The 246,885-nt window shown below is 39.8% G+C and overlaps 11 protein-coding genes and 3 long non-coding RNA genes across 25 annotated transcripts in view; 3 read left to right on the top strand and 11 right to left on the bottom strand.

The window, feature by feature from the left end:
• Positions 1 to 18,089: 18,089 nt before the first annotated feature.
• On the bottom strand, positions 18,090 to 19,395 carry LOC144002661 (uncharacterized). Its single transcript, XR_013278783.1, has 2 exons — positions 19,259 to 19,395; positions 18,090 to 18,630 (listed from the first exon to the last, which is right to left on the bottom strand). It is a non-coding gene; the product is annotated as an uncharacterized LOC144002661 (long non-coding RNA).
• A 1,468-nt stretch (positions 19,396 to 20,863) lies between these two features.
• Positions 20,864 to 30,719, bottom strand: tmem38b (transmembrane protein 38B). 2 transcript variants are annotated; one of them, XM_077498078.1, is made up of 6 exons: positions 30,268 to 30,719; positions 25,205 to 25,361; positions 23,690 to 23,874; positions 23,482 to 23,569; positions 22,439 to 22,556; positions 20,864 to 21,502 (listed from the first exon to the last, which is right to left on the bottom strand). In XM_077498078.1, the coding sequence occupies exons 1-6, from the start codon at positions 30,377 to 30,379 to the stop codon at positions 21,320 to 21,322; spliced, it is 843 nt and encodes a 280-aa protein (XP_077354204.1). In that variant the 5' UTR covers positions 30,380 to 30,719; the 3' UTR covers positions 20,864 to 21,319. The 2 variants fall into 2 exon arrangements, with proteins under 2 accessions (XP_077354204.1, XP_077354205.1); XM_077498079.1 differs by having other exon boundaries at positions 30,634 to 30,656.
• A 6,061-nt stretch (positions 30,720 to 36,780) lies between these two features.
• On the top strand, positions 36,781 to 39,073 carry LOC144002400 (uncharacterized). Its single transcript, XR_013278731.1, has 3 exons — positions 36,781 to 37,042; positions 37,484 to 37,714; positions 37,985 to 39,073. It is a non-coding gene; the product is annotated as an uncharacterized LOC144002400 (long non-coding RNA).
• Positions 38,402 to 39,772, bottom strand: LOC144002401 (uncharacterized). Its single transcript, XR_013278732.1, has 3 exons — positions 39,358 to 39,772; positions 38,904 to 38,990; positions 38,402 to 38,822 (listed from the first exon to the last, which is right to left on the bottom strand). It is a non-coding gene; the product is annotated as an uncharacterized LOC144002401 (long non-coding RNA).
• Positions 39,773 to 57,859: 18,087 nt separating this feature from the next.
• On the top strand, positions 57,860 to 78,291 carry prag1 (PEAK1 related, kinase-activating pseudokinase 1). Its single transcript, XM_077497575.1, has 7 exons — positions 57,860 to 58,108; positions 63,158 to 63,507; positions 64,502 to 66,171; positions 70,306 to 70,451; positions 72,367 to 73,133; positions 73,739 to 74,434; positions 75,948 to 78,291. Exons 2-7 carry the CDS (start codon positions 63,244 to 63,246, stop codon positions 76,368 to 76,370), a joined length of 3,966 nt encoding a protein of 1,321 aa, XP_077353701.1. The 5' UTR covers positions 57,860 to 58,108; positions 63,158 to 63,243; the 3' UTR covers positions 76,371 to 78,291.
• A 1,174-nt stretch (positions 78,292 to 79,465) lies between these two features.
• edf1 (endothelial differentiation-related factor 1) lies at positions 79,466 to 84,379 on the bottom strand. Its single transcript, XM_077497829.1, has 5 exons — positions 84,149 to 84,379; positions 81,655 to 81,706; positions 81,404 to 81,564; positions 81,233 to 81,326; positions 79,466 to 79,927 (listed from the first exon to the last, which is right to left on the bottom strand). The coding sequence occupies exons 1-5, from the start codon at positions 84,224 to 84,226 to the stop codon at positions 79,866 to 79,868; spliced, it is 447 nt and encodes a 148-aa protein (XP_077353955.1). The 5' UTR covers positions 84,227 to 84,379; the 3' UTR covers positions 79,466 to 79,865.
• An 88-nt stretch (positions 84,380 to 84,467) lies between these two features.
• Positions 84,468 to 87,785, bottom strand: LOC144002525 (uncharacterized). 3 transcript variants are annotated; one of them, XM_077497830.1, is made up of 5 exons: positions 87,637 to 87,785; positions 86,737 to 86,876; positions 86,550 to 86,654; positions 85,649 to 85,829; positions 84,468 to 84,491 (listed from the first exon to the last, which is right to left on the bottom strand). In XM_077497830.1, the coding sequence occupies exons 2-4, from the start codon at positions 86,869 to 86,871 to the stop codon at positions 85,665 to 85,667; spliced, it is 405 nt and encodes a 134-aa protein (XP_077353956.1). In that variant the 5' UTR covers positions 86,872 to 86,876; positions 87,637 to 87,785; the 3' UTR covers positions 84,468 to 84,491; positions 85,649 to 85,664. The 3 variants fall into 3 exon arrangements, with proteins under 3 accessions (XP_077353956.1, XP_077353957.1, XP_077353958.1); XM_077497831.1 differs by having other exon boundaries at positions 86,737 to 86,921; positions 87,637 to 87,758; XM_077497832.1 differs by lacking the exon at positions 84,468 to 84,491 and having other exon boundaries at positions 85,420 to 85,829.
• Positions 87,786 to 89,529: 1,744 nt separating this feature from the next.
• On the bottom strand, positions 89,530 to 107,744 carry prrc2b (proline-rich coiled-coil 2B). Of its 2 annotated transcripts, none has more exons than XM_077496928.1 (31): positions 107,550 to 107,744; positions 105,006 to 105,184; positions 104,036 to 104,210; positions 103,852 to 103,954; positions 103,162 to 103,225; positions 102,940 to 103,083; positions 102,456 to 102,784; positions 102,256 to 102,380; positions 102,015 to 102,178; positions 101,660 to 101,747; positions 101,378 to 101,516; positions 100,391 to 100,730; positions 100,132 to 100,316; positions 99,443 to 99,644; positions 99,148 to 99,349; positions 97,014 to 99,011; positions 96,763 to 96,917; positions 96,562 to 96,677; positions 95,730 to 95,871; positions 95,576 to 95,652; positions 95,218 to 95,505; positions 95,056 to 95,142; positions 93,889 to 94,081; positions 92,785 to 92,882; positions 92,579 to 92,703; positions 92,266 to 92,506; positions 92,002 to 92,169; positions 90,938 to 91,017; positions 90,777 to 90,852; positions 90,424 to 90,633; positions 89,530 to 90,128 (listed from the first exon to the last, which is right to left on the bottom strand). In XM_077496928.1, the coding sequence occupies exons 2-31, from the start codon at positions 105,118 to 105,120 to the stop codon at positions 89,961 to 89,963; spliced, it is 6,597 nt and encodes a 2,198-aa protein (XP_077353054.1). In that variant the 5' UTR covers positions 105,121 to 105,184; positions 107,550 to 107,744; the 3' UTR covers positions 89,530 to 89,960. The 2 variants fall into 2 exon arrangements, with proteins under 2 accessions (XP_077353054.1, XP_077353055.1); XM_077496929.1 differs by having other exon boundaries at positions 89,982 to 90,128; positions 90,400 to 90,633.
• A 1,070-nt stretch (positions 107,745 to 108,814) lies between these two features.
• Positions 108,815 to 116,201, bottom strand: LOC144001956 (inactive phospholipid phosphatase 7-like). Its single transcript, XM_077496654.1, has 2 exons — positions 115,510 to 116,201; positions 108,815 to 111,710 (listed from the first exon to the last, which is right to left on the bottom strand). The coding sequence occupies exons 1-2, from the start codon at positions 115,979 to 115,981 to the stop codon at positions 111,322 to 111,324; spliced, it is 861 nt and encodes a 286-aa protein (XP_077352780.1). The 5' UTR covers positions 115,982 to 116,201; the 3' UTR covers positions 108,815 to 111,321.
• On the top strand, positions 115,515 to 122,910 carry fam78ab (family with sequence similarity 78 member Ab). 2 transcript variants are annotated; one of them, XM_077496653.1, is made up of 3 exons: positions 115,515 to 117,396; positions 117,672 to 117,994; positions 121,541 to 122,910. In XM_077496653.1, exons 2-3 carry the CDS (start codon positions 117,732 to 117,734, stop codon positions 122,064 to 122,066), a joined length of 789 nt encoding a protein of 262 aa, XP_077352779.1. In that variant the 5' UTR covers positions 115,515 to 117,396; positions 117,672 to 117,731; the 3' UTR covers positions 122,067 to 122,910. The 2 variants fall into 2 exon arrangements, with proteins under 2 accessions (XP_077352779.1, XP_077352778.1); XM_077496652.1 differs by having other exon boundaries at positions 115,516 to 117,994.
• A 4,852-nt stretch (positions 122,911 to 127,762) lies between these two features.
• nup214 (nucleoporin 214) lies at positions 127,763 to 150,229 on the bottom strand. 3 transcript variants are annotated; one of them, XM_077496649.1, is made up of 36 exons: positions 150,025 to 150,229; positions 148,832 to 149,027; positions 148,385 to 148,539; positions 147,880 to 148,078; positions 147,724 to 147,794; positions 147,589 to 147,652; positions 146,652 to 146,755; positions 144,396 to 144,502; positions 144,249 to 144,315; positions 144,032 to 144,155; positions 142,032 to 142,190; positions 141,560 to 141,953; positions 141,224 to 141,357; positions 141,057 to 141,145; positions 139,944 to 140,033; positions 139,721 to 139,870; positions 139,493 to 139,651; positions 138,975 to 139,078; positions 138,723 to 138,896; positions 138,125 to 138,213; positions 137,965 to 138,048; positions 137,565 to 137,876; positions 136,699 to 136,866; positions 136,020 to 136,131; positions 135,568 to 135,640; positions 135,263 to 135,335; positions 135,068 to 135,143; positions 134,826 to 134,878; positions 132,903 to 134,348; positions 132,359 to 132,423; positions 132,123 to 132,285; positions 131,899 to 132,051; positions 129,283 to 129,454; positions 128,312 to 128,460; positions 128,152 to 128,185; positions 127,763 to 127,906 (listed from the first exon to the last, which is right to left on the bottom strand). In XM_077496649.1, the coding sequence occupies exons 1-36, from the start codon at positions 150,064 to 150,066 to the stop codon at positions 127,870 to 127,872; spliced, it is 5,841 nt and encodes a 1,946-aa protein (XP_077352775.1). In that variant the 5' UTR covers positions 150,067 to 150,229; the 3' UTR covers positions 127,763 to 127,869. The 3 variants fall into 3 exon arrangements, with proteins under 3 accessions (XP_077352775.1, XP_077352776.1, XP_077352777.1); XM_077496650.1 differs by having other exon boundaries at positions 135,263 to 135,332; XM_077496651.1 differs by lacking the exons at positions 146,652 to 146,755; positions 147,589 to 147,652; positions 147,724 to 147,794; ... (2 more) ...; positions 148,832 to 149,027; positions 150,025 to 150,229 and adding an exon at positions 145,750 to 145,896.
• Positions 150,230 to 154,014: 3,785 nt separating this feature from the next.
• On the bottom strand, positions 154,015 to 199,022 carry nacc2 (NACC family member 2). 4 transcript variants are annotated; one of them, XM_077497584.1, is made up of 8 exons: positions 199,008 to 199,022; positions 198,402 to 198,593; positions 166,574 to 166,742; positions 164,978 to 165,742; positions 163,255 to 163,431; positions 161,514 to 161,619; positions 161,255 to 161,352; positions 154,015 to 159,553 (listed from the first exon to the last, which is right to left on the bottom strand). In XM_077497584.1, the coding sequence occupies exons 3-8, from the start codon at positions 166,683 to 166,685 to the stop codon at positions 159,027 to 159,029; spliced, it is 1,785 nt and encodes a 594-aa protein (XP_077353710.1). In that variant the 5' UTR covers positions 166,686 to 166,742; positions 198,402 to 198,593; positions 199,008 to 199,022; the 3' UTR covers positions 154,015 to 159,026. The 4 variants fall into 4 exon arrangements, with proteins under 4 accessions (XP_077353710.1, XP_077353709.1, XP_077353711.1 ...); XM_077497583.1 differs by lacking the exon at positions 199,008 to 199,022 and having other exon boundaries at positions 198,402 to 198,994; XM_077497585.1 differs by lacking the exons at positions 198,402 to 198,593; positions 199,008 to 199,022 and adding an exon at positions 168,794 to 169,280.
• Positions 199,023 to 204,052: 5,030 nt separating this feature from the next.
• tmem250 (transmembrane protein 250) lies at positions 204,053 to 206,232 on the bottom strand. 2 transcript variants are annotated; one of them, XM_077497977.1, is made up of 2 exons: positions 206,000 to 206,232; positions 204,053 to 204,895 (listed from the first exon to the last, which is right to left on the bottom strand). In XM_077497977.1, exon 2 carries the CDS (start codon positions 204,784 to 204,786, stop codon positions 204,367 to 204,369), a length of 420 nt encoding a protein of 139 aa, XP_077354103.1. In that variant the 5' UTR covers positions 204,787 to 204,895; positions 206,000 to 206,232; the 3' UTR covers positions 204,053 to 204,366. The 2 variants fall into 2 exon arrangements, with proteins under 2 accessions (XP_077354103.1, XP_077354104.1); XM_077497978.1 differs by lacking the exon at positions 206,000 to 206,232 and adding an exon at positions 205,746 to 205,951.
• A 29,450-nt stretch (positions 206,233 to 235,682) lies between these two features.
• The window catches only part of lhx3 (LIM homeobox 3), an 11,357-nt gene continuing 154 nt past the window's right edge, over positions 235,683 to 246,885 (bottom strand). The window contains exons 1-6 of the mRNA XM_077497976.1: positions 246,774 to 246,885; positions 242,086 to 242,257; positions 240,339 to 240,541; positions 238,513 to 238,664; positions 236,449 to 236,620; positions 235,683 to 236,366 (exon numbers count right to left, since the gene is read on the bottom strand). The exon at positions 246,774 to 246,885 is cut by the window's right edge and continues 154 nt beyond it. Of these exons, the coding sequence (XP_077354102.1) occupies positions 235,960 to 236,366; positions 236,449 to 236,620; positions 238,513 to 238,664; positions 240,339 to 240,541; positions 242,086 to 242,257; positions 246,774 to 246,843 (1,176 nt within the window). The 5' untranslated portion in view covers positions 246,844 to 246,885 and the 3' untranslated portion in view covers positions 235,683 to 235,959. The remainder of the gene's footprint in view (positions 236,367 to 236,448; positions 236,621 to 238,512; positions 238,665 to 240,338; positions 240,542 to 242,085; positions 242,258 to 246,773) is intronic.

Raw genomic sequence — 246,885 nt, 5'->3', positions numbered from 1 at the left:
AGCGTGGTTAGCACACGACATGTAGCTGGCCTAGCAGAGTAAATTGTCCAGGTTAGGGACCGTCCACAAATTACTTTTCCAGAGTGAACAATGTCAATGGTGACTTGACTGGTAATGTGAGCCTCTCTTGCAGCCATTCCCCAACTTTGACTCGGCCTGAATGAGTCCTCCTTATCGGCCAGTCTCATCACCTCTTTTGGCTTGACACAAATCTTTGATGAGTCCTCCATGGCTGTACTGCTTTTGAAGAAGTTCTTCTTTGCTATAGGGCGTAATTCCACATTTGATGTCCGCCGTTGGATGCGATAATTCTTCGTGAATCTCTGTCATCACTGGCAGTGATGTCATTAAATGTGTATTTTACGCACGCGATATGTCACTGTGATCATGTGACTGTCCAAAATGGCCGATACTGTACTCAATGTAAAGATATTCATAAAAAAAATAAAAAAAAAATAAAAAAAAAGTGCAATAAAATCACAATTGCTCATCATAAATTGACAATTTTTTTTCAGGGAAGAGTTGAAATTAGCCATTTCATAGAATAGCTGGTTAGTTTTTCATAAGTCTTGTATACCTTTTATATCTAAAAGATGTTTGACTTGCGAGAGCAAACTTCAGATCATGTGATCATAGGTCATTTCACAATGTTGCAGCACGAGTAGAGAAAGTAATTCTTCTTTGTTTGTTTCTGCATGACTGTATAGTATTATCCTGCCACCTGGTGGTCCAGACAAGCACGCCAGAAGGAACCACACAATGAATTGGGTTGCATCATCACAAAGACTTTATTTTATTTTTGGCATAGTACAATATTATACAATACATACTTACCTACCTACCTAATCTGCCCAGAGGCTTAAGAGTCAATAGTGATGTCCAATGTAATTGCAATTATAGGTCTAGTCACTAGTGGGACTGTTTTGTTTTTAACCAATTCTGAACAGCCCAAAATAACATTAACATTTTTCTGTGCTCTGACTTGAAAGACAGAGCGAGGCAACTCCCGAGCATTAGCAAAACAATGGGGTATATGCCAGGGAAGAGGCGGGATGTCCGACTTCCGTGATTTTGCACATGAATTTGGATCCGGTCCGGGTTGCAAACGCGCAACCGAGGGGCACAAAATCGGAAGCACAAGTATTTTGACGCAGCCCACACGTCGCAAACCGAACCGGAACCAAAGCTGATGTGCAAAAACAGTCCCACCTCTTCCGTGGCATATACCCCATTATCTGTTGCAATGGGCATGAGCTGTAATGTGCCGAAAGTCTCCACAGCAGCAGCGGGCGCTACTCTGTCTTTATTCACAGGTCAAAACAGGGAATTGAGCAATACTGAATTATGCTGATGAAGTGATGTCAAGACGAAGCAATCAGTCTTGCTGATAGCCTTCGACGCTGATAGCACAAGCTCATCTGAAGGGTCAAGGTAGCGATCATAGCACACACACAGCCTTTCGTCCTTTTGACGTCTGGTGGAGACGACATGAAAAATGTTGCAAAGTCATGAACTATTAAAGTGACTGCAAGGTGCAAGTGAATGTTGGCCGTTAATAATTTGACTTCTTTGTTGAGATTTGTGCCAGAGACAAGTCTCGGTGGCATCAGCAGATTCACCCCGTTGGCATGAAATTCTAGAGATGAGCTTCCATGTCAGCACTTTCTGGCCTCTCATCTCAGCCTCAGTGTGTGTGTGTGTGTGTGTGTGTGTGCGTGCGTGCGTGTGTGTGTATTACTTATAAAATATTTTTTATTTAAACTAAAATATGATGGCAAAATAACAATGAAAAATACATGGATAATGCAAGAAATATAAAATTATTTAAAAAGGTGAATGAAGTAAAATAAAATAACATTACACAAAATATATATGCAAGTTCATATTTACAGTAAAATTTTATGAATTGTATGAAGACGCTTATTTTTCTGAGTGATCCAATGAACTAGCAACTCCCCCCCAAAAAAATAGCAATGAAATCTGGGCATCATTGGTAGACAAAAACCAACCCCAAGTCTGGATCCATCTTGAGTCAGTCGGGTCAGAATTAAGTGAGGAGGTGTGGATTAAGGTTTGGTCTTCATTAGACTGAAGAAAGTAGCCGATCTGTAATCCGTGGCCTCCCCGCGACCCAACAAACCTCACCTCCACGCATTCAATAGTGTTCATCACCCTCGCTCAATCCATGTCAGGCAGTATATGAAGATGTTTTTTTGGACGAGTAAGAACTGAAAATGGGTGCGACATCGGGTGTTCCAAACACTGCGACCCTGGTTAGGATAAGTGGTTCAGAAAATGGATGGATGGATGGATGGATGGCCGGATGGATTTTGCTCCCTTGTCAAGTCAAGTCATCTTTATTTATATAGCGCTTTCAAAGAACTGATCATTTGAATTTCTTTGAGGTCAGTCCAACAATCCCGGGTGTTGCCAGGATAAAGATGCAGCATAATAAAGCCACTAGACACAGCTTTCTTTGATTGGTTCATTTTTATCTCCGTCACAAGCTTGTGTCAGAGGAAAATCCCAAATGGTGTGCACCCAAACCTTTTCTGCTTGGCTAGAAGAATGAATAGCTAATGTTACTTATTACAGGAATGAATATAAAGTGTCCGCTTGTCCTGTTGTCTGCTGAATGATCCAACAACAAACTTTAAATCACCCAACCCAATGAGTATCTGGTTGCCCTTTCTATCTACCCAAGTTAGAAGCAGTTCAGTAAACGAAGCGAAACGCCAAATGACTCGCTGATTAACTCTTAATTTACTTCATATTTAAATAAAGAAACCTAATAAAATGTCAAGTCTATACAAATTGTAATACACAACACTGACAAAAACACAGCTACTGTGACTCAGTAATGAAATGATTAGAGCAGCCAATAATTAGCAGCGACCTTTGCAGGAGCAGCAATGAAGTTTCCTCTCTTGTGCTGTTGTTCCTCAGCTCACTTCGCATGCGCCTCATCACGCACACGCAGCGCGGCAACAGCCACAGCAAAAAAACGAGATGGGGACAGACGCCACTGGAGACGGCCTGTCAGGGCATCTCCTGCTTTGTATTGGGAGGCTAATATGTGGATGCTGATGAACACGGGCACCCAGGTGTACAAGGCCTGTGTGTGCGCGCGCAATTCAATCAAAGCCAAGTCACATCTGCCTTCCTGCTTGCTCTATTCTTCTTAATTTCACTCCAATTCACCGAGCTGTCGCCATGAATGATGGATGAGAAGAGTTGTTGCAGCAGCACCAGCCGACTATAAACATTTTTTTGTGCATATAAGGAATATCAAAACACCTCATTCTATTTTCAGATCACAGATGGCATCCCAGTTGGAGATTTACACTCACTGGATACTTCATCAGGTGCACTGTACAAAGCTGAAGCAACAATTCTAAGAATAAAGTCCTATTTTGAAAGGATAAAGTCGTAATACAACATGAATGAAATCATAATCTTGTTTTAGTGTTAAATGGTCATATAACAAAATGGTGGCTCCGTTATAAAAATAAGTGTTAAAATAAAACTGCATTATTACAAAAAAAACAGACATTAATTTGAAGAAAATGGCAGTTTGATGACAAAAAAAAGTTATCTTACAGGGTTAAAATAATTCCTTGAGATTGAAGCAGTCATTTTAAAGGAATAAAGTCATGATTTGACAAAGTCAAAATCTCAAGAAACTACAGTCACAATTTTACGAGATTTCCATGTGAGTAAAGATGCAACTTTTTATGAATGATTTTGCTGAGGTAAGTCAACGTTTTTTTTTTTTGTTTTTTTTTCTTGCAAAATAATATTACACTTTTCACAGAATTTTCACAGAAATTTCTTGAAAAAAAAAAAGGCAGAAAAGGTCAGGGTTTTTTCCCTAGTGAATCCATATATTAATCTTATCAAAAGTTACACCTTTTCTTCTAAAAAACCTTTGTTGCGAAAAGAGAAAAGGGGGGGTGGGTGGCATGTATTTGGTGGTCAGTTTTTTTGCCCAATTGGTTTGGCATTTTTTACAGAATTCTTTCCCAGGGATAACATGAACATTTTTGATACATTTCAGAAGTCAGAAATTTCTCAGGGAATTGGATGAGAGCAAAGGTGTAATGTAAAATTAAGTCATAATTTTATGACAATTTTTCACAAGTAAAATAATAGATTTTAAGTAAAAAAAAAAAAAAAAGTGGTAACTTGAGAAAAAGTCGCAATTTTTTTTAAAGAAAATTGTTTCATTAAAAAATGTCATCCTTCAGTAAAAAAGTCGCAGTTTTTCTGATGAAAATTAAATTTTCATAGAGAAAAATTATAGAAATTCATAATTTTATGTGTTGAAGAAAAGGTTGGTGGTAAAGGTGGTAACTGTTTAGCACGTTCGCCTCCCAGTAGTGAAGACTCGGGTTCGAGTCCAGGCTTCGGCCTTGATGAGATTTGGGCCAGCGGTGATTAGATGAGTCCATGTCTGACTTTAATCCGTGTAGGAAGGCGCATCAAGTTGCATGCGGCGAGCACGCACACACGTTGACACGCTCGCATACTTGGCATCCAGATGTATGCTGATCCCCCTCCAAACGTACGAGATGCTGCATCTGCGACTGTAACACCGGCCATGGTGGCGCTCTCCCAAGCTGCTTATTGACGTTCAGATTTAACCTGCATTCAGTTCACTCACAAACATTCCTTTGTCAGAACCAGAACACACATACATGCATGCACACACAAGTAAAGAACTATGTGCCAATGATGATGCCAGCGAGGGTCGGAGACTTTGTGAAATCAATCTGCATAAAGTAGCAGTCAAGCCAGTATCGTTCCCTCCCACTCCATATAAACTATTTTTGACAAATATAAATATTCAGAGAATACACTCATAGAAAATGGCATTGAACCATTATGTGAAATCATCACTTTATGAGGTTGAAGTCATTTTTATGAGAGTACAAGGTCCCAATATTATGGCCTAAAAGTTGTCATAGGTTTTAACTTTACAAGGACAAGTTTTCATAAAATAAAGTTTTCATTTTATGAGGAATATTAAAGGAGCCAGAAAATCTAATATAAGAATAAAAGTTTGTTTCCAAAATTTTTCTTGCATTTATGAGGACTATTACAGAAAAAAAAAAAAAAAAAAAAAAAAAAAAGTCATGAATTTCCATAATATTATTAGCATGCTATCTTAAAAATTAGAATAAATTCATATGATTAAAAATGTTGTTTTTCTGTACAATGTATAAGGTCTATTGCAGGGGAAAACTCATATTTCATGAAAATACAGTCATAATACTATTAAGAAAAAAATATTAATTTTATGATATACTATTATTGAAAATAATAAAGTTCTGGTTTTATGGGAATAAGGTAATAACATTATGAGAAAGGAAGCGTATATGAGAATAAAGCCAGATTATTATGACCAAAATGTAATTTATTGTAATTGTAGGAGATGGCGAAAAATAAATAAATAAATAAATAAAGTCAGGATTACATGAGAAAAAATGTTTTGTGGAGAAATTTGTTGTACAAAAAGAAGTAGACGACAAGTAAAAAAGAAGAAAATAAGAATACGAAGAAAAACAAAATGGAGGAGGAGGAGAAGAAGAAGAAAAAGAAGGATGGAGGAAAAGAAGAAGAAAAAGAAGAAGGAGGAGAAGAAGAAGAATTAGAAGAATTAGAAGAAGAAGAAGAAGAATTAGAAGAAGAAGAAGAAGAATTAGAAGAAGAAGAAGAATTAGAAGAATTAGAAGAAGAATTAGAAGAATTAGAAGAAGAAGAATTTGAAGAAGAATTAGAAAAAGAAGAATTAGAAGAAGAAGAAGAAGAAGAAGAAGAAGAAGAAGAAGAAGAATTAGAAGAAGAAGAAGAAGAAGAAGAATTAGAAGAAGAATTAGAAAAAGAAGAATTAGAAGAAGAATTAGAAGAAGAAGAATTAGAAGAAGAAGAAGAAGAAGAAGAATTTGAAGAATTAGAAGAAGAATTTGAAGAATTAGAAGAAGAAGAAGAAGAAGGGCCTTCATGGAAGTTGTGAAAAAAATTGTATATTTATGAGAAAATGTTGCAAAGGACATGAATGCAGTCTCATGACATGAAGATGCCGCACAGCTTTGTCTTCCCCTAACGTATTGCATTAGTGCTCTTTGATATTCTGTAGCCTGTCTCGAGTGACACGTCTTGAAATAAATCGCTTTCCGAAGAGGTGACCATTAGTATGCCACCACCAGCGCCGCGTGGCTGTGATGGAGAAGGTACAAGAAATGAGGAAAAGATGATGTGCTCGGCGAGCCCTGGGAAAGGGGGCACTAATATGCGTGTCAGTCAAAAGATAAAAACCCCACAGAATAGAAAACACACTGACCGAATGCTGCAGCCGCGAAGTGATGCACAGCGACTCGTTTATCCTGAATATCATTCCAATATGGAACAGTGGTATTTCAATTAAATAGCTCTCCTCAACGCAACGCAGTGCACCAGTGGTAACGCCGACTCAAGCTTGAGTGTAAAATGAACCATCCTTGTGTCGTATCGAGATATGTATCTAATCATCTTTTGTTAGAGAGATATGCACACCCTCTTCTGAAACATCAAAGAACATCAAAGATGATCCATGTTTTTTGTCAAACTGTAAGACAAATTAGGATCTTGAACATATCTAAAGTAGACATTTTTTGTAAACATGCCAAAGACTTTAAACTTACGCCAGATTGCTGAATTGTGCAAAAATCAACCCCCTGGAATGTTTTTTGGTTTGTTTTCCATTTCTGAGTCTGGCAAGTTTTCCTGAACATGTTGGCCCAAAAAGGTGTCACAGCAGCAACTTCGAGCAGGAAAAGAAAAAAAAAAAAAGTTTCCGGTTAAGCTGGTTTGTCAAATCCAGAAGACACACTTGGTAGTGTTCCACTTCTTGACTGTGTCTCCGCAAGGGTTATTTTGTCCACAATGTTGGCAGTAACATTTGTCGCGCTTAGTCAGGGTTTGTGAGTGATGCTGACATTGTTCATGCATTGGCCTGCTTGGCTCGTCTCCATTCCTGGAAAAGTGCACTGGCGAAGGAATGCGAGCATGTGTTTGGAATTATGAATGATGATGATGCTTATGTTGCACTAAGAGAGAACGTTTCGAATTTCCAGAAAGAACTGCAAGATCTTCGTTCTACATTTAAAGTGGTGCCTTTAAATACGAGCTATATTTGTTTAGTGTTTGTAACTCAAAACACACATCGCAAATCATCTTTGCCTATTGAAATAAATGGAAGAGCCATTAATCCGTTCCAGCCCCCCCCCAAAAAAAAACAACTTTTGTAAATCATAAAGTAATGACATATTATATTATATTATATTATATTATTTTATATATCAATATTATATTTCTTCTTCTATATTCTTGGAGGCTTTAACTGATCAGTATTTTACTTTATTTTTTTTCATCCCTTGTTGGTTCAAAATCTTGACCAATGTGCTGGGTCCAATTCTCAACCCAATGCACTGCGTAGTCTATAGTATATAACCCAGCATTGACTTGCTCCCTTTTGGAGCCAGCTCCAGGTTAGCTAGTTAACCCAATTTTCTTTAGTCTTACCCAGCAGTTTTAAGAGTGCTATCTATTCATATTCATTCACATTCCTCAAAACTAACATGAATCCCTCTTTAGACTCGCCCGGTAACACTTGGCTGAAACGCACAACCGCGCATGTCAATTCATTGCGGCGTGAAGACACACAACTCCTCCGTATAATCATATTCACACTGCACAGCAACCAAGCACTGAGTGAATGAATGTGATTTAGGAAGCCGATGTAGTTACCTTGCAGTGTGGTATAGTAGCTAAAACTAACAGTAGTTTAAATGCCGCCTTCGTAGCAAGAAGCTCCGTGTGATGTTTCTGCTCGTCTTTACGTTGCTGTGTGATCGCTCTTCATCAGTAATCATGTTGTACGATGATGATGATGGATATAATAGCGCCAAGGTAAAAGAGCCATTATGGAGTTCCTTGTTGTTGATATGGTGTCCCTGACGGGTGATGCCAAGGCTCATTAGCAGGGAAAAGGTCAGCAGTGTTAAACCTGTGCACTTAAACTGCATGATGATTGATAGTCAGACAAAATGCGAATAACGTTATTTCCTCAAACGGCCAGCTGCTTCCGGGTGAAATTGAAGGATGAACCTGAAATTCACAACCACGGTGTTCTTAATTTGACCTTCTCTAGATTTTTGACTACATGTTCAACTGTTCAGTATTTCAGTACTTTTCGTACTAATAAGGACGAGGATTGCCACATATTGATATTATGAGGCCAAGACGTCAAACAACTGACTAAAAGTACCTCACGATTGCGAGGCTTCAAACAGGATGTTTTGAGGAGAAGCCTTTGAGCTGCAGCAGGTTGCAGCAGAGATACAGAGAGACTGAAAGGCATAGAAGATTAGTTTTTTGTTTTGTTCTTACTGACAGTTTGGACACAACAGTTTGCTGCGACGTGACTTTAAGAAAAGTTTCCAAATCTGTTTGATGGCTTGCAATAATGAAATAAGAATAAAGCAACCATGTAAATTTACAGTCAGATGAGTGCAGACGGAGGAGGCAGATTAGTTAAAGGAGATTGTGGTGAAGGATTTGGGGATGTTTTCAATAATTGATTTACAAGATTGGAAGGTGGGTGGGGGTCGGGGGGCATGTTGTTGGGCTTTCTCTAATACCCTGTCAAGATTTCTTTTCTTTTTCCAATCTTTTTCAAAGCTACCAATGTAAGATTGATTTCACAATATGTGTTCATTTAGCAAAACTAGACCTACAAAATTACTATATACAATATTTAAACTGCTGTCAAAAATTCGACCGACCCACTACTTGTACAGTGGGGAAAAAAATCTGACCCAAATTGGGTTATTTTTGACCCAGTAGTTGCATGCATGCATGGCAGGTTAATTGGGCGCTCCGAATTGTCCCTCTGTGTGCTTGTGCGTGGGGATGGTTGTTCGTCTCTGTGTGCCCTGCGACTGGCGGGCGACCAGTTCAGAGTGTACCCCGCCTGCTGCCCAAAGCCAGCTGAGATAGGCTCCAGCACCCCCCGTGACCCTTGTGAGGAGCAAGCGGTTCAGAAAATGGATGGATGGATGCATAGTTTCAAGAGTGTAGCTTCAAACTGCTGGGTCAAAAATTGTACAGACCCACTAACTTGGGTCAATCTGACAACTTTCTGGGTTAAAGTGAGTCTAATTGACCAAACTTTCTTGCTTAGGTTGGGTCAAATTAACCCAGTAGGGGTTGTTTTGTCAGAAACAACCCAGTAGGTTGGGTCAATCTGACCCAACTTTCTGGGTTAGTTTGGATCAAATTGACACAATTTTCTGGATTAGGTTGGGTCAAATTGACCCAACTTGCTGGGTCAGCCCATAGTTGGGTCAGATTGACCAAAGTAAGTCGGTCAGTCCAGCTTTTGACCCAAATTGGGTTGCTTTTGACACAATTTTATTAGCGTGTATATACACCCTTAAAACTGCTGAGCCCAATTTAGACCCAATTTTCCGGGTTTTCTACAAAACAAACCAAGGTTGGGTCAAATGGACCCAATTTGCCTTGTTTTTGATCCAGCAGTTTTAAGAGTGTATGACAAGAATGTCACAAAATAAAGTGCAGACCTCCATGTCTGAATTGTTAGTGCAATGCTTACTGGTTGATGGACGATAATGAGCAAAGCAACCATTAAATTACGGCCATTGGGCAGTGGTCTGACTGTGGTCTCATTGGTCATGTGTTTTTCAGTCGTCAGGTCGTTATTATGTCAATCATCACAGCGGTGATGTCACTTTTATTACTTCAGCTGGAGTGAAAGGTACAACAACACCCTGTCTTGTCCTCTCCATTTGCTTCCTTTGCCTCAAGTGTGTATTTCCTGTTCTTCTACTTGGATCCTCCGTTTTCATCCATTTCCTTGCTCTGCAAGTTCTGCGGTCTTGCTTGCTTTCTAATGTATTCTCCCCCACCCCTTGGTGGCCTCCAGCCTGCCTTGCTCTTATCCTCAACAACAATGGAGAGGGAGGAGGTCACTGTATGCCTCATCCAAGCTCCACTCTCCTCGTGTGCCCTTTCTCTCTCTCGCTCTGCATTTTCGGTCTTTCTGCCTCCTCAGCCCTCTGGGTGAGGTCGTCCTAGCAGGCTGCCGCTGTATCTATCACTCTGACTGTCGGGAAAAGAGCTGAGACAAGGCACATTGAAGCAGGCGAGCACTGCAGAGGGGGGGATATTGTTGTTCAACATAACAGGAAGAGGAAAACCAATCATATCTTGGTCTGAGATATGATTTTGTTTATGTCGAGCCTCAGTGGCATTGGCCAACAACGCTTTGCTTGAAGAATGTTCCCGTGTTTTTTTTTCTTCTTGGTCCTTGGTTGGTCGAGGGACAGCAGCAAGTAGCAGAACATCTTCCATCTTGGCTTCCATATTGAGTAAAATTTGGTTCATTTAAAAAAAAAAAAAAAAAAAAAAAAAAAAAAAAAAAGGGGGTGGACTGCTTTTAAGTTGGCAGCATTGAGCATGCATCAATCTGCCTTAAAAAAAAAAAATAAAAAAAGAAAAAAAAAAGCCAATTGTCAATCATCTGCTCAAAGAAGTACGTTTACTATTGTAGCGATTATTGGCCGGTTGTTTTACGTCATCAAGGACAAACCTTCATGTCACGTGAGGTGCGGAAGAAGGACCCCAACGCAGACAAGACATGAGAGTTGGGAAACAAAGAGTTCTTATGTACAAAAGTACAAAGTATCAACAAAGCAGGGCTGGATTCAGATTGCCTTGAAGAAAACACTTGACAGAGACACTTTGACTGAGAAACCTTGATTTTCGAGAGCATGTTTGGTTGCACGAAAGCAACTTCGAAAAGCTTACATTGAAGAGTAGGACACCGCAATGTGTTGAAACCTCAATATACTGACAAAAGTGTCATTCAGTAACTCTCACTAGGGCAATGCACAAATCCAACAGATTAAGAGCATATTTGACAAAATATGAGTCACAAATATGAGTCACAAAGAGTGACAATTACAAGGGACATAGCAACTTTATAGCAACGGCAAATATCAAGTCAAGTCATCTTGATTTACACGGAAAATATAGCCACATAGCAACTACAATATCATAATGGATATAAAAACTGAATAACAACTCCAGATATCACAAAAGACAGCAACTGATCACAATGGACATAGCAACCACATAGCAACTATAAATATCATCACAAGGGACATAGCAACTGCATAGGAATGACAAATATCAAGGGAAAATACAACTGCATAGCAACTACAGATATCATCACAAGGGACATAGAAAGTGAATAACAACTCCAAATATCATCTCAAAAGACAGCAACTGAATAACGACAAATCACCACAAGGGACACAGCAACCATATTGCAACTACAAATATCATCACAAGGGATATAGCAACTGCATAGCAACTACAAATATCAACGCGAGAGACATATATGAATAACAACTCCAAATATAATCACTGTTGTAGCCTTAATTTCCTTTCCAACAATCCAATGTTCAATTAAGGCCAACAAGATCCACATTTTTATTCTTTGTAAGCAGACATAAAACATTTGCTTAACTTACTTCATTCTGATGACTTCAGTTTCCGGCCATTGTCCTCCTTTGGCTCTTCTTTGTTCAGATGTGTATGTGTGTGATATGTAATGGTGTTGATTGCATATGTATGTGATGTACGCATGTGTGTACATAAAGTCATTAAATCCAAAACACTATCATCAAAATAAACTGTAGCCTCTAAATTAAAAGAAAAGCAGCCTGTAGGTGCGGTTGACAAAGTTGCTGCACTTCAGCTCCTAATCAGCACACCTGATTCAATCAACTCGGGGCCTGTTCATGAGGCTGCAATGTGGCTTTAAGGGGTGCTGTTTTAAACACACCTGGCCACTAGGTGTCATGATTCACATTTCAAAAGGCCAAACCATATTCAATATATATATTGGCTCCAACAATCACAAAAGACAGCAACTGAATAACGACAAATCACCACAAGGGACACAGCAACCATATTGCAACTACAAATATCATCACAAGAGACATATATGAATAACAACTCCAAATGTCATCACAAGGGACATAGCAACTACAAATTTAATTGCAAGGGACATAGCAACTGGCAACATCAACATCATAACATCAACGTCATAACACCACAATGTCCTCATGATCCAAACCCAAAACACAGTCATAGTACTTCATTTTCCGTTATTTGCAGCATTACGGCATTACTTTCACCAGCCAAAGTGTATACACTTGTTTTGTTTTTTTTGTTTGTTTTTTCCCAGTTCCTTCAGGTTTTGTCAACACAGACATCTTCAAAAAAAAACATATTGTAAGACGTTTTTGATGCAAGTAGTTTTGTAGGATTCCTAGCAGTGAGTAAGCCTTTGAAGGACACGTGGGTGGAATCGGGAGGTGTGCTTGTTTTGAATGCCGATGACCTTCAGCGATTCATCTGCTGCTACTCTGCCGCTCAAACGTCCTTGAGCAAGCTACTGAAGCTTGCAGGAGCAGCGGCGGCATCATCGTCATCATCAGTGTGTCATCGCTGTGTGAGATGGAGCCGCTCGCTATGGCGACACCTTCCATTGAAGCATAACAGCACAAAGCACTGGGTTCTCAGACAGCAGGAGAAAAAAAAAAATCTGCAGCAATATACTATACAGTTTCATCAATTACCATTTTAATTTTTCAGAAGCATTGAAAAAAAAAAGTTTTTTTTATTTATTAAAACCCACCCAAAATGATTGTTAGTAGATGTATTACGCACCAGAAATGTAAATCTATCTTTTTAAAAGCCATCACTGTAGGTTAAAGGTCATAAAATGTTTAAGCAGACTATTAAGTAACCACAGGCATTTTTTTCCCCTGCTCGTATGGTCTATATCAATCTGTTGAGTGACCTTTGATGGTCACTACTTTTTATTGCGTAATTTTGAGCGTGCCACATTTTTTTTCTCCTTGGATATTCGGACCCCCTTACAACATGGCGTGACCCCTATATAATGCACTATATAAGGTATAATGTTGACTGTTTCCCTGGTCAACACTCATTCTATTAAAATAAAATTACAGCAGCCAGCTGAGGTGGCTCGGGCATCTGGTTCGGATGCCTCCTGGACGCCTCCCTCGGGAGGTGTTCCGGGCATGTCCCTCTGGCGGGAGGCCCCGGGGACGACCCAGGACACGCTGGAGAGACTATGTCTCTCGGCTGGCCTGGGAACGCCTTGGGATCCCGCCGGAGGAGCTGGTTGAAGTGGCTGGGGAGAGGGAAGTCTTGGTTTCCCTCCTGAAGCTGCTGCCCCCGCGACCCGACCCCGGATAAGCGGAAGAAGATGGATGGATGTTAAAAACATGTTTGTCGTTGCTTTGTTTGAACACACTCAAAAGTAAATTCAAGAGAACGCAGATAATGTCATGATGTAAACTCCACTCTTCACCTCAAGCTCATTCACTTTATTGCTGCATCAGCAGAGGAAGTCTTCATTAGGCCTTCCACCTCCGTCGCCGTTATTGGACCCTGTTGAATGATTCATCCCGATAAACGCTGACTCGTGGATTTGTCGAGGCCTCATATTTCCAAAGCTATGGCGCCTACAACTGATCTTGCACTTTCAATATTATTATCTTCCGCTTGATTTTCAACGAAAACCACCCAGGGGCCCAAAATGTTTGCGTTTTCTACCCATCCATCCATTTTCTATTGTGCTTCAAGGTCACGGGTGAGCCGGAGCATATTCCAGGTGACTGCAAAAGAGGCGGAGTACACACAACCATTCACACTCACATTCACACCAATGGACAATTTTGATTCTTGGGGAAGAAAATATGGGAGGAAACATGAAGGCCCATATTCGATCCATTAACCTCAGAATTGTGAGGCAGACGTGCTAAACATCGGTCTACCGTGCTCTAGTCTCTAACCGTTTTCTAGTAGTTCTAATTTAAATCGTCACTCCTTTCCATTTACATCAGATGAGTTGAACTACAGTAAACATCATACCAAATGTGTATTTTAAAAAAAGGTCATAAAGGAAGCTGTTTATTTCACCAAATCGATTTTCCCCATTGAAATGACTTGAAATGTCATTAATCCATTCCAATACATGAGAAAACACTTTTTTTTTTTCTGGCTTCATATTTTTTAACAATGAAATCTACAGTCATTGTTTGTTTTAGGTTCAAGTAAAAGTACAAAAGTACTGAATTTAAGAAGTAAAAATTCAGTTTTACCATCACTTATTTACGCTAACTCTAATAACTTGGCACAATAACAATAAGAAATAAAAAAAAAACTTCACACAAACTTGTTTCCTTCAGGGTTTTAAATTATATATTACTTGTACTGAGAAAGGGGGGGGGAAAGCTAACTAGCTAGGTAGCTAGCGTTATCTCAAGCTTTTATGCCATCTCCACGTTTCTATAGCTTTGCTCAACATTGTTGAACTAAAAATACTAAATTAGCTCATGATGACAACTAAAAAATGTACACCATGTATGTTTAAAAAAAAAAAAAAAAAAGAACATTCTTGGTCTTGGACATCAAACATTTTTCTGGTATAGGGCAATGGAGGGTTAATATCTGTTGTGCCGTACTCCTTATTGCTCCCTGGATCATATTCTTCCGTTTCACTGCTGTTTTTTTTTTTTTTTTTTTGCTTTATAGGATGTCAAGGTCTCAGTCAATCAAGACCGACTTCACCTCCCTCTATTAAAAAAGCAGAAAGCCTATTTTGACAAAATAAGGAGTACACAAATATCTTTTTCAAATGTGGGGCGGGTACAAAGGTGATCTGGCAATATCTCTTCTTTGGAGGTAGTAAAAGGGGCATGACAGCGCCTGTGTGAACGGCATCAACACAGAGTGCAACGGTTATTCCACAATTTTAGAGCTTTGGAGGTCATGTCTGAGTGTAACAGGTTCGTCTGGCCTTATATGTAAAGCGCCTTTTATATTGTGTTGTTACCTTGTCAATGTTCTATGTGAATGGTGCCGTCACTGAATGGAGGGTAACCTGGTAATTTGCCAGCTTCAGAGTTGTTTCTGTGTTTTACACTGCCTGTAAAATCCACCATTTCCTTCTTTTTCAAATATCAACAGACGGTTTGTGGCATTTCCCCGTCCCATCCTTGCAATTCTTTCTCTCCTTCTCTCTTCACAATGACCTCTGTGGCGTTCTCATGGCAACACAATCTGCCACATCTGAAGGATTGGATTCTTGCAGGACACCGGGAGCTCAGCCGCGCTCCATCTTTCCCCCTCGTCCATCTCGTATTCTCCGCAGCCTTTGCTTTATTTATTTCTTCCGTAGCCTCATTTGTCACCGCTGCTGGGTTGCATCAACAGCATCTTCTCCTCATTTCATCATCCGGATGAATACCAATCATGACCGCTTTTTATCACTTAGTCAATCAAAATGCTATTTCATCTGCTGCATTTCATGATTGATATTTAGCCTTCCCTGCGGTTTTCGCTGTCTGTTGTAGTAGCAAGTAGTCAACAGTCAAAATACAGTTGTAGGATTTGTATGCTAGTTTTGGTTAGCCTGTCGAATATGTTTCATGTGATGTGTGAAATAGTTTAACCATTTCCTTTTTAATTGATTTATCGTATGAATTGTTACGTGTGATTGACATACACATGGCCCAAACAATCAGTCTGATGGCTGGAGAGAGAGAGAAAAAAACAGGACCAGTGTCTGATGCAACTTTGACATCTTGCATGGAGGTGAAATTTGACATCAAAACAGCTTTTGGCTTTCTGCCACTGTAAGACTGATGTGCAACCAAGACAGCAAGTGAAATGCACGAAGGTGTGTCTGCATATTGGGTCACAGGAAGGACACGCAGCTGTTCCTTGGCTTTCTGAAGCCATCTGCGACACCAATTCCCCCAAATCTCCAAATCAAATCCGAGCTGGCTCTTTGTGTGTGCTGCTGCCATCTTTGCATCCACAAGGTGAGCTCGCACTACCCCTCCCTCTTCCTCCTCTGGTTTTCCCTCTGACGCCATTGTAAACGGGACGAGTGCGGTTGCATCGCAGTATTACGGCGGGATAAAGTATCAGTGCTGGTAATCTTCCGTGGATTAATGGCTTCTTCTTTATCTGCGGCGGCGGCTGCTCCGCTCAGATGTCTGGGCCGGGCCAGGAGCCTCCTGCTGGAATACTAATGATGGACAGCTCCTCGCACCCCCTCCTCCTTGTGTGCGTGCGTTATCGCAACCCCTTCCAAGACCCCCGTCGCCTCCTTTGTGAGGAAGTCGCAGCCTTCGGCTGACACCTGCTTTGCATACAGGAGGCGAATTGGAGAGGTGGACCAGAGGAAGAGAAAGATTGAGTGGTTTGGTTGAATAAAATGAAGCAGACTGATGGAAGGTTGAAGTGAATGAAAAGGAGGCACGGTGGAAAATAAACACTTTCCAATCCGCCCGGTTCGCAAGGTCACGTTAACCCACATACGTGGACCCTCTCGCCTCGGAATTTCTAGATCCTTTATGAAACGCGAAAACACCATCTGCCTCCTTGGTGGAGGAAGAAAGGAGGAGGAGGGAGGGAGAGTGACAGAAGCACGGCATGTACCAACCGCTGGACATGCTGATGTGAACAAAAGAACATTGAGTACACCTTGGTGGGAAGGTAGAACGTTCAAGAAGGTCCACTGCTTGGAAGGATGTGCAGTATTTCTGCAATCGCTGATAGCAATTTACTAGATATTGGAGACAAAGAGACCAGAACTCATTAGTCCAGTTCTAAAGGCTTTACCTGAGCTCCTATATTCAGTAGAATATAATTTAAACTTCTGTCGATAAATCATTAAAATTTAATGACGTATTCAGGCCCTGACCTAAACCATTTAATGATTAAATGGTTTAGGTCAGGGCCTGAATACGTTCAAGAAATGTAATAAAACATCCAACAAATATCTGAGGTCTGCAGACTCAGGTCAATTAATGGAGCCCAGAGTTCAAAGCAAACATGCTGAAGCAGCATTTAGCTGTTATGCCGCACACAACCCCGGAATCTGCTGCTTCAAGTGTGAATACTTAAAAAAAAAAAAAACTTTTATCCCACCAATGCCTTTGAACACATTTTTTAAAGCCTTTTTCTAATTATTTATTTTTTTAATCCTCTTCTTGTAGTTCTTTTAGCAATATTAGTCTGCTTTTGTGTGGCACATGGAGTTACTTTGCATATGAAATGTGTTATATAATAAAGCTGCTTTGTATCATTCTGGAAGGGGATTACCACATTTAAAAAAAAAATTACCCTAATTTTTTATTTATTTATTTTTTTTAAAGTTTTTTCCTTGCCCTCTTGTGGTTCAATCAGGGGATGTTAATATTTGTCAACTGTGGGAATGTGAATCCCTTTGAGACTCTTTTGTGATTAAGACCGAAGTAAACTTGACTCCATTGCCTGATACAAGAGAATTGCTTGATGGCCAAGACCAAGAATGATTAAAATAAAAAACAAAAACATAAAAAAAAAAAAAATTAAAAAAAATAAAATAAAAAACATACATGGTGTACATTTTGGGTACTAAACTGGCCCCAGGGCTTGTAGAATTATTAAAAACTGGAATACAGTTAAACAAGTCAAGTCAACATTTTCTTCACAATATGTTTTATGTGACTCCACTGTGCTGCTGTTTTGGCTAGCAACAGAGTTGAAAAGGTCAAAACGCCCATAGAACATAAACGTGGAAACACACATGATTGTGTATGTGGAGCAACCACATCACAGACTAATGGGAGAGTTATTTTTGTTAAAAATGCTAAAAACTAAAACAAAATTGTGCTACTGTTTTGGTTAGCAACCAAGTTCAAAAGGGTGTTGCCTCCCCTGGAACATGAAGACGGATGCACACAGCTTTGTGGACTGGAGCGACCATGTTTTAGAGTCAACTGGAGTGCAAACTTTTGTGGAAAAAAAAAAAAATCTGAGAGAATGCGCTCTCTATTTATTTTTTTTATTTTAAGCATTGGGTTCAAAAGACGTCAGCAGCCCCAAAACATCAACATGGACGTGCATAACATTAAGTGGTTACAGCATGTCAATGTCAATTTGAGTATGACTTTTTATTCAAAACTTTTTAAAATTAAGATTTCACCTGTGACTCATTTGTCATTTCATGTAGGTGCTGCCGTTTTGGTTTGCAGTATAATTAAAAATGGCCCCTCAGAACATAAACACTGCAGAGCGCCCCCATGTGTCAGAATCTACTATAATGTTTGTAAAAAAAAAAAAAAAAACTACTTTCTATTTCCATCTGAGAGACTACGCCTTTCTGATGGTGCTGCTGTTTTGGCGATCCAGAGTTCAAAGTAATCCACGCTAAGCAAGTTTTAGTACAGTAATTCTTTTGTTCTGTTTTGCTGTCGCTCTTTTCAAGTGTAACACTCACATTTGTGTACAGTATCCGAAGGTGTGCGACACCACGTCCTTACTGTCCCTTGTATCCATCACATTTTCCTCTTCTTTTTGTCATGTCTTCCACTCCTTTTTTCCCCTCTTCCTGTCTGGTAGAATCTTTTCCTGTGTGGTCCCAATCTTGCCTTTTATCTCCCACTTGAAGTAATGACATCGATTGCATCACCACTGAAAAAAGAAAAAAAAAATACACTGGATTAAGACAAGCGTTGATCGTCAGAAACATTGTGTAAAATAAAACAAAAATTGCACATCATGTTTTCTTTTATTAATCACAAAACTTGTCTTTTGTACAGAAAAGTAGATTTTTATCACATTTGAATTGCCTGGACTGATACTTAACTCTCAGGTCCCACCATTAAGAGGCATGTAAGTGTCCATATGTTCGAAAGCATTGGTTGTCAAATTCAAAATTTTATGTCCGGTATACAGTACGTGTTTCAAAAGTACACAAGATGACATCTTGGTGCCAAGGAACTATGTTGAAGTGAGAGGAGGAGCTTTACCACCATCTTGTGGTATCTGTTGACAATAATAAACCTTGTGTCACGGGCGAACAAATGAACTACGGACCCCAATAGGCAGACAAGGCACAACAGGCGTTTGACCAGTTTATTTACACAAAGAAAAGAGCACCAAAAAGGTGAAATAGCACAAATGGGATAATGTACAAACAAAAGAGCACGTAACACGTGAGACTAGTGAGGAACCAAAAACGCCTAAAAGGGCAAGGCCTCCAACTGAGGGGCTACAAAAAATAGTAAACAAAACCAGAACGGCGACAGAAGGTACTCACAAAAAACAGGAAGGCTCGAAAAGGTACTCGGAATGTACGGCGCGAAGAAATAGAGTTTGGCTGCAGCAGTGAGCAATTGGCTAACAATAACCCAACGCAGGCCTTCGGTAACAGTGAGATTAAATAGCCTGCTGATCATGATGACCCACAGGTGTGAGTCCAGAAGCCCCACCTATCAGTCAGCCCCTGTTAACTGAAAGAAAGAAAAAAAAGGAAAACACACAGGCCACGGAACATGACACCTTTTGAGGGCATATCAATTACTCGTGTATTTTCACTAATCACAATAGGGTTTAGGACTCCCTATAGGGGACACAATAATGTAAAATATAGAAAGAAAGCATGCATGAGGATGTAGTTGCGAATGTGCAGGTTGCATTGGTCAACAAAAGCTCAGCCTTGCTGGTGAGCCTCGCATCTTTCTTGATGACCAACATACCCCCCATCACATCTTAGTTTCTTTAAAATAAATACATCTTTTTTTTTTTTTTTTTTTTTTAACTTCTTAAGGTCTTTCGTTTTATGTCCAAATGTCCCAGCATCCCAGAGATGTATCAACATGCCCCCTCGAGCACAGAAAAACAGCGCGCAAGCATACCCTTGTACACATGCGTGCAACTACCGTTGGCTCCACAAAGGGGATATGACCCCCCCTCTCCCCCCCCAACATCTCTCCCAACTCTCCCGGCTTGCAGCTGCTCGCCAGCCTGTCAGTTCCCAGGCATCAAGACAGAGGCATCAGCGTGTCTTGATGACACCAAGTGGTCATCTTCTTCACTGCAACTTACACAGTGTTTTGAAAAACATAAAATTACCCCCCCCCCACCCCCCACCCCCCACCCCCCCCCAAAAAAAGTCAAATGTTTCACAATTTAGCGTTGCCCATCAGATAAAGCCAGCCGTCCATCTTGGACGGGTGCAAACTAAAATGGTAGACTTCCTGTCATGTTCTATGTCAAGTTATCACACACAATGAAAAGAACCCACAAAGACACGCGTAGTTTGAAAAGTAAGGCAGGTGCATCATTTCTAGCGTTTCATCATCTTTGCTTGTCTTCTTCTTTTCTTCATTTGGATTCACTGCAGGGATCCCACCGCAGAAGGTGCTGATGTTACACTGATGCAACGCTTTATACTATAGTGGAGTTCATATGTGAGCACTATCATGCTGTATGCGCTCCAGAAGCTTTTTTTTTTTTTCCTTCTTCATGAGGTCCCCATGTTGCATGATTATAATGTTTCAGTCAATAGTTGAGTTGCGTAATACTGTATGCACTCGAGTCCCTACACACAATCAGGTACAAGCTAATGATACACTTGAATATACATTTCCATATTGTGTTGTTTTATACTTTACTGTGATTATTTCCCCATGTGTTATCAACATAATTATAATAAATCGATATGGATGTGCTTAACCATGTTTATTATTGTAGCATACCCATACTGAGATGTTTATTTACACATATTTTGTGATTTTAATGAATAAACCATTAGTAAATAACATTTTTTTAAAACATTGAGGTTTAAGAGCTTTGATTAAAATACAAATATTTACATTTAAATGTTGCGTAATCTTGATGCCAGCAATCAATCAGTCAAATGTTTCAATTGAAATTTTATTTTAATTTCAGGTGTTCACTTACAATTCATTCATCAATAGCTTTCCATTGTCAAAAGTGCAGTGATTTTTTTTTAAAATAAATTAAATACAACATAGAATATAATAATCATAGAATTAAAAAAAAGATCATACCTGCTTACATTATAGAAAAAAAAATTGCATTTGCAAGAAACAGCAGAATATTTTACACACCAAAAAAAGCCATTCAGGTGCTCAGTATTGATCCCACAACCGAGAGATAAAGCTTTCATTTCTGAATAGAATAAATATATATTTCAAATTAAGACAAATGTTGCAAGCGTGCAATGGGCTGAAACAATCACAGTACTTGAACTCCAAAATAAGGTGCTGGCTTGATTGGAATCAGCTTAAGACACATGTCACCAAGGCAACCATGTTCACCAACATGTCATGAAGGCTCAACGGCGAAGGCGACGTCAGTCGCTCTTCTTCGCCGACTCGTCTTTGGTCTGGAGGCTCGTCCCGTTGGCGGGAGGCTCGCATGGCTCTGTGGCCGTGAGGGCGGCGTACGGGGAGAAGCCGGCGAAGAGCGTCTTGTGGAGCACCGACTCGATGGGGGCGAAGGGTGACGCCGCCGAGCCCGTCAGCATCATCCTCGTCTGGAAGATGCATAAAAACATAAACAAACGTGGCAACATAAAGTCATCGAAGTGGATAGTGAATACGTCTCGTTAATGGCTAGTTCTAAAACGAAAAAAGAAAATTAAGGTTTGTCTCAATTTTCCCAGAAGACATCTTGATGTTCTCCAAGACTTTTCGGAAATATTTTGTGGTCTGACGAGACAAAAAATAAACTAATTGGACTATATGTGTCCCATTAGGATAAGTGTAAAAGTGTTTACTGTTTTGTTGCTTTTTGGGGCCTGGAAGAACCATGAATTCTGCTGTCAACCAAAAGAATCCTCAACATGTCGCATTTGCTTCTCGTTAGTGAAAAGTGAGACAACGTCTTAATATGAAGCGAAAAAGTAAATAAACAGCGGGAAGGGCAGGAGATTGAATCTGACGAAACGCTTCGTTGTGAATTTGTGACGGATCAGAGGTGAGAGACGCTGTCGGGTTTGCCAGGCAAGGGTCGGATGACGCAAGGCTATGAAAAATGATGCAAAAGCCGCCGCCCTGAGGGTAACAGCAAGCTAACGGCGCCAGCCGAGGCGAATAAGGTTGCAAACGTTGAAGGTGAGACGACCGCTGCAGTTTGGTGTTCCAATACTTTTGTCCCCAAGTAGTATGGGTTGCCAACCTACGACCCGTGGGCCATTTTTGGTGCAGCCTGAAATTTGTAGGAATTTTTCTTTTGGATTTCTATTTAATCAACCAAAGAAAATGCAAAAACACCTTTGCTACAAGTTCCATTTTCCAGTTATGTGATTATCATAATTTTCCTCTTTTAACCTGCATTGCCATTCGGTACTCTCTTTTTTGGTGGGATCAAAAACAGAACAAATGTGTCAACTTAAAAGCAAAACTATGAAAAATAAACAAACAAATAAGTTAAATGTCCTGTTCCCAGGTTATCTTTAGTTGTGACTGACCTTGTTGACCACAGTGAATGTGGTGTAGATGAGCATCAGGTGGTGCGTGTGGAGAGGCAGGTAGTCAGTCTGCTGCAGAGCGAACAGCACCGCCCCAATTAGGGTCACCTTGGTTGGACTTCAACACACACAATAATAATTGATCTTTAAGAATTTGGTTGATTTTTGATTAATCACGTCTTAAAGCAATCATGGCAAAACAGAATGCAAAAAATGCTTTGAGCAGTTCATGTTCGTACCGCAACTTCCACACTGTTACAACTCAAGAGGGCTGCATTATTTTTGCATAATATGGAAATAGCAGTTCAGAACATTCAACGCTTCTCTCATTTTATTAAAATAAAAATATTTGGAAATAATGACAAATGTAAACAGCAATAGATTAAATAGAAAAAAATAATGCAGTTTTCTTTAAATAACATTAAAAAATATAACAAGCAAAATTCAATTGTAAACAAAGTAAAATCGACTAACTGGCTAATGGTTAAACCATAAAAATCTGTTATAAATAATTTAAATAAAATGATCATATTTAAAACGTGATATAAAGAATATTAAAAAAACAAAAAACAAAAAAAAAGCTAGGAAGAATTCAGAAAAAAGAAAAAAATACAAGGAAAATATTTTAAATAATGCTTATATTTTAAACAAATAATTACAAAACTAATTCATTGAAATAAAAGTGAAGCTGAAATCAGATCAAAATAAATAAATAAATCTTCCATGTAATACAGGCCTGGCCAATGAATAGCGAAGATCTGAAAATAAAACCCAATGAAATGCACTAGGGTGATTATTTATTATTATTATTTTTTTAATTCTACAAAAAAAAAAAAAACCTCAAAATCAAATCTTTTAAAATGCTGAAAATCTGAGAATCTGCGGGTGCTGAAGCACAAGCATGCAGGCATCCACTTTAATGGTAAATTTTCCCAAGTGTGCCATAATGAGAAATTCAGCAAAATTTGCATCCTAATATGAACCAACACGTGTTTAACTTTGCGCTACACAAAAAGTGAAATTTTTTTTTCCAATAGACTCACTAGGACATTTTGAGAAGCTCGTTGGTTTCTGGTTTCCACACGCCGCGGACAAGCTGCTCAAAGTTACTAATCAGACCTCCTCCAGCTCCTAGCGGGCACAAAAGTCAGGCCCGGTTAAATGTGATCCGATATCCCTCGTTATTACAAAATGTTTCACGACACTTCACAGTGATTAATCACGATAGATGGTTACGAGTTTGTTGCGTACCTCTGGCCCAGCCGATGGCGATCATGACAAGCAGTCCGTCCTTGTACTTGCTGTGCGCCTGTGTCACGCCGCCCAGCACCTTCCACGTGCGCGTCACTTCTTTCATTCCTGACAGAACGAAGCGCAAAGGGGGCCGCGCCGCACAGCCGTACACCAGATCCAGGGGGCAGTAGAACACCAGGTACCTGCGGGGACCCAAAAGCAAACTCGTCAGCCAGTGGTGGTAGTAGCGACTTTATCCACATGAGGGCGATGTTTATTCTTAAATGTGAATTTTCAGTCGTCATCAGGGAACTATTTTGACTAGTTTACACCTGTTCTCATTTTTTGGGGGGTTATCAAATATGCTGTGGTTTCTTTTAAATCTGTGTATGTTTTACGAACATATTGTGTTGTTTTATACTTTACTGTGATTATTTCCCCATGTGTTATCAACATAATTATAATAAATCGATATGGATGTGCTTAACCATGTTTATTATTGTAGCATACCCATACTGAGATGTTTATTTACACATATTTTGTGATTTTAATGAATAAACCATTAGTAAATAACATTTTTTTTAAACATTGAGGTTTAAGAGCTTTGATTAAAATACAAATATTTACATTTAAATGTTGAGTAATCTTGATGCCAGCAATCAATCAGTTTTCAATCAATTACCTTTGGCTATATCCCTAATTGTGGGATTTTCTTAAAAACACACAAAAATATATTTAAAAAAAATATATACATTTAAAGATGCTATATTAAGTGTCATTTTCATTGTTTGGACTTTGGATAAACAATAAAATTATAATATATTTATATTTATATACAAATAATTGGATTTCTGAATGGTCTGTCATCCACAAATATGAATAGCCTTTGAATTTATTTATTTAGAAATATGGAGAGAAAAAAAAACAATTTTTAAAAATTCTCTTCCTGGGTTTTTCAGATAAAAATTCTGATCAATTTTAAAACCGTAGTTATTTTTTTTTCTTTATTTTTCATACAGTATATCTTAAATAAAAAAAAAAAACATGATATGAAGTGTGACAAACAAGTGGGGAAAATAAGAATTATTAATACATACATAGCAAAGCAAATGTGGGGAACTTAATTACCTGCCCCCTTGACCAAACTCATTCATGAAAGTTATCAAATTAATTCTGGACAAAATATTAACTCTTTACTGCTGAAAATGGCTCAATGAGTCAAGTATCGCTTTAAATGTTTTCCTAATTGCAATTCCGTGTTGTACCAGCAGAGAGAGACAAAGTCTTCAAAGTTTGAAGATGGAAGCCACTCCATGAAAACAGCTGCAGGAAGTTTTAGTAAGCGTTAACAAGTCATGCATGATTCCTTCACAAGAAATTAGACAATTATAAATACGTGTAAAAGCAGACAACACGATCACTGTTGATTATTTGAAATGGCTCTCAGGCAGATTTTCCTTACTTTTCCGATTTATGAAAGGTTTATTCATATTTGATCTGTATTTGTGACCTGTTTGTTTTGTGCGAGTTTACCAGAGGAGCGAGGCGAGCAGGATGCCGGTGCCGTTGGACAGCGGCGCCACGGGCGGTTCGGCCAGCATGATGCCGGACAGCACGGCACCGCCAAAGCAGTACAGCATGGAGCTAAACCAGCAGGCCAACGGGCTCGCGCGGGAAACCTCCAGAGCTCCTGTAAGGTCGAGTCGGACAGGACATGTTAACTAGACACGAGACAACAAATGCAGCATACAGTAACAGTGTGGTGAAGTGGATTAGTCGTCAAAGTGCTCGGCTGGTTGCTTCCAGCTAATCGGCACACAATGGCGCCTGCTGATTCAAACACGAGACTCCACTTTTTACAGTTTAAAACCATTTACACGCCATTTAACCTCACGTCTTGTGACACTGAATAATATTCATTACAACAGTAGCTTTTTATTTACTATATCCCATCATTATCTCAGGATTATAATGCCAAGTTATTAATATAGGTCAGTTACCTGACATACTGTAAATCAGATTTTGCCCCCCTTTGTTTATTTAAGGTAAAAATTCTAAACAAAATAATAAAGAAAAAACAAAGTGGCTTTCGGTCTCAGATTAAAAACAAACAAACAAACGATGAAATAGAATTAATTTGTTTAAGATTAAAATGTACTGATTTAAAAATACTTTTATACTATACAATTTTAGGTCAGTATGTTTTTATAGAAATATAAACTTGGGATAAATCGATTATTGCACCCATTATTTGGTGAAGCATACAGGCTTTTTTTTTTTTTTTTTTTTTTGTAAATTTTATAACCGGGTTAATTTGGTACTGCCTTTGACCACTCCAGTTATATTGAAATTTTGGAAAACTTTATTTAACTATAGGGAGCTATTTATCTGTCGAGGTATTTATTTAAGAAATGTTGCTGAACCTGGGAGCTCCCCACTATTTTTGTTTGATTATTTTAAAGTCAATTGTCAAAAAAAAACAAAAACAAAAAAACAATATTTTCCCTTTTATTGCAAATAAGTAAACAGCTCCAGATATCGGTTATCGGTGCCCTAATAATTGGTATCTGCGTTGAAACACCATATTGGTCTCTCTCTGATATAAACAAAAAAGGAAAACTAAATAAATAAAACAAAAGCAAAGTTACCTGAAAAAAAAAATCTATTTCAAGATAATCCTTGTACTGTGAACCTAAAAGTGATTTGTAGACTGGTAGCAACACTTTCAAATCTGTATCATATCTAAAACTGTGATCCTTAACTTTAGGGCCTTGAGCTGTGAGCACCACCTTGAGGCCTGTGAAAAATTGTCAGTTTTACACATGTGGGCCACAAGGGCTGCAGAAGTTACAAGCAAACCTTCTACAAAGAGTAAATTCTTGCAAAAGCACAATCCTCACTTCGTGGACTTTTCAATCAATTATTTTACTTGAGACTTTAAATTCTTCTTATAGTTTTTTTTTTTTTGTTCCAATAAGATCTATCTTGTGCTGTGTGTAAATTCATGTTTATATATAGTACATGAGGTAAATGTTATTGTGACAATCACACTGTGGATTTGTGAAATAAATGGCCACTTCGGACTGGAAAAGTTGGGCTTCGAGGTCAAAAGGTTAACGAACACCTGCTCTAGACACCTGTGGGACCATTCCGTCCCAACTCCACCTGGCTGGTGCACTTGGCTAGACGTTCAAGTAATCTGGATTAAACCACAGATTAGACCGCCAGAGAACTGGTGATAAATTTGGAAGAACTAAACCTTGTGTCATTCGTTTCAGATGTCTTTGAGTTTTAAAACGTGATTTTATTGCATGATCTACTACGTAGTCTCGGGTGGGTCTCTCCTATCTGGACTTTGCAACGACTTCACCACACCCTTGTGTCCCATGGCATAGAAAAGAAGAAGCCTTATCTCTGCCCATTTCTAGCCTGAAGAAAATCTTCACATGCAGCCTGCTTCCTCTCAAATCCAAAATCCTCAAAGTCGTTGCAAAGTAAACTCCAGTGAGAGCGCTTTGGCAGGAAAAGAGATAGCTAACTAAATCATGGCAGAGGGCCTTTATTTACTTAACAGCAGACAGGGAGGTCGGGGGACGCTTTCACACTTACTGGTATATTCAAATCTAAAATCTATGTCAAGTAAAAGTGGAGTTGGAAAGAACATTTACCATGCAGAAAAGCATTGAAATGACAAGAACGGGCTAATTTAATAGCAAGAACATTGTGGACTAGTCAAGCGTCTGAATTGTAATCATTCCTAAAGAAGAATCAGCTGCAATCCTGCGCAAGGAATTCACTTAATTCATTTACTCCACACATACTTAAAGGGAAGTGTTTATTTGAGAGTTGTTTTAAGTTTATGATAGGATCATGTAAATAGATGCACACAACACAACATTGGGGAGCGACCGACACACCCCAGAATCTACTGGAACGAAGGGTGTGGTAGGCCATCAGAAATTTTTGGAGTTTCCAGAAGAGCCGGTTCGGTCAACAAGAAGAAGAATTTTTTTTAAAACACAGTATGTGATGGAAGCCTTGTTAAAGTTGTGGTTTGGTGCACAATGTGCAAAAAATCAGTTTGCATCCCAACGAAGCACTTCAAACATTTGGTTTCATCGACAAAAAATAGGGCTGCTTGATTAAAGGAACATTTATTTTGGCAATAATTGAAATCACGATTATTCAATCAATTATTTATTTTTTGGTACAAAACAAGAAAATAGAATAGAATAGAAATAGAAACGGTATAATTATACAAGTTCCTTTTGGACCAAACATTATTTATTTGTTTATTTATTTATGGATTTATTTATTGATTTATTCATGTAAGCAAAAACCTGAAGTTGAAGTGCAGCTTGTGCACTGTGCAGTAGAACGATCATTTATTTTTTGGTACAAAACAAGATTTTTTTTTTTTTACACATTTAAAAATATTAAGACCAATTTAAAAAAAAATAGAAACACTATAATTATGCAAGTTCCTTCTGGACCAAACCAAATTTATAAAAATATATATTTATTTATTTATGTTGGCAAAAACTTGAAGTTGGAGTGCAGCATGTGCAACTGTGCAGTCGGACGATCATTTATTTTTTGGTACAGAACAAAAACAAATAAAAAATGCGAAGAAAAATAAAATTCTTTGAAACATTATAATTATGCAAGTTCCTTTATGATGAAACAAAATTCAATAAATTAGTTACAGTATTATTATTATTTTTTAAAGGTGCAAATGTATAAATGTAAACAACTCAAAAATTAGTATTGCAATCTTTTTTTTTCTTTTTTTTTTTTACAATTATACTGATTTTGTAATTATGGAGTGTAATAATTGACATTGCAATTGAATTTCGATTAATTGCACAGCAACGTGTCAGCACATTTTATGCGTGTAATTGTCGTGAAAACTAAAATAATAAGGATGACTTGTTTACACATAGTGTTGAATACTATGACACATTTGGAGTATGTGCATTGAAAACGAGGCAGGATTAAACACGGGAAAGAAAGAGGAAGTGAGGAATGTCCAAAGGCATTCCTTTCCTTTTTGGGAATAAAAAAAAAAAAGTTTGAGTGTTGACAGGGCAAATATATGACACTGCTATGTCAACACACACATTTCTCCCACAACAACCCGTCGTCACGTGTGCACGGAGATGGTCGTAGCGGCGTGTCAAGAACAAGGGGTGAAAAGGTCGCAGGCGCCGGGATGCTTTGTGAGGCAAGTTCCAAAATAGCCCACGCTACCTTGACGACAATGGATGCTATTTGAGCGTCCACCTGTTCTCTGCGCCATTATCACTGTGATATAATGTCAACAGGGAGGCACATGCTTGCATTTTGACGCAATTACACACTCCCGATATGTCTTCCTGTTGCCCTTCAGACGCCGTCCAATGAAAACGTGTCGCTAACAGATGCTTTTTTTTTTTTGGTTGCTGTTTTTTGGGATAAAAAAAAAAATAGCGATAACAAGTTTAAGAACAAACTGTGTCCTAACTACGTCTGTCATAATTAAATGCAGATTTAAATGCTTGAGTAAATAATCCAAAACATACTGTCCATAACTGGACTAACTTGTTCTCAAGTTGGAAACACATGTATGTTTATATTCATCAGGATTTCAGAACAGTCTTATGGCAGCCAGTGTTTACTTGCTAAACATGTTCATAGCCATGTTTTATTTGTACATGTTAAACCAAGGAAACTTTGCTGCATGGAAAGTGAACCACCGGAATATTTGCAGCTCGACATTTGCAAATTCAAACATTCAAACATTTTTTGGGACTCTATTTCCTCTGTGCTCAGACCAAAGCAATCAATATTTTGCTCTGCATGCCATTTTGTGGCAGCAGACAATTGAAATCTTTTTTTTGGTGCGTTAGTTATTGCTGGATTTTCACTATTTCACTATTTCCTTCCCGAGCGTGGCCCCTGCTGCTGCTCACCGCTCCTTCAGGGGATGGCTCGAACAAATTTCACCCCACTTTGGTGGATGTGACAATTAGTGGTAATTTAATTTATTTGCAGCAGGGTTTGGCCACTATCCTCCATAACTGACTTTTGTTTTTGCTTTTTTTTTTTTTTAAATAAACAAACTTAAGTGCTCAACAAATTAATAAAATATCTAGTTTTGCCAAATCAAATCGTGTTTGTCCAAAACAGAAGTCTATCTATCTACAATTTTTAGTTTCATTTGAAGACTGCAGATGCTTTGTGCTACTTTTAGTACATACAACTGGGCCTAATTTGTGCAATGTTTTTGTTCGTAATCAGGTACTGAAATGTTCTAAAATGACTGGCAGTGAATCAGTTAAGAGTCTCGAAAGTGCTCAAAAGTTTATCTTTAGATCAACATCACATAGTATCACTATTTATCATATTTATGACTACTAGTAATTTAATTTTAATGACTTTGGAGACTGGAATGTGCATGAAAAATCCACACAGAGTACTTTTCCCTTTGATGGCACCATTTGAATAACATGCTTCAGGCTCAAATTAATCAAACTGGTCCAATGGGTGACTGTTTGTTTGTTTTGGGACGTTTGAGAGACTGTCAGAGGTTAAAGGGCAAGCACACCTGATCTTACCTGGCTGCTCCCTCAGAGCCATGACGGACACGACGTAGTGCGCCATGTCAAAGAAGGGAAACATGGACAAGTTGGCCAGTCCGTGCGACAGCTCGTCCAAGGAATCCATCATTTGGCAATAAAGTTCGACAACTTATATGTGTTTTAGAAAAAAGACGAGGCACCAGTCCAACTCGAAGCATCTGAGCAAGCGCCTTTAGCTTGAACACAAATGTACTTCCGCCATGGCGGGAATACAAAAACAAAAAGGCAAAGTTACTCTAAGACAACAGTAAGTTTTAAGCATCGAGGTCGCCGTTCGTCACCGGGCAACAGGTCGCCTGTGAACCCACTGTATTCATCCCTCGGCGGCGGCCGTTTACCGACGCTGTCATGGTCACATAGGCGGAATTCCTGCTCTGTTCTCCGCCATAGTAGCGATGCTGCAGGAGGAGCTAGAGTCGCGTTGCGATTGGCTCAGAGGGAGCGGGTTGAGCCAATCAGGTGTCAGGAAGTGGCACAGGGCCGACCCCCGCCACGCAGTACACTTCACTGCAGTGTTTACATGGAGTAGCGCGAACGTCACTAACGATTGCCATATCAAGAGAACGAAACCGACGTAGCTTAGCAATTAAACAAACAAACAAATAAATCTATATTCTCATTTTATAACCATAGAGAACGTGGAAAATTTGGTAAAACTCAGCACTTGACTCAATATTTTCTGATTTATTTTATTCTTTTTATAAGAAGGAAATTATTTTGAGTTTTTTTTTTAGGGTTACAAACAGAAATACATGCTTTTTTTCCCATCCATATCGCTTTATTACTTTTTATGTAATAGGGTTTTATCCTCATAATCGTTGCAGATGAGATGAAGCAAATGCAAGTGGGGTACCAGAGGCGATACTAAACTTGGGGCGCTAGGGGATGCCCCATTCAAAATCTCTGCATATACGTTTACATCACAAGTCATTAATGGCGGTCAAATGAGTGAAAGCAAGCTTCTTCGCTCATTGAAAACCATCGGACTTTGGATCATTGTAATTTGATTTGTGAGGATTATTTGATTCCATAAATGTGATGAAATGTTGACTCCTATAACAAGCTGCCTGGTTTGTACGGTAGTCACAGGCAAAAGCAATACAAAACGCTGAAAGTATTTGCATTGCATTGCATTGCATTGCATTGCGGAAATATCAGAAATGCCCGGATGTTCGTAATTGTCAAATGTCAATAACCTGAGTTAAGACCCTGAAGCATTTTATTTGATATTTTAAAATATATTTTCACAGCCCGAGCTCCAGTATGTCATTAAAATGTTTAAATTGTTGTATTTAAACGCCAAAATGCACCGAAATTTATAAATTAACACATTAATATGCGTATACAATTTTATCCTTTTAAATGTTGGACACCCAACAAGATCTCTTTTAAATATGAATTTCTAACATCATTTGTAAACCTAAGAGCACCTGAAGGCAGTTGTAATGTGACCAAATGGCCACTAGATGGCAGCAAACAACCATCCACTGCTTCATTTCTCCATCAAGCGACTTGACACCTTTACAGCTTTATCAGTTAATCAGCAGTCCATTCAGTGTTTGTTTATGGAATACATAAACGATTCGATCGAGAATTCTCAGGAAAAACTACTGGCTCGTGATGCTGGCGATAGCTGCTGGATAAAACAGAAGCCTTAAAAGAGCTGACTGACGTTTCTGGCTAAACCTCCTTATGGGCAAAAACTGCTGTCATCAGCATCTGGTTAAAACAGCTGGCTAAAGCTTCAGGCTAAAACAGTTGTCTAAATCATATGACTAAAACTTCTGGTGAGGCATCATTTAAAGTTGCATTGCTGATTAAACTCTAAAACTGCTTATGAAACCGCTAGTTAAAAATGCTGAAGTCAAAAGTCTTCTGACTAAAAATTGCTGTCAGTTTCTTTCCAAGACAGAAACCGTAACCACCACATGTCCCGAAAAATGCCAAAGAGTATTTTTGTGGCTTTGTAAATATGTCATATGAAAGCCGTCATAACGTTACATCTGTTTCAACAGTAAAGGCGACATTGAACCTATCTTGCTTTATTGCTATCATTAAAAAAATATAATAAAATAAATAAATAAATAAATATATAAATACACCTTCAGTTGTGCTCTCAAAATTGATTGAGTGATGTTTGTCAAAGCAAGATTTTGCTACATACTCAAATTGGTATCATAATAACAAAAAACTGACTAAAATAAATGTAACTATGGGATGACAAACACAATTTTGAAAATGCATCAAATAAATATATGATGTAAAATACAAAATAAAGTAATACATGTAAAACCCGAAAATAACAGAAAAATAACGAATACAAAACAAAATCAACAATCTAAAATACAAACAGCGTAAATGAAAATACAATACAAAATCAAATACAGTATATAGAATCTAATCTATAGAATACAAAATACAACATAAAACACAAGAAAATACTTTAGAAAAGAAATATTAACTATACAAAATGCAACACAAAATAAATTAAATATATCAACAACAACAACAACAATTTGAACCAGTGTTAATATTCATAAATTTACATAACGCCAGAAATCCAGGTTCTTTAAGGCCTCACTATCACCTCTTCAGGCAAAACATGACATTACAGGACAATAATAATACGCATCAATGTTAAAAGGTAGCATTATATTGTATTTTAGTACACACATCTTGAACTGGCGCGTCACATCAAATGCACATGGAAGGTCAGCGCAGTGAGTCAGCTTGTTGTTTTCGGCCTCAGGGACACGACATACAGTATATGTGGGACATGGGCCGCCTCCGGGTCTGGCCGGAATAAAATGGCATCCCCAGGACTACACACACAAGCATGTGCTGTCCCACCGCACGCTCTGCGGCACGTTATTATCGTGTTCCATCCGCATTATTTTGGGCCCTGGTTACGTCCTTAACCAAATAATAACCTAACAACATGCACTCTTTCCAGAGTTTGATATCATGCTGGCGACGTGAACCATCAATTTGCACTGAATAATTACAAGAAGGGAGGATTCTTGATTTTGTAATGATGCACGTTATGGAAAACAGGTGGGGCAGCTGCAGCAACCTCGTATGTAAGCTTCGTAACAGGACAATCCTCACATTTGCATTTATATTCCTTTTTATTCCTATTTATGTAATATACTGCTTACAAAAGAATAGTACATAATTATTTGTGGGGTAATTGTTTTGTCAGTTAAACACGAATGTAAATTAAGCAGCAAAATCCACCTGTTTTTTTTTTTTTTTTATCCATCTCAGGGGGCGGCCATTTTGCCACTTGTCGACTGAACATGACATCACAGTCGCTCAGGGCTCAGCTAAAAACCAATGATGGCACAGCTTCAGAAAACAGGTGAGGGGGTGGGGCTTAGGGCACCCAAACGGCCCTGATCATCACTGATGATGCATTTAATGTTCCTAAATGGATTTCCATGTCATTCTTTATCTTTATCGTTGGCTTCCCTCCAGTAATGAAATACATCAGCCATCTTGCCGCAGTGTACACACACCGTGCTGTGTAAACCATCATTAAGGCTTATGACGGCCGGATATATGAGAAGAAAACTCGCAACGTTGATTGCGCTCATTGCGGAGGAGAGCAGCATCGGCCTTGACATGTTGACCCTTGACTTGCTGACTAAGACGAGCCACAGAGGACATGTTGTTCCTGCAAGAGGGCCCAAACAGGGTCGCCACTCCAAACAGGTTCTAATGTGGCCATAAATTCATACTGTAGCTGTCATTTCAACGTGTAATAGTGTTTTGTTTTTTTTCCTTTCGGTCATATTATTCAACAGTTTTCACTGATCACATTATTTGCCCGTATTCTGAAGAATGTTTACTTTACCCCGTTGCAAAATAGAGATTGTCTGTCCCGTGGGTCAAATGCTCACATTAGAAAACATTAACGGTCATACAATTGTAAAAAGGATGAGTAAATATGTCAGTAGTTGACTTCAAATAATGAAATGCAAACATGGAATGCTAAGTTTTAGCTTTAATGACAAAAGCCAGACCTGTCTCTTGTATGTTTGTTTTTTTTGTTTTTTTTTCATGTCATGTATGTTTTTGTTATTAGTTCTCGCATGGCTTTTTACATTTTATGATAGACATGCATTACTAACAAATAAATAAATATAGCTCACTGCCTCAAAAGTTTTGCTTTAATTTAATGGAATTAATTTAATTATGACTAGAATTATTATGTTCAATATTTTTTTTTAATTAAATGAACACATCTTATTTTTCACAAGATTTTGTTTTAGTCCAAGCTATTTAATTTAAATGGATTTAATGTATTAATGTGACCATTTTCCAATGTATATAAATAATAAATAAGTAGCAATATAGATGTCATTAAAGGACTACTCGGCTCATTTAGCCATTATCAGTAGTAACAAGTTAATATTTTGAGTAAAATTATTTGGCTAATTTCATCATTTTTCACATTCAATTAATTCCTTTAAAAACACATTTTGCCACTTGCTGTGGAATGAAAATGAAATTACGTGTGCTCAGGGTTCAGGTCATGACCAATCTTGACTCAGTTTGCTAACGTAACATGACCAAACCCAGAAAACAGGTCAGCCTTGATTGTTGATCGTTACTTCAGTTCTGAGCACCTGTGATGTCATTTTCAGTCGACAGCAAGCGGCAAAGTGTTTTTTTGAAAGTATTAATTGTACATGAAAAATAATGAAGTTATCAAGTTCATTCTAGACAAAATATTTACTTTCTATTGCAGAAAATGGCTCAATGAGTCACGTATGCCTTTAGAAGTGTAACTACTATTTGAGTGTTGCTCTTTTGCTCTAATTATCTGGCTTCGGACTTTGCTACAAAAAAAAAAAAAAAAAACTAGAAGATGCCAAGAAGCGTTGCCAGTGGGGATGCAAGGGGAAGTTTGTGTGCCAGAATCAAACATATTTGCACTTGAGAGCAGGCAAATTTCGCCGTCGTGCTGGAGACGGTCGTCGCTATTAATCAAGGCTGACTTGAGCACTTGTCGTGCTGAGGAGGAATGCTGCTCTTGACTCTCTTCGCCTTTGAGCATAATTGCTACTGATTGGCGCCCCTCACTGTGTGTACTCACTGATGGGGAAAGACACACGCACACACATACTGTTATCTCCCAGTGGAAGACAAGGGCCCGTGCACTCAAAACGCTCATTACTTGCTCCAGTACCTGTGGAGAAGGAGGCTTGTTTATTTGGGTGTCTCTTTAAGAAGACATTCCACAGTGTGTTTTTTTTTTTTTTTTTCCCCACATTGATGCGGTGGTGCATGGGAGGATAAGCTCGGGGGGGCAATGACCTTCGGGATATTGGGCAGATAAATCGGCATGTGGGAAAAAAATTCCCGACACAATGCATAACAGGCATTCCGAGGAGACATGCCGGGGCATGTTTGAGGAGAGTGGGCCACGCACGCTCGCGCACACACCACCAGTTAATTTGGGACCATGTGGTTGTGCATGAGGATTTTCAGTTTATAGACACTGTTTCAATAAAGCCACTCCCAACTGAAAACGGTTCATTTTTGGCTTTTGCTATCATTTTGAATGAGAGCGATTAAAAAGACTCATGTCTGCATGTCTGTTGCTAACCAAAACAGCAGCACATGTAGAGTCACAAAATGTGGAATCTTACCGGATGGTGTCAATTATCTTCCTCTACATTATTAACACATTCACTGCCAGCCCAGCAAAAATGCATTATTTGACGTCTTTTTCCGTCAATGGCAGTCAATGACTTAAGATGAGATGTAACCAAAATTTAAAAAAAAAAATTCTTAAAAAAAAAAAAAAAAAAAGGAAAAAAGGAGGCTGCAATATAATCACAAAATATATTGGCACATTGTGTTTAACACATTCACTGCCAGCCCAGCAAAAATGCGTCTTTTTCCGTCAATGGCAGTCAATGAGTTAAAGATACTCAGCAATTTAAATGTACATACTGTATTTGAAATTTTAAACCCATCCCTGTATATATTGAGAAAAAAAATACCTCCCTCCAATAAACATGTCCCTACTGCCATATACAAGGGGGAAAAAATGAAGAACCTGAAATACACTGTTGTGTACGCAACATTAAATGTCCAATTGCCGAGCTCATTTGCGATCTGTTGCTGACCAAAACTGCAGCGCCTAATGGGGAAGATAAAGTGTGTAGTCTTATTGTAAGGTGTAAAAAAGAAGGAACAGTAATGACCTCAGTTTATAGATTCAGATATTAAAATAGTTAAAGCGGAAGTCAGCACAGAAATTTTCTTTACACTAATATTTTCCATGCGCCCACTCTAGTCTAAACAGGGCATTCAGATTAATAATAGGGGGCATCTTGCTGTCAACTGAAAATGACGTCACAGTTGCTCAGGTAGCAACCAATCATGTCTTAGCTGGTGAACATCACATGACCAAACTCAAAAAACAGGTGAGCTGTGATAGGTCGCTTGCACATGTCGTCACTTCCGCCTCGGATTTCTCGTAGTCGCCATGCTGGGTGGCCTCCATTTACGTAGCGATTCGGTCTAACACGTATCTATCACGTTTGTTTTCTGCGTTTAAAATGGTACATTGTTGCTGCATCGTTGGCTGTTCGAACAAAGCCAAGGGGGAAAATGGTCGGTCTTTTTTCCGAATTCCGAAAATAATTAGGAACCAGGGCCTGGAGACAGAGGAGTGCGGACTCCGGAGGGAAGTCGTTACTTTGGGCTCGTGTGTGCAGCGATCACTTTGTGAGCGGTAAGCTTGTTTACCTTTATTTAATGCATGAGGATTAATAACGTTTCGACCGCCCATATATGGGCAAGTTGCTTATGTTTTGGATTCATGAGCAAGCAAGTTCGGTAGTACAAGCTGGCTAGCGGACGTTAGCCGAAAGCTAACATCGAACATTTTCACCCAAGTAGTGCCAGTGCAAAGTGTTTACTGCTGAAATTGGATTGATTAGTCTTGGGCTTTTAATGCCGATAACATGTTTTTTGGTGGCAAAATGTAAACTTGGAAAAAAAAAGAGACAGAAGGGGCTGATGCAAGAAAACAGACCCCCGGGGGTGATGCAAGAAAACAGACCCCCGGTAGCCTACACATCATGCTAAATAACTTATTCACGGCCACCCTACTGCGGTAAAATTACCAGTCTTTCCATATTTTATTTGTTTATATATTTGTTTATTTTAACAGGTCGCCCTGCGCCCGTTTTTCTGTCCAATCATCCCGACTGGGCTCCAACATTAAAGTTGGGTCCCAAGTTACAACATCTATGTCTCAGCCCAGTCGGTGCCAAGATATGAACGTGCACAGGAGAGACAAGCAAAGAAAAGACGACTCGAAGTGGCAGAGATTGTTGCAGTTATGCAGCCAGATGGCTCCAGTAACCTGTACCCTCAAGTACTGCTGACATCATTGACTCTGGTATGCCACTCAGAATTCATTACATGATATATTGTATGCATGAGTGAATGTATGTGTTTGTTTGTGTGTGTACACGCACCTTATATTTTAGAGACATTTGGAAGTGTTTATAGAAATAAGTATTTGCCTGTAGCAATGTTCATACATTAAAAAATGCAACAAAATGTGTACATTTCTTTTACACTGACAAAAAACTATACTACTTTACTATATTAAACCTATTACTCGTACCGTATTTTTTTTTGATTTTTTCTTTATTTTTTTCTTTAGGGATCTCATGCCACACCGACTTGATTGCCAATGACATGATGGAAACGAAGGCGAGCATCAAAGCATTGGAGGAGGACAACATGCGACTGTTTGTTTGGCGCTAATAAAGGCAGCGTTTATACAAATTCTATTGTTGGGTTTGTTTACAAAGCTATACATAATACAAATGACAGGATTTGACTCAATGTGCAATATGGTCCCTCTTAAAGTAATGGCATAAATCTCTATTATTTCTAAAAGCACAAAAAATGAAGTGAATAATGATTAGATGTAGTAATTTCAGGGTTAAAAATTGAACTGTTAATTAATGTAGTTTATTTTAGCACAGGTGCCTACCATCCTGAGATGACGGTATGATGTAATGTTGATGGGGTACGCAATGACTTTCATTATGCTATGTACAGAGGAAAAAGTTGCTCTCTTTTAAATTTGTTTAATGTAAGACAAGTACCAGTACTGTGTTACAGTTTTCCCAATAATCCTTGTTTCACACTTGTCACAAAACCACTGTCCTTTTGGCAGTCTAGATTGGCACACTTCAAGTGATATCATTTGATTTTACAATCTGCTGCAGCACAAAAAACTACTTTATTCCGCATCTTTGAAGTACATGAGCAAGTGGTAGGTGACAGCGGCTGAGCAGGAACACTGGAAGTCCACTGCTGATCTAGTAAATGCTCTCCCGAGCAGTTCAGGTAAGGAGGGGATTTTGGGAAAAAAAAACTCTGGCTTTTCCAGCTGGCCAAAACGAGCGATCTGGGTGGACTCGCTCAATCACACTTTGTCCACACCACAAAGTCGCAGAAGTCCGTCCAGTTAAACTCATCTGTGCCTGAATCTGAAAATATTACAAACATTGTAATGAAAATATGAAACATAGAATTAAATAATAAACTACAAAAAGTAAAGCCATACATACCTGGTAATACTATTGGTGTTGTCGTGACAAGTGATGGGAATTGTTGCCATCCGGCACCAGACAGAAATTGGGTGTTGTGACAGCCTCCTTAACCGTGAGATCATAAGAAAAGCTGTCAGTATGCTCAGTAGTTACCATGAACACGTTTTATTGTACTGGAAACTGAAACTAAAAATACGTCCTCTGAGAGTGGTTAATCTTAACCATTTAGAATAAGTTGATTAAGTAACATGTAACTAGTGAAAGGGTAGCATTAAATTTAATTAAGCCACGGGGAGGCTGTGCAGTTACTTTTTATTCTTATACGCTCTGCCATATTTGCCTGTTATAAAATTATTAGAAAAACCACATCAGGTAAACCTAGCTGTGCATGTAAACACAATGATAACAGGAAGCCTGAGAACAAATCAACATTTTTGTGTGCAGAATTACCAACACCATGTGGTTTACTTACGTGCAACAGCAACCGTTTCTTCTGATGCGATGTTAAAGTTTACACTCTGTATCCACCCGCTTACAAAATAATTGTAAGCCTCCAGGGATTTGTTGGCGTGTTATGGAGCATGTTGTCAACACGAGGTAGGGAAAGATGTCCAGAGATGTCACATTTGGCCAGCAAGCTTTCTCCGTCAAAAAAAAAAAAATCACCCTTGGTCAGGACGTAATTAGGATCAATCCCGCCACACAGAGACACCTTCTGCCTGTATCGTTGTTTTTGATCTTCCGGTAAATCGTGAAAATACTGCGAAAATTACATCAGGTTGATAAGCTCTACCGTGTAACTCGCGAGTGTACCTTGTGAACCGGCGGACACCCAATATGGCGCCCGAAGGAAAAACTCCCATGATGCATTACGATGTGCAAGCGACCTATTGGTTGTAACCTAACCGACTGTGATGTCACTTTCAGTCAACAGCAAGTGACAAAATGGCCGCCTCAAGATGGATAAAAACGGGCTGTTTTTGCTGCTCATTTCGTATTCCACAAACACAATGGTAATCAGAATGCTGTGTTCAGACTAGTGGGGGGGCTCGACTTCCCCGTTAACTGCTGTGCTCATTTGAACTTTGTTGCTAACCAAAACAGCAGAAGAATTATGACGCCAATTTTTTTTTCCCCTCATTTTTTTGTAGAGCTGTGTGAACGGTGATAGGTTTGACAAATGTACACACGGGACCCAAAAAACCTATGGAACATCATCCCTGTTTTCACAAGGTTGTTGTCATGTAAACAAACCCTTCAGTCAACCTCTAAAAACGGATGCTACACAGATAGCAGCTATAGAAAAGAGGGCAGCAACCGGTAGGGGCTTGATCTGGCTATCAATAGAGGTGACGTAGAAGTCAAAGCAAGGAGAAAGTTGGGGTGGGCCGGATGTGGGAGGGTGTTTAAAATAGATTTTATCGCTCAGGCTCCTGTTCCCACACGAGAGGTCTGATAAAAGACAATTGACAGTTTTGTCAGTTCTTCTGCAGCTCTCCTTGATCAGTCACCTAATCAATTCATTCATCAATCTGACGATGGCGTCGAGCCTTTGATTATATACTTTCTTCTTTCTTCTTCTTAGTTCCGGCCCGTATGCTTTTGTCCACTTTGAAACCATGTCAAAAAGACTCGACATGAAACTCAATTCAACCAAAATTTTACTCTCCAGCTGCGTGTGTCTTATATGTATCGCATTTTCTATCAGATCGACAGCCACCATTTTTTTTTTTACTATGGTTCTACCTTTTCCACGTCACATCTTGATTAATTGCAGTAGGTATACCTCCAAGTTAATGTGTAAAAATGCTTTGACCTATTTTTGCTTCCTGGTGTTGCCGTCCCAACAGCAAACAGCCTTCTTTGTTCTCGAAACTATTTCCAGTGAATTGCTATGAAAAGCTGGAACGCTCACTGCCAAGATGGATGGAAAAGAAATGCAGCGATAAGAGAGTTTGGGAGTGTGTTTGCAGGAAGAGAAGGGAGGGAGGGAAGGGTTGAGAGGAAAGGGACAGCGCAGAATGCTGAATCAGCTCCCACCGCACGATCTATTCCAGAGTATCCCACAGGGAATGCTCTCAAGGCTCCATGCACACTTTTTGCGCCGAGGGGTTGGGGGCATCAAGTGACAGGAGATGGCTGGGTCAAGTTACCAGGGTGTGGCCGTTTGACTGTTCATGGATGAAACCATGAAGAAAAACACAGCTCGTTAGAAAATTAAAAACAAAGGCACGTGAAATGTCACCTACTTGGGTAATAACACTCATGTTAATATAAACAATATTATAAAGAATCATACTACGAATAAAAATATTGGTTGTCTATTGGGGTTTTCTACTTTGTAGTTTTAGAAGGAACGACAAATATTGTGGGAAAAAAATAAAATGTCCTATTTGTTTAGTGTATAATGAAATAAATTTAAATACAATCAAATTATTTATTGCTTGTTTTTTCTGTCGTCACTTGTTACTAGGTAGAATTCAGAGCAGAGGGCTCAACCTTAATAAACTGCTCCATTGTGACGACTTGAGAAAATTGGTATATATCTCACTTGTTGCTAGGCAGAGTTGATAAGGCCCAATCGTAAACACCATATTTGCTTATTAAAGTGATTGGTATTTAGGTCAATCATAATGCACGTACCTCATTGGCCAAATAAATAAATGGACTTGTTCCTAGGCAGAATTCATGTCCATCAGACTCAAATTTCCTCCTTAAACATATATCATATCATATCATATCATATCATATCGTATCATATCATATCATATCATATCATATCATATCATATCATATCATATCATATCATACTTGTTGCTAAGAAGAGTTGATAGGGCACAATCGCAAATGCCCTCACAAGCCAATTAAAAAATATATGTATAACAGCTGTTGCCGGGTAGAATTCAAACGTCTCAAACTGACGACTGGCTAAATAGAGAGACGGAATTGCAGTTGCCAATGTCATGGACTGGGTTGGGTTTTGGTTCGTTCTTTATTTTACTTTTGTCATGGTTCAGGTTTAGTTTGGGTTTCGTCTTTATCCTCATGTTTCATGAAGTTTCAGCCATGATCTACGTTTTGCGTTGTTGTCCTTGTGTTCCTCCCTAGTCTTGTCAAGCATTGTCATGTCCACCTGTGTATGCCTGCCCTTCCTCACGTTTCAACCAATCATCATCCTCTGCCACTTGTGTCTTGTTCAGCTGTGTCTAATTGTGTCAAAAGTGCGTGTGAATTTAGTATCTTGTCTCCCCTCTGTCCGTGTCGATTCATTGTTGTTTTCCCTCACGTCATGCTGCCCGTTTTTGCCCTGAAGTTCCCCCCACATTTTGCCTTGCTTGTTTTTTGGATGTTGTTGTTTTTCTCAGCGAGATCCTTGTTTACCTCCTTGTTTTCTTTCATTAAATCCCTTTTTGATAGCACCTCTGCCTCCTCGCCCTGTTTCCCTGCACCTGGGTCACATGATCACATCATAACATCTACTAGGCATAATTGATAGAGCTCAATCATAACTATGAAATTAAATGTCATGATTCACGACGAGGAAGGTTTATGCATACAAGTAAACATAACCATTCCTCTGTATTGAATATAAACGTTTTTTTTTTAACATTCATAAATCTGGAGCGTTGCCATGTTGCTCCATGCAACTGAACGTACGTATTTCCAAATCAGCGAAACTGATCAAACTTGATGCCTCTGGCATTTCCGCCCTGTCAGCCCGTGTCAAAACAATGGGGGCGCCGCATGGAAGGTCGAGACTTTCACACGTGTGACGGAGTGATACTGGCATGACTCAGAAGAGCCTTTTCTTAATCGCTGCAGGAAGGAAGTGGATGAATGCAAGGAAGTGAGGTTCGCTCAAAGAAACCAACGGCTGAAAGGTCCTTGAAAATCCATGTAAGGCTAATATACACTCACTTGCCAAAACATTAAGCACACTTGCGAATGCCGGTAATTGTACGAGGGAATGTGCCCAAATGGCCCCAACCGAAAGCAGCTTTCCTAGACAGATTGGTTTGCTAAATTGAAAACATTTTTTTGCCTACACCATCAAAGTGGGCAGTGCCAATCATTTTGAGGATCGGACATGAAAAGGCACTGCTTTTGACTTGATTGTATTTATTTTTTGTCAGTCATTCCCACAGATAAAAATAATAGATTCCAAGGTCCAATTTAAAACATTGGAATTCCACTGTGAGGGAATACTGCCCGCTTTTTTTTTTTTTTCCCATGCATGCGCCGAAGATAAGCCTCCAAAATTAGTATTCCGTCTCCCCTCCGGCATGCATTCATCTACACCACAATCACACAATCATTTCTAAACACTCCCCGTCTCAGTCTATCTCCTTTTCCATCTGCTTCGTCCTTCATTGCTCCTCTGTGTGCTTCTGCACACTTTCTCTCCTCCTCAACATCTCTCAATAGGAAAAAAAAAAATCACATTCATTTCAAGGTTTTCTGCTTCTTTGTTGCACTGTTTTCCGTTGACAATGTGGAGCAACATAACTTTACAAAAAAGGAGCAAGTAACAAAAATGTATTACTTAAAACTATACTTACATTTAGTAGCCAGTCACACATATACTAAAAGGCTAATAAACATGCTATCTATGGGAGAGAAATTGGGCTAAAGCATTTTTATCATTTGGTACAGCATTTTTGTGCAACAAGCTTGTTTATTATTAACTGTCAATGGTTAATGTTAGCATGATAGAAACATAATGTAAATTCAACTTTTTTACTTTTTACTGCCTTTACATTTAGTTCGCACCACCAGTGGTACCGGAAACTCATTTCGGGGCAGAGTGGGCAGTGCCCCAACAGATGGAATTGTTTTACTTTATAATATTGTCTCTTATATAATCAGAATCTTAATATCTTTTTGCGATTTAAAATATTCCTTTGATGCGTTGGCTTTAAAGACACTTTATTGTAAAATATGTAGCTACAGTATTTTAAAAAAAAAAAATATATATATATATTTTTTGTTTTTAGTTTGGACAAAACATCCTAATTTCCATGAGTTGCAAATAAATATTGAATATGCACACATAGCTAAAAAAACAAAAAAAACAAAACAAAAAAAGGATTGTTTTGATATCAAAATGTGACGAAATGGCATCTTACTACTATAATAATGTTCCTGGTTTGTGTTCTAGTCACAGGCAATACAATATGCCGTTTGTTTAAGCATTTGCATTACATGCGTTGCGAAAATAGTCATGATTATTATTACATTTAATAATGATCCAAATTCTAATGTTTAAATAAACATAATCGTTGTTGTGCTAGTAGCCTACTGGGTTATGATCTGCATCTGCATCATTTTTTTCCTCCTCGTTGGAAAATGGGGCAGTTGTGATTTAGCCCCAAGATATCTGCCTAACAGCAAATGATATGGCCAGTAAAATTCTAGCTAAAGATGTGTCGTACTGTATTTTCATTGATAAGTTTTAGGACTGATGGAAATTCATTTTGTTGTTGTTTTTACTCTATAACACGACGAGACAAAACTAAAGACAGCTAACAAAAAGCCAGACATTATGAATCAAATTGATGCAAGCAGACAGGTGGCAGGACGCTAAAGCCAGCTGTTTATGGCCGCTTTGACGTGCTACCTCCCCAGGTGTTATCTCTCTCAGGACGGCACGGCTGCTGTTGCATTCTTCCTGCGTTTGCGTGTCTGTCTGGAGGGCAAAGCAACACTTTCAAGTCAGGTTTCGGTGCCGGCATGTGCGTGCATTGTCACGCCCTCGTCGAGGTGGGCTCGTCGTGGTGATAGGCTTTGAGGCAAAATGCTCTCACGTGTGAAAAACAATTCATATTAAAGACCTGAGTCAGCAGAGGAAATGTATCTTGGCGTTTTTCCTGCTTTTAATCCATGATTACATAGCTTACATTGATAGAAGTCTCCACTTTTGAGTGTCAGCATTAGCATGCTCATGCTAGTACCTTTTTATGGAACATGCTAAAATGACTCAGAACTTTCTTCTTTTTTTTTTTGGTGTGAAGATTAAAATACCGTATATACAGCAATTGGCTCTACGAGAATGCTTCGTGTATATCACATATATTGAGTGCATGCTAAAAGGCTAATACATGGCAAATGAGCTGAAAGCTAACAATATTGTACAGTGTTTATCTAGTGCTACTGCACTGCTAAGCTATATACAAATTTTACTCGTATGTCATATCACAACCTTTAACCATTGATACTAGTCACTTGAGTGTTTTTATGTAACAATAAAGTACATAAATATGTATAGAAATGTGTGCTACCATCCAGTTGGGCTCCAACAAGCTAACTGTACTCGTTTTTGTACTTGACCACCTTACTTGATCATCCATCTCTTCCTATTAGTGTCCTAATACTACATACTAAGCTTCTAAGCGGTAATACGTGCGAAAGAAAAGTTTTTGTGTGAAACAATCCCAACATTAAAGCAATATGCATTGTATTTTGTGCTTTGAGCAACCTAAGTGTCACGTTAATTTGCTCGTATTTGTACTTCAAAACCCAACTTTCAACAAGTCATTAGAATTGAATACATAATGTGTGTGTTATAAGAATTTTGCGTGTACTATTATTATTGTAAGTATTTTTGGCCAGTTGATGGCGGACCAAACTGCATTCTATATGTGTGGCCTAGACGGTTGCCCAGAACAATGAGGGGAGTGTGCTAGAATGGCGTGTATGGCATATGTTCCTGTGGGCATGATCTAAGCGGACCTCTGAACACAGTAACCTACACCTGCTGGTATCTAGCAAACAGGAAGCAGTGTACTTGTGGCTCTCGTTTCACTTCCTCTGCCAGCTAAAAAGCAGGAAGGGTATGCTGATAAGACCTCTCTGATGATGGCCTAAAATGCCAGCGGAGAAGACCACATTACATATAGAGACTAACTGTTTGCAAATGTGACAAAAGAGTTTCAAATGTGACCTTAATTTGCCATCATTCACGCTCATTGGGCAAAACAGATCATGTGACCTGACCGTGGCGTGATTAAGGATGTCCTGCTGACAGCTGCACTTCCTGCAGGGAAATCAGATGAAAGGTTAGCATGCGTCCGTATTTTTGGCATCAGCGATGGGAAGAACACACAGAATCATGTGTGTTGGTAATTTGGGATTAAGCAATTTGGCAAATTAGCCATTTTTGGACTGGATACTTAACAGACAACGCAGGAAGTCAATTACGAGGATGTCAATAATTCATCCCCCATTAGCAGCGTTTATGGTCATTAAAACAATATATATATATATATATATATATATATATATATATATATATATATATATATATATATATATATATATATATATATATATATATATATATATATATATATTATTATTTTTTTTTATTTACAATATTTTTTTAGCAACCTAGCAAATGTGTAATGAACATCCATCCATCCATCCATTTTCTTGACCGCTTATTCCTCACAAGGGTCGCGGGGGCTGCTGGCGCCTATCTCAGCTGGCTCTGGGCAGTAGGCGGGGGACACCCTGGACTGGTTGCCAGCCAATCGCAGGGCAGTGTAATGAACAGAATTGCTTAAATAAGTTTATTTCTGCTTATGCACTTGTTGCTAGGCAGACTTCACAGGGTGCCATCATAACTGCTCCAAAGGCTAATGACAAATTATGGACAAAAAGTTTTAACTTGAAACAATCTCTCTCTCTCTCTCTGTAATTTTAATACCGTACTAATGTGATTTCGCAATATTTTTGCTCACAGTATATCGTACAATCAGAATCTCAATCTAATATTGGTCCTTTCCTATTTCACAGCTCAGAAAAAAAACGTCTTGTTTTTTAACCACGGTAAACATCTATTGACTAATCATGTGGTCATTCATCCAGCTTTGCCTGCTTTTTTCTCTTTCACACAATTGTCCACTTACTCATTGACAACCCCCCCACTTTGTTTGGATAGCAATGCTTGTTGGACCTTACTGGAAGTGCACAAAAGGCTTTTGTGGCCCTTATACATTGCGCCTGAACGTATGCAAAAAGATTAATGCATATATTATACCACCACTACTATTAAAAGCACAGTATCGGTGTGGTATCCTGGGAGGCGACTTCACTCGCATGAGAATTCTGCCATAGTTCATAGTTGAGGGAAATTCCACCTGCCAGTTCGCCTCAGAAAGTGAGGATTTGTCATCGGAAATGGGGAACATGGAAGAGTGGTGGATGGTGAGGAGTGGTCTACAAAAAGAATCCCCCCTCCTTTTTAATGACACAAAGAAGAGGAAAAGAGAAAAGTGTGAGAAGGGAGCTCAATGCTCTATTATGTCACCACTCTGAAGGAACACTTTGTATGTCGTACAGTAGTTTAGTTATATACTGTGTTTGTTATTTATTTAGTCTTGCCTAACAATGTTTAAGACACATAGTCAGATATTTGGGGGTTTAAGTGATTTTTCTATATACTCCTGACTACCAGCAATTCAAAATTGTCCTCTGTAGTGGACCTTTTTAAACCTTAGTATCTCCCACCCAGTGCATACGATTGAATTAACTCCTTTTGTGCTCTATAGAGGACATTCAGAGCTTTCCAATGATACCAAATGTGTAGGGGTGGGGCTTTGCTACCTTTGATTGCATCATAAAAGAAAAAGTGCAAGCACTTTTTAGGGAAGAGGAAGTGTATAACACTTTTTATTGAACAAATTTAGGCTTTAAATGTTGTTAGCATGTGTTCTATAAGACTCTTAAGAACACATTAAAGTATTGTTTGAATTATTTTAACTGTAGTTGAGCCTAGCATTTACATTTTAAAAAATGTCCCCTGTAGTGGACACATCATAGCTTAAAAATAAAAACTTTTTTTTTTTCAAAAATTTCTTTTGCAGTATTCCACTTACTTCATGAAGATTGGGGAATATAAAAATAAGCATGATTGGACAATATTTTTTTTCTCCTGTCAGTTTTCTATTTTTCTATAGTTGTATAAATATTGTATTTTATGGTTTACATATTTAAGTATTTGTTATATTGTATTTAAACTTGAAGGAAGATATTCAGGAATGTAATTTTTATTATTGATTTAAATAGTTTTATTTATTTTATATGACATTTAATTATTTGTAAATTTTATATTATTTATAAATTTATGTTAATATTGTATATGTTTTTTTTTTTTTTAGGAATAAATTATTTCATATTCATTGTCAATCCATGGGCGTTATTATACAAGAAGGCTTAAACGGACTTGCTATTTTGGTTCCACCGATTCGAGCACATACAAATACATACTCCCCCACGTGAGCAGAAAGACCCGACGTGTGCTCGCAAGTATGCAAACATAAACAGATGCTAACATGCATACCAGTCGTTGTTTGATGATCATGCTCCCATCTGCATAATTCAACAGTAGAGAGAGACACAAAACCTGCAAGATTGCACAATTACGCTTGCATTTTTTTTTTTAATTCACACGCATACATACACATCATACATGCAGCACACCAACTGCACAATACCTTCTCCCAGCCTCAGTGCGAACGGTAAATCACCAATCGAAAAGCAATTACCACTGCAGGACATGCGAGATTACACAATGCACACACGCCAGAGAAGACGACATCATTGCACGTTTTGCTGACACGCCGCCAATGAAAAGACGTGTTAAGGGTCATGAAAACACACGTTCATTTCCCACCCTCTGTGATTTATATGTCGTTTATGGGGCAGATGGGCCATTACCAACATTTCCCCCCCCCTCCTTTTTCTTCCCTGGTCCGAGCAGGAAAGATAGGATGTGTCGTCATATTTTCCACTTCCTGGTGCATCAGTTATTATGTGCATGTCTGAGTGTGAATAAATTAAAAAAAAGGCCAGTGGGGCAGAACCATGTGAAAGGCCTGCGTCCAAGGCATATAAAAGGAAGGATCCATTAATATGGTCCAAGAAACTCCCCCATGAGCAAAGTCCAAGAGAAAAGCCCACGAAATGTACCTCCAGACTCTCATACAGTTCATCCAGCATATTAACGCGAGCCTATTACTGCCAAAAACCATTACAATCTCCCAATGGAGTATGTCAGCAATTCCAGTAATTAAGAATGCATACAGTCATGGTTGACTGGGGCTGCTAATTCTTGAAGAGGAACCCCCACCCGTGCCCACCCCTTCTCTTTTTGAGTGTGAGGACAAAGCGTCCAGTGTAAGCAAACATTTGAATGAATGAAACCCCAAACTGACCATTTTTCTGCCAGAGTACTAGAGCAAGGAGAAAAAAAAAGAAAAAAAAAGCTGCACCTGTGGCTTTTCTGTCAACACATGACAGGCAATACTAAGAACCAGACTGGAATTTCTGGTTAAAACAACCCTCCACAACCCCCACCCCACCAAAACGGGTGCTTGTTAGGACAACAAACTTGTTGGTCAAGAGAGTAGAAAACCAGAAAAACACAGATGAATATCTCTTCCAGACCACTGACTGACTGACTGATTTTTTGTGAAGATTTTGCCAAATGTTGACACAACTGCTCCGCTCTGGAGAGAAAAACAAAATAGATATCTTTGTTGACACTAAAAGACTTTAAAAGGAACGCCTGATAAAAAATTCTGTTGTCCGGTAATATAATCTCCTGTGCAGACGGGCAAGTGAGGCGAGTTAACGTTTCTACCACAATCCCATGGGGCAAAATCTCACTCATTTGACTGATTATAGTGAACAGTGCATCTCGCCTAATGCCTCCTGCACTCTGCATGATGCGGCAAAAAAAAACAAAAAAACACTTGTGGTTTTGTGTGTGTGTGTTGGACCGTCAGTGCTTTAATGGCTTTTTGTGCCAGATGTGTCCCTGTTGCATTATAAATGACATCGATTTTGACATCTTAGTGGCTCATTGTTAATTCACAAAGCAAACTATGCTTATTAATAAAGGATTTAGCCGAATATAATTCTCAATTTGTAGAAAATGACTTTAAACAAGCCACAAAATCATGAAGGGAATGACCTCCGCCTGTCTACAAATGCGAACCGCTTCTTGCATCAGAGAAATCACAAAACTTGAAATAAGTCAGGAAAGTTGTAGTCACGCAATGTCCTATCATGAAGCGCATGATGTCCCATTTCTAAGGTTTAGCAATAACTAACTGGTCCTTACGTAAGAGAAAATGAAACAAAATTACTTTAATATAAGCCACAAAGTCAGGAGAGTTGCAGTCATGCAGTGTTGAAGCGCGTGACGTCCCAACAGTCCATCTGACATATGACAAATACTCATTTGTCCTTGAAAAAGAGCAAACAAAACACAATGAAAGTCAGGAAAGTTGCCAAATTGCAGTGTTGAATCATGAAGTGCATAAAGCACCTGATATTTGCTAACCAATATTAACCGGTCTTCAGCCCCAATTTCATGCAATTAAAAAGTAATTGCGATCATAAAGCCCACACTCAATAGACCGTCCACTTCATTAAAGTCATATGATGAAATATACTGCGTATTCCAAATAAATATATGCACTTCAAGCAGGGCATGCATGACGTGGATGATTGCAATGATACCGATAGTGAGGGTCATTAAAGCAGTGGCTTGTATGAATGTGTGATGAAACTGATTTGAATGCAGATGAGGAGATGAGGTGCATGTAAAGCACGTCCAGGCACGACGCTGGCTGCGATTACAAGCTGGGAAAGACAAAAGAAAAAAAGAAAAAAGAAAAAAAAAAGCCTCATTAAGAGTCTGCTCGGGTATACAGTATGCAGGCAACATGTTTTGTGTTGGCTTTGATGCTGCCTCACAGATCCAAATGCAAAACCAACACAACACGTCGGGCACGCTACTTTTCTTTTGACATATTTCATCATTTTGCATCGCAGTTTTCTACCTTGGTGGCCTCAACATTTGTGTTAGCTCGCTCGCTAACACACGATTTTGACGACCCGCTGTGGAATTTCAAGGTTTCGTGGTCAACTTGCAGACATGACAAATGTTTGACTGAAGATAAAGAGAACTTGACTGCAAAAAACAGAAGTGAGGAGACGATAATTTGGTTAAAATAATAGATAGATAGATAGATGTTGATGAAAGGATTGTTACTTTTTGACAATGAAGTGTAATCAGAACTTTAAAAAAAAAAAGACATTAAAAATCTATTCAATTACAAGTAAGATAGTAGGGGTGTGAATTGCCTAGTACCTGACGATTCGATTCGTATCACGATTCACAGGTCACGATTCGATTCGATACCGATTAATCCCGATACGAATTTATAAGTCGATTGTTGCGATTTTTTTTCATTCAAATTTAGAAAATACTCATCAGTAAGCAAGGTGTGAATCCTAAAAAAAAACAAAAAAAAAAAAAAAAAACAAAAAAAAAAAAAAAAACGATTCTGCCGATTATTGAATCGATTCGAGAATCGCGCGATGTAGTATCGCGATATATCGCCGAATCGATTTGTTTTTAACACCCCTATAAGATAGGAAGCAATAATGTCAGTTTGCAACGCTACACAATATAACAATTTTTTTTTTTTTGTGCCACATCATACAGACAATTTAAAACAATGAACAGTCCTTCATACCACGTTTTATAAGTATTGGAGTTTTGAGTCGCCCAAATTCTGTTATCATGTTAACAAACATTCAAAGCAACTATGTTTTTAAACTGTAAAAACTGTTGTGTATAAACACTCGTTCAGTTTTTCTTGTCGCTAAGAGACTTTTTTTTTGTGCTTAAATTGCGGTGAAAATTGTGGTGATCTGATTTCAGTTCAAATGCTTTTAGATAAACAGCTCCGCCCTTTTTCTCATACTTCAGGTGCAGACATACTATTAAAAAGACACTATTTTGATGCACCAAAAACAATGTTGTATGAAGAAAGTCAATGTCTGTATAAGCAAGAACTGGAGAGTCAATATCACATGTTCATTTTGTTTTTGTTTTTTTACACAAACAGTCAACGTGACGTGTTTATGAAGTTCACTTTAGCGTGACTTGACCTGCGTGAGGTCATCTGAGTGATGTGGAGGAGATAAAAGCAAGCCGGGTGGAGTAGGAGCGTCTGGGAAACAAGTATGATTCACACATTGCTCATCCTCGTATGTTCTATACAGCCTCAGGCAGCACATGGGAGGGGGCTTTGTCTGGCATCCCGTGATACCCCCCCCCCCCCCCCCCCCCCACACACACACACCTCCTTCCTGATTGAACAACTTGTCCGCTTATGACTAATTAAGGCTTCACACGTCGATCACTTGTTCTCATCACCTAAGTACACTTGAGACAGGTTGGACACGCGTTTCACTCACACAATAACACTACTTGTGGTAGTGAGTCCTCGTTATTCACTAAAAGGCCTATTAGAGCCTTTGAACCGATTGCTACAGTGGAAGTGAAAGCCGAAGAAGGTCACAACACTAAGCTGTATTAACTTCTTCATTTGAAATCATCACGCATGTGTAGCAATGGTTGTTAAGTAACTGTCATGCACGAGATGTTTGTCATTAATTAAGTAATTAATTAATTACATCCCCTGTGCATTCTTAAAATAAACGCCTAATAATTTGTTCAGAATTTTAAGGAAACACAAAAAAATTGAATGATTTGCAACATGAGGAGATGATTTAGGAAAAAAAAAAATAATTTTTGCAAAAAAATTACTTGGGCAATTATTTTAAGAGTGTGACAATATAGTGTTATGGTTAAATAGATTTTTTTTTCCTCAGGGTTCACATTACATTGATAATTAATTTCTAGTGTAAATTTGCAAATTTTGAATTTTGGTAGGAAAAAATAAATAAGTACAGTACATTGTTTCAGACATAGAAATAGAAATTAAAGAAAAAAAATATAATATTAAAACAACAAAAAGAGAAAAAATACATACATTGAAAATCAGCAAGAAAAGGGGAAAACGATATTAAAACAATACTGTGTGAAAAATATTTTAAAATGTAGATTTAAAAGCCAAAATAAAAGAACAAAAATATAATATTAAACCAGCATATTGAAAGAAAAAAAACAAAACGGCTCAGCTGGTTAATAAAAAATCTCTGCTAAAAAGAAATACTTTCAAAAATGACTACACTCATATATAATGCACATAACAGTAAAAGTATGATTCTAAAAAGGGGTGTTCAGTGCAAACTAAAATGAATCTCAACCATTTAATCATTATTTATTATGTGTTTTAATGTTGTAGTTTATGTGTTAAATATAAACAAGACACTCACTTCCACACTCCCTCTTGCTTTGAAAGCTGAGAGCCGTTCTGACCCGGACATGTGTAGACTGCTAATGCAGCTGGCAGATGGCCGCCAGCGTGCGCGTGCGCGTGCGTGCACGTGTGAATGAATACTCGTGTTTGTGTTTGTGTGCGTCAAGTAGTTAGGCAGAGCAGCAAGTGGCTGGTTGGACTAACGGGTCGGTGAGGTCATCAGTGGCCGCCAAAAACATGCAGCCAATCACAAAGTGAGCAGCTGGTTTGGCTTCACGGCACTTTGTTGCCTTCACTGGAATGACACATCAAGCACTGTAGAAGCGTTGAACTGAATTGGCCCTATTTTGGTTCCCCGCGCAAGTCAAACTGCGCATTGGTGGAGTTCTCTTTCTTTTGGTATTTTGGTAGATGGACGGAAGGACGTAGGAAGTAGCCTGGCAAATCGGAGAACCCAAGTGGCCAAACGCTATTGATAAAATTGTAATTATTGTCTACAATTAGTGAATTAAACAATGGAAGTGGCCCACACAATGTTGTAATGCATTCTTTGGTGTGTCTCTCATAATCTGAGCTTGTCCGGGCAGCTACGGGAATGCGACAATGGAGGCTGAGAGAAATATCGTCATCCGACACCGGGTGGGCGATAAAGCAAAAATAATTGGGTGGGTTTGGGTGCGTATTGTTTGTGCATGCAAGGCGCGGCCATGGCAACCCTGGAACGACAGGGAGGGACTGTGAAGGTGGCTTTAAGGTGGGTCGAGCTGCTGTCAGGCTCTCAGAGGGCTACGGTTACATGGGGAGGGGGGCTGGCTGGTTTAAGGGGGCGGTGGTGGGTCACCTTCACATGCTTTGTAAGAAAGTCCCGAGGGAGGCGAGCTGTGTACTCTTTGTAGCAATAAATACTGAAAAGTGAAAACACAACTTTGTACGTGCTTTAATATCTGCAACGTGGTTACACATAAATAATGTATACATTCTTCCACAACAAAAAAAAGTAATCACATTATCAGAATAAAGTTGTACTTTTTACAACGAAAATGTCTTTGATATTATGATACGAGAATGAAGTCAATTACCAGGAAAAACTTGTAGATTTGGGTATAATGTCAGAAAAAAATAAATAAAAAATATTCCAAAAAAAAAAAACATTAATAACTGGAAAAAACAAAAAAACAATCGTGTGTGTTTCGGACCCAAACTACAAAACTGAAAAGTGAAAGTCAAGTGTGACGTCACCAACTAGGAGCCTGACATGCATATTACAGCGCTTTAAACCATAAATTTTGCTAATCCAACTTGGCCTGTGGCTAACTCACATAGCCGTTTTTGGCGCCTGCCTAGGGCCCCCAAGTCGCCAGGGGGCCCCCCACTCTCTATGTGTAGTCTTACCAGAGAGGATGATTAAAATGTCCTGTCTTTATTCTGTCTCTAATATTTGTTTATTACATCCCATTTTTGATTAAAAAACAAACATAGGACATAAATAAAATAAACTGTGATGTTAAACAGTCGCTGGTGTTTTTGTGTCAGTTTGTGACGCTACGTCAGTAACGTCACCGTGTGAGAATGATTGGCAGCGGCCCATCCGCCCTTCCCGTTAGCGAGAGTACTACTAAATAAAACAGACACCGCAACGTCATCGAAAAGAAGCTACCTCAGCGGCGAGGAAAAAACGGGAGAAGAAGATAACCGAAGATGAAAAACGGTCAAAGGAGAAAGGTCTAAAGGGTTAGAAATGTCTTCATTGGAGTTTGGCAAACGAGGGGCCCTCAAACAGAATCTCGCCCCCGTGAAGCTAGAAACGGCCGTGCTAACTCAACTGATTGGTTAAACCGTCACAAGTCAAGAGTTCAAGCGAGTGCTGAGCGTTCACATGCAGGCCAAACAAACAAAATACCTTTTGGTTTCAGATTAGATACTTCTGGCTTGTTGTTGTTTTTCTACGGGTGCTTGTGTGCTTGATGACAAGTGACACGGTGAAGTGGACTGAAAAGGGAGCACAATACCTGCTTTGTTAATTAACCCCGACCAAAAACGCTGTGACCTTCCTCGCTTGGCCCTTGGGGTGAGAGGTCACCACGCCGCGTGACGAGGCTCGATGAAGCTGCACTTCGAAATGATTGGAGGACATCGTAACAACAATGTGAAGTTTAAAAACAAATAAGAAAGAATAATGTTGACAGGCGTTTCAATGTATCGAGATTTGGGATCTCGTGAGTGAAAATTTCACATTTGATGTCTATGATTTTATCTGCTCATAGCACGTTTACCGCGAAATATGAAATCCGAAATGCAAATGAGACCTTCCCTGGAGAATCGAGGCGCTCAAGGTTGCAACGGCTCGGACAAAAGGATAACCAGGAACGCAGAGATGGAGGACGCAGCATTTTTCTGCGCTCTCAATTTCCGAGATAAACACACACTACAGTCGAGGACGGACACACGGTGTTAAAATAATCTGCCTGTTGCCAGCTATTAATCAAATTATAATCGCCTTGATTAAGTCGCTCCAGTGGGAATTCTCTGGGGCCGTCCTCTGAAGTGGAGATAGGGCGAGGGTTTATGTAATCTCCATAATGGCTGCCATCATTACAAGTCAATTAGGTGCTGCTTGCATTAAAACCCTCTACCTGCTCCTCGCCAGATTGAATTTGAGATTAATGAGTTTTTAATCATTCATTCTGTAAAAAAAAAGAGACAAGTGCAGGGAAAAAAAACCCTTGGAAATTGCTCGTAAAAAAAATCTGTCTTTCTTCGCAATCCGAAACTGTACCGAGCTGACTTATTGCTGCAGGCTAGGAAACGGGGATGCGGAAAACCTCACACACGTCACGGAGATGTTTCATGATGCTGGCTCGACTCCAGCCGAGCGTGTTGGCTTCATTCAAGTAAAGTGTTGTAAAAGATGAGCGGCTACGCGTGATTTATTGATAGGCTGCACGTCACGTGACAGCAGCAAAGACTGTGCGCTGTGTTTTAAAGAGCAGCTACTTTTGTGCACTATGAAGGAGTCCAGCCAGGCTGAGGATATTCAAAGCGAAACAAGTCCAAGGGAGAGCGAAGGGGGGCGGAAAGAGGCTTCAAAAACCTTTCTGAAAACCTCCAGCGAACTCCCCACATCAAAAGACTTTTTTTTTTTTTAACTGCTCGTCATGTGTGGTATTATTGATGCACTCATTAAAAGCATCCACATGGTAGCTATTAGGACAACAGTTTTGGCAAAAACACTAGAGGAGTGCATGCCCTTATCTGATTGGTTTTTATAATCTGGAATCAGACCAGGATTTAAAAAATTTAAAAAAGTAAAAAAGTTGAAAAAAATGGTCAAACTGAAGCTTCAAGCAGATTAGAGCAAAAGAATCAGATTCTAGATTATTATCATGAATTAATCGAGAGCTTTGAACCAAAGCAACACATTATTTGATCCAGATCCATAGCCAAGTCGTGTATTTTATTATTATTGTGGGAATGCTGAAAGCATTCCCAGATGTTATTCGGCTTTTTATTCTCCACACTTTTTTTTGCCGTGTAATAACTCCCACATAATACTTCCGATTTACACCGTTCAAATTTCAACTTGCTTCACAAATTCACACCATCTTGGGAATATATCGTCTGATTTCACACTACTTACAGTATTCGCACAATTTAATGTTAAATATCAACTTTTCCCCATTCATTTTCAATGGGACTAACATTGAACGGGTCCTTTCACGCCCACTTCCATACATACAACTTCTCATCTTTATGAGCTTTTGATACTGCGCTCAGTGGCGCACTCGGTAAACTCTTTTGTCCAGTAACGAGAGGGTCACGGGTTCAAATCCCACCTCTGACTGTAGATTGCAAGTGTACCCATGGCAATTATGCTACGTGATTACATGTAAACCAACTATCTTTTCCATTTTTTCCATCTAAATGAATGGCGGGTACTGCATGCCTAGGTGGTGCTATTGCATGAATTTACTGATGTAAAATGTATTTACTTGTAAAAAAAACAAAAACAAAAAACAAAACTGTATTCGCGCTTCAAAATGTTTGCTTTGTTCTTGTTTACTGCAAAACTGATGTTTGTTTATGTACAGCACTTTGTATACAGCAACGCCTGTTCTTAAAGCGCTTTATAAATAAAGTTGAGTTGAGAGTTGAGTTATTTCCTTTTTTTGTTGTTGTTGCATTTTTCCATTGGATATCATTAGTTCAATTTTTCCATCTAAATGAACGGGTACTTTCAGATAACACTTTTACATATAAATAGACCATTCGCCATGACTTTCAACAAGCCAAGTTTGCTCACATGTTAAATACTTGCCTGGCGTTATGGAGACATGCACGTCTGTTGGTTCAAATCTCGCTTGGGAAATAGTTTATTAGCTTTCAGCATTCCCATGGAATTTCTGCAGGAATTTCCCTTTGTCTAGTTACATACTGAATCTGATCAAGATCATGATCAAACCTTGCTGAATATTTTCATTATATCAGATTAAATGTGATTCTACTCACAGTTTTATTTGTTTATATTACAAAACGGATCTAGAGCTGACCGAGATCACAATCAATTCCACACTAAATCCCAAGTGAACCTTTCAAAAATGTGTCACCAAATAAACACGCAAAAGGGCAGCCAAACCCAAAACCATAACCTCCTCCTTGGTGGAGGTAATAAAAAGCCACCAGTGGTCAGACAGCATGGCTGCTGTGGGCTCCTCCCACCTCTCCCCCTCCCCTCGTCGGAGCTGCCTGCTGCAGAGGATCCGTGCTGCACCTCTGCACAGCGCACCGCGCATTCATTCAGCCAAACAGCAGCAACGTGCACGTCTGCAAACTGCAAACACAAGAACAAGCAGCCCACCGTCTTGAGAACCTGTTACCACCTTCGGGGAAAAACAACAACTAGACAGAAGACGGATTTACTGCAGCAGTGCTCCAGCACCGGGAGGCATTCGAACCCGCGACTTTTATTCCGTTGTTCCGATTTGGGGGCGTTTGGAGTGGTTGATTTCTTGTTGCCAGGCAAAAACAAAGTCCGAACTGCAGGTAAGCTTTTGGTCATTTCGATCTGATGTAGCTCATAATTTGTAAATAAACACACAATGTAGGCCTACCTCGTTTAACTGCTCAAGTGTCAACTTGAAAACACGTCTAAATATTTGGTGTTTTTATTTTTTACATGGGACAAATGTAATACACGTTTAATAGTTAAAGTTCGTCAACACTTTACAAGTCCGCTTTTTTTTTTTTGTCATTTATTGATGATGTCACCCAGGTATGCTGGTGAATTTTTGTAAAAACAAAACAACTTCATTGATTTATGTGAGTACTGAGCATTTTAAAGCAGGTGGTGGCCAACTGACGGCTCGTGGGCTACATTTGGCAAATTCTCATAAACCATCGATAATGGTAAACATTTGTTTCATCCTATTTTCCACCCATATGAATTTAATATGGCCTCCAATCTGATTATTTTCGGAACAGTAGGTGACTACACAACTAGTCGAAGTGCAGTTTGAGCAGCTGCTGTGTGTCGATAAGCCCCCTTGAGCTCCTTCGACCTTTTTATTGCGCCCCACCAGCCAGCATGTTTGTAGTAATTAATTGTTAGCTATTGAGGACAATAAGTCTGTCTGAAGTGATATATGACAACTTTTTCCCCCATCTTAAGATCACGATTATAATGGTGGTTCCTTTCCGGGAATGTTTTTTGAGTCATGGTGTGTCAATGGTCATTTTGTGAGGAATCATGAGGCAAGTCTTTGATACAAGAAGAAATCTGAGACAAGCATTCCTGCAAATGATAACATGCATCCTTGCTGATTTTTATTGAGGTACTCAGAGGATGTTTGCCAGCAACAAGATTGGGAAGTTTAAAATGTTATTTTATTTCTTACTTTTTTTTCATGTTCAAGCACTATTGTCAAAGAATTGCTGTTCAGAAATGCTGTGATATGCACGTCAGACCACTAGTTGCTCACGCTGTATTGTACAGAAGCTCATTGAGCAAAAAAAAAAAAAATGTTCTATGCAGTCATAATAATGGATTTGTGGAATATGAGTTGAGCAGCAAAATCCACCTGTTTTGTTTTTTTTAAATCAATCTCAAGGGCTGTCCATTTTGCCACCTGTTGTTCACGAAAATGACATCACAGTTGCTCAGGTAATGACCAATCACGGCTCCCCTGTTTTCTAAAGCCGTGATTGGTTGTTACCTGAGCCCTAAGAAACTGTAGTGTCATTCTCAATTGACAGCAAGTGACAATTTGCCGCTGCCTGAGCTTGATAAAAATGTTAGTTTTTTTGGGTTGTTGCCTTATTCTTACAACTATTATTACATGGGACATATGTACTATTACTATTAACTATTAACCAGGCCACTAGGTTGGTGAGCGGTCTTGTTTTGCCAGAAAAGTGTTAGATTAGAAGCACTACTATAGTGCTGTATTGTGACAGAAATTTTGGGACCGCGTACATATGTTAATAGGGTAATTATTAATAAGCTATTATTTTGAAGAACTTTCAGAGGTGTTATGGAATGTTCATATTTTTTTTTAGCATTTTTTTTTATATATTACATTTTTTTCCTCCAAGATAAAACAATGTCATGCTGTGTGGAAATTGCTTCAGTTCGAAATATTGTGCTATATCAATTAGTGTCCTTGTAATACATTTGTTTCTTTATTTGACATTTTAGCTAAGTGACAGCATCTCTCAACATTTTCTGGTTAGCAGACTTGTCTCCTGGTGACGTCTTAACACATTCATGTTTCTGTTATTTTGGACGTTGTCATGTGTTTGAACTTCTGCAGCTTTTTTTCTTTTCGTAAGAGGAAGTGAGAAATATTGGACCTTGAGCTTGAGGAGGCGTGGGGAATGTCGACAGTGGGGTCTAACCGTCGCCTAACAAACATCCCTGAACATGTCGGCGGACGTCGGATTGACCCAAATAGAGACGAAGCGGGAGATTTTGTTTGAAGGGAAAAGGGCAGACGGAGGACAACAATGTACTCAGACGATTCTCCCATGTCTTGCACCCCTCTGTTATTCTTTGATTGTTTGCTGGGATAGTGAAACAACAGAACCTTACAGTGTGACAGAACTCATAGTCGAGCAAAGAGCTCCACCAGGGTTCAACAATTCTTATTTGGATCAACAACAAATTATGCATCTTCAAGGAAATCTTTGTCCTATATCATTTCTTAACGTAGTTTTTCAAGTTTTTGCAAAACCTTGTTCACTAACAAACAACTTGATAAAAACCAAACTAATAGAAAAAAAATGGAAGGTAGGTATAATACAAACGAATGAATGAAGTTTTGTATGTAATTCTGCTAGCTAAAAAACAAAACAAAAACATAATAGTTTTTTATTTTGGCTCTTGCACAAAATGGGATCTAACCGATTAAAGGGAAACTTCACTTATTTAGCCCATTATAGCAATAAAAAGTTAATATTTTGTCTATAATTAATTTGACACTTTAATTATTTTTCACATACAATTAGTACCTTTAAAAATACATTTTGCAACTTGCTGTCAACTGAAAATGACATCATCAGGGCTCAGGTAACCAATCACAGCTCACCTGTTTTCTAGGTTTGGCCATGTGACATTCACGAGCCGAGCTGTGATTGGTTACCTGGGCCCTTGTGATGTCATTTTCAGTCGACAGCACGTTGCAAACTGTTTTTGCAAAATTTATTATAGGCAAAATATTCATGTTTGAGTGCCAAAAATGGCCAAATAAGTAAAGTATCCCTTTAAATATTTATGACTAACACCATTCGCGACCAACTAAACAGTAATATGTAACCAATTGAATCAAACTAATAGAATAACTACCCAAACTTCCTCAAAGTTGTAATGAGAGCGTATTAAATATATGTGTATAACCCCGCTAGTGAACAAATAAACAAAGATACTGAAGTTGGCGACTTCCAAAATGGAGGTTATAATTAAATTGTCTTTTCTTGCAAGTCATATTATTGAGTTGTTTCAGCGACATTAGGTTTACAAAAGATGTTGTTGGGAACTCTGGTTTGCACACACTTTTAATCCTTTTGTGACAATATGGAAACTTCAATGGCGCAAAGGTAAAAGATGTTATTTTGGTGTTGCCATGTAAACAAACGCTTTTATAGCGGAAAGCCAAAGACAGTGAAACCACTTTTAAAGCCACAACCAAAGGAATGCCAAAACCAAATGTGAGCGCCTTCTGATCTGTCATCATTTGGTTTGGACTGGATAAGGCGAGGTTGATAGGCGAGGCTCTCACTGTCGTCACAAACACAACCGAACAAGCATCGAGCGAACTTCAAGTGAGTCAGACGGAAAAAACAAGTCAAATGTAAACATGAATGAATTATTTTGTACTCTTTAAACCAAAAGGAAGTCGCTTACTTCCTAAGTACACACAATTGTGTTTTTCCTCAGGAGGCTTTGGGAAATCCTTCCTACATTCTAAAACATGTTTGTAGTGTTTTTGAGAGCTGCTCAAATGGGCTCGGGTGTCATTGCTGCACCTTGTTGAGAGGTAATTAAAGCAGGGTAAGGAAAAATAAAGAGGGATGGCGGGCAACAAATGATCCTTGTGAAGTGGTGTTGATCCTGTCGCTGTTGCTCCTGTTCAACAGGAGGAAGGCGGCAGCCTTTGTTTGTGCAAGGACGCTCACACATGTGCTGTGGCTCTTGAGTGTGTTTAGAAGAGGAGGAGTTTTTTTTTTTTTTTCTCTTCAGGGTGTGAGATTCACCCTGGTGAGACTTGCGCCATTTAGACATTCCACACATTCCGACCTCCGGGATGTTTGAGGCTCGTCCGTCTTCTTGCAGCATGCCGGGGGGCTGCCGAGGACTCGGGAGGGCTTTTGTGTCACCAGAGTTCACAACAGGCGGCCTCTCTTTTACTTTTTTTTTTTTTTTTTTTTTTTTTTTTTTTGCTTCAACAGACAGCGCATGGCCTCTAATTTAGAAGGCCATGGGAACAAGAAACGCAGGCACTTCTTATGTTACATCCGCATATGACATTTATATCCTAATGATTGTCGGGCTCCCTTGTTGCTGTTTTTACATTGGAAGTTAGACCTTAGTCAAGGGAAGGCAGACATGATGGATTGTTTTCATCTCCAGTAGCAGATTCCAGCTACAGTGGCACTCAGTACCAAATTGTACACCATCATAAATACCCTTCTTATGCATTGCTGATTTTTTATTTATTTATTTATTTTTGTCATGAGGATGAATGCATTATCTACTGAGTTCTCTTGGATCCTCATCAAATTTAATGGGGCCTTATGTGTCACACTGTACCAACCCTCCACAAAATTGAGTTGTTGGCATAATCCTAGGAACCAAAACAACCAAACCTGGGGATCTACACATAATATCCTCCTGACTACCAGGAAAAAAAAATATTGTCCAACCATGTTTATTTTGATATTCCCCAATCTTTGTGAAGTAACTGGAATACTGCAAAAGAAATTTTGGAAAAAAAAAATAAAGTTTTTATTTTTAAGCTATGATGTGTCCACTACAGAGGACATTTTTTTTTAAAACTTAAATGCTAGGCTCAAATACAGTTAAGATAATTCAAACAATACTTTAATGTGTTCTTAAGAGTCTTATAGAACACATGCTAACAACATTTAAAGCCTAAATTTGTTCAATAAAAATTGTTATACACTTTCTTTTCCTCTTCCCTAAAAAGTGCTTGCACTGAGGGAAGCCATTTTCTGTTATGATGCAATCAAAGGTAGAAAATAAACCCTTTTTTTGTCGCCACATGCTTATGGTGCTAGCAAGCGTCACACATTATTTGCAATGACGACAATGTCAGGACGAAGATGTACTTATCATGGCAACTATAGTTGCTAGCGCCGTAAATATAGACTAAATACATTTTGTAAGATTAAATGACTGACTTTGATGTGACACATCATTCCTATATGATCATCGTAAAGCAAAAATTAGCACCTTGAAAATAGCCGTGTTGCTCGGAAGAAGTACAGGGCATGATTCTACTTGTAGCTTGAGTAAAATATACCGACTTATTTTAAACTCATGATCTTTATTTCCCTGTCCTCGCTAATCCACCACAGCCTTGGCAACCATGAGAGCATGTCCCGCCTGTGCCGCAACGCCCCACTGCCACTTCTGACCTTCCGCTGATCGAGCGAAGCCGAAGATGTCAGTGTGCAGCGACTTTGCAGAACACGTGTGGAAACCCGGCTCCTGCAAGAACTGCTTCCACCAGCTCGGCGCTCACAAGACCGCAGGCCACCCGGCAGGCGCCGCGCCCGCCGCCGCGTGCCCGAAGAGCGGAGGCGATGACGACGACGCAGTGACGGCGCCCTCACCCTACAGCAAGCCCACCATCGCCGTCAAACCCACTATGATGAGCCTGGACACTGGCGATTCGATGGCTGACGTCAACATGAATGTAGAGCAGGTGATTTTCTTGAACTGTTTGTTAATGTGTGTCATACTATATGTTTGTGTTCTTTAGGGGTGTGTCAAAAAAATCAATTCTCATTTACTACGATTCGGATCGATTTAAAATGTCCCAAATCAATTTGATTTAAATTATTTTCTACTGTAGCCCTTGTTTGTGTGTGCCTTTATTGTACATGATTTGGCCACTTAGGGGCAGTGTGGTTCTGATACATTGTTAAATTGCAGCCACATTAGTGAGTAGAAGAAAAAAGTCCAGATCAAGTTATGCCAATAAAAGTTGTTTTTTTTTGTAGCGTAGGAAGAGCATATGCCGGTGAGTAATGTTAACATGCTTCTAAGTTACATTCCTGAAGCATTTTTGCATGAACATAGTCATTCTTTTGAGTGACAAAAGTGCCGTGAGTAGCACGCTAATTAGCGTTAGCGTGTCAACGGCGCTTTCCATTGTACATTAACCTTGAGCTAGCTACGTTCGGGAAACAAGCATTTAAGTGTGCCTATGTGTAATTTTCTTTGTTTTGTGTGTTTAGGTTTACAGTTAACAGTGTAATAAATGGCTTGATACTGTATTAATAGTATCATTAGTTTGAGTTCATGTTTCTTGGGGGACTGATTAGAGTGAGGGAACACACAACAGGAAGTGAGGTAGAGTGTCTATGAGCTAAGAATAAAGGCACGTTCATTATAATTCAAAATTTAATAAATGTAAAAATTAATTTAAAAAACAAAACAACAACAAAACATTTTAATGTGTCCATTTTTCATTCTGTCGTACAAACCAGACTGGAGTAGATTATGATGATTTGTATTTTGCACATCTATAGATTGGAGCAGAACTCATTGTCAGTCAAATCATTTTGCATCAAATATCATTTTGAGTCAAAAATCGATTCTGAATCGAATCACAGACCCAAAAATCTGAATCGAATCGTGAGATATTCAAAGATTCCAACCCCTAGTGTGCTTTATTATTTGTTTTTGTGTGACAGAGGAACACGAAAAGCCCAGTGGAGCATTTGGGCTTGAAGAAGATTCTGGATTTAAAGGGCTATATTGATAGTAAAAACTGTAATAAGAGCCTTAGAGATTCAACTCTTCCGGACACCAAGGCTGACTTTTGCTTTTCTTCCTTGTCCAAAGACTCCATGATCATTAGCAACATGCTGGTCACCCAAAATGAAGGTAAATGTCCGCACAATGTCAATGAAGACACCTGTAGGCAACAGAATAGTACCACCTGCCCTAAAACCACGAGCACTTATAACCCCTGTAGTGCGGCGAAAAGCGCTAATTTTTTGCGTCAGAATTCCATGGACAAAACTTTCCCTTTGGACATTGGTCCGACCAGTCCTGCCAAATCGTACACCAATGGCATCAGCTATAAGAGCACGACTGTGCTAACCGCCAAGACATCCAGCACTTGCGCCAGTTCCTTAACATCAGCTTTATCCCTGGACACTCTAAATAACGGCCAGCCATCCATCCACGATCCTCCGGTCTTGTCCAAACAAAACAGCCCATTAGACTCCTCCTCCTCATCCTTCGGTAGCAGCACAGATTCACTGCCTGTGACCGAGAGTTCTGTTGGGAGCCCCCGAAGCCCACAAACCACTGGTAACTCTGTGCCCAGTTCCCCCATTGGTCCGAACTCCGAGCCCATTTACGCAGAAAGCACCAAGAAAAAGCGCAGGCCGCAGGGAAACGGATCACTGGGTTCGCCAGACCAGACTACCAACTGTGAACTTTCAGGAGAAGGCCAGCGGGCAACCATCTCTGTGATGGGTGCTCACGCGGGGGGCAACAAGAGGACGTTCTACCTGAGCAGCCCCGATTCAGCCGTCAGCACCCAGTGCCACTTTAGCCCCAAAGCGCACAAGGACCCCAGCATCACAGCCTTCCGCTGGCCCAGCCCCAGCCGCAGCGCCCCCTCCTTGGTAACCGGACCCAGCCTCACTCCCTCGCTACACCCCAGACCTCAATCCAGCCCGCCCATTCCACCAAAAAGGACCACCCGCTCCCCCAAACTGGGCACCTCCAGCCTGTCACCATCCATCTCTTCACCGGGTTCACTCCCGGACCTTCCCAGACTGGGCGCGTCAAGCCTCTCTCCGTCATTATCGTCTCCCGTTCCTCTCCCCGAACTCTCCATGCTTTTCCTGGTGTCCGCCAAAGACGGACTCTTCAAGGTCCAACCGGAAAACCACAGCCCGGCAGCATCCGAGCGCTGGCCCAAGCACCACCAACACCAAAGCTCCGCCTGGAACTGTCGTATTGATGAGGAAGAAGAGGAGGAGGAGAGAGAGCGGAAAGAGGCCGAAAAGAAGACGCTGACTACTAATCCCCGGACAACATCTCGTGTGACAGAGCCGGTCAATGGCGCTGCTGTTTGGAAGGAGTCCAGAGTCTGCCACAAGGCCCCGAGCAGCCCCCCTCTGATGACAGAGCCAGGCACGGCCCCCCCGCCCCTGCCCAACAATGGTGCCTGTCAGGGGGACAGCGAGGGTACCGTCGCAGTGGAGGAGGCCAAGCAGAGCGGGAGCATGCCGGCCAAGCAGCACGACGGCTCGACAGACGCTCTGGCAGCAGCAGGGAGGCAAGGAGCAGGCAGCCATGAGGCCAATCAACCTCCGCCACCGCCTCCGCCCAAGAAACAGCACAGGTAAGGATTCCATTGCACTACGGTCGCTGTTTGTGCAGCAGGGGTCAATTCCCTTGAAGTAAAATCTATAACTTTGTCCAAGGTATAAAATGTCCAAAAAGGAAGAGGAAAAGCAGAAAATTACCATAAAATGTCCAAGGAAATGTCAGAGAATTTTTAAAGGGTATTGCCAGGCATTATTTGTCACTATAACTTATTTAAAAAAAAATATTTGGGCTGTGTAATAATCAAAATGAAATTACAATTTTATTTATTGCACTACACAATTACAAAATCAGCATAATTGAAAAAAAAAAAAGATTATTAATACAAATTTTTAGTTGTTTAAATGTATACATTTGCACCTTTTATTTTAAAATAAATGTAATGCATTTTGTTTCATCCAAAAGGAACTTGCACAATTATAGTGTTTCAAAGAATTTGTCTTAATATTTTTTACATTAAAACATTTTCATGTTTTGTACCTAAAAATAAATGATCGTCATAACTGTGATTTCAATTCAATTCAATTCAATTCAATTCAATTCAATTCAGAATTCTTATTTCATACTATAAAAAAAGAAATGAAAGGGGACAGAAAGAAGTGAAACTTCTGCCCCTGATCCCCCCCCCCAAAAAAAAAAAAAAAAAAAAATAACATAATAATAATCATAATAATAATAATAATAAACACACAAAAAATGACAGTGAGCAGTCAAGATGCTATCACCAATACAAGTTATTACCAATATAATCGTGATTAATATTTTCTTCATAATCCAGCAGCCCTGTGTCCTATTAATAACGCAAGTTGACATTGCCGTCCTTCACTGTTCCTACCTGTGACTGTGCATTAGCATTAATTGCACTGTAATTCATTTGTGACACCGCTCTGCTTCGCGCATACTACATAATTTAGTGCTGCCGATGGGTACTTACTCCTGACAGAGTAAATGTATTTTGCTCTTTGATAGGACGTGAATTACGTTTGTTGCCACATATATACAGTACCTGACTGCTGTCAACTGTGCGACACTCACTGTGCAGCTTTATCTGGGCTCCATTCAAACAGAGCATCCCTCCTCAATACACGCCTTGTTCTATTCACGCTCGTAATGTGAGTTTTTTAAATTCTAATGAACGCACTGTTAAATAGTGACCTTTGTTTTGACTGCAGCTTGATAGGGTGAGTGAGCTATTAAAAAGAGGGGACAAAGATTAGTTGTGACTTTTGCAGTGGAATACAGTTGCACTTCCAACTTGGAATGCTTCTAAAGTCGGAGGGAATTTAGAGCATGATAGGGGATAAGCGGTTCGATAAATGGAATGATGGAGGAACTTATTTGAAATTTGCATAATTTTTGTTGCTAATTAATTCTACACAAGGCTGCCTGCAAAACAAGAAATGTCGAAAATTACCATAAAATGTTGACAAAATTGCTAACAATGTCAGAAAATTGATAGGAAAAAGGTAGAAAAAAAATAAAAAATAGCCATAAAATGTCCAAAAAAGGAAGAAGACGAGCAGAATATTACCATATGTCCATAAAATTGCCAAAAATTTGACAGAAAGGCAGAAAAGTCTAAAACTATGTGAAAAGAAAGTACGGAAAATTACAAAAAGGTAGAAGAAAAATAATTGGATGCAGCATATTTTTGTGTTCTGGTGAAACCCGAATTTGCTCTTGGGCCCTCAGTACATTCGAATAACACTGTTTCATTCACCACAATCTTCAAATATTTTGTGCCCCCAGACAGATTGTTTTATTTATTTGTCCTCAAGTGGCTCTTTTGACGGAAAAAGGTTGCTGACACCTGATCGAGCCTCGACTGCTTGTGACTCTTCAGTTTTTCTGTCTTTCTGTAATGACTTTAAGTGTCAGTTTTCATGTGCCCCGTGACGCATGATGATGCCTTGAATCATTTAAAAGCCACAGATGGCTCCCAAAGATTGGGATTTGTTTACACCGTTAAAATCCACTTTTTTTTGGTTATTTCGGATTTGCACTTGCTTCACACTGCAAGTCGTCTGCAGGTGTGTGTACATGCGCTGTGCGCGTATGTGCGCGAGGCTGTATAAGTCGGTAAAAGGCTTCAAGTACGAGTCAGCTGGAGATAGCCAAAGGGGAGGGGGGTCTGCTGAACAGATTGTTGCCCGGGGCAACACCCAAACTGTCCCACTCTGTCCATCAATAGAAGGAGAATTAATAGATCAGGCATTCATCACTCGTCATGTGAGCGCTCACCATACAGGATCGCTCGATTTGGGAGCTTTAAATACGCCGATGATACGGGACGCGCCAAGGTTAGGTTACTTCTTATGTGAGTCACCAGGATCATCCTGAAACTTGTTTGTTTTTTTGGGGGCGGGTGCAGCCTGCCAGTCCGGACTCTTCATTATGAGGTAGGATGCTTGTCTCCTGGTTTTTGGGAAGATGCTTGATTTGTGTTTACCGGTTCGAACATTAGCTACCAATCTTCATGCTTTAGTGAAATCCAATATGAGAGAGGTAATGAGAGTTTGAAGTCACATCATGCAAAGAACACTCGCAACCTAGCAAAACTGAAGGAACTCTTTTTTAAGCTGCACAGAGATGCAAAATACAAAAACACAACGCTCTCTGCTTATCATTGTGTTGCATCACATTGTGGCCCTCCTCCGAAATTCTGAGTCAGTCAGCCCGGAATCTTTCCAAGCTCCACCTTGCTCAAATGTTATAAAAATTTCTTTATTTAATGTGTCAGGCACGATAAGCTCACACACACCTTTCTTTAATCACAATTCAGCGCAGTTTCACATAATCGTACAGTATTCCGTTCATATCTCGTTACTGTTCCGCAGTAATGTGTCATTTACTGCTCGACGCTTACAAGTACGCTGTAAAACCGGGTCGGGCGGTCATAGAATTGTAAATGACAAGCTTGTGTGGCGTCTTTTTATAGTAAAGGAAGTGTTGGTATCTGTTGGGAGGAAATGTGCAATTAGGATGTTGATTAAGTGCTGTTTGGGCTAAGAGCGGCCATCCCAAAAATAAGCGCAACAAACATCCTGTGAGTTGTTTTGTGTTATGACGACATGCCTTTTAGTTTGTGGGCTTGGGAATGGGAATTTCTAAATATGGTTTATTTGAACACGAACGAGCCTCTGTCATTATTTTCCAAAAGCAGCCTTTTTCAAACTTCTGTATCGTTACATACAGTATAATATATCTAAAATATATAGTATATAAAAATATTTATTTGTACAGATGTATTTTTAGAATATTTAACAATATCTAATTTTATGACTACATGTATTTAAAATATTTTATACAATGGAAAATTAAAACAGTATGTTATAATGATTTTTTCAGTATAATTTTCTTAATTATTGGAAAATAAAGGCAAAAAAAAATCACTATAATTTGACATGGTAAAAAATGCGTCTACACAATTATTTTTTGTAATTTTAAAAATGTTTCTAATACATTAATACACTAATTGCAAATAACAAAATAATAACCCAATATAATTCAGTAACATATTTATTTATTACGAGTAAATATTTTTTTTATCCTTATAAACACCAAATACTCTGCTAAGGAACAAAAACACCCGCAGTTACTGTAATACAAATATGTGTTTTCACCATCTTCCGACATTTTATATTAAAACTTCAAAGCTTTCACAAAACAAAACCTTGTAGCAGGCTTGCAGGGCCTTGCTCGTCCTCCCACGATTAACGGGTGGCGTTCGACATTCTTTCCGCATAGAAATCTTCATGTTTTGGAAACACACTGTCCACAGACGTGCTCAGACACGTCTCCGTGTTATACGCCTTTCACGCCGGTTCCTTACATGACAGCAGAAACCTTTTGAGAAACGTGCGCTGTATCTTCTTTTCGTTGTCCTATGATTTAAGGTAGAATTGAAGGCAAAGGCCGTGAGATGAATGGAGGCAAGGGAGGGGAGTGGGATGGGCCGACCCATTAGCGCCACTTATTAGACAAGCGAGTGTCTGTCACTTGCCTTAATTGGTCGCCTTGACTGGAAAGTCGGCACATGCGCTGTTTTCAGAAGCGACAGTGGGAAGTCGGAGGAGGTTGGTTGCATTGTGTGAAATCAGGAAGTGAATATGCAACAATTAAGTGTGATTAGCCTGTGTCTTTACCACAGAGTGTCTGGCCACTTGAGCGGCAGCAACATGGAGCTGAACCGCTGCGTCCAGCTCGGCTCACTGGACGGTGCCGCCACGTCCCCTCGAGACCTGGGCAGCGCCGGCCTGCCGACTGCCTCCACCGACAGTCTGACTGCTGACACGGGTGAGTCGCTTCGACGGGGTATAACCAGAGGTCTTATTTTAGTTCCGAGTGTTGAGCTTAACCTGTTGCTTTACTTTGCTGCAATTTTTGTTGTCTCCTCGCCAATAAGAAATGATCAACAAGTAAATACAGAACGGTGACTCATTACAACCGATGCGTTTCAATGGTTTCCGCAGATATACTAGCAGTAGGAGTAGAGACAATGCAGTTGTCAAAAGTGGCTCTTAAACTGAAACTTGGTGGTCATCTTCCGTGGTTCGAAAACAGACAGAGAAGAAGTGGACTGTCTGGAGTCGTAATGAGGAACAAGAAGGTCACACAAGTACACGTGTGTTCTGGTGAAGTGGAAGCCTTTTGTAGTTTGAGATTGGAAGGCAATGTGAAAAATACATTCTCATTTGCTTCGAAAAACGTATAAATACGTTCTATTTTAAATGTTTTAAGTGTCCCAAAGACGTATTTAGCCGTTATTCATGTTTTTGTTTTTTTTTATGCTAGAGCGTACAGAAGGCTTTGATGCAGTCTCTTAACTGCAAAAAATGCTTGAAGAAATGGTAGTTACTACACAGATGGCCAGCTGGTGGCAGCAGAGCAAAGGAGATCAACCAGGGCCATGTTGAATAAATAAAAGCTTATTTACTCACAATTCTAAATAGATTCGTGAATAATGATGAAACATAGCTATATTCTAATGCTAATTGCTGCAAAACGGAAACAGATAGAAACATACTTTTTTTTCCTGATGAAAGAAGAGACTTTAATCTTTCTTTTGGTAGGTTCCATATTTTTGTAGTCCCTTGCAAAATCCAGTCAAACATCTGGGAGTGAAGGGGATTGCTTCTGTGAAAATGTCTGGGAGTCAAAGGGAAAATTCTTGACAATACTGTAATTTGTTCCACTAGTCAAATTACAGTATTCTGGTTATTATTGCGTTAGTGGAATATGAGTTAAGCAGCAAAATCCAGCAGTTTTTTTTTATCAATATCAGAAGGCAGCCATCTTGCTACTTGCTGTTGAGTGAAAATGGCATCACATTTGTTCAGGTCTCAGGTAACAACCAATCACAGCTCAGGTTCAGAAAACAGGTGAGCTGTGATTGGTCGTTGCCTGACCCCTGAGCAACTGTGATGTCATCTTCAGTCGACAGCAAGTGGCAAAATGGCCGCCGCCCGAGATGGCTAAAAACGGCTGAATTTTGCTGCTTAACTCACATTCCATAATTGTAATATTAATCAGAATGTCATATTTAGACTAGTGAGGTCACATATAACATGGCTGACTTCCCCTTTAACTTGGATGGGCTGACACGATATATGTGAAATAGTTAGCTAGGCGTTAATACAGAAATGGGGAAGTGTCTGATGCACTTTGTCCAGAGTAAAACTGTACACAGACGAGCAGAGGAACACCCAAGGTTTTATTGCGGCTGTCTGTCATCTTATCTCTTCCTCTTTCGCACCATGTTGTGACTGAGCCCTGCCACCAGAAACCATTTTTTATTACCTCGCCAAAGACCTGAGACGGGGAACAAGCAGCATGTGGCTGATTGTATGTCTTGTGGATGAAAAAAAGGTCTCTTGCAATTGCTGCGACTTCCTGGCTTCCAGCGTCGTTTGAAGAGATAATTATGGAGTCCGATAACGAGGGGGAAAAAGGGATTGGCTACATCCTCCTCGCAGTCACTGGAGGCCGCACCACAATTATCTCAGCATCTGACTCCTCCGGCGCTTAAAGTCACCACATAGTCTTGATTTGCGGATGGAAGACGCCGTTTGGAATGTCAGTATGAGTCCCGTACTGTGGACGTTTCGGTCTCTGTTACAGGCGAGAGGTAATCTGAAGTGAGAGAAGTCGCAAGAAATCTGTCAAAAGTGGATGTCGGAATCCTGAAACCGTAATCTTCCAATCTCCGCAGGTTCTCGGGATGGATCGCGGTTGTCCTGCTCCTCTCCGTTCCTGAGAAGTCCGGCGGCGTCAGCGCCGGGTTCCCCGCGCCCTCCCGCTTTCAGCATCACGGCCGCCCAGCCGCCGCCGCTGCCGGAGAAGAAGATGGTCAACCGCACCGTGTCCGCCCCCGACAGCGCCACTTCCAAAGCCTTCGCCCGGGCCTATCCGCGCCTGCCGTTCACCGGCTCGGAAAACAACGTGTGCAGACCCAACGACTCCAGCTGCCGGGCCAGTTTTCCGTCCAGTCCTGTCGACCCGAGAGCTATTTTCTCCTCCAATGAGTCTCTGGAGCGCTGTCACGCCCCTGTGGGCCGACCCTCCAGATCCCGGACTTTGGACGAGCCTTTTAAGAATAACGGACGTTTAGGTGTCCACTGCCGAAGTAGCATCACCTGCTCGTCCTCCCCTCAGCTCAGCGCCCCCTTGTCGGCCTCGGAAGCGGGTCCCACGCCCAACCGGGGCTCCAGTTTGCAGCTGCAGACCCTCCTGAGCAACATGGACAGCCGTGAGGGCGTGTACTCCAAGCTGGGCGGCCTGTACGCCGAGTCCCTGCGCCGCTTGGCTCTCAAATGCGAGGAGCACTTCACGGGCTCACAGAGGAAGCGGATGAGGTTCGAGGAGAGCAACTGGTCCTTGTTCAGGCTCACGTCCAATAAGCCCAGCTGCAACGCGGGTGACGCCGTCTACTATTCCGCCGCCTGTGCTTCCGACCCCAGCAACTCCTACGCCGTGAAGGTAAGGCACAAGTACTCCGTTTGGATTTTGTCATAGTAGTAAGGACAGTTTAGGGCTTTTCAGGGTGCTGGATTTGTTTGTTCTGGGACTTGAGATGGGTTGGTCCCACTAGGGCCCACAACAAAATAAACACAACTGGAGGAGGGTGTGTACTCAGTTGTTACTGCTCTTTGAAACTGCAGCCTGGATGCCCGCAGGCTCATTCATTCGTATTCTGGGGGAATTTACTGTGGAGGACCAAAAATGCCAACATAAAAAATAAATAAATAAAAGTGAAAATATATATATATTTTTATATCTATTTTTATTCACATTTATTTAGTTATTTTTAATTTGGGCATTTTTCTTCCTCTGTAATTTGCAATCAGATAAATCTTGGAAAACCTCAAACCACAGTCCGTTTACGCAATCACTGCCAGCCCAGTATAAATGGCTCGTTTGACGTCTATAGACGTCAATGGCAGTGAATGCATTGATTTCACTTGAACAAGAACTAAATCAGCATTGACCTTCAGGAATTCCTTTCTTGTGTCTTGACTCCCCTCCCTCCTCTCTCCCGTTCCTTTCTCCTTCCTCCCCCATGCCCCCTCCTCGTGCCTCGTCAGATTTGCAAGAGTCCGTCGACGGAGGCCAAGCAGGGCCACTTGTACGGCCTGTCAGTGCAGCAGAGTATGCCCGCCCACTTCAACCTCCAGCAGGACTGCGGCCACTTCCTGGCGTGCGTCCCCGTGAGCATGCTGCCCTCCGACCCGGGGTCAGGGTCGTCTTCGAGGTCGCCCGCGTCCTCACCCCAGCCGCGCGGCCAGCAGGCGGAGCGTGAACAAGTGGTGGTCATCGCGCCCGAGATCCCCCGGCAGACGGCGGCCGACTTCGCTCGCGAGTTTGAGGCCTTCCACAAAAGCCAGCCGGAGGTTTACGAGCGCCGCGTCTGCTTTCTGCTGCTCCAACTGTGCCATGGTCTGGAGCACCTGAAGGAGCACGGGGTGACGCACCGCCACCTGTGCCTGGAGAACCTCCTCCTGGTTCCTCACCCTCCCGCCCAGTCTCCGCCCCCCCAGCAGACCGAGCCGAGCGGCGCTTTTAGTCAGCGTCACCTCCCTCGCCTCCTCATCAGCAACTTCGCAAAGGCCAAGCGGCGCTCGGCCGAGGACGCCGCGTCCGCCAGCGTGGACCCGCGCGTCAAGCGGGACCACGCTCGCCTGGCGCCCGAGATTGTGTCCGCCGCCCAGTACCGCAAATTCGACGAGTTCCAGACGGGCATCCTCATTTATGAGCTCCTCCACCAGCCCAACCCCTTTGAGGTGCACTATGAAGGAACATAACTACTGACATGACTTTTGTTTGGAAAATATACCAACTTTTGTTATGGAAATAGACAATGTTATTCTCAAACTATGTTTTTTTGTTTTTTTTTTATCAAAAACAAGAGAGAAAAAAAACCTGTTTCCAAAATATATACTGACATTTTTTTCCATCAAAAAATACATTTTTTTTTTTGTCAAAAATGACTTGTTTTTCCTCAATAATGTACGACTTATTTCTGAAATACCGTTTCTTTAATCTTGCAAATGTGCAGACTTTTCCCGCAGAAATAATAGAATTTATACTTGAAAATGGATGCCCTTTTTCTTGAAAAATTGCGCCTTTAGTTAAGAAATAATAAGACTTCAATCTAGACAACGTGCTGCTCTTTTACTTGAAGGTGTATGGCTTTAATTTTGAAAATGATAAACTCAAAAAAAAATTCAATCTTTTTTTCCCCCTTCTAAAATTACCCTTTTAATTTTGAAAATATAGGGAAAAAAATATTTTTATTTAAACTTTTTTTTTCTTCATAAAATTATTATTATTAATGGACGTTTCTTTCTAGAATATACACAACTGTAGTAAAATTACTTTTTTTCTCAAATGTATATAGCAATCTTGAAATGATATGCAAACTAATTATTTTTTGAAATGACAGACTTTTTTTTTTTCTTATTTTCTCATAAAATTCCACCTTTTTTTTTTTTTTTTTTAATCCGGAGAATGATTTTTTTTCTTTTTTCTCATAGAATTCAACTGCAATCACAAAAATAGCATTTTTTTCCCCCACAAAATAAGAACTTCTTGTGAACTTCTTTTAAAATTAAGTTCCACTATAATCTTGAAAATGTGTCTTAAGAAAAAGATGTTTTTATCGAGAATACGTAACTTTTTTTAACTTTTAACTTCTTGTAGATTACAACTTTAACCTTGGAAATGTATGTAATGTAATGTAATGTAATTCATTCCCCGAAAATGATTATTTCCCCCCACATGTAGAACTTGTTTTTCTTGTAAAATTCCCTTTTTTTTTTTCATTTCAAAATATTATTTTATTATGTATTGTTTTGTATTGTAAATAATTTTTTGTAAATTAAGTTAAAAAATAGGAAAAATAAACTTTTTTCCCCTCATAATTATAAAACTAACATCTTAATTTTCAAAAATCCACTTTTTCTCGTTCAATTCCTACTTTTTTTTTTTATCTCAAAATATTGTTTTTTTTATAAATTATTTCTTGTAAATTAAGTTAAAAAATAGGAAAATAAACTTTTTCCCCAAAATTATAAAACTAAAACCCCATTTACAAAAATCCACTTTTTTTCGTACAATTCAATTTTTTTGACAGTATCTCTCAAATATGCAACCTTTATTATTGCCATTAGTCTGTAAGACACTTTTTTTTTTTTTTATTACACAGCGTTAGCACAGCATCATTTTATGGATTTTTTCTTTGCGGTAATCCAATTCTGATTTGAATCTAAACATGTCTTTGTTTTCCCCTTGGAGGTGAGTCCAGCCCTGAAGGAGCAGGACTACCGCTGCGAGGACCTGCCCGCCATCCCGGCCGTGTCGCTGTACTCAGCTGGCCTCCAGAGGCTGGCTCGGCTCCTGCTCCAGCCGGACCCTATCAAGCGCATCCACATCCAGGACGCTAAGCGTGTCCTGCAGAGCCTCCTGTGGGGGCCCAGGAAGGACCTGATGGACCAGCAGTGGGAGAGGCGCGGCCCGGGGGCGGACGGTGCCCGGCACGAGGGCCTCCTCAACTGGCTGGATGTGAAGCGGGCGCTGCTTATGATGAAGTTCGCCGAGCGCTCGCTAGAACCCGAGCGCAACGCCGAGCTGGAGGACTGGCTGTGCTGCCAGTACTTCTCCTCTGCGCACCCGCTGGCGCTTTGTCACACTGCCGAGCTGCTCTATTCGCTAAAGTGACGGAGCGCCGCACTGATGATGTCTTACACTGTTCGGACAAAAGTATTGGGACGTATAGCCTCAAAATGTCCCAAACTGGTGTCCCCCAAGGTTCTGTCCTAGATCCCCGCTTGTTGTTCATTAACTGTTTGTTTTTTTGTCCAGAATGTGTGGTGCTTTTCTACTTCAAAAGAAGACACTGTGAATGCAAATTCCTCGTTAGTGTTACCGTCCATTTTGGAACTTTTATCCTGCCACTCTCTTTCAAATTCATATGGTTGAAATTACTAAGGAGTGTTAGGGTCAAACTAAAAAGAAAAGAAAATAACACTTCCATACTAGAGTTGGAATCTTATGAGATTAAAGGTGCTAATAGCAAAAATCTGACAGTAAACGACTCCCACCTACGACTATTATTGCCTACAGATACTACAAGATTTATACGGTGCTATAACCCGACTAGATGGAGCTCCTCCTCCCCACTTCAACATAGTTCGCGGACGCTACAGTATACAAGACCACACTACATTATTTTGACCTTGTAAAATTACACCTTTAATATCAGAAATGCATGTCTTTATATTTCAATTTTTTCTCTCTCAAACACTTTCTAAAAAAAAAATAAAATCCAATTTCTTTCTTAAAATGTCTGAGTCATCTCTAAAGAAATCAGTATGATGTCTTGAAAAAATATATAACATTGAAAATACGCAGCATCGCAGGTATAAAATATACGACTGTTTCAAATATTGTATACAAATATACAACTCAAATATACAACTCTTAACAAATACACGATTGTTACAACTGTTAATATAAAATTAAATTTAAAAAAAATTATCTGGAAAATATTTTTTAAAACTTATCTAGAAATTATTTTTTCATTTTTTTTTTTTTACTTTAAAACCATGACTTTTGGTCCAAAATGTTCACTATTTTATCTAAAAAAATTCAAATTCACTAACTCAAATATACATTTATTCTCACAGAATCTAAGAAATACACAACTTTTCAAGTAAAACATGCCATCAAATGTATACCTTTTTATACTAATACTCAAAAAATGTGACTTCAATCTAAAAAACAAACTTTTCTTTAAGATATAAAACTAATATCAATCAAATTATTTTTTTTTTTATCTTGACAAATTTCCCTGTAGAACGACTTCAGTAGAAAAAACTTTGTAAAATTGATTCAGTCTATTTTTAAATACACAATTTTTCTTAAATATCCAACTCCTCAAAAATATCATGACTAATATAGACAATATACACTTTTTTCTCTTTTTCAGTGTGGCCCTAAGACCTCTTAACATGAAATGTAATGGGTATTGTCATTAGCTACTATTCTTAATGTTTGATGCTGTGTATTCTGTGCTGTATTTCAAGTATTACTTGGCACATCTTTTTCAAGGCCTGCTGTCTCATCTATAAAAAAAAAAAGAAGTAATCTTTTAGAATGGAAAACAAAAAGCATCCTTATCATATTAGTTTAAATGATCTGCTGTACTGTCCCGACCCGACGACATGATGTGCAACGGCTGCTCACTTGTTCTTCCTTATTGTGTTGATGCTGTGCCTTCTGTTCCTCATGTGCGTGTGAGAAGCCAACGTGTAAATATGGCTGGTGTTTTTGTGGAACTGGATTTTCACAAGAATGCACCCATTTTGTTTTGTACAGTAGATCGCGAAAGAACCCAAGCAGGTCTTAAAAAAAAAAAAAAAAAAAAGCCATGAGAATGAGCAACATTTCAAAGTAATATTTATGGTGTAGTTTGTTATCATCACTGGAAGTTTTTATTCACGGAAGCCTTGTTTTGATTTCAAGTAGCAACCATTTGATTCTTAATAAAGTTGCTGGTGAGCGAGCGTTAACAGGACTGCATGTACTAATCATTTGATTTATTGTGTGTCTACCAATAAACTGCATTTATTTTCTCACATTTTTTTGGTATTATTTCTACATGACAAATGTTTTCAGTGTGAGGCAACTCAAGGACAACAGGTGTCCATGTTGGTTGTTTGGAACCTGGGGCCAAAGTAAACAAAACGGTTCTGTTTGGAGCCCCTCCGTGTCCACAGTGTATCCTCCTCACCCGCAACTGTGTATTGTTGCCATGGAGACACATATGACCAATCGGAGAGTCGTTGTAACTGATTGAAAATGCTGCCGCCAGAATCCTTAAAAACACCAGGAAAATGGATAATGTCACACCTGTCCTCATTCACGACACCGGCTTCCTGTGACAAATCTCTAAATGGTCATGGAGCAAAATACGAATATGAGTTGTCAGTGGCAACGTCAACCATGACAAGGGAAACTTAGTTCACACGTTGCCTGACGCTTGACTGCTGCTCATTTTCCGTACAATGCAGTACTGTATTATGTTTAACGCTGTACTGCCCTCTTGTGGCTAAATGTGGATTCCATCCAATCTCATTTAAGGCGAAATTGCCAATTTTCAGTAAAGAGCAGTTACATTGTTTTTTTGTTTTTTTTTTTGTTTGGGGGGGTGCAAAAAAGAACCAAACCTAAATTAGTTACCCCCCCCATCCCCCATTTTGTTTATTTTTTTTTAGGGGGAGGGGCGTATGGCGATTGTCTATATAAACATTTTAAATCCCCCAAAACTATGCAAAGAAAATCATGCACTTCCCCACATTTGGAAATTTGAGTTGAGAAAAATTTAATTCTTCAAAGGTGAAAAAAAACAACTCGATTTTACACACAAAAAAATACTGATCAAAGCTTTTTTTTTATTCTTTTTTTTTACTTGGTCTGAAGAAATATTCTAATATTTTGAGATAGGATATTTGAGTTTTCTTAAGCTTTAGGCCATAATCAGCAACATTAAAATAATAAAAGACTTGCAATATTTCAGTTGATTTGTAATGAATCCAGAATGTATGGCATTTTTGCTTATTTAATTGCATTACAGAAAATAATGGACTTTATCACAATATTCAAAATTTTCTGAGACAGTCCTGTATGTTCCATTTGGACAGTGTAGCTTTGAAAGTAAAACTGTAATAAAAATCTTGTTATATTTATAGTAGAATACATTGTGTTTTTAAAAATAATAATAATAATACAATAAAAAATAAAAAGAGGACACCTTGGAGTGTGAATTGTCAGTTTATTTGCAATGAAAACTAAGCAGAGCATTAAAAGGCTTCTCAACTGTTAATGACATCCATGTTGACTGTCACTAAGTGAGTGAAAAAAAAAGATGCCATATTTAAGAACGTTTGGCCGTTAACATGCTGGCAACTGTTTTATCTCAAAGAGCATCATCAACATCACCACGCCGAGAAGGGTGGAAGCAAAAGAACCGAAAACCAAAAAGCTCTCACGCATTTTGTCGCAACCGCGAGCAGCCCGTGATGCGGAACGTCCAGTCGCTTCCTCAGTTTGGGAACGCTGGACTCATCAGCCCGGGGAGGGGAAACCAGATGGGGGAAAAGGGGGTTGGAGGAGGGTCTGGGGAGGGGTTGGGCTGATTTCGAGGCTTTATCTTCATTTCGTCTTGGACTTGGGCTCCAGCGGTTGACCAATGTCCTTCCCGCGCAGCTTCAAGCCTGTTGCACAAACGGCACAAAGTGAAACCTCACATCAAGTCAACACGTCGCAAGACACGCTTAAAATAATGTCATGAACAAAAAAATTTGCAAATGACCCAACAATAAATATGTAAGTTACTTTAGAAAAAGTAGCAAAAAAAAAATTGTTTAAGATTTATAATTGAAAAAAAAAGAAAAAAAAAAAGAAAAACGTTTTAAATTACAAAAATAAATAAATAAATATATAAATAAATACTATCTTGCCTTTGCTGTGGTTGCTCTCTTTTGAAAACCTGTTGCTTGATCATCTGGGCCACGTTTGAAAAAGGAATCTTGTGTACCAGTCCTGGAACCTTTCTGACACACCTTTATGACCTTTATCTACGTGTATCAAAGGTCGCCAACGTTGTGTGCCCCAAATGTCCGTGAGTAGCCCGCAGGCCTGTTCTAAAAAATAGCTCACCAGTGAGAGGACATTGTGATTTTCTTGGAATGCTGTAGAAGCGTAAACACTGGCAGAGATTTATAAAGTGTTGCATATTGATATTTATGCCTCCCAACCAGCGTTGTCAGGTGGGAAATATAGGATTATCGTACCATAGACTCAAAATGATCATACACCCGTCATAACCAAAATACACTGATTCACGACCGTCAAATAAGTCGTTCTTTGTGTTTAAAAGCGCTCACAGACATTCAAGGCCTCGTTGCGGGTTAACGTCACTGATCTGTATATATTACTGGATAGGTGGTTTGAGTCTTGCGCCATTTCCTGTTTGGGAGCGTCTACTGGGGGCGGGCACTTACTATTCAGCCAATCAATGCATGGACGTCACTCGTTCGTCATGCTCAGCAAAACGCGATTGGCTGGTATTATGTCACATGAGAACAGATACATTCAGGGTTTGCAAAAAAATAAAAAATAAAAATGGCAGTTTCAGTTTTACCGGCAATAATACAAAATGGTCTAATTATCGTACATTGGCCATTTTTTAGGATTATTGATCGTACATCGTACAGATGGTCAAATTATCGTACAAATACGATAATTATCATACACCTGGCACACTGCTCCCAACTGAAACATGATAAATGTCTACACATTAATGAATGTGGCTCATTATTAATAATGGCACACAATAATATTATTGAGGGTAATTTGGGCCAATTTGTCATTTCATTAGTGTATCAAACTGGAAGACCTTTGCATGAATTAGCATTTCCAGCTTGAGCGCTGGTTTATATTATTTTGTAAAAAATGAATAACCACAGTAGGAGTGATGATGACCCCTTTTGAAATTGTCAAGCCCGAGCAGTCGTTACCGATGGCTCTCTCGATCTTGCCCATGACCTGGTTGCTGGGGATGGCTCTCCCACTCTCGTAGTCGGCGATCACTTGTGGCTTCTCGTTGATTTTCTGGGCAAACAAACAAGCGTGGACGGGTTATTCAAACCAACTCAAGCGAGTGCATTTGTGTGGCGTGGCGTGCTCACAGTGGCGAGGTCCTTCTGGGTGAGCCCTTTCTCCTGGCGGCCTTTCTGGATGACCTTGCCGACCTCCAAGGAGACCCTGTCGTGGTGCAGCTCCTCCGTCTCACGGTCCAGTTTGGCCGTGTTCTTGCTGACCAGGTGCTGTTTGTTTTGCCCCGCGGCCCCTTGGGAGTTGGAGCAGAGCAAACGGTGGCTATGGTTGTCGCGGCAACGCCTTTCTGGCATACTGCATTTTCATCGGCGAAGTTAGTTACATTTCTTGGTGGTCTCCACGTCCTCGCCACGTCTCTGAGCAGAGGTGATCGCCTGCAGGAAAGGAATGTTTAAAATACATGGTCAGATAATAACTTAATAAATATTTGATTGCATCCTGTTTTTTTTGTTTTTTTTCCCCCTGATGGTTTCATGTTCAGTGAGACAAAATATGCCCTTTGGACTCAAAACACACCCTAATAGCAAATCATTAGCCAAGTAGGACAGATAAATACACACAAGAACAATTTATTTTTTTTTCATTGAAATTAATTGTTTTGCAATGTAATAAAATGAATAAAAATTAAAACAAACATAATTACCAATGCTTTATTCATAAGTAATTGTGAAATTGGGATAAAAACACATTTTTAAATGGTCATTATTATTTTATTTTTTTTTACATAATAAAAGTGAAAAAATCATGCTAAAGAAATACAATTAAAAACAATCGTTTTTTTTTCTGCAATGTAATAAAATTATTAAAAAGTAAAAGAAAAATAATTACCAATAGTGTATTCATAAGTAATTCTGAAATTTGGATTAAAAAAGAAAAAGCCTATTTTTAAACTGGCCAACTTTTTTTTTTTTTTACATAATTAAAAGTAAAAAAATCATAATAAAGAAATACAATTTAGAACAACTGCAAAAAAAGGTTAATGAATTGGAAGAGAGAATAATAGTTTCAAAATAAATAAATACGTTTAAAAAAATCTAAAGAATTATAATTAGAAGACTGAATATTTTTTTTCAATAAGATACGAAATAATAAAACTGATCTTTTAATGTACTGTATCCATTGAACAAAAAATAGCAATATAAATATTAATGCAAAGGAAATCTGAAAAATATTCAACGATAAAGGACTTGATAAATATGAATAAGGAAATAGTCAATTGTAACAAAATGCAGTAAATAATCAAATTATGGTTAACTCATTCACTGCCGGCGGCACGGTAGTCGAGTGGTTAGCACGTCCGCTTCCCAGTTCTGAGGTCTCCGGTTTGAGTCCAGGCTCGGACCTTCCTGGGTGGAGTTTGCATGTTCTCCCCGTGCCCGCGTGGGTCTTCTCCGGGTACTCCGGTCTCCTCCCACATTCCAAAGACATGCATGGCAGGTTAATTGGGCGCTCCGAATTGTCCCTAGGTGTGCGTGTGCGTGTGAGTGTGGATGGTTGTTCGTCTCCGTGTGCCCTGCGATTGGTTGGCAACCAGTCCAGGGTGTCCCCCGCCTACTGCCCAGAGCCAGCTGAGATAGGCGCCAGCAGCCCCCGCGACCCTTGTGAGGAATAAGCGGTCAAGAAAATGGATGGATGGATGGATCATTCACTGCCAGTCATTATAGAAAATTTTTACATTTCCAATACTCACGTGATATTCCATTCAATAATTATATATAAACCGAATCTACCAAATAACAGAACAGACTCCCTACTTTTTGTCCCGTCCCGTTCTTTTATAATTGACAGCAGAAAAATGTAGGTTTGCCAAAATACAGCCATTTCTCCCATGGACTCTGAAACTGTGTTTATTTCCTATAAAATGGGGCAATGATGTCATCTACCGGTGGTTGGGCATCAGTAAAGTTGTTTCCAAGTTTGATATTTACAGTGGAGCATGCTCAGATTCGCCCCCATTTAGCACCGCTCTAAAAAATACAATTGACAAGTATACTTGTCAAAGGCAGTGAATTAAAAACGGAATAATAATAATAATAATAATAATAATTGTAATAAGCGAAATCCACGGTAGAGAAATATCTTATTTAAAAGCTCTATAGGCATGTTTTTGTATCATTCATTCAGGAAAACTAAATAAGCGTGTCGCAATTTCCTGGTCGAACATTGAATTTCAGTGCATCTAATACAGGAGGAGAGTTAGCAAGATAGATTAACTGTACAAAAACAGTCAGCAAATATGAAGGGGGTATTTAGTATTAACTGTATACTTAGGATCTACTGGTAGCTAAAAGTAACTAGTTACAGTCTGATAATGAATTCACAAACGATCATTTTAGATAACAGGTCCCCCATACACAAACGCCAAGCTCGTTTCTAATATACTATTAAATAACTACAAGTCAATTTTCCAAGTACTGTAAAATAGTAAGAAAATGAAAAGTATCTTCTTGGTTTGGTGCCATGCTAGTTAGTTCGTGTCAGCTTGCATGGTAGCTGGTCTGTGTTTGTTCGCAAATGTAAAGCTTCAAAAGCGGCGTAACCAGTTGCACTGGCCCATCTTAAACAAATTATTACACCTACACATTTCACACAAGTCACATATTCAACAGTTTGTATCATTTCCAACGCAGACATAAGACTATCGTTGTATTTGTTATGATTGTCACATCCTACGAAGCACTAGCATTGCTAGCTAGGCGACTGACGAAATCGCTGTGGATGACGCGTGTCGATTTAAAGGACTCTTTCGATTTATTTTATGGTTTCGGTGTGACTGTGCTCAAAATAACTAACCAAAAAAGGAGCCGAAATGATACCTGCTTGGATTTTGACTGAGCACCACTCGGCCCCTTCTTCCTCAAAACAGTCACGGTGTCCCAATCGCTTTCGGCCATTTTCTTCGTTATGTGTAATATTAATGCCGCAAATAGAAAAAACAACGTTGGTAAACGTCGACTTTTCGGTGCTATTTGTGGCCACCACAAGCACGCGTCGTCTTCTCCAACAACTATCAAGAACCACGCGTTTTCCCAAAGCTTTATTGACAAACACGAGTTGAACAACTGTGACGTCGGGCTGTATACCACGTCAGAACGTCCGTCATCTTGGATGTGGCAGGCGCATCCATAAACCAGTCTTGTGTGATATGGAGGACCAAAACTGCCAAAATTAAAAATAAATAAATGACTAAATAAATAAATAAATGACTAAAAGTGAAAATAAAAGTGGATATAAAATATAATTTAAAAGTTATATCTAAAAAATATATATACATGGAAATAAAAAGAGCAGAATATATATATATATATATATATATCCATCCATTTTCTTGACCGCTTATTCCTCACAAGGGTCGCGGGGGCTGCTGGCGCCTATCTCAGCTGGCTCTGGGCAGTAGTTTTTGTTTTCTTTGAACTGATGTAATAAGCATGCAATCAGCAACTAGGTGATGTCAGGAATCTTTGCTCTCTTTTAATTGGTTAGTATCCTATCAGTTTCACCTGCATGTCAGTCAGCAGCTAATCAGATTCATCCATGTCAGTCCTGTTTCAGCAACCTATCAGATTTACCAACAAGTCTGGCCGCAGCCTATCAGATTCAGTCGCAGACTATAAGAGATTCAAACCAGAGAAGTGTGTTTTTGCCAAATTATTCCTCTGCTCACCTCCGCAGCCCATGTTAGTTCCACGCCTCTTGATCTATGATACCTTCTCGTTGGTTCTGGTCTAAGTCGTGAGTACGTTCCGCGTAAACAAGATTTGTTATGCAAATAAAGTGTTAAAACTCTATTTGTGTCTGCGTTTTTGGGATCCAACTCCAGGACATAGCAATAGGCTCCAGCACATCCGTGACTAGTGAGGATAAGCAGTACAGAAAGAGAATGGAGGAATGTTTTATGTACTGTATATGTCAAAATTAGGCTGTGACATGTTATTATACTAAGCTAACCGCTTAGTAAATGGCAACGCAAGATGGCCGCCAGTGGCTTCATTTCTTGCTTTGGCGAGTAGGCGGCATTAGCGTTAGTGTACTGAACAGGATAAGCGGATGGATGGATGGATGTTTACAAAGCCAGAATGTTTGACACTTGGACTTGTATTGTTATTTTATTATTCAATTATTTATTATTAATACTCATTTGGACACAAAAACATACAAATTGAAATCTGCTATTCAAAGTGTATTTAAATTGATATTTTCTTACTGTACAACTAATCTAACTAATAGGAATGTAAAGTCATGCGCCAAATATAAAATGTATATAACGATGGCTCCATTCCAATCATTTGAATGAGCGATTAAGTGATAAGTGATACCCTCCTCTGCGGAAGGTCACCAGTTGCAAGACATCTCCGAGGCGGCGTCGCTGTTCCTTCGCGTGCGTATGGGCGACCAACATATCTCGGACTGCGCGTCGTCATCCTGGTGAGCACGCCCCCGGCGGTAGCCATGTTTGGAAGCCTGCCTCCCTGACCACGCCCGAGGCTTCGGGTTCATCTGACCAAAAACAAAACAAAACAAAAAAACAAAACAAACGTTCTAAGTGGATGAGACACTACAATGTTTACATCCTTATTGTTACCTCCGCCAAGCACACATTGTTTGTCAGCCACAAAAGTTAGTTGCTTCACCAGCTAGTCTGTTCATTTCAAGTTAGAAGCTTAGTCAGTAATTTGGTTCGTGGTTACATATTAAGTCGGCTGGTGAGTCGGTCTGTTGTAATGTCATTCAGCCAGTCAGTTAGTTCACTAGCTCATCATTTTTCATTTAGTTAAATCAGTGGGTTAGTCAGTCAGTCGGTTAGTTAGCTGTTTAGGTTACCATTTTCATAGTTTCAAGTTTCTTAGAAAAAATAGTTAGTGAGTTACCAGTGTTTAGTTAGTGAGTTATCTCATTGTTAGGTTGTGTGATAGCTGGTTGGTTGGTTAGTTAGTTACAACCAGTCAGCCAGCCAACTGGTCATTTAGTCAGTCAGTCAGTCTATCAGTTGATTAGACAGCCATTTGTTTGTTTACTTAGTCTGACATTTGTAGCTATCACTGGAAAGTCAGTCACTCAGTAAGTTAGTTAACTGAACAGTTACTTATTAGCCCAGTCAGCTAGTTGGGTGGTTAACTGGTCTGTTGTAGTGCTAGTCAGTTGGTTACTTAGTCGGTTAATTGGTCAGTTTGTTATTTAGTTGTAGCAGGTTGGTTTGACTAGTGCTTACCAACCTACCTGAACAAAAACCGACATGTTCATGTGAAGACTCTCCACACGCGCTGACAAGTGATTCAACCAATCCACATGATCACTCAGTGACTGAGAAAGATCACCGTCGCCCTGCACACAAAACAATATCACATGTAGGCTACAATAGAATATTGACACCGAGTACTAGTGCTGTAGGGTCCACCTCGCTCACCGCAGACAGGTTGTCCTTGAGTTCAATGGCGGCCAGGCGGATGTGCTCCAGTTTGTCAATCTGCTCTTTGAGACGGTCTTCGAGCTCCTGCATCATCATCAGACCTTCGTTGGATCTCAAGGCCACCTTAGCCATGCTGCCTTGGATATGAACACAGTGATTCTTAAAACGTGGTATGGGTCCCTCTAGTGGTACAAGAATTAATTACTGAATTACTTTTTCAAACTTTCACTAATTCAGTGTAGTACAATTCTTAGGTACACTTCAATTGTATTTAACATTTTATACTTTTTCTTTTTTTCCCTTTAACCTACGTCCAACACATTTTAATTGAATTCACTCAATCTTAATATAAATAGTAACTGCACCATTTGTAAGTACGTGTGTGCTGTACTAGCAAATTAACTTTTGAACTACTTATTCTACAAAAAAATAAATGGTACTAAACTTCACTGGGTCACATAGGCACACTGAGCTGTTCCTAATATTTTGTCCTTCACATAAGCATTCGACGGTAACTAGTCCAGTGAGGAAAGATTATTTTCTCTGTACTGCCACGCTTTCAAAAGTTGTTAGAAAACTGCATTTGTTGTAAACGTATTGTTGATGTTTGGTGACAAACCCTAGCGTTTCATTACGACTTACGATTAAGTTTGCATTGTATTCGCATAATTGCATTCGACGTTTGTATGTGTGCTTTTGTTAAATTAGTAGTAAAAAGCGCACATGGCTCTGTTGAGTCGGTTGTTAATTTCAATATACGCAAATTCCAGAGATGATTTGAGAGTAAACCGCGGATAAAACGTAGAGTTCGCTTCAAAGTGATGCTATCGACAATGCTAGCTTAAACACTGAGTATTCAAGTTAAAACGAAAAAGAAAACAACAAAAAAACACTTACTTTTTAATCGGAATTACAATAAATGTAGTCACGACGTCCTCTTACAGTCACGGAGGAAAGGTGAGTCTTCGTCCAGACAAGTTTTTTTTTACGGCAAAAAAATGCAAAGAATTTGATACTTGTGACGTCACACCCAAAACTGTTGGTGCGTTTTCGGGCATGATAGTAACAAACAAAATAGGCCCTTTATCTTAAAGTTGATCTCTATCACTTTAAAAAAAAAAAAAAACACTAAACATGTATAAACAAATTTTTTTGAGAAAAAGTGCATACTCATATTTGTTTTTTTTTTTCTAAATGTAATTTCCTGTGGTTTCGCACCACATGGTTTAGCATGACAATGAACTCAAAAATATAATAGAATCAACAACAGTAGTTTTAAGAAATCACAACTGCTTTATTTCTTTTTCTTTCGATAAGCTCTTTTTTTTTTTTTTAAACAAGGGCGCATAATGAACAAATATCTGAAAAGGATAAGGTATCGTCGGGTAGGATAAATAGAATACTGGGATCAGCTGTGTAGAAAGCACTGGTCCTCTTGACACAAAAAAACAAAACAAAACAAAAAAACTTAAAAAAATTTAAGAAAAAGAAATATGCATCTTTAAAAGAAAAGAAAAAGGAAAACCTCTTTTTTTGGTGCGGATGAGTAAGCACGGAGCACTTTATGCAGAAAATAAAAAGTAGTAACACTTCCCAAAATTGGACAATCGTATTGTAACAAAGTCCATTCTGCGACTAAAGCAAGGGTGGGTAACTTTAAAACAAAACTAATTCCTGGGAAAAAAAAAAAAAAAAAAAAAAAAAAAAGAAGCTTGGAGTCTTTTTTTTTTTCTTTTCTTTTTCTCTTCTTTGTCATTTTTCTTTTTTAACACGGGATTTTATTTTTAGAATTGCACAAATGGCTGGCTGCAGGTTCCCCACCCTTGCTTTTTAATCCGTGGTATCTCAAATGAAATGAAATGAAATGAAATATGGATTTTATGCCATCTCCTCACTGTGTAGACAAACTGATTTATATATTTATATAATCCATCCATCAGAACCGTCCAATATAAATCAGTTTGTAGTGTCATGGAGGGTTACAGTATACAGTTATCAAACTAATTGAATTAACCATATGTAACTACACACGCCTACTAAAAACAAAAATGATTTCACTTTTTCTCCAAAATAGTATATAAAGAAAAAGTCTTTCGTAATTCATTACAGAAAAAACAAGCAATGCTCCCCTTTTGTAACGGTTGTGATGGAAAGAACTCATAATTGGACCCTGATTGCTGCATTTATTGCTTGTGCCACATAGATAAGACGCTGGCTAAACTGAATGGGGTAACTGAAAAGTCTTGAAAAACAAGAGGGAACCTTTCGCCAATTTAAATCCTCCGAGGCCCATCAGGGAATATTTTTATTCCTCCGAGGACCATTCAAGTCCTACTGAAGGCCTTCGATGTACTTCACATGATATTCTGAGGAACTTCAATTGGTGCTTTTGGGGGTTGGGAGTTGGTGGCATCAAAGGGCCTTTTTATGGTTTATGAAATATTTTAGTATTAAATGCCAGTCGCAGTTTGCCCACCCCTGCTTTAAATGAAGTGTCACATGTAACACCCGCAGGCAACTGGATTTGTGACAAGCTTACCGTGGAAGCAACATGAATTTGGGGAAAAGGGGGGAACAAAACAAAACAATCTCACCATTTTGTACAGCAGAGACAACAGTGTAAAAGCAAACTTTTTCTTTTTCTTTTTTTAGAAATAACGTCTAGAAATCTACACAAGTGTAGCCACAAATTTGTGGCAATTTGACGTCGACATGCAATGTTTTGCTTTTTTTGTTCCTGTAATTATATATATATTTAAAAAAAAAAATCAGATGACAAGAGCTTGAAACTTATCAACAAAGGGAAAACAAGTGCCCCAACTGTATTTGTATTGGTTTTAAAAATGTCCAAATGACTGTCCATTAACAGGCAGCTGATACAGTTTGGCAAAACAGTGTGCACAAATGAACCATAAAGCAGCCATTTACAGGGAAACAAAAAATTAATAAATTAAAGAGGACCATGTGGAGATCTGCTTTTAAAAGGCTGTGTCTATGTATATATTTATATATACAGTATATATATCTCTCTCTAGAAGACTGACATTGTGGTGTGACGTCGTAAGTGTCCGGGGTCAACAGGAGGAATTGTTGATGGTGCTTGTTGGAAGGCTCAGACATTGTGCAAGGAGCTTGTGTGTTTGTAGGCTGGGTGGTGATGACCATTCTTATATTTCTTTCTTTTTTTTAAATCTATTTTGTTTGAGGTCCACTCTTGACGACTACGCCTTGCCCTCCTCCGCTTTCAGCGCCTGGGGTTTGATGGCGCCCGTGCGTGGCAGCTTGGTGTGCCCGGCGGAGGCGAGGGGCTCCTGGAGCTTGCTGGTCAACCCCCCCGACGGCGCCTGGCTCTCTCCCACGGCTATGCGCACCTCGCGCACGGTTTTACACTGCGCCGAGAAGAAGGCAGAGTGAGTCACAAAGCTACTATGTGCGTCACTGTTCACTTGCATTCATTTCATTGCAAATAGGTCACAAAGACAATCTTCTGTTAATACAACAACACAGTTCAACCTAAAAACTCAAGGAAAATATGGTCATACATTCAAAACCACTACATACATGTTTCAATCAATAAACTATCAATATTACCATCAACAGCAGCTTTGAGACACAATCAAAAGCATCTAAAGATAAAAAAAGAAGATGAAATGAAATTACCTATATTTACAGTGGGTGGCTCACCTTCATGCCATCCTCGGGCCCCTTGATGGGGGGCTCGGGGGCCGAGGGAGGGGTGGAGTGGGAGAGGTCTCGGCCGGGATTGGGGTAAGGGGGTGAGCGGATGATGACGGGTTTGTTGACCTGCATGACTGGTCTCTGGATGGGGCTGGGGAAGGGGCCACTGGTGGGGGGACGCATGTGCATCACCAAGCCGCCCTGAGCAGGTGAGACCTGGTGGTTGGTGACGGGGTCAGGGGTCGAAAAGGGGAGGAATACAAAGAGATGATCATCTATCTTGATGTCAAAATCGCTACAACCACACATAGGCAATTCTCGTTCATTTCCACTCGGGAATTCTAAATTGGAAGTTGTACCTGTTGTGTGTAATGATGGGTGGGTAATGGTCCAACGGGGCCAGAAGGCTTTCCACTTGGACTAGCGGATCCAGGCCTGATGAGGAGTGGGAGGGAACAAATTATCAACCAAATCATCATTAATATTTTTATTATTATTTACACGGTTCATTCGCAGTCACCTGTAGGAGCCTCCAGGCATCCCCGGCGAATGATTAGGCTTCTCGGAAAACTGGAAACCTTTCATTTCCATCTGGGAGCCCTAAGGATTGACCCAATAATTAGGACAAAACACATCACAAGAGAATGGGGGGTTAATCTATTGGAATTAGGGCTGGGTATTGATTCAAATTTCCTCAATCAATTCCATTTCGAGTCACAAGAGTTCAGTTCCATTCAATTTAGATTTCCGATTCGATTCACTTCAGTTCAATCCGATATTGATCATTTATGGAACATCTATTCTTAAATATCAAGGACATGATTTAAAAAAAGAAAAAGAAAAAAACTCCTCAAACAAATTCCAAATTAAAATTTGCAGCGACAGTAACTGGTTAAATGATTTATTAAAGAAAATAACATGCATCATAATCACTTGTTCTATTTCAATAATTGTAAATATAAATTAAAAAGACTCCGTAATTGTCAGAAAGTGCAATAAGTCAGGTCTTTCATAAATGTAAGAAAATAAAAATAAGAATAATAATAATAGAATAAAATAATAGATTCATGGTTTTATGAATCAATATCTCGCTCGAAAAGGAAAATGGAATCGATATAGATTATTCGATTTCTTAAACCCAGCTCTAATTGAAATGCAGCAGAACCTCCAAAGGCTAACGCTCACAAACTTCAGTTTTCTGGAAACATCTGCCTCAAAAGTAAAAAATCATTTTGAACTTCTAACACTTATCATATCGTATGACGCCAGCTTACTGAGCATCTTCAAGCAGCCATCCCCAACCTTTTTTTGAGCAACGGACTGGTTTCACTGAAATATTTTGACGGACAGCCAAAGAAAGACAAACACAAATGATTAAATATACAATTCAAAAATTAGGTTGAATGTCCTCATCTTAAATCACATTATTATTATTATTTTTTTTTTTAAAGAAAACCAACCTCACAACCCTCAAAACTCATTTGTTTTACACCATTTACCCTGAAAACGTTTGTTAAAACTGTTTTCAGCTTTGGAGGTTCGCTGATAGTTTTGTGAGTGCGTGCGTTGTAATGAGCGACGCACCTCTCTGCTACCAGGCATGACGGGCGCTTGCGAGCCAGGTGGCATCATGCGGCGTGGCCCTCCCACTGACAGATTCTGGCCTTGCTGCAGCTGGATGGACTGAGGGAGGATGAGGTGTTGCTGGGCGGAGCCGTAGCGCACCTGAGATCCAGGCAAGGGCATGGCCACCTGGCGAAAAGAAGAAGAAACGATTAAAAAAATGAAACTTCAATTGTTGATAAACTTCTGTCATTTAAAAAAAATAAAAAAATAAAAAAATCAGACCTGGATGAGCTGCGAGTCCATCAGCTGTGACGATCCCATGCTGGGCCCCTGGTTGAGCTGGCTGTCGTAGACGAGCTGCTGGCTGCCGGTCATGGGCTGATAGTGCGAGCCTGATGAGGACTTGACTATGTCCGATGGCTGCATGCCGGGGAACGGCGAGTAGGGGCCCTTCAGCGGGGCTCCGCCTGACAGCACCATGGGGCTGGGCTGCGACAGGTTGGGGTGCATGTAAACCTGCGACCTAAACGAAGCAAGGCCGCATCATGAGCGACATGTCGCACACAAAGTGTGTGGATAAGGTAGTGCGCAACACCTGAAGGGGGGAATGGAGTTGAACATCTCCTGGGACTGAGACACGGGCAGACCACCTCGCAGACCCAACTGCGCCTGGGCTTGCAGAGATGTGTGCAACGAGATGGGAATCTGTTGGGCTGCCGCCTGATGTGTGCACACGTCAAACAGGACATTTCAGAGACGACACATACACACGCACGTCAGTGATTATGTGTATGTACGTACTTGTTGGTAGGTGTGCTGCTGAGTCATGGTGGGTGGAACCAAGCGAGGCTGGCTGGGAAAGACGTGACCATCCAAATACAATGGGGGAATATGACTACCTAAAGAAAAGGAAACGAGGTTAACATTTTTTCAAGAGACTTTGCAGCTTGTAACTCTTTCCACGCCAAAAACGTCAACTGACGTTAAGGACACGCCCACTGAGAACCGCCAATAACGGCAATTAACTACTTTGATTTGTTCTAAATTCTAACAAAACGTTAATGTAGCTTATCTCAACAGCACGTCTTAAAAAGTTAATGAAAACCTAAATAGCTGCAGTGTTTCCTCGACATTCATTTAGGAGTGGCGGTCCATCCATCAGCTCATAGTTAACTTGTTTACTGCCAAATGTTATCCAAAAAAAAAAACCCCTACAGTGCCAGCCGATTTCAAGCATTTTCACTCATCGTTCAAGGCAAACAGAATATTCTGTGCTAGGACGACATAAACATGGTTGATAACATATGAAAGATTGGATTCCATTATTTCATTCGGGGGGAAAAAAAAGAAAAAAAAAGTATGATTCTACCTTATTCCCTTCTTTAGTAATCACCATTTGAAAATAGGTCATTTGAGTGACACCGAACGAAATTGGAAAAAATAAGGAGAAAACAAGCTTTTTGTGAAGATACATTGAAAACATTTGATTGCCTAATATCCGCCATGTTTTCATGTAATTCCATATAGGGAGCCCATTGAAAGAGATACAATGCTGCCATCTGCTGGCCATAGTTAGTGGGTATTTTTTTTTTCCACCCCATGAACAAACCACAGCTCTACACAAGACGTAATTCTGCCCACTGAGAAAAGAAAAAAGAGAAAAGAAAAAACAAAAAACAAAAACGCAGATTAAAAAAAAATTAAAACCTTCAACTTTTTGCTACTCTAAAAAGCTGTTCAATAAACATGCTGAAAGACATTTCAAAATTTTGACACCAATATTTTAGCTTTTACTGAAAATGACTCAACTCCAAATATCGGTTACTAGCCTCATTCACGACTAATAATCGATCTTAGCCCTGAAGAAAAAACAAAACAACAACACCTGTCTATCTTTAGTCGTACCTTGCAAGGACATGGAAGGTGCTACGGAGGCCACAGGCATAGGAGGCATGGAGACTCCTCCAAAAGAGCTGTAGCTGACGCCGCTGGACGAGCCCACGCTGCACGGAGGAGGCACCCCCGAGGACCCTCCACTGGGAGAACCCTGGTCAGGAAGGGATTGGGAGTTCTCCCATGCTTTACGCGCCGACTCCATCTGAAAACAGAAAAGCATTGCCCCTGATAAAAAAAAATTGGGCTGCATTTCTAAAACATTGACAACTACATCTAAACAAAAATCTAACACAATTTTCCAGTTCTAAGGCGCATTGCTGCAACCACTGTTAAGTGCACATTACAATTTACTTCATATACAGTGTTCCTATATACTGTTGCATAAGTAAATTAAAAAACAACAACATACTTTTCATGGGAAAAAAATAATGTAAATGAAAAAAGAATATATATGATGAATGCAAAAGCATTTAATAAAGTAAAAATCATACCAAAACGAAAAAAACAATCAACGAAAAAATATATATAATTAACGGAAAAACAAAAAACTAAAATAAAAAACGCAAATTCCATTATCGCAGGTAGTTTTTAACACCGCGATAAACGAGGGAACACTATACAATAAAATCTATATGCATATTAGTGTGTAACTAACAATATAGCGGACCCTGAGACAGAGTGGTGATGTGGCTCAGTTGGGAGAGTCAGTCGTCCAATGACTCTTCACATCCCAGATCCAAATGCCCGCTATCCATGTCCTTAGGAAGACACTGATCCCTAAATTTTGCCTATAGGTCAGCAATGCAAATAATAACAGCTCTTGTTTTCTCTACCAAGTTCAACAAAGAATAAATATTTGCGATTTAGCATTCGCCTGTGATGTGGCAAAAAAGTCTGAATTTATTTTGAATGGCAAAATACTATTGTATTGTGGTTCCTCTAAATTGAAACAATGAATGGTTGGATGAAAAATCTTCCTTCCTCAGGTAGGACAGTGAAGATGCGATGTGGATGGGTCTACTAGAAATAAAATGACGCAAAACAAGGGTGCCTCAAGAACCAGCATTTTCATAAAGCCATTGATCTGTCAATCTTCAGATATCAAAACTCTGTAGAAATCCCAACTTTCAAACTGACCTGACCTGTAATGTGTGTACAGCATTTGAATTGTCATACCTTAAGGGTGAGGTCAGTACTTGGAAAGGAAAGCGGGTTGAGGTTGATGCCGGGCTGCAGGTGATTGGAGCGCAGCATGGGGATAGTCTGAAAGAGTGGGATGTTGCCAATCAGCTGGAAAGTCACTGGTTTATTATTATGAACAACAAGTTCACCACTCACATTGGCGGCGAGGGGATCTTGAAGTTTGTTGACAGGGTTGGACACAGGCACTGGCGTGGAACCTGGCGGCAGGCTAAAGTCAGAGTCCTTGGCGCTGACGCCAAACTCGATGGGGGGCACAGGGAGCACGGTGTCCACGTGGAGGTCCACGCCGTTGACCGGGGTTATGGGACCACCCTCCAGGCGATCCACTGCCTCAGACCCCTTACGGTGCTTCAGGGAGCGCTCGTTTCCGATGGGCCCCGGCTTGTGCTGCTCTTTGTTCTGCTCTGGACCTGCATCTGAGTCCTTGGACACAAAAAATGAGGTTTAGAAATTCTCTGAGTCATTTTTGACGATTTAATACATTTTGTGGTACCTCAGAGTTGGGCTCACTGCCCGTATAAGACACCTGTTTAGTCCACGAGTCTCCCCCTGAGGACTGCACTGAAAGAGCTGGGACATAAACAGCCATGTAAGATTTCATTCCAAGCATTATTCCAGAGCGGTGCAGCCTGCATCACACTATTTACCGGAGCTGTTTGTCTCCCAGATTTCCGTTCCCAAATTGCTAGAGGAAAGAGTCTCTTCTGGCTGTTCGATGCTCATGCCGCCCTGCTTCTTGGCAAAGCGCGGCGGCATCTTGGATGCAACTGACCTGTTCTTCACTGGAACCTAAACAGAAAATGGTTCAAAAATCTTTTCAGTATCGTTGCTGTCCTGTGAAGAATACGTGTCCATTTTTTTCTTACATTTTTACATTTGTGGGATGAAACTTAATGCAGACGTCGCAAAAACATTAAACTAAATAAATAAATGGACAAGTTTTTTTTCACATGCAAGGTTATTTTAGTGAACTAAAACTAAAATAAAAAAAATAAAAAAACAAACAAACAAAAAAACAAAAAAAACAAAACAAAACATTTTGTTCAGCAGCCAATAGAAAAGCACCTTCAGATGACGTTGCTCCTCGTTGACAAGTTTGCGTGTTTTGACTTTTGGTTCCTTGCCTGCTTTTTCATTTAATTCAGCCGAAATGCAACGCTAGGTAAGAAGTGTGTTACTGGTACCGTTTTCATTTTACCATGATATTTATAAATCTTGCACACAAAACATGTTTTTTTTTAAACAAAAAAATAATACAATTAAAATTAAACTAAAACTAAGCATTTTTTAAATAACTAAAACAAAAACAAAAAAACTACCAGAGCCGCTATGAAAACTAAAACAAACTAAATTTAAAAAACAAAACTTAAAACAAAATAAAAAACTAACTATAATGAAATGTCCAAAACTATAATAAGCCTGTTCATATGACAGCGACGGTATGCTTTTCATGAAAAGAAGGTTTGACTTTGAACTTACGCCAACTCCTTGATCCTTCCGCCGTCTGTCGTCATCTTGTGGACGTCTTTGTTTTTTGGACAAGGCATCCTGGTAAGTGTCTAGATTCGAAACGGGTCCCCCAGCGTCATCGTCAACTAAAACACGGGAATATATTAACTCTCACTTCACTTCAATCTGGGAGGCGTTGTGATATTATCCATTTCAGAGTTCAAGACTCACTTGGGTAGGCAGTGAGCTTGTACTGGGAAAGTGGCTCCACTATGTCAGGTTTAATGGGTCCTGGCTTGTCAAAGTTCTTTCCTGAGGACTCGCTCAGCTCCCGCTCCTCTGACTGATCAATACTGTACACAGGGCCGGACTCATCTGAGTTCCTGCTAGGGAAAAAAAGAAGAAAAAAAGAAATACCACAAACTAGGGTAAGGCCAGGGAAGAAAATGTTTGAGGGTGCCAAGAATTGGTTGACATCTCACCTCTTACAAGAGGTCCCTCCGTTCTGCCAGGTGTCATTCCTGTTTGAGGGAGCAGATTGCGGGTTATCGGGTGCACGTGCCATCTTACTGCTCTCCAGCACCGAGGGCTCTCCTTTCCTGTTCTGGCGTTCAATCAGCGGCCTTTGGCTCGAGAAGCTTCGCTTGGAAAGCTCCCTCTTCTCAATCGAGCCCGCTTCACCATGGCATGAGTCTGACAGGCCGTCAGCGTGTCCCTGCGTGGGGGCACCGCCGCTCCCCCCGCGCTTCTCCCTCCAGTCGCCGAAGTCACTGTTGTCCGATCCCGTGTCCCATTCTTCTGTCTGAGTGTGCTGGCCGCTGCGTCCTCCAGTGTAGGGGTTGCTGGGCCAGTTGTCCTCCCCATTGCCTTTGGGGCGAGCAGGCCAGGGATTTGTGAAATCCCCATTCACGTATTCATCGCCGGTCCACTGATTGGAACCTGGCTCGCGCTCTTGCTGCAGGCGACGGAAACGCGGAGGCTTGTCTTGACGCGGGGGCCGCCGCCTCCTCAGCGCCTGCCTGTCAGGGTTGTCGGGGTCAAAGTAGTATTCACCCTCACGGTCCTCTGAGCCGTTTTCGAGGAAAGAGCTGGTGAATTTGGGGGGGTACTTGAGAGACTCGCGCTCAGCGGGGGGTTTGCGGGAGAAAGCCGTGTCAGTTCCGTGACCATAACCGTTTTCTTGTATGGAACCGCCACCGCTACCAAATTGAGAACCACGCCCCCTCCATGTGGACATCTCCCTGGAGCCTCCATAGCCTCGAGCATAGTTTCCAGTGTTAAGTCTGGGAGGAAGCATCCGACCACCGAATCCTCTGCTCACCTTGACTTTATCTCTGGAATCAGCAGCAGCCGGGTCTTCCGCGTACACCTTGTTGGATCGCCAAGACTCCCGATCAACTTTGCGAGTCTCGCCAGACTCTGAGTAGCCTTCTCCGTTTTCAGAGCCCTTCTGTCGCCTTCTCTTAGGCAGCTCCTCATACTCAGAGGTTTCACTCAGTGTCTCGCTGACGTTGCGTCTTCGTGGCTTGCCTCGTTGGAACTCCTCCGCCTTCAGCTCTCTCGGTTGGGCTCGGCCTCTCCCTGTACGCTGAGCCTGACCGGCGCCATTGTTGTAGGCGCCTCGGATGTTGTCTCCGCCGCGGACGCCGCGACCTCCACCTCGAGAATTGAAATCCCTAAAACCTCGACTGCGGCCTCTTCCGGATCCCCTGACTGCACCAAAGGCCTGTTCTTCGTCGATGAAGATCCAGTTGTTGCGACGCGGTGGCTGAGTTCCCGTGTTTTCCAGAACATCTCTCGGCGGTTGGAATTTGTTGGTGTCCCAGACGCTCTCCCGAGGGGAATCATCATTATGGTTGATTACTGGAGCCCGCTCCACTTTAGCAGGAGCCGGGGACTGACGCTGCCTTTCTTCAAGCTGTTTCTCTATCACGGGTGACCCAGAGTGCCTGCTACTGACAGACTGGTTATCCTTCTTTAAGTCATAGACATTGGTCAGGACTTCTTTCTCCAGACGATAAGGGACAGCCTTCTCTTCGAGTTCAGGTTTGGGCTTCTCGTTCTCCTTGTCCTCAACTTTTAGAGCCTTGAGAACTGGCTTCTTTATTGGCCCGGTTCTTCGTGTCAAAGTGCGCCCAGTGGTCTCTGATGGCTGGTTGACTCCGGTACTGGAATCGGACCACTGACTCTGAGCACTGATTCCTCCATCTCGTTTCCAGCTGTCTTTTGAAGCATCAAAGTTCTCATCGTGAGAATCATTATCCTTCAGATGGCGGTCTTTAGAGTCTTGTTTTAGATAGTCGTTATCAGCATGATGCTGGGTGTGAATTTGAGCACCCGTCAGCAGTCCCTGGTCGTGGTGGTCTCGTTCTGAGGCTCGACTCTGGAAGGTGTTATGTTGGAGGTCATCTTGAGGATGGGTCACACCATCGCTGGCCCTCTCCACATAAGTGTCCTGCTGGGAGGAGGTCATATCACTTCTGCCGAAAGAAGATACAGAACATCAATGCAGTATTTTGACGACAGCACAAAGGTGTGACAATTGATACATCATAAAAAATAAAAATAAAAAATACTTGATATATCTATAGAACTCAAAAATGCATGGAAACTGACCTGTCATCAAGCTGACCGCTGTCCTGGTTTTCTTGCTGCCTCTGGTAAGGTGGAGTGAAGCTGCGCATGGGGTAGCCATCTTGGCTCCAGACAGGATATGGCTCTGCGGAAGGGGTCCTTCTCTCCTGGTGCAGGTTGGGATGACCTTCGTCAGAACTAGGACTGTTCAAGCGGTCTTGGTGCATCAGGGGTTTCATCATTCCTGCAGGAAAAAAATAAAAACTCATTTGAGAACCACACAGATAAAACATGGCATGGGATGGGATCATATTGAGGAGTCAGAGTCAGGACTCACCAGAAGAGTGGACAGGACCGGGATAGTAGTCGACAGGAGATCTTCCTTGGTTGACGCGGGGGTCCATGAAGGGTGGCATCATCATCCAGCGGGGATCAAAGCCGAGGACATGCGGGGGATAGTAGCCCCGTTGAGTGTGGCTCGAGCCTGATGAGGCTTGATGGCCCGACTGCTGCCAGTGCTGCATCTTGTAGACCTGCTCCTGCAGTGGACATGACAAATGAAGTGGTCTATGTAAAAAATTTAATAAATTACATTTTCATCTGCTGGTGCACATTTTTTTTTTAAAAGGTATATCATTAAGTCACGACTACAATCCATTTTTCCTCAAATAAAGGCCATACCTATTTGGTGCTGTTCCCTGATAAGTTGACATGTGAGTAATGCTTATTTTTGTTGCGAACCAAAACAGCATCTCCAAAACTTATGAACATTCTCGCACTTCCATAGCAGGAATATTACACAAGAAAAACTTTTATAGGATTAGAGACTTCTGATTAATTTCATAATAATTTATATGACTTTAAACAGACGACCCTGATAGGTGCAAAGTAGATACTGTTATGTTCAGAAACCATGGGGCATTCCCATTTCAGCTTCATTGATTCATCTAATTGTGGAGTCTGACTGCATGTGTAAACAAGTTTCCCATGCTCTAAATGAGTTACAGGGATCGAGTTTGAATTGACCTGTTGCTGGTGCTGTTGGGGTTGTTTCTGAAAGCGGGGTGGAACAGGCTTTGAGGCATGGCGTCCGCTGAAATCTACAGAGGGGGAGGTGGGCTCCTGGCCATCATCCTCGCTGCTGCGATATGCGGGGAAACTGAGCTCCTCGCGGAAACTCGGGCTGGGGGAGTTGTCAGAGGAGCACTCATCTGGAGAACAATAACCCCATGATTTATTTATTTCATACTTAACATCACCATGTGACCCGTCTTTAGTTTGCTACCTTTTGCATCGTACTGGCAGTTGTCGTGGTGGGCTTTATTATGGTCCCTGTTGGGAGACAAGGGGGCTTCTTTGCCCTCTCCATCTTTGTGGCCCTCCTCCGTCCTTGAGGCTTGCCTTTCAGTCTTGCCAAATTTCTCATCCAGCTTTTTGAGTTTCTCTGCACAGGCCGCCAGCCGTTCCTCGCGGGCGCGCCGTTCTTCCTCCTCGCGACGCCTCCGGGCCCTCTCCACAGCTTCAGACAGCTCAGGTGAAGCAAACTTTGCCCTTGCTGGGGGCTGAGATTGCCGCTGGTGGTCTTCTGGGTCAATTGCCGGCTCACTGTGGTTTTTCTGCTGGGACTGAAAGCGGAACAGAGATATTTATGAGCAAAGCCTTATACTAAACTGTGCACATGCAGATATTGGAGGATAGCAGCAGGGCCATAAAGAATGTATTATCTACCCTTTACACAAAGTCCGAGTAAATGGGATATTGGTGTGACTGTTTCACACAGTGACACGGTATGCCGTAATTACACAATTAGATGTGTGACAATGCCATCCTTAGCATATAAAGCACAACTGTGCATGTCCGGAATTAAACCTTGTCCAATCATTCTGAGATAACCGTACACACTTCCTCTAACACTACCTCCAAAGGCGAAAAATTATTTTGGTAGGCATTGGCGGTGAGCCTTTGTCCCTACATCATTCCATGTTGGTGCCATTTATTTAAAAGAGTGACAGATAAAAACTTCTGAGGTCAACTTAGGCCCCCTCCCATTCTAGTGACACACACACAAAAAAAAGCTGTTTTGTACAGGCCGGGTAAAAAGGGAACAAGGGTGTCTTTTGCATAATCTTTCAAAATTGAATAGTCCACAAGAGACATAGGAGTTACGGTTAGCAATAAAGGCCTAAAACAGTTAAGAACATAATGAGTTCATCTCAGCAAAGTAATCCCAAGAGAGTGGGAGTGTGGGAAGGCAGCGTAGTGTGTAGTTAACCTGAGTATCCGCAGAGAGATATTTGCTGTTGGTCTTCCTCGCATGCTCCTGGAGGTGGTAAGAATAGTTCTCTTCAGGGCCCTCACTCGAGCTGAGTGATGACGGGCAGTCACGTCGATTCTCCCTTTCCCACTCAGCCCTGGAAAAATCAGAACACAATCAGTCAGTAAGGTTAAAAGTGTAATATGCTGGGAACGCAGTTAGATTCATTACGAACTGCAAAAATATATTAGGGGCAATTGAATTCACTGAGGGGATACAGAATAAAGAGCAGCTTCTCACCACATCTTGTTTTTATCACTGGCTAAGTGCTCGTCCTCATCATCACTGAACTTGAGCTTCTCACTGTAATCAACTTCTTCATGGAGACCTGAAAGGACGACAAACGTGTCAAAAAACAAGCGAGGGGCTGCTATACTGAGGAGAGGAATTATTAAGTGACTTTTTTTTATGGATTGGCAGATCACCACATATCTACCAGACATGAGCCTTAAAAACAAAACAAATCATCTCTATATACATGTAAAATAAAAGCTGCTCAGCGAAGATAGTTTCTCAATTGACCCGGCCATGAATGACCTCAGATTTCAGGGAGGACATAATGCGATTTAAGGGCGATTAAATTTGTAGTATTTACCAGCCCATCCGTCCTCACAGTCGTTATCGAGGTCATCCAGATCCTTCAGGTCCGCGGGGTTAATGATGGCGGGTCGCTGTGTCCGGTCGCTGGGCCGACGGATGGGCTGGGACGAGAGCCGGGCCGGCGCACGGACAAACCGGTTTTCTTTTCGAATGTCACCACTGATGGGTAAAAAAAAAAAGCCAAATTAGACTCGGGCCAATCAAGGTGCGAGCTGTCACACAGCTGATGTACTTACTTGAGAAGTTCAGGTTTAGCATATGTCTGTCTAAAAGTTGGTTTGCTGTCAAATCGGGCTGGCGCCGCTATAGTAGGAGGGACGTGGTCTGTACCTGAAGTTTCACGCGTCTCTTTGGAGCACATCTGTTGACGCCAGTGTGATAATGTGTTCAAAACACAAATCAGCGCCTCTTGTTATGAAATGTTATTGAGACTTACAAAAGCTGGCAACATGTCATGGTAGACGGCATTGGAGGTGTGGTGGAGTTGATGCTGCAGGGCTGACGGCACCGCCGTTCTGCGCAGAGGCTGAGCGGGACGCAGGGAGGGCTCCTTGGGGTCCCCGCTCGGCGGCTGGGCAACTGCCGCCGCTGCAACGGCGGCGCTAGATGAGGCGGCGCTGGTGGCGGAAGACGGGTGGGACGTGGCGGCAGGGGTGCCCGTCTCCCCCAGGGCGGTAGGCTTGCCCTCGGGGTCCGCTGGCAAGCCGAGGGTCAGGGATGAGGGCTGGAGGTTCCGGCCGCCTCCCTCCCTCCAGCTGGTCACATCTTGACACGGACGGCGTGCAGTTCAGTAACAGCAACGAACAAACTAATTGTATGCATGCAGACGACCACAACACACCCCGCTTAACGTTTTGTAATGCATCAGAAAAGCGCCAGTTCATTCACTCCCGAACTGATGTTGCAAGGGCGAGACATACTCTGCGGGCGGAGGCTTGGTCCGGGCCCATACGACGGATCGTAGCCACTTCTTTCCTTGCCAGCCCTGTCCTGTTCTCCAGCGGCCTTCAGCGTGGGAAATTCCTCGTGAGAGAAGGGCTGAAGTCGGTTTAAGGCCCTTGAACCTGTGGTGTTGCCACACACAGACACAGAAAGTTCAGAATACCAGAATGTATTTCCAGCCCAAGCGTGAGCTGACTCACCATCTTGCTCTACTGCCTTTCCATTTAGCTGGGCCCATTGCTTTGGTCCACCTGTGTTTGTGGTCTGTGGAATGGCAAAAAAATGAAAAACGCCAGCAGGGATATTTGAGACTAGGAGTGTGACGATATATCGATATCACGATAAATCGTGATACTTTGTCTCCCGAAAGATTATCGATACGCCTACGCCAAGTCTCGATATTTGTAGTTAATATACAGCCACTATAACAGCTCCATTGTTCATTGCTTATTGAGCAATTACTTGGAAGGTCGCTTGGGGGAGCACCTCATAAGAGAATGTACAGAAGTCTTCAGGCGAAGAAGACGCATGAGCTTACTTTTACTTGTGTAAAACATTGATCTATCCAGCAACTGATTCAGTTTTGGATACTTACTATGAAAAATGTGTATTATATCTTCAATTTTAAAACATTTTATGTTTCGACTTTTTGAAGCACACAATTTCTGAGGAATATTAATACTGATTTAATTGGATTTAATATTTAAGTAATTTTATTTATTTACTTTTGCAATGTTACACAAAAATTGTGCCATTTTATAAAATGAAACAAATGACTGACTGACATGTTGCAAGACAAGAGTGAAAGACTTCCCCTTTCAAAGTTAAATACGAGTGAACTGTATAGCACGCTTTGACAATCTCTGTGCCAGGTTAATAACTACACGCACCTCCTGGTTGGCTACTGGCGGTGGCTTCTGAAGATTGGAGACAGACTTCTGTGAAGCCGGCTGCAGCTGCGACTCCGGCAGCTGAGGTATTGATGCAACAGAACTACAAAGACGAAAAAAGAACAAACCCCGTCAGACAACTGTGAGCTAAGACATCTGGAATTTATGAACGATCCCCTCTTACCTCTTTTGCTCGGGTTGTTCCGGCTTGTTTGCCCATCCTGTCCCGTCTTTCGGGACAATAATCACGTTGGGATCGTTTCCTTTGTTTTCAGATTTCAAGCTCGGTAGGTGAGCGGGCGGGGGCATCCGCCGGGCTGCGGCCACTTTGCCAAGACTCTGCAAGCCATGTCGTGGAACTGATGGCGAGAGCAATGTAGGTAAGATACAAGAGGAGGATATTAGCTCAACGCTGTTTTCACCCTTAAAAAAAAAAAAAGTATATATTATTATTATTATTATTTTTTTTTTTTAAATATATATATTTTTTAAATTGTTATTTTGAATGTTTTGTCACAGTATGTAAAAATAACATTGCCCAACTGGGTTTTGAATTTATGCATGTCTGTGAAAAAGTCGTTCAATATTTTCTTTTATCAGAAAAGCAAACAAAACAAAAATACACTGGATTTACAAATATATCAGTGTCCAACAAAAAGTGGAAGATTCTCACTAAATCTGGTGATGAAAGTTTATTGTTGGAGCGCAAAAAAATAATATTTTTTTACAGGGCAGCTTTTGCTCCAAATTGTACTATGTGCATTAAATTAGACACGTGTTTTTTGTTTCAGTTAAAAATATATAGGGGTCCAGCTGTTCCACACATGCTTGCAATATTCTTCTTCTATCTGGGCAACTTATGTTTTATAGAAATGTTACATTTATAGAAATGTGAGTGTAAATGCAGAAAAGGTTTTCTACCAAAAAAAAAAGGCCGTGACTATTTTTTCCTGGGGGGATAAAAAATTAAATGACTAAATTTGGAGATACCTGCTTTTTGATGGGGCAAGGACAATATTCATTTGACTTTTTTTTTTCCTATTGATGTTAAAATGTTTGTGCAGATGCAAGGTGAACCAAATAACGTGTTAAGTGCTAATAAGTGTGAACAAAGTCAGAAAAGTGAGTTGACAATAGCAAAATACAAAAGGTACCTGAGTTTTTCTGATTTTCTATTGATTTTCCCTTGTACTTGTCAAACAGGCTGAGTGAGGAGTACTTGCTTTTCCCATCCTTGGACTTGGTTATTTGCCCCAAACGATCGGACATTGCGATGTAATGTCATCGAGTATGGAAATTTGTCTTTGCGCCTCTTCCCAGTGCTTTTCTTATTCTGCACAGAAAAGCAAGAGTGGAAATATTAAAAAAAAAAACAACAAACAAACACCAAGGACACTTAAGCCAGAACGATAAAACTTAAGAAAAAAAACAAACTGATCATTTTACTAGAATTAGAGAAGACTTTCAAATTTGTACACATGCAGTACATTTGATGATAGGGTTGCTCGAAGAAAATATTAATCGTGATTATTTTGGTAATAATTGAAATCAATTATTTTTTGGTACAAACCAAGAAAATGTTTAAAACGTAAACAATGTTAAGACAAATAAAATCATTTGAAACACTATGGGGTATATGCCACCGAAGAGACGGGACTTCCGACTTCCATGATCTTGCATATCAGTTTGGTTACGGTCCGGGTTGCGAACTCGCAACCAAGGGGCACAAAGTTGGAAGCACAAGTATTTTGGCGCAGCCCACACGTCGTAAACTGAACCGGAACCAAAGCTGATGTGCCAAAACTGTCCCGCCTCTTCCGTGCATACACCCCATTATGCAAGTTCCTTTTGGATGAAACAAAATGTATTACTTATTTTAAATGTAAAAAGTGCAAATGTATAAATTTAAAACAACTCAACTCGAAATTAGTATTAATGGAGGAGGTTGTTATACTTCAGAAACTGTATTTATTTGGCTTATTGCTGCAAAAATCTTGCTCGTTTCCAAAACACGGAAATTTATTTTAGTGCACGTATAATGGTACGTTCAAGTGTGCCAAGTGTCAACTCTTCCATTCCTGCACAAATTTGAAAGACGTGCTTCAGAACCGAAACATGGCACCGTTTGATTTTACGTGAATTGGTGGTGCTCGGAAGTACCGACCCAATTCGCCATACCACAAGAAGTACTGTCTTTGGTACCCATCCCGATGGGACACAGCCTATTACGTCACAACAGTAACTGGAAAAAGCATAGGGTAGGTGTGTGTGACTTAAGGAAGTCCCGCCTCCTCCGTGGCATATACCCCATTAGGAGAAAATGGATAACAAGAGAGTGACAGCAGGTGCAAACAAATATTTCAAGTGTTCTGGTGTCTTTTAATAAGTCCAACTTTAATTACAGTAAATGGGGTGGAAATAAGTATAGAAAAAAGTTTTTATATCATTTTTAAATCTTGGATTTTGACTATCATGAGTTTGTCTGGTCCATACCATAGACTCACTGAATGCATTTTTTCCCATCAATTTCTAACCACCGTGCATTGCTATGGTTCACAATAATCTACTTATTATAAGGAAAAAACCCAAACATTACTATAATACACTTATTACAAGGAGAAAACCAAAAAATGTGTATAATTATTCCATAACTATAAGCATTGCTATGCAGAACATCCCGAAGCAGAACAAGACGATGTAAAATATACAAGAAAACAACGTCCATTTCGAGTCAATGGAATTTAACGCATTTCCCTCATGAGACTGTTTAAAAAACATCTTTGCAGCGACAGATATGCATTATGACGTTACACACAGACGCTAATGTGATGACAGCTAGCTCCTGTCATATGATTGACGTTAGGTGTTCATTTTTAACCTCAGAACGGCCATAGAGTGTGAAAAAAAAACATCGCTTAGCTTGTTGAAATGGAGGCGGTTGTGTTTAAAGAAAAACAAACAAACATGCAAACAAAACAAAAAGATGAATTAGCAGGCCGCAGAACAAGGTTGTTTGTCAAACAAGCTAGCGAAAAGGAAACGAAGCGTGACGCTAAACCAGCGCACACAAAAACGCAATTAAAATGTGTATTCAACATAAATTGCGCGATGTCAAACACAGACAAGTGTTTGTCTTGCGATTTTTTCTGGTGACTAAACAAGCGCCAAGTGACCGTCCGGCTATGATGCTAACAGTCGATGCTAACCTGGCGGCTAACAGAAAACGGCTATGTAAACATTCAAGCATTTGTAAGGTTAGAAGGCATATTTGTGTTGTCAAAATAAAAAGACAACAAAGATAAAGCGGTGCAAATAATCCACCAAATAATGGTTATTTATGGGAATCGCTGTGAGGAAATTTTCCAGGGGGGTAAATGACTATCCCGTTAGATTTAGAGTGCTTCAAATACAAGCCTTCAACACAGGCCGGGGACATTCAGTATAGTATTCCGTTGACCGCAAAAAGACGACGATATTCCAAAGGAAGCTGCGAGTTTGGAACCCCAGAGCGAGTCATTCCCATGCAGTGGACATTTCCCGAGCGGGGGCGAAAGGCACCGAAGCCAACCTTCAGGACAAGACGATTAAAAATGGCTGCTGCCCAAAAAGAACAAAGCGACAATAAAAACTGAAGCGGACGGGAAGACGGGGCTAGCGAAACGTCGCTCGGACGCCGCCGACGACGGTCCATAACTTACCGTTTCGACGTTGACGTGTGCCTTGTGTCCTGCGGCAAGGTTTTATTGTCCGCGAAATGTCGTCTACTGGAAGGATGGATGGGGATTGTGAAGCCCAGTGTTTCGTAGGATTCACTCGTAAGGGACGTTGTTGCTGGGATCGTACCCGGCCTGCGAATGAAGCCCAGTCGAGAGGAAGGGAGGCTGCACAGGCGACGTTCTGTGCGTCTGACGTCAGTGGGCAACGTCAAGCGCCAGTCATTACGAGATTTAAAAAATATCAAAATAAAAGAGACATTTTTTAAGTGTAGCAATAAAACGATATAATAATAAAAGTGATAATTATAACAATAATAATAAGATAAAAATTTAAGGTATTATACCAATATTGTACATACTTTATCTTATCTTTATATTTAAATGCTTTTTAAAATGTAAATTAATTTTAATTTTATTTTGAGCAATTCGTTCAAGGCCAACACTCCCAAAAGTGTGATGTACAGTATTCACATTCGAATTCTCATTTGATTTCACTTATATTTTATTTAATTATTTGTTACGACGTCCAATGATAGTTTGCAATGACGGATGCCCGGCGGAGTACAAATTAATGTGTATAGAAATATTCAAGCGGCATGCGCTAATGTCACACAAGCAAACTTTGAATGAAATTAGATTAAAAAAAAAATAAAAAAAATAAAAAAGAAGAAGAAGAAAAAAAAGGACCCGTGTGTACATGTCATTTCCACTAGAGGGAGACATTGTTATCTGTTTGTAACTGTCTCTATTACTACCCGAAGCCGGCTGGGATAGGCTCCAGCTCCCCCGCGACCCTTGTGAGGAAAAGCGGTTAAGAAATGGATGGATAGTGTTGACGTGACTAGCTTTTAGAATGAAAAATGTTCACGTTTCAATATTTAGGTGTTCAAAAATGTTCACGTTTTCATTGAGTAAGCATTAATATTCCAAATAGGTTCCTCCAAATGACTAAATTTTGCACTAAGCAGTGACAATGTGTTGTGAGTTCTTCGTATGCTCGAGACACAACAGCACGAGTGTAGCGTCTGTGAAGACTAAAAAACACGCACAAGACATTCAAGGTACGAGCTCTTCACGAGACCTTGATTGGGGTGTTAGCACCAGACTGTGTAATGTGAACTGAGTGGTGAGTTTTCTGTTCTGTTGTTACATCATCGTCATTTCCTGTCAGGGTGTCTGAATGTCGCCACACAGGAAACATCTTCGCTTCGATGCTGACACCGCATCGAAACGACAACACCTTCTACCAACTTTTCTGCATCTTTGTTTATTGAGATGGCTCTGAGAAAAACAGTAAAAACGCATCATACCTGTACAGAACAAACTTCGGCCGTTATTTCAGCCCGTTTTGCTAACATACAGCTGTAAAAAGAGCAGAAAACAAAGAATATTGTTTCCAAAAAATATTTTATGCTATCATGCATTCTGGCACACCAGTTGTGGAGCTTTGTTTTTAACAGTTCATTCAGCCCTTTAGTCCATGAGCACAATATTGCCAAATACGAATGACTGAAATAAAGGAACATGAATAAAACTGAAGAAAAAGATGAATGACAAAGCAGATTGGAAGAGGATTCAGACAGCAGAGTGTGTGTTTCATACAGTGAAATGGAATATTGGTGCCAGACTGAAACAAAAATAAATAAATCTGAACCTGAGGAGGTTTATGAAAACTATCAATGCAGATGCATATAATAAATTAAAATGATATAAAAGAAAAGTCAATATCAAATAATTTTCGATATAATATGAAGTGAAGTTTACTGAAAAAAAACAGTTTAAACTCCAATCATTTTCTAGGGTTCAAAATCGAAACAACCTCATTTCCATACTGTTTCCTTTCCATAGAGGATAGCGATATTTATTTATTTATTTTGTTACAATGTACTTACTATAACATCCTTGCATATGGGAAAGGAGGGCCACAGTCGATATGACAGTGGTGAGTGCAGTAAAACACACATCACCAATGATCAGACTCATGCGGGAACTGCTGTTTTCCACAGCTAACGCCCCTTAACACCAAGTCACGCCTCTTAAAGGCACATATCTAACACACAGTCACTATGATACCTACTCACTCAAAAAGAATTTGATGACAATTTTTTAGCGTCCTTTGTCATCAAATTCTTTTTGAGTGAGTTGAGGGGGTTCATTTTTTTGACAGTAGTAGTTTTTAGCTGCCATCTTGTGGCATTCTTGCCATCAAACTATGTTGAAGTGAGTAGTGGATCTTCATGTTTTCTGATAAATGTTGTTTTTAGCTGCCATTTTGCGTCATTTTTGTCAGAGCATTATTTTTTTTCTGACAAAAGTCGTTTGGGGCATTTTTGTCACCAAACTATGTGAAGTGAGTTGAGGAACTTCGCTTTTTCTTTTTTTTCTTTGATAAATGTAGTTTTTGCCTGCCATTTTGTGGCATTTTTGCCATCAAACTATATTGAACTGAGTTGAGGATCGTCAAGATTTTTTTTAATTTTTTTTTTAATATATATATAAAAGTAATTTTTGGCTGCCATTTTGTCATCAAACTCTGTTGGAGTGAGTTGAGGAGCGTCAATGTTTTTTGTGTGTGTTTTTTTGGATAAAAGTACTTTTTTTTTATTTTATTTTTTTAACATTTTTGACAACCAAACTATGTTGAAGTAAGTTGAGGGGCTTCCTGTTTTTTATGTATTTATTGTTAGAAAAGTCGTTTTGGCTGCCATTTTGTGGCATTTTTGCCGTCAAACTATGTTGAAGCGAGTTGAGGAGCTTCAAGTTTTTTCTTATTTATTTATTTATAACAGGCACGGCTTGACATTTTGTGGCATTTTTGCCATCAAACTATGTTGAAGTGAGTTGAGCTTCAAGTTTTGTTTTTTTTTTGGATAAAAGCAGTTTTTGACTGCCATTTTTTAAAACATTTTTGCCACCGAACTATGTTGAAGTGAGTTGAGGGGCTTCCTGTTTTTTTTTTTTATAAAAGTAGTTTTTGGCTGCCATTTTGTGGCATTTTTGCCGTCAAACTATGTTGAAGCGAGTTGAGGAGCTTCAAGTTTTTTCTTATTTATTTATTTATTTATAACAGGCACGGCTTGACATTTTGTGGCATTTTTGCCATCAAACTATGTTGAAGTGAGTTGAGCTTCAAGTTTTTTTTGTTTTTTTTTGGATAAAAGCAGTTTTTGACTGCCATTTTTTTAAAAACATTTTTTCCACCGAACTATGTTGAAGTGAGTTGAAGGGCTTCCTGTTTTTTTTTTTTTATAAAAGTAGTTTTTGGCTGCCATTTTGTGGCATTTTTGCCATCAAACTATGTTGAAGTGAGTTGAGCTTCAAGTTTTTTGTTTTTTTTTTGGATAAAAGCAGTTTTTGACTGCCATTTTTTAAAACATTTTTGCCACCGAACTATGTTGAAGTGAGTTGAGGAGCTTCCCGTTTTTGTTGTTGTTGGTGATTGATACAAGTCGTTTTTGGATGCCATTTTGTGGCACTTGTGCCATCAAACTTTTTTGAAGTGAGTTGAGCAACTTCATTATTTACACCAAAGTGTTTTTTTCTTTTGTTTTTTTGCTGCCATCTTGGGGTCAAGGAGCTATATTGAAGTGATTGAGGCACTTCATGTTGTCAAAAGTATGTTGGCAGACATTAAAAAAAAATCTCGTACGAAATGAAAGCAGCAGTACGTGTGTGTTTAAGGCCTTTCATGCAAACCTGCATTGAGAATGTGACAACTGCGAGCGGCGAAGTCCTATAGCGGAAAGAAGCGCAGTCAGGAGAAGGGGCTCCAGCTGAGGGTCCCGATGGAGATGAGAGTCTGGCACGTGTTGGACGACAGCCACACCGTCTCCATCAGGCCGAAGTGGAAGAGGCCCAGGGCGAAGCCGCACACCACGTCCGTCAGATGGTGCCTGCCCAGCAGCACACGCGACACGCCCACCAGGACGGCCCACAGCACCAGCAGGATGCGCAGGGGCACGGCCAGGACCAGGTGAGACAGCAGGAACTTGGACACCATGGCGGCGCGGCTGGCGTGCGCCGCCGGGAAGGCGTACGCGTCCATGGCCACGCGGTCCAGGAAGCCCGGCGAGATCTCCCACGGTCCTTTGCGCTTCACCAGCCGCTGCACGCCCGCCACCGTCAGCACGTCCACGATCAGCGCTGGTGTAAACAAATATTTCACTTGTGACTTTAGGACTAGCGTACACTCAAAACACTTAAATCATTTCATTAATGGAAACGCCATGAATCTCAAAGCCCCATAATATACTTACAGAAATAATAAACTAGAAAACTAAATAAGCAAACTAGCACTCTATGGAACTGTTAAAATATACAGATAATACATTGAATCAAAAACTATTTGAATATTGATGTCATGCATTTATTCAATAGCAATCCTGGGCCAACAGGGGGCAGTATAATACATACATAATAAATACACCAAGAAGACAGTCACAACTACAGCTTAGTAATAAGCTGCAGTAATATTTAGCTCCCAACTGATGGGTTTTTCTTTGTTTGTTTGTTTTTTTTTGTTTTCTTTTAGGCCAATGTTGATTCTGATGTTGGCAGAATACAATTTTGATCAAATTTGCTGCTGCCATATAGTAATCAATTCAAGAAAAACAAATGTATTCAATGTTGTAATTCATGTATTGAAGAAAAAATACTGTGCATACTTTATGCGTTAACAGTATTTCATGTACTTTATGCACTAAAGTAAAATTATGATGTACATCATTTCATACATTTAAGTTGCATCATTCACTGAATGACAAGTATTAAATGTAAGATGTGCAGCGAAACATTTTTTTTTATGTACTTTATGTATGTTTTTATGTACTTTATTATGATGTATTATGTATGTACTTTGTGTATGAAAGTGAAAGTATATGCTGTACATAACAACAAAATGGGTCAAAGTACTTCATGTATTCAAGTAAAAATTAGAAAAGGGAAGTAAAAGTGTGCAACCAGTCACTGTACAAAGTCAAGCCGGACAAATGGAGGCGATGCAGCACATGTAGCTTAGCAACGTTAGCTTTGAGTGCACAGCGCAGATGCTTCTTTTTTTAGCTGCACCAAAATAGCACAGGCACTAATAACCACGTGGCCATTTTGAAAGTAACCCATCAGCTGTCTGACATGTTAGCATTTCTCCCACTAGCATGGGAGAAATATAATATGAATACATAATATAATATATGAATATATATAATACTGTAAATATAAAAATAAATAAAATAATAACAATAATAACAACAACAACAATAATAATAATAATAATAATAATAATAATAATAATAATAAACTAAGCTGATGAGTCTTCTTTGCCTGAAGACTTGCGTCCATTTCTCTGCCACTCTTATGAGACACTCCCCCTCGTGGCCCGCCAAGTAAATTGCTCAATAAGTCATGAACAATGGAGCCGTTATAGTGGCTGTATACTAACTAAAAATATCGCGATACTTGTGTAGGCGTATCGCTAATCTATCGGGAGACAAAGCATCACGATTGATCGCGATATCGATATATCGTCACACTCCTATGCCTGATGATGAAATGCATCACTCGGCACAAAAAAAAATAAAAATCTGAAAAATGATTTCATGCTAAATCTACACAATAGTTCTCAGTCTTTACACATGTTTAGCAATTATCTTCAAACATGTTGTATAATGTATTTAGAAACAAATCTCTGAATTCACTTTACAGGTTCTTCAAAAGTCAGATTAATTTGTATTATTACAACAGATGATGTATCTGAACACTTGTCTGCCAGTAAGGAATGTTTAAATTGTCTGTCCAGTTAATAAAGTTTTTGCAATGGTGACAGCTTGACCCTGGAAGAGATTAATTTGATTTCCATTACAGTACTCACTATGGGTGGGAAAAAAAAAAATAAAAAATGTTTTTAAGGTGTTAATCTGCTCTGTCAGCAGTTTTGGTGCCCGGCTGCTTGTGTGGATTTGAGCCCTTAAACAAGCTTCCTACTGTGCAGTCTCACAAAAAAAAACAGCGGCAGCGGCAACATATTCATGTAAAAATAACGCCGCCTGACCTAATAGTTTAGTTTAAGTAACAAAAGCAGCGGAGGTGATAAGCATGGGAACGAGAACGTCAAGGTCTCCTCTCACAGTCATGTCGTCATTTTGTTGTTGAGGATAATAAAGAGTGTGTTGTCTTATACGGAACACAATCGTCTTAAGATTTTCGTTTTTCTTTGATAATGGCGAAAAATAACAATCCGAGTGTCGGCGCAAAAGCACAGATTGGCCTCCAATCAGAGCGCCGTGTTGCTCCATTCAGCAGATTTGTCAAGCGCTCGCCTCACTAATCTGTTTTTGCCTCCAAACTGCAAAAGGAACATTTGGGCCACGTTGAGAGAAGAAATCATGATTGCACTCAGAGAGGCAGGCTGAAATGCAAAAAATAAGTCTCAGGAGACTAGAGGGGGAATACAAAACTTTATGAAAATAATTTCATCATCTTATGGAAAAAGAACCATGATTTTAGTAGAACATATTTGAAATCATACAGGGCAAAACAATGTTATACATGACTAAACTATTAAAGTCTTAATATTTTGAGAAACTTCAGTAATTTAATGATAATGTAATAAAGTTGTAATATTACAAAAAAAAAAATTGTTGAAATTTTGAAAAGCAAGTCAAAATTATACAACAGAAAAGAAGTTGTAATTGTGTGAGAATTACGGCATGATATCAGGGGGAAAAAAAGGCAAAATATTGCGAGTGTAAGGGCAAAAAATATGGAAAAAAAACTTATATGACAAAAAATGCAGTATTTTTGAAAAAAAATGTATTCATAGTTCTGTGAAAAGAAATTTTTGCAGTGGTCACTGGTCACAAATGTGAAATTAAATGTGAGTTAACTTCACTAGTACTACACAATAGTTTGATTAGGTAGACTCCTATAATATACAGTATCTACACTATGTATTTTTATTTATTATTATTTTTTTTTACGTGTGTTTCATATATAAACGTATAGATTCACAAGGTAGGTATTCACTTTCTTTATAAACATTTACAATTTTACACCCAAATCTGAAACCCATCTGTATTTTATGTTGGTGCTCACACACTACATGTTTCAAACATAAATAAACCCTTTAAATTATAGTTTCCTTCTCTATGTTAAAAAAATTGGGAATACAAACAGGTAAGCCATTTTTTAGCTATTTACTGTACGAAAAAAAAACATTTCCAGTGTTTTCAAATTCATAATATCCATGAACCTTATTCATGATTAGAATTGTTTTTGTTAATAATTTAATAATTGGGTCGATATTTAGTTTATATACATTTCCCCAAAATTCAGCACAATATGACATGTGAGGCTAACACAATACAAAAGTACAAAGTATGTGTTTAGATGATGAAGGGAAATATGAGTTTGTTACGGTGATTATGGTTGTAAATGAAGCGTTCATTCAATATAAAGATTTTCCTCAATTTGCATTAAAACAGAGGAAAATACAAACTAAGCAAAAAATATGAACATTTTGCTGTGGTAGTTATAAGGCTGAAGCAACAGATATTGGAACATTAATGGTGCAGCAACACACAGACAAACAATGTATTTGTTATCCTCTGTAAAAAAATAAAAAATAAAATATTAGTGTAGTTTAGAGGTGAGCGACTTTGTCTGTGCTTTATGATGCACAATTTACTTAATCCTTGACATTTGATTTATGTTATTATTGATTCCTATAGTGTTTTAATTATTAAAAACACAGTAGAATTTTTTGGGGGGCCACTGGAACGGATTAAAAGCAATGCCATTCATCTCACTGGGGACAGACAGTTCAAGATGCAGGTGTTTTAATTTAAGAGCATGCGCACAAAACATGCGTATATTATCAAGCTCACTGTCCTTTCCAACTTTTGCCGGAATTTCGCAAGCCTCCAAGTGCTCGTTGAGCGTCACTCACCCAGCAGCAGGTTGACGAGGACCTCCTGGCCGGCCAGCGTGTTGCTGCGCGTGAGGCACACGACGGTGCCGACGATCCAGGTGAGGCCGTGTCCGGTGAGCGCCAGCAGGTTGACCATGGAGCGCCAGCCGCCCCACGACGACCACGCGTGCGCGCACACGCTCATGCGCTTGGACAGGCTGATGTCGATGGCGAGCAGCGAGCTCTTGGCGATGCCCTTGAACGACGGGTTGAGCTGCATGCAGTCCTCCTCGGGCAGCCGCTGCTGGGCCGCCTCGCCGGCTTCCTCGCCCGACTGGCTCGCCTGGCTGCGGACAGAACCGGAGCGCCTCGGTCCCGCTCCGCCGCCGCCGCCGCCGCGGCTCTCCGGGGGGCCACCGCCTCTCAGCGGCTGACTAAGCGACATGAACTCGGGTCTGTTCAGCGCGTTGTTCCGCTCCCGAGCTCTGGGTCTCACGTTGGTTCCGGGCATGTTTTGTTTGGACCTCTTCTCAGACCGACATACAGCGGTGAAAATGGCTAAAAATAACTCCTTCCCCCGCTTTCCTCCCTTCCTCCTGTGCCCTTAACAGATATATTTAGAGCGGGCGGAATGTGCAGTGGCCATGCTCGTCCGTCGTGGAGGTAATCCGACCTGAGAGCGACATTTTACACTTCCACACGAACAGCACCATGCAAAGCGACACTGTTTACTTCCGGGTATGCGCAACAAAAATGCGCAACAACAATCATGTCAAGACGCCTCTTTACGCAAGTGACGTAGCGATTCGACGCAACGGTTGATTCTAGGTCAGATGCGCACTTATTAGAAAAATCAAATCATTTTATGTATGTATAATTACAAAAGTCGTTTTAAAAAGATTACGATGTATATATTTGAGGCGTTAGTGGTAAAACAAACAAACAAACAAACAAAAACAACAAACAAAACAACAATAATGACAATGACAATAAACGTGTAATACAACAAGAGATAGAGACAAAAGTCAAAGTTACAATTTTATGATACAGAAATGATTACAAGAATTAAGTTATGTTACAATAATAAGTCACGACACGTAATTACTTGCGACTAAAGTACAGGTAAAAAATATACTTTGGCTCATGACAGGAACTATTACTCATTAAAAAGTACAATAAAAACATTAAATGATAGCATTTATATGCGGAAAAAATAAAACACAATTCCTCAAGAATGAGAGTGTATGGTTTTTTTTGACGACACCAAAATATAGTAGTAAATTTACGAGAAATAACTGATAATTTTTATGCAGATAAAGTGGCGACATTACATGAAAAAAAAAAAAAACTAATTTTATTAGCCAAGAGGAGACACGTTTGTATTTAGTTTAGTTTTAAAACAAGACAGGAAAGTGGTCTACATTGACTATAAATATTTTGTAATTTTATGAGAATTTAGGGGTCCCCTTACAAGAAAAACATCTTTTTAATGTTGTTAAAAGCACCAAATAATGCATCCGTGATAGTACGCGCTTGCTTGTGCCTACGTTTCCCAGCCTGCCCAGCACTCACCCGGAAGTGACGCGTGAAAGCTCATTATAAAGCGGTTTGCCAGCGACTGGCTTGGCTGAGTAGTGGGAGACCAGCGAGCGGGTGAACCTGCTCAAGCCGCCGAGCTGCGACGACAACTCGGACTCAAACGCTTCCTCCTCCCCCTTGTCTTCTTTCCAGCTCTGTGACAGCTGACACCGCTTTTTTGTCCTCCCACCGTGATGGAGGATAGATTTTAAATAGGTGGCAAGGTGGATGATGCGAGTGTTGGTCGCGAACGCGCAGCTGCTGCTGTTGCTTCTTATTCTTTCTGCGTTGGAAATGAGTAGCATGAAGGGAATATTTCAGCGTTATCAGCATCATACATGAGAAAAGGTACGTTTCATTTTTTTTCCGCCCTTTAATGACTTGACTGACCCAAGTGAGGATTAACAGGACACCACCGGCAGCTGCAGATTTGAAGACTTTTTTTTTTTTTTTTTCCCTTTCCTTCAAATTGTCTCCAAATTGCTGATTATTATTCTAGTTGCAGCCTGCATTTAAGTCCCACGCAACGTGAGCGCAAGCGTTGGAAAAGTTTCCTTCTACCATTTCCGACCCAGCGGCCGGTGACTTGTGCCGCCGTCCAGATGCGTCTCCCCCTCACGCAGGCGCTCCCGTGGATCGTGTTGTTGTGGACCGTCGTCGAGTGGCTCCCGGATGCGAGCGCCATGGGCTGCCTCCAGAGCATCGCGTGCAAGCCCAAAACCTTCCGCGACGGCGTGGCGGTGCTGCAGGTCAACGCGTCCATCGACTCGAACCCCACCAGCATCGACGAGTCGTCCGCCGTCATCCTGCGCTACCGCACGCCGTACTTCCGAGCCCAGGCCCTGGTGCTGGTGCCGCCGGTGGCCGCCAACGAGACGTGGACCGTCGGGTGGATCCAAGCCTGCAACCACATGGAGTTCTACAACACCTATGGCAGCAAGGGGATGTGAGTATCCGAAATCGATTCACCTATCAGCTGGATGTAGGACTACAAGAGTACCAGGCCGGCACAGAACTGTGACCCAACTGCGACAGGTTCATCGAAGGCAATGATGCTCTCATTGATACTCGAGCTCACTCTTGTGGTACTTCAAAGAATTACAGCCCAGTACAGTTCAGTTGTATTTAACTTTTTCGTTAAAAATATGCATAATAACGTGACAGCAACTTTACAGAGATTACTGTATTTTAATGTTTGTCATTATGATTGTACTTAGAGCACTTTAGGTATTGTTTGTTAGACTATTACGAGTATATTAGTATTTGTAAACCAAGCTCGGATAGAACTAACAAAAACGTTAACAATTTCATCATATACTAGTAAAATTTTGCACGTTACGACACAATGAACCTGCTGAAAATGAACACAATAAACCTGCATAAAAAGTGCTCCCCAAAAATGTCGATTTTAACAGATGTTCTAAAAAAAATTAAAGAAAAAGAAAAAAAAAGGCACACAAGCAACATTTACCTGACTCGTGCAATTTCACATCCTCATTTCATCATATGTGTAATTCAGTTCTTCTCAAATAGTGGGCTGGGCAGGAGTGACCCCAGGGAACACGTTTATTGTTATCATCATTGAATTGAAATAAAGTGTAAAGTGCACATCCACTACAGTAGGTGGCAGTGGTGCTCTTATTAAGTCTTATGAATATAATGCTGTTTGGGCCCAATTTTAGCTTTCAACAGCATTACATATTCCAAAATTGAATTGTACTTTCCTTAAAGTGAGAAAAAAAATAAAAAATAAAATTACACTATAAATTTTAAAACGTATATTGTGTACACTAGGGCTGCTCGATTATGAAGAAAATATTAAACATTATTATATTTGGTAATAACTGAAATCACGATTAGGATGATCATTTATTTTTGGGTACAAAACAAGAAAATGTTTAAATGTAAAAAAAAATAAGACAAGTACAATTCTTTGAAACACTATAATTATGCAAGTTCCTTATCGATGAAACAAAATGTATTGAATTATTTTAAAATTAAAAAATGTGCAAAATGTCTAAGTTTATTTTTTGCTATTATGCTGATTTTGTAATTACAAAGTGTAATAATTGAAATTGTAATTGAATTTCGATTTTATTTTTTATTATTAATTTTTTACATTATTTTTGATTTAATTCCACAAGAACATGCCCCGCCCAGTCATTTGTGAGAATCTCAAAACACATTGGAAATAGGCAATAATTATTACATGTGCATGGCAAATGATCACTATATATATATATATAATATATATACATACACACACTATTTTCACTTATGTGCTTGCAGTTTGCAGTGACTAAAACGCGCTCATTGGTGTTGTCGACGCCATTTTGTGCTCTCTTGAAAGTGATGTGAACCGTGTTCTGCTATGCTGAATGGGGCGACCACAAGCGGGCTGAGAAATGAGAATATGCTTCTTCTTTTTTTTTTTTTTTTTTTTTAAATCTTCACGGTTTGCATCAGGCCCAGCTAAGCGCTGCACGTCCAAGATTAGAGACATGTTCCTCCCACTCAACAAATACACACACCCGATAGAGATGCATGTGTCAAAACTAATCCCCCAATGGAAATAATGGTAAATGAATTCATTTGTTTTGTTGCTATCATTATTATAGTAATCAATTTTGTTTGTCCACACTTCTTGCACAACATGGCTATGACCGCAGAAGAGGTAGCCTACTTTACAAAAGGGCATGTCGGCGTTGCACAATTTGCAATGTTTCCGGTACATGTTTCCAGGCCGCAAACATAAGTCTTTAAACACTCATATAATACAAACACTTTTAATTAAATGTGTATCATTTATTGAGATAACACAAAAATATTGTATGGTAGAGTCTAAGTGTTAAAACAATCTTTTTTTTTTTTTTTTTTTTTTTTTTTTTTTTTAAACATTTCACAAAATAAATTAACCAACTGCCGTCATTTTCTGTAGAGTTTGAAAACAGGATTACAGATGATTACAGATGTTTTAAATCTGATGACTTCCGGGTTTTCGTACTTCTTTAAAATTTACACCATAGAATAAAAAGGGTGCCACCATCTAGTGGTCAAGAATAAAATTTCACCCATAATTGATATTTAAAAGTTGGAGCGGAAACATAATATGAGTTATTCACATATGCTTCATGTGTTAACTATTATTACAAACGTTTTTAACTCACAGCATGCTGGAGCAAAGTCTTATTTTTCTATAATATTGCATGGGGAAAAAAAATCTCTTAATTTTACAAGAATAAAGTCAAAATATTGAAATAAAATTTTATATTGTGAGTATAAAGTAGCAGTTTTGCTAGAGTACTTCATGTAATAATGCAAAAAAAAAAAAGTTACAATAATACAAGAAAACAGCCCGTTTTTTTTCCCCTCTGAGAATTAAGTCATAGTACGAGAATAAATTTGTAATATTAGGAAGGAATAATTTTGCAGAAATAAAATTGTAATAGAAGAATAAAGGCAAATGTTGCAATAACATACATGTTAGATTTATTGAAGACTTTAACGTCAGTGTGTAAATGTTTGGTTGTCTATGCAGTAAATCCCCCTACGTCACGGGTATTCAATTTGCGGTATTGCTATTTCGCAGTACTTTTGTTGTTTTTTTGTACATTTAACATACGTAGATGTAACAGATACACAGAGACACTATAAATAGACAGTCTGCAATGTACACCACATCCTCTTTCTTGCAATGTTTGCGAAGTCAACTCCCTTTTTGTGAATTTTTTGTTGCAGCCCCGTATAGGCTAATTAGTTGAAACAAGACCGCCATATTTAAACATAACAGGCCAGAGGAACACAGACACGGCATCATTTGCCGATATTTCATATTAGCTTTATTTGAAGCGTATAGTGGGGGCTAATCGGAGCCCATAGGCTGTACTTTGCAATCAGCAATGTCTGTACCTGCAGGGACGGAGCTATGTGGTGATCAAGAGTCGCCAAGGTTCTGTTTATTATAAATTAGCCTCTCAAATCTGAACTCACAAACAATTTCATGCATTTACTCATATTTCCAAGGCGGAATGAATACAAAGAGGGAGGGGGAACGAAGGTGTATTTGTTTTGGCCGGCATGTGTTGGAGAGGATGAAACGAGTTTTCATATTGCACACGGATAGTGAAGTGCCCACCACACGCGAGCAATTGTCATGCCTGACGTGATAATCTGGCCCCGCGGCACAAACGTGGACGTGAGGCCCGGGCGGTCGGGAAGTCATGTGGCTGATGCTCACACAACTCTTCGCTGCTGGCGTCCGCTGCTTAGTCCAGCTACTTTTTCTTTTTTTTCTTCCATGCATTTTTGGATTATTATTATTAAACAGTGTCACTGGTATATTACAATTTAAATACATTAGTATAGTACAGAATGATAGTGTTTATTTACCTAACTGCAAATAAGGACAGCGGCCACCATTTGGGATCTTTGAGCCAATCCAGCTTTTACTCAAGCACGCCATTTAGTTGACCTGGTTCTGTCCCTCTTCCAGGTCGAGTTGGGAGCTCCCAGATCTCCGCAACGGGAGCATCCAGGCCATCAGCGACTCGGACGGCGTCAACTACCCCTGGTACGGGAACACCACGGAGACGTACACCATCGTGGGCCCTACGCGGAAGGACAGCAGGTTCACTGTGAGCATGAACGACAACTTCAAACCCAGCATCACCTGGGGCGTGCCGGTCAGCGACAGCAACGTGGCCGAGCTGACCGCCATCCGCCGCGACCAGAGCTTCACCACCTGGCTGGTGGCCATCAACCGGGCCACGGGCGAGACGGTGGTCCTGCAGACCGTCCGCTGGCGGATGCGCCTGCGCATCCGCGTGGACCCGGAGAAGCCCCTGGGTCAGCGGGCCGTCCTGCTGGAGCCCGCGGGCCAGGAGCAGCCGCAGATCCTGGGCGAGAACGAGAGCATCCCGCCCAACGCCATGGTCAAGCCCAACGCCAACGACGCCCAGATGCTCATGTGGCGTCCTCAGGAGGGAGACCCCGTGGTGGTCATCCCACCCAGATACTGACCGCACACAACCCAATTAGGATCGCTTATTGCCCCTTTCACACCGCCGAAAAGAAAGTGTTTTTATGCCTTCCCCCCACCCGTGTCCCTGTTGCACTGAGAGGTAGTATCAGTGGGATAAAAATAACCCAACCTTGGGTCAAAAAGGGACTGACCACACTTTTTGAGTTATTCAATTAAGTGGCTCGGGTGCAGCCATTTTGATGAATCTGTGAAAGAGGGTTCATTGCCCTTTTGGTCTTCCTCTTTTCTGTTGCTGTGAAGATACATTATTATTTTTGAATGAGACATTCAAAAACTGAACCACAACCTTTCTACCTTCAAGCTGGCTCACTGTGCTAAAAAGGAAATCACAGATTTCAATTGAGCTATTATGTTTGGATTTTGAGTATTTACCATGATTATGCAGATTTTGTGCACGAGTGTTTTTATTTATAGGCTGGGAGAGTACATTTTTGTTTTTTGAGTTACACAGTCCATGCTGCCTTACATGTACGCCGCGCTCCGCTCCGTCCAAACCCTTTTAGCCTTAAAACAAAAGCGCAATGCAGCAGTTTTGCCTCGTTGTCCCCCGTTCTTGTTTTCATGAGTCAAAGTCTTGGCCTAGACTCTAAAAGGCTCATGCTTTGAAAAAACAAAATCGTTGCAATATGTTCAATGACTAAGAGCAGCCGTTAATGTAGCAATAAGACGTGCTTCCCTGCTTGTTTTTTTGTTTTGTTTTGTTTTAAAAACATGTTGGCAAAATATTCACAAAGTTGATATTACAAGCAATGTTTTTGTTACTGTTTTTGTAAAGTGTATTACAAATAAAATCTATTATTTATTATTACTTGTAAACCATATTACTGAGTATGTTTGCATACTGTGTGCAATTTGTGTTGCTGGGAATGGAAACGCATGCAAAGCTACATAAAAATACTCAATATCAGACGGCCATCGATACACTAGTACCGATATCTTGTATTCGTACTCGCCCATCCCTACAACTTATCTTAAAAACATACGACTTTTTTGTTGAAAATATGACTCAAAACGTCTGGAAAACAAAAACAAATTATCAGACTTTTACTTTACTTTAAATACGAAATTTTCCACATGCTGTCACCTGTGCGGACGGAAGTAGGTAACGACCAAACCCAGAAAACAGGTGAGCCACACATGATTGTTACCTACTTCCTCAGCACAGGTGATGTCATCTTCAGTCGACAGTAAATGGAAAAATTAGTTTTTAAAAAGTTATCAATTGTACAAGAAAAACAATGAAATTATCAAATTAATCCTGGACACAATATGAACTTTTTGCTGCTGAAAATGTCTCAATGAGTCAAGTATCCCTTTAATAAACAGGTGGATTTGGACCCCAATTTCTGCTATATTTCCGCTCCATTGTAAACAAAACAAAAACCTCAGTCTATTGACGCTGCCAGGCCATATTAGCATGATTGCATAACACGCTCACGCATGGCTGGGTGAGATTCAGGCTGACTCAAAGGCCATCTTGGTGAAGAGGGGTTAAGAAAAGAAGGGCTAGCGGGGGGATTCCCGATATTACATCACTCTGACGTGTACGCCACGGTGAGACTTTTTGGTGAGGGAGCTAGCCAGGAGCGGTCACAAAGGTTAGCTGAGGTTGCGGGAGGGAGCTAGCAGAATTGTGAGGCTAAAAGACCGCGTTAGTGTCTCCTATAAGTGAGATGAAAACAAAAATATTCGCCCAACTGGGCTACTGCAGGCCTTGGTTTACTCAGCGTAGTAGTCAACTGGACTACATGTAACCTAAACCTGAACGTGCGCGTGTGGAGTTAATACCCCCGTTTGAAGGGATTTAGGTCAGGATGAGTTTGACTGCTCTTGTTGAATCATCATGCGCTCACATGCACGCGCACACGCCAGAAGGTTATGTCCTTGTCATAAAGCACGCACACAGCCGCCCCAAGGGTGCTGATATGCGTTGTCACCGTGCCAAACGTGGGCCTCGTTTATCAGGCAGGACCACACATGGTCCAGGAAAAAAAACACACACACAAACCCTCACTCGGTTTCAATACAGTAATGCACGCTTCAAACGTTGTGACATCATCAACCTACAAAAGCCTGCCCTATGTTGTCTATCATTGTGTTTATCTCCCTTCCAGGCTAAGTGTGCTGCACGTGGATGTGCTAGCGGCTAGCCGGGCCATCACGGTCCCATTTCAGCAAGCTTTGCATCTTCGCCTCTAAGAGCTAAATTGAAAAAAAAAAAAAAGAAAAAGCTTGCGTGCATTATGTGCACACGCCCGAGGTCACCATTGCTAGTACGTACTATGAGCTTGGTGCATGTGATGTAGGGCACTTCGTACAGTGATAAGATGTCAGCCGCTCTATTTATAACTCTTTTTGTGCCGGAATGATAGCCAAAGAAAAGGAGGCATTCATGGAAGACAAATAGAGCGGAAAACAAGTCATACAGTAATAAAATGCAAGTGTTTTTGTTTTTATTTTGAACGTTTAAAATAGTAGCAGTGTTATAACCCTTACTCATTCACTGCCAGTCATTATAGAAAATTTTTACATTTCCAATACTCACGTGATATTACATTCAATAATTATATATAAACCGAATCTACCAAATAACAGAATAGACTCCTTACTTTTTGTCCCGTCCCGTTCTTTTATAATTGACAGCAGAAAAATGTAGGTTTGCCAAAATACAGCCATTTCTCCCATGGACTCTGAAACTGTGTTTATTTCCTATAAAATGGGGCAATGATGTCATCTACCGGTGGTTGGGCATCAGTAAAGTTGTTTCCAAGTTTGATATTTACAGTGGAGCATGCTCAGATTCGCCCCCATTTAGCACCGCTCTAAAAAATACAATTGACAAGTATACTTGTCAAAGGCAGTGAATGAGTTAAAAGTAACAGACATGACAATACTCACATGCATATATTCTTTATCCACTGTAAAGAATGACTAATTGTGTAATGGCTTATTGAGGAGTTTTGACCAGCGTCATCCATGTATTGTATATGCTTATGCCTGAATTAACCGCTCCCAGGTGGTGAGGCACGCACACCAGAAGCAGCAGCACTGAATTGAAACAAAAAATGTGGCTAAATCTTCATTCTTCAAATTCTATTTAATTGCCATTACTGCATTTTTTGTATAAACTACAAAATTGTCGTGCTATTTTTCATATTATAAACAGATTTCCTTGAAATGTGCATTCTTATTAAAAATAAAACTTTACAAAAAGGTTTAATATTTTACTTTTGCTTCAACAATATGAACTTGATACATATGCACCATTCACAATATTTATACAAAAACAGTTGCAATTTCATTCTAAAACACCATTACTGAGGTATGAATTCAACATTTTATTTTATTTTTTTAGCAAAACAATTGCTGGTGAGAAATGTGCATGATACATGGGTTTGCAGTAGCGTTATAGCCCAATATGTCCACACACTAACAACACATATTCGATGCGCATCCAATATGACCAAACATTCAATTTGGATGGTTTAAGGTCGCCTGCTTTGCTGCTGGGACTGTACAGTCTGGACGCGACTCTATCCCGGTGGCATTCCGAGCGTCACATTCTCACTTTTATTAGCACAGCTCACACTTGGCCCACCTGTCACTGATATTAATGCTAAATAATCGCCGCTTCACTATCTTTGGCACCAGACGCTACTATTAATACCACAACGGTGCCAATGTCACCGTGGCTCTCTAATGGGACCATTTGTCACTCAAGGACTGATCTCGACCACATTTGCTATTTGCTGACAACATTCAAAACACAATAAATTGGCCAATCACATTTTCATCCAGATTGTAAAAACAAACGATACACACACATAATGGGAAGAATCGCATTGTTTCAATTTTAGCCGAAATGGTGGCATCGAGGAAGTAATCTTTTCGCTGGCCTTGTAAAAACAAAGAGTGTGCACCTTAGTGTTCATTCAGTATGTCAAGATTACTAAAGCAAGAACCAAAGAAAAGTAAAGCGGTTAGCCCGTGAAAAAACGACTCACAGCAATTCGTTAAGGTTTGGAAGAAAGGTTGTAGAGTGGCTAATCGTGGCTTGTTGGCAGAGGCTGAGCAAAGCCAGTCCTGGAGTGTGGATGGGATCATGTTCACTTCACGTGGGGCTAGTGGGCGCTTTTGGCTGGCGCGTGGTCGGCAGCTATTTTTATCGGAATTCCATCATGACAGCTGTCATCCTCGCAAGTGTCTGTGAGACTTTCCTGTGTTTTCCGTCGCAACGTTGATACGGGGAGGGCGAGGATTAAAAGGAGTTTTGTGGCTGCAGATTATTTTGCTAACGTTTGAGGTATTATGCAAATGGAGAAAAATTTTTTAATGCAGTGGGTGCTGATGAACTTCTAAAATCAAAGACTTTGGTTGAAGCTGTAACAGACGATGCATCTAATGCATTATAGTTGTGCTTGTAAGTTTGCATACACTGAATAATGTGCACCATTCTTTATCAGAACATGATTGACTGAGAACATTTTTATTTTTTTTTTTAAACATGATTCATAAACGGCATTTCAGAATCATAATCAAACCAAACAGGTGATGGTGCTCGCTCATATCGTCCCCAAATTGCCATATTTCACGAATTCTGCCCGGATATGTCAACTTACAAGCACAACTGACTTGGCTCCAGTCTCTTCACATCCGTTTGAAACCGGCCGGGAATGTGGATGTCGACATTTTGGCAGGTGGCAATCCCAGGTCGTACAATGACCCTGACATTCCCCAAACGCCAAACGTGACCTCGGTATTAGCTTTTTGGGTGGGGCGGCAAGGCACGGTCGGACGTACGGACAGTGGCATGACATTTTTGCACCGCATTTGGAGGAGGTATGTGAAGCGGAAAGGTGCCTGTATGCAAAACCCTTTTTAACACTGCTGGGGGAAAAACACGTCATTTTTCAGCGTCACGGTTCAGCATGAACACACCCGAGGCAGAAGTGAAGAATTAAGTCAAATCTTAGGTAGTATCAGAGGCCAAACAAAATGGTTACTTACACTTGAGAGTAAAGCCTTCTTTACACTGCCTGGGAAAAGCCAGCGTTTTTCCAGATGACGACTCCGTTTGAAGCGCATGGATGGAACGGCAGTTTTGAGGCACGATCAGAAGACTAACAAAGGCCGGTTGGCAGCTCTCTGTGTATGTGGCATTTTCTCCATCGCTTTCTACATCAGTGTCCTATACATGGGTGGGCAAAGTCAACCACACAATTTTTCACCTTTAACTTAAAGAGTTAGATTATAACAGTAAGACAAATACATAACTATAAAAGTCATTCTTGTAATTACACGAAAGAATTCTACCTTTGAACATATTTATTTCCATGAAAAATATAAAATAAAGATTTCCTTTTCTATGTATACGGCACATTTTTAACATGTCGGTTCAAAATACTAAACTGCCAATAATCTGCAACAACAGATTTTTTTTCCCCACAACATTACAGTGAAAAATAATGACAAATTTTTGATCAAATTTGCCACTTTAAGTAATGACTTGTTATCCACATATGTAATAATTAAAAGGAGGGCGCTTACCTTCAATGAATGCTTTACAGCAAATCACAACATAGTAATATCTGTGAAAGCAAAAAACTCAAAAAAGTCCAATCAAAAATGAAATGTAATTTTTTGGTCATTCGGAACATATTTTAATCAAGTAAATTAATGTAAAACTTGTTTATATTTTATTTAAAACTTCTAAGTAACAGAAAAAAAAGAGCTTGGAAGCATATCAAGTTAGCATTGTGGACTTATGCAGCATCAGCAAATTAACTTCGCCAACCGGCAAAGGTTTGGGAATTTGATCTGAAAGAAGCAAGAAGACGGAGTACATTATTGAAATGTCACTTTAAGACCAATTCAATGTCTACATTCCCTTTGTAACATTTTTTATATTAATGTCTAACGATTGGAAAATAATATCAATTAAATGTCATTTAATGGAATGTAAAAAATCCTCAAAAGATTATCCATTACGAGTGATGTCCGCTATTCCAATGAAGTGAAATACGCTACATAGTAATCTATCTAGTGAGTGTTCATGAACTTACTGGTTTGTGGATCCAAAGGTATTTCCAGAGAAGCCTATAAAAACAAATACATCGTTATACAGTACGTATAAACGTGCACAAACACAAGTACTATACAAGTAAGACAACGATCAAATGTTGGTTGAGAAGAAGATGCAAAGACAAGAAGAAAACATTTCACCTCCTGGTTGTGGCTGCTGTCCAAAACCTGCGAAGCCGCTGGGTTGAGCCCCAAATCCAGGTCCCTGCTGGGCCAGGCTCCCGAATGACGGTGGGGCGTTCTGATTGGCTAGCGCCCCGAAGGACGACGCGCCGGATGGCGAGGCGAAACTGAGGCGTTGTGAAAGAAAGTAAAAGTCAAGAGTCAGAATCATAGCAACATTTCTTCATACAGGACCATTCTCCCGTCACGTGTGTGACTCACAAACATGTGACGCAGCACATTTGCAGCATCTCTGAGAAGGGAAGTGAAAAAGCCAAACGACTTTTATAATCTTAAACAGCTAACCTAAGACACAATAAATATCCTATAATTTAAATTCTATAATTAATCTAAATTATTGCCTTGTGCTTTTTAACAAGATGGACTTGTAAGTGTAGATGCAAATTGCTTATGTTCGCATGTTGCCCAAGCTAACCATCGAGCCACCAAATGTTGATGTTTGGGTATTTTGTAACCAAGTGTACAGCTGGGTGGAGCTTAAGAGGGGCAGATGAGACAAATCTTACAAGCCTGGATTAAACCCACCATTTATTGGACTAACATACACAACATATATTTAGATGCTTTTCACAAACAAAGCTAGCAAAGGCAGAGGGTGTCAGATGGTGCATGTGAGGGGACGATGATGGGGGAGGGGATTGGGGGGGGAATCAAGGTTTAAAAAGATAATCCCCTCCGCAGGACTCGCGCCCGGCGACTCATCAGCAAGCGGATCTGCGAGTATGCAAAACGCAGAGAGTGGGACAGGAAGTGAGACCATTTAATCCATAGGCCGCATGAGCCCCGGGTGAGATTATTATCAGAGGGGAATAATCTAGTCAAGCACAAATTTAGGCCGGTGGTCATGCAAACTGATATAGGCGCACACTGGTGATGAAGATGGCAAATGTATTTTCTAAGTAGTTATTTGATTTGTTCCTTCTTCTTACCCAAATCCGCCCATGTTGGAAGCGGCCGTTCCTTCTCCAAACACCTTCCCGGCGGAGGAGCCCATTGCGTTATTGAAGGAGGGACTGGTACCGAATGCCGCACTGGCGCCGAATGACGGCGAAGAGCCAAAGGCGGGAGGACTGCCAAACACCAGGGCACTGCCGAAGCCGCCTGAATTAGGAAGCGCAAATGATGGGTTTGTTACACTTCAACAGTACAACAATCCATCTTCTACAGTTGAGTTGGAACAGAACATAATTGACTTTGACTTTGGGTGAGAGACGGTCCACACCACAGATTGGTCACCAGCCAATCACAGATGGACAACGATGGGCATTCATTCACATTCACATTTTTGGTCAATTATGACAGCGTGTCAAACATTTTAGGTGCTGGCCACTTTGCAGTTCTAGCTACTCTCAAGGGACGTTATGCCTTGTGGCATACATGAAAACTTATTTTGCAAAAAACTGATGCACTTAACATGAAAGTGATGTGGTGGGCCTTATTTGGACTCCCAGCCTTGAGTTTGATGATATAGAGTAATGAACCGAAAATGCATGTTTTAGAATGTCAGAGGAAGTTCAAGTACAAAGAGGAAAAAAGCACACAAGCACTGGGAAAACATGCAAACTCCACATAGGAGAACCTGGACTGACATTCAAATGAGGAGCTCTCGACTACGAGGCAATTCTCGTCAATTTCTCATATTCCAACTACTCTCTAGAACTAAAACTGTCTACTTACAGTAAATACAGTAATTCTTAAAAAAAAAAAAACGTCATCAAGACTTTTTTGTAATGTTGCATTTTTAGTCATGTAACACTGATTTTTTGGTCAATTATTTATTTATTTTTTTACTACTACAACTAATTAAAAAAATACATCTTTTTTTTCTTGTTTATATTACAATGTTAAGTAGAGATTGAGATGTGTGAACCACAAACTTAACTTCTTGTACTGAACAGAAATTTCAAAGAATACTCTTGCAAGTTTACAACCTTTTGTGTAAAATCATTTTTCTTGTAAAATCACTCCCTTTATTTGTAAAATTCAGATTTTATTCTTGCAATACTGTATTACAATTTTAAATGAATTCAGAGTTCTTGTGAAATCATGCCTTTTTTTAAAGATGTAAACTTTTTAAAAAACTATTCTCACAAAGATTTTTTATTTTTTTTAAATTAGTTCAACTTAACTCTGGTATTTGTTATTTTTCTTCTTGTAAATTATATTTTACAAACAGACTGGAACCAAAGACTTCTGGACAAAGAAGCAGATGTGCTGCCACGTGCTCAATCTTTTCAACAACACTGTAATATTCTTGTAAAAAAGGCTGATGAACTTAATTCTCTTACGGATATTTGGTGGTAGTATTGTGAGAAAAAATAAAAATAAAAATACATCACACACCTCTACTAATAGATTTGTTTTGTGGTAGGCAGCCAGGATGCAAACTTGTCAAGCGTCTCATGGCGTGAAATGTGCGAGTTGCAGCGGGCTTAACGGCGGGTGTGCTGAAATTACAGCGCGCCTCCCAGCACGCCCCAGTAAATAATTGATTGCGCTAATGTAACAAGATTACATTGGCTGCACGTAGCACGGCGATCAGACATTAGGGTGTGGGGGTTTGCTAATATCCTGCTGAAAATGAAGGGAGGGAAGGAGGGAGAGCCTGGAGGGATGAGACCAACAATGCTGCTTTGAATGATAACATTAAAAGATAGGAGCTCATGTTGCATTTTTGAAATTAGGTCGTTAGGCGGCTTCCCACTCCAAGCACGTTTGTTTGCTTCAAGCTATCAGGCGGATATTAATCAAACAAAACCTGGATTCACAGTCCAGTGAAACTCAACAAGACATTTGTGTGTGAATGTGAGGAGATGGCAAACAACGCTACCGCTAGTGAGTATTGAATTCAATTCTGCAACATTCACGCTGAATTTGCGATGGGTGAGCACTTAACACTTCAAAAACACTGGAAACAACTGTGGAATGTGAAGCAATGACTACTGTAGGTAAACATCAAATATAATTGTTGGCCATCTGAATACACCTCAGGCAATGTCAAAAGTGAAAATAAAAGTATGTTTCTGGCTCTCTCCTAATGCAGCTACTATTGGTAGTGGTCTCCTCTTGCCATTACAGATTGTCTTACAGTATTCACTAACATTTATTATTGTGTTTAAATACAAAGGTGCAAAAAGACACAACAATGAACAAGTACCGATTATATTGATGCTGATACCAGCCTTAAGGTATCGGTTAGGGATGTAACAATATCCAAATGACACAATGCGATAATGATCAATATTGTGGTGGTAACACCAATACATTCTCACCCTCCTCATGCATGGCTGGGATGAGTAGATAAGGGCACTTGTGAAGCTCAGATGACAAAAGGGGAAGGAAATGTCAAGAGATGGTGCTGCGTGAGAGGGGCCAATGCACGGGTTTATCACGGTAACAGGACTATCATTGAACTTTCAACAACTTCGCAAAAACCTCACCAGAGTCACAGAAGGGATTTTGTTCCACTTTGGAGATTCACCGGCAAACGAACGAGAACCAGGATGGCACGGGAAAGAAAGTCCAGAATTTTTACAGTACTGTACCTGGTTTTGCTGGGCTGGCGAAGGATCCAAAGCCCTGGGAAGCAACACTCCCTGCACCAGAACTGAAGGTCCCACTGGGTTTCTGGTCTCCAAAGGAGGTCTGTCCAAATCCCATGGGTTTGGTTGCAGTACTACCAAAGAGACTGGGGGTACCTGTGGGAAACATGGGAAATATAACTTTCAAGGTGACATTAGATCATTTTGATGGGGCAAGTGTTTCATACCAGTTTGAGCAGGTTGTCCAAACCCTCCGGTGGAAGCATTAGGACCAAATGGATTCTTGTTGGCGGCGTCTACGCTCGGCTTGCCTCCCAAGCCGCTGAAGAGGCTGCCGCCTGGTGAACCGGCTGCACTGGTGCTAGAACCAAACAGCCCTCCACCTGATGGCTGTTGAGAGAAAAATCATAGTTAGTTTGGGAAAAAAAAATATTATTTTTTTAAAGAAAGAAAATAATGATACCTGTCCAAATACGCTTCCTGTGTTGGCTGGCTGACCGAAGCCAGACGAAGCAGAGGATCCAAAGCCTTCAAAAAAAAAAGAAAATTACAGCAGCCGGCAGGCATGAATGTGCTTTTGCACCGATTTTCATGGTGAATCCTCATCCTAATGATCAGGGTTTTACACTGTTCCGGCCACACTACACAACATACGCAAAAAAAGCTTCTCTAAAGTCTATCTGTTCATGATTGGACTTATATTGGCCAAATTTCCTGGTTGAAGCCGATCCTTGGAATCCTCCCAAAATAGCTATTCAGAAACAAAATGGCTGACTTCCCGTTTCATTTCAGGCAATGGCTCTTACTTTCGTGTCATCCTTCTATTACCTGAACTGCATACATCATTTTTCTTTTAATCCTTCTCAAAATCTTCGCAATCACTGTAACTTGAAATTTTGACTCTGTGCTCTACCCACATTAGATGGCATTGGCAAATATTTACGTGTCACCCATCTGTTTAAAATACTTGCTAATAAAAGTCGATAGAGAGACTAAAGTAAACCTACCTGATGGCTGACCAAAGCTGAATCCTGTAGATGAGGACGTGGTGGTATTGCTCCCGAACAGAGACCCTTGTCCGAAAGTGGAGCTCTGTCCAAACGCGGAGGTGGTGCTCTGTCCAAACAGTCCAGTGCCGGTGCCACTGGATGTGTTGGCGTTTGTGCTCGTGCCGAAAGTAAAGGAACTGGCGTTGCTTGGCGTGGGTGCTCCAAAGAATACTCCTCCTCCTCCAGTGGTGGCAGTGCGGGCGCTCGCTCCGAATGCGGACTGTCCAAAAGAAAAACCACTGGGAGTTGTGGTGTTGCTAGCGGGCTGGCCAAAGCCACTTGGCTGGCCGAAAACCGACTTGCCGAAACCACCTCCAGTTGATGTGCCGAAGGCGGACGAGCCAAACGCTGAGGCGGCTGTGGAGACTGGAGGGATCGTGGCAGGTTGTCCAAACACAGCGGCTACAGTGGTGGTTGTCGTGACTGAAAAAGCGGGGGTGCCATCCCCAAGGGTGCTGGCCGCAGGGGCAGCAGTCAGACTGGCAGTAGCCTCTGGGGCAGCTGGAACATTGACAGCCGGCGTCACGGTGGTAGAGCTGCTTTCCGTAGTAATGGGTTGAGTGAAAATGGAGCCGGGCTTCTCAGAAGTGGACACCTGGAATGCCGGTAGGGCTGCTTGGGATACAGGAACCACAGGGGCAGCAGAGGTGACATCCAGGGTCGTGTCTGCCGTGGCGACTGGGGCCGGGGGGGTTGCCTCCGTTGCTGGAACTGAAGCGGAAGCATCGGAAACAGGATCAGTCTCTTTGACGGCAACCGCATCCGGCAAAAGTTTGGGGGCTTCTAATGGAGTGGCGCCCTCGACGGAAGGTTCTGGAGAAGGGTCTTTTTCGTGCGATGATGGGCGCTCTGAAGGTTGTGGGCTTGGTTTGAGCTCTTCCGTTGGTTCTGCGGGGGCCGTGAGGAGGCTGCTAAAAGACGTGTGCAGCTCCGAGGTAGGCGTGTTGGATGTGGTCACACACAAGGTTAACTTGGGAGTAGTCTCAGAAGGCTTGAACAAACTCCCGGACTTGGACAAGTCGGCTCCCAAAGAGTCTCCCGCAGACTTCTGATCACCACCAAAGCTGAACTGTGCCGTTCCTTTGCCAGTTCCAGCCCCTCCAAAGGTGAAAGCGGTGTTTGCAGGAGTAGGTTTTGCAGCGCCATCTTTAGCTTCTTCTCCTTGACCGACGCGCAGTCCGGAGAAACTGCCTAATGTTTCTCCTCCGGTTATTTTAGGCAGTTGAATTTGCGTTGACGTTGCAGCAACTATGGTGGATACGGGTAAAGGCGCTTCCGAAGATGGTGGCTGTGTGGTCGACACGGCAGCAGTTAGGGAAGGGGAGGTGGACTTTGTCGGCTCCTCTATCGTCTGACCGAATAGCTTGCCATTTCCACCAAAGGAGATCTCGCTTACATCCTTTACTGAAGAGACACAAACAAGATTAAAGGAGGCATGCACAACATATTTTATAATTGTTGCAAATACAAACATCTGGAGCTCTGTTGTAGTGTTGTCCGAATACCAAAATACTCACTTCGAGATTATACCTGTATAAAGTCGTGAAGTCAAGTCATCTTTATTTATATAGTAAAATATTGTCTAAAAAACATCCAGACGAATACAGGCCACAATTCCGCCACACAGCTTCCAGAGAACTATGAAAGCGTTGGAGTTTTGCAACACCTTTCAGACATAAGTTGTGTTCCAAAGAGGCTGTGTATTTGTTTTCAAGCTACTTTCACCATTTTAAATTGGTTAATATTGGACAAAATTCAAGTGATGACAGACCATTAGTATTTATTTGTGGAAAAAAAATATATGAATTTGACCATATTTGGACATAAGAGGTTTCCGCCGGACAGCAACGGAAATCTTCTATAACACATGAAGCTCTTTACCTGGTGGTAATCCAACTGCTGGAGTGACAGACGCAAAACTGAAGCTTGAGGGGCTGCAAAAGAAGGAACCCATTTTTAGAATAATATTTCAGCAATCAAATTTTCATTGGAATTATTTACTCTGGCACACAAAATAACAAAAAAAAAATACTTATTGATTATTCATTTATTATTTGATATTATCCATCTAAATAATACAAAAAAATCACATTGTATTTTCTTTTCTTTTTAAGTGGACTTACGTTGGCGTAAAAGATAAACCTTTGCTGATACTCGACTCAGCTGAGCTAGCAGGTGCTGCAGATGAGTCAAGCTGACCTGAAGGACCCAAATGAAGTCAGTAATTAATGGGAACTTAATTGTCCTCTTTTTGCAACAAAACAGGAAATATATAATACAACCACCAAATTGCACGCTCATGCACAGTATGAGCTCACCAAACATGAAGTTCGCTTGTGGTGTGCTTGTGCTTTCATTGGATGGCTTCTGCACTCCTAGGCCGGGATTCTGCTGAACAAAGTTTTCATAATGACATTGAAGAAGAATTTGGTAGATTGCATTGGTTACAGAGATGAAAACATGCGGCCGGGGAGCATTTTAAGTTTTTCACTCAACTACTTTTTGTGACAATTAAATGTGAGTTAATATTATTCCACATATGTTGCAAATGCATGCCTCTACAATTTGCAGTTGTATCAATAAACACCCTTGGACATGTTTCTATTTTTTTTTCCCCCCTTACTCGCTTGGGAAGATTGGATGCAATAGATGCAGGAACTTGCAGCGGCACAGCGGCTTGGTCAGATGTTGACGAGCTACAAAAGAACACAGAAGAGTTTTTATTTTTTTTTATATATATGCACAATCACGCTACTGGTGTGTGTGTGTGTAGTAGGGGGCGGGGTGGTTTGGTAATCACAAGTATACAGCCGTTCCAATAACGAAAAGACTAGCGTTTTTAGGAACTATGTTCTCGGTTCCGTTCTTAGGATGACCATACTCTGCGTGCTTGAGATTGAGAAACTGCTCATATGGGGTCTACTCACTATCACCATCGATTCAAGGCATGATGAAGCACAATGAAAATTACATAATGTGCTCAAAGTCAACTGAGTAGTGTGTTAGTGTGGTGAGGACATTTGCTTTAAGTGCCAACTGCTTGCATCCTGAGTGTGTTGTGCAAGAGTAGAGTACCTGATAATTGCGGTGGTTGACACAGGAACCCCTTTGTCCTTCAGCTCCTGGACGTTGACCACCTGCGGCACGGTTTTTAAGGTGGACTCTGTCAAGGAGGTGCTAACGACAGCTGCAACACAAAAATGTTTGCCTTTTTTTTTTTTTCTGAAGAACTACATTGAGAAATTAGTGCGAACCAATGCTTGTTTTGCCTGGAGGGCTTTGTCGCCACCTAGTGACCAACAGACATATTTATTGATTTGTGTATTTATGTATAATTTATTGATAGCATGCAAACAGTTGTGCGTTTGGAGGCCCTGTCCGCCCATCAAGCGTTGAATTCAACAACGGAGTATATCTTTTATCTACATATTTGCAAAAATATAATTGCGAACACCATTTACAAAATACACACACACACACGCACACGCACACCCACACACCATGGCAACTAGACTGGCCCAATATCTAGACAGCAGCATACATTTGATTGCTTGCCGAAATTGCCACTGCGGTGGGAGTTATTTGGCCACAAACACAGTGTAGTGTCTTATGTATGTGAATAAAGTGCTCCCTCCAGAATAAATATTTTTATTGTATTAAAGGGTACTCACGAATTGCGACCAAAAAAAACAACAAAACAAAACAAAAACATGATGTTCCTATATTAGGGAATGTTTTGCATGTTTAACATTACCTGTCTTCTGATTGGCCATCAGTCTACGGAGGGCGGCGCTGGCGGCAGCCTGCTGGGCCGGGATGGTGACTGGCACGGTCCTTTCTGCAGGCGGTGCCCCATGCTTGACCGTTTTCGTGGAAAGGGCGGTGCTGTCAGCGCCACTAAGGTTGATCTTATTGGTGGGAACTGAAATGAGACATAATACACATATATATATATAATAAACATGCTTGAAATTATAAATGTAAAGGAAATAACTATGGTAGTAGAAGTCAGAAAAATAAGAAATCAACTAGTTTATGACAATAAGGTAAAAAAATACTTATGTACGACAACATTCCAATAAAGAGGAATATTAAGGAAAGAAAATTATGAAAAAAATGTGATGAAAATGGTAGCAGCTTTACAAGTGCAATGCAATATTCCTGTATCGCAGTAAAGTTGTAATTGGTGGAAAAAAGGAAAGATATTACAATATGATATTACGAAAAAGAAAAAAAAAATCTGCTACATATGTGGGAATATGACAGGAAAAAGGTCTCTGTGGCATTTTATAAAAATTAAGTTGAAATAATATAAGTCTATATTAACAGAATACATGTGTTATTTTATGATAAAATGCAAATTTTACAAGATATCAGAATATTAGTAATATTTAAGGTTTTTTTTTTTTTTTTTTTTTTTTTTTTTTTTTTTTAAAACAAGAATTACATTGTACTATCATAAGAAAAACAGACTTAACCACAAGTAAAACTACTATGAGAATGAGTTAGTAAGATAAGGAAAAGGCTTCATTTGATGAGAATTAAACTGTACTATTAAACAAAAACATGCCAAGAAGATAAACATAAAATGAAACCGTAATATTCCATTATTTTACTTACTCGGGCTGGCAATAGGGCTCAGTCTGAAGCCCATGCCTGGCATTGACTGCATTTTGCTTAGAGGTGTGGACTGAATGGCTCCGAAACCAGGCTGGATAGAGGGAGTCCTCACCACGGTGGGGTGTCGGGGGTAGGAAGGAGCGGCCGCGGCGGCCATGGGAAGGTGGTCGGGCTGCAGCTCCGCTTCCTCCTCCTCAACCTCCAAATGAGGCAGATGAGGCTCGATGGACTGCGAAAGGGATGAGGTGGAGCTCATGTCGTCCAGGTCTTCGTAGTATTTTGGTGACAGGAAAGCTGAACGTGATAGGTTGGCTTGGCAAGAGAAAAGAATATTTAGATGACCATGCTAATTTATCAATTCTATTTCTTAGTTCATTTGTTCACTTGAATGATTGACTACCTGGTGCAGTTGAGCGAACATGAGGCATAAGCCCCTTGGAGAGGAAGTTGCGCAGCTGATATTGTTTAACTGGCGATATCTTGACTGGAAAGGGAAACATGTTTTGACCTCTTGCATTGTCACTAATACTGTATACACAAATGTAGAATCAAATTTTTACCTGGTGATGGGCTTTTGGCTTTCGGAGCGGTGTTGTCCAGCCGGACCTTCAGCAGGGCATCTCTTAAACTGTTAAGCTCGCTTTCCAAACTGTTACAAAAAAAAAAAAAAAAAGACAACAAAACTTCAGTCTGAAAGAGGCATGCTAACAAACAACAAAAGATATTAAGGGTCTGCATTTATTTCCTTGGCTCAGGTTTTTTTTCCCCGCCAAGAAGAGACTGACACTGCAGCAAAGTGGAGACTGGAGTATAATACCACAGCCTCCAAGGTATGCATGCTAGTATGTGTTTGAGAGAAGGGGTTGTGGGTGCCTCCATGAAAGTTAAATGCGCAATGGATCAGCAATGGTTTATGACATTCGGAACTAGTCTTTTTAATGATAAGTATAATGTCATCATTTTGTGAATAGTCACAAAATATATAAATCGACACGTCTTTGAAAGAACATCCTTATTATTATTAAAAAAAAAAAAAAAAAAAAAAAAAAAAAAAAAAGTAAAATGATGCTAATTCAGTCACATCACAATAAAAGTTCAGTGGATAAATGTCGTAAATTTCCTTGGCTGCGGTAACTATTCTTGTTGTAATTGACCAACCTTCCAGATGAGACTGTGTTGCGGTTAGCAGTGGGAGCGTCCGTCTTGTTGTAGAGGTGCAGTGAGGTGAGCTCGTTGACCAGCTGGTCCAGCCTGTTCTTTTGTTGGTTGATGATAAAAAGGTTGTTGGCCAGCGTGGTGAACAGACCCTCGCGCCCAGGCACCACCAAGTGCCTGCCAACACGCTACGTGATCAACAACAGATAATGCAAATGGCAAGTCACTAAATAATGAGGAGAGGTTTGTGCGTACTTCTCCTTCTTCTTCTTCTCCAAGTGTTTTTCCCATTCCACATCCAGAACACCGTTGACATCCTCCACAGCTAAAATGACATACTGGTAGAGTTGGCGAATCTCCTACAGGGGAAGCAAATGGACAAAGGACTTGATGTGGATCTTCTGTGACAGCCATTTTAAAACCATCAGTTTGTGCTAGAGCACTGAGAGCAAATAGAGAGGTTAGCTTAATAGGATTCCCAAGCTAGTATTGACAAATGGAAACTAAACATTGTAATATGGATCTTTTGTGACTCCATCCATTTTAAGACTCATCTGTCTTGATGTTTGAGAAGACCAAGCACTGAGTGGTTATGTAGGCTACTAATGGTAGCTTCTTATTACTGTATTATCTCTGTAACATTCAACAAGAGGCCAAACATATGTAGGCTGCTACATTAGCATCTCATGCTAACCGCCGATTAGTTGGATGCCCTATGCTTTGATACTTGCGGACTCTGGAAGGAATCATTTCAAATACGGTCTTGTTTTCACCTTGAGCTGTTGCTCACTACGTGGGTCCAGGGGTCTTTTGTACAGCAGTTGTCTATAATTTCGGTCCTTGCTGAGTTCACTCTGAGACTTGGCTTCCTCCGCCCCGGCGAAACCCTCCAGTAAGTTGGTTTTCAATGTCCCGATGTCGCCGTGCAGAGACTGGAGAGGATACATTTTTATAGATCACAATTGACTCAAATGTGTATTTCACATTTTTAAAAACCTTACTTCTGTGGTTTCCTTAATCTCTAGGGTGAAAACATTCAGATCCTCTGACTCTTTCCTAAGTTCTTTCATCTCCTCGTTGGTTCCAACCTTGAAATCGGCCATAGAGCTCCTTGCCTTAAAATCATCCAATTCCTTTTGGAAGTGTGAAATCTGACAAGAGTGTCAAAAAGGCACATAATAATTAAAAAAACAAATTACACACGTTCCTTAGTGTCAACCTCACCTCTTCCAGTATTCCAGTTGTGATGGGGTCAGATTCTTTGTTTGGCTGAGGCTGCTGCTTCTCCACCGGCTTTACTCCAGCTTCAACTGCCTGCAACAGGATGCCAGACATGATCATTTCTGCTCAAATTTAAAGTAACTGACTAAATCAGTACAGTACAGTAACTTGAGAAAAAAAATACAACAACATTCTGTTTTCTGATATTTCATTTAATGGCCTTGATTATGTTAAAGGGCACAAATTATGGAAAATTTAATTTTTAAATTGCATATCAATAGCTGCGTTTCAACTTGAGAGTGCCTGCCCATCCATAAAGCTTGAAATTAAACAACCAAGTACTGTAAATCCTTATCTTTATCTGCCTATTTCTGAAAATGGGTCTTGAGATGACAAAAAAATAAGGCAAAATTATTAAATGTGTTCTAAGTTACACACTTAAAACGTTAACAACTAGGGTTAGAAACACAAATCCGCAAGCTAGGGATGTTTGGCTTTTGGCTTTTAAAAATCCAGGATGACATTTAAAAGGTTCCATAACCATTACAGATCAACCTGAATTTGACCTGAGGTACTGTGGACCAATTGAGTCTCATGAGGCTTATCTTGGTCTCATGATGTCAAAATGTGAACAGCATGATGAAGAGGACTGTGTAAATACTAATTGTAAGTGAATCAGGACATGTACTGGTCCATTTAGGGATCAAGCACCCATTGTGAATTTTATGTTCATGGCATTCCAAACATAGGTTCATATGAAGTTCATCTGTAAATCTTGTAGTGCATTTTAGATTCATCCAAAACAATTCACTTGAATGCCAATTAAACTCAACATTTTGTTGATAAATGAAAGAACTTTTTAAAAATAAAATACAATTAAGATATACTTCAACATAAGCAACTAAGATTAAATATTTACTTTTTCATATAAAAAAAAAAATGTTGACAAAGAACCAGACAGCATGATTTCACTTATTATACTTTAAAAATTATACATGCTGCCTCATGCTTATGTATAGCCTACCTGTGTCCTTCCATAAGCAATGTGTGTATCCTCATTACATGCAGACAAAATAAACTACAGGGATTTTTTTTTGTTTGTTTTTTTAAACAAACCTGTGGGGTTTGGATGCAGCCCAGGGGAGCTGGAGATGGTTTTTGGAGTTCCACAGGTGGTGTGCTGGTTTGAACTGGATGTACTGGCGCTGAAAAGCAAACACCACAATTATGAGACAAGGTACAGGTAAGAACACAAAATATTGGAAGTGGAGATTTGTGCTGACTTGACATTGCGGTTGGCTTGGTGGTGACAGCAGCAAGGGCAGGCACACTGCCGTTTGACACTACACCTTTGGGCACAGATGTCGTGAAGAAGAAGGACGGCGGAGGTTCTGCTGGAGCTTCTACTGCTGAAAACCTTGAGAAGATGGACACCGTTCGTAGTAAGGCTGCAGTTCTACCATAATGTATGCGTTCAAAAATACAGGAGGTTTAAAGCCTTTTTCATACTTTCTATAAAAGTACCCATTTTTCCAAACACTTTTCTCTGATGCAGCCATTCCATTTTGCGGGAACTCTGCATGCTAGGGGCGACTGACAGCCAGGAAAAAAGGTCTTACCTGTCACTCAAATTGAGTTTGACTGTAGGTATGGAGGGAGTGGCGAGGTTCTGGGGCGTCGGGGCTGTGACTTTACTCGAGGGGGTGCTGAAAGAGAATGCAGAGGGAGCCGAGGGGGCTTCGGCGGGAGGTTTGGCAGCGCCGAACGCGAAGCCTGAGGCCCCAGAGCCGAAAGGCGTGGACGAGCCCAGGGAGAAGGCGGGAGCGGCCGAGTTGCCGCTAATAGGCGGTAAGGAGAAAGCGAAGCCTGACGATGATGATGATGATGAAGCTGCTGTAGGAACAAGGCTAAAGGGGGACGCAGCAGATGAGGTGGCCACTGAAGTCGCGGCGAGGTTTGGGAAGGCAGTCGGGAGTGGCGTGGCAGATTTGGGGAGCTGCACTGCCAAAGAAACTGCAGAAGACAAATAGTCGTATCTATAACAAGCAGTGCAACTAACATCTGTGGTGGGTAAACTAACCCTAACCCTACCTGGTTTGGGGGGTCTCTCGCCCTCCGCTGTGAGGGTGGCGCAGGGTACAATCAGCTGCTTGACACCGGCGTTGAGGTTCAGCAGTGCAAAAGGGCAAAGCAATCCCTCAGTAGACAGCATGAGCATAGTGGGTGCCGGGGGCAATGTCTTTTCATCGCCTTCATGAAAGGGAAACACAAAAACAATAAGTAAACAAACATGTTTGTGGAGGTGAATAAACAATTACTGAAAATGAATCTGTCAAAGTCAGGCACAGTTTTATTTTTGTGCAATTATCTTTAAAAAAATATGTATATACAGGGGTGTCCCCTTTTTTTTTCCCCAGAGAGTGAGTACTCAACACCTGAGTGGTCACCAATACCAGCTATCGATTCCACTAGTACTTCCGATACATAAAACTTCAGGGGAAAAACAAAACAAAACATAATTTTAAGACCTATACAGTGGTCCCTCACTCTCACAGATTTTTAATTGGGTCAATTTATGCTGCTATTTTTGTAATTTTTAAATAAATAAAAAAAGCTCCTTCTTTCATTCAACACAATCATGACATTTTTAAACGAAATATAGAATATTTGGTAAATTAAGATGCGTACCAAGATAAGTTAAAAAAATATATATTTTTCTTCTTTTAATTTTTCTTAGCAAGTCAGTTATTTTAAGAACAGATCCCCGTTACTCCTAAACAATGGGTCCCACTCCTCGATTATCTTCAAGTCAAATTCTTTTTATGCACATTGACTTAACGATAGCCAGCAGTATATGGGACGAGGCACACAGTCACTCACTTGCATGAGAAAACAGGCTAAGTTCAGCAAGACAAGAAATAGGGTCTGTGAATTGTGCTGTAATTCTTGATCCCCGGGATATTTTGACAAAAGCGTGTCACAGACATGTTCGGACACCTGGGAAATGGAACTGTTTGTGTGAGAACAAAAATGCACAACAAGTCTCCATATACTGAGAGCGAGAGAGCAAGCAAGTGCGAGAGAGAGAGAGAGCGAGCAAGAGAGAGAGGGAGAGAGAGAGAGGCACTGATCAGTATTCCGCAGCAGGGATGTCTGGGCCGCTTTGTTGTTTGTTGTGGTCCACAAGCTTGTGTGAGACATTTTTAATGAGTGCCTCATTTACCTTCCCCCGACCCCACCCAACCCCCCAGTCTGTCAACGTGACGTCTCCATCTTCTGTTGCACATTGGATTTTTATCGTGTCAAGAATGCCGCAACAAATTGCAGCTATTTTCTTGATGACGGGAGGAGGGATGCGACAAGACTGTGTACGTAAATGTCTGTTGAGGCGGATGCTGATTATTATTCTCGACGTGAACTCTGTCAAACACTGCAGTGACAAAGAAACATGATGGATTTTGGCCCGTGCTCTTTACTAAGGGTGTGTTGAGAATGCCATTGACGCACTTTCCGGCCACAATGTTAGACCAACCAACCAAGTGCCTGCTCTCGAGGGCTCGGGTCAGTCAGCGTCAAAGTGTTTTGCTTTTTCTGCATCTTTTCTCAACAAGCAAAAGAAGGCACAGCCTCAACAAGTGGTGCCACGAACACGCCACCAAAGAGTGAGTAGCGTAACAAAAAAAAAAAAAAGAAAAAAAAAAAGAGAGAAACTGAAAAGAATGTAAAAGAAAAAAAGTAAAATTTTGAAAAGATTGGTAAAAACCTGCTAATTAAAACATACTCTGTGATATAGATAGTATAGTATGTTCCCGTTTGAATGATGGCTTGGCATTGTCTGACTAAAGCGTTGGACTGTCACAGCGGCCGCCATGACAGTGCAGTCCCCCTGCCTCCATTATAAGCAGTTGGAAAAAAAACATAAATGGTCAAAATGGTACACATTTGGCTGATTACCATAGCGTGAGTGCATCAGACCCATATCAAACCCTTCTAATGGAAAAAAAACAAAACTATACTTTGGCACATAATGTTTTGATTCTAATAGACGACTTAACTCATTCTGGGCATTAAATGAGTCAGTAGGCACTTACTGATGCGGATCTCCTGCTGGCTGGTGTAGTCGATGGCTAAGCCGAGGGGCAGCGTGTCTTCACTGGTCTCAGAGACGGGCAGCTCAGCCCTACTAGCGTCTTCCAGCATCCAAAGCTCCCAAATCTGGAAAAGAAAAAAACAGCATTATCATGGCTGAACAAGAGGATAGTGCATTTCCTGTATTTCCATCTGATAAATGTAAACTTAATGAGGCACCTTGTCATCTTGTCTGGAGATGACGCTGACTTCGATAGAGGCTGCAGAAGCAGCCAAAACAAGGTTCCTGAGTGATGAAGCAAACCATGTTTCAAAATGGTCAAATTGTGCAAGCTCTCCATGTTGATATGTTCAAGTCAGCCTCACCAGTCTTCTATGTGGCGGAGGAAGTAGTGGTGCTGTCGCTCCGTGCAGCAGCCGTACACAGTGTCACTGAAGTTCACGTACTTTGTTTCCACTTTTTCATCCTTTTTCTATGGTAAAAAAAATAAGATGCATCATCTTTTGACATAACTAGGGTGCAGACATATTTTCAATTCAATTTCAATTTTTTTTATTTCATTCTTTAAAAGAAGAAAAGAGGACAGAAAGAAGTAAAAACGTGTGATAACTGCCCCAATCAACATTAAAAAAATAAATAAAAAATAAATAAATGACAGCAAACAGTTAAGACGCTTTCAAAGTAACAATTCAACAAAATAATTCAATAACATGACCTTGTGCTAAATGTATTTTTCCAGTAATTGTGCTTTTATACAATAAAAAAAAAAAAAAACAAATAGACTGAGATGATTTGGTTTTATAATCCAGATTGTTCCACGAAGTGATACTTTAAGTTGAAATACATTTGTCTTTTTTGTTTTGTTCTGTATTTAGGCTTGGAAAAACAAATACATGTTCCTCTTAATTTGTACTCACTTTCCCATTTTTTTAAAATTTGTTTTGCATGTTAATTTATAAAATTTAATGATGCTTTATATGCTATTTTAAGGCCGTTATACTCCATCAATTCATTACATTTTAAAGTTTTTAGTTGTATGAATATTGGATTAGTGCAGTGCTTCTCAATTATTTTCTGTCATGCCAGTGTAAGAAGAAAACATCTTGCAGCCCGGACGCCAGGTGGAATGTCTCAAACAACCCAAACTTGACGCCCTTCATGCTGAAGATTTCCAAGTCACTTCGCTGCCTCAAACACTATTGAAGCCATCTCGAGAGTGCTGCCGTTTCACCACAACGGGTCGCGGACGTCCATCTCCCAGTATTGCAAAGCCACGATGGGCATGGTAGATAGCAACAGCCGGGGGTCCCTCCTTGTCGACATTCCAGGTCCGCTGCTACCTTGTTGGATTGTATTAGTTGTTTCAGTGGCATTTTTGCTAGCTGTCTTTATTCAGCATCTTGGAGCTCAGGCTTGAGTGCAACCAAATGGCGAAATAGACGTTAAGCAAAGTTTGGAATTTCAGCCAAGTCACCCACACGCCGCCATCTCTTCTCATCTTGGGCAACTACATTTCCTGAGTGGACGCATAGTCGCATCATCACAAACAAATACAGTAAAGAGCAACCATTTAAACCGGTGAAAATAGCTTGAAAACAAATACATCGCTGCTCTTGGCTTCCATTTAGGTCGGAGAAGTGTTAGGTGCCGTAATTGTCACCTGTATTTAACAGCTACTTCTTTTTTTAGACAGTGAGTGAAAATAATAAGGTTACCTACATTTAAAGTGACTGCTTAATGGATTGCGGCAATGTGTCTTTGCAGGACCCTCATCAGCCACGGTGGCAAGTCTCCATTGCATATTAATATCCGCTTAATACACAAGGTTAATCGGCTCTTTGTTTTATTTATTGCATCGCTCATGACTTAAGACCTTTAGAAAGACTTGTGAGGATGATGCATGCTTTTGTGATGTATTAAAAGGATTTTTGCACGGTCGGTGGGGGCTTGGCAAAAGGCAGACTTTGAAGTGCACGGCCGCCGCTGGCTCTGCATTTGTACTATCTTCATCAATAGCAGCATAATAAATTTGCATTTTTTAGCAATTGAATGTTTTTTGTTGTTGTTTTTTTTGTTTTGTTTTTGGGGGGGGGGGGGGGTGTTATACTGTAATGTGTTATGTGTGAGCAATGATAAAAGAATATAAGGCATAATACAACTTGGGCTGAAGTTGGCATTTTTTGTTGTCGTTTTGTCAGTATGAGGATTCTGCCCAACTGACAATATGTACCTGTGAATGAAATAGCAAAACATATGACCAAAATGGCGGCGATCCCTGCCTGTTAATAAATACAATTTTTGTCTGTATTCTCACCCATGTCATATTTCTATAGCAACCTGTGTCATCCTTGACCCATCTTTACAACATATTGGACGGGGAGCCTCAGAACCCAATACGGAATCGCACAGTTCATGTCGCAGGGCGTTCATGTATCAAATCACCCAGCGGGGCTGAGTGGCCAACTTTCAATTTTTTGTGATCGTCTGCTCCAAGTCACAGTACTATAACAATTAGGGAAGTTCAATACGACTTTTTGCAGACCGATACCAGATAGCCGCCGCCGTGAGCACCAATTAAGACATTCGCACTCACCCATCCATAATAATGCACGGATACTCACAGGGATGGTGATCAACACAAGCTCAGGCGGAGTCTCCGGGGAGCCGTCAGCAGCAGCGTAGACGACAGCAAACGAAAACGTCCTCAACCACAACACGTCGAGAACTGCAACAAACACAAAGAAGAGGAGGTGGTGATGACACTTGGAAAGACATACGTGGAAGACACGTGTGCCGTATTTTTCGGACTATAAGTCACCCTGGAGTTTTAAGTCGCAACAGTAAGATAAAATGCATCATAAAGAAGGAAAAAAAAACAAGTTGCTCCAGAGTGAGTAAAAGTCACATTTTGGGGGGGCTGTAAGTTTATTTAAAGAAAAAGAGAGATCAACAGTAAAGCTCGGATTCCCATCCAAAATCCCTGTTCCCCAATTATGGCTGAATTTGGAAATACGCTCCAAGCATACAATGAAAAAAGAAAGCATACAATCACCCCAACCGTTCAGAAACTCAAAGCGCTCTTCAAATGTGGCCCAAAAAAAGGAGTACCGGGACCCAGTGAGTCAGGCTGTGCCAATGGACAAAGTTCAAGCACAAGCTGCTGATTGGTTTCTAACAAATTTTGCGTTCTTACATTAATGGAAACGTTGCCTCTCCGAGCACACACACACCATTTTTTGATGGTCAGCTAATACTTTTTGCGCATTACCGCTACCTTCTTTAGCATGCTATAAAGGATGTGGCCACCGGTGGATATACATTACTACTACAGCTACCACCAGCTTCTTCTTTCATTTCTTCTTCTGCCGTCTTTTGGCAAATACTTTTGGTGGAATGCACAGAACGACAACTCAATTTTGGAAGCTAGTTCGAGCTCTAATTTTAATATAGTAAGTTAATACGTCAAACCTGAGTATTCAAGTGGCAAGACCAGACAAACTATAGGAAAAAGTCCCTCTTATAAAAAGAAAAATACGGTGTATAATGAAAGGAAGTTACCTTTGACTGGGTCATCTGAAGTGTAAAAGTGTGGACACGGGATCACTTTCTTTTCCTCAAGGGCCTTTGATTGAACCAAACAAAGTCAGTTACCAATAAAGGTGTTTTTAGTTTGTAATCATTATTTGAACTTACTGGGGTATACTGGCTGACAGTGCCATTCATTTTCCCCACGGCAACCTGTTTGCCTTTGGGGCTCCAGCAAACTAGGGAATGACATCAAAAAGAAGCCAAAATTGAGCAGGAGCTGGCGACTTGGTTAATAAACGTGGCGCGAGATGCCTCACTTACGGCATGTGACGCCGCTGGAGGCGGGGAGAGCGGCCCGAACTCGGACGTCGTCAGTGACGTCCAAGATGGACATACTGCCATCGGATAGGCACACGGCCAACATGGACGCCTGAGCGGGATTCCACTTGAGGTCCAGGACAAGAGTCTTCGAGGGCACTGTTGGCTGCCACAAGGCGAAAGGAATCTTCTGCGGCCGTGCCTGGAAAGAGCACAAAATGGCATTTGCATACAGAAAATCCCTGCTATTTGCAAGGGATAGGGACCAAGCCATGATACGAAAGTGAATATCTTTGTTAGCTACCAGCAGAGTGTGCAAGCAATGGAGGAACTGCTTTTTTTTTTTTTTTCTCATCCACTAGCCATTGACAGGCAGCTCCTCTATACTATATATACACTAATCGGATTAATCTGGGTGGGATGGCAGCGAATGATGATGTTAATGGTCGCTATTTAAAGAAAAGCATTTCCTGTCACAGTTTGTCAATCTCGTAATGCACGAGATTACCTGGTTAACGAAGGTGCGGACATCGTAGAAGCTGACGAATAGCGCGGCCTCCTCCGAGACGGCACATACGGACAACGAAAGCTCGTCGCTGCTGAGAGCCAAGTTATGCAGCGCCGAATCCAGCCTCACCTCCACCACAGCTGAGATTCCGTCAACTACAAGGAAACAAAATTAAAACATGAGAATAAGATGGAAATGAAGACACATGCAGTGGTACCTTGACTTTTGAATTCCCCATTTTATGACTTGACATACATGTCATCACTTGTTTGCTTTTGTTCTACAAAATGTTGGTGTTGCTTAGGGACCGGAACGGATTAATGGCATTTCTATTCATTTCAATGTGGACAGTAGATTTTGACATACATGTGAATTTGGTTATGAGCATGGTCATGGGACAAATTAAATTCAAGGTACCACTGTTACTGAACTTGAGACCACCTATACCTATCGTGTTGGAGTTGCCATCCTGCTTGTCAGCAGCGAGGATGTCTTGCGTGCGGTAGACCTTGAATATCCTGCCCGAGCCGGCGAATGTCAGGCCGAACTTGTTGGAGACGGCCAGCAAGCTGGAGCGCTCTCTCGGCATTTCGCCCGAAGGCTCGAAAACTTTGGCTTTCTTCATCTGACGGAACTGAAAGTCCTGGAACCAAATAACAGACTTTCATAGAAAATTTCCATCCAATTTTTATAGTGCGTTTCCTCAGTTGGTTTGTGGGTGAGTTGGAGACTATCACAACTGACTTTGAGCAAACTGTAGGTTACAGTGGACTGGTCACAATAAGCCAATCACAGGGCACAGACAGGGAAACAACTACTCACACCAATGGATAGCTTATAGCAGTGATTCTCAAAATGTGGTACTAGGACCATTCAGTGGCACTTGAAAGAATCTGTTGCCGATAATAGTTGAGTTGTATTAACATAGGACCAGTATCACCTTTTAGTTTTCATCAAATGGAATGCGTATCCAGGAAATAAATATTACGAAATAGATATTGAATAATTGAAGGCTGAAAATTATAGTTAGACTTAAGGCTGGTAATGCCGATAACATCAGCCTCTTTTTAGTTGTAAAACAAAATGAAAACTTAGTGAAAAGACACAGAAGGTGCTGAAGCTCGGTGGTGCGTGCAATACTGCACAACTTAATTACAAAGTAAATACATCGCCAATACCAATATGCACAACAAAGTATCAGAAATGCCCGGATGTTCGGAATTGTCATTTGCTGATGCTGTTTTGTTTTTGTTTTGTTTTTTTAAGATGATACTTGGTCAAAGAACATGAAGACATTTAGTGTCAATAATTTAGATTTTCTTGACATACACTGGTATATCTAAAATCCATTTTAGTACACAATTGTCAAATGTGAGTCTTACAGTCTCTCAGAGTAGCCTATACAACGTTTTAAAATAGTATCCCTTTTGAGTATTTTGCGTCACATTAGGAAGTCAAATACCAGGATGAAAGAATGATATTTATGGTATATATATATTTTTTTCTTTATTGCTGTCAGAAGTCCAAACAGTTCAGATATGACAAAACAAACAAACAAACAAGTTAAGAGTTTGAATGTTAGCAAACAGCTAACTCATGCTAACTAGCCCAAGCTACACCAAGAGATAACAAGAGCTTACCTTCATCTCCCTCTCGGGAGGGGAGTCAGTGTCGTCGCTCATTTTCAAGCACAGATATAAAACGTCTCCTGCAATAAGCTTCTCTATTCAAAAATTGCTCTTTGAGGTTCAAAATATAAAAGTCTGCGACATTTAAGTCGCGTGACAGATACAAACACACTGCAACGTCCGCGCGATTTCAGATGAGCGACCTTTACGTCACAGTGAGAACGCAGGATGAGCAATCGATGCCAGAGATGCTTCCCCTCTTTGGATGAGTGCAGGCTTGTTTAAGAAGAAAAAACGTGACATAATTAAAATGTACAAAATAGCCTAATGATATAGGTGTGATGACTGCACTGTAATTCAAATGTAATCAATTGGAGTAATGTTTTTTTTTTTTTTTATCACGCTATGAAAGCAGGATGACCAATCGATAACAGCTGTTCAGAGTAACCGCCGTGCCCAGGTGGCGGCCATGTTGGCAGGGGCGACCTTCCATCAAAGTAAATGCATGGACATTGAAAATAAGTTTGCTAATTTCTGAACCGATTTTCATGAGGTTTACTAATATATATATATATAAAATGTATGGTGGCATCCTTGCTATTTTTGGTGTTATTGCCAAAATACATTGTATCGTTGATGACTTTGCCCCTCCTAGCTTTGCATCACTGTAGGAATGCGATTAAAGAGAGGCGTGCCTACCAATGTTCACATGGTTTGTTGTACACAAAATAGAGTAAATTATGTTTGTTGGAAAGTTCAATTCAACACATCGTTAATCTCTGATTAAAATATATCTAAAGTGAACCAATATTTTTGTTTTAGTTTTCCCATTAAATTCCAACCACATAAGTGTCATAGCTTGACAACATGGTGATAACAATACAATATGTGTAGCTTAACAGCTTTAAATAAAATTACCATATATTGTACTTACTGCAAATAGGAAGCTAAATATAATGTACAATTACATGTTGACAAAAAAAGAAATTCAGTTTGTGGTGAAGTAAGGACTTTTTATTAGAAAGCAGATTTTTCTGTATTGCATTTAAAGAAATCAGGAATCTTGGACTACACAACCGGTGATGGGACACCTTGATGGGAATGAACCGTCCATTTTTTTTTTTTTAATTTTTTTATGCAACATCAAAATGGCAACTTGCATTTTTATCTCATATATATATTATTATTGATGCTGGAGTCAGAAGGCGCATAAACATTTTTAATCAATTTTAAAATGTAAAAGCAACACTGAAATTGTCCCATTCGAGATAGGTCCAAGCTGGCTAATGAAGAAAGTCCATGATTAAAATGTGGAGTTGCATGATAAAAGTTTTTTGTTTTTTTTTTCTCCATGTTGAGGTCAGCCTAGTGGAGCTTAAGAGTCCTGGTCCAAAGCACCAAGGAATCAGTCCTAAGAATCAGTCTTTCATCATTTTTATGTCCCTCCCAAGTGTTAGATCGGCAAAAGAGGACGATGACTCGGCAAAAAAAGCGAGAGCACAGCAGTTCACGTCACATCCTCCCAGAGTGAATCCACACATCCTGATTGTCAGCGCTCGGAACACATGGCTTTAAAAAAAGGTGCGATTTTCTCATTTTTCCATGACACTTTTGTGTTTTTTTTTTTTCTTTTTCTTTTTTGTTAAAACTCTAAATCAAAGCAGGATTTCCCAAACTGACTCGGGGGCCCAAATGGGTTAAGAGGCTTTAATTTTTATTTTATTTTTAGAGCGAGGTTAATCAATTTACAGAGAGAAATAATATCGTAAATCACGTCTACCCAAATTGAGGCCCGGGAACCAAAAATGTGTCAAAGCTGTTTGTTTTCTTTTTTGGACTGGATCAGTGATTATCAAAGCAAAAATACATCTGCATATAACATTATGCACCCCCCCCCCCCTTTTTTTTTTTTTTTTTTAAACTAAATGGGTCAAGGGACATTTTTTGGAGTGAAGCGAAATACCGTTGCATAGTTTTTTGGTCCGCTTTTTAAATTTAAATAAAGGGACCGTAATTCGGATTTACCCAAACTGAGGTGCGGGGACCATCAATTGGCCCTTGGGGCAATTTTTTGGAGCCTCGAATTCACAGAGCAAAATACTGTTGCATATTTTATAAACATATTTTCTTTATAATTATAACATAGAGTGTATAGTTACTTCTATAAATTGCCATACAATTCAAAAGAACGCTTCCTACTGAGACAATTCCTGGGCCCTTGTTTTAAGGAATGCGTTTTTATGATTTTACATGATTGATCTATTTATTTATTTTGTAAGCACTAAGTGGACCCTGAACCAGAATTGCCAAACCTGAAGTCCCGTGTAAATATTGGAGTGTTTATTCATCACCTATATGGCAAATATATTACTCATCGATTCCTTGAACAGTTGAGTTAAAAATAATAATAATAATAATAATAATAATAACCCAATATGGGTCAAAATGGACCCACCTTTTTGAGTTGGGTCCCACAAAACAATCCAAAAATTGGGTTGCTTTGGTTTCTGGGTTATTCATTTAACACAAATTTTTAGGGTTAAGTGAATAACCCCTTTTTTTTTTTTTTTTTTTTTTTTTTTTTTAACCCATATTGGGTTATTTCTGGCCCAAGTATTTTTAGAGCGGAATTTCACAACCCTTAAAAAAAATAACCTATTAATAAACAATTTCTTCATAAGCAGACCCTAAATCAGGGTCAATTAAATTTAGCCCTAAATGTCTCAAGCCGCTATAAAAAGGTATCCTGCATATAATGTGATGGCATTTAAAATTGAGTTCCTGTCAGCGATATGTCAACAGTGGTCCCCGGGAAGAAGTGCGTCTCAAACTGGTTTGGGAAATCCTGCTTGAAATCACTCTAAAGTGCTGGTTCAAGAACAAACACATACACATTCAAACATTTTAGTGCATTTTCTTTTCTTTTCTTTTTTTTTTTTTTCCTCCTCAAAAGTCTGCTGAAGTTTCAAATGCACCACCGGGGAGTTTATTCGACATATATTCCCCACACGCTCGCTTCTCGCTGTACACAAAAACATTCACTAAAAAGGCCCGACAAAGTGTTTGCTGTGACAAGAAAAGAAGAAGAAGAGAAGCCAGCCAGCTTGCTTGCGACACTTCACAGTCGTGTTTAAAGTAGCGTTAATACACGGTGCATAAAAGGTCAGAGAGGTTTCATCGGGTTAGCTTTGAATGGCATGCATTTTGGATGGTACAAGCGCTCCCTCTTTTTGCATAACAACGTTGTTTTTTTTGACGCCTTATACCGACCGCCCTTTTGTTTTATCAATGAACGAGTGAGTGTGAAGTCTTCAGAAGGGGAAAGGGAGGAAAATGAGTACTTTTGAAGTGGGCTGGGAAATCATCTTTCAGTGCTTTCTTTCTCTTTCAGTCCGTACAAATTTGGCATGACATTCTTGGGTTATTATAACAACAAAAGTGAGGAAACGTGATTTTTAAACGGTGTTTTTTTTAAAGGGTGATCTCGACTGGATACCACTTTACAATACACGCATGAATGATTTACAGTACAGTATATGTGGGTTATATTTCACTAAGATTTCAAGGCATGAAGTCAAAATGATTTCAATTATTTTGACACATTTTTAGTATTAGATACTTCAAATGCAAATTGGAATTTTATTCGTATTAAAAAAACAACAAACAAAAAAAACACGAAATCCTAAGGAACATTTTGATTTCTCATAAATATAAAAATTTGCAATATGTTTCAAATGTTTATTCTCAAAGGTTCCCATTTAAAATGGTCTAACAAATTAATAACCATTTCATAATGCCATATAGTTAAGTGGTATCACAGCTGTTTTATTGATGACCACTCTTCAGGTGATTATTTTCTCCTAAAAAAAAAATATATATATATATATATATATATATATATATATAAAAGAAAATTGAGTGTTATTAATATCATGTTGGGTAAAAAAAAAAAAAAAAAATTAAAAAAAAAAAAAAAAATTTAAAAAAAGAGGTCAGGTTGAGCACATTTACAGCTTTAGTAAAAAAGTTAAAATAAAGAAAAAATGCATTTAATTCAGTCATACAGTCTTAGTGTGCATCATTGACGCCCACATGGTCACAGTCTAAGGCACAGCTTCACACTCCTTTACCACAGTGTAGCATTTCTATATATTACTCAATTATCTTACTTAGTTTGATCATTCACTAAAACAACGTGTGGTGTATGAAAATGAACTAAACTAATAGATGGCTCCCAACTTTCAACTAAATAAAAATGATTATTCATTTCAATTATTAACAGGCAATTCCAAGTGGACTACATGCAGTATTTCCTCAAATAGTGGCCAAGTGTGTTTATTTACTCTAGGGTATAAATCGAAATAGATCAATGGAGTAAAGTATTGTTACAACTTTTTGTTTGTTTACTAAATGTGAGGGGGAGCCAAGTCAACAGGGCAAATTGTCAACTTGGAAGGCAGCTCATTTTACACTGCCTAAAGCGGCAAACATTTTTTTTTTCTGTGCTGGTGCAGTTTATACAGAAGAGCGAAACAAAAAAGGGAGTTGAAGACCCGGTTTTTTTTCCACATTTAGAGGTAGTAGCAGAACTAACAGGCGTAACAAGCACATATGTGTGTAACCCCTTTTACGCAGCCTACAACAGTCAACTTTCTTCTATCTATTTTTTTTTTTTAATTCAGTATGAAGAGAATTGACCAGGAGACTGACATCAACCTGACAATTTTCCGACTATGGAGGTAGTAACAGATCGATAATAGTGGTGGAATGGAACCTGTAAAAGCAGTAATAGCCTTTTATCAATTACTTTGTTCAGTATGACCGCAACTGACATGGAATACGATGACCTGCATTCCCGCCTTTGGAGGTAGTAACAGAGGCGGGTTGCCACCAGATCTGTAAAGACCTATTTACATTGACTGTAAAAGTTATTTTTTCCCATTTCTATGTTCTGTATGAAGGGAACCAACATGGAATGAGGTGGTGGTTCCGCGTTTGGAGGTAGTAGAGCCTTAGTGGGGCGGGAGTGCACCTGTGTTAAAAAAGCCCCTTTAACACTGCCTTAAAAAAATAAAAATAAAATAAAAATAAAAACATCTTTTTGTGTTTTGGGTGGGGACAACCACCTTTAGAGGTAGTATCTGTCAAAACGGCACCTGACATTGCCTGCAAAAGCAGTCCTTTTTTTTCCTGTTTCTTTATTAGTATGAGTGGAACCAACTAGGAATAAGAGGGCCCAAGTCAACCTTGAAATTTTCCGCCTTTAGAGGTAGTATCAGCCATAATAAGCTTTGCTGCTGTTCTGTATAAACGGCACCAACATCGAATGGGAGAGGTTACAATTGAATGTGTTGAAAGCAATTGTCGCGGTCTGCTGAGAAAACATCGCACCAGATACTGTTTTTGGTTTTGAAGCTTGCACTCATAGTGCATGGCTGTTAAGTCTTTTGTTGAGAAGTTTTTTGGGGCTATGCACCAAGAGGGCGACTGAGTTCGGCTAATTCAAGGTGAGGCCATTATTTGAGTAAATATGCAGGTGCAGCTCAATTTAGACTATGGTGGAAAAGGTCATTTATTTCAGCAGTTCATTAGAACAATTTAAACTCAAGAGTTTAGATTAAAAAAACAAAAACAAAAAAAAACACTTTGGTAGGTAATACATTTCAGAATGACAATTCCTCAAAAATGTTTTTAATAGTTTATGTAATTTTATAATTGCATGAAATGTTGAATTTGGGGGTTTTGTATAACCACCATTATCATAAAATCATCCACCATCGGTACCGCGTATCCTCGCTAGGATCTCGGTGGTGCTGGAGCCTATCCCAGCTGTCTTTGGGCGATAGGCAGTAGGGATGTAACGATATCCAAATGTCACAATACGATAGTATCGCGATATGAAGCTCACGATACGGTAATTCTCACGATATTGTGGGGAGGTTGGCGATAGTTAAAAAAGGTCACAATATTGTAAAAAAAATAAAAATAAATAGCCCATACTTAAAAAAAAAAGCACAATATTGTGCTTTTGATATTATTATTATTATTATTATTATTATTATTATTATTATGTTGTTAATGCACGCACACATTGAGTTCCTCCACATATTGACTTGCTTCACAGGCATATTATGTTCCCCTTCATCTGACAATTAGTGTAGATTTTAAACATAGAAGGGCCAAAACATCCCTAATGAAAATTAAATTGCACTAAAAATAAAAAATAAAAAAATAAAATTTAGCCACCAGAGAGTGCTTGAACTGCACAAATGGAAATCAACCAGACTTTTTTAACAGGTGTGTTGCATTTAAATATCGTGAACATGACGACGGCAATATTGTGGCAGTTTTAGTATCACAATATCACAATATTGCGCTTATCGTTACATCCCTAGTAGGCAGGGTATACTCTCAACTGGTCACTAGCCAATCACAGGACACACAGATGAACACCCCTCCAAACTCACACTTATGGGTGTGTGAATTTCACATTTTGAATTGAATCACAGTACTGAAATAAATGAGATTTCCCATGATATTCTAAATTGTTGACTGCAGCTATATCAGCTCATTTCAGGAGCACCTCGTTCAAATTTTATCGGGTGGGGGAAAGAGGCCGACGTTTACGTCTAATGGAAGACCGTTCAGGAACATTTGCTAAAGCAGAGCTAACGTTTACATTCATCCGAGCCTCTCAGCCATTCTAGTCTTTGCTAGCCCTGTTCTAAGTGTCACGTAAACAAAAAAACAAAACAAAAAACAAAAACTAAAATAAGACACTGTAAACATCATTTACATTATCATCTATAGTGCAATTACAACCCTGTACTCCATGTGCAGGACCATCTTAAAGCTCGCCTCCAAATAACCATTCCAATGGCACGTCTGTTTTTTTTTTTTTTTTGAATAAACCATATTCGGGGTATTACAATACTTTTTTTTCCATCGGGGGGAAATGTCATGAGTGTTGTTTTTCAAACACTTTTTCCTGTTAATCTTTTGTGAGGGCGTAAATGACAATTTCACACAAATTGGGGACATTAATAAATAAAAGAGGCTGAAATTAGATAGCATGGAAATAGAAAAGCACATGTGTAAAACAAATAACTCTTAATTTGATCTTGCCCTCCTTTAAAAAACACACATTTTCATTGCAGCGGACAACAGTTTCAGTCTCTGATTCAATCACATCTTTCCCAAAATGAGTCTTTTAGAGTGCAAATGCAGTAAGCTAGCTGTGTGTCGACAATAATTTACCCACCCTTAACCTCACGATAGGATGGAAGGAGGACCATGTGGATGTGAAGGTAAAACAGGGCTTAGCTCGGAAAATCATCTCACAAACCCGTCAAGGCGTTGATTGTGTCAAACACAAAGTCACTTCTGGGTCACACCCAAGTGACAACACGGAGCGCGCCGAGGTAAGAGCTCGTAAGAAAATACGATTAAAAACAATCCCTAAACAGTCATTTTCATGTTTGATACTTGCAGTTCTCTATAGATCGGTTGTTAATCATCCGTCCTCGGTACTCGTGCATGCAATGTAACATTTAGTGCATGTTCTTTTAACCCAAGACAAGATTATTGGACTACAAAAGCATTGCTGCAGTGCGTAGATATTTTCTTATTTTGTTGCGTCGTCTAGCATTTATATTTTATGTATTCAGTGTGTGTGTGTTTGTGTGTGGTCGGGAAGCGCAGTCCAAAAGCAGACGTAGGCATCGTCACATTGATACGGCACTCTAAGTGTAAACAAACCAAAAATACAGTTGTATCCCATATATCCTGTAATTGTGATAATGTATACCGTATGTACCATATAACTGTTTCAAGAAAGTGTCATAACAATCTCAAAGAGATATCATTTTTGCCCTCAGGTGGCAAAACTTACAACGCAATCCGGAACTGCCCGACCGACTATGACACGAGATGTTGAGATCTCAAGTATTGTTATAAGCTGAAACTGGTCCAAGGAAACTTGTTATCTACTCTATAGTATGTTTTCCACATGAAAAATATTGGGAGACAGACATATGTTATTAAACCATTTTGGCCAAACATGAAATAATTTGACTAGTGTGCAAAATTTAAACGTGGCCCAAATAAAATTGACCTATGTTTTGAGAACAAACACAAAAATTTAAAATGGCTAACAAAGAAGAACATTACAATTGTTGGCCAACAGTGAGCACTGAAGTACTGTAACCAACATGCACATTTTTAACATAATAAAAATGTGATGATTTTTTTGCAAAAAAAACCCCCAAAAACCCCGAAAACTGCTAACAGTGACAAAAGTTAACATTTTTGGGAAACGTTGCACAACTACACAAAAGTTTTATCTGATTATAAATAAAATTGTGACGAGTGCACAAAAACAGATCGCAAACGGACAACTATGAAAAGTTACAATATTGGAAAAATGAAAAAAGTTTTGCGTACAAAAAAGTATGAAAAATTTGAACGTCAGCCATATCAATGCACAAAACATGCATTTTTTTTGCCCATGTTAAAAACTTGAATGTGATGTGAAAACAATTACCAAAAAAAGTCTGTACCATACACCCAATACACCAAGTTAATGTTCTGTCCTTGAGTTCAGGTAATTTGCGAAAAAGAACATTTGACATTGCGTGCATTGCACCTCTAGCTATCAAATAATTCCTTAATTGTTTGGAAAAAGTCTCTCAAGCTCTGGCAAGAGAGGCGCTTTTGTATGCCAGTCACATTACTATTTGTCAAGGTGAAATTCTGAGGAATACTTGAAAGGCGTGGAAGAGTGCGTTATCCTGATGCCTGCGTCTGCTTGGAGCGCTTTTTGTACGTCAACAATGGGGTAGCTGCACAAAAGCGCCTCTGTGCGTGCACACGCTGTGGCAAATTCCCCTGGCGTACGATCACAAGCTTTTTGCACCGCAGAGGAAGCACAGAAGAAGAAGAAGAAGAAAGATGGCAGAGGAGGAGAACAAGCAAAAGGTTAAGTATAACTTCACGACATGTTTGCAAGACGACATTCACTGTCCGTTTACTCTCAGACCTTGTCCGAAAGCTTCTTGCTCTGCCGGCGCCTCGCTGCAATTGGACGCCTCGGCGCCGTTGGAGATCAAATTGGCCGAGGCGTCGACCGCCTCCAAGCCGGCGTCCTCCTCATCTTCCTCCTGCTCCTCCTGGACCCCTCCTCCGCCTTCCGCTTCGGAAGCCGCGGCCGCCGAGCCCGGGCTCCCGTCGGCCAGCGCCGGATGAGTCCTCAGGGGTTCCTTGCGCTCGGGATACAGCCTCTGCTCGAAGCTCTTGAAGTCGGCCTCGAAGGGGAGCGCAACTTGTTGCGGGTTGGCGCCCAGGCCCAGGTTCAGGCCCACGGGCACGGGGGCGGCGGCGCCCATGGCCATGCCAGCGCGGTACACCTCCATGCCGTCGGGCAGCATGGATTTGATTTTGGGCAGCCAGCGCTTGCGGACGCGCCGCGCGTTGGTGCACATGTCAGCAGCAATCACATTCATTTCGCTCTCCTTGAAGTTAGGGTTGAAGTTTTGACAGTAGACTGCAACACACAAAAAGGGGCATGCTCACAGATGCGCCGCTTTACCACTTCCAAACTGTTGCCAACCAAAACAGCAGCACCGACCAAGGCACCACACAGCAGTTCGGCATTCCCACATTCGTTCATAGATTTTTTTGGGAATCTGTCCTCCATTTCTTGCTGAAAAACTCACATATCTGCTGTTTTTGCACTCAGACCAAACCAAGTGCATGAGTGATGTTGTCACGTCAGGTTGTTATTATTTAAGCTAGTATGATAGCCAATAGTGATGACCCTCATGTGAGAGGAGGATAAGGACCAAGCTTCACCAAAAATAGCAAAAATCTGCGAGTACTTTATCCCCACCTCAAGAGGTTCTGCCACAAGATGACTGGAAGACAATATCTTTATTTAAATGAAACTACTCCGCTCTAACATATTTTGGTGGCAAGAAGCTATCAAAGCAATACTTTTGCCAAAATGAAGCGTCTCAATTCACCTCAGTGTAGTTTGGCACCAAGATGCCACACGATGGCGCCAAAGTAATGCTATCATTGCTTGGGGACAAGATAGGTTAATAATATTAACATTTGTGAGTTGGTGAATTTGCGAATGCAGAAGCACAAATATGCGGGGGTTCACTGTAGTTCATGCCTAACTAAAATGTTCATAATTGCTGAGATGATGGTGACAAGGCACTTCTTTTCTATTAGACAGGGCTCTGGCCTGAGCACAGACAGCAAATGAGTTTTCTACCATCCATCCACGGGAAATAATTGTGTATATTAAACATTTGAATTAATTAATGGACAACAAAATAACCCCAAATGTATTAATATTTCTTACCTGTTACTATTGATAACATAACATTTTTAGTTCATTAAAAAAAAGTCAAATATATTTTATATTAGGAATAAATTAATAATTATTTATTGTCTGAATTTATTGTCTTAAAGGGACATTCGGTGATCCCTAGCGCCAGCTAGTGGTCAAAGAATAGCAATAGAAGCAGGCAGGAGCACGCACATCAGAGAGACCACATTTCGCAAGCGTACCACCAATTCTTGTTTTGCGTAAGCAAATGAGCATCCCAGCGAGCGACGGTGAGTGACGCCGAATGACCAAGCTAGCCGGAATTCGCCGGAGCAGCTAACAAGAGCGGCTCGCGGGAGTTAGCCGGAGCCATAGGTTGAGTGGCTAACAAGAGTAGCTAGCGGGAGGAGCTAGTAAAAAACAAACAAACAAAAAAAAAGCTAGCTAAAGCTTGCGAGAGCAAAGCCGAAAGTGACAAATGACGGGCCTGAATCACAGGAGTTAGTGACGACCACCTGCAGGCCCCAGATGTGGGAGGTAAGCTGCGGTTGACCCCATTGGGTCCGACACTCGATACAAGCACAACTTCAGTCGCAAAGGTGTCTTTTGAGCATCCGTAGCAGGAAGATGGCAGCGAAACATGGCCGCTCTCGTAAGGTCAGACTGTAGCCATGTAATATAATTAGTGATTACTCCACCTACGATTCTGTTAAAAAATATATATGTTTACGGATACATCTTTTTTTTTTCTTTGCATATAATTTTTAAAAATGAATTAATTATTAGTTCACCACTAGCTGGCACTTGGGATCACTGAATGGCCCTTTAAATTCAATGCATACTTTCAATATTTTTCATCTTATTGACTTGTGATGAGGGCACAATAGTTTTTAAGTAGCAAAGACTCACGTTTGACAGCGTTGAGGACCCTGCTGTCCAAGGGTTTCCTGCTAGGGTCACTGGTGGAGGAGCGGATACCAGTCCCACAGCTGTTAGCGAGAGTGTTTCTGCAATGCACCACAGTCGCCACCATGAGGCACAGTCAAACAGACAATGACGGCCCAAATGCATTGCACAATGTGGACACAGATGGCGTGTGAAAGTGCTTTTGTGTGTGCGCGTGAGACTTTTGCAAGACACTAAAGAATTGATCACAAAGCAGTCTTACCGATCAAAGAACGTCGCTAAAAGACGACGCAGCAAGACCTTGTGTTTGATTCCAGCGCAAAGATGACAGTTCATCAACTGACCTCGAGTCATGAACACCTGTGTACCTGGGCGGGAGGAACAAAAAAGGTAAAAATGTGCAAAACATGTCATTTCATCAAGCGTTGCGTTTTCTCTTTTGGCTACGACGCCAAGCGATTCTTCTGTCTGAGGTGCAATTCACGGTGGTGCATTTAGTGAGTGTGAATGTGAACATTACATTCTAATCACGTTGTCAAAGAAAATTCAAGTTAAGGTCATGTCACCTAGCCCTAGGTAACACTGTTATTGTTTGCTAACACTGGTAAATACTTTTGTGGTAACTTCACACCACCTCCTTCCAAAAACCAAAACAAAACACAAAGGCCACAAAAATATTCAATTAGATAAAATACTACATGCTCAACTTCCCAAGTTTTTTGTCATCGCAGTCGAGGCAAATTTTATTTTGAAAATGTTAGTCAGGTTATAAATTGTATGATCAATTTTGAAGGTTCCACAGTATTATTGAATGCTTGGAGGCTGCTAACTTCCTCTTCTATAGCTCGCTATTTTCAAATTTAACAGGAGGTCTGTGAGAGGTGTTGTGCATTTGAGCCCATCTGTCTGCGTTACGAGTGAAGATGTCGTCTGTTCATGTTTGCGTTTTACACGTGTCACGAGCTATCTGCACTGGTCCCATTTAATTGGCAATAAAAGGAAAGTTAATTCCACCACTTTTCTCAAATTACATGGAGGTATGTCGCAGAGAAAACAATGTCAAGTCAAAACTAAAATGCTCCATTTCTGGACAAGTCACGTTGAAAATGTTTCATGGTCATGCATACATGAGCTTTAATCATGACTGAACAAATAGCCAAGAGCATTTCATGTTATTATAAATATTATTATCTGTGAAGGCTTCACGACTGAATGTGGGTCAGACGCTTGTATCATTTTACTCTCATTTTGAAGGTTTCGACTTTTCCGTTAGCTTATCACGCGAGCCTGCTGGCTGGCATGAGAAGACTCTCCTCTCAGCCAGAGCCGGTATTGACTGACTTTTTGTAATCAAATGACTAATTAAATTATTTTATGACAGGTGTCCACCCTTTGAGTCCATCTGATTGTGACGTTTCACAAAAAGATGCCTGGAGTGATGATGTATAATGCTAATGCTAGCAGCTTCTCGAGCCAATAACTAGCTAGGTGGCTGAATCAAACTCTCAGCGGGAGACGGTATTGGCGCGTTATCATGAATCCCACTTGAGTTCTAGGCAGGACACAACCCACTGCGATATGACTAGCTACTGCATCCAGCGAGACACACCCTGCACCATGCAGGCAGAAAATGACGGCGTTGCAGATTAAACAAGATGACCATTCCAAATATGTATTACATTTATAGAAAATAAAAACAATTGTTTTAGTGCCAGTGGGATTGATAATAATTACGCCGCACTGAAGTCACATACTGCCATTCACGCTTGGATGCAATAGGGCTCATCCTACAGTATATTGCAGCGGGACACGTCCTGCCAAGTGGGATTCATAACACGTAATTGAGTTCTCTTTATCAAGAAGGAGCAGTGAATAAAGATAGAGACTGCTTACAAGAGCTAGCAATAGCTTGCATAAGCCATCACCAGACTAGCTAACGTGCTCCATCACTCGCGATACCATGTTCGGCCTGTTAGCATGCACGTGTGTGCCACAGTGCCTACCAGCAACCAGTTCCAGCTTCTCCCCAGGGTCTCCCTCGGTGTAGAGCTTGGGGTGACATCGGTAGCCAATCTGGCTGATGAGGCTGGCTGGTAGTGCCACCAGATCCCGACGGATCAGCACGCAGTTGCGGTTCTCCAAGGCCAGCGGAACACCCGCCATCTCGGGCTTGTCTGGCACTGAGGAAGAGTGACAGCCTCAGGTGAGGTTAAAGTTTGACAATACCGCTGCTTTTCCAAGAAATGCTGCAGACATGATTTATGCAAGGTTAAATAATGCAATAAAAACATGCCTGGACAAGCAGCAAATACTGTGACCGGCGACCGCATTCCCCCAAAAAATCTCTGACATTTGTGGTTACGTCGACCTCTAGTCTTTCTGCAAGTCATGCTGAGTTTTACTTTGAAATTTGGCCAGACATCAAATGAATTTCCTCTGTCGGGCACGAGCCAAAGTCAGCGGGAGAAAAAATACTGCACTTAGCCAAAGCCCACACAGACTGTATACTAATGAATGTGTCTTATTAGCCACTGATGGATGACACACTAGCTGAGTCTCCGGGACCACAGTGAGGCTAACTGGGGCTTAAACATAGATGACAGTGGATACCAAACAGCGAGAGACATTTTGGACAGCAAAGAGTGGCAATCAAGCAGGCTTCTAAAAGAGGTAATATGATACAAACAGGTTAGTTTCAAGCTTCAACATTGGCAACAATAAGAGAGTGAAGCTTCAACCATGCTAATGGATAAATGAAACTGGGATCGTTAATTATGTTGAAGGTTGAGAATGTGGACATCTGTTAGCATTATGGTGCCTCTATTAGCAAATTTATGACCTTAAACTGATTATTTTTAAAAGGGCAATATCAATAAAGGGAATGGGCCTTATGGCCTGGCAGATTAATTGTCCAGCCTACATAATTTTGCTGTTAAAACGCTTACAGTTCTTTCTGAGACAAGACAGTTTAGAAGGTATGGGCAGAAAGTAAGAAATTAAAATAATAATAATAATAATAACAAGACTAATAATAATAATAATAATAATAAATCTGCGTGGTCCGGTCCTAAATGGCCCAGGTGGACTCGGGGTTGGGGACCACTACCTTAGGTTGTACCCACCATATATAATGCTTGTTGATCACAGTTTTGACTGACATTCTGTGACTTTTAATTTAGTTTTGTTTTTTTAAACTCGCTGTGTCAGAGGTGACAGTCTTCTATGAGAGCCTTGTTGGTCACAGTGGGGCAAGGGTGAAGTCTTCATCTTCCGAGCCAGAATCATCGATATGATCGCTGAAAATTACACCAGTCTTGCTTGTTCCATCCCATTTTGTTTTGTTTTAAATATAAAATAACATAACACCCATCAACCGTAATAGTGGATATACAGGAGTTAACCGGGTCTTAAATACAGCTAAAAGTATTGGTTTCTGGACCATTAACAGGAACGTTCATGTAACTAGTTTACGTGTGAGTGCCAGGGGGTGAGCAGTGACCGTCAGCAGCTATGACATGGGTGTGCTTGTTGTGTTTTCTTCTTATCTGAGCGTTGAAGTAAATCGGCCACTGTGGCGCTCTTTATGCATCGGATTTACAGTAAGTATACTGTATAAACCCAATACAAAAAAAATATCCAGTGGTGCAAACCATGAACTGCTGTTGATCACCAGAAAAAAAAATAAATACCGGCAGCTCCCTTCTTGGTAGAGGTAACAATACTCACTGCCATAGGGGTTGCCCGGACGTGCATAGAGATGACTGAAGCTGTCCTCCGCCATTCCATCATAGGGCTCTTCCTCAAACTCCTCATCCTCGTTCTGGTACGACGTGGGACTGTCGGTCGTGGGCAAACTGGATTCACCCGGACTGGAACGCTCGCCTGTCACTCCGCCCCCTCCCCCGCCTCCCCCGGCACCCAGCAGGTGGTAAGGGGGCACGCCGGGGATGGTGGCCCCTCCGGCTGTGGTGTAGAACAGCGAACTGGCCCTTGCCAGCCGGCTGCCCAATTCAGAGGAGGAGATTTTGCCTTGCGTGGTCGCGATGGTGAGCGTCGTGGGCTCGCCACCCTCTAATTTAATCTTGCGCGGCGGCATGAGTAGGGACGGCGACCAGCCCGGGTTCGCCAGGAGAGCGGCCACCGCCAGGCCGTTACCGTTGTTGCACGGACTCTGCGGCTCCGAGCCCGTCTCCTCCAAGGTGCCGGCCGTCTGTGAATCGCAGTGCGGCGAGTTGGCCTTGAACATCAGGTCCATGCCGCGCTCCACGATGTGCTGGATCTGCAGGTAGCCCGCCGTGTACATGACCACCAGCTGCTCACTCGCCGCCATGGTCAGCTTACCCGTATAGCAAAAGGAGAGGATCTGCTCAAAGCAGGCCGGCGTGACCGAGGAGGGCAACTCGAACTGGGTTTTGGTGGACGTGCTGAAAAGGTCGCGGAAGTACAGGCTGCTGGCGGCCAACACTGCCCGGTGGGCTTTGAACGCTTGGCCTGGAATTTAGAAACAATACAGAAGACAAGACCATCAGGCTGGCTGACAATTTCGTCATAAACATGCCATGCCATTCGTTTGTATTACAGGATGTCCCCCCCGAGAATAAAGATAAATATTACATAATGAGGGGGGAACAATTTTCAGTAATGTGAGAATAAAATCGCATTAGTTCACAAAGTAGTGTTTTGACAAAAACAGTAAAATTGCAATTTTAAAATTAAAAAATAAAAATCTTTCATATTACAAGAATAAAGCTGTAGTCTTCCCAAAAATAGTTGTATTAAGAAATTCTGAAACTATTAAAAGTAGTCATGAAGTCATAAGAATAGAGTGGCATTTTTTTGTAAAATGAAATATTACCAAAAAAAAACATTTTTTTAATTAGAAAAGACAATATTAAGAGTGAGAAACAAACGCAGTAAAATTGCAATTAAAAAAAAATGTATCATAGTACGAGAATAAAGCTGTATTCCTTTATAAAAATATTTGTAATATGTAACAATAAATTCTGAAACTATTAAGAATAGTCATGAAGTCATAAGAATAGTGGCATTTTTTGTAAAATTAAATATTACAAAAAAAAAAAAAAACTTTTAATTAGAAATGACAATATTAGGAGCATAAGCATAACTAAAGCTGCATTTTATTCCCAAAAAGTTAGAAAAACAAAGTAATAAATTACAAGAATAAAATAAACGAGAATTCTGTCAATTGTACTGAAGAGATTGAGGCAAAATGGAAGAGTAATGTTGTACGGATATGCTGTTGATTCACATTAAAAGCAAAACAAAAAGTTACTTCTGCTTAAGTTTTCTCACTAAAAGCACCTTTGACCAGGATGGAGACATCGCAATAGTGTCCCAACAAACGCTGTTCGTTCAGGGAGCCCAGCACCGTGGCTCCGAAGTTTGGGATCTCCACGTGGAGCAGCTGCGACATATTTGGACCGGGGGACTTCTGCTATGGACCGCAGAACGTGCCAGTGAAGGGAGGAATCTGTAAACAAACAAAATAAACATAAGGAGCACTGCAGTTGACTGTTTTACTCTGCCTGGAATAGACTCCAGCTCAGTCGCCACCACCATGAGGACAAGCGCTCAAGATGATGAATATACATATAATGGGCATGAAGTAAAGAGAAAAGTGGTGTGAAATAGAGATGGCTATGCAAACGTAGTTGAGATAGGCAACGCTGCAAACGGCAAAAGGGGGGCTGAAGTCAGTCCACTAAATATAAACAGAGCTGAGCTGTCTGTATACGAGGCCAATGTCAAATGCGTTACTGTATACGACATTTGAACTCTCATTCCATGCACTGCCCTTCATGGTGTAACCGCACAACAGCATGAGCATACATTTATGGGAAATTTATCACTGGAAGTATTGAAAACTGATCAGTTCCAGGGTCACACTGTTGCCATACCAAAAAAGTAGGTTCTGGGAATTTCCTGCTAAAAAGTAATACAGTAATTGGTGTTGAGAAAGCGCTGTATGTTGAAGTTACAACATCTTTGCATTTTTTTTTTTAATCATAATCTGTAAGCCATTTAATTGTAAGATGTGCTTGAAATTATACAAAACCATTTTGAGATCATAGTTTGTGGCATATTGATAGTTTAAACCATGTCTGACGGACTCAAAGCCTGGGGCCAGATCCGGCCCAGACACGTTATTTTATATAGCCTACTAAATTAAATCACGGGCATCTGCTTTATGTTCCTTGCTAAACAAACCTACCTACCTTTTTTCTTTTTTTCTTTTTTAAATAGGGTGTAATTCTAACGCATGCTACTTCCAAAATGTATATTTTTAAATTGCACCATCTTTTTCGACGTTCAAATTCACAAGTTCAATGGTACTTGTCAAGTTTATTTTACTTATTGAAGTTGAGCGATATATGCTTAGTCCATACTTGGGCACAATTAGAACTTGGATGTGTTGAGCGACTTTTCTTCAAAATTTTCAACAAATTTCAAATTGACTGTAATTGTCTATATACCTTTCAAACAACACTAAGATGGGGGATTTAAGGGTTTTCTACTGTTTAGGCATACGTTTTCAAATTTTCAAAATTTTGACACACTAATTTGAAGTGAAGGTTGTTTACTTCAGTCTAGTGAAACGTGGCAAAGTTGTACATGACATCAAGCTTGACTTTAGAGCTAGATGTTTTTCACGCCCCCCATCTCTTGCAAGATAAGGTAAGGTCTTCATTGTCATGCATGACAATGATTTAAACTGGGAAGACTTGCATGACTTGAGGTTTATTTTTCAAAAAAAAAATGCTATTCATTTACTACATTTTGTGCAATTTGAACTCAACGTTTTGCATAAGGTCAGGCATATTTTTTTGTAAAAATGACCACGACCCACTACTGTATTTATGGTTTGCATCTCACAAGATATGCCAAGATCTTCGTTGTTACACACAAGCACAATTTAGTTCTTCCAAAAATTGACCTCATTTCCACAGCATTTATTTTTTCCCCACATTTTGCCAGACACACTCAACTCTTGCGAGATGTTGTGAACCTTGACCACAGTTTGAACTTGAAAGTTCTGTCCAACTTGATGCACATTTTTTCCCCCAAAATTGCCACATTACCACTGGATTCATGTATTCCCTATTGCAATACGTTAAGGTATTTGTCGTCTTTACCAACCTTGAGATTTTTGCACAAACTTTTGCCTCAAAAAATTGATTGAGGTAGAATAGTACCCCACTTTCCCCACATGAACTTTGAATTTATATATATATATATATATATATGTATGTGTGTTATATACACACAGCAGTTTCATTATTGAGCAATGCTGCAGAGCTGTTTCCAGGAATACAAACTGAAAAAAAAAAATGTCACCGCCTCTCTCACGTACTCCCTTCTTTCCCACTTCATGCACACACTCACACATGCACTCTGCCTTACTTACATAAAAGTATGCATGCCTAAACACACACACACGCACACGCCAACACACGCACGCACTCTCGGTGCAGGCTGCATAGGGAAATGAGTGTGTATTCTGGCACATAAGCGCCTACTCACCTGGGGGAAGCAGCACATAACCGTGTCATGCACTAATGCAGAGAAACGTGCTCAGACAGTCCTCGCAGTCGACGTGCAGACAACGCGGCGGCGAGCTGGCTGACTGGTTGGCGGTGGTGAGGTCCCAAAAGCGGAGTTTGACGTGCACTCTTTAAAGTGTCAACCCTAGTAAATCCCCCTCAAAAAGACAGGACTCTCTTTCGCTCTGCGGCATGACTGACTTTCCCGTCTCCTATCCGTCTTCTATGTCGGTATTCCATTCCTTGCTGTAAAGACTCCCCCTGCCTGCCTGTCATGATCTCTCCGCCACTCTCCCATCTCTCCGTCCTCCTCCCCAGGCTCAGATTCAACAAGTGCCAGTGCAGAATGAGAGACGGTGAGAATGTGTGATAGAGCGAGAGAGAGCAGTGTGAATCAATGATGAAAGGAGTGGGAGGCTCAGTTGTGTGTGTGTGTGCGTGTCGGATCAATGCAGTATCTATACGTCGCAGGGAGTGGGAGGGAGGGAGACACAAAAAAAAAAAAACAGGCTACAGTTACAGACGGAGTCAGAAAGTGGGCAGAGCTGGAGAGAGAGTCGAGATGGAGGGGGTGGGTAGGAAGGGGGAGAGGCTGGGGAAGGAGAGGGGGGTCACTGAGACAGACGGAGAAAGTCATTTGAGGACAGTACGAGCAGAGAAAGACAATTAGGTTGAGGCAAGTTGCGCCGCTCATCCCCTGGACGAGGCGGCGTCGATCCGCATGGGATCATTCACATGACTGCTCACGCAAGAGGGCTATAAGTTACCGTGGCGGAGCTATAGCCACAATTTTTTTCCTGTCAACAGCGAGGAAACCAAGCACTCACGGTAGAGGGGTCCCATGATTTTTTTTCATGGCCATGCTTAGGGCTGTGCAATTAATTCCAATTACAATTATTACACTCCATATTTACAAAATCAGCATCATTGTAAAAAAAAGAAAAAAAATTAATACTAATTTTTGAGTTGCTTAAATGTAGACATTTGCACCTTCTTTTAAATGTTAAGATAACAAATTTCATAAATTTTATTTCATCCAAAAGGAACTTGCATAATTATTAGGGGTGTGAATTGCCTAGTACCTGACGATTCGATTCGTATCACGATTCACAGGTCACGATTCGATTCGATACCGATTAATCCCGATACGAATTTATAAGTCGATTCTTGCGATTTTTTTCATTCAAATTTAGAAAATACTAATCAGTAAGCTTGTAGAGTGTAAGATTTATATGAAAATGTATTATTTATTTAGCTGAAATTTCAGTCTTATAGAGGTTGTAATCTGTTTCATGTTTAAACAGCATTAAAATAAAATATTAAGGCTTAATGTTCCGTTCATATAACATTCTTCCATGCCCAAGGTGTGAATCCTAAAAAAAAAAAAAAAAAAAAAAAAAAAAAAAAAAAAAAAAAAAAAATCGATTCTGCTGATTATTGAATCGATTCGAGAATCGCGCGATGTAGTATCGCGATATATCGCCGAATCGATTTTTTTTTAACACCCCTAATAATTATAGTGTTTTAAAGAAAATATTCAAAAATATTTTTATTATTATTTTTTTTTACGTTTAAACATTTTCTTGTTCTGTACCAAAAAAATAAATGATCGTCCTACTGCGCAGTGCACATGCTGCACTCCAACATCAAGTTTTTGCCAAGAATAAATAAATAAATAAACAAATAAATAGATAAATCTATACCGTTTGGTCCCAAAAGAAATTACATAATTAGTGTTAAAAATTTTTAAAAATTGGTCTTAATATTTTTAAATTCTTAAACATTTATTTGTTTTGTACCAAAAAATAAATAATAGTTTGAATCATCGGGATTTCAATTATTGCCAAAATAATCTTGATTATTATTATTATTTCCATAATCGAGCAGCCCTAGCTATGCTCATAACTCAAAACACTCATATTTCATATCAATCAATCAACTGAAGAGAACTTGAGAATTTTGTGCAATTCAGTGGGCATATGCGATACATATACAATCTTCATGTAGATTTGATGACAAAACACAGAAGCCCATACAACTACAAGTAAGCTGCAATCACATTCATGTGTTTTGGAAGAAGATAAAGAAGGCAGATATGACTGCGTATTGTATGCTCTGTCTCCATGCCTTACCAAAAGGTTTATGCTAGTTTAGTTCAGCTGTCTTAAGCTTTTTGCATTATCTGTTACTATTTAGCTAGCGGATATTCGTAAGACAGTTAATGTTGTTTGGTAAAATACAGAACAGGTAATTCTTTTTGTTTATGTCTGTTATTACAATATTTTTTTTTAAACAAAAATAAGGGCAGTTAAAGTATCATAGCATAAGCCAATGATTCCGAACCACTGTGCCTCGTTCCCTATTACTGTAATCACACTTACGACCGGTTTTGAGAAATACATAGGAAATACAGTATGTTAATGCTGACAACAGTGGTGGTGTATACACATGGAGACTTAGCACAGACAGGGAGCCGAACGGAAAGATGACTAAGAAAAAAAGAGAATTGACTTCATGAGGCAAGACTAATCATCTGGACATTCAATGATGTAACTCCTGAAATCCCTGTTTGACACATGCACATCAGGAGAAAACATGCCACTTCTTCTTACTTGCTAGTAGTTACACAATATCAATAATTAAGTCCTCATTCCCCAACGTAGCCAAAACGCATCATGGTAAATTTGATTGGAGTGTCTTGTCTTTGACAATAGTTTTTTAGTTTTTTGTGTGTTTTTTTTTTTTAAGTTGGCTTGAGTAAGTGTTGTGTGCTGTACAGTGAATCATGCAGACCTTTCTAGCGAACACCTACACGCGTACGCAGAGAAAACTGTCAACAAGCCACACGGAGCTCGAATTTCTGCACAAATTTTGACGTGATTATGTTTATGCCTTCTTACACGTTGCTTGATCAACTTTCTCTATAGGCTTTTGGCAAAGGGCAAGCAAGGTAGGAATATTACAAAGTATCAGCCCTAAGAAGACCCTTTTACACTGCATTTTTAACACCTTTTCCACAGTCAATGCTGTGTATAAATGGCACTACGCAACTCTTCCTTGTAGCGTAATACAATTAACAGCCATTAACAGTGAAAGGGGTTTTGGGGATGGCCAGTTTGACCATGGCGTGGATTATTGAACTCAATCTCTATTACATTTTTACGTTTTTACATTTTTACATTACCAGTGATTATTTTTTTTATTTTATTTTTTTTATTTTTCACGTGTGCCAGATAAGAATGTTAAAATGTTACTTAAGGCGCTAAAGAGTTAATGATGGCCATAGTTTGACCCTGCAACAGATTAACATAATTCCTAAGACTCAGTGTTCTATTGGTTTTAGGTTTTAATTTTCTCTCTTGCACTCTTTTTTTTTTAATTTTTTTTTTTAAACACACATGCCAGGTAAGAAAGTTAAAACAATCATTGAAGCGTTGATGATGACGGCCATAGTTTGACCTTGAACAGATGCAATGCATTGATCTCATATTCTACAATTTGATATCAACAATCTTGTTCCTTACACTTGTGTGCCAAATAAGAACATTAAATTAGGGTTAGTGCTGACTCAACTCAACTTTATTTATAAAGCACTTTCAAACAAGCATTGCTAACGATGACCACAGTTTGACCCTGCAAATCGATTTAACTTATTTTTTAAGACTCAGTGTTCCATCGGTTCTGCATTTTGGATTTTAAGGGTGATAAACTTCTTTTATAAACTTGTGCGCCAGATAAGAATATAAAAACAGCCAGTACAGGTTTGACGATGGTCACAGTTTGGTTTGACTCTGAAACATGTTCAAAATTTAGTTGTGACAAGACAAACTGTTTGCGAGCATAAAAATGGTTTGCAAGTGTCTGGCAAGCATCTTTGCAACATTGAACGAAGCATGACGAAAAAAAACAACAATCGCAATATGCACGCACCCTCGCAAGCTTTCGGCTCTCAGTGAGATACCATCTTATAGGGTTGAGGGTGGCCACAGTTCGACTCTGGGGCAGAAGTCCTGGTTGAGAGATTTCAAATGACTCGGGTGTTTTGGATCTATTTAGTGCTGTCACTACCAAATATATTTAGAATCAATTATTCTATAAATTAGTCAATTGATTAATTGACTGATTTATTTTAATTTTTAAAAACTTGAAATATTACTTAAAACAGTCAATAGGTTGATGGTGGCCACAGTTTGACCCAGTATAAGAATAATTTGAATTCAACTTTAGTTTTTAGTTTTTAATTACGTGTGCACCAGATAAGAATGTTGAAATGTTATCTGATTGTGGCTACAGTCTGAACCTGGAAGAGATTTATTCTATTTCCTGTGGGAGAGAAAGTGTCAATGTAACAAACTGCTTTCGACTTTACCATTGGAATTCAAAAAGAGGAGAAAGTTGCACTCAACTTTACCTCCTCAGCTGTGGCAGGAATAAAAAAAAAAAAAAAAACTGTTCTCTCACACACAAAAGCACCAGCACTGACTGCAGCTTTAAAGAGCTTGGGCCCGGCACTGTGATATCTGCACTGCACATATAGACTCACATGAGCGAGCAGGCACAAAAGGCAGGAGACGCAAATCCGCTAATACAATCAGACATATACAACACACACACACACACACACACACACACACACACACACACACACACACACACACACACACACACACCCCCCACACACACACACACACCCACACACACACACACACACAAATATACACACACTCCCCTCCTCCCTCACAATGTTCTTTTATAGACACAGTCACGTCATCTCCCTGTACACACTCAGGAATGCACACTCTTGTTTGTTGGTGTGTCGCCGTGAACCTGCTCGTCCATCCATCAGTTACCGTGACGATTGTCCTCATGTTACCCCCCCCCCCCTCACCAGCCGAGTTCCACCCCTCCCTCGCTTCGCTTCACTCTCCCTCCTCGCCTGCATAGCACGTATCCGCTGTCTCGCTGCCAATTAATGCACAGAGGGCTGCATTGCAGTGAAGTTGGCGCGCGGTACGGAGTCTACAGACATGCATGTTCGTGCCAGCCAAGTGAGAGAGAGGAGAAAGGAGGGGGGGGGTTAATGGAGGGGAGGGATGGAGAATATGTTGAGTCAGGCAGACAGGACGGGCCGAGTGTGCACACATACACACACAGCCGCATATTCACTGTAATATATGCAGGGAGTGAATAGCGGGGCACGTATGCATGCGCCAACATAAACTCCCCTCCCATCTGCATTAAATATAAATTCTGCACATGCCTGATGAAAAATAAAAAAGCCCCCCCCCCACCGCCTTCTTTCGTGTCCTCATTTTCCCGCCCCGCGTTTGCACCTCAAACTTTTCCCAGAGTTTTTTTTTTTTTTCTTCTTCTTCTTCTTCTTTCCCCTCGGTCGTCTCGCCATCTCGAGTTGCGGCTATGTCCTTCCTTCTTTTGATGGATTTTAATCAAGGATTTCATACCTACGCACGGCGTCATTCTCTCGAGCAGCAGGTCCAGACATATTTGAATAAAATCAAGACGGGGAGACAATCGGCCAGATGGCATTCACACGCGCGCGCGCGCTCACACGTATACAGTAGATGCTGATTTTTAATAACTAACAAAAATACATTGGAACATAAAAACAGCGGTTACAGCTCATCTAGATGGAGGTGGTCTTCGTTTTATGATGGAGTTCTGTTCCTATGGCGGCTACAGAACCTGAATTTGTACATTATTGCACAATCAGAATTACAATAAATATTTGTCATATGGTGGGACTACCATAAAAAGGCTTAGCATGCTTGAAGCCCCGGGGTGGTTGTAGCTAATGGAAAAGTATCAACCCGAGATTGATATTAAAATGATGATGCATAAAGCTCAAGTTGAATTTCCACCAAGTGGAACAGATTAGTTGGGTTTAACTTTTGTAGATGCAAGGGTGCCAATAAATTCTTTACGTCATATGTAAAATACAGACTGTATAGATGACAGAGTTCTGTTATTGTAGTGGCTATACAAAAAATGAATTACATAGGTTAATATTTGGAATCTCAGAGTCAGAATTACAGTTAAAACTTCAACTTCAATCATGTATCATTGCAGCTTATTGCTCCATAAACAGTAATGTGTAATGATACAGTGAAAACTTCTAATACAGCCAATACTAAAAGTATATGAAACTGATTTGAGAACACTATTATCAGGTCAAATCTTCTTGGCCCTCATCCCTCCACCGTACAGGAAATAAGAATGTTAACTAACATTAGGACCACTGTTGTATTTTTGCTAAACTCTTCTCCGGAATAATAGTTTCTGGTGGGGTCTGAAAATTTACTATCTAAAGCAATTAGGCTAAGTTGGCAACACTGCAGACAGGTCATAGCTCTTGCTTGCTACCTTGCCTTTAATTAGAGTCCACAAATGTGCACACAAAATAAAAGCTAAACTATGAAAATAAAAGCACCACATATTTCCCACTTTATCTTGACTTTATGGTTGCTGCCGTGAGGGCCGGACAGAGAGTGCGGGAGGGCCGCATGTGGCCCCCGGGCCGTACTTTGCTGAAGTCTGGCCTAAGGGATCAAAGGTCAGGGAATTCAATGTTGGCTTTTGGCCTTGGCTAGTTAGTTGTAGAGATTTTTATCTCAATTTTACAATTGCGAAATCAATGTTCAACATCCCAACTTCAATGGAATTGGGGTTCTCATTTTGCCTCAGTTACGTCAAGACACAAATAATCAATGGCATGCAATCAATCGAAGTTGTGATTTATCTGCTTTCACGGACGTTGTTAAATGCAGTACGGAAAAAAAACAAAAGACAGTTTTGATCGACACAGATGTAACCCTATTAGTATTGTGGTTTAAGTTTGCAGCTAAATAGCTAACCAAAATATCAGAAGCAGCTTTCAGTATGAGGCAGTGCCGTTGTACAAAAGTGCTGACACAGACAAAGTTCAAATGTTTGCAGTTAAACGCTGTTTAAAAGTCAAAACGGCTGCTGTTTATTCCCATCTATACAATGTCAATGTGAACAATGGCCGCGTTATAAATATTCAGATCCTGCAGTTGTTCTCATGTCTAAAGTGTACCAGACAACAGATTCTATCCACGTTGAGACGGCAACGCTCCCTGGCAACAGTTCTACCAATGGGGACCGAGCGGCTGTATGCCCGTCTGAGTATCATTATGGGATGTCGGGAGAGAGACAGAGAGAGAGACAGAGAGAGAGAGAGAGAAAGAGAGAGACAGAGAGAGACAGAGAGAGAGAGAGATTGCTTATCACTTCTCATAATGCAACATCTCTACATAGAGTGTAGACCTCACTGGGTGAAGTTGTCTGCGTATGCAGAGGATCAAGAATCATAATTTTCTTTTGAAAAAAAAAAATCCCTCCATGATTCACGCAGTTATGTAACAAACAGACAGCAATGAAATGATCTGTAGTGGGCCCATTTGTGTCTGGTATCTTTCCACTCAAAAATGCAACACTAATTTTACAAAGAAGGGTGGGGGGGGCTGAATTCCAGGTTGAAAAATGGAGTGTACACTGTACAGTTTATATAGCAGCTCTGCTGATGTGTAACCTTAAACTTTTATCATCCGTTAAATACAATCGTAAATATTAAAGTGGCCGTAAACAAAAGAGTTTAGGTTTGGGTCCCTTCTCGGTACTAACGCAGGAATCGGGATTTGGCTGTTGGAGCCACATAGAACCAAAGAGAAAGTCACACACAAAAAAAAAAAAAAAAGTTACACACCATCTGGGAACAAGATGATGCCTTTTGGTCACTTTCAAGCCAGTTGGTAGAGACTAAAGAGCAGTTCATTCACCGTGCACCCATACCAACAATCAGGTTTCATTTGAGCAATTTTCCTCTATTGCGATCAAATTCAGCAAGGGTTTTCAAAAGGTAATGCCAAACAATCGTAAACGTTAAACTTTTTCAAAATGTACGATCACAAATTCTTTCACAAGTTGGGCCAAGCAATGGACGCCTTGATTGTGATGTGAAACTGAATGACAGCCAATAAGGAAACATGCACTGTTGTCAGAGAAATACAAGTGTTGACTGCTTCCTAAAGCCCATTCCTCACTGAGCAGAAGTACTGTCACCATCGAATATTTTTAGAATTGATTAATCTATCGATTATGCAATTGATTAACCGACTAATATGATTCATTTTAATTTTGCATTAAAGTGTATTACAAAAACATTTTCACGTGGATTACTGTTTATTGGTGATTATTTTGTATTTGTATAGTGATTAAAAAAAAAAGGGAGCGGGGTTGATGATTTACTACATTACTGGTTTGGTCATTGTTTTCCAAAGTAAAAACAGATGTTTGCAAATGTCTTATTTTGATTAAACACAGAACATAATGAGTCTTCTTTCATGAAGGACTACAGAAATCGGTTACCAATTACTGTTGATATGCTGAAATCAGAAAATTTAGACCATTTTCATTAAAAAATCGTTCAGAACGATTACTTGATTAAACAGTGGTCAATTAATCTGATAGTCAATTAATTATCAATTAATCTTGACAGCTCTACTGAGCAGCAAAGGCTTGCAAGTGTTTGTGAACATACGAATGTTGTTGTTTTTTTCATCAGAACTGGTTACAGGTTGCAAAGATGTTCGCCAGGCATCCTTAAACAGTTTTAATGGTCGCAAACAGTTTTTCTTGTCGCCAAGAATTTGGAACATGCCAACAGCCAATCGCACACAATCAATTAGTCAGGGAGAAAACCCACGCAAGCACAGGGAGGACATTCAAATTACACACAGGAAGACCGAAGCCGAAACTTGAACCCAGGACCTCAACTGTGAGGCAGATGTGCTAACCACTAGACCCCTCCGCTGCCTCGTTAAATCATACTTTTTCACAAACTTAAAATAGCCCTCGGAGGACTTCTAAAAACTATCAAAACTACAATGGGCCCCTTTCTCCCAGCAGCTCTGATCCCGATCCACACGCTGTGGGCTGCCATAATGAAACCTGAGACGGACAGATGCATGTTGTTGTCTTTGCGCGTGCATCTTTGTGCGAGTGTGTGCGATCCCTTGAGGCGAACGCAAATGGACTCCAAGTGGCTGCGGGAGGTAAACAAAAAAACAAACAAACAAACAGCGGCGGCGGCAGCTAATGCCTCAAGAAGCACACAAACACCTGCAGCGGCCTCCATTATACATCTACGTACGGCATTCGTAGTCCCAAGCTCATGAGATAGAAAAATTAACTGAACAGCCGTGAGAGCAAATACAAGAACAAAAGGAGCGAGAAGGGACAGTGTGTGTGTGTGTGAGTGTGCATGTGTGTGAAAACGCAAACAGAACAAGTATGAAGTTGCAAAATCACAGTCGCGAGAAGACAATTAGACACAAGAGGAAGAGGAGGATGAGGAGGAGGGAGGGTGACAAAGAAAGGTGAAGCTGCCAAAGAGGAGCCTGCAGTGAAGCTACATGGATATGCTTTGGAAACGCTCTCCATTTACTACAATGAAAAGCATTTATTCCAGACAGGAAAGCCTATCAGCCATGTGGCAAACATCCTAATTCACTTCTAGAGAAATGTAATATATTTTGTGATGCAAGGTAATGCCCAAGTTCTTCTAACTTCAACACTTAACAAAAAAATAGTTCCCAATTGGAAATAATGTAAAGTCTACAGACAATGTTTTAGGTGGGTTGAAAAAAAAAAATGAGTTAAAGGGATACTTGACTCATTTAGCCATTTTTCAGCAGTAAGAATTTTCTCTATAATTAATGTAATCACTTCATTATTTTTCATGTACAATTAATACCTTTAAAGACACATTTTGCCACTTGCTGTCGACTGAAGATGACATCACACGAGCTCAGGAAACAGGTAACAGCCAATCATGGCTCAGTTTGCTAACATCACATGACCAACCCAGAAATAAAGTGAAGTGACCATGATTGATTATTACGTGTTTTCTGAGCACGTGTGATGCCATCTTCAGTTGACAGCAACATTTTAAAAGTATTAATTGTACATGAATAATAATTAAGTTATAACATTCATTCTAGATGAAATATTCACCTTTTACTGCTGAAAATGGCAAAATGAGTCAAGTATCTCTAACAATTTAATAATAAAACTAAAAGTAACTAGAGCTGTCAAACAATTACAATTTTTAATCAGATTAATCATCTTAGAATTTTGATTAATCACAATTAATCAGTTAATTTAAAAAAACGACATTCTTGTTTTGCCCGTCAAATTTGAAGAGCACCTGTTGTGTGTTAATTCTTTCGACATTTAATGTTATGAGGACGTCTTCAACATTTTTTTACAGCCCCCCCACCCCCATTTATTAAACGCTTTATTTTAATGCACCTAGTTATGTTTATTGCTCAAACACATGTGCTCCCTTTAACATAACCAGCCGCTGTCAAGCTTAGCTAAGGATTATCTGCGGTCAAAATTGGTAGTGCGATTTATCTGCATTAAAATATGATTAACGTCATAATTTTTTATTGTGATTAATCAATGAGTTAACGCTTTAACTTTGACAGCGCTAAAAGTAACACTAGTACTCACCCTTCCAAGACAGGTGAGACATTTCCATGCCACTGATTAGCCTTGGACTTTCAGTTATTGAAAAAACTACGATCTTAAGTTGCGCAAACTTTAATTTTCAAACATCACTCATAATCTTTTGGGGGATGTTTGACATGGTGAAAGAAAATGGTGGCGATCTTTGGGGTAGCTGACGACAACACATGAAATGTGCTGACACGCACGGCGCTGAATCAGCGAAAAAACATTTGTTATCTCACAGTAACAAACTTGCAGGCAGCCCAACATAGGTTTCTGCGTGGCAATGTGGATTAAAATCACCAATAAAAAAAAAATTAAAAAAAACGCCAGGCAGTTTTTCTTGGGTTAAATCCAGCTCTTCTACACAAACACACACACGCGGTCACGCACACACAAATTGACAAAAAATCAGCCAGCCTAACAGATGAAGAAACAAATCAACACTGGCTACAACCTGAGGGAAAAACAAGAAACGTACATTCAGCATATCATGAAGTTCTATGCAATTGCATCTACAGTAGGACACTTCATAATGACTTGATTAAAACGCGTATAAATATAAGTTCATGAATAAAACATCAACAACAAATAAGGAAATTCAATAAAACTAGGTAATGATCTTAACGCAAGGTGGCAATAATTGATTATTGATCGTTGAATAATTCTGGATACTGTGTTTTGAAGCAATGGAGGCAAAACCGTGCAATGAAACCAAAAGTGGTGTTGATTCACTATATATATATATATATTTTTTTTAGCACAGGTGCTGTTGATTTACTCAACTCGTTTGCCATCTTAAGAAAACGGGAGCCCTGTAGTCCTGTAGTGGCGTATGGAACTGGTCTGAAAAGTAGGCTAACGTTAGCATGTGCGTTTATTTTTTGCAGTTTCTTGTCATGTATTTAAAGATCTCATGACGACTGACGGCCATATGGTTTTGGCTTAGCATGCAGTTCAGTGCATGGGCCTTATCAATGCAAGACAACATCTCCCACTCACATTCACAACTCATTTGCTCCCAAAAACGTATAAATATGTTCTATTTTAAATATTACCAGTGTCCCAAAGACGCATTTATATGTTTGTTTTTTTATGTTAGAGAAGGCTTTGATGCAGCCTCTGAACTGAAGAGAATGGTTGAAACAATGGTAGTTATTACCAAAACGGCCAGCAGGTGGCAGCAGAGTATAAGAGGGCCATGTTGCAATAAGCTCGTTTCCCCAGTGTTTTCAACAGGTTTGAATAATGAGGAAACTAATAATCTAATGCTAGAAATGAAATGAAAGAAGATACTTTAATCTTTCTTTTGTAAGTTGCATGTTTTTAAAGCAATAGAACACAATATTCTGTGGGCCTTGCAAAATGAGTCAAAATCCAGTAAAAGAGCCGAAGGAGGTTGCTTCAGTGAAAATGGCTGAGAGTGAATGAGTTAAGGCCAATTGATGACAAGTGCTGACCAGCGTTTCACCACGTTGCCTACAGTAAATATTTGCACGAAAAACACTTCCAGGCCACAAATATAAAGCAAAACTGTAACTGCAACTGAGCATGCCTTCTTTGTGTCACGTGACAGTATGTTCTTGTATTCTAGTTCAAGGCACGCCATTTACCACCTCAAAATGTCGCATGTCAGTTTCGTGGGAAATTCAAGACCTCTTGTATTCAACAAAATATCATCTTAACTCCAGCCTGTGCTTTGTCTCTCCTATAAATCACATCCGTGCTGGTCAGCTTCCCATTTCACGCCGATTCGCAGCATTTTCTCTTAGCGTCTCATGCGCTGTGAAAATCGAATCATGTTTGGAACAAATACATGGCGCGCGTCAAAGATGGAGACGTCCTGTGAAATCTAATTGAATTGTTGCGACGCGTGTGACAGCCAGTGACACTCCGCAGGCTGCCGTTGTCCTAAAAATCAAGGTCACGCTTCATAGTGGACGACTAATGATTGCCAAGTTGCCAACATGCACAAACTTTTGGACTTTTTTTGCTGCAAAAACCTGCAAGAATGAATTATCACGGCAAACAAGCGCAGCCAATTAGCTCCTTAAAAAAAAAAAAATGGTACAATCTCTGCCAGAGCACATTTGGGATCGCTATCAAGAGCATCTTCCCGAGAGAGCAAGTACCGTAGATGTCCTTGTCAAAAGTGGAGTCACGCGGCAGCAAAACAACCCTTACTGATGCCCACCCAAGAAAATGAGACCTGCTTCGAGGGGAGTTCACTTCTCACCCATTTGTTTTGTTAAAGGGCAAGTGAAGTCAAAACATTTCTTTACAATTTACATCTCCAATAATCTAAACACAACATTTTGTGTCTTAAATAAGCTAAAGAATGTCATGTGATATGTACATGTAACAGCATTTGCACAATGACAATGCATTGCGGCAATTCCGCTAGTCAATGCTTCTCCCCTCTAGTAGGCCGATACCCAATGTAGTACCGTCGCCTTGTCCTCAAACAACCGATTTCTTCTTCATCTTTTCACAGGCAGGAAAATGTCGAGAAATCTGGCTTTATTAGTTCAGCCCATCAAATCAATGATCTGCTGGTTCATGCCAGCGTGAAATTAAGACCCTTAGGCCGGTGGAAAAAATGTACAGTCCTGTGTTATGTTTTGGACACAGGCGATGTCACATGGCGGTTATGTGCGGATGCCAGTCTAATAGATTTATTGCGTGACTGCTGCTGTGCGATCACATGCTGTACATTATGTGCATTTCACATGGACGCATTTGCGTCTTTCTTTCTTTTTTAACTTGGTATAAACTCCCACTATTTGGTTTTGTTCTATGGATGTTTGAATATCAAACACCACCAAAAAGACGAGGAGTTCCACAAGGATCGCCTCTTAGACCATGGTTATTTGTACATTTCAACCTGGAATCTTGAATAGAAAATCATGCACCTTGTCATAATTTCTTTTCTAAATACCATTATTTGTGAAATATTTAAGTAGTGTTTAACTACTGCTACTATTCATTCTGCTAATTCCAAGAGATTCTGTACCAACGATGTGGAAATAGTCAGAGAAGTCGACTTAAAATTTTCTGCTTCAAAGCTCCGCCATTAGCATGTTCATGTCGTCCATGTTTTATACACTGACTTTTTATTTATTTATTTTTTTATGCAGACGCACGCAGTATTGGAATGACTGTTGTGATCAGATCTTTATTTCTTCTCTTAGTGCACCATGTGGCCTAATGGCAGATGTTGTCCGCTTAGAAACGCTCACTAACCTAGTACTCAGTGGTTTTTTATTAAAGACAATACAGCACATTGAGCTTCCCCAAAACACATGAAAGGAAGTTTTGAACATCCTAAAAAGCACTTGGGCTGTAATTATTCCAAAATATAACGTGTCACTTGGTATTCATCACTTAACAAGTAGAGGACAGTCATGCACTGGCGTCCCAGTGGATCGACGTCAAAATTAGTGTTGTTCCGATACCGATACTGCATTAAAACAGTGGTATCTGTATCGGTGAGTACTCACAAGTAACATGCCGATACCATTAATTCCAATGTTAATATAGGATTTTGGATGCAGCATTTTGTGTCCTGCTCGTGCACGACATTTACCTATATGTGACATGTTCACTGCATGCCGATCTAAGATATCCTATTGGCTCTTGAATGCTCTGAACCAATGGCAGGAAAGCTTTTTCATGTTGAGGAAAAAAAAACTTTAAGTATCGGTATGGTATCGGTATCAGCCGATACTGCAAAGCTGGGTATCGGTATCGGGGGCCAAAAAAAAGGTATCGGAACAACACTAGTCAAAATGAACCCTATGGAATGAGATGTCATGAAATTTCATATGTGAGTCAAGGCAAGGTAAAGTTCAGAAACTAGAAGCCAGTTAAAAAAAAAAAAAGGAAAAAACTTGAGGTCAAATCTAATTGATCTTTTTCACATTTTGGGCTGTAGCTCAAAACACGATCAGTTTTGTGCTGGAGGGTCACATTTTAGTTGTAATTTTGATTTGAGTTTTCTTTGTGTAGCTAGAAAATCTCAAATCAGTATAGTAGTCATAGTAATTGTCACGGGTGTCATCACCACGGGGGGATGATGGTGTGGCAACCCTCCACTTTTTCGACGCTCACGCTTTTCACGCTGCGCCCAACACTCACATTTTTATTCTTACAATTACAACTACTCAGTGTGACATTAGAACGGGCACCTGAGTTATTTTCTGCAATATCATTAAAAATGAAAATAACAACTAATCAATTTATTGATTGTTAATTTTGCTCAGGGATGATCAAGGAAATTTGGTCATGACAGGATGCAAGTGGGATGCAACATAAGAACTTGATGCCAATCCCACCCGACACACAAACAATAAATAAATAAATAAATAAAATGCCTTTTAGCTTGGCAGACGTAGTACTGACATCATGGTGCCGTTTCAGAGCTGACACATATGCGTGACATGTCAGGGGCTCAACACGGCCACCAGAGGAGTGTACCAAATGAGGACACCTCTTTCAGCATCAGTGCCCTACTGTCTAGTGTGTCAGGCCAAACACCCACACATACACACAGTCACACAGACAAGTACAGTGCTTGGCTTTGATGGGGTGGGGAGCAAAAAAAAAAAATATCACGGTGCATCGTGCTAGGTGAATGTAAAAAATAAATAAATAAGAAGAACATCATCTCATGACACTATAAACACACAATGGGCTTGAGTGTTAAGATATCGTAACAGGCCGTCGCTGTTAGAGACTATACATACACACTTATTTTCAGAACACACCCTGTGTTAGCGTCCGCCCACTTTGCACTCACACACACACACACATTACTGTGAACTAAGCCCCGCGTACATGTGCTCAAATGACATGTCACCTTGGATAACCTCAGTCCACGGCAAAGAGCCCCAAATGACCTGGGTAAACATTGCTTGTTTGTCCCGGTCAGACTTAATCAAGCAGTCAAAATAGGCCACTTTCTTAACATGGCTAATACCCTCGCCGCTCTCTGCATTATTGTCGCCACAAACATACCTTCAGCCGAGTTATGTTGAAGTTTGTTGCTCTAAACGTACACAAATATGATTGTCTACCAAGAGCTTCAAAGATGACACCCCAGTACAAAGCAACACAGTGTTGCACCTAATTGGCTACCTTTCTAGAGAGTGATTTAGAACCTTTGTTTACAATAACAAGTTGTGGTAATTCACAGGCATATTTTGGGAATTTGTAGTCTTGTCTTTTTGTCAGAGTGGTTCGTAAGTAAGTAAATTATGCAAAAACCATAGTTGCAAAACAATGTGGCAGGTTGGTACATGGTCCAAGCAAGAAACTTAAATCTTTGGTCAGGACCTGGATAGACATGTGAATATGCCACGGTTGCCACCTATTTTAGTCTAGGGGCTTATAACTCATGCCATATCATGGGGTTTTGCCTTGTGTCAATCTCCATGAAGCAAGTCGATAGCCAGACGAGAGACGCAAGTATAAGCAATTTCCCTCTTGGTGACATTTGTGCAACAATGCAAATACCGCCACCCCGGTTCAGGAGTTGAAAATATTAATTTATTGTCGTTTTCATAAACTACCCATTAACTGATGAAACAACGAACAAACACATGCAGCATATTATGCATTTTTTTCCCCCCTAAGCCTCCAGACGGCTTGCGTCATTCTCCATGAAGTAGGAAGTAGCCTACTAACAATTATTCTAAAGGCCAAACAGAAACATGACATCACGTAACTCATTCTACATTAACAATAAAAAGAAGCCTGATTTATATGTGATGAATATTATTGAATACCACTTAATGTTATAATATATTCAAACCCAAAGCACCATATCAGAGTCATATAGATTTATTATTATTATTATTTTTTAACTAAAATCCTCTGAAATTGCGGCCTTTCGTACTCATGGATTTTTGATACAAATCAGGTCAGCGGGTTTTTTGTTGTACATTTCCAATAGTCTTGCAGGAGTGTTTATGAAAAAGAGGAATGTAACAGACTGCTTGTAATCTCATTTTTAGCATAAAAATGAAAAAAACAGACATCGTCTGTCTTCACAGATCAAAAAGAGACATGGAAATGAGATTAGCATCACAGGAGAGAACGTTGGGAAAGGGATATCTTCAGACATGGCCTGTTGAGTGTTTACGTTTATACAATACAAAATCTTTCTTTCAAGCAGGAAAAAAAAGATGGGGGGGTGGAAATCGACCCACATTCTATGATCAAGTGTCCTGAGGCTTCCATTAACTCAAATAACTGCTGCGAATTATCCTTGGAACTTCAGCCTAAATATGAAATGATTGAAATCATGGGTTCTGAGTGCTTTAAAAGAGTCTTTTGAGTTGGTTAAGATCAAACAATGCAAATATGGCTAAAACATGCTAATACCGAGAATCAATAGATTTTTTTTTAGAAAGAAAATCTTTGCAATTAGGAAAATCTCAATTAATATTACTGACGAATCCACTTTAACAGTTTTACTTCGATTTTTTTTTTTTTTTTCAAAAGAAAGAAGTTGCATCCTCACCGCTTGCCTGCCTTGCACGCACCCACTCGCTCCACCTACGAAGCGGTTCTGAAGAAGCCATTGTCACGGGGAAGGAATTGCACATGTACACCATTGCCTATCGTATTGTGTTTGAGTTTTGTCACAGAGCAACAATTTACCGCGGCCAAATGTTTACTACCGTAGTAAGAAGAGAAGACCACCACTAATCCCTCCGCACCACTTGCCTACCTTGCACACACTAAGCAAAGATACTTGTACAGTACTTGGAACAACCTGTTGAGTTACTTATCACTGTATCATGATACATGATATTGTCAGAGGTGGGTAGTACCGTAATGGACAACATTTATTTCATTACATTTACAGTACTTAATTAACTTTTTTAGTTTTGATGCAACATACTTCTTAGTTTCACTTGAGTATGTATATATGGTAAGAAGAAACAGTAATTTAGCTGCATTCCAGTCACTATATTCATTTTATTCAATTTCTGTTATTTAATTTTTGCTTTTTTTGTGTGTGTGCCGTGTCTCCGGAGTGCTGCTCAGGCACTGTTCACTAATAAAACGTAATCACTAGTGACGTTTGACTCCATTTCACCAATCAAACGGAGCCAGGCAGCCACATAACCGCAATGCTGCATGCAGTCTGCAACTATTAAGTTTCAAAAAGAAGAATATCCCTGGCCCCACCTTAAGCCAATGTTTACGTTTAATCTTTACCACTTGCTTACCTTGTACACACCTACTGACTAAAAGGTTCTGAATAAAGTAACATCTAGAACGATAAAGAATAGTGTCCGGTCCGCATCCTAACCAAGCAACGCATTAGCATTACCAGTCTGCGTATAGAAATACAAGTCATGCTCAAAGAAATAACCTGACAGGAAGAAGTTATCAATCTACATGCTTTCTTGACTCCATCACGAATGACTGTGACGATGAAGGCTGTAGAAATGATCAAATCTGCCTATAGATTTCCTGACACACTCCACAGGGCTGCTCCAAGCAGGAGCAAATACCGTATATAGGAAGCATCTTTGTCAATTAGCCTCCCGCGCTTATTACTTTAAACGCTAATTTGCAGGCTCTGTTTACCAGCACAAGCCTTGAGTGAGGCTTGAAGTTTGCAGCAATTTAATTATGCACAGCGCGCAGCACAAGAGCCCGGAAAATTGAGGTGGGCTGCAAGGAAAAATGCCATTCACGCAAGCTAATACTTGCTGCCTACTTGATGTCTTGGTGACTAAGGCCAGGGTTTTTATTTTCTTGCTTTTGTGCGCGTCTGCGGGCATCTCGCTCCAAATTATAGGTTTTACTTTCACGGCAAGCCGCCTCACTGCAGCTGAAAAGATGCAAAGAAATATGCCGAGTCAGACGACTCGCTGTCTGCTGCCGGAACGAGCAAAACAATACAGTACATTGCCAAGAAAGATGGAGAGGTAGATAGATCTTTAGTTACACATGACACATATAATTGATTTAAAGTGATACCATTGATATTATGTGCAATACTTGGATCTTTAACAAAGTTAGTTGCACCAGTCCGACCAGTGTAAAAGTTAGTGTCGAGTCCACGAGCAGTTGAGGTCGATTTAAAATTAAATCCAGGGATGCAGAGAACCCCAAGCTTTTTGTTGACAAAAGATATGTGGTTTTCCTTGTTCCGCGTGCGGCAGCTGCCAATTAGTTTTGTTGACGTTCTGACTTGTTATGGAACCTCTCAAGAAAAGCATTTTTTCAAAGCATTAAAGGCACAGTGTGTAATAAGTGACACACTATATGCCGTAATAGAATAGAATGCAGCCGAAATGCATGCATTTGGAAGCATGCACATTACGGTGGCTCAGAGAGACCACACTTCGCAAACTTACCACCACGCGGAACGAAGGTGACTTGGCAGCCGGTGTGAAGCCCGGCGAGCGATTATGATTTAACAACGGGCAGGGGATTTACTTTTCACATAGGGTCAGATAGATTTGTATACCCCCCCCGCTTTGATAAATAATTTAGAAAAACTTAGAAACTACCTTTTATATATTCTTGGTTTGCCAGAGTGTAAAATAAAAATTGGTTTGATGAAATGAAACCTTTGCAAGTGTTAAATATGGAGAAAAAAACAGAAATCAGAAAGGAGGCACAACACTGTGGGAAGATAAATTGGTTAGGTTTGACTCATGAAGCATGTGCTGAGCTTGGATTTAAAATTACATTAATTTGCCATTTTCGAATTCAAGGATTTGTTGGGAACCTTCTCCATTATTAGTACATGTGAAAGCCTTCTCGAATGTAAAATGATTGCTTATGTGCAACTTTCTGGCATCTTGGTGCCAATGAACTAGGGATACAGGATAATGCTAAACCAATAATTTAGAACGTGCCAATGTCTATAACCGATAACTAAGTGATAATCATTTGCAAAACTGAATTTTACTGAAATATCTGATTCAAAGACAACCAGTAACTCATTTTGAGTTTGCCAAAACAAAACATGTTTTAAAAAGGCAATAAAAATCTGTGATTGTAACATTTTTGGCGAGACACAGTAAAGAAAGTCCACACTGGCGACTGCCATGTCGCCATGATGCATCTTCCGTCAACATGAAGTCCCGCGCATTAAGGTGGCACAAATATGCAACACTACCATAGGAGAGGTAGGAGAGGACGAATTTCTTTGTCTGGTTTAACTATTTAACTCTTTTACTGCCACACGTTATCAAAAAACAGTTGACGTCATTTAACGTTTATGGCGGTATACATCGTGATTTTATTAATCGTCATTAAACGTTTTTGGCAGTCAAAGAGTTAACATAAAATTGGTCAATAATTGCCGATAATTACCGGCCACCGATATTATCGTGCATCCCTACAACAAACTATGTTGAGGTGAGGGCAACTTGAGGCATAAAAAGGCAATTCTATCACTTAATCGGCGGCATGGCTCAGTGGTAGAGTGGCTGTCTCTCATCTGAGAGGTTGTGGGTTGGATCCTCACCCCTGGTAATCATGTCGAGATGTCCTTGAGCAAGACACTGAACCCGTATTTGCCCCAAGCGGACCTGGCAGCACCCTGCATGGCAGCAGTCGACCACTGGTGTGAATGTGAGGCATTGTAAAGTGTTTTGGGCACTATATGGTGTAGTTAAAGCTCTATATAAAAAGCAGTCCATTTACCATTGACCAATGACTCACTATTGGCAGCAGGGTTGTATAAACATTTAGATAGACATTTTACATATAACACGCATGGCATAACTAATTCCTGAAGATTTAATAGGGGTCACAAGACAACAAAATTAGGCTATATAAGATTGATGATTTATTTTTGATGCACTTCAAATTAAAAGGCAGTTGTCTTGGACTTTCAAGTATCATTAAGTGGCAAAATCCAATTTTCCGTCCCGTTTGAGGACACAATCTCATGACTTGTTTTGGACTAAACGCATGCTACATGCTGCCTATTCATGCTGAAAATACTCGTAACAATCAACCTCATGCGCACAAACGCACACCACACCACTCACTCACCCTCCTCCTCCTCCCCTGTCCTTTTTTCTCCCCATCCTTTCATTCCCCCAGCCAGCCGCAAACGCACGGACATGCGGCATCACACGAACGCACAACACAAACGCAGGCACGACATTTCATGCCATGTGATCGTGCTAGCTTGGCATCACGCCAATGGCCAAACATGTCACTTAGCAGAGAGCTGACGCACACACACGCAAAAACACGCGCACTGAGTGGATGCATTTGACGAGTTTCTCGCCGTGTGACTTTTAGTTATGAGCATTATCTACATTTTATTTGGAAAAAAAAAAAGTTTTGTTTGCCATTCAACGTTGTGTTTACAGTTCATTGTCTGCCATCTTGGAATGTATGGAGAGAAATTTGTGTCTTTATTTTCAATCAAACAAAAAAGGAATTTGCAATCAAAAAAAAATTTCAATCAAACAAAAAGGGGATTTGCAACCTCAAATAAATTTTAATCAAACAAAAAAGGGTTTTCATATAAAATAAAAATTTGCAAACAAAAAAAAACATTTCAAACATGGATTTGTATTTTAATAAAATCTTTAGCAAACATTTTTTTCGTTTTGTTTGCGAATCTGTTTTTTGGTTGCGAATCTGTTTTTTGGTTGCGAATCTGTTTTTTGATTGAAACCTGTTTTTTGGTTGCGAATCTTTTTCTGTGTTGTGTGGGCGGGGTCCTCCGTTCAACCGATGATAGAAGCCTTGTCATTGGTCAGCTTGGAAGCCGCTGCGACAACTTTCATTGGTCAGATAGGAATGGGGGTGTGACAATGTTCGTCTGACTATTTCCTGGTTCATTTTGTCCAGTCGCCGCCAGCATCGAGGTAAATATACCCCCCATAACTTCTAGTTTTCCGTTTTGTTTATCTGACATTTATCTAAAAGCAACCCTTGATCTATCGTTTATCCGGTGATTTGTTCTAACCATTACAATTAACGTAATCACTCACTCAGCATTGCTTAGCCATGTTAGCTAGCTAGGTAACTGATGGTCCGATACATGAGTCAGTCATGAAGCTATGTTGTTGGCAGTCAAAACACAAATATACGACTCATTGGGATAGCGGTTAGCATGAAGGTTTTTTTTGTTTTGTTTTTAACTCCGAAAGAAACCTTTGCATTCGCTTTACATACAAGCAGGACTGGGAATCGAATTTATTTACACTAGCTGCTTCCCCTTAATTTTGGATGTTTGAAGTAGAGATTAAATTCGTGATAATTCTGTGATTATTATTTATTGGTCCTGGTTGTTTACTGTATGAGTCAGATTGAAACAGAAGGGGAATCTGAGTTGTAGGTGTACTTTTGCAATTACACTGACTAGATTTTTTATTTTAGAGTGCGAGCAGACCAAGGGGTAGAAAATGTAGACATAGCGAGATGCATGTTTACTGTAAGAGGAGCAGGCCAAGGCAGTTTTATTGCTGGTAAAAGCGTACATAACCAGAGGAAAAAACTTTATATGAGTAAAAGTTCTTGGAGTTAATGTAGCTTTCATAAATGTATTTGATATTACAGATCCAGCAAGCTGAAGAGACACTACCCTTGGACCATCACGGTGATCGTTATACCTGACATCCACTGTCGTTTACCTGAGGAAAGACTTGTTGCTTTACGGCAAATCAATCCAAACAAGGAGTCCTTGAGTTTTGGTCGCGTCATTTATTTGCAGACTCTCAATGTTGCTTCTAGTGCTAGTGTCTCGCGGCCCAAAGGGTCATTTAAATTTATGTAAAAAAATGAAAATAAATTCCTGTGTAAAACAGTTTGACTTTTATTTCATTAAAAAAAAGCATGCATATGAACTAACAACCAGTCAATTATTCAGCATTTTATAGATTTTATACAGACATTTTTCTCAAGAAATGATTGGCCTGCCAACAAGAAATCAAGAAAGCTCAGAAAATGAACTGTTAAACTTAAAACAAACATTTTGGTAGGAACAGCCTGTAATTACTCAAAAAAATGAAATGGATGTGATTTTTTTTTTTTTTTGCCCTTTCAATTACACTGTGTCAAATCTGGCATCAAAGGTGATAGCAGTCAGTAGATGTGATTTAAAGGAATGGTAATCACTCATATGAGCAGTTGGAAATGTAATGGTGTTTGTGCAGGGGGTAACATAATGTGTGACCTGGCATTTGTACCTCACAATTGTGGTCAAAGTTTTAAATTGCTCTCTGTCTGACATAAGCAGGTGCTTGTGGCCCTGCTCAGTTATCCACGGCATCACCTCATGAAGAGAGGTGACCAACCACCAACTTCATCTTCTGCATCTAAAAAGTAAAGAAAAGTGTGCTTGAATTAAGTACCAAACATGTAAAAAATAAATTCTGACAAAGTTATGTTTGACACATGTTTTGAACATTATTGAAACAGGAAAACTACAATGAAACAATCACAGGAACTAAATGTATTTATATTACGTAATCTCAGTCACTTCCTCTGTATTTCAAACACCCAAGACATAATAAATGTAGCAGAGGCTACTTATTTCAATGACCAGAACTTCTCATAAGTGATTAATAATTAGCATTTTATTAATGTAATGATGTAATGTGATAAAATAATCAGGAATAAGCATAATAACAGCTATCTCAGCAGGCCGTTTATTTGGGCCGTTTCTCGTACCAACAAAACATCACGATTCATGACTAGACTAACCAAAATCAAACGTTTACGTGGCCTGGATCCTAGTAGTAGCAATGTCACCGCTTTGACGGTGCATGAGTTCCCCCTCTTTTTCAACCTGACTCGTACAGTAAACAACCAGGACCAATAAATAATAATCACAGAATTATCACGAATTTAATCTCTACTTCAAACATCCAAGATTTAGGGGAAGCAGCTAGTGTAAATAAATTCGATTCCCAGCCCTGCCTGTATGTGAAACAAATGTATGTATGTATGTATCATGTATCGGACCATCAGTTACCTAGCTAGCTAACATGGCTAAGCAATGCTGAGTGAGTGATTACGTTAATTGTAATGATTAGAACAAATCACCGGATAAACGATAGATCAAGGGTTGCTTTTAGATAAATGTCAGATAAACAAAACAGAAAACTAGAAGTGGGGGGGGGGGGGTATATTTACCTCGATGCTGGCGGCAACTGGACAAAATGAACCAGGAAATAGTCAGACGAACATTGTCACACCCCCATTCCTATCTGACCAATGAAAGTTGTCGCAGCGGCTTCCAAGCTGACCAATGACAAGGCTTCTATCATCGGTTGAACGGAGGACCCCGCCCACACAACACAGAAAAAGATTTGCAACCAAAAAACAGGTTTCAATCAAAAAACAGATTCGCAACCAAAAAACAGATTCGCAAACAAAACGAAAAAAATGTTTGCAAAAGATTTTATTAAAATACAAATCCATGTTTGAAATGTTTTTTTTTGTTTGCAAATATTTATTTTATATGAAAACCCTTTTTTGTTTGATTAAAATTTATTTGAGGTTGCAAATCCCCTTTTTGTTTAATTTAAAATTTTTTTGGATTGCAAATCCCCTTTTTGTTTGATTGAAATTTTTTTTGGATTGCAAATTCCTTTTTTGTTTGATTGAAAATAAAGACACAAATTTCTCTCCATAGGAATGCTCCCTGTAGAGAGCCCACAGCGACGAGAAAAGCCAAACGGGCAACATTTCAAGACAGCTTTTTGCTGAGCCTGTTTTTCAGAATTGAACAAAACAAAACAAACAAAGCAAAACAAAAAACACGAAGAGTTGAGTGTCTATGGATTCAAATGAGTCCTTCTTTCAGGAACCCCAATCCATATCAACTTTATTATCCTCGCGTATGCGTGAAGTTGCTTGACGATCTTGCAAAAATACACAGAAAGGAGTAGGAAACGCCACCAAACTGTGTGTCTACAGTCTTCCCTCACTTAAAAAAAAAGAAAGAAAAAAAAGTAGAGCTTGCGATGAAGTTCTGAGAATACAAATTGCGCCACCTGGAGTACAGATTCAAAGAAGAGAGGAACTGCTGTGGTTTTGTCACTTCACAGTACACCATGAGCACAGTTACAGTACGTCTTATGGTCACAATCTCTATTAAAGTAGACAAGAGCATTTAAGTCCCCACAGTTCCAGGTGACTTACTAACATGTCTGTGACATGCGGTTGTCAAAATACACTGACAGTACACTTGTCACCCTCTTTTTCCAGCCTGGTTTAAGATGTTGGCCTTGTCTCATCCAATTGAGCCAGGTCTACCAGGCAGCCCTCCACTGGGGAGCCAACGCCGACTGAGCTTTGGTTACCATGACCAGGGTGTACCCCGCCTCTCCCAAACTTTGCTGGGTTTGGCTCCAGCTCTAACCTTACTCTGCAAGATGAATTCTCACAGTATTTGTATTACGTGATCGAGGATCAAACAGGTGGTCCCACCCACTGACTTTGATTGACAGACCAAGTCATTCGGCCATTATGTAAAAGAAGACCATTGTGGAAAAGGACATTATGAAATAAAAACCGACTTTGTAAAAAAAAAAAAAAAAAAAAGGTGTTCTTATCTTATAAAACCTTGCAAAATAAATTAAATGTCATTATTTTTAAAAAAAGTATGACGTTAAAATCATAATGAAATATTTAATCAAAATAAAATACTTGTTACATATTAAAGAACAGTATGAACACTTTTCATAAGAATACTAATGCCTCATTTTTACAATTTAATGACCATATTACATAATTGTTATTTATCAAAAGGATAGTTATTTCAAAAAGGCCTTTTATTTATTGAATTTTGACACTTTTGGGCTTCCATATTCAATAGCTAGCAAGTCACCCCATCGAAAAACGTCAAGAAAAAATATATTTTGACAAAATGGTGTCACAGACACCTGGGGACTGTTTTAAATTGTGAAAAAAAATGGTACTTCAAGCTAACAAGTACATATTTTGAGTAGTTAAACATAATTTCCCTCTTTAATCATTAGCATCATTCCGCGCCAATGAGACAACATTTTAATTATACACACGGGTCGCTTCATTGGGTACACTTGCGCAATCTAATGAGATGCCATTGTTCTCGAAACCCTTGGCCACCTGGAAAGAATAGATGTATGCAGTGGAAACTCACATTTCAGCCGACACCTACACAGTAGATTCATAGCTATACTGTATGCTATGATGCTGACTGCAAACAAAGACGAGTGGGAAGACTTCGCAGTTGACTCGCAGCCAGCGACAAGCCCCAACACACACATACATGCGTGCACGCATGCACGCACACACCTTATACTGGCACCAACACACACGCACACACGGCAAGGAAATACAAGACCATTGTATGAGAATGTGACGTACGCCTGCTGCCGCATATCGCATGCCATCCACGGTGAGTCAGCGCTGCGTCTCAGGAAGGGAAAATGGCCGACGTGTAAACATTCACATAAATCAAGGAGGGCCACATTAAGTTAATGAATAAAATGTGCTGCTACAATTGATATCGAGTAAATCCCAGTGCCATAAATGCTATAAAACATAGCATACTTGAAGAGTATTTTACTAGGGTACGTCTATATCGTAGATTTGACTTCTTGTGTTGATGGTCTGGAATGTCACCCCCATGATGGAGGTGGGATAACTGTACGTATGTTCTTGGGCTTTTTGAAGGGTAATTCTCAATGCAAAAGAGGCCAGTTGAGTTGCAAATTATGCAAACAGCAAAGCCCTAAAGTGGTATTGTTTAGGTTGTGTGTAAAACAGTTTCATCGAGATCAGCTCCTCCACATGAGTAGCAAAGCTCAGCAGAGCATTGCTTGTAAAAGCAACATTCATTAATTAGTGGTGAATACAACCATTGAACTGCTATATTTAACTATTGCTTGTCATAATCCATTTTCTTGACCGCTTATTCCTCACAAGGTTCGCTCCGAATTGCTTGTGAGTGTGGATGGTTGTTTGTCTCTGTGTGCCCTGCGATTGGCTGTCAACCGCCGACTGCCGAAAGCCAGCTGAGATAGGCTCCAGCACCCCCCGTGATCCTTGTGAGGAATAAGCGGTCAAGAAAATGGATGAATGGATGCATTTTGAACTTCTGACAGAACAGCCACTTAACATTTTCTTCCAGTCTCGTCACCAAAAACTCGTACACACGACTCGCCATGGTTTAGACGCGTTTAGCTCGTCACCATCACTTTGTCGTCATGAAAAAAGGGGCGTTGGCCAACAAAATCATTTTGTCATCGCCATTGTTGATGAAAACAACGCTGGTAACAAGAATTGCATGGCAAGGCGCATTTGATGCACTGCGGAAATTTTTTATAGGATGCGTGGAAAGTAAAAAGCTGGGGGGGGGGGGGGGGGGGTGCCCAATTTATTCATAGATTTTTTTTTTTTTTTAATTAGGAAACTATATTACTAAAAATCAAGGGACTATTACTTTGTGTTGCCGGGCAGACTAGTGCAGCTGGATTTTTTTCCAACAGTTTTTTTCCTGTGCTTCTCACCAGTGCTTTCAAGCCTCAAATGGGATTGAAAGTGCTGCCGTTCTCTCTCCTTGACACTCCCCCCAGTTTTCACCCTCCTCCTCCTCCTCTCTCTGGGCCCCCTCGTGGAATGCTGTATAGTGCAAGGCCTATGGAGGAAGGGCATCCCGGGACACAGCTAGCACACACGCACACACAAATACAGCTGCCGAGAGCCGTCACGACCCTCTGGAGGACCGCCAAGGCAATGAAAGGTTTAGCAAGAAAGGAGACAAGAAAGCACATGAACTTATTCACGTGTGTGTGCTTGGGTGTGTGTGTGTTTGTGTTATGCATAAACATGAAAGACGTCTCTGTGTCTGCATTATATAACGTTTCATGTCATCCTCCACATGAGGAAAAAAACAAACTTACGTTCTCTGCACCATCGCAACTCTGAATTCTGATGGCACCTAAACATATCAAAGTGCTTCATAGGTATTACATGTGCAATATTTCATTTTCAGCATACATTGTGCAATCTGCAGGAGAAACGCAGTGTTTTTAATTATTTTGTATTAATTTGCAGCTTTATTTTAACCTGTGCCAATGTTGTCCTTTTATTTATTGAAACCGAACAAATAATTTCACAAAATAATTTAAATATTAGCTACCAATTACACCTTTAAAAATTTAAAATATTAACTTCAAATAATTTCAATATTTTTGTCTAACAGCAGCTCCTCAACTCACTTGAACATAGTTGTAACTTCCTTGGCCACAAAAACAGCAAATATCTATGAGTCGCAGATATGCAAAAAATCCAGGTACTGCATCAGAATTATTGTAAAATACATTAATATAAATACTAATATTAAAAAAAAATGTTTATAGGAAAACAGAAACAAACTCTAAAGTCGAATGCCTACAAATAAATACATCGCAATTCAGGAAAAAAAAACGTAAAGTGAATTCGTTAACATCAAAGGATACATTTTTGCTTTTTCACTGGCTTTTTTTGTAGCTTTTGCTCTGTGACTTGATGAGTCACATCACCAGATCCAGCAAGACTTCAAGTCAGCGAGTGTCAATGATTGGCTTTGTATGACACCTATTCAAACACGCTGACACGCTAAAAGAAGAACATTCATTGGAAATGATCTGAGGGTGTTTTGTCGTTTTAAATATTATAGAGTGGTTAACGTCTTATTACACTTATATGACAAGGTTAAAAAAAAATAAAAAATACATTGCTAAATTCGTACAAACCTTCAACTGCCCGAGGAAGGCAAATGATGTACTTTTGCTTCATGTTTGGATTTTTTTCTAACTTTTGCTAAAATTTCAAAGCAACAATCAAAGTATCAATTAAGCATTTTGCACCCTTTGAATGAGAGGAACCCCAAAACATTTCAACAGATCTGCATTTAAGAGATGGTGTATGTAGATTTCTATTTTTTTCCAACGTGCATTCATTTTAAAAACCCAATCTTTCTGCTACGGATACCTGAAGGAGACAAACTTAGTGAACGCAGTGATTCGTGGTCGGCTTGCGATGTGTGGTCTGTCGTTGCATTCTAATAGTTCACCACTAGATGGCAAACATTTCTACACACTGTCACTTTAAATTACAGTATAATAACATTTTCCAACAGTATTTTACATTAATTCAACCGTGCACTAAAGACAACATTCCAACAAGGTGCTGCTGAGACAAATTAAGATTGTTTGGCCTTGGCAGAAGCTTGTACTGGGTTATTTTTGGCTGTGCTTTACTTTCTGCCAGTCAGAAAGACCACAATGAAATGTAAAGAGAGTCACGATGTGACTATACTGTACGGAACCACGATAAACCTGGGAAAACAAAAAACGAACAATACACACTACTTGACATTGGTCAGACTGATAAGAATGGGTTGATTTAAAAAAGAAAACAAAAATCAAAAATAGTGTTGAGGGAAGGACAGTGAAGCCACACACACACAGACTATGGTAATATTGTGCCAGTAATATGTCCCTGGTAGTAGAGAAGAACCTCCCCAGAGTGAAGGAAGAATGTCAGTGTTTGTGAGACGCACACACTCTTTATGACCTGATGGTTCAAGCAAGGTGAACCCAGCCACAAAAAGTGACATTTAATCCTCCTTCTCACCCTAAATGCACTTGAACATTTAGTGCACACAAAAAGCAGCCAGTCAAAGAAATGATGTGTTCAACTGCAGTGGGAAAAGAAAAAAAAAAGAGAGAGAGAACAGCAGCTATCCAGTGCATTGCAGGACTCCCACGCCACAATAGATTCATTGTGGGTGGAGATTTGGGGTTTTGTTTTGACTTCGCCGTGACGCAACTTTTTATTTTTTTTTATTTATTTTTTTTAAACACTTTCCCCACTGGTGGTCGCGTATGGTTAAAAGTATAACAGCCCAACAAAACAGAACTAGGGGGGAACCATTTTGAAGTGACTTTTGAAACTCGAACGCAGCACCGCAGTGTCATGTCAGCACATTCAAATGAGACACAACCAATGCGTCACAGACATAAAGCAGTCTATATGCACAACACGTTTCAATATAAATTTACCCGAATAGATGTGGCTAGTCCATGGACTGTCAGCCGGCGACGACGACCAATGAAGTTAGGTTCAGTAATGGAGCAACCGCCGGTTCTTCCTTCCTTCCGTCCTCTCTGACGGCTCTTGTGGCTCCTCCGTGGCCGTCCGTCGCGCACCTCCCTCCGCCGCACTCGTCCTCCGAGTGCCCGCTGCCTGGCCGCCTGCGCAGGAAGTAGAAGTCGGCTCACGCGAGCAGTTGACAGGGCAGCCTGACATCATGGCCCTTTTTACTAACGGCGTTTCGCTTTAAAAACGCAGACATCTTGTTTGGGGGGGAGTTAGTAAAGGGGGCTATATAGCTCGGTTTCTACGGAAGCCTGCTAACGCGGCGGGAGAGGTGTCTTCGTCGGTCCGCCTTTTACGGACACATGAACTCCGTGCACTCCCGAGCTTTAAAAGAAGCCGGTGAACCACCCCCTTCCCCCTTCACTTCACTTTTCAACCCAGTCACTAACACCGGCAAAAGCGGCCTTTCGTTGGGCCAAGCGTGTCGTGGTGCTTTCGTGAAAAGGCAAATAAATGACACCGCACAGGGATTCCTTGTGCGCGACAACAACGTGAACATGTGTAGTCACCTCACGTGTCCTCAGATGACAGCGGTGGGAGAGTCTCTGCGCATGCGTGTTTTTTTTCTCTTCGCCAGAACCGGCAGCGCCCCCTGCTGGCGGTATATTATAATCTTGTGAAGCGTGTTTATGATGGTTTTCTGCACAATGGTCAAGTCAGCACAGCAGTCTTCCCCACAATTCTGAAGGCTACCAAACTCATACCAAACCAGACTGACCATTTAAAGGCTGAAGGAAAGGAGCATTTTTTTTGTTTTTGTTTAAATATGTGTGTCTATCTACCAGAATCATCCAAATCGGAAAAAAAAACATAAAAAGGCTTGACATATTTCACTTTGTGAGTGGTGCACTAATATAACATAAATGTTAATTTAAAAAATATATATATATTTTTTAATAATTAGACTTGTCCTCCATTCCAATTTTATGACCTGCCCCTACTTTAATATAGAATATGGCAAAAAAAAAATTGCAATTTGCGTATAAGAATATTTAATTTTTTCTTACGTCATGTTTCAGTGTACACAAAATTTCTTCTAACATGATTTTTATTTTATTTGTTTTAATACATTTATATTTTAATTGGAATATTTGAACTTGTCATTGAAATCCATTTTGTTTCATTTGATTGCTTTTATTGTATACATACTAATAAACTATTATTAGTAAACATGTCCCTAATATTAAGGACATGTTTACTTACGTAACATCTATTTAATTTGAAATTAAGAACATATGAACGTTTTACTTGTTAATTTTATGTTACTTAACACAAAAATTAAACTGTTTACTTGTAACGGTACTGATTGTGTATTAATGTAATTTAATGTAATTTTATTTTAATACAAATAGATGTGATTTTATATAATTACAAATATTTTAACTTTTTACTTGTAACAGTGATATTCAATTTATGCATGAAAATACATGACTTACGATTTCGATACTACCAATTTTGCTCCATAATTGTATTTTGTGACTTTCATGAACCAGTGGACCATATTCACCAACTTTTATACAGCATTCCTGTGATATTTGCGGTAAAGCAAACAAACAAACCCAAAAAATAAAAAGTGAAACAGTCATGACACGGCATGCAATGAGGCATTCTGAGAGGTCAACTTCTGTTTTTTTCTGAAAAACAAGAAATGAAAATAAATGTGGCATGACTTCATGATCACCAGCGCTGTTGTTGCATTTGAGTTCATGTGCAGTGTACAACAATTACAGGCAGTACAAAGCTCATTATTGCAAAAAAAAACAAAAAAAAAACACGAGTAGCCACTCGCCAGCCAATAATCACCCTAACCTGCTGCACAGCCAAGTCTCCTTTCCTGAGTCTCCTCAATGTCCCATTTCTTCCCTTGTATGTTTTCCTGCACTTTCTGGTTCCACTTTCAAGTTTCCTTTGCCTCTTTGTTACAAGAAGACATTCCAAATACTCTCCGGCCCGCCTCTCAGGTCACCTTGAAAGGTCATTGTCTGCACAAGATGAAATCCAACTGTGTGTTTGTTTCGATCACCACTCATGTAGGACGCCTAATGTTCTGGCCTCTTCTGGAAGAAAGTGTTATTACAGCTGACCAATCTAAATGGGATTCGATGAACTGTTGTAATTGTTCGTAAAAGTTTTAATCCCGATGTCATTCCTGACAAAAACGTCTGCGTTTACTCGGGTTTGGGTTCGGCCTACAGTTTGCACTGGCTTGTGCATTATTAACTATCAAAAGTATGCATGTATTTATTCATTTATTATTATTTTTGGTATTTTCGATATGCCACAAAAAGTATGCCAGTAGGCCATCAAAGCTGTTGAGGAGTTCTCAAGAGCCTCAGGTTTATGTCTGAATATTAACAAATGGGAACTTATTGCTATTAAGGACTGTGACAAGTCTGAATTGTATAGCATTCCCATAAGAGCTGAAGTGAAATATTTAGGTATTGTAGTATCAAAAGATGAAAGAGTGAGATGCACCGCAAATTTTAACTCAATTATTAAAAATACACGTACTAGATTGAATCAATGGCTTTTATGAGATCTGTCGCTGAGAGGTAGGGTTTTACTCACCAAAGCAGAAGGACTCAAACGTCTCACATATGCGGCTATGGCTCTTCATGTCGATAAGGAGATTAGCAAGAGGATTGAAAAAATGCTCTTCGACTTCATTTGGAAAAACAGGATTCATTATTTGAAGAAGACAGTTGTTATGAATTCTTGTGAAGTTGGTGGATTAAACTTCTTGGATTTTTCTACCCTGATTAAAACCTTCAAGATTAATTGGATAAAACAAATCTATCAAAACCCCACTTCAATTTGGAATATTATTCCTCTCCATGTATTATCAAAGCTAGGTGGTATTGATTTTTTTCTTGCCTGCAATTTTGACATTGACAAAATTCCTGTTAAGATGTCAGCCTTTCACCGCCAGGCCTTTCTTTCATGGTCGCTCATCTACAAACATAACTTTTCCCCGCATAATTATTTGATTTGGAATAACAAGGACATTCTTTATAAGCATAAGTCTATCTTTTTGGAATATTGGTTTCAAAACAAGATTAACTGGGTAGATCGATTGTTTAATGATGCAGGGCTTTTGTTAACATATGAAGAGTTTCTTCAGAAATGTCTTATCCCGGTGACTCCTGGAGATTATGCTAAGGTGTTTGGAGCCATCCCCTCTGGTGTGTGTATGCTTTTCAAAGGCCAAAAGCGGCTGGATAATAACAATACTGTTTTTTTGGCGCCAAAAGAGACAACTGTAGGGAGAATATGTCTGTCTGGTCGTCCTGCAAACAACAATAGACATATACGAATCTTGTTCCAGAAGGAGTTTACAACGTTACCATATGTTATTCCGTATTGGAATAGGTTTGTGGATGATATACCATGGAAGGCGGTCTGGCTCATGCCAAATAAATTTCTGATTACGAATAAAGTCAAAGAAATATCCTATAAGTTGATCCATAAATTCTACCCAGCAAAATCTTATATCAGTAAGAAATTTTAAAAAGTTATTGATGTTAACTGTAGCTTTTGTGACGAGTGCCCTGAAACTGTTGTACATATGTTTTGGTACTGTCCATCTGTCAATTTATTTTGGCAGCGATTGTGTGATTTCATTCACGCTAACATTGAAAATGATGTTGTAATTGCTTGGAAGGATGTATTGTTTGGTTTTTTTGAAAATAGTATAGAGAAAAATAATTCGAACTATCTAATAAATTTATTACTTTTAATGTCCAAATATCACATTCACTGTTGTAAATTCCGCGGAGGGAAGCCATGCTTTACAGCCTTCTATAACGAGTTTAAACAATACATTCTCTCAATCAAGTTCTCTGACAAACAAAAGGCTTTGGAAATAGTGGAGATTTGCTCAAATTTAAATATCTTTGCATAACTCATTGTGCCCCTATCATGTAGCAAAACCTTTTGCTATTTTTTTTGTTCTCTTTTTCTGTTTGTTCTGTATTTTCTTGAATTGTTTTAATGACGACGTGTAAGTTGTATTGTTTGCAAGAAAAAAAAAGAAAAAAAAAGAATGGGGTTTCAGATGGCAGGAGGAAGACAAGAGTGGGAGATGATGTGTTGCAAAAAATAATTGTGTATTAAATGCTGTCATGACGGATTGTATTGTTAAACAATGTTTGATATCAATGAAACGGTGGATGATGAATAAAAATAATGTATTTTTTTTAAATCTTTAAACGGTTGTTTGTAAGAGTAAATATATTATCCTTTTTTATTTGACTGCGTATAAATGAAATATCTTATAATTATTACCTTGAGTTGTTTCAACGGATACCCCTGTAGGCCGGGTGTAGTTTTATTTTTGGGGATAGGAGAGTAGCTGGGTTTTATTTATTTATTTTTTTTATTTTAAGAAAACAGAAGGTGAGGGAGACACTCTTATTAGGAGAGCTCGCAAGATGTATTAGCTCTTCTGTAGATGTGTACTTTTCTATAAGGTTAAATTTCCTACAAGGTTAAATGTTTATTTTTCTTATTTATTTATATTTAGTATTTATTTATTTAGTTATTTATCTTATTATTTTTCCATTTTGTTACTTCTCGTGCTACTTGTTTGCTTTGTTGTTTATACGATTTTGATTGGACCCGTCATTGTGCTCAAGCTCCATCCGGTTGGATGGTTTTTGTATATCTCAGGATGCATGTGCCTGCTGATTTTTGGGGGGTCGAGTTCAAACATACTAGGATTGTATTTTGTTAAACCGCTGTAGGAGGCGTCAATGTTTTTGCAACTTTGACAACTTTTTTTTTGTGACAACAATTTTGCATATGTACATGATTACATGTGTATATTTAGGACCCAAAAATGGTATTCAGACTTGTTTCAATGGATACCCCTGTAAGCCGGGTGTAGTTTTATTTTTGGGGATAGGAGAGTAGCTGTTTTTAAAAAAAAAAATAATAATAATTTTATTTTAAGAAAACAGAAGGTAAGGGAGGCACTCTTATTAGCAGAGCGCGCAAGATGCAAGATTAGCTCTTCTGCAGATGTGGTTAAATTTCCTATAAGGTTAAATGTTTATTTTTCTTATTATTTATTTATTATTATTTCTTATTTATTTATTTATATTTAGTATTTTTTTTTTTTTTTAGTTATTGATCTTATTATTTTTCCATTTTGTTACTTCTCGTGCTACGTGTTAGCTTCGTTGTTTATACGATTTTGATTGGACCTATCATTGTGCTCAAGCTCCATCGGGTTGGATGGGGAGCATTGCTGCACAGCCGTTTTCAGATCTCTCCAGAGATGTTCAATCAGATTCAAGTCTGGGCTCTGGCAGGGCTACTTAAGACTTCTCCAGGAACCACGCCTCTCTTGTCAGATGATAAGGGAACAAAAGTGTTAAAATATCACATTTTTAACATTATACAGTAATAATAAAAAAATACATATTGCCCACTTCGTACTGAACAGCCAGATTCTTTCTTATGTTGCAAAAGGCTCGACTTCCTGTTTTAGGCATCACCAAAAGTGCTAGCATGCTCATTGAGCTGAACTCACATGACTATAAAACACAAAATAGACACTTGGAGGTTTTTATTCCAGTATTTAATGCACGTAAAATCTTTTTTTTTTTCTTAACATTCAGTCGGTGCATGACAGCATTTGAGCGGTCCACCAAGCAATTCACAAAGACGTCAAGAGAAACTGTTGTAAAAATCTCCAAAACACGTAACCAACAAACACGTTAAAGTGACAGAGTTGGTACTTTTTAACACTCAAACAACACAAAAAAACCACCTAGCTTTGTGATGCTGAAAATCCCAACTGCTCCCAAAGTAACTACCGAAACATTTCAGGTCCCCTGCAAGTTCTCACTGCCTCGCTTGCATCCACTACATGTCCACAAAGACCATGAAACACCATCCCAGCCCGCCCACCAAGAACATGGTGATCCGCATGACGTAAATGATCAGGTCGTTGACGGCGCCGAAGTCCAGGCGCCGGTGGCCGAGCAGGAAGAGGATGACGGACAGCTTGTATTGCAGGCGCAGGAGGGCGCGCAGGCCTACGTACAGCGCGAGGAAGAGCGCCGACAGCGCCACCCACAGGAGGGAGGTGAGCAGGCTGCACCCGAAGTACAGCAGGAAGCGCAGGAAGCTGTAGATGCAGCGCGAGCGCACATAAAGCTCGAAGTTGTTGTACTTGCTGCGCACCAGCTTGGTGGCGTGCGCCGCGCCGCACGCCGAGTGCATACAGGTGGTGTGGGGGCCATGAAAGCTGCGCACCCGCCGAGGGATGGGGATCACAGGCATGGGTGGGCTACAAGAGCCCCCGGTCGGACGACCTGTTGTCTGTCGTGGCGGCTGCCCCTGTTGGCGTCATGTGGTGGCTGAATGTCTTGTTGGTAGCAGAATCCACAAACTGAAAACACAAGAAACACAAGTTTTTGACTTAAGGCTGCTGCACACCCATCGACAGACTGGTTAAAGTAGATTTGACATACTGGTGTCTTGAGATACCAGCATGGTCACGGGATGAATTAAGCTTGGAAGTCAAGGTACCTCTGTATTTTCGAACAGTTAAAACTGAAGAGCCACAGCCACTTTCAAGTAATGCTACATTATTTTCCATAAATAAAGAATTTTTGGGCCCCCCAAAGAGCAATCAAGTGTCACTTAACAGTTAACAGTCTTGTTGGAGCCATTATCGCGAAGGGGACTTGGAATTAATAAGTTAATGAATTTGTAAAGAGGTTAAGATTAGCTTATCCAAGTTGCAACTTTGTGTTAGTTCTGCTTTGTTTTGAAGGTTTGACCATTGTGGTAATTTTATGTTTAGTATGTCCCCACTGGCCAGGTATGGCTACTGCATTTAGATGTGTGTACTTCCTGCTGGGTAAAAGGCTTAAAAGCAAGATGGCTGCCTTAGCTCTTGTGTGTATGTGTGTGTGTGTGTGGGAGGGGAGACAAGCTAGGCAGGCCTCTCGGCTTGATAAGGTTTTTCAAGCATTAGTTGCATTATTATTTGACTATCATTTGATATCCTGTAATATTTCAGGCCAAAGGATTAGTATTGTTCACATATCACCTCTAAACTACCCAACATCCACGACCCGGTTCCTGACATCATCGCCTGACCAAACAATTGGTGAGTCAATGCATTGAAGCCCTGCTGAGACCTGCACATGTCTTTCAATTAAGAACACTTGAAATCTGAGAAAAATGGCACAAACAAGTCTGGTTGCAACAAAACTCTATATAGCTTTGCTTACCTTGTGAGAAGCTATCACTGGATACATAGTTTCATGTTGTTTCCCTTCCTTTTTTTTTTTAAAGTTATTAAAATTATTACGTTACCGTTGCGTCAGGTTGGTTACAAGAGGCTCGTTCCCATTTATACCCGACACTTAGCAGCCTGGTTCCTCAAATGCAACATAATCATTGCCATTTAACTAACTTGCAGGCTAATATTGTGCTTAGCAATTATGTCATTGTATTTAACGACTTAGCTATCGAGCATACTTACATGCGACACCCCCCCCCGGCGCCCTTTTCCACTTGGAAAAAAAAAATAAAGTTTGTGACATACAAACAGTCTCCGTGCCAAGTTATGAACTGCCGTTTAGCTTGTGTACATATATTTTTGTTTTGTTTTGTGTGTGTGCGTATGTGTATGGTTTTTTTTGGTTTTGTTTTGTTTTTTAAGTCTGAGGTTTTCACTCGCGGAAGCTGCCGGAAATCAATGCGATGTCGCAAATTAATGTACAACAAACGGTTTGACGGCACTGCGCATTTAAAGGGCCAGTGTATATACGAACGATAAAGGTACTGTATTTTACAGATAAATAGTAGCTGAATAGTTTTAAGATTAAAAAAAGAAGATATTTTTTAAATAAAAGTCGTAGACTCAAGTCTTAATATCAAAAGAAAATACAATTAGAAGAAAATACGTTTTTTTTTTAAATAAATAAAATTGTAATTTTATATCAAAATTTGACTTTGTGAAAATAGTTATATATTTTAGACTGACTATCTATCTATCTATCTATCTATCAGCTAGAATGTAAGAAAAAGTCAGGTATTGTCAAGCTAATATATCAAATTTATATTATGATTTATTCATATAAAATCCACTTGCCCTTTTTTTTTTTTTTTAAATAACAAAACCTACTAATCTAATCTTTCTTCATACCTGGCTAGTTATGATTATTTGTGACACTTACTATCTGTATAGATTCAAACAAAAATAATTACATTAGAAATTAATACTGCATGGACTCTTTATTTGGATTTAATAAGGGCAAAATATGCAGCAGGGATTCTATTCATGTGTTGGGCATCATAAAATAGCACTATATCAAATAACAGATTTACGTACGTGTGTGAGTCAACTATTTGTCAGCGAGCCAGATGGCAACAGGTGCACATAACTCCCATAAATAAGGATCTTATTAAACGTATAAAGAGGATCATTTTTGCTGTTGAGGATTTAAGGGGCAGTGTGAAATTAGAAAAACAAACATTACTGTGATGTTTAATCAAACACACATAAACCTGTCCCGGTTGGACTGAATATATGAAGTTGTTTGCTATGGAATGGTGATTGGATTTAGTAATGGAATTCACTGCAAGGTCAATTTGAAAAGCAGCCAAATTCACATGAGGAGGGAATTTTTGTATCCAATAGAGGGCGTTCTTACCCTCCAAGTGGGTGAGGAAACTTTTTTTTTTTCTTTTTTCTTTTGTTTTTTTTCTCGTTACAGGAGTCCTTTCAGTTTATATAAATTAAGTCCTAAAAGGGTCACATTAAATTAACAAGGACTATTACGGTCACATTGCAAATAAATAAATAAATAAATAAATAAATACATACATACATACATACATACATTAAAAGGAAGAAAAAAGTGAGTGCCTATGGGAAGGAAAAGTGACGATACTTTCAGAGCCATGAGTGTGTACATATGAATATTGGTGACATTAATTAAAAGACATGAATGCTTAGTTTACATTTTCCACATTTTCCCGGAAGTTGAAAATGATTATATCAATTCCACATTTTTCCATTCTTTCTATAGGCTACTTGCGTTTATTGACCCAGAGGAAACAAATATGTCACACTCAAGTGATGAAAACTTTCTTTCTCTCTCTCTCTCTCTCTCTCTCTCTCTCTCTCTCTCTCTCTCTCTCTCTCTCTCTCTCTCTCTCTCTCTCTCTCTCTCTCTCTCTCATATATATATATGCACGCACACATGCTCAATCAATTAATTCATTAACTAAGTGGAGGTGAGAGCTGGGAGTTGGTGTGAGACAAATTAAATCAATTATTCTGGTTCATAAGATGAGGGAGTCTTTAATGACTAAAGTTTTAATCAAAAAGTCCGTTTGGTGTTCTCAAGCAGAGGGATGAGCCAGTGTGCCTTGATGTTTCTTCACTTTATCTAATCGTTTATTTTGTTTTTATGTCGGTGTTATTTAGGATGGAATTTTTTAGAATGACAAATGAAAAATTAGCTTTCTGACACGAAGAGGATGACACAATTGAGTTTACTAATTAAAATAAATTTAGAACCAGTGTTTTGATTCTTTGCTGAAATTCTTTAAATTTAAAGCTATAACCTCAGACCAAGATAATTAAATCCATAATCCTGAAATGTCCGGGGAGCGAAAACCCATTAGCTTCTCAAACTTTTTACAACAAGTGCAACCTAAAAAAACAAAAAAAAACAAAAAACAAAACACGTCACAGGTGATGATCTATCTAGACCAGAGGTGTCCAAACTATGGCCCGGGGGCCATTTACGGCCCACCGTCCATTTTTCAGTGGCCGGCGACATATGCTAAGAATGGCATTTGACTCAATTGTCAAATCAATTGTCTCCTTTAGTGGCTTTGCTTGTTTATTCTGACAAGAGTGTAGCATTGTGAGAATGTGGTGTGTGTGAGGTCAACGCTAATGAGAGCTCCCCTGTGAAACAGCGTGCCAGTTAACAAGCCGTTAAAACCGAGGTTAGAAACCTCGCGATGGAAAAACTCTGTATGTCGTGTACACTCGCAGGGCTAGCCACCATTAGCCAGATTGGCCTGAGCGGTCAGCGGCGGTCAATTGAAGGGTCAATCACCTTGTCGATTGTGTGACCCGACGGTCGGACCGGACGACCGGACTGCTCGTCTTGCCTTCCCCCGCACCTGAGTTATTGCATGTGTTCCGACGCTCATGTACATTATCAGAGAGAGGCTAAAAAAAAATAAAAATAAAAAATCTCCCGATCACTTATGCTGATTTACGCTGCGACCCTCTTGACCGGCTTCCGACGGAGTGTTTTTAAGGCGGTGTGATTTATGCAGCAAATTACCTCACAGTAGTAAAAAAATAAGAGCCCATGAGATGTTTGTGTCACATGGCTTTTTATATCCTAACGTGTCTTTTGCCTCACGTGTCAATTAATAATGAATAAAACAAAGACCTGAAGGTGTGACACTGTTCCTGCAAAGCTGCATTACTCTCTATTTTGACCTTTTCAACCACGAAAAGCAAGAGGCCTATGCAAACAACCACTAGCTAGCTAGCTTCGAGCCGTTATCGTAGTGCCACGGATTGTAACTCTCCGATGAACATTTTAAGCTAACAATAGCGTAACATTGTTTTACAGAAATGCACTATGCTTCAAGACACTCTTAATATACAAATGCTTCCACTTCCACACAATTGACAGAACTATCAATTATTTTTGTTTCTTGAAAAAATAGCATCAAATTCTTGTGTGTATGTGAGTCCTGTATGTATTCACATATGCCATCCATCCATCCATCCATAACCAAAAACTCCTTGAGTGTAAAACAAAGAAAATACCAGCACACTCCATTGTTGCAGCGTGTATGATGTCAGGGGTGAAGGGGCAAATGAGGGGTCATGGAGACAGGTTAACCCCATGACATCATTACTAAGAACACACTGATGAAAGGATAAAAGGTATTTATGTGTGACAGAAGCCACAACTCCACGTTCAAGGATGTCTATGACTCTGGCTATGGAGTTGAACTATTTATCAAGGGGTCCCTTATCAAATTATGTTTTCAGTAAAAATTTTGGTTGCTTGCTCTTGTACAGTAAAACTTACTAAACACGTAAGCACGAGTCCCATTTTGGTAACAACAAGCTCTTTTTTTTTTTTTTTTTTTGAGCATGTAAACATTCCTCTCAGGCCATTTAGCTATTCATAAATAATCCAATGTGAGTATAAAGCAGATGGGAGACCTGTGGGGGACCGAAACCCAAGATCGACACCTGACACGTTGAATGCAGACTCGGGTGACTTTTGGTCAGCGGCCTCCGGGATCAGTTCTTTGTTTCTTCTTGACAAAGCCTCATCACATATTCGAATGTGTGATATTTTAGATGAAATTTGAATGATTTGATAGTGTAAAATGCAAGTTTTTAATACTGCACTCTCCACTCATATGCTATATTTTCCTCGTTATTTGTGAATAGGGATGTAACGATTAGGGCAATATCGTGATATTAAAACTGCCACAACATCGTCGTCGTTATGTTCACAGTATTTAAAAGGAACACATCTGTTAAAAAAAAAAAAAAAAGTCAGGTTGATTTCCATTTGTGCAGTTCTAGCACCCTCTAGTGGTTAGTTCATTAGTGGATTAAAGATTGACATCACATAGGTCCTGACATCACATAACATCACATAGCGTTTTTCCAGTTGAAACCAGATGCTGGTTACATCAGTTCAAAACAGACACTTGACTTCACGGTCATGAACTCAAACTTAACCCTGACGTGAACCCAGACATGACATTTAACCCCCCAAAAAAGACCAAGAAAAAGCTAAACTGAAACCAGAATGTGCGATTGGTCATTAGTTTTTTTTTGCAACTATTTTTTTTTTAGAATACGAATTACATTTAATCCTCCAATGCTCTTTGAACTGTGGTCTTGTGATATTTGACTATATTTGCAGCATTGCTGCGTGATGAATGAGCTCACACACATGCAATCTTGCACTTTTTATGTATTTATTTTCTGCACATTTGCCACCCAAACACACTACGCTCCTGCACACTCGCCTGTCGAGCAATCACAATTACCGTGTACCCCCAACGCATCGCCCAGCTAACTTATCGCTCGTGGTCGGGCTTAATCTTTCTGGGCAGAGGAGGCATCCATCATCTTAAAACACCATCTATTCCGCTCTGGCTCCACTCCGAAGAGTGCGTATCCCGAACCCCCTTGTGTGTGGGTGTGTGTGCGTCAAACACAACTTATGGGCTGTCAACACAAAGTGCGCAGCCTTGCCGGAAACTGACAAGCACAGAATGACTGACAGTGACATTGCGCCATTACGCTCTCTACTTGTGTGTGTGTGTGCTTGTGTCTGATTAAAGCTGCACTCAGTAATATTTCTCCCTTCCCCTCGAAGGATGCGCATGGCACAGCCACTTGTCAGCGTGATGGCGCCATCGCTGTCAACGCCACATGCGGCTGCTCCGAATTACAACCTATAATGTGCCTCATCCCTTCTTCTTTTTACATGTTCATGCTCAGTGAACCCCCGCCATTTCACCGTTCACGCATTTTTAGCAAAACTTCTCCCATTTGCGCTAATTTTTATGTTCTAGGATGCTGAAAGTGAGCAGTGGACTGAAGTATGGTTTCTTGATGGGATGAGAGAAACGTGCATTAGTGGGCTGCGAGAGATCATCCGCAGGAGAGACAGAATTCATATTGACGTATTATAAATCAGCTATTTTTGTTCATCTATTAATGTGAGCGACATATAGTGACAATTAAATGCCCTTTCGCTAGATGGCAGAAGGCACAATTAGGAAGTATGTTACATGTCATCGATGTAATATCAATTTTATGGATCGACGTTCCTCTTTGACGTGAGGATGATGACTAATTGTTTGTTAGCTCCAGCTTCCTGGTTTCGTCACAGTTGCATATCCCGCCCCCAAACACAATGTCGCTTTGGGATTGGTGGTTCGGGAACGGCGGTTATCAGCGAGTGCGGTACAAGATGTAACTCCGGAGTTTGTGAACTCACAAATACGGGGAGAATTCATCTAGCGAGAGCAAAGTTAGCGTGATGCACCAGGCTGAAGATGCTAACCGACGGTTGCCCGATGATCGACCAACATTTGGTGTTTTATAACCCTTCACACAACTGCACTAAGACATAAGAATAAGTATTTAGAAGGTAGCAAACAATAAATCGCGATGAGCGAACATTCACTGCATACATTTTCACCCACCCTGCCTAAACATGGCTGCCCGTTTGGCGCCCTCCTCCTTTTTCACTCATTTTTCCTTGTTTTTCTCGGCCGCCATGCAATCCCTCCTCCTCCCCTTCCCCTACTTGATGAATGCGTGGCCTCCTATTGATCGCGATGGGTGATGGATGATGGCCGGGAGATGAGTGATGGGGTGCAGGCAAAGGTGCCAATAAGAGGGCAGGCGGAGGGCGGGGTCTCCGCCGCTGGCGCTAATGGGAGAAGACTCGGGGGGTGGAGGGTGAGCGGGTAAGTGGGGGGTGGTGTGGTGTGGGCGGCCACCCTGGCAATCCAGCCTGTAGCGCTGCGGCGTTTCCTTCCCACGCACGGTACCTACGGGTCACCCACTCATCTGGGTGCCCGAAGAGATGATGGATGGTGGGCCAGGAGGGGGAGACTGCCGCCGCAGTTCCAAATTGATATCCCAGCAAATGTTTTTGTCTGCTGTGAAAAATGGTGCCGCAACTCTCATCTCACCACTACTTCCCACCCCACTTCCCCTCATCATCTCTCTTCTGCCCCCACCCCCCCTTCACGGTAGACCCCGATCACTTCCTGGCCTTCCGTCGTAACCCCGCCTCCTGTGCCCTTGTTGTCGTAGCAACCTGCCCTGCCTGTTGTCAGTCGACCGCTCGTTCTTTATTTTTAAGTGTTTTCCTTGTGAAAGCTACCAATCAGACTATTGATTGTTGACTATAGTAAGTGGTTGTGGTTGGGAAAGTACCACTTGGGGATACGGCTTGTTTTTAATGGAGGAGGAGAAAGATGAAGTTTGGTAAGCAAACAATTTTGCGTTATTGACCAGATGACCTAAACAGTACAAGCACAAGCTAAAGAGTCCCGTTTAAAGGAAGACTCCGTTTCAATTTGTGGACACAATATTTTCGTAGATAACTGTAAAAAGAAAATGGCACACAAATGCAAAATTTTCCAACATAGCACTATTGTGTATTGTGCAATACATTATTTTTTTTTAATTACAATATTTTCTTCATTCTCTATACCGCTTTGGGCGAGAGGCGGGATACACCTTCAACTAATCAGCAGCCAAAATTACATGGCACTCATCACATTTTTGGGGAGGTTATTATTTTAGTATTTTAATTTACTTTAATTTATATTTCTATAGTATGTCATTCTGGATCACCCAATCCTTTCTTTCTTTCTATCTTTCTTTCTTTTGCAAATATTTAAATCTGGTTGTCAGTAGCCTAGTAGTTTAATAAAAACAAAAATGCTGATTTTACTTAAACATTTACCTATGAATAGCGAAATTAGAGAAATTGATTATTTTGCATTGGCCTCAAATTTTGGTCAAAAATGTATTTAGGCTACTGTATACACTCTGAATAGATACACTACATAAAGAAATAACACGTACATAACATGTAAAAAAAAAAAAAAAAAGCTTATCAAAATACCTGTAAAAATATGTATATAAAATACCTGTAAAAATATGTATATACAGGAATGTACATACATTCATTTAAAATCATTTCAAAATGTCATTAGAATATATATATATATATATATGAATATGTGTATATGTGTGTGTGTGTGTGTGTATATATATATATATATATATATATATATATATATATATATATATATATATATATATATATATATATATATATATATATATATATGATGACATATTTTGAACAAACATTGACAAAATTGTCTCTAAAGGTACTACAAAATTTTGTATTTTTAAACAAAACATTACTAAAATATTGTTAGAACAGGTTCAACAATGAATCTTACTTAGAAGTTAAAGCTAATTCATCACCGATGCTATTTTAAAAATGTGTAATTGTAAAAAAAAAAAAAAAAAAGTAATTACAATCTAGTAGAAATGTATACAATTCAAATTTAAAAAGGGATTTTCAAGTAACTAGGTTATCTAGAAATTACCAGCATGCTTTGATACAAGCTCATATGACACAATATAACACTAACATAGAATGTGAAATGTCATAGGTGGGCTAACAGAAATTAGCATCGATGTAATTTATTTGCTATTTTAATTTAATGCTATATTAACACACATTGCGCAGCAACACACACAAAGCATACAATGTGCATATTCTCTCTGCTCCGAGGGAACAACAAATAATATTGGCGTTTAGTTGGGTATCTTCTCCGCCTCTCCTTGCTATTAATCACACTGTATGTATTCCAGCAGACCGAGTAAAACGAAAGAGCATTTCAGTTGAGCTCAGTTTCAATTGATGCTTTTAATTAAAAGAAATGCAAAGGTGTGAGTCTGACAATGTAAAATCGTCGTCGTTCCGGGAAACGGGAGAAGAAGAAAAAAAACCCTCTTCCGGATGAGAAATGAGGGAGTAATGTTGGGAGAAAGGGATGCGGGGGACTTGACGGATAACGCCGGGATAACGGGAAAGGGATGAGATGGGGATGAGCTCACTTCTTTGGCGGTGCTTAAAGGAGTGGAGCCAGCTGCAGCGGCGATTAGGAAGCAAAAGGAAAGCTCCAGTGGAAGGGGATTAAGGCGGGAGAAACAGAAGCAAACACTGATAGAGGACAATCCGGCTGACGTGCCACACTGCGCAGCCATTAAAAGCCGTTAGTATGCTGAGGACGGGCGGCCGCGGCGAGGCAACGCGCCAAGAGCAATATTTGGACGACGATAAATACAAGCGATAAATATTTATCTGTGCCCACTTCATAAATCAGCCTCATTATTCCACCGCCTGACGTTTCTCTACCTGGGACACCTTGTTAATTTGTCTTTTATGCCCGCGACATCGCCGCGATCCGTCAGCGCGGCCGCTCGTTGGATTTAAGCGCTCGTCGATAGCGTTTTATAGCAAAGATGGTGCTGAACGGGGATGGGGCGTGGGGGGGGGCGGTTGCTGTATTCGGCTCCTGGATATGTCGTAACTCTTAATCCGCTAACTGGACCGGTAAAGGGGCCAAGAAGCCGACTACCCATAAGACCAATCTCCCTGACATCTGCGCCTTTGCCTTTCTCCGGGGCTGCAGACAGATGCTGGCTGGGGGTTAAGCTGTCAGGGTTCGAAGCATAAGACGACAACTGTGTGTGTCGTTCAGGCAAATAAGGCGCGTCAAAGGCTTTTTGAGAGGGTAATAAAATAAAAGCATCACAATCGCGTTATGGGTTAAGGGGGTCATATTATGAAAAAGTGACTTTAATATCGCTGGTATACAAATCGTTGGGTCTCTGGTGTAAAGTTGAACAATAAACAATGGGGATGTAACGATTAGGGCAATATCGCGATATTGTGATATTAAAACTATATTGTCGTCGTTATGTTCACAATATTTAAAAGGAACGTGTTAAAAAAAAGTCAGGTTGATTTTCCATTTGTGGAGTTCTAGCACCCTCTAGTGGCTAGTTCATTAGTGCAATTTAATTTTTTTAGGGATGTTTTGGCCTTCTATGTGATGTAAAATCTGTGCTAATTGTCAGATGACGGGCAACCTAATTTGCTTGTGAAGTGACCAATGTGTGCTTGCATTAGCAAGTAAGTGCCTCAATATTGTTATTAGAGATTGTAGGTGGTTTAGATGCATTCTTGTTATGTACAAAAGTACAATATTGTTTTTTTTTAATATGAGCTTTTTTTCTTACAATATTGTGATCTTTTTTAAAAATCGCCAACTCCCCCACAATATCGTGATAATTATCTTATCGTGACATTCATATCGTGATAATATCGTATGTTTGGATATTGTTACATCCCTATTTGTGAATGCACTTGTTTTTTGTTTTTTTTGGGCTTTCTTGCTCAAAATGTTCCCTTTTCTGTTTTTCAGCCACATAAAAAAAAAAAAAAAAAAAAAACACCAATCAATAAGAATAAATATTACACATCCTGACATACAAGCAAAAATGCTATCTGCCACAATTTATTTCTTATATTGTGTGTGGGTATCTAATATTGAGGAGTCAAACCTGCATATACTGTCGTCATAAGTTACTAACCTCACACTGATTACCCCGTAATGTCCCGCAGTTGTCTGTCCATAATGGCGGTGATATAGTTTGATTGGTGGATTAAACACTTAGCCCTCCCCTTAGTCTACTTTATCGATTTCCCCATCTATCCCCTCTCCCCTCCTCCTTCCACCTTTCCTCAAAGGTGAGCTGGACGCCCGGCCTGATAAATGGCGGGCGATTGATTCGTATTTAATTAACAATTTGCCGCAGACTCTCACTTTCTCCTTCTCTGCCTCCGTCTCCACTACACCTTCTCGTCTCTATAAGGTCCCCGAAGGCGAGGAGGGGTGATGCATTGGTAATTTATAGGCTGATCAATAAGTCCTGGCCTAACATGCACGCCGCTCGGATGTCAGGGTCGGGACTGCTGTCGGGGTGCACAAACAAGGCGGGAAGGTGAACAACGGGGAATTAAAAGAGTGACAGCTTGAGAAAAAAAGGCACATGTTTTTACCTTTTATGAGGACTCGGAATGGATACAAATGGTTATAATATGTAAAAATGAACCTTGGTGTCTGTTTTGCCGTTAAAGTGGAAGTCAAACATATTATTTACACGAATATATTTTAGTAGTATGTCTCCCCTTCGAGTACAATTTTCAAAATATGTCCATTTCACCTGCTTTTGACTTACAGTATTCAAATCACTTATGCTATCCACCAAAGAGGGCGCACTGTTCACCCAAACGTAGCTAACCAAACCATAGAAGGAGACGACCAAACCAATGTAGCAGATGCAATGCAGCTTTCCTTTGTTTACTTTTTGACAGGTCAGCAAAGATTAAGTGATGAATAAATAGATGCCTTGAAACAAAATGTTGGTAATGTATAACTGTTTGTTAGTTAAGTGTTAGAAAATAGCTGAAATGGGGGATGCACGTTTAGCCGTATTAGCGAATGTCATGTAAATAAATACCTTTAGTTGGCCAGGAGCATGGACATTTTGTACGGTTTGCATGAAGAGCTGTTTGTTAGTATTCCTGGTATGTAAATGCACTATTGCACTGTTGTAGTTGTGTGTATTTGCCTCAGAATTTCTGGTACATCACGCTGATGTTTACTAGCGCTAATCGCTAACACGCCACAAAACGGTACTTCCGGGTTTTTCTCGTCGCCGCTCACGTCGCACTTTCAGAATAAAATTTGGTTGATAGTTCTCTGATTACGTTTATGTAAAAGCAGATTTGTTGATAATGTAATTGTTAGGGATGGGCGGGTACCGATACCGGTATCGGTATCGGGCCGATACCAGGTGTCGGTATCGGGCCGATACCAGGTATCGGTATCGGGCCGATACCAGCCTTTTTTTCAAGTACTCGAGTACACGTGACTCAGACGAGTACAAGCGACCGATGGCAGAGGGGGAAGACGTTAAGTGAGTCCTCCTTGCCTGTAAGTGGCGCTAGCTTGCAGCAGTTTTTCACCAAAACTTCATCGGTTTGGAAATACTTCAAAATTGTGAATCTTAAACTAAAAGAGCATTTTTGTGTTTTATTTTGAGCGTTAAGACTATTGACGAGTGACTGTGCTGTTTTTTTTTTTTTTTTTTGTCAAAATTAAAGGAAATATATTTGTTTAAAAATGTCTTTTCGTGATTTATGTATTTATTTATTTGTCAAAATGTACTACTGGTATCGGTGTTGGTGAGTACTGAGGGTCTGAGTATCGGTATCGGTCTGAAAAATAGTGGTATCGAACATCCCTCGTAATTGTGTGTGGTTACGTCTACGATCAGTATCGTGTGTAAGTCAGTTAAAGGATGCACAGATTTTATTATTTTCAAAATTGTGTAATTTATTTTGAAAACGTTTGAATGAAATTTCCAGTTTACAAATACAGCACAATTCTTTGTCTGCTTTTGCAATTACTGTTATTTTGAACATATAAACAAGTTATATTGCCCTGGAATGAGCGTTGCATCATTCCTATCATATGGCCATAACATTTGTGTTTGTGTGACATTTACTAACGTGGATCAAGGTGACAACAAAGACAATTAAGACTAGGCACTCCTCCCTTTTGAGCCCATCCGCCTATGGAGCTCTGATTCTGGACACCTCCAGAAAATGGGCCTCTGAGTGGGCACATGGGTGTGTATGGTGACACCGTGGCATTTACAGCCCTCCCTATAAAAGTGTTTTATCACATATCTTGTAATGCAACACATTAAGGCTTGCTGTTGTTATTTCTGGACAAGGTCGTTCGTTTGCAGCCAAGCCGTTACGGCGTTACTTCCTTTTCCGTTGTCAAACTGTCTCACACACTGACGCATAATGTTGTTTTCATGTCCACAGGTTTAGAAATGGCAGATGCCTGCATTATTTTAGTGCGTTTAGAAAAGAACTGTAGCGTTATTGCATTTTGCAGAGAGGTATTTATTGTTAAATGAAGTCTTTCAGCTGTAGAGAGTACCAGAAATCTATTAGAGTTGCAGACCTTTATTTGTGCCATTTTATAATTATGGCAATGATATTACACATTTACTGTAAATTTAAAATACGTTTACATGTTTTTCTTCTCACAAAAACGTGTAATATAACAATTCTGTATGCTACTACAGTGTGCATTTTTAAAAAAATAATTAGTAAAATGTATGATAAAACTTAAAAAATACATTTTCTAATTAGTACCATGTTTCCACAAATTATACTAATTGAAAATAATAGTTGAGTAATCATACTGTACATTGTGTATTTGAGTAATATTTAAGAATATGTCAAATTTATTCATGTATTTTCAATTATTTATTTATTTATTTATATATAATTTATTTTCCCCTCAATTAATGATTCTAAAATTAACAATAAGAATGCATTATAATACATATAATATTTTACTACATGGAGTATATCATATTTTAAAAAATGACAGTACATACAGTATGATTTTTGCAAAAAACAGTTTCACAAATTCAAAATAAATTGCAAAAAAAAAATAGTTGATTATATGTTAACATGTTTATAGTTGTACAATTTCATAATTGAGTAGATGCATATAATTTAAATGTATTTTTAATTTTCTCACATTCTCACACTGAGCATTTTATACCAATAGTGCAAATCTTTTCAATTTTAAATTTTTAAACATGTTTACAAATAAGTAATGCTACTCATAATAATAATAATAATAATAATAATTTATGGTAACTGCTGTTATAGTTTTGTATGAGGTTGTGTGTGTTTGCATCAAATCCCATGCATAATAAAATACAATATTGGGCATAATAAAGAATTTAACCAATAATTTCATTCATTGTAATTTATGCTCTTAGTTTCCATTATAATAGCTTGCATGTCAATACAAACTTATTATCTATATGCACTTGGTAATGGCCTGGTAGTTGGGGATCCACTTTAACGTAAGGCATCAATTTGGAGGCCATGTTTTGAGGAAATACAATAATACCTGTCTGACAGTATTAATCAAATTGAGCATAATATCATCACAATTATCATCAATAGGCTACAGTTCTTGTGTTGGACAATACTAGTGTGCCTAATGTTGTGGTCCACATTTTTTATTTATTTTTTAATAATTGTTTGTCTACTTTTTTTCTGGCTTAGCGTGGATGCATGTTTCTTTGTGGCTCGGCTTACATGCGTGTAATCAATTGAGTCTTGTTTCTGAATACTTTCCGGCTCATCCTGGGATTACCGCTCTCGTGTCAGACCTACTTGTACCCGTTTTTCACTATTCTGCCATCATTTACATGAAGAAATGTATGTATAAAAAAAAAATCATTATTATTCCTCTGTTCAGTTTTTAAATCCTGTTTTTTTTCCCATGGTAATCCTGTCATTCGGGCCTCACCCTTGTAACCCCTCTGTGACGCTCCAGTAATCAAAGAATAGCATAATCCAGTGTTGTAAAAATATATAGTCTTGCATTTCTGAGATTTTTCCAGTCAGAATCTGGATTAAGGGCGGAGGTTGCAGCTGCGATTCTGGACAAGGCAATAGACTTTAAATCTATGGTAGTTGTTGGGGAGGACATTTAATTTAAATAAAACAACTTTTCCCATTGAAAAGAGTCCAAACAAGTCTGTCCATGTTCTGACAAGTCTTCCATGTCTGTCCACGTTCTGCCAAGTCTGTCCACGTCCTGCCAAGTCTGTCCACGTTCTGCCAAGTCTGTCCTGCCAAGTCTGTCCACATTCTGCCAAGTGTGTCCACGTTCTGACAAGTCTGTCCATGTCTGTCCACGTTCTGCCAATTCTGTTCACGTTCTGCCAAGTCTGTCCACGTTCTGCCAAGTCTGTCCACGTTCTGCCAAGTCTGTCCACGTCCTACCAAGTCTGTCCATGTCTGTCCACGCTCTGCCAAGTTTGTCCACGTTCTAACAAGTCTGTCCATGTCTGTCCACGTCCTGCCAAGTCTGTCCTGCCAAGTCTGTCCACGTTCTGCCAAGTCTGTCCACGTTCTGCCAAGTCTGTCCACGTTCTGACAAGTCTGTCCATGTCTGTCCACGTCCTGCCAAGTCTGTCCACATTGTCTATGTTCTGCCAAGTCTGTCCACGTCCTGCCAAGTCTGTCCACGTCCTGCCAAGTCTGTCCACGTCCTGCCGAGTCTGTCCACGTCCTGCCAAGTCTGTCCACGTTCTTCCAAGCCTGTCCTGCCAAGTGTGTCCACGTCATGCCCAGTCTGTCCACGTTCAGTCCAGTCATGGCAACCAGTCTGTTCACGTTCTGCCCCGTCCTGTCTGACTCTCTGCCTTGTTTCTCCGCCGTTGGGTCCATCTCCCCTCATCCACTCGCTCCCCACGTCATTACACTTGATGGGTTTTATGAATTTTTCGGGCAGAATGATGTCTGACTCACTTTATGAAAAGGGTTGATTTTAGGTAGACATGTGTGAAGTGTATAATTATTGATCCTTGGGTATTAGGCAAGAGCATGTGACAGACATGTTAAGACACCTGGGAACTGTTTTTAATAGTGGGAGGAAAAAAATCTGTAACACAGTATGTCGCTTTTAATTGAAAGTAACGGCTAACTTAACTACTGTTGCATCTTTCGATGCTGGCTGAAATTAGGTCAAGTGAGGAACTCATCCCCACGTAACGACCAATCACGGCTCAGCTTCAGAAACCAGGTGTGCTGTGATTGGTCATTAACTGAGCCCTGAGCAACTGTGATGTCATGTTCAGTCGACAGCAAGTGGGCAAAATGGCCGCCCCCTGTTTTTGTCACTTTGTTCATGTTCCACAAACGCAATATTAATCAGATGCTGTTTAGACTATAGTGAGGCACATACAATATATTATTGTAAAGAATTTTTTTTGTGTTGACTCCCCCTTTGAGGTGTTTGACTTTGGCGCCACTAAAATAGCTATTTTTTTTGTTGTTGTTGTTTTTTTTTTTTTTTGGAGCATGTGTAAGTAAAAGGTCCTATCAAGGGAATGTGCGGGTGCATGTGTGCGTTTTATTTATGGCTGCCAGGATTTGAGCTGATAGAACAGGAAATTGGGTTGCTTTTTTTCTTCTTCTTTTTTCCCCCCGCTGCCCCTCATCCACTACCCTATTTTACCGCACCTCGCTCATTTCTTTAATAAAATGTAAATCCGTATGCACACATGCATTCAACCCCCCCCCCCCCTCCGATGCGAATTTTATGTAAACCCCCCCCCCCCATAACTCAAGTTGACGACGTAACATATGACTCTGTGTAATTTCATTATGTAAAAGGGTTTTGTGTTTGTTGGAGAGCAGCAGCGACGTGTGCATGCGTGTTTGTGTTTGTGTGTTAAGAAGATAGAAGATGTGATTATCCGAAAAGCCCTTAGTGATGTAAAACACTGTCTGATCTCAACTCTTATGATAAAACCCAAAAATGAATAATAGAAAGCGGTTCCATCAAAGTTTTTTTTGTTTGTTTTTTTTGGCAAAGTTCCACTGTCAACATGTTTGTGTGTGATTCATTTGATCGTAATGTCTACCTTTTGATTGACTTTGTCAGGATGGGTATTGATTTAACAATATGTTTATTATTATGTATTATTATGACGTGTAGGAGTTTGCCGTGGCATTGCATCATACTGGGGAATATAGAATAAACACTTTCAAAAATATTCTGAATTGTTTAATAACTAAAATTATATTCCATCGATATTTGCCTTTGTTTCTATAAATGATATTAGACATTGCTTCTATGTATTCTTCAATATTAGACATTTTTTTTCAACAATCATCTCAAAATATTAGATGTTTTGAATATTAATTCTAAAATATGTATTCGCATTGTTAGAAAAGAAATTTAAATCAGAAAATCAGTTTTGTTTGGACGAGCCAAATTGAATCGTTATATTTTAAAATAACAGGAGGTTTATTATTGTAGTTTTAACTGGTTTATGGTCATCTGCACTGCTGTATGATATTGAAAAAAAAATAAAAATAAAAAATTCGGGCAAATGAGGCCCGTATCTAATTTATTTAATTTAAAAATATGAAGCACTTCTCGTGTAACACTGTTCAAGAGGTTTAATTGGGTTATTGTTATTTTTGTAGTTCGCAGTGGTGTAGATTAGAACTGCACTGGTTGACGTGAGGTAATGTTAATAAGTTAATGACAAGAAGTTGTGAATAAGTAAATAAATAAAAAAATGGCTGTAGCTTATAAAATGATCAAAAGTGATTATCGGTATGTGGGTACTGTTTCACTTGAAATAGGCTGATGAGAGGATTTCTCTTAATCACATAACTGTCATTTCTGTATTTGCAACGGGTTCTCACTTCTCACTCCTCCATTTACACGTCAGTGCTTCTCACCAGAAATTCCACAATGGAAAATGAGACGATTGCTCCTCTGTCTTCATTTCATGGAAATGTAATATGAGGATGAGGATATGATGATGTGACATCAGTGACACACGTTATCACTATCACCACAAATGTCTACTTTATGCCTTAATAAACCATAAAAAAAAAACTAACACAGGCGCACCTTTTCCTTGATGAAGACTGTGCCAATCTATAATGTAGAAATCATGTGCTACTGTTATTGATCGAGGGAGACCTTGTTGGCGCTCTTGTGTGTGTGCGCCAAAGTGTATCCGAACACATATTTGTGTGGTGCTTGAGCGTGCGCTCTAGCAAGACACTCCAGTCTATTGGATTGAGATTCATTCGCGATTTAAGGGTCAGGGGTTCGGGCCGGTGCGCGAGCTGCACGCCTCGCTGATCAATACCTCCGCCGCGCACCCTTCCTGACCCCCGGCATTTTGTCACCGTAAATCCCTTGAGCTCCACCCCACCCTCCCGGCCTAATCGTCCTTGTTTTGCTTCTGGAGTCATTTAAAAAGAAGCGATGGAGTCAAGAGGGGAGCACTTTGTTAAATATTAGACAAGAGCTTGTGATATGGCTGTTTGATGGCCAACTGTTTGGAGTCTTTCACGCTCAAGTGTCACAATGTTTGAATGACAACAACAACAAAAAACACATGGAATCAAATATTTTCCAATTGGAATCAGGCCACTTCCTAAAAATGAGGATAAAAATACAATAGGAAACCGGTTTACTGCCAATGCGAGTGCAATGTAAACTCACAGAATGGATACATCTCATCAATGGAGGCTCAACGTTATAGAAATTGACCGATTGGTGACTTTCACACATCCATAACTGTCCAGCATAACCAGCTAGGGCCCAATGGAGCTGCACCAGAACACAGAAATATGCTGCATACAATTAATATACTTCTACTTTTTTGTAATTCTGTTGTACCTTTTCATACACTTTTCTGCCATTCTGTCAAATTTCTGACATTTTTGGCAATTTTATGGCCATATGGTAATTTTCAGCTTTTCTTCTCCCTTTTTGGACATTATATTTATTTATTTATTTATTTATTTATCTATTATTCCTATTTTTTCTGCCTTTTTTGGCTATCAATTTTCTGACATTGTTGGTAATTTTGTTGACATTTTATGGTAATTTTGGGGATTTCTTGTTTTGGATATTTTATAGTCTATACTTTTTGAATATTTTCTTTTCTGCCTTTGTAATGACAATACGCGTCAGGCCAAAAAAAAAAAAAAGTGCAGCAATGCACAAATGCCCCTGACATGATTTATAATATATGGCGACATTTTTAAGTATAATTCCAATCAAGCTTTTGTCCAAATCAAGATCTCTGCTCTAAAAGACACTTTCCCCTTCAGTTGAGTGAATAAACAACTCCGGCCACTATTTGCGCAAACGCGATGCTGATTTTAAGTATGTGAAGACACACGCATACACTACTAATGCACACATGCAAAAATATGCGTCCTGGCACCGTGCTTCGTTTGCATACGTCCTTCAGTCGCCCTCCAATACTGCTCCTCATTCCAAACAAGATGCAAAGTGTGCACGCCGCCTCTGCCCCTTCACCTCCCATCACTTCTGCTGCGCCCCCATCCTCCATCTTAGGTCCTCCGGTGGCAGCCGTCGACAGCGGCGCGGACGGCGTCCTCCCGTCCCCTCGCCCGTGATATAGTGGCGCCGGGTTCACCTGATCGCCAAGGTCGGGGACAAACAATCTATTCAATCCACTCATTCTTATTAGGGACATAAACACATTTGGTTGGCAGACTGCACCTTGAACTTTGAACCCGCACACTTTGAGCAAATTCATCTTTTGTCGTCTTTTTTTTTTTTTTTTCCCTCGGCCGCCAAAAAGTGCGTCTCACCGTTTGTTGTGGTCCAAGCGTCAAACACATCCATTAAACGAATGAGATGGATGCTGCCACTTTACATATGCAATATTGTGAAATGCAGTAGGAATAATTGAAATTATACTGATGTATGTGTGCATTGATATTGATTTGGATCGCATAAATCACATACCTTTGCCGTGTGGGTTGAGATCCAATGTTACAAAGGAAGGAGGCTTTTTCAAAAAATAGCTCTCGAAGAATGCAAACAAGTCATTTCACTAAATTGCCTTGATTCTCCACATATTTTGCAAACATATATGTATATTAGGGGTGTCAAAATCAGTGCATTAATTTCGAGTTAATTTAAAATAAGTTCCTTTAACGCCACTCATTTTTTTAACGCACGATTAATGACCGCCCCTGCACTGGGGGAATTCCAGTCGCAACGCAAGAGACACGTCCACGTCAAAATTTAGCAGTAATAAATGTTATAATAATGCATATATTTGTGAAGATTGGGGTCATGTTGTATTTTACAATTTTAAAGATTGCAGATTTTCACAAGTTACTTCATGTTAAAGATTGGATAGCTCTTAATATGAAAAGAAAAATGCACTAAGCTGTTACCAGTGTCTTACGAATGCAATTATGCCATCTAGTGGCAGAAAAAAACAACGCAAATCAATATCAAACTCGTTTTTACTGAATTTTATGAATTATTATGAAATTACTGCATCAATGACTAAAATATGCAGCCGTATCCCCCCCCCACACACACACACACTTTTATGTGAATGAGAGTATGAAAACTGAGAACAAGAACGTTTTATTGTACATTTAGGGCAGATATAAAATTTGCAATTAATCGTGAGTTGACTATTGAAGTTATGCTATTAATTACGATTAAAAAGGTTAATCGTGTGACACTCCTAATATATATATATGTATTTGTGTGTGTATGTATGTATGTAAGTATGTATATATATATATATATATGTATGTATATATATATATATATGTGTATGTATATATATGTGTATATATGTGTGTGTATATATATATATATATATATATATATATATATATATATATATATATATATATGCACACTTTGGTACTTTGTATCAGTATCAATGACTACTCCAAAGTTGAGTGCTCGTACCGGTATGTTTTTCTGAAAAAGTGGTATCGAACATCCCAAATGAAAACACAAACAGACCACATAGAGCAGTGATGGTATTATTTCTAATTAAAGATAATTCGGGCCTTATTTTATTTCTAAAGATTTGCTGACACCATGTTCATGCAAGTTTTATGTCCATTTTATTTTTAAGCCTAAAAGCTGTAATGTAAAGTATTCCCAGAATCCTGAACGGAAATAGAAAATCTGTGATGTTGAAAAACAACTCATAGCAAGCTTAAAATGTGTTCAAAATAGATTTTTTTATTTTTTTTTTCAAAACAAAAAACAACAAAAAAGAATTCCACAGGGACATGCTGCTGCCTGTGTGTAAGCTCACTTGACATGACTCTACTCTAAACAATAGTTCTGCCTTGTGTCTTTTGTCCCTGAAGCTGCCCTCCAACCCCACCATCCCCTCCTCTCCCCAGAAACCAAATTATAAAATCATCGAGAGCATGATGAGATTGCTGCTCGGGTTATTAATCTTCAATAAATACATCTTGACCCAGGGATTAAGTGTGTGCCCTCGCCGCCCCTTGTAGCCCCCCACCCCTTCCAAACGAACCACACACACACACACCACCCTCACTCATCTCTCCAGAGATGCTTTGACATGAATTATGACAAAAAATAGGGAAAGAAAACCACAATCTGTGGGTAGAGGGGCGAGAAAGAGAGGCTGGAACAAATATTCCAAAGGGGATTGTGCCTTGGCGACTGATGGTACTGACCTTGTAAGGGAGGGCTGCGATGTTGGGGATTGCTCTCCAGGTTGAGGCTGGATTGCTTCTACTTGTCGAGGCGAGAGACAAATAGCAACGCTGGGGAACGTGGTCAACTTAGAGCTTGTCACAATGTCCTATGCTATATGCACTATATAAATACATAAAATGCGCAGTTATAAAATAAATAAATAAAGTGTACGGACCAACCATACCGCCTTCGCGATTTGAAAATTGAACTACTGTATTTTCCGCACTATAAGGCTCAAGGTGCATTATAAGGCGCACCTTCAATGAATGACATATTTTAAAACTTTTTCCATATACAAGGCGCTACAGTAGAGGCTGGGGTTACGTTATGCATCCATTAGATGGTGCTGCGCTAAAGGGAATGTCAACAAAACAGTCAGATAGGTCAGTCAAACTTTATTCATAGATTACAAACCCGCTTTCGTACAACTCCATTCACTCCCCAAATGAATAAACAGCTGTTTTATTATTTTCTCTGAGGTAAAGTATTGGTATTAGCTAGCGATCCAAGATGGCGGGATCTTCTGCGCATGCGTGTCACCGATAGCGTCTTGACAGCGAGACCTGTTGCGGCTCAATATTGATCCATATATAAGGCGCACTGGATTATAAGGCGCATAGTCAGTTTTTGAAAAAATTGAAGGCTTTTAGCTGCGCCTTATAGTCGTGGAAATACGGTAATTTGCTCCCAAAAACGTCTATTTGAAATGTTTTAAGTGTCCCAAAGACTTTTTTTTTTTTTTTCTTATGCTAGTGCATACAGAAGGCTTTGATGCAGCCTCTCTATTGCAGAGAACTATTGAAGCAATGGTAGTTATTACAAAAGCGGCCAGCAGGTGGCAGTAGAGTATAAGAGATCAACCAGGACGGTGTTAAAAGAAGCTGATTTCCCCAGTTTAAAATACATTTGTGAATAATGATGAAACTTAACTATATTCTAATGCTAATTTCTACAAAACAGAAACAGATAGAAATATTCATTTTTTTCCTGATGAAAGAAGAGACTCTAATCTTTCTTTTGGTAGGTTCCGTGTTTTTAAACAATAGAACGCAATATTCTGTGGGCCTTGCAATATCAGTCAAAATCCAGTAAAACAGCCGGGAGCGAAGGGGGTTGCTTCAAGTAAAAATGGCTGAATGAGTTAATGTGATGTCTGCTATACATTGCAATGTCAATTTTAATTCGATGAATTGTTCATCCCTCGCTTTTGGTTTGTTACGTAAACAGCCTCTAAAAGCGAACGGTAAAAATTACCCTCAAAGTGAAAGATGGCCTCCTGAAGCCAGAACAAAACTAACAAGTTCCCGTCCGGATTGTCGTTTCAAGGCGCTTTGCGCTGGAGCCCGATTGCTGGGGTTCCTCCAGCATTGGTTGTGTGCATGCAGGAATTCGGCGTCCGCCATCCATCCCGCTGACAGCTGAGCGATGACCTTCCCTCTGGCTCGCGCTGGTAATTGAAAAGCACGACAGGCCCGGGCCGGCTGCTTGTGTTGCAACCATCTGTGAGTCTGAGTGCTCTGCTGAGTGTCGCTCCCCGTGGGCGGGGGTGAGCCAAGAGCCAGACAGCCTCCCGTGGGGAGTAGTTAACACCTCATAGATGCCACAGGCCCACCCTCCCCGAGTTGGCCCTGTGCATGTCCGAGAGCCCTAATGAGAAAACGGGTGATTATCGCGCCGTGAGTTTCAGCGCGTGTACCATTATGAATCCTGACAACACTAACAAGGACGCAGAGTTAAAACATTCCGAGAGTGCGGAACGGTGGAGGCAAGATTTATTACCCATTAAAACTACTAATTTATTTGCAGAGGATTAATTGAAATCTGATTCACTAATTATTTGTTGTGGCCATTCATCAAAAGCTAGCCCTGAAATGAGCCATTTGGTATTTTTTAAATTTTCATCATGAGCATTGAAATCGTATTTTTTTTATGTAGTTGCAAAATTCTAATGTCAAGGTAACATAAAGTTAGAGAATCAATAGATCACTGAAATTAATAGTCACCATTGTCAAAGTAGTGTTGGTCGTCGTCTACTGACTTCACTAATGAATAACTACATCAAATGGGAGAAAGAAATTTTGTCAGGCCTAATTGTCAAAAAATAAATAAATTGATGAGGATGCAGAGTGACAAAACATAACAATCCCCGTTTGTTCATGATCTCGCATATGGGTACTCACAGGTACTTTTGTCGTAGTTGAGCTGAAATACCACAAAAAAATAAAATAAAATTAAATGACAGCCTAAATATGACACTGCCTTGCTTTGCCTAGAAAAATGAAATGATATTAAGGAAATAACATTTTTGTCGTAGTAGTTACCAGACATGGTAATATGACAAGAAAAAAAGTTATAATTTTATGAGAACAACATCATAGTATTGCAATAATTTTTTATAATGTCTTCATGTTATGAGAAAAAAAGTGACAATTTAAGATATTTTTATTTTATAAGGCATCAATTCTAAAGTACAGTATACTTTTTGGTTGAATATAGAAAAAAATAGATACATTGATCATTTTACTTGAATAAAATTATGTTTTAAAAGAATGGACAAAATCATCATTTTGTAAAAATATAGTAAAAAAAAAAAAAAAAAAAAGGTAATGCGGCAGAAAATTTATGGTTTTATAAACATGAAGTAAAAAAAATATTTTGTAATTAAAGGAAAACGAAAGTAATAATTTTGTAAGAAGAAAGTCTTAAGACGAAAATGTTATTTTACATAAATAAAGTAAAATTTTGTGAAAGCTTAGAATTTGTATGTATGACATAATATCAAGGCAGAAAAGTAATTTTGCCATTTAAAAAAGAACAGCTGTAATTTACATGAATTCAGTAAAAAAAAGTCATACATTTACATTTAAAAAAAAAAGTTTGTATGTTTTATAAGCATGAATTTGTAAGAAAATCCATTAAGAAAAACAAATTAGTAAGAAAAAAAATGTAATATAATCTTGTCTATAATAATGAGACAAAATTTATTTTGGTTGAAAAACCTCGTAATGCAGCGCATTAAGTTAATAAGTTTTTTTTAATTTTTTTTTTTATGAGTACTTTTGTAAGAATGTCAAAATTTGGCACCTTTGACAAAAAATAAAACCTCACATTTATCATAAAGTAGTTGCAAATTAGTATGTAGCTCACACATTAACACGCTTGCGACTTGCATATGAAGTGCCGTGAGTGTTGCATAAAAAATGACTTCACATCTACGAACGCGTCGCCTCGCGAGCAGGATGCGAGTGATACATGGCTGATCTGTTTCTAATATGAATGTCCCAGAATGCATTTCAATCAGGCTCCGCCGACACATTACCGCATATTGCATTCCCGTCTCGGGGGCGGAATGAAGAGATAATTATGCGGACGGAGGTGTAATGGCGAAGCCTAGCGGGAGCCATGATGGATTTGATTAAGGTTGTCAGTGACAACGCGCGCTAATGACCGCGTTGATTAGTTGGACTGCGTGAATGGCGCCCGCATTAATCTCGGGCATAAACAATAAACTGAAGCCACGTTGTCCAGTGTTGTTGGATGCTGAAACTCGTTTCTACTTCTTCGCAAATCCGCCAAATTTTCGCCGTCCCATGTAGCACAAGTCCTTGTGGTATACAAGCTTGTTTTACAAAAGACTTGTTGATAACTCTTTTTGAAATAATACCCTCCAAACTTGTAACTTTATTTACAAAAAATCCTCAAGGATTTTTTTTTTAAATGCCTCAGGTACCCATCAGTTTATAGTGCATGGTCAGGAAGACAGCTAGCTAGTCAAGCTAGCCGTAGCAATGCTATACATGACGGCAACACGCCACCAACATGGTCAGAATGCCAACTTCCAAATAAAATCTTCCCAAATACAATAATACACAGACATCAGTCAGTGCCTTGGTACATTTTTATTTTGAAGTTGTTTGTGGCGTGGCGGCAGATTTGACTCATCTTCCTGAAATTGGAAATTGGGAGTCCGTTTATGTTGCTATCACAACTGTTGGTGACCAGACGTTCCGGATTGACTGAAACAGTCTCGATTTGTCCGTAACAGTCCTGCATCTGAATTCATGTTCAATCGCTATTTATGGATAAAAAAAACAAAAAAAACTGTTAGCTAAAAAGTTAGCTAGCTAGCTAGTGGAGGGCAGCTAGCTGCTAAGCAAGTAGGCTGGGCAAAAGCCGTTTGACTTCTTCTCAAAGGCAGTTTAATATGCGAAAATGAGTCTGAACACAATGCTGACAGTTGCGGTTCCGACTGGTCATGTATAGAACAAACCAGGCTGACTCATATGTTCTGTTTTAGCCATCACAATCCTCCTGTTGTCAGGACGTCACTTGGTCTCATAGCCCAACATCACACAAATGTTTCTCGGGAAGACGGTGTTCTTCTACGCACAGTTTAAATTATAATAATGACTTTACTAACTGCATATTGATCAGAGCTCACAATCCAAAATGGAACGCGGAATTTAACGCGCGCGCGCACACATCCATGCGCGCGCATCCCCTCCATCCACTGCTCCATTAGGTCTGAATTGTAGCTGTGATGTGTGGGACCCGAGGGAGGTGTTATTGTCACAACTGATTTACTCGCCACCATCTGACACGGGTCGTGGGGCCTTGGCTATGGTGTGTGTGGTGTGCGTGTACACGTGTGCGTCTGTGAGAGAGGCAGAGAGAGAGAGAGAGAGAGGCAACGAGCTTAGAGTCCTTCACAGAAAGCACCATTATAGGTTGTTAAATGCTTAACTGCAGCCTCATATAAAGAAGCTTGGTCACCAGGAGAAAATGAAGTTATGCTTCATAATCATTCCATTTATAGTCACATCATTCTTAATTATATCACAAGTATGCGCAAAATATCAATAATATGTCATACTACGATATGGTAAAAAATAAAAATAAAAAATAGATCTATCACACAATACGCTTTGTAACGAAAAATTCACTTAAAAACAAACAAAAAAAATCGCAAAATCAAGAAATGAAATTTAGTTAAGTTCAGGCTTTGATTTAAAGAGCAAAAAAAAAATTTAAATGAAATAAAATGTAAAAAAATGGATCTATCCATTTTTCAAAAGTGTTTGTCCTAATTTTGAACGAGATTTGAACACAGAACCTGTCCACTGCAGGCGAGCTAACCACTAACACACCGTGACACCTAAAATCTAGAAATATTAAATATAAGAAACAGGCTTATCATTTAAAAGAGTAAAATGGAAAATTAAAATCAAAACAAGTCTCAGACAAGCCAAACAAAAGATAAACGTGAAAAGATTATGAGGAAAAAAAAGTTACAAATTTTCCAAGAAAGAGGGAAAAAAAAGACAAAACACAAATTTACTGTACAAAAAAACCTACAAAAGAAAAGTAGCAATATTACAAAAATTAAGGTGTAATTTTAAGACCCAAATGGCAATTTGATACTTAAAGTTGTAAATAATTTCATCCAATTTCCATCATGAGATCAACCTTTGTTTGTCATGAGAATGAAGTCAGACATAAGAAAAGACAAAGATAATTTTATGAGAAATTAGTATGACAAGAAAAAAAAAATTCTATTTTTTTTCTCTTTTTCCCCCTTTTTTTCCTTTTCTTTTTTTCCTTTTTTTTCAAAGAAGAAAAAAAAGAGAAAAAAAAAAGAAAAAAATGAATTTTTTTTCTTTTTAAGCTTGTATAAGTTTATAGGTATAGAAAAGTATTCATTTTACAAAAAAGTGAAGGTATGAGAAAATATAATTGCATGGAATCAACATTATTTTATGAGAAAACAAATGAGAACCATATTACAATATTACAGTCAAAATTTTATGCGAAAAGTAATTGTATGTGGACTTTTGTTGTTGTTGTAATTTTACATACATTTGGACAAACTTGTCAGTATTGTAAAAGTGCCATGTCTCCAATAAAAGACACAATTTATTTAAAAATATATAATTTGGGGTAACTTGGATTTAGCTTGTCAATTAATTTAAGTATGAATTAAATGTGTCTGACTCTGTTAATACTGAGGAACTATGCTCCCATTTCAACCTTCATAATAATACTTTGACCTTTTCTCGCATTTTCTTCCTTTCTAAACTTCCCACAAGTTGTAAATGTGCCTGCGCAACACCTGTTGCGACTTCCTGCCATTGTGTCGCAAGTCATCTGGCAAATTGAAGACCCGACTTCATCTAATTCTTTACTTGGGGGGGAAAAGTGTTGGGATTTGCGGCTCAATCTGGAAGAGTGGATTGGGATAATCCCCGTTATCTGAGCGAGGGTTCAGCTCTTGGCCACCAAAATCTCACACCTGCTGAGACGTCAAAGGTGTTGGTGGGGAAAAAAAAACAAAAAAACAGGTGAACGTTTGTACAACTGGATTACAGAACGATATTGTAGTGGACAAAATTCTTATTTTGATGATTCTGTGACAAGTCAGACTCTTGAATGAGTCAAACATGACTTTTTGACGATTGTCGTTCCCAAACTTGTTCGGGGTCAGTTTTCGAACCCACCGATTCAGCCATAACAATGTTAACCTGCTGCTCCGCCGGAGATTTGAACCAATATCCTGCCTGTCCTACCTTTTCTCTTTCTCGGCAACCTGAGAGGGGAAGCAGACGGCAGTTAGCGGCTGAGGAACAGCAGCTGGCCACCCAGAACTCGTTTATTCCTGCATTTCACAGAACGATGGCGTCGTCATTTCAAATTGGCACAATTTTTTTGTCTGAATGCTAAATGTTAGCAAAACCATTAAGGGAAAAATGTTGACGAGATAAAACAAACACTTGATTTTGCTACTATTCCAGCTTGTTCAGGGCCATTTTAAAAATAATTTTCACTTTGTAAATTAAAATACTGTAACTAGTGTTGTTCTGATACCGTTTTTTGGCCCCCGATACCGATACCCAGCTTTGCAGTATCGGCCGATACCGATACCATACCGATACCGATACCCAGCTTTGCAGTATCGGCCGATACCGATACCATACCGATACTTAAGTTTTTTTTTTCCTCAACATGAAAAAGCTGTCCTGCCATTGGTTCAGAGCATTCAAGGGCCAATAGGATATCTTAGATCGGCATGCAGTGAACATGTCACATACCAGCGAATGTCGTACACCAGCAAGACACAAGATGCTGCATCCAAAATCCTATATTAGCATTGGAATTAATGGTATCGGCATGTTACTTGTGAGTAGTCACCGATACCGATACCACTGGTTTTATGCAGTATCGGCACCTCTGCCGATACCAGTATCAATATCGGAACAACACTAGTAGTTGGTAATAACAAAAAACAAAACAAAACAATAACATGTTTTTAAAAAAATATATACAAAAGGGGATGTTGCGGTGGGGGTGGGGGGTGGAGCTGGACACAAATGACCAGCATAGAGCCCATAGGGTTAAGTAAATAAACATCCCATAAAATAGAGTAACTTAATGACTGCAGTAACGTATGATATCACCCCTAATAATGTAGCACGGTTCAACAACATGTAAAAGCTTGGCAACTGACTGTTGAGGAGGTTATCTGATCTCCATATTTCGAAGGGCTCATTATCAATTAAACAGGTCAGGTTGCTGTGGAAACGCTCCACTAATTATTTATTGTAACGAGGGGCAACTGCAACACATAGCATATATTAAAAAAAAAAAAAAAAACACACACGCATCCTAATATGGTTTGTACCATCACCATATGTGAGGGTGCGTCAAGGCCGTATGTGAGCAGCATATAGCCTCACATGCACGCACAGTACCCGCATACGCACGCACACACATGACACACCTTTCTGTTTTAATCCACTTAATTGAACCTGACTTTGAATGCCTAAACAAATGGGAGGAATTCACAGGGGGTATCTGATCCCTCCCAGGCTAATGGATTGCAGATTCCTTTCCCATAAGGGCAGTTGAGCGCAAACAAGTCCGAGTAATCTCCCAATTGACGAGTGGGCTCGCTCTCTGCGTCACGTTTCCCCCTTGAAGGCACTCGATGCAGTGCCGATTGTTAGGCTGGTACTCAGTTGGGAAAATTGAAGCTCGTTTGGCAGAGTTCATCTCAAACCAGAAAGAGATTTTTGCACATTAGCACAATGTAAGGGAGGGGGAAAATAATATCAACTTCAAAATATATCATATTGTTGTGACCTGATCATGCATGAAATTGTTAATATATGAGTAAAAAAAGATACTAGCAGGATTACATCATCAAGAGTTTTACGAGAAAAAAGTGGAATTTGCCAAGAATGAGGAAATGGAAAGATGCTTGGATATAGTTTTCAAATCGAGCATAGATGGTCCAATGAACTCATTCACTGCCAGCCCAGTAAAAATTGATCTTTGACGTGTATAGCCGTCAATGGCACTGAATGAGTTATGTTTTATATCTATCTGGCATGAAGTACTGACTGCGAGGAAAATTCTGATACTAAATCTGTCTAATTGCAGTAGTTTGTGTTGTTTTTATCAACTACTTAGCTGAGAAGAAACACCAATGAAATATTTCTGATTCATATTTCAATAAAAAGTTACCTTCAATCACAATAAATATTGTGACATAGCACTGATGGTTCTCGCTGGGGCAAACTAGACATGACAGGAATTCCCCAAATGGCCGGCCCATTTTCATGCCGGTATCGCCACCCCCTCCCCCTCCCGATAATTTTAATTGTAATATATGATAAATATTAATTGGCCGCAATTATTTTACAGGGCCGAATTTGTTGTTGTTGAAACTGCGATTCCTACTTCGTACAAACCTTAGCAAAACAATCCGATTCCAATAATAAAGTTGGCACATGTTGCGACGTCAGCGATATACAGTACGTGCTATATAACTACACATTAATAAATCACTGCCCTGTGTTCTGCACAGAAAAGCAACCAAAAATCCAATGTACCTCGGGTTATGGGTATTAATCAACCAAAGACGGACAAAGTGACAAATTTATTCATTTATTATCATCATCATAATCAACGTGGTCATCACCATAAAGGAATAAATTAGATGTAAAACTTTTTTTTTTCCACATAAACAAACATATACATCACAGCCCCTGGTTGCTACAGCAAGCACCTCTTGGCTTTTTTTTTTGTTTTTTTTTTCCGAGAAGAACAAGACACACAAATGCATAGATGTAACTGGACTCCGAGGAACCGTCGTTACGACGATGTCTAGCCATATGGTTGAAGAATGTACAAAGTCCTCCCTCACTGGATGTTCCTTTTATGGTCGTATAAAAATAAAATCTCCACAATGATAAACCATTATGTATATATGTATATTTATATATATATTGACATTTGGCAACAACCAGACATTTAAAGACTTGTGCACCTGAACACACTTTACGCATAGACGACAAAAAAATAAAAAATAAAAAAGAGCAGTAGGAGGAGTTGAGGGATGCAATCTCAGTCTTCAAATTGTCCCTAAGATGTCAACACCTCAACATGAACACTACATACATTATTAGGCCAAGTGCTTTTTATGAAGGCGTTTCTCCTCCATCCGAACGCAACTAATGATGGCATACTGGTGATTTCCAAGTTTCCACCAGTCTACCATACAATCATCGTCTTATTTAGTCCAAACAGAAGACAACAAACAAGACTAAATCATAACAATGAGTCCAGTTTCTTATAATCAAGCAATCAGAACTGTCCGTGGTCCACTTCGTCCAACCAGGAGGCGGGACTTGCGGGGAAGTCCGGGTATCCGCCGCTGCTGCCGGTGGAGAGGTCCGAGCTTGGGCCGTTGGAAACCCTCACAGCGGGGTTTATCCCCCCACTTTGGTTCATGATGGACAGGCCCGATTCAGGGTAGACCAGGCTGGTGATGAGCGGCTGGTGCCGAGGTAGCGCCGGGTGAGATCCCGGCGACTGTGGTAGGCCGTAGGGGCTGTTGGAGCGCATATCGTGGAATTGGTCTTGCGAGGGCAAGGCGGCGTGCTCCAATGGGAACGAGGCGTGGTTGTTACCCCCTTGGCGGGCCCCCATGGCTGGGGAGTTGCTGCCGTAGATGCCGTTGCTGTGGCCGAGCTCAGACATGGGAGGTTCATCTGTTTCAAGTGCCAAAAAGACAGATGAAGTTTAGTTCTTGCACCATCTTCCCTGGAGTTTACCTGAGCATATGAGTCGTACCTGTAAAGGACACCTCGGCGTCGCTGTCCATGCCCTCCTCCTGGATGCTGTCTTTGTCTGACTTGGAGCTTCCACGTGACCTCTTCATGTTCCGGAAGTACTGCCCCCACCTCTGGCGCCCGGCGTCCTTTTTTAGCCTCTTTTCTTTGGCCCGTCGGTTCTGAAACCAAACCTGTAGAGGATAAACATGGCAGTCACGTTTCATTTCACGGGATGCATGGACATGGTCTAATCTTCGGGAGCACCTCTGAAAGATGTCAGCCTTTGTTTAAATCATTCACTGCCAGTCCAGAAAAAAAAAAAAGAATCTTTGACGTCTAAAGCCGTCCATGGCAGTGAATGTGTTAATGGGATGGCTTTGCTTTCAGGAGAGTTCTTGGTTCCCAAAGTCAATCTAAAGTCTTCAATAAATCTAACATACATGTTTTTGGAATGTGGAAGAAGACTGAATACCTGAAGAAAACCTACACAAGCATGAGGAGAGCATGCAAACCCCACATTGGAAGGCTGGAGTCTAGGGACTTCAGAATTGTGCTAATCGAATTGAAAGATTAATGGATGTAATTTTTGGAACGAGTGCGGGTGTTGCAATTTAGATGTCCCATGAAGTTTTACAATTGTGGCGTAAAGTTAGATACTTCTTCTATTGCCTTTGTGACATAATTTTTAAGGAGTGTCCTGGTAATCTGACTGCAAAGTCTGCACATTCTAACATCCACAATTTTTGAGGTCCTGCTATGTCCTAGTATAACTGCAGACCAATATTCTCTTAATGTAAAATGGTCCAGTTCCTGTTCTTACATTTGTCATTCCTGAAACATTACACAAATGGAAACACGCTTTGATGCCTCTGTTAAAAGGTTTAGAGGTCCTATGATATGTTACTCCAACTGCAAACTAAAGTCCAATCGCTAAAAACTCCATATTCCCCTGTTCCTGTTTTTTTTTTTTAATTCATTCACTCCCAGCCATTTAGACTGAAGCAACCCCATTCACTCCCCAGTTTTACTGAATTTTGACTGATTAGGCCCACAGTATATTGTGTTCTATTGCTATAAAAACATGGAACCTACCAAAAGAAATATTAGTCTCTTCTTTCATCAGGGTACAAGTACATTTGTATCTGTTTCCGTTTTGCAGCAGTTAGTATTAGAATATAGCTAAGTTTCATCATTTTTCACAAACCTTTTGAAAACACTGGGGAAAAGAGCTTGTTGCAACATGGCCCTGGTTGATCTCTTATACTCTGCTGCCACTTGCTGGCCGTTTTTGTAATAACTACAGTTGCTTTAAGTGACTTCTTCAGGTCAGATGATGCATCAAAGTCTTAAGTTAAAAAAACAAAAACACAAAAAAAAACATACGTTTTTGGGACCATGGCAGTATTTAAAATAGAACGTGTTTATATGTTTTTGGGAGCAAATGAGTTCATGTTTCACTTAAAGATTGAAAATGTCAAAATAAACCTCTCTTACATGGCATAATTTTTAAGGACTCTTACTACTTATCCCTCTTGTTTCTGCTCCTGCTGTTACTATTGCTGCTGTTTTCATGACACAAGCAAAAAGGCTCATTGCAATATAAATTGGAAGTGCTTCTAAGAGTCAAAAACGAGGGTAAAATATCTCTATTTCTTAGCCATTTAATCTCCCACGCACACGTAAAACCCCTTTTTGTGTTTTTACATGTGCCTTAATGAGATTCCGCCCCGCGTGAACCTTCCTCGACTCCTTTCCTTTCACGGAATAATGAGGAGCATTTTAGTGGCTTCCGTCCCCCACGTTTGTCCTTGCAAATAAAACAATATATACGGCCGCCGGCGTGGGGGCTCCTCGGCCGGGCGACAACACGAGAGCGGGGCCGGCTCTCGCCATTGTTAACGAGCTCGCACTTAAGCCACTCTGACTTTGATGTGGACTTCATTTTGCTCCATCTTGCCGTAAATTCACCCTGCCGTTCGGGTGTAGGGATTGCTGCGGTGCCAGCTCGGTCGCCCATTGTACCACCGTAATGAACTCGGGCCACTAATGGATCGGCTTCCTAATGGATCATAATAAACCTTACCTGCACGACCCGCATGTCCAGGCCCGTCTCGGAGGAGAGCTGCTCGCGGACGTGGCGGGCCGGCTTGGGAGAATTATTGTAGGCGTTCTTCAGGGTCTCCAGCTGCTTGGCCGTGATGGTCGTTCGGGGCCTTTTTGCGGTCGAGTCGGCTTCTGAAGGGCAGAGTAGGATACAGACAATGTGAGTCAATGCAGGAAGAGGACAATAGTGACAAAGGGCATCAAACAGGGGATTTTCTGACAATGGAAAGGGCATGTTAAAGACCCTCAAATTCCAACCCAACTCCTAAGCTTAACCCTATCACATTCTCAATCCATAACCTAACCGCTAACACTATCCTATTTCTGTAATTAATTAAATCGTAAATGATTGTCACCCCACAGGCAATGTTAGCGCACCTCAAAACGCCAAAAAGCATAGCTAGCTCGAGGCTAGCATGGAAATGATTGAAACGACAATAACAACTGCTTCCTGTTCCCTCTGTTACATGAGACGTTTTCAAAGGGTGAGTTATTTTACTGGCATTTAAACATTTATTTGGCAAACTTCTGTTAAGTTGTGTTAAAATTTGAAACTTGAAACTTCGCAAATTATTCTCTGTTTTATAAGTAGAACACCTTAGAAGTCAACCTTCATCATGGATCGAATTATGTTCCACGCTGGGGGTTCATCTGTACCTTTTGTCATGACTGGGTCATGCCAGTATTATGTTTGGGTCATGCAAGAGCATGACAGGGTTATGTTAGGGTTATGTTTACTGTCATGACTAGGGTCATGCAAGGGTTATGTTTACTGTCGTGACTAGGGTCATGCAGGGGTTATGCTTACCGTCATGACTAGGGTCATGCAAGGGTTATGCTCACTGTCATGACTAGGGTCATGCAAGGGTTACGCTTACTGTCATGAATAGGGTCATGCAAGGGTTATGTTTACTGTCATGACTGGAGTCATGCAAGGGTTATGTTTACAGTCATGACTAGGGTCATGCAAGGGTTATGTTTACTGTCATGACTCGGGTCAAGCAAGGGTTATGTTTGGGTCATGACCGTGAGGTCAAGTGTCTGTTTTGAACTGATGTAACCGGCATCTAATTTCAACTGGTAAGACGTAAGATGTCAGTCCTGTTACTGATCGATTCACTGTCTATATAAGCCTGTCTGAAAAGTGTGTTTTTGTCAGATTATTAACTCTGTTCCTCTGTGCAACTCCATGGCCCAAGTTAGCTTAGCGTCTCGTGATTCTTGATACATTCTTGTTGTTTCTCGTCTAGTCAAGTTTGTTCTACGCCTCTTGATGTTATGCGAATAAAGTTAAAACTCTTATTTGTGTCTGCGTTCTGGGATCCAACCTCAGAACATAACAACTTTGAGGGTATCACCCTGGCTGTAAGTTATTATACCCCAACTATGGTGCTCCTACAAATGCAACCAATTAGATTTAAGTGATACAAAAACAAGTTGGCCCAAACTATGATGCTAAGATGAGTTTAACAGCTAAAATGACCCCAGAATGATCATTAAGTAAAACCTGGCACCTTATTAATTGCATCACATCTGTTGGCAAAACATCCTCCAAATGGCCAACCCCTCCTTCCTCTAAGTAATTGCACCCTTACATTAGTAAAATAAACGTGTGTGTTTTTGGGGGCGAAAAGTTGAGTTGAGCACTTGGGTGTATATTCAAACAAACAGATGGGGAGATAAAAAAGGGATTTGAAATTTAGTGCGCCACAAATTAATGTGGGTCTTTTGGGCCTCTTACAGCTGAGTGCATCGTGGCGCTTAATTGTATTAAAAAGAGTAGTAAACACCACGACACGCACACACCTCTCTGTTTGGCGGTCTCGTAGTCAGCCTTGCACACCAGCCGGCTGTCCTCCATCAGGTAATACTCGTCGCCCGTGGCCAGCTGCCGCTTGCACACGATGCAGGCGAAGCAGTGCAGGTGGTAAACGAAGTCCTGGGCTCGCCTCACCACCTGCGTGGGCGGGATGCCCTGCTGACACGCCGCGCATTTGGTGCCAAATCTCCTTTTCGGGAGGGACACAGGTGTGGAAAAGGTGGATCGTCAGTTCACGTCTTGTAGACACAATATTAAAACTACAACAATAAGCTGCAACTAAATCGGAGCCAGTATGACACGTTACAACTGTATCAAAAATGATACATTATGAGCAGTTAAAGTCTCATTTGTTTTTAGAAACAGGCACTATTTGGTCCATGAGTCGGAGATTGCCCACCCACATAAGCAGGTTATGGCATATTCACTTCATCAAACGGTTTAATAGCAAAACAAGTCTGCCTTGCACTCACTATCTTGTGTAAGATTATATAACTTATGATGCAAAAAAAACAGCCATTCAAGATCAAACCAAGAAAGTTGACAATGTGCTGCGAAATAATCAAGATTGCACTAAATTACTAAAAAATGAAAATATGTCATATTTCTTGACTCAATTTCTTACCAAATTATAACTGGCAAGCAGGTATTTTTACAGCACAACCCAAGAAAATTGTTTTGAAAAATCTTTTTGTACAAAATCATACTATTATCATTACAGCAGACTTAATCTTTAACATTCAGTCTCATCCAAAGTTATTATAGTTAACAATTAAATAAACTAAAATTAAAAAAATGTAAAAAAAAAAAAAAAAAAAAAAACATTTAAAAAAGATAACTATCTGAATTATTCACCAAATTAATTAAACTAAAATTATAGCAAAATTGTCCTTTTTTTTCCATTGTTAATTTCATACAACAATATAATCATACGGAAGAAAGATGGTTGATTTGTAGTTCTTTCACTCGAAAGGACGTAACCTGGCAACAGCCAAAAAAAAAAAAAAAGCACTGATATCTTTTAAAACTTACAAACTATTACCAAATTCTCTCAATAACAAAATTTTTAGCCAATTTTCTATACACAATATAACTGTTGTATTGCACTAAATATATAAAATATAATCCAGTCAATTTAAGAATATGATCAACCAAATAGTTAATTTTTACTTTCATACAAAATCCTACTAAATTCTCGTCACAGTCGTGGTCATGCCGTTTTGCTTTCCTGTAATTTCAAAGTGATTACAATTAGAATATTTACTCCCATTGTTGAACCCATCAAAAAGTTCAACTTTGTGCCAACAACAATGTGATGTTTTTTGTTCTCCAGCCTATTAAATTGCCATGACGGCCATGGTTATGAAATTTTAAAGTGATTATTTTCCATCATTTATTTTTAACCAAAACCAGCCCAACAAGAAATTCAGCTTTCTGCCAATTATAGTGTGATACTTTTAGTCCAAAATCTTACAGAATCAGGGATGGGCAACTCTGGCTCTCAATGCGTTTTATGTCTCCCTCCTCCAACACAGCTAATTCAAATGATCAGCTCATCAGCAACACTTTAGACCACCACCATGCGATGACATCAGATCCTGCGTCTTGATCAACCCCACAAAAACCGTGTTAACACCACCCGCGCCACAACTTAGACCTCCTTTTAGCTGGTCTAAAATCAAGTCTACTTTTTGGCCACCAAATTGCCAGATGCGCGGGTGTGCGTTTGCTCACTTGAAGAAGTCATCCTTGCAGTAGACGCTGTCCCCCCGGCTGAAGCACTTGTCGGCCAGCTGAGTGTGGCAGTCGGCACATTTGAGGCACTTGCTGTGCCAGTGGCGCTCCAGCACTTTGAGGATGAAGCGGTCCACGATGTGCTGGTTGCAGCCCGCGCACACCGGGATGTCTAGCCAGGGGAGAAGAGGAGAACAAATACAAGTCAGTCGCACTCAGGTCTCACAACTATTTTCACTATTTCGTATGATGGAGTTACATATATTTTGTAAATTCAAATAATTTCTTTAATTAATTATAATAATTTAAATAATTTTTGAATATTTATTTTTCAAGTTGGCCTATATTTTAGGGGAAATTATTTATTTATTTATTTATTTTATTTATATATTTATATCTTTAAAAAAAAACAGCCATTACTACTGGCATTTTATTTATTTATTTTTTTTGCGCATGTTGTGAGTGGCTATATGACAATGATGTGAACATATTTTACCGTGACTATTAATATCTTTATTGTCATTATAATGTGTACAGTAAAAATGGAGTGCAGTCCACCACAGTGCAAAAAATATATATAAAAAAATAAATAGGATTTTTTTAATAAATATAATTAGCTTCACAACCATTGTCATCTTATCAAATGATTAATTGGGATTGACAAAGGATTAGAAATGAAATATCAAATACTATGTATTTATAATTAATCAAGGTTCATTTATAGTGTCTTTTTCTTAGAAATGAAATGTATGACAAATATGTGACACCACAAAAGTCATTGTACATATACAAAATGTGCTTAAATTGTATAGAACTCGTTAGTTAAATGTATCGGTAAAGTGACCTGAATGGGTCTGGCTACAGAATAGTATATTACATGAAATAATAATAATTAAATAAATAAATATATATATATATATATATATATATATATATATATATATATATATATAAATGATCATACATGAATGGAACTGTGTATAATATTATGAAAATTGCGCTCAGTGCACATTCGGCTGACAAATTAAAAAGCACACACTACTTTAAAGTTCAAGAGATGTTTTTACCCCTTATAAACATAACAAATCCACTAGTTGCCATTTAATTAGCCTGAAAGTGTTAATATGTGAGTAATTGCAGAGAGCAGAAAGGTCACTTCGTGCAAACCAGCTTATTATTTATTAACACAAACGCTGCAATGAATCTGATTATGGCCATTGTGGATGGTGCTGGAGGCCATGCAACATGCATGAAGCCTTTATGTGTAGTCTGAGAGCGCATGCGGGTGACGTCATCAGACAGGTGCTCTTTCAGCCATTCAAGCAATCGGACCTCCCAACAAGTCATTTGCTCGCTTTTTGGAGCTCCACTTTGAATATTAAAACAACAAAAGAGGCACTACTCGACTCTTTCAAAGAATTCGCTGTGGACCAAGTTGGAGAACGTAACTAAAAAATAGCAAAATAAAGGATTTTTTTTTCTTTATGTAAACGTATGTGGTTTTGTGGCTATATACAATTTAAATCGATAAGTAAACGATGCGTATAAATCTTTTTTTTTTTTTTGCCTATACCAAAAAATAAAATTGACACCTAACCGTGTGAATTAAAACGCAGAAAAATAATTCAGAAGAAAGGTTAATAGTAGAGGTATGAAGAAGTAACAGTTAAGAAGCCCAATGTGGAAATAATTTTAAACATATTAAAGTAGGCTACAGCTTTTTACATTTAAGTTATAATCACGTTGCATGTGCTAACATTACCTACAACGAACAATTTTGTCGACGTGCAGCCGAGTTTGGGGACTTTGCACCTATTTGATTAACAAATATCGGAACGTCAACATTTTTCGTTTCGTTTTTCACTTTTAATATTCGCTTTTTTTTTTTTTTTTTTTGGTTCTTCGCTGTTTAAAAACAAAACATCCATATTATCATCTCTACTTTTGCGCACAGGCACGCTGAAAAGTGAGAACTGTTAATATTTGCTTTACTTTTGACTTTTTAAAATAATAATAATCATAATAATAATAATAATAATAATAATATAATATAGGCTAATTGTGGTAGCCTATCTGCACTATGATGTTTCAGGATGAGTTCTTATCATACCAGTACATTTACAACTGCAAATAAATTATTATATAGTTCTATGTGTACCTTAGATTTTGGTAGTTTCTACCCGTTATAACAAATATGTAAAGTGCATGAATTAATGAGTTCATTTTTTTTTCTAAATACCTGCTTTTGACATGACTTTATTTTTTTATTTTTTATTTATGCTAAATAAAAAAAGCTTGCTTGAAAATTAAACGATATAAGGACTTTCATTGTAATTTGTATTAGATAATGTATATTAATAAGATTAATATGCGATAATGAGCAGGCAATATTTCGTTCCTGCAAACAGGAAGCATCAAAGCCATATAAAGCAATTGTGTCGAAAATGTTGCAAAAATGTTTTTCGGTCAACCTAAATAAATAAATCTGACGTCGTTTTAATACACTGGAGTTATGAGATTTGCCATCGGTTTTGTGGTGTTTATTTAGGGCCGATGCGTGCTGTTCAATAGCAAAGTTGATCGGGCCAGCACCCCAATGAATTTTATTGACGCTGATCTTTGGCACAAAATGGCGTCTGGGGAAATCAGGCCGAGTGCAAGCACGCTTAAGAATCGAAAATCAATTGCGCCATTTGTCCACATTTCAGCAAGTGTGTGTATATGTGAAGGGGGACAAATATGTTTCTTTTGCAGCTTTGGACATTTTTTTTTTTTTTTAATTGCTTGTGGATTGTTCATTTTATTGTTTCGCAACCTGCGGGGCAAAAAATAAAAATAAACCCACCGACGAACTATATAAAAAAAATCTGAAAATGTAAACCTTAAATGCTAATATAACAACAATTTCGTTAATTTAATATGGACCCTTTATAAAATGTAAATTGATCTTGATGGTGAATAGTTGTTTGCCCTCAATGTGACAATATGAAATATTGACAATAAGGAAACGTTTTCTGCCATTGTGAATATTGACGTTGATTTTTTTTTAAATACAAAAGAAACGTGAAAAGAAATAAAATGAATGGTACTTAGAAATATTTCTCTGTATATATCAGACTTCATGAGCGTGTGACTAATATATAATCCACAAAATATCAGTGGTTGTATGATTTATAAGGACAATATATATCAAGCGAAATATTTCTATATTATTGACGAATTTTATTATTTTATTATCGGTTTTGTGCATGCGTTATCTTACTGTATTAATATTTTTGTGCTCAAAACATCCCATTTTATGAATATGTATTCAAATATTTAGTTGAACTTGAAACATGCTATTTTTTCCATTTAGGCCTAATAAGGATAAGTCTACTCAATTTTCCCCTTGCAAGCGTGCAAACATTTATTAATGGTTTATGTGAAGAGTAAACCATTTTTTTTTAAATATTGTCATAGTATTAATATATTTGTGTTTAAATGTGTATGCAGAACTCATCATTTCTATCGTGTGTTGTTTTATTAATTTTTGGAATGTGTGAAATTGTTGTAGGCCTCTTTTTTTTTTTTCTCTCTGGATCTGTATCTTTCACTAGTTTGAACTTAATAGCATTTTTTTTTACGGAGGGGGCTTTTCAAGGGTTGTATTTATTAAAAAAAAAAAAAAAAAAAAAAAAAAAAAAAAAAAAAAAAAGCGAATGTGTTCATGTAGGCCTATACCGACTCGAAGTAATCTTTTATGCATTAATGTTGAATGATACTCAACTTGTTCCTGTGTGTTTTACTGATTTTTAACTTACTAATTTCGTCTGTAAAATTCGTTGTTTCGTGAGTGTTGTGCGCAATTTTTCCAATTCGTGTCCCTTTCGACCCCTTCGGGTGTCCCACCTGTCGTGCACGGCAGTGGGAAGGTGACACCTGTTGTAGTCTCCTTTTGTGTCCCCTAGGTGAGCAGAGCACCTTTTTCGTCTCTTTCTTTTTGTTTTTTTGTTTTTTTACTGTGCAGTTTTGTGCGTGGGGGGGGGGGGGGGGGGGGGTTGTCCACGCATGCACCATATCCGTTATCGTGAGGACAACATGGCGGCGGCGGCGGTGTGAAATGACAGAACGCGCACAACATCTGTTCGGGCCATTTGTGCAACAATGGGGCCTCATTACGCATTCATAACGTCTCCCGCACGCATGCAACGCAAAAGTGACAAAGTGCGCATGTGCAGCCTATGTACCCGAACACATCCAAAACGAAGTTTGTGTCTTGAGTCTTGCAAATGTCAATAAAGGCCCAACATGATGTGGAGTTGAACACCTCCTGTGTATCATTAATATTCGAGCAATATTCATTTCAGATATTAACGGAAATACATATGACGAACAAAACCGTATCTCGATTGAAAAGAAGCCATTTTTGTTTCAGCTCTCCTCTTACACTTTTCAAAAGAGTCGTGGAAATCTGCGGAGTAGTTTTGAGCGAAAAGTTCGTTGCTAACAGACAAACGGCGATGGAGATGAAATATAATATTGCTTAATTATTTGACTGCACACTCTTAGAAGCAGCTGTCATCAATTCTCTCATCACAAGATGAAAAATCAAAAGCGTAAGCTGACGAAAAACACATATAATAATAATTAATAATATTTAATAATGATATTAATATTAATAATAATAATAATAATAATATTAATCTTACCTTGGCCTGCGCTATAGCGGGAGAAATTTGCGTTATTCTGACAACTTGAGCCCGGGTGTTCCAGCAACATTTCGTAGTTCTGTTTCCGTATCCTTCTCCCCCCCCCAAAAAA

Source organism: Festucalex cinctus, chromosome 15 (assembly GCF_051991245.1).
Source record: "Festucalex cinctus isolate MCC-2025b chromosome 15, RoL_Fcin_1.0, whole genome shotgun sequence".
NCBI classification, from domain to species: domain Eukaryota; kingdom Metazoa; phylum Chordata; class Actinopteri; order Syngnathiformes; family Syngnathidae; genus Festucalex; species Festucalex cinctus.
The sequence above is the reverse complement of the archived record's forward strand: the minus strand, read 5'-3'. Positions and strand labels throughout refer to the sequence as shown.

Coding starts and splice junctions, on each gene's coding strand:
- tmem38b (XM_077498078.1), bottom strand. CDS start 30,379: ATGATGGATTCCTTGGACGAGCTGTCGCACGGACTGGCCAACTTGTCC. Junction 25,362..30,267: donor GGCTCTGAGGGAGCAGCCAG/GTAAGATCAGGT, acceptor TCGACCTTACAG/GAGCTCTGGAGGTTTCCCGC. Junction 22,557..23,481: donor GAGCTTCTCAAAATGTCCTA/GTGAGTCTATTG, acceptor TGTGTGTTGAAG/TCCAACCAAGGTGACCCTAA.
- prag1 (XM_077497575.1), top strand. CDS start 63,244: ATGTCAGTGTGCAGCGACTTTGCAGAACACGTGTGGAAACCCGGCTCC. Junction 63,508..64,501: donor TCAACATGAATGTAGAGCAG/GTGATTTTCTTG, acceptor TTTGTGTGACAG/AGGAACACGAAAAGCCCAGT. Junction 74,435..75,947: donor ACCAGCCCAACCCCTTTGAG/GTGCACTATGAA, acceptor TTCCCCTTGGAG/GTGAGTCCAGCCCTGAAGGA.
- edf1 (XM_077497829.1), bottom strand. CDS start 84,226: ATGGCCGAAAGCGATTGGGACACCGTGACTGTTTTGAGGAAGAAGGGG. Junction 81,327..81,403: donor CCCAGAAGGACCTCGCCACT/GTGAGCACGCCA, acceptor TTGTTTGCCCAG/AAAATCAACGAGAAGCCACA. Junction 79,928..81,232: donor CAAGATCGAGAGAGCCATCG/GTAACGACTGCT, acceptor TTTGTGCAACAG/GCTTGAAGCTGCGCGGGAAG.
- LOC144002525 (XM_077497830.1), bottom strand. CDS start 86,871: ATGGCTAAGGTGGCCTTGAGATCCAACGAAGGTCTGATGATGATGCAG. Junction 86,655..86,736: donor TCAAGGACAACCTGTCTGCG/GTGAGCGAGGTG, acceptor TTTTGTGTGCAG/GGCGACGGTGATCTTTCTCA. Junction 85,830..86,549: donor ACATGTCGGTTTTTGTTCAG/GTAGGTTGGTAA, acceptor GTTTTTGGTCAG/ATGAACCCGAAGCCTCGGGC.
- prrc2b (XM_077496928.1), bottom strand. CDS start 105,120: ATGTCCGATCGTTTGGGGCAAATAACCAAGTCCAAGGATGGGAAAAGC. Junction 103,226..103,851: donor CGCCAGTAGCCAACCAGGAG/GTGCGTGTAGTT, acceptor GCCATTCCACAG/ACCACAAACACAGGTGGACC. Junction 90,634..90,776: donor CCCATCATTACACACAACAG/GTACAACTTCCA, acceptor ACCAACCACCAG/GTCTCACCTGCTCAGGGCGG.
- LOC144001956 (XM_077496654.1), bottom strand. CDS start 115,981: ATGCCCGGAACCAACGTGAGACCCAGAGCTCGGGAGCGGAACAACGCG. Junction 111,711..115,509: donor CCTCGTCAACCTGCTGCTGG/GTGAGTGACGCT, acceptor TGTTTACACCAG/CGCTGATCGTGGACGTGCTG.
- fam78ab (XM_077496652.1), top strand. CDS start 117,651: ATGCGTCTCCCCCTCACGCAGGCGCTCCCGTGGATCGTGTTGTTGTGG. Junction 117,995..121,540: donor ACCTATGGCAGCAAGGGGAT/GTGAGTATCCGA, acceptor TCCCTCTTCCAG/GTCGAGTTGGGAGCTCCCAG.
- nup214 (XM_077496649.1), bottom strand. CDS start 150,066: ATGAGCGACGACACTGACTCCCCTCCCGAGAGGGAGATGAAG. Junction 144,316..144,395: donor CTCCGCCACATAGAAGACTG/GTGAGGCTGACT, acceptor TTCATCACTCAG/GAACCTTGTTTTGGCTGCTT. Junction 136,132..136,698: donor GATGGCCAATCAGAAGACAG/GTAATGTTAAAC, acceptor TTTGTGTTGCAG/CTGTCGTTAGCACCTCCTTG.
- nacc2 (XM_077497584.1), bottom strand. CDS start 166,685: ATGTCGCAGCTGCTCCACGTGGAGATCCCAAACTTCGGAGCCACGGTG. Junction 161,353..161,513: donor TTAGCGACGTTCTTTGATCG/GTAAGACTGCTT, acceptor GGTGCATTGCAG/AAACACTCTCGCTAACAGCT. Junction 159,554..161,254: donor GGTCCTCAACGCTGTCAAAC/GTGAGTCTTTGC, acceptor TGTGTGTTGCAG/TCTACTGTCAAAACTTCAAC.
- tmem250 (XM_077497977.1), bottom strand. CDS start 204,786: ATGCCTGTGATCCCCATCCCTCGGCGGGTGCGCAGCTTTCATGGCCCC.